This window comes from Vidua chalybeata, chromosome 9, assembly GCF_026979565.1.
Source record: "Vidua chalybeata isolate OUT-0048 chromosome 9, bVidCha1 merged haplotype, whole genome shotgun sequence".
Taxonomy (NCBI): Eukaryota; Metazoa; Chordata; class Aves; order Passeriformes; family Viduidae; genus Vidua; species Vidua chalybeata.
In genome coordinates this window covers 6,502,132-6,786,580 of record NC_071538.1, presented here as the reverse complement: position 1 = coordinate 6,786,580, position 284,449 = coordinate 6,502,132, and the positions used below count along the sequence as shown (strand labels likewise).

General features: G+C 45.9%; 6 protein-coding genes across 10 annotated transcripts; 5 read left to right on the top strand and 1 right to left on the bottom strand.

Annotated features, from left to right (window-relative positions):
• The first annotated feature begins 18,854 nt into the window (after positions 1 to 18,854).
• On the top strand, positions 18,855 to 21,060 carry FOXD3 (forkhead box D3). Its single transcript, XM_053949924.1, has one exon. It carries the CDS (start codon positions 19,416 to 19,418, stop codon positions 20,616 to 20,618), a length of 1,203 nt encoding a protein of 400 aa, XP_053805899.1. The 5' UTR covers positions 18,855 to 19,415; the 3' UTR covers positions 20,619 to 21,060.
• Positions 21,061 to 28,722: 7,662 nt separating this feature from the next.
• On the top strand, positions 28,723 to 46,868 carry ALG6 (ALG6 alpha-1,3-glucosyltransferase). Its single transcript, XM_053949927.1, has 15 exons — positions 28,723 to 28,761; positions 31,161 to 31,262; positions 34,118 to 34,202; positions 35,954 to 36,043; positions 36,694 to 36,782; positions 38,447 to 38,529; positions 39,236 to 39,300; positions 41,195 to 41,380; positions 41,569 to 41,662; positions 43,623 to 43,708; positions 44,077 to 44,161; positions 45,213 to 45,283; positions 45,563 to 45,631; positions 46,040 to 46,238; positions 46,404 to 46,868. The coding sequence occupies exons 2-15, from the start codon at positions 31,181 to 31,183 to the stop codon at positions 46,596 to 46,598; spliced, it is 1,479 nt and encodes a 492-aa protein (XP_053805902.1). The 5' UTR covers positions 28,723 to 28,761; positions 31,161 to 31,180; the 3' UTR covers positions 46,599 to 46,868.
• Positions 46,869 to 48,943: 2,075 nt separating this feature from the next.
• ITGB3BP (integrin subunit beta 3 binding protein) lies at positions 48,944 to 68,053 on the bottom strand. Of its 3 annotated transcripts, none has more exons than XM_053949925.1 (9): positions 67,973 to 68,053; positions 64,047 to 64,089; positions 61,196 to 61,334; positions 58,909 to 58,981; positions 58,085 to 58,163; positions 57,295 to 57,388; positions 56,135 to 56,194; positions 49,997 to 50,120; positions 48,944 to 49,572 (listed from the first exon to the last, which is right to left on the bottom strand). In XM_053949925.1, exons 1-8 carry the CDS (start codon positions 67,975 to 67,977, stop codon positions 50,008 to 50,010), a joined length of 606 nt encoding a protein of 201 aa, XP_053805900.1. In that variant the 5' UTR covers positions 67,978 to 68,053; the 3' UTR covers positions 48,944 to 49,572; positions 49,997 to 50,007. The 3 variants fall into 3 exon arrangements, 2 of the variants coding, with proteins under 2 accessions (XP_053805900.1, XP_053805901.1); XM_053949926.1 differs by having other exon boundaries at positions 58,909 to 58,978; positions 67,973 to 68,052; XR_008432249.1 differs by lacking the exon at positions 48,944 to 49,572 and adding an exon at positions 57,098 to 57,209 and having other exon boundaries at positions 50,104 to 50,120.
• Positions 67,720 to 88,188, top strand: EFCAB7 (EF-hand calcium binding domain 7). 3 transcript variants are annotated; one of them, XM_053949921.1, is made up of 15 exons: positions 67,720 to 68,222; positions 71,197 to 71,366; positions 73,981 to 74,192; positions 74,539 to 74,625; positions 75,055 to 75,244; positions 75,968 to 76,095; positions 79,100 to 79,241; positions 79,740 to 79,849; positions 80,384 to 80,541; positions 80,735 to 80,868; positions 82,289 to 82,437; positions 84,159 to 84,368; positions 85,638 to 85,745; positions 87,446 to 87,495; positions 88,117 to 88,188. In XM_053949921.1, exons 2-14 carry the CDS (start codon positions 71,198 to 71,200, stop codon positions 87,452 to 87,454), a joined length of 1,806 nt encoding a protein of 601 aa, XP_053805896.1. In that variant the 5' UTR covers positions 67,720 to 68,222; position 71,197; the 3' UTR covers positions 87,455 to 87,495; positions 88,117 to 88,188. The 3 variants fall into 3 exon arrangements, with proteins under 3 accessions (XP_053805896.1, XP_053805895.1, XP_053805894.1); XM_053949920.1 differs by lacking the exon at positions 88,117 to 88,188 and having other exon boundaries at positions 87,446 to 87,672; XM_053949919.1 differs by lacking the exons at positions 87,446 to 87,495; positions 88,117 to 88,188 and adding an exon at positions 86,776 to 87,439.
• Positions 88,189 to 88,897: 709 nt separating this feature from the next.
• PGM1 (phosphoglucomutase 1) lies at positions 88,898 to 112,809 on the top strand. The gene is made up of 11 exons (XM_053949923.1): positions 88,898 to 89,198; positions 101,360 to 101,522; positions 102,288 to 102,434; positions 103,393 to 103,518; positions 104,021 to 104,211; positions 104,547 to 104,701; positions 105,605 to 105,720; positions 108,900 to 109,035; positions 110,504 to 110,687; positions 111,445 to 111,579; positions 112,561 to 112,809. Exons 1-11 carry the CDS (start codon positions 88,953 to 88,955, stop codon positions 112,648 to 112,650), a joined length of 1,689 nt encoding a protein of 562 aa, XP_053805898.1. The 5' UTR covers positions 88,898 to 88,952; the 3' UTR covers positions 112,651 to 112,809.
• A 14,131-nt stretch (positions 112,810 to 126,940) lies between these two features.
• ROR1 (receptor tyrosine kinase like orphan receptor 1) lies at positions 126,941 to 284,229 on the top strand. Its single transcript, XM_053950925.1, has 9 exons — positions 126,941 to 127,114; positions 230,715 to 230,786; positions 243,275 to 243,562; positions 244,956 to 244,986; positions 270,383 to 270,510; positions 271,514 to 271,831; positions 273,430 to 273,675; positions 278,217 to 278,428; positions 281,237 to 284,229. The coding sequence occupies exons 1-9, from the start codon at positions 127,012 to 127,014 to the stop codon at positions 282,659 to 282,661; spliced, it is 2,823 nt and encodes a 940-aa protein (XP_053806900.1). The 5' UTR covers positions 126,941 to 127,011; the 3' UTR covers positions 282,662 to 284,229.
• Positions 284,230 to 284,449: the final 220 nt, after the last annotated feature.

The window sequence follows — 284,449 nt, the reverse complement described above, 5'->3', positions numbered from 1 at the left end:
GACCTCCAGGAGGAGCCTTTGCACATCTGAAAATGCCACCAGTGCTGTGCACTGGTGGAAATATGGCTATTAAAAAGAACCCCTTTCAATGTTTGCTGCATTTGTTTGCAATGATAACACATTTCTCATAGTTAGAACCAGCCAGGTTTTCCAAGAGATTCCATATTCAGAAAACTCAGCTGTTCTCCTTGGGAGCTGATGGTTGATGAACAGTTATGAAATGCAGCCATAATTTATTGTGGATGTTCAAATTAGTTAAATGGTGGTGTTATATATGGCTCAATGTTTCATCAGGAGTGTCCTTATTTGACCCATTAAATGCACACTGAATGAAGACTGATATGTTCCGAGATATTGTAAAAATCCTCCCCTGTTTTTGCCAGAATTTTCTTGCATTGTTATTTGCTCTCAGAAATTACTGACATTTTCTCTTTGGAAAGAAGAAGAAAGTAAGAAAAATCTGAAATGAGGCTCCAAATTTGAAAGTAGCTATTGAAATTCTAGAGGCTTTACTCAACTTCTCATCATTTTCTGAAAACATTGGAATTATTTTTATATATAATTTTACATATGACTCCCTGAATTTGTGACCAGTATCTCTGTGTGCCTGAGTGGCACAGAGACAGAAAGCAAAAAGATGTCTGGCTAAAGTGAATTTGAAGAGTTTCAGGATTTAGCTCTGATGAACCTGGCTTTAAGTGAAAAAAAAAAAAAAAAAAAAAAAAAAAAAAAATCCCAATATCAGCGAGACTGAGTCAAATTTGTGGCCTTAAGAATAGAGAAATCCAAATATACAAAGGGTTTCAGCCACAGGAGCATAATACAGGCTGCATGGCATGGCTGGAAATGGAGCTGGGCACTGGCTGCCTCTGCAGCATCAGGCTCAAGGCATTTCTGGGAATCACATCCAAGACCCTGAGATCCAGCTCTGAACTCAAACCTGTTATCACTAATGAGGATGGGAGTCATTTTGCAAGAGCTGTAATAAACATTTGTTCAAACAAAAAGAAAAGTGAGATTAGAAAACATGCAGTCTGTCACGGCATTAACGGAAAACCTATTTGTGCCATCTATTTGGGAAAAATTATTGAAGAACAGTTCATCCATGTGAAAATATTAGCACTGTAATTCTGTCAAGGTCAGTGAGACCTAGAGGTTTGCTGAGAAATCACCTTCATTTCACCAGGTAAATAAAGAACTCGTTTTTCAAAGGAGCCTATTGAAGAAGGCATTCCATAGCAACAGTTAAATTATGAATACAGCACATATGTTCCATATCATATCATTTACAGCACACTTTAGCATAGACATAATGCTTAGTAACAAACTACAATACCATTCACAAAATGCATTTAAATAGCATAATTTAGTTCATTAAATCCAGTCATTTACAGTAAATCAAAATTATCACAGGAATTGAAGAGAGTACACAGTTGTTTGTTTGAATAGTTAAGCTAGGGAAGTCAATTCCTTTTTGAAGGTCAAGGACACAGTTGTTTCCATTTTCTGTTGTAAAAAAGATACAGCCTGTGTCATAAGATAATTTAGTATCATCTGAATGTGATCAAGTCCTTTCCCCCTGCTTGTTCTGTATTATATAACTGGCATGCCTAAAATATATCTAAGTCAAGAAAATGCTTTATGTATAATGTTATCAAATTAGACTTCTTTTTCTTTTACAGACTGAGTGGATGTGATTCCAGGCTTTTAAAAGGATTTAGTCTTGCAAATCTGCAGCCCATTACTTGGAAGCAAAGATGTATGTTTTCCCCTAGTCCAGCCATCAATTGCTTGGCCTGTGGAAATATTATTATAAAATAAAAGTGGATTTTTTGGAGCCTTTTTAAGCGATACATTCTGGCTTTTGCCATCAGAGGTGCAGCCTGTGTCTGTGTGTGGGGGGTGCTGGCAAAGCAGTGGGTGCAGAAATGACTTTGCAGCACACACCAACTGCACAGGGAGCTCAGGAGGAGTCACCAAATCCCCCTGGGAATTCCTGAGGTTTAAACCCTCCTACAGTTTCTTGGGCATCAAAGAGAGGAAGGTGAATTGAATTACTCCCCACATTTAAAAAGCGTGCTCCGTTTTTCACTCTGAATTTGCCAAGCATCTTCTTGCACCTCCCTGTCATCTCCCCTGATTGACACAGGTTGAAAAGGCCATGACAAAAGTTCTCTTGTCCTTGTAGAAACTTTTGGATTGTCATCAAGCCTTCCTACCCTGCTCTGGGTTTTGCTCAATAGAGTCCCTTACCCAAGAGCATGCTCTTCCCTCCCTTTAAATTATTCCTGCCATCAGAATCACTTCCAGGAAGGAAGAGCCCTCTGCTAGCTCTTCTCTCCCTTGCAAAATTTTGTATTCAATGGAGATGCCTCTGTTGCATCCATAAGAATGAAATGCCAACTCTTTTCTGACCACCTGGAGGGGAAAATGAATAAGTTATGATTTCCCACCAATGGACTATCCAAGCACCTGAAAGTGCTAATTAATTAAGCCTCGTGTCACCCTGGTGAAAGGGGGGGGGGGGGGTTGTGTTAGGTGTTTTATTAATGATTGTACAGTCTGTGTATAACTAAACTAGTTTAGCCTTAACTGGGCTTTTTTGGGTGCTGATGGCTGCCTGGCTGGAGCAGCACAGAGGATGCTCTCCACTTCCAATCAGAGCTGCCCTTTTCTCAGCCAGGCTCCACCGGAGGGCTGGGAACTGGGCAGTACCAGCTGTCCTGGAGGGAACAACACCTTAAACTGCCCCAAAGCGTTTGCTTGGAGCTCTCCCTATTCCCGCTCGCATGGAATTCCGCGGGATGCCCTCGGAGCAGCAGCCTCCACTCGGCAGCCGAGGGCTGACCCTGCCTCGGTGGAGCTCTGGGAAACACCCGGGGACAGCCTGGGAATAGCGAGGCAAGCAGCCAGCTCCGGACGGGGAGGGACAATTAGGGCCCAAACAAGAATGAATTATGGTGCAAATTGCTTGTTGACACTGGTGCAAAACAAAAGAGAGAGAAGGAGAAAATGTTCTTAAGACAAATAACCTTCTCCATCTTGCCGGGCACAGGGGGAAATGCCGTGAGCAGGCACAAAGGGCACAGATGGCAGTGTAAATCCTTTGTATCCCACACTGCCAGCACAGCTGTCCTGGGACTGCGAGGGAACCGACCTCTTACTGATTACCCTGGGCACTGAGGAAGCACCAAGAAGACTCACTAGAGCAAAAGTTCCAATGTTTTCAAAGAACAGAGCTGCGAGCCAAGGGCCAGAGCTGCAAAAATGTGCCTGGACACAGCTGGAACCTCCTCTCCTTTCCAGAGTCCCACAGCACAGCAAGGACCAGCCTTGCCTGGAGCCTCCAGGGAGGAGGGGTAGACTGTGGAGTCACTGAAGATCTTTCCCAAATTTTTAGCTTTCCAGCCAACATCTGGAAGGCCAGGATGTTATCAGGTTCTTGCAGGCTGGAAAACTAAGCTTCAGACCTCTGCAGAGGAGGATGCCCCATCCCTGGAAGCGTCCAAGGTCAGGCTGGACAGGGATTGGAGCACCCTGGGACAGTGGAAGTTGTCCCTGACCCATGGCAGAGGGTAGAACAAGATGGGATTTAAGGTCCTTTCCAACCAAACTATTCTGGGATTCTGGAATTCTTTGAAACCAATGCAGTGGAGACAGGGAAGGAAATTAAGGCAGTGCAGGGATGTGTGGAGTTGATGTTTGTAAACGACTTTCACCACAGCAGGGCAGAGCTCACCTGGAAAGGTACAAGACTTTTTCACATGCGCAAAATCCATGCACACAACAGCAGGCTCCAGCTAGGAACAAGCACATACAAAAGGAGTTTCCAGTAGTTCCACCTCTGGTATCTGCACAGATATCAGACACTAAAGTCCCTGGCAAAGAAAGACACATTCCATGTCTTACCCTGTGCAGCTCCTTCAGGAAAACATGGAATGTAACAGTTCAGAGGAAAAAAAAGTGTTAACCTAGGACTAATTCTAGCCCTGATTTTACTCCAAGAAAAGTTGGGTTGATTATAACCCCCTTTTCCTCCTCTGGAGTATTTCCTATACAGCATTTTTATGAAACAAATTTAAATCGTTTCACAGAAAAGGCAGGATGTTCACTTATTTTATAGAAGTGGAAACTGAGGCACAAGGAGAAAACAGTTACTTGTTCCTGGTGATCTGCAGCCCAGGGAAACTCCAGCTTGCAGGCTTCAGCTAACTGGTCTGGAAATTGTACAAAATCATTAACTCATCCTTGAAAATTTTTCATGATAGATTGTAACTATTCAGTCTGTCATCTCCAGAGCCTGCCTCTCACAGGAATTATGACTATGTACCTGAGGGCTGCCACTATGGAATAGCAGAGGGATACATCACATCTGCTGCCAGGCAATCCTTAATGTGCCTGTGTTTGAGTGCTGCCGGCTGTTATTGGGATTGGTACTTCCACTGCTCTTACTTGAACACTACAGTGTTAATTTGGCACCAAAACTACATTGAAGGCTTCACAGTGGGACTGGAAAGCAGCGAGCTCAGGAGGAAAATTCCAGCCTCACTCTGAGGTAATTATAAATCTTTTCTCTCCCATTCAGACACTATATTAATGCTGCTGCATTGGACCAGAATTTTATCTTTCATTTCCACTTTGCTTCTTTGGATGGGCTTCAGCCAGGCTTTGAGAGGAGGGGGGTTAAGCTGAGCACTGACAAAGAGCCTTATTCACAAACCACCAGCAGCCCCAGTGGCAACTTCCCCCAGCACCCCGGAAGCAACTACGCCGTGACAGGAGAAACTTGGACATCAGACAAACTCCAGATCTCCCCTGGAGCGATTATTTCCTGGTAACTCCATGTCTGCACTTCCAGCACTGCACTGCCTCTGACATGGACTTGCAGACTCCTCTTGTCGAGCTCAGGGACCTTAGGCAGAAGCTATCACGAGCCATCTGCCAGCACAGCACCAGCTAAGGTGTTATAATTTATGAAAAAGACTTTGCTTCCTTCCAAAAAACTGTCTCCGATGGAGTTAAAGGACTCTGAGCCAACTTCACCAGCATTTCTTGGTCTGTATCAGTGGGGATGTTGAGCTCTGCTTGGGAGCTGAGCATAACAACTGCTGCCTGTGCCTGGCACACAGGAATATTACATCCCAGAGGGTGGGGAGGGTTTGGGAGCAAAGAACAGCTGGTGGATGCCCCTGCCCCAGTAGCCATGCCCCAATAGAGTCCCTGTCAGTGCCCCCATTACTGGGGGCAGCCCAATCCCACCCTTCTGCAAGTCCCTTGTGGGAAGCACCAGGAAGGACCATTGTGGCCATGGTAGTGATGTGTGTTTGCAAAGCTGACAGTAATTTGTCACATCACATGGGGCCAAAGGAGCTCCAGCACAGGGGTGGTTTTCAGCAGGTGGCAGAGAGAATCCAGACCCCTGAAGAGAGGTGGCACCAGTGATGGTGAAATATTCCCAACACGGAGATCGACAGCAGAATGAGAAGAGGTCTCCTGGCCAAAGCCAAAGCAAGCCCACCCAAATCCCAGCCTGCTGCAAACACCACCACCTACTCCTTGGAAAAGTAGGGATAGCTACCCAGGGTGGGGTATGTACAGTTCAGAGCTTTCAGCAACAGCTCAAGCTCCCCAAATCCTTACAGTGAGGGGAAACCTCGCTCCCGTGGTGATTCAAGACACCAAAGTCAGGCTCCTGCTTTTAATTTCTCTCTGGTTGTGTTTCTCTTCCTCCCCATTGCTCAGATGGAAACCCTGGAGCAGCTGGAGAGGGGAGCCAGAAAAGCAACGTAGACACCACCATGGTGGTGTCCCCACCAAAACAACGCGGCCATGGGTGGCACAGGCAGCCCTGCTGGGGCAGGCACAGAGCTCTCTGCTCTCAGCCTGCCACAAATCAGCACCCAAACAAATGTTTCATGCAGCAATAAACCTGTTGAAGGCATAAATTAACTGCACAGCAAGGTTATGCTTTGGGAATGTCTCCACCACAGCAAGAGGATCTGCTGTAGCCAGTGATTAGGTTTATATTACAATGTGGCTTTTAAGGCTCACTGTGCTGAATAAAAATTTAGGCAATTAGTGCTCTTATTTCTTAGGAAGAACTGCTTGCTATCGTATATTAATACAGCTTTTGCTCAATTAAAATTGTTCGCAGTCAGCAAAAACAATTTCTGCACTGTAATGAAATAATGAAATAATTATATGCAAGGGAGGACTTCTGATCTTTTTAATTATTCTATTCTTCATTTTTAAAAGGGCTATTTGAAAACGCACTCTTATAATTGACTGCTATAAATCAGTCAGGAGCATTCTAAGGATCATAAATATTCTAACTTTTAAAAGACAAAGAAATGCTAAATATTCAATGAAATCCTTCAATATTCAGAAAATTTAATCTAGGGTAAAAGGATAGACTGCTCTTTTGAAAATAAAAAGTAAATTTGTTGTCCTGTGAAAAATGAAATATCCTGAATGTCAGTAACAGAAATGGAATTAACAAGAGATCTTTTTATTGTTTTTTAAGGTCATTAGGCTGTGAATTCTATAATTATGGAAATTGTCAGTCCAGTTCTGTGGAGTGTTTGCTCCCATCCATAAGGTATTGGAATGTTCAATCAGTCTCTCTCGTGGGAAAGTTAGGTCATAACTGTAAGTGTACCAGCAAAATTGAATTAAGCAAAGAGATTTCATTAGTATTTATAGCCAGAAGGCATCTGTAAAAGTACAGGGCAAAGAAGTTATGTGGAAGTCAAAGGAGAAAAAAAAAATGGGTTTCTGGTGACAAAGGCGAATCTGAAAGAGATATAAGTGTATAATGAATAAGAGCTATTGAGCGCTGCTCCAAGGAGGGAGTTGCAAAGATGTCAAATATTGATTTTCTTGTGTATGCCTTTGGACTACATATGTAATTGTTTGGATTTGCTGTCTTCATGATACAACAACAATTGTTGTTGAAGGTTAAAAAGCAGAGTGTGAAACAACCCAAAAAAGTCTGAAACGTGTTGGAGAATTATAATAATTCCAGCAGCAGGGTTGCAGGAGCAGAATGTCTACTTCAGAGCAAATAAACACTTTTATGACAGGCAGTTGTGCATTGGAAGTGTCTCTCCTGGAGCTGCAGAAACACACACTGGGTGCAGGGCCATCGAACCATATTGCATTTATTGATTGAAAATATACAATTTCCTTCTAATGAGTCTCTCCAAGTTTTTATACCGTGAAAATATTGTGAGATCAGGTTTATACATGCAGAGTGCTTGTACAGACAAATTTTGCATGTGCTTTTGTACCGACAAATATAATCCTCATTTGTGAGTTGTTTATTGAGGAATGCCAGTGCCTCTCTGGGTCTTACTGCAGAACTGAGAATGTGTTTCCTGATGCTGATTAACATCTTAATGCAATCAACCTCTTGAAATGTTTGCATCCTGAAGAAACAAGTGCACAAATCACCTTCAGAATTATTCTCCTTTTTAATAAAAAAATATTGATATTTCTGCACAAGAGGGATTTGTGACTGTTTGGAGCGACATTTTCCAAATGGGATCCTTATGTTGGCATGCAAGCAATCGAATCTTTACTAGCAACTTTGTGCCTCATTCCAGAGGGATGTGGATCCTGGAGAACTAAAAGCAAAGGGTGTCCCTGAAAAATTGTAGACAACCCAAATATCAGACTCCACCTAAATTATTCAGTCTCATTTTAGGAGCTCAAACTAGGAGGTAGGGTCTTATTTTCAGGATCTGACAGAGTCTGACAATCAGCTTATATCAAAGAATTCCCAGTGAAGAGCAGTTTGGAAAAAGCCCAAAACCCAGCTGTAAACAAGAATAGGAATGGAATCAAACTCCCAGTGAACCATGGCCGTGATGAATTTGGTGTCACAGCTCCCTTTGCTCTCTGTGGGGCTGCAAGTTCATCCTCACCTCTAAAGAGAAAATCCTCAGGGACCCAGAGAAAAATTCGCAGTTCTCCTTAACTTGTCTAAACATAAAGCTCTCTCAGGGATGAATATCACACCTTTTCCTAGTCCAGGGATGTGACTTGCTGGTTCCTTCCTCGTTCTGTCCTGCTCAGGGTACCAGGGCACCTCATCTTTCATCCAAGTCCCTGCTGCAGAGCCCTCCTCAGTCACAGCAGCAACTCTGCACGTGGGAAGTGTGGAGGGATCAGGAATTCAACTTCCTCCTGTGCATGCAGCAAGGAAAGAAACTTGGAATATTTTGGCATGACTGTCTCTCATCTGGAGCAGTTTTACTCTGCCCCTCGCATGGTGTAATTCTATTTATTCCGTTACCCATGACTATCAGTGAAGTGGGATTGCAGCACAGAGAGATGAAGTGATTTTCCCAGGGTTTTCCTAAGCAAACCAGGAATTGGAGTCAACAACTCTGATAGCCAAACCTATACAAACTTCTCCAGGCTATCCTATTGTGTATTTCCCTAAATTCAACAAATCATCCATAAGAACTCATCTTGAGGACATCCCTTTCCTCCCTAGGAAACACTAATCAAAATTAAATGTGGAGTTGTTAATCTTAGGTGAAAATACTTCCTAAAAAGGCAAATTTATTCCATGAAAATAACATTTCCAAACCTGCTTAACTGGGAAATTGCTTGATTTTGCAAACACCCCCAAGAGAGGAGGACAGGACTTGAACTTCTCCATCCCATGCCAACCCTTCTCCAACCCCAAATCCTGCTGCCTGTTCTGCCCAGGAGTGAAGGGGCTGGAAGTTTTTGGAGCCCTGCTGTCAGAGTACAATGTTGCCTAAGCAAGCATTAAGAGATTATGGTAATAATAGGTGTGCTTACTGCAAATAAAAGGTTTCATTAATCAAGCCATATCGAGATAAACCTGTCAGTGGACAGAGGAAACTAGAAATCAAACGCTGTGAAAGTTCTGACAGATTGTTAAATAGAAACCCTTTAAAACTGAATTTAATTTACTGTGATATTACAGATATTTATGCATCAATAGGCAAGTGCAGATTGAGTTCGGAGGTCAGCTCTGGTGCTTGAAAAATAAACGCGCAGAATGAAACAGAAGGTGACAGTTACCTTTGTCAGAAATTACAGTTTATTAAACTAAATATGAAGCTCTCTCATCTGGTTCCTGTTAAGCACCAAGGCATGGGGCTGGGGGGTAATTTACTGCAGTAGATTGGTGAGGGGATAATTATGGAAACATTCCCCCCCTTTTTTTAAAGTTGGCTTTATAAACTTTAGCAGAAGAAACCAGGAGCAAACATTGCAGCATAGAAGCACAGTCAGGTACCAAAGGGCAGCGAGCACAAAGACCTTTCAGCAAGATTATTCACGAATTATGCCATTAAAACACTGCTCTCCTGTCAGGCAGTGGGGTTTTTTATTTCTATATTAGCATTTATTTAATTAATTTCTCCTCTTGATTTTTTTTTTTTTTTAAGTTCTCCATTTTCAGATTCATACCTTCCTCAGAATCGGGGCACTCCTCTTCCTCCCCCTTCTTCCTCAGCTTCAGGAAATCAGATGAGCAATGTGAAAGAAACACGAATTTAAGGAGATTTCTGTCCAGGTAATTCTGGCAGCGAGTTGCACAAAGTTGTTTTTGAAGGGAGGTGCCATTCACCTGGTCAGGAGCTGCAGCTCAGCCTGTTCCACGTCATTCTTTGAAGGAATAAAGATTGGTCACTGCAATGTCATGGGCAGATAGAAAATAAAACATCATTCTTGTTCCTAGCAATTATCAAATCCCATACAGACAGGCATCAATCTTTCCACCACATCTAACATTAATATTAAACTTAAATACAACGCTTACGTTGCTTATGTGGTTTTATTTCAGATTACTGAAATTTGAAGGGAAAATTTGGACCTGATAATGATCCAGCTGAGCCAACACCAAGGACAGAAAGAAGTCCTTGAATAAAAGCAGTCCTAAGTGAAAATAAGTATGTCAGTGCTATATGAGATGAACATATTTATCTGCCAGACTTATGTGAGATCATATCTAAATACATGACTCCAAAACATATAAGTATATTACATTTCACACACGTAAGAAACATGTAAATCATGCAGGACATGTTAGCTATAGCTATGCTGGACATATGTCCTTCCCAGAATGACAGCCTGAAAAATCCTTACCAACTCAGGGAAAAACTCCTGCAAACAATTACTGCAATGGAAGCAATGCCATGAGTGAAGCTGTTCGGGATCCAGCACAGCTTTCTGAGAAAATGCCCTTTTTTGCTTGCAGAAGGAGTGTTAGTTATTAGAAGCCTAATTAATTAATTAATAAAAGCCAAAGCAGCAGGATAGTGTGACAGAGTCTGAACCATGAGCCTCCTCTGGTCATCCTCTCTCCACGAGCAGTGTTTGTTAAACACCCACCAGCCCCGTGTCCAACCTGAAGCCACTCAGGAGCTGCCTGTGCTGCAGCTTCAGTGCAGGAATGACCATTGCTCCAGGTCAAGGTTCACTAAGAAATGAAAATAAAATGGTAAAATCTATCAGGAGAAAGGCAGGAAGGAAGATATTTCATATATATGAAGATGAAAATTTACCTTACAAATTTGAACAAGACCTATGTGGAAAATGAAGCTCTAGTTCAGCCTTAGAATATTGTTAACCTGAAGCACATATTGAAATCTCATTAATTTACATGGTTTAAATGCTATGCGCCTTTAGGCACTGCAAGGGGCTCTGAAGTCTCCCTGGAGCCTTCCTTTCTTCAGGTGAGCACCCCCAGCTCTCCCAGCCTGGCTCCAGAGCAGCTCCATGACCTCCTCTGGACTTTATCCTGCAGCTCCACATCCTGACAGGACCCAGAGCTGGAGTCTCACCACGGAGGAGTAGAAGGGGACAATCACCTTTGTCACAAGAACCACGAGAATGTGCCCTGAGCAATGATCTCATCTGGGTTTTGAGGAGGAAAGCCACAAATTGGAAAGTTTCAACTAAAGCCAAGGAGCCCTCTTATAACCATGGTGTGCCAGCCCTCAAAGTGGATGATCTGTGAGTATCACAGAGCCATTTTCATCGGGAAAAACGCAAGGAGCAGTAAAAAAACACGTAAAGAGGAGCCACAATGGGTGTGAGTTTCCTGTCTGTGGCCAAGGGCTGGGGCAGGGATCACTCCCCACCTCCAGGACCTGCTCCAAGCCCTGTGACCACATCCTGACCTTCTGCACCAGGAGCAGCCAGTCCCAAACTGGGCACAAGCCCAGCCCTGGGCAGGATTAAGACTTTCATCCCCAGGCAATACTCAGTGCTCCTTAGCAGAGAGCCCAGACAGCCCTCCACGTTTTATTTATTTAGATGAGTTTACAAAGCAATTAAGACATTTTGGCAAATGCTGAGGTGCAGATTTCCTCCCTTATGATAGATCATTCCTGGCTTTTTTTTTTTTCTCTGTCTCCTTCTGGACAGATAAATGTTTCATGGTCCCACAGACATATTTTCTCTCTGCCCAGTTGCTCAGAATCCATTTAAAAATGCCTGTTGAACTCTTCTCTCATGGAATATTTTAACAAGAGTCCCTAAATAATCTTTATTTACAGACTACAAATACTGCCTGACCAGCTCAACATGTTTCAACACTTCTTCAGCTGGAATTCCTCCTGGAAATTTTCCTTAGCTGGGCAAAAGCAGGAAATCCAACAAAATACAATAATATTGATGGTTTTAGGGAATAAATACTTATTCTTCACATCCTCCACTTTTAATTGGAAATACCACCCTTTAAGGATTTTGGTCAAAGTTAAAACCCTCCCTGGTTCTTTCTGTCCTGTCCTAGACAGGAGCTAAGTTGCCAACGTGTGCTCTCAACATGGAAGTGCTGGAAAAGCTCATCCAGAAGCTTCTGAAATCAGCAGGGTTTTACAACATGCCCTGCAAGGCATTAAAAGACTTCAATAAAATGTTTAATAAAATACCTCTAATAAGGTGAAGGATCTAAATGGATTTGCAGAAATGCCCTGATGAATGAAGCTGATAAAGCTTCATGGGGGAAGGAATCTGCAGCTCTCCTGGAAGAGTGTTGCCCCAAAAAAACATTTAAAATAGATAGTTTTTGGTCTTAAAAATTGATTTGGGGGTGGGGTTAGAATAAAGCAGGATTTTTTTCTTTCTGCAGCTGGCGCTTCTGTTTCCAAGAAGTTTGTGGAGGTTACCACGTTTTCATGGAAAATTTTAATTCTGTGTTTGAAGGTGGAGGAGGAAAATGTTGGACTGGCAGGTCAGGATGGCCCATGCTCTGCCCTAAGCCAGGACTTGCAGGGGCTGAGCAATGCATATTTTCTTCCCCAAAAACAACCAAGAAGTCCCCTAGAATGTGTTACAGCACTCTCCAGATAAGGAGCTACCTGGTTTAGCAGGTGAAGAGGTGCTTGGGGAGTTTTTGATAGAGAGATTATGGACCTGATTACATTAATACCTAACATGGGTTTTAACCTGCATTTTGGGTAAAATTCACCATTCTGCAGAAGGCCCATAAAAGGCCTGTGCACCACTTACGCTCCACCAAGGCCCCATTTGGATGGAGCACGTGGAGCTGGGGTGATGCATGGGCCCCGTGCCTCAGGATGGGCCCCATCCCTGATCCATCAATAATATTCCACGTGTTGGGGAAAAATATTAGCAGAGTAATTTTATTAACAACAGCCATAACTCACCGCCTGTCTTGCCGCGCTTAATAAAGGGAATCGAGGGTGCTGTACACGAGCCAGAGGAGCGGCTCACAAAACTACCCTGCTAAAAACAAACAAACGAAGCCCTGGGAAGCAGGAGAGCACGTGGAGGGGGAGCTGGCTCCCACCAATGTCCTGGCTGTGCTGAGGAATGAAATGAAATCAGCTCGTGGATCTCACGGTGTGGGGAATCTCACGGGAGTGTCTGTGAGTTGAGTGCTGCGAGGAGCACTGGGGCAGCCCACGGAGAGCTCCCAGCTTTCAGCAAAGGGATTTCCTCACAGCCCTGGAAATCCTCTTAGCGTCTTCATTTGCATCTCGCTGGCCGGGGGAATAACTGAGAAAACAACCCTGCTGTGTCTTCCTCACACCTCCTGCCTACCTGCGAAGCCGGGGTAAAAACCCGCCGGGACGGTGGCGTGAAAGGAGCTGCCACTGCTGCCTCTCTGTGGGTCCTCATTTTGAGTCGTGTCCCTTCTTTTTGTGTTGCATCCCCCCTTCTGAAGGCATGTCCCCGTGTTTGCTGCCGCACCGGCACCACTTGCACCGTCCCTTCGGGCCCCACAGACACGAAGGAAAAAATACTCTGTCGTGTTGATTTATTCAAATAAATAGGGGCATTTTCACATAAAACTCCCTCATTTTCACATCAAATCTTCTCTCCTGAGCCTATCCAGCGTGGCCTTTCCATCCATAAATGGAGGAATACCCAGGTTTTGAAGGAGCAAGGGTGACCTAAGCACATCCCATCCCAGAGCAGCCATTCCCTGGGGGATGAGCTGGGGGTGTCCGTGTCTCACCCCGATATTGCTGCCGTGCATGGAGCAGGGCTGGGGGCTGCCCTGTGCCTCCCCCCACAGCACCCCAGCCAGGGTCACCCCTTCTCACCCATCCCTTCCCTCCACGAATTCAAATCAATCAAATTTAAAGGATTTTGATTTTTTTTTTTTTTTTTTGCCTGTGATTTTTGCTCCTGTGTATTTATTACGTCTCACAGTACAGGAGCCTCCTCCAGGGGCAGGGATGCGACAGGGTGTTTAGGGGATGGGTTTTAGCCATTTTTTGGAGATGGTTGGGGACATGAGCAGGGCCCTTCCAGGAATCAGCACTGCTGGATACCAGGGCTGCGTGGGACTGCAGAGTGGGTGCAGGTGCTTGCAGCCAAAACTGGGAATAAATATCCATTTGTTTAGAGTGGGGATTTGCAAAATGAGAATCTGAAGAACAAACGAATTTTGATTGAACGACTGCCAAATGTTTGGGTGTTTTTTGTTTTTTGTTTTTCAAATCAGGTCTCGGCTAACTTTGCAGCCCTCTTGCCCAAAAGGCGGCAGAGCTCCTCTGCTCGCACAGCCTCATTTGCCTAATAATAATTCTGTATTTTAACTTATTTGATTAATTTTGCTCTCTCCTTGCTTTGTAAAGCACCCAAATCTCTAACCTGTACCAGACTCCACCCTTCTGACCCTTTTGATTTTATTTTGTGGATCCCAAGAGGATATCTTGGGACACCTGAGTGCTGCTGCCTGTTTTTCCAGCTCCCGGGATGTTTTCCTGCCTGTGTCCAAGCCGGGGATGTCTCCCTGCGAGCCGAGCCGAGCCAGCACCGCCGGGTGCCCCTCCACCTGCAGCCTGCCAGCTCCCAGGGGAGGGAAGGCGCAGAGGAGGCAATGACCAGCGCCAGGACGAGCCTTCAGGAAAACGAGCCCCAAATCGAAGGCGATTCGCGGCTCTGCACAAACACGGCGTTTGGCTGGCGTTTAGATCCGGAGCAGGGAGAAGCTCCGGGTGAAACGGCAGGGGCGGCGGGAGGATGGACACGGTGCGGGGCTGAGCCTCTCCCCGGCCCCGACGGCGGGGGCTGCCCGGGGGGAGCATGTGCGGCCACATAAATATGAACCGCACATACACCCGCATCCCCCCGAGGGGCCGGACGGGGGGGTTCGTGCCTCCCCCGCCCGCCCGCGGTCCCCCGGGGCCGGGCGGGGAGCGGGGCCGAGCCCGCGGGGCAGCCCCGGCCCCTCGGCCCCGCTCGGAGGGGCGGGGAGGGGGGGCGTGTGTGGATTTGGGGGTGCCTCCCAAACGGGAAAAGGCTGCAGAACGTGGAAAACCCGCGCCTGGTGAAACCCAGGCACAGCGGGAAAGGCAGCGCGCAAACAGCGCGGGGACACGCGGGCCAGCCGGGGGAGGCGCAGGATCCGCGGGGCGCGGCCCCCCCGTCCCTCCGGCAGCGCCGAGGGTGGGCGGGGGGATCCCCAAAGTTGCCTTCCCTGCGCGGCCGCGCACCCCGCACGGGGGAAAGTCCCGCGGCCGCGGAGCGCCGGCCGCCCCCAGCTTGGGTTTCCCTAAAGGCGAACTGGGGCTAAATAATGGATCGATCTAAAATTAACCGGAGGAATGGAAATGCTCTAAAAATAAGCCAGCAGCTGCCGTGGTCGCAGCCCCCCGCTCCCGTGAGGAAGGGGGAGCGGGGCCGGCCGGAGGAGGGGGCGCGGGCAGAGCCGGGCGGGCTGCGCGGGGCTGCGCGGAGCGGCGGCCGCGGCTCTCCGCGGGCGCGGGGCCGCCGGCGCGGCGGGGGCCGCTCCGCACCTCGGCGCGGACGAAGCCCCCCGAAACTCCGCCGCCCGCCTCGCTGCCGGCACACCTGCGGGTTTTAATTTTCCTTTGTATTTTCTCTGTGTTCAGTTCTTCTTATTTCTGCACGGAAGCTCCGAAAGCCTTTGGGGAAGCGGCGGGTCGCCTCCCCCGGCAGCAGCGGCCCGCGGGGGGGAGCGGCCCCGGGGGCTGCGCAGCGTGTGCGGAAGCCGCGGCCGCGGAGCTGCGGGGCAGCGCCGGGCACGGAGCCGGCCCCGGGCCGCTGCGAGCCCCACCGCGCACTCACACGCACACACACACACACACACACGCACTCACACTCGCACACACCTCCTCCTCTTTCCTCCTTTTTGATCCATGCAGCGATCCCATATCCTCCCGGCTTGTCTCTTTTATTCTTTTGTACTGAGGCGCGTTGTCCTGGCCAGCAGTGTGAACGGGGGCTTTGTAAAACGGGACAGATAAAAATGAGCAACATCATATTGTTTGACAGAATGATCCAAAATGATAAAATGCCTTCTCCGGAGGGGGTGAAAATGGTGAATTCCTAAAAAACAAGAGCGTCGCTTCTCTCCTCAGCCTCCCTGCGCTGCTCGCTGTAGCCTAAAGGGATCTGCCGCCTGCACCAGCCCGGATCACGTCCAGCCATTCTTTTCATTGGGAAGTCTCTTTTTAAAAGCCTTCATTTATTTATTTTTAAATAAATAAAGAAGGGGGGAAGCGGCTTCGGCTCGGGACCCCCCGTTCTCCTCGCGGCGAATGAAAAGCACAGTTTTCGAGAGAAAGGCTCGTTTTGATTAAATCTGACATGCTGCTGATAACTCCATGCTAATGTGAAATAATTAACATAATAGCCATAATTAAAAGCACGCTAACAATGCCATAAATTTATCACACAATTTTACTAGCTTTCTGCCCCTAACTGCTCTCTCATCGTTAATTAAACGTGTTGCCTTTTACAGAATGGATGTTTATACATTTCCAATACAAATAATAAATCCGAAACCGTTTTGGAAACATGACCAATTTCGTTTTACATTGAGTTCTGCCGGGTTTACGAGCGATTTATTACGATTTAAAGAAAAAAAAAAAAGGAGAAGAAAGAAAGAAAGGGGGGGAAAAAGAAACCAAACACGTGCAAATAGAGGCCTAAGAATAGAGGAAAAAAATATATATTTAATAAGCTACATCTTCAGCAAAAAGCCTGGATGAAGGGGGGTCCAGGCCCCGCCGCTCGCCCCGTTTCGGCCCCGACCCCTGTCCTAGCGGTCGGGGGATGTCTGCGTGTCCCTGTCGTGTCCCCTCCCTTGGATGTGTTTATTTTACAGGGATTTTTCACCCGCAGCCCCTTTCCTGCGAGCCCTTTTACCCCCGCACGTTTGTACCGAACGACAATGCTGGTTTAATCCAGGTCAGGTCAACGATTTATATAACTCATTAGTGAAAGTAATAGGCTTAAGGAGCTGAAAGGGGACACCTTTGGTTTCTCCTTCCTTTAAAACGATTACAGAAGCAGAAATTGCCCCAGCCCTGTCTTTCCTCCACAATCCCCCCCACCCCCGAGGCTCAGCCTCCGGATTTATTTTTAACTCGCTTCGTGGCCAGGATCTTGCTTTCCCATATTAGAATCAAATTGAGTTGTAATTAATTTCTCCCTCTCTATCATAACTTATTCCATCCTCCCTTTTCCCGTTGCGCTGCCGTGTCTCTATTTGACTCCGTATCGATCCAGACGATACAGTTTGTTTTTCTCCTGTTGCTAAATCTATCTGTCTATATGGGCGCCCACTTTCTATTTCTGGCCGTGTCATTATTGTGGGTTTCCACCTCCACAGGAGCTGCTTTAATTGTTTTATCGCTTTGCAGGACGCGGCTCCTGCTCCCGCTCACCTCCAACCCTTGAACTTCCATGGGTTCGGGGGCTCCCGGCTTATCTGGGGGAAACTTTCCTGATTTTTAGCAAAGCTTTTCCCCGCCCGGATGGGCTCCTTGATACTTTCCAACGGGATAGGCTTCGAAATGCTGCCCCAGACTTCAGCAGATGAAGGCCTGGGAGCCGCAGCAGCGCCCGCGGAGGGGCGCGGAGAGGCGCGGAGCGGGGCGGCCCGTCTCAGCCGGCAGCCGTGATTGAACACGGGATTAGCACAATAGAGCCCTAATCGAGGGGAAACGTTTCTTTTCACGCTAAGCACCGTAATTAATAATACGAATCAATTAATTTGACTTTTATTGTGCCGAAGAAAAGCGCAACAAATGGAACAGGGGGCTGCGGAGTTGGGGTTTTTCCTCCTTTTTCCCTGGGAGAGCCTCTGCGGCGCGCCGGGTGACACGCAAGGCGAGTGCGTGTGAGTGTGCGTGCGGCTCTGGGACTCCGTGTGTGCGTGTGACAGCGGGCGATGCGCGGGTGCGGAGGCCACGGGCCGCGGAGATCCTGCGGGAGACGCGCAAAAACGGAGCGCAGGGGGAAAGCGGCTCCGCGCCCCGCGGGAAGGCTCCCCCCATCCTCCCCGCGGGGCCGGGCCCGGCAGAGGCTCTGCGAGAGGCCGGGACAGCGACCCTTGCGAGCCCCGGCGGGTTTCGGGGAAGGAGGGGAATTGCTTTGCCTGAACCAGCGCCGCTCGTAGGAAATCGTTGACTCCTGGGGCATTTCCCTAATTTAATTGTATTTACCGAAATCGGACAACACGTGCGGGAAGTACCAGAGCGAAAGGCTCGGCGGGACGGATTAAAAAGCCAAACCCCGGGAGCCACCCGCGGCCGAGGGCCCGGGCGGGGGGTTCCGCACCGGGGCAGGGGTGGGCGGCCGGGCCCCCTCCCGCCCCGCCGGGCGCCTTTCCCCGGGCCGGGGCTTACCTGGGGCCGCGGCAATACGGTCCTCACATTCACACACACTCCCTCATTTCCTACTTTTTCATATGCTAAAGCCCGCAATGATTAAGTCGTTAACACCTCTGGAAAGAGAGAAGAAAAAAAAAAAAAAAAAAAAAAAAAAAAAAAAAAAAAAAAAAAAAAGCAAAGGAAAAAAAGAGAGAAAAAAAATAACCTGCTAAAAGGTGCTTTATTTATAGTTTTCCTTTGTTATTTTACGTCTTTTTTATTTCTCCCTGCAACTAACCTAATAGATTAATCAATAGCTATTCTCTGCTCTTCCGTTCCCAGCTGGTGCTGCTGCCGCTGTAAAAAAAAAAAAAAAAAAAAAAAAAAATTAAAAAAGAAAATAGAAACCCACGGAAAAGTGGTTTCAAAGCCCAAACTTGGTGCTTTTAAGCGCTCTTGCGGCGGCGCATCTGCTGAGCCTGCGCTGCCGAGCGCCCGGAGAGCGGCGTCTCCGGGCCCGGCGCACCGAGAGCGGCAGCGGCGAGCCCCGGTGCGGCAACATTTCCGCGGGGGCCGGGCGGTGCCGGTACCGTCGGGCCCCGTCGGGGCGGGCCGAGCGGAGCCGCCGCCGGTCTTTGTTGACAGTCCATGAAACAACTCGAGTTTTGCATGACTTCACAGCGGGGCGCCTGACGTCAGGCGGTCACGTGGAGCCGCCTCCGAGTATATCTTTAACGGGAAAGTAATCTATCAGGCAGTCGGGACCGCCGCGCTGCCAAAGTGGCGAGCGAGGCCCGCGACCCCCGGCCTCCTGCCCCCGCCCCGCCCGGCCGCCGGCAGCTCCGTCCCCTCCCTCCGCCGAGGGGGGGAAAAAACAGCAGCCAAAAAAAAAAAAAAAGCCAGAAGAGAGGAGGAAAGAGGGAAGAGGAAACAAACAAACAAACAAAAAAAAACCAACCAAGCCGGCGCGGAGGGCGGCGGAGCGGTGCGCGGCGCGGCCGCGGAGCGGAGCGGTGGAGCGGCGGCGGCCCGCGGAGCGGCCCCATGCGCGGCGCCCTCGGGCGCGCATCGCGGCGGGCGGGATCCGGCGGCGCCGCCTGAGCCCCGATGCCCGGCGGCGGGAGGTGACCGGGCGGCCAGGGCAGCCCCGCGGACGGGAGAGCAGCGGGCGCGGCCGCCCCATGCCCCGCGGAGACGGCGCCGCGGGGCGCAGCCGGGCCGCTCGGGTGTAGCCCCCGGGGCCGGTCGGAGGAGCGGCGGGAGCGGGGCGCGGGGGGAGCCCGGTGCGGGCGGGAGGCCCCGCCGCCACCGCGCCCCGTCCGCAGAGCGGGGATGACCCTGTCGGGCGGCGGCAGCGCCAGCGACATGTCCGGCCCCGCCGTCCCGGCGGCCGAGGATGTGGATATCGACGTGGTGGGCGAGGGCGACGACGGGCCGGGCAAGGACAGCGAGGGCGAGGCCGGCAGCCCCGCCGCCCTGCCGCGCCTGCCGCTGGACGAAGCGGCGGAGCTGGCGCTGCCCGCGGAGGCGGGCGCGGAGAGCGGCAGCAGCGGCAGCGGGAGCCCGGCCGGGACGGCCCCCGGCGGCACGGCCGAGGGCGGCAAGGGGGGCGGCGAGGAGGGGGCGAGCGGCGGCGGCGGGGCAGCGGGGCAGAGCAAGCCCAAGAGCAGCCTGGTGAAGCCGCCCTACTCGTACATCGCCCTCATCACCATGGCCATCCTGCAGAGCCCGCAGAAGAAGCTGACGCTCAGCGGCATCTGCGAGTTCATCAGCAACCGCTTCCCCTACTACCGGGAGAAGTTCCCCGCCTGGCAGAACAGCATCCGCCACAACCTCTCCCTCAACGACTGCTTCGTCAAGATCCCCCGGGAGCCCGGCAACCCGGGCAAGGGCAACTACTGGACGCTGGACCCGCAGTCCGAGGACATGTTCGATAACGGCAGCTTCCTCCGCCGCAGGAAGCGCTTCAAGCGGCACCAGCAGGAGCACCTGCGGGACCAGACGGCGCTGATGATGCAGGGCTTCGGCGCCTACGGCCTGGCCGGACCCTACGGCCGCCCCTACGGGCTGCACCCCGGCGCCTACACGCACCCCGCGGCGGCCGCGGCCGCGCTGCAGTACCCCTACATCCCCCCGGTGGGGCCCATGCTGCCGCCCGCCGTGCCGCTGCTGCCGTCCAGCGAGCTCAGCCGCAAAGCCTTCAACTCCCAGCTCAGCCCCAGCCTGCAGCTGCAGCTCAACAGCCTGGGCGCCGCCGGCTCCATCGTCAAGTCGGAGCCCAGCAGCCGCCCGTCCTTCAGCATCGAGAACATCATCGGCGTCCCTGCCGCCAGCTCGGCCGCCAGCGCACAGACTTTCCTGCGGCCGCCGGTCACCGTGCAGTCGGCCCTCATGGCCCACCAGCCGCTGGCGCTGGCCAGGACCACCGCGGCCATCGCCCCCATCCTCAGCGTGCCTACCAACATCATCGCGGGGCAGTTCCTGCAGCCCGCGGCCCCCGCCGCCGCCGTGCAGGCCAAGTGGCCGGCGCAGTAGCCCCGGGCGGTAGCCCCGGGCAGCGCCCCGGGGAGCTCCGGCCGCCCCCTCGGGGCTCCGCGGCCGCCCGGGCTCGGAGCAGCAGCGGGCACCGGCCGCCGCCTCCGCCGCTTGTACATATTTGTATCAAAAATCACTGACGTTGCTTTCGGGGTTTTTATTTTTCTAAAGAGGCGAAAATGACGGTCGCGATTAGGAGCTGCGAACTTTCACTTTTTTTGAAGGTTCCGGCGCTCCGAGCGGTTTTATCCGAAATAAACGATCAAACGAGGAAAAAAAAATTGTATAAAAAAGAAATAAGCGGGGGAAATTTTAATTATTAAACGAACGAACAGAAAAAAAAAGAGAATTTTGGAGAGAAACAAAAAAAGGAGGAAAAACGCTGTCATTCTATTATAGAAGTCTGTTTATATATGAATGAATATATGTATTCTAAATGTTATCCCTTCGTGTTGTACACAACTTTGTAAATAAATTTTTAAAATGCTCTGCCCGTCTCTGTGTGAGCGGTGTCTTTGTGACCCCCGCCCGCAGGACGGGCTGCGCGGCCGCGGAGGCTGGAGAGGCGCTCGGGGCGCGGAGAGCCGGTTCCCCGGTGCCGCGGAGCTTTGGGTTCCGCCGGTCGCGGTGCGGGCGGGTTTCCCACGGTCCCCCCAGCCGGTTCGGGATGCGCCGTGCGCGGCCGCGCAGCGACAGCGCCCGGCCCTGCTCGTTCGCGGAGCGGCCGCCGCGGCGGGGCCGCCATCACCCCGATTCCTTCCAAATCGACCTTCCCCGGCAGTTCCGAGACTCCCGCGAGCGCGCCGTGATGTTTCCCTAAATATATTAATTTTTCTCGGCCTGACTTCAACACTACACCCCGGCGCTGCGGCATTCCCGGCCGGAATAGGTACGCTTTGAGTCTGTGGCCGGGGCTAATTATAAGGGAAATTATTTTAAATAAAACACGTTGGGTCGATTTAATAAATGTTTACTATTTATTTTAGAGGGAAAAAAAAAATATATTCAGGCCGTGGCCGTGCGGTGTCCGAGCGCGGATCTTTCGTTTAGATCAGGGAAATAATCAGGATTAAAGCAGCGGTTCTTCCCCCGGGAAAGGATCGGCCTTTCCCGGTTAATTCCCAATAACTCAGCTTTAATAGCAGCTGCTAAAATTAAAAATAATATACATACATACATACATATATATATATGTATTTTCGGGGCTAAAATAAAGAGACAGTCAAAATGAAAAAAAAAAAAAGAATTAATATGTAGCGTTATAATATTTAAAGCAGCGCTTCGGGGGGTTGAACCTGGTGAATCTCGGTGTCTCCTGTGCACTGACAGTGTTTGGTGCTTTATTATCTCCCTCTTACAAAGTTGAATTTTTGTCACCTTGGAAAAGCGTCGTGGATTTTGCTTTTCCGCTCAAATAATTCGTTGTCTTTGTTAGGAAAATCGGCGACGTAAAATGCAGGCGGGATGCGGGATGCGGCAGGCTCGGCTGCGGGAGGAGCTGAACCAGGCGCTAATTTCCCCTCCAACAACCCCCTGGCAGCCGTGGATTTAAAATAAATATATAAATAAAAGTGTCCTTGCTTTCCTGGTAAGCAGTAAATATTATTTCTTCCTAAGTAAATATTTATACCTCCGCATACATAGACTAAAATAAACCGAGCAGCCCCGGTGATGAGATCGTTTGAACTTTATAAATAAGGACTCGCTAATCATCTGCCGGGCACAGGGAGAACCTGGAGGGAGCGGGGACACGCGGGGCCCTCCGCGGGCACCCACGGCCCCGCGGAACCCCGTGGAGCGGAATGTGGCGGTGCGTGGCGGTGTCAGAGGAACGGGTTGTTTCACAGTTGTGTCTGGCTAATCGGTTTTACACAAACAGCAAATGGTGGGTGATTCGTGCGATCGAGGGGGTTTCTATATTTAGCCGATCCCCTGGGAAAAAAGAAAGGAGCCTCTGCCCGGAGTCGCTGCGAGGCTCAAGAAGCTGCTGATCCAGGGCTTCCAGAGGACACCGGATAACAGGGGCTCATTCCATTCCCCAGCCTTTGTTACTTATAAAATTACTCGCTCATATTTCCCCACATAGCAGCAATGCCTCGGCTCGGCATCTGCGCGCCGGCGGCAGCGGCACCGGCAACTTTCCTGCCCGCTGCCTCCCTCCGGGAACCGCTTCTCCCTCCGTAACCTCCGGCCTCTCTTTCTCTCCCTCGCTTTCCCCTCCATCGCCGAGGACAGCGGCCCGCAGGAGAAGCCTTTCCCGGGGAAGCGGCGGCGGCGGTTCCCGGGGCCGGGCGGCACCGGGAAGGCGCGGGGCTCGGGAAGAACCCCGAGATGAGCCCCCCATCCGGCCGCCGCCTCCCCGCGGGAGCCGCCGGCTGCCCGCAGCCGCGGGGCCGTGAGCGGCAGCGGGGCCGTGCCCGCAGGTGGGGGCTCCCGGTGGCGGCGGGGCTGCAGTGGCGCACCGGGGCCTGCGGGGGGCGCGGCAGCTCCCGCTGCACCCGCGGGGAACGGGCGCGCCCCCCCGGGGCCGGGAGCACCCCCGGGACCAGGAGCATCCCCGCAGCACCCGGATCCGGGAACACCCTCGGAGCATCCGCAGGGACCGGGATCGCCCTCACGGCCCGCGGGGTCGGGAGCACCTCCGGGGCCAGGAACACTCCCGGGGCCGGGAGCACCCTCGGAGCCGGGAACACCCCCGGGGCCGGGAGTCATCGGGGAATCCGGGAGCAATTCGGGGGATCGGGAGCACCCCCGGCGGCCGCAGCCGCCCGGGACGGCACCGACGCGGGCGCGCTCTTGCAGCGGGCGGCACGATGGGGCGTCCCGGCGGGTCCCGCAAAGCTACCGGCGGGGATCGGGAGTCCAGGGGGTGTCAGAAGTCGGTCCCCGGAGAGGGGAGGGTTTGCAGTCGGGACGGGAGCGGCTTTCCCGGCTCCCAGCGGAGTGGGCGCAGTCCTCACAGCCGGACCGGGAGCGGCGGGCCGGGGACAGCCGGGAGCAGCATATCCCGGCGAAGTTCCCTCAGCCACGGGCCACAGCCAAACAACAGAAACTCCTTCCCTTGTTCTTTCCCTTGTTTTGCCTTCCACAAACTTGTCCGCCGCATATGGCAAAACTTGACACGGCCGGTGACAGATGCCCATTAGTGTAAGTCGTGTCACGTCGGTCCCTGGGGTGTGTTGGAAGTAACCAGATCCGAAACACCGGGAAAATGACCCTCCCGCAGCCCCGAGAGTTTACCCAGAACCACCACCCCCTGCACCCTCCCCGACCCCGCTCCTTATTTATTCCAATTGCGGCCCCGCCGCTCCCTCCGCCGCGGGAAGGAATTTATAACAGGATCTGGCGATAGGATCTGGCCCTAATCCTCTAAACCATCACGCTGGTTGAAAAAGGGACGAGATGGGGCTCATTAGGGCCATTTCCTCGGCTGATGCGGGGCTCCCGGGGAACCCTCTCGTTTTCGCTGCGCGGCCGCGGGAGTTGCGCCCCCCTTTCCCCCCTCTCCGCGCTACCGGCTCCCAACGCCGTCTATTTATAGCATCACTGGTCTCTCCCGGCCACAGAGCGGGGCTGAAAGTTTCGGGCTAATGGGTGTTGAAAGGCTGCGGCGAGCGTTGGAAAAGGCAGGAGCAGACCTTTTGCGGTTATTTATAAACGTGTATTTATCGCGCGTGTGTTTTTATCTCAGTAAGCAGCCCCAGCGGTCGGGGTATCCCCCCCGCCTACCCCCAGCCCAGACCCGCCTGGCCGCAGCAGTGTCCCCGGAGGGGGGCAGCGATCGGAGACCCCGCTCCGGAGCTGCGGGAAGGCAGAACTGAGGCCGGGTCTACCGCAGGGGACAGCGCCGGGAGCGCTCCGGGCGGCCGGGGAGCGGTATCCATCGGAGACCTTTCCTTGTCGGTCTGTCGCACCGAGAGGTGGCCGGAGGAAATCATCCACCGGTGACATCAGCCCCCTTTGGGACACGGGCAGCGTTTGGGGACGGCTCCGGCTTCCTCGGGGGTTACGGGCTCGGCTCGGCGCCGGCGGTACCGGGGGATTTAACCCGCCCCGGCCGCACCTCCAGCGCTGCCCGAGCCGGCCCGGGGTCCGTGTCCTGGGCCGGACACAAAGGAAGGAGCGCCGACATTTCGCTTTGGGATGAGCCACCCCTCATCTTGCGCGGGGTGTCCCACTCCGGGAGAGAGACAGCAAGGATTGCTTTAGGGGAAGTGGGGATTTCCCCTCACCCGTGCGGGTACGGGTCAGGGGGCAGTTCCCGGGGGATGGGGGAGTTCGATGGGTTTCGCCTCTCGGGGCACCTCAGGCAGTTTCGTGGTCTCTCCTTCGTGTCCGAGGTGCGCTCGGGGCCTGTCCCCGCCTGCTCCGGGGAGGCGGAAAAACAGCCTGGCCATTCCCGGGCGCATTTTATTGGCGTTAAAAGGCAGCCACTGAGGAATCGCAGCGAGCTCCGCGCGTAGGTTACGCTGCCCATCCCCGCGGCTGCGGACAGGCCGGGCATCCCCCGGGGCGGTGACTGATGCGCTTCAACCTCCGCCCGCAGCCGGGAGCATCCGTGTCACCCATCCCCGCAGCCTCCCTCGCCACCGCCGCGCCTCCTCCCCGAGCCGGGGATCGCCGCGACCGGGCAAACACCCGCCACACAGTTTTCTGGAGAGGCAACACTTCAATTCCGGGGGCTTTTATTGAATTACGTGTTACCAGACCTAAAACATTAAGCGTTATGTACTTAAAAGATACAGAGCATAGGTATTACATCCATAGGAAGTATTTTAGTCAGTGAATGTTCAATGTAGCAGGTAGAGATGAACTTAGCACGTCTTCCAGACTGAACTGGGAACAGACTCTTCAGCCATAAAATGCACTTAACAGTCTATTTAATAGTGGCGAGGTCCTTGAAAATGCAATATCCATGCTAATCTTGCCTTTTTCTAAATCAGAAATGAAAAATAGGTCAGGAAGGTAGAACCTTCCCCTTCCATTTAAAATGTGACATTTAATCTATTTAAATAACTAAGTAAACTTTATTAATCCGGGATTTGGTAAGCAAGGTGAGGAAGCGGGAACCGCGCGACTTTATTGAGACGGCAAAATGTGAGAGGGAGCGTCCTTGAACTCCAGGTGCGATAAATTCCCGGTTTTCTTGAGCTTCAGCGAAATGGGAAAAGCCGGGACACACGAAAACCGCCCGACCTCTCCCGTCCAGGAAAGGATGGAATGTCCCGCTCTGCTTTACCGAGCACTTGGAGCATCCCCAGGGCTGGGATCCCCGGGTCGGACGAGGGAAACTCCGTTTCCTGCCCAGAGCCCAGAAAATGGCAGGAATGAAAGAGAAAACCCCAAACCCTCAGCAATTTGTAATTACTTTATTAAGTGCCAATATTTAACGGGGAAAAATAAAAATAAATCCATCTCCCTTGCGGGCTCAGGTTGTGGTTTCTGTCACGTTTACTCCTGGTTTTGCTCGGCAAAGGAGAATGCGAAAAAGCCGAGGCTGCTGAGGGCTCAGAGCGGGGCTCGCAGCGCGGCTAAATCCCGGGCCATGTCCTGGGGTCGGGATAACCTGGGAATCTGCAGATTGGGAATCTGCGATTGCAAACGCCTCCAGAGTTTGTTCCCCCGCTCGCCCCGGCACCACGGCTCCGCTCACAAACGAAATTCTGGCTGAGCTGGAACTTTTTATGGCCGCAGGCTCTTCACCCCCGCCCGCCCTAGGAAAGACTTTCTCATTATTCTGGCCGCATTTCATCCCAAATTTATGGATCGTTGCCTTGCCATCGCTCGGCTGCCATCAAGCCATAGAGCCGGGGTGGTGGAGAGGAGGCAGCGGAGCTCCTAAGCCTCCCGAGAACGCCAAGGGTTAAGAAAAGCCGTTTATCTGCTCATTATCGGCTTCTCTGTACTCCCGAGCACCAAACCCCGCTCGTCTCCTACCCCGCCGCATCAATGTGTCCTGAATGCCTTTTCCAGTCATTGATCTGGTCAAAGTCACCGCAGAAACACAAGTGACAGAGACTCAATTCCAGGCGACGCGCCCGATGCGAGTATTTAGAAAGCATTCAATAAAAAAGCTTTCCCGGGGAGTGAATGATTTCACCTTGCAACAAAGAGCGCTCGGCTAATTGAAATAATGCACTTGAATGTGCGGCCGTGGGCTCCTGCTCGCCCATCCCAGCTCCAGCACAGAATTAGCAATAATCTCCAAGGAAAAATCCTAAAATTCCTCTTTTTAATTTTTTTTTTTAGTTTATTTTTTGTAATAGTCCACAGGCAACGAGCCGGACTCGGGGGTGGCTGAGTTATCAGCGCTCCCCGGCCTTGCTCTTTGGGGAATTCCGGGCATGGAAAATCCTGGAGGGGAGTGTAGAAGGAGAGGAGAGATGTACTGAAACAGGAATCTGCCCTGGTGATTCTCCCCCGGGCTTAGGCTGGGAATTCACTTGTTTCAGTGCCATCAAGCAGCTCCAGCCGCCGTGGGTGCAGGAGGTGTAACTCTAAGTTAGTTCGTAATTGATGAATTTGTAGGATTATGCTTATTTTACAGACTTGTCATTTCCAGACATCCCGTCAAAATCCTGAAGTGGACGCACTTTACCCAGCAGGAATATAAATTATTGAGTGTGTCAGATTAGGCAAACTGTGTAAAATTTGATGGGCATAATCTGCCTTTTTCCACAGGATTATGGCTCCAAACACCTTGGCGAGCCAGCAGACAGGTGTGATTTTTACCTTTTATCTGTTTAAGAAAGCTTTCAGTCTCTTCACACCATGAGGCAACAGCACAAGTGGGTGAAATTATGGCAGGTGTAAGAAGGACCAGGATGTCCAAAGAATTTGCACTCAAAAATGGTTGGGATAGTGGAAATCAGCATCCTGCATTGGAAAAAACATCAAAGAAGAAAAGCTATCTCTGGTGTTACAAAATATTATATTTATAGTGCTTATATATTTTTAAAATGATCTGCACATCTGAAAAAAAGAACCACTTTGATTTGCAGTAATCTCTGTTTAATTTAACGTTTCTGTTGTAAGTGATCAGACATTTCTTGGCCACATTTTCTTTTTGTAGCAGCTATGTTTAAATCCATCACAACTTTCAGCCCTGGGATTCCTGTCCAAGGACAGCACTGCTGCCAGCTCACCTGGCAGGTGTGGGCAGGAAACCCTCAGTACTACATGGTGTTAGCTTAAAGAACAATCAGTTTTCTATTCAGTTTCATGCCCTGACCTCAGTCAGACACACAACCAGAAGAAAAGACCAGGCTGGATGGGGTTTGGAGCAAGCTGGGACAGTGGAAGGTGTCCCTGCCCAGGAATGAGATGATCTTTGAGGTCTCTTTCAACCCATCCTGTGGTTCTCTGATTTTTGTTATGCTCTAGACTTTGTCAAGACCTCCAAGAGAATTAAAAGGGGCAAGACTGAAAGGTTTAAAAGCGAGGCCTATGGTACATCACAGAGACATTCCAGAGTCTTCCTCGCTGGAGATACTCAAGGCTGTCTGGACACAACCGTGCTCAGGGATGGCCCTGCCGGAGCAGGGAGGTGGCACCAGATGACTCCACTGTGGTCCCTTCCAGCCTGACCCAGCCTGGGATCCTGTGCTTTGTTCCCAGGTATTGTCTCCAAGCTGTAAAGGGCTGCTCCCCAGCTAGCTGGCATGGTAGAAAAACATGAATCCCAGACTGGTTTAGGTTGGAAGGGACCTTTTAAAGTCCATCCAGTGCCACCCCTGCCATGGGCAGGGACACCTTCCACAGTCCCAGGTGCTCCAAGCCCCATCCAACCTGGCCTCGGACACTTCCAGGGATCCAGAGACAGCCGCAGCTCCTCTGCGCACCTGCGCCAGGGCCTGCCCACCCTCACAGCCAGCAATTCCTCCCCAACATCCCATCTACCCCTGCCCTCTGGGTCACTTGTCCAGAGTCCCTCCAGCTCTCCCGGAGCCCCGTCAGACACTGGACAGGGCTCTGAGGTCCCCCTGGAGCGTCCCCTCCAGCCGGAGCCGGCCGCAGCCCTCCCAGCCCGGCCCCATCCATGGCGGAGCGTCCCTGAGGCGCTCCCGCTTCCCGCCCCGCGCACGCGCAGAGCCCGCCCGGAAGGCGCCGCGCAGGCGGAAGCGCGCGCGCCGGCCCGAGCCCGGTGAGAGCCCGCGGGCGGGACGGGCTGAGGGGAGCCGGGCTGAGGGGAGCCCGGGGGCGAGCGGGGGCTGAGAGCGGCTGCGGGGGCTGAGCGGCTCGGGGAGGTGAGGGGGCTGTGCGGTGACGAGGGTGAGGGCGGTCAGGGGGCTGTGGGGTGAGCCGGCTGAGGGGGCTGAAAGGCTGAGGGGGCTGAGGGAGAGCGGGTCAAGGAGGCTGAAAGGCTGAGAAGGCTGAGGGGGCTGAGGGAGAGCGGGTCAAGGAGGCTGAGGGGGCTGAAAGGCTGAGGGGGCTGAGGGAGAGCGGGTCGAGGAGGCTGAGGAGGCTGAGGGGGCTGAAAGGCTGAGGGGGGTGAGGGAGAGCGGGTCAAGGAGGCTGAGGGGGCTGAAAGGCTGAGGGGGGTGAGGGAGAGCGGGTCGAGGAGGCTCAGGGGGCTGAGGGAGAGCGGGTCAAGGAGGCTCAGGGGGCTGAAAGGCTGAGGGAGCTGAAAGGCTGAGGGGGCCGAGGCAGAGCGTGTCGAGGATTCTTAGCGGGCTGAAAGGCTGAGGAAGGTAAGGGAGAGCCGGTCGAGGATTCTTAGGGGGCCGAGGGGCAGCGGGGTCCGCTGGTGGCCGGGGGCAGCTCGGGTGGGCTCGCAGCTCGGCCCCGGTGCGAGCCCCGCAGCGCCAGCCCGCCCTGGGGCTCTGAGGAGGCCCGGGCAGGGCGAGGGGTGAGGTGAGGGATAAAGGCGTCTCCTGACTAGGATTAGGGAAACAGCAGGGTTGTAGACAGGTATTGCTGCAGCGAATGAAATTCTTCATTCGGTGCGTGCGTTTTTCAGCTGCTGAAATGAAGTGTTTTAAAAGAAGTTCTATTCAGGGCCACGCATCTGTGGCTGAGTTCTGTCAGCTTCCTTGGGCCAGGGCCTGGAAGTTACTGGTGTTATTTACCTGACTCTTCATCGTAGGCAGTGTGGAAGGATAGTGGTTTTTTTTGGTTTTTTTTTTTTAGCTCTGATTTTCACCTCATGCTTACAGGTGGGATCCTGAGATCACCTGCTCAGGTGTTGCACATCCAGGGGAAGGTGAAAAGTTTGGGATTGACCAAACTGGCATTATCATCCCCTGAAAATTATTCCTAACATTGTTACCCACAGGATACCAAGAATTAAGAGTTCTATGCTTTAGAATTTAATAAAAGCATGGCTTTTTGTTATAGGTAGTATGGGATAATTATTAAAGGTGAAAAATAAGGAGGAATGAATATTTTAAGGGCCGCCTTTGAGAGCAGAGAAAGAAACTCAATATCCCAGAAAACAATTGTTATTCCAAATGTAGGGAATGGCAAAAGTAAATGAGTGAAACAGAGATGAGGGAGTCTGTAGGTGAGGCTGGTGATAGGTAATAATTAAGAAGGTATAATTAACTAACGTTGTGGCAAGATAGAAAAGGACAGATGTATCTTTTATTTAGATTAAAGCGCCTCCCCTGTGGCTTAGGCACAGGTGAAAACATGCAAATATCAGTGTTCACCTTCCTACCTATAGATGGAGATCTGCTGCCACAGATTTATGTTATTAATTAACTTCTTTTTTCCCCTTGGTGGTGGTGCTGGTTTCACACCTTTCTGTGAATAGTAAATAAATATGGGTGGAGTTGGAGAAGAATAAACTAAATATGCCTTAGATGTTGCTTGTCTGTAACTAAAACAGCAGCTCAGTGCTTCTGCTGTATGGGATTTTTGGTTTTGTTCAGTAGCAAGTGTATTAAACTCACTTAAATCAAATGATGCCTTTTCTGCAAGGAAAGTCTGTGGCAGTTGTACCCTTCAAGACTGGAGTAGTTTCTTCCCCACTTTTTTCCTAGTTCAGACTAAAATTTTTCAGATTCTCTGGGTTGAAGCATGCATATTCTATAGTTAGTTGTTTGACAACTTTTTTAGATTTTTTTTTTTTTTGCATATTATAAATATTATTTTTTCAGGGCAACATAATAATTTTCCTGTTTCTTGCTTTCTGAGTTTCATGCACACAGCCTTCAATTTGTCAGACCTGGCAATATTTCTTCCTTTTACTGGATCCTTAGAGTGGTGCAATAAGCTTGCTGGGACATCAGCCCTGTTGCTTTGTGGGGGTGGAAGGATGGAGAATAATGTCTCCTGACACCAATTAACTTTGAAATAACTTTTATTTTGTTTGAACCAGCAGTGGTGCCTGGACCAGATGTGCACTTTGCACGATCTGGCTGTGGCGCTCTTAACTGAGGAAAGAAGTGGCGTTAACTTAACCCTGGGACATTGACTCGCTTTTTAAACCCTGTGCTTGTTAATAACGCAGTGAGCTGTTGGTGTGGGGGTTGTTTAGCAGTGGTGGCTGAGCACAGAAGGCTGGCTGGTGCTGTAGCAGTGCTCCTGCTGTGTCCCCAGGTGCCTGCAGTGCCCCAGCCATGGAGAAGTGGAGCCTGATGACTCTGACGGTGCTGCTGGCACTCACCGTGCGCTGGGCTGTGTCCCTGGGCTCCTACTCAGGTAAGGCACCTGCACAGGCTGCAGCAGCCCCTGGGAGAGGGATATGGGGCTTGGGAGAAATGCAAATGAGTGGTATTTATTGCTTATTTATTTTATGGGTGTTTATAGAAAATCATACAGAGGAAGCAATGTGTTGTTTCAGCTGTTGTTATATTTTAGTTCCACTTGATTTCCCTGAGAATTCTTTTTTCTTATTTTTTGAAGTGTGCCATGATTAACATCACAGTTTGGAGCAGAGCACTGGAAAAAACCGACGATTACTTTTTTTTTGGGTGGTGCTGATGATCATTAATGTTTTTGGATCAATATCTGCCTGTTTTCCCCTGTGCCTTTATTTGCAGAATATTGCAGTCCACTTGTACATTTGCCTCATATTGTCTTTAAAATCCTGTAGCACATATAACCTTATTATTTATATTTTTATTTAGCTTATATTTGGCTAATCCTGGTGCTAATGAAGACAGTGCAGAGGTGACATGGAGTGAACAATGACTGCCTTGTAGCTGTACCTCCTTAAGCTTGTTTACAGCAGGAGCCAGAGCTACATTCTGGTAATGGATGAGTTTTTCTCCTCCTCGTGTCAGAAGGCTTGCAAAGAATTAGCAAGCTCCTTTCCAAGCCTCCCAGTTCCATTCCCACACTTGGAATAAGCTTGCACAAGGCTTGCTCTCTGCAAACTTAAAAAAAGATAAAAAATGAACCAATACTCTTAATCCTCATCAGCCCAAAGAATCACAAGTTAAATTCTACTCTGGTTTTTTTTTGAGGCAAAGGGGAGCCTCATCCCTTCAGTAGCTGGAGCTGCTCAGGAGCATTCTGGTGATTTTAAACTGGTAGTTCTGGGTTTCATTTACTTGAAGAATTTGCTTGAAGCTGAACTGCATTTCCAGTTGTTTTGGTTTGAGTTTGCTTTCTCAAAATGCCATTTCTGAGAGATCTGTAGGTAACTGAGGTTTTTACCCATTTCTAGGCAGCAAACACCCTGTCTTCAGGCATACACTGAATTTCTCTTGCAGTGCAGAGGATTTATTTAGAATTCCGTTGCTAACTAGATTTTTGAAGTTGATTTAATTTCAAACCAATCAAGATTGTGGAAGAGAGTCTAAAATAAAGCCTGAGCTAAAATAACAATTTTAAAATCTTATTTCCTCCCCAGCTGATATAACTGCTTTTGGAATAGGAAAAGCTGAATCTGATCCAGTCCAGCAAATTATTAAAGCTTAACTTTGAGCATTGGCTGGCTGTAAAAAGACAAATTCCCGTGTCAGAGCTGTCAAACACATAAATCCACTGGGATTTTTTTTTTCTCTTTGACTTCCTGCAGATGTGATAAACTTTTAATTCCACCCTCATTTACTGTGCACCCTTGGATCTCTGTCTCATTCCTGCCCTGTTCCTTGCCATCAGCTTGCCTTTGGATCTGTCTCTGGAATTCAGTGAAAAAGCAGAAACTAATACCTGGTTTTGAAAAGTTACCATTAGTGATGACCGGGTCTTGGAGAATTACTGAGGAAAAATTTGGTTTCATAGGTTAATGCATGATTTTTAAGGCATGTCCAAACTCCTGCTAAATACAGGTATTGAGAGGCAGCTTCAAACCCATTAAAAAAATCTGTTCCCAGGTTAACAATAAAACTGGATAAGATCACTACTTTTAAGGTATTTGTGAGCCTTTTAAAATAAAATATTCCAGTTTTATTAATTTTTTAACTTAGCTTGTCTGTGTACTTGGTGCTTTCTGTAGATGGAAGCTAAATGTGCATTGTCAAACTAACAGATCAGTAATTGGCTTTTAATAATCAAACCTTTGGATTAGGAACTTTTGATCATTCTGAAGCCAATTAATTTTTTCATCCTTTTTTTTCCCCTTGAGATTGAGTAATTGATACACACTCAAACACTCTAAATTTGGGTAATATCTATTTTGTATTTCAAAAATCCAGTGGCAGATTCTTTGTTCCACTGGACTTACAGCTACAGAATTGACTGTTGAAACTCCAGTGACCTCACTTATTTGGGAAACTTTAATTTGAATGTGTGAGAGTGGAGCTACTCTGCTCTCTCCACCCCCCAGGAAGAAATGAGCAGAGATAAGAGGTCCTTTGCACTTTCTGGGAATGAATTGCACATTGCTGAGCTCGTGGGATTCCCACAAACATAGATCATGGGTAAAACCAGAGATGGCTTTCCTATATTTTAAAGAACCTCTTAAATCTCTGTCTGGCTCATGTCAATATTTCACTGGGAGCACAATCAGTCCAGTTTCTGTTCTCAATGATCAGGTTAATAGAAGTAAATAAACTCTGGGAAGATGCTTTGCACTCTGCCATTATCACACTTAGGCTTCCATCGAGGGGAGTATTTGACATCTGAAGTATTTGCATTGAGAAAGCTTTCTTTTCCATGAAAATGGCAAATATTAGTATTAAAATGATATTAATAGTGAGGCACCATGACATGGCTGAAACAAGTGAGAATATTGACAATTATCACACGCCAAGGGATGCAGCAGTTCCCACAGAATCACTGTAACGTGTCCTTTATGTGCATTTTCCTAGTTCAGGGAAAGTACCACATTTTTCATCTGCACTTGGAAATGATTTTTTTTTGTCAGATGAGGAAGCAGTTCTTCACAGCAGAGTATCTTGATAAATGCTCATTGCAGAAATCTCCAGAAAGCCAAAAGAACACATAACTTTTTTTTTTCTCTCTGTTAGACCGCATGGTGAGATCTCTATTTGCTCTCAATATAGAGGAATGGAGAATAAAATTAGTCATTAATATGCAATACATAACTGGGGGAAAGCAATCTATAAACCAAATAATGTCCTGAATGCTGTGTCCTCTCTTCTTAGGGGCAGGAAAACCACCCATGTACGGAGACTACGAGGCTCAGAGGCACTGGCAAGAAATCACCTACAACTTACCCATCAGGCAGTGGTAGGTGGTGCTTACAAAGGGAGAATGGGAGGAAATCCTGCTTGTATTTTACACCTCTGAGTTCATTGTTTGCTTCCATGATCCATGAGATTTTTAAATGTGGGAATTCTGGATTCTAGATTTAAGTGTGGTGAACTTCATTTGTACAGATCATATAAAACAGGAGGAGAATGATTCTAAATATTTTATTTATTTTTGCATTATTGCTAATATTCTGTAGAGTAAAAATTTAGTCCCTATGTGTGCTACAACTCAAATTGGAATATATTGGAATTCCAGTTAATCTTCCAGCAAGGACAGGGGTGTTTTGGGTGTATGGTGTAATTTTTCCCTGGCTGTCTGTTGGGGAACAGACTAATTTGACAAAATAGAAAATTAATTCACTTGTATTCTGTAAATACATGTGAACTCTGCAGATGAGTCTGTGCAGTGACCTCAGATTATCTTGTTGTTCCTATATTCTCATTTTTGTCCTTTTTTTTTCCTGATATCCAAACCCTGACTGTGCCAGAGTTGGGATAAGAGGTGTTACATAATAATGGAGTTGGCAGCTTTGATCCACTCTGTTACACTGAACTGTATCTCCTTAAAATTAGGAGTTATAGCAGCCAATATTCCCAGGCATTCCCAGGGGCCAGCTCAGACACTGCTGCAGGCTGGGTTTAGCTGAGGGGCTGCCAGGTGAGCACCTTGGGCTTGTATTTGCTCTCTGGTTTTGTAATTGATGTAATTTTATATTTATAATGGAAGGGTTTTTTTGGGTTGGGTCTGCTGTGGGAATTGAATCTCTAATACAGCAAAGTGGGTGTTTGGAACAGCACATCTTGGCTGATGTGAAAGGGATTGCATTCTAGAATTTAAATATTTCTGGTTTATATTATTCTGTAAAGTGCTTTAGGAACTTCTTTTTTTTTTTTTTTTCCTACTGCTCATTAAAACTCTGAAAGCTTCCTTACTAAATGTTACTGGGTATATAAGGGTTGTTTTTCTTTTTTTATTGAAAACTTTATGGAAGGTAAAGTGAAAAAATAAACCCCAAAAACTGGCAAATTCCCTGAAAGTTGCAAACTGTGACATTCTGCATAAAGAATCTGCACTGCCTTGGCAGGAGCAATCTTGAATTGTAGGATAAGAGGCAAGGATGCAACTCAAAGAAATGTGATTTATCATCTGTTCAGAAGACACTTCAGGCAGCTCATAAAGAATTCAAGAAATATCATTTACTATTATAACTGTCAAAAATTGGCTGCATTTGAAGAGAGGAAGTGGAAGAGCCAAGAGCCTGCCCCGTGGCACTGGGAGCAGCCAGGCAGTGTTTCACTGGGAGGTGGGAAGGGGCTGTTCCTCATTGCTGGAACTTCTCCTTGCACAAACCCCTCTGATCTCACTTGGAAGTGGTGACTTCATTTTGTCTGCTGCCATAGAAATCCTGGCACCACATAATCCCAAATGGGAAAATCCTTTTCCTTCCTTGCACATGGTCTGCCTGGGTTTGGAGGTAGAACCAGGAGCTTTTCTTTCCACTGAAGTGAGCTTTAGCAGCCTTTTTTTCAACCACAAATATGTGAACTCTGCATCACTGTTGCTGTTATTTTGTTGCTTGAGACTTATTTAATGTGAAGTAAAATTAGGCAGGTATAGATGCTGCCACCTTTTATTTTGGATTTGGAATGCATTTACTGTTCAGTCTTTTCCTTGGGTCAAAACCAAGCTGGAAATGTAGTCTTTAAATCGAATTTTATTTTTTTTAGGTACTTCAATACAAGTGACAACAACCTGCAGTACTGGGGCCTCGATTACCCACCTCTCACTGCCTATCACAGTTTTGTGTGTGCTTACATGTAAGTCCAGTGCTTGAAATCCTGTGTTACATTTTTCTTTCTGGATATTCAGCTTTCCCTACAAGCCACTGCTGGATCTGGGATGGCCAGGGGAAAGTGCTGTAGGAACAGGGGGCATTGCCTGGGAAAGCTCTCGTGTGTGCAGAGCCCAAGTGACATTTGATGAGTGGATATCATGTAAATAGAATTCTGTTATTGGAATACTTTTTCCACAAGGGCTTTGCTGCTGTTGGAATGAGACTTATGGAATAAGAATGTAGGTTAAAGTGCACAGGCACAGCTATGTGGGGCATCTATGTGAACTGTAAATGGTTTATATTTAATACTTAAGCATGAAAGGTATTTACAATTGTTTTTTTTTAAAGTCCAGGAACCAGACTGGAGGTGGTTATCTTGTCCTAATAAATATTGTATTCCATTTTTACTGTTTCCAAAGGTTATTTTTTTTAATTGTGAAGCAGTCTATAGTGTAAACTGATCTAGTGGTGAGGAAAAGCTTTCATTGATCACTATTGCTCTCTGAAATATTTCTTCTCATTCATCTTAATTCTTGGAATCTGCTCCTGTCTATGTCATCTTTATTGCTGCAAGGAGTGTAAAGGGAAATGAGAACTGTCTGCATTTTGATGTGTCTGTACTTTGTTTTACAGTGCAAAGTTAATAAATCCTGATTGGGTTGCTCTGCACACATCTCGGGGCTATGAGAGCCAGCCCCATAAGTTATTTATGCGTACAACAGGTAGGAAGATTATATTTCCTTGGGATCATCCTGCACATTTGTCTTGCTTACTAATTCAGCATGTTTAATATGCAGCTTCTCTGTCTTTACTGGTTTGTTCTCAGGTTTTTAACTGGATGGTTTTGCAGGTCCATTTCTGAGCCAAATCCGTGCATTATTTCCTTCTCTGCCATCATTTGTGAAGCTATAAATATAAAATATAGAAACAAGTTTTCAACCCAATTAATTGATTAAAAACACTAAAACACAACTGCTCTTTGTAGCATAGACCCACTTTTTAATTTTGAAAACTATTTTTGTTTTCCCTTCTATTCTGATAGTCTTTTCTTTTTAGCATATCTTGGTTTTTATTGTAAAATTATTTTACACGTAGCCTGGCTTTTCCTGACTTAATCTCTGGAGGTATCAGAGATCTTCTTTAGGAGCTGATCTCAGAGGCAGAAATATTTAGTATTTTTACTGTGAGAAAAAAAAAGTAAAAATTTATTTTACTGCTTGTATTCTAAATTTGTCTTCCACCATTTGATTATTTTGAACTGCAAACAAATGCAGAAGAAGATTTGTACCATAATTTGGCTGCAGCAGTAGGACAGCAAACAATGTGGCCAATGAACTCTTGTTCCTTGTTACTATTTTCTTTCATTTGAAATGTCTTTTGCTTTTTCTAACACAAAATGCTTTCTGATTGCAACAGCAGAATTTGTTGTTCATCAATAGCTTTTCTGTACTTCACAAACCTCTCAGTCTGCTCTCTGGTAATTGATTGAATTGAAAAAAAAATAAAAATCACTAGTATTTAATTACCCTTGAAATGGTCTTTATTAATTTTGAAATCAACTCTCTTGACACAACACTGATGGATCTGGAGAGCTGATAAACATTTTTAACAGGGGCCATTAGAAGAGTGCTTTAAAATAATTCAGGGTGGTCAATGGCAGCTGTATTTTAAGCATCAGTGTATTTGTTTTGCTAACACCTTGGTTATATTTGTTTAGTTGTGGCTTAAGCTGGCAAAACCATTCATCCCTGGATAACTGAAATATTTAAACATCTCCATTCCTTCTTGGAGCCACTGCACATTTGCTGAAAGTGGTTTGTAGAAATAATCTGAGGTTTTTCTTGAGTTTTTAAGACAACTCAAGAAGAATTCACCTGCTGGACATACAGCAGGGGAACCTGCTGTCTCTCTTTTCTTGTCCCTTCTCACAAATCCTTGCTGTAGGCAGGTGATCAAAGCCAAATCCCTGCTTTCAGTCTCCTTATCCCCATCACTGGTAATTCACACAGAGACTGGGATAATCTGGAGTTTCTTCACTGTGCCCCAGCCTCTCTGTCCTGTCCCACAACCTGGGTCCAGGCAGGGCTGATTTCTTTGGGGCATTCCCGAATGCCTGCCCTGCTTGTGGCATGTGAGGAACTAGAGAGTGACTGAGGCTGTGCCAGGAGCCAGGACAGCTGAACACGTGGAAGCAGCAGCTTTGGGACATCAGAAATGAGCCTTAGAAACATTAACAAGATCAAATTCTGTAGACCTGGTTCTTTTTGTCCTTTGAAGTGGATCTGCCCAGTTTATTTCTGATATTTTGATGTTTATTTGCCTGTGTATTTTCCTTGCCTCCTCCTTGTGGGAGGATTCTAATGGAAAGTTAATCTTTATTTTGCAGTGTTTGTTGCTGATTTGCTGGTTTATATCCCTGCAGTTATTTTATATTGTTTTTCCTTGAAAGAAACATCTGCTAAAAAAAAGGCAAGTACCTGGTGTGTGCAAATTAAACAGAGAAAACACTGTTAGTACAGAGCAGAAAGTGTAACGCTGAGTTAATTAACACCTAGAACACCCTGATGGCTTCCATGTAAAACTGATGGCAACCACTATAGCTCATGTTATAGGCTTTTCACTTTAAAACATTAAAAAAGCCTTTATTGTATCTTACAGCAATTATTTTAATGCTTTTAATAACAAGATTTTCCATGAAGTTATTACTCGATTAGAAAAACAAAAACAAAACAAAACAAAAAAAAAAAAAAAAACCACAAAAAATCCCAACAAAACAAACAAAAAAAAAAAAAAAAACAACAAAAAAAAACAAAAAAAAAAGAAAGATTTGTGGTGTGGCGGGGGGGGATTTGGGAACTGCTTTGTCGTGAACACTCCTTACAGTAGATTTTGGAATAACAAGTTTCCTGATTCTTGGAGTGGTTTAAGATAGGTGTAGCTGGTCTTTGAGCTGTTTTAAAGGGCAGGCAATATTAAATATTTTCTAATTTATGGCAAACTTTTATCCTTGTTTATTCCCCAAAATATTTCTGGCAGATGATTACTTGTAGAGAATAAGATTCCTACATATAGGATGCACCATGGAGGGACACATTTTTGTACTGGAGCAGAAGTTCCCCTAATGCCTAATTTTGGACTAATTATTTTTCCCCTCTTTTTTGATCCTTCTTGCCAGGTTTCCAGTGCTCTCTGCATCCTGCTTTACCCAGGTCTCATCCTTATCGACCATGGGCACTTCCAGTATCCTTGTTCTGCATGGAAATGAATTTCTGTTTATGGAATTACTGCTCCTTAGCACTTGTTAGCTGAGCACGGGGTGACTTTGGTGTACAAAGTCATCTGCGGGGTTCTGCCCACCTCAAACAGAGATATCAAAGGAAGCTGCAAGTCTGAAACATATTGGAGATAAAAATTATTGATATTGGCACAAATCAATCCCAACATGAATATCATTCTTCCCATGCCTCCAGCTCATCTCCCTGTCAGTCACTTCACTGCAGGCAGCATCAGTGGGGTTGTGACAGGGAGGAGAGTGATGGGTTGTGCTCCTGTGATTTGTGTGTGCAGAGGGAATCCCCTTAGATCTTCCTAGGATGGCAGAGCAGTGGCAGGTGGAGCTGTGTGAAATGTTCAGCTCTGTAAAACCTCCCCTTCTGCCTTGGCTGCGCAGCTCAGGGAGGTGAGTTCAGGGCTGGCTGGTGACACCTTCACAGGGGCTCTTTATTAATAACAATCCTGCTTTTCTACTGGCTTTGTACAGGAGCAGCCCAATGCTGTCAGCTCAGCCCGTGCTGGAGGTGCAGCAGCTGCTGCTGAGGCAGGGATTTCCTGCAGATTTCTGTGCCAGCCCTGCCACTCTGATGTGACCAATGCCACCCTCTGAGCAGCTCCAGCAAGGCAGAGATTGGTGTCTCTGAGCTGCTGCACCTCTGCACGATCAGGGCCTCTCGCTGTGAGTTTGCTGATGTGAAATCAATGAGGTGTCAAATACACCTGGTGATGTGGAGTGGGAAATGTGAGTGGGCTGAGAGCTCCGTGGGCAAGCTGGATGTGTTGTCACAGCTGCTTAGGTTGACAGAGGAAAAACAAAATATTGTGACATTTCTGACAATACAAGAAATACAAGGGACTGTTTACAAGGGGTGGAGTGACAGGACAGGACGGAATGGCTTCCCTCTGCCAGAGGGTGGGTTTGGATTGGATATTAGGGAGAAATTCCTCCCTGGGAGGGTGGGCAGGCCCTGGCACAGGGTGCCCAGAGCAGCTGTGGCTGCCCCTGCATCCCTGGAAGTGCCCAAGGCCAAGTTGGAGCAGCCTGGGACAGTGGAAGGTGTCCCTGCCATGGCAGGGGGTGGCACTGGATGGGCTCTAAGGTCCCTTCCACATCAAATCATCTGGGATTCTGGTGTTTGCTGGTTTTACTAAGCTTTTCAAAAACCAAGTAAAAACCAAAGCTTCTGTTACAGTGTACAAAAATTACGAAACTTTGTTGCAGTTTAATAGTAAGTGTAGCTTAGGCTCTTCAAGATCTCCTGAGCCTGGGAAGCTCTTTCAAAGTCACAAGGCAGTAACATTTTTTTTAGCAACTGTTACTCATTGTTTGAGCAGGATTAGCAGTCAGGGAACTGGTCATGGATGAGGGTGCCTTGTGTGTGTAACAGAATCACAAACCCTTCAGAAGTCCTTAAAGGAAATTATACATAATTTCAACACTGACATATTTGAATATTCTGCACGTATCTTGTGGGAGCTGGAAGGGAAAGCTTGTGAGAGCTTTATCATTACTCATGTAAATACCAAGAAGAAGATGTTGCTTGTTGCAGAGAACTGTCAGTGCCACCAAAATCTGGGTTGGCTGAATGCATGTGTAATTACATGTGTAATTAACACAAACAGAATTTGCCCTCAGATTTGCCTGGGCAAGCTCTGAATCAAACTTTGGAAATGTTAAAATTACACTTTCAATGGAAGTGATTTTATTATCTTTGGGGACAACATAGTCAAAACTGGCAATATGTTCTTAAAACTAACATGGCAAAACTCATTTTACAAGCTATTTCTGCTTTCCCTCAGGTCACTAATTGCTGCCTTCCAGAAGTGAGATGTGTGTCTTGTCCTTGACATAAAAAACCATATACAACTCAGTGAGCCTTGGCTTGGCCCTGTGGGCTGTCCTTTGTTTGTCCCATGACTGGGACCTACTGGGCTCTGTGGCATTTTGCTTGGCCTTAAATTACAAGCAAATGGAGCTCTACCATTCCCTGCCCTTTTTTTGCTATTTACTTGGAAAGTGCTTCAAGAAGGGGCTGAAAGGAAAGGGGTAAGCGTGTTTAAAGTGTTCTGTCTTCCTCAGGAATCAGCCTGGCACGGGGAATGGGGTTGTCCTTGTCTGCACATGGGCATTCCTGTGGGAGGCACCTGTGTGACGTGTTCCTGTCCTGCAGGATGAGCCTGGCAGGATTTGTGCCAGCACTGCTGGTGCTGTGCTGATGTGCTGTCCTGTTGCAGGTTGGTGCTGTTGGCTAAACTGGCAGGGACAGTGCTGGTGTCCTTCGTTGCCTGCTGGCTCCCGTTCGGCACCGACGTGGAACAAATCATGCAAGTACTCAGAAGACTCTTTCCCATTGACAGAGGCTTGTTTGAGGCATGCATGTTTTCTTCTCCCACCCACTGCCCTGTCCTGTATTCTTAGATCCCTGGAGAAACCTTCAGGCTGACCTTTAGGATTTCATGGGGGAGACACAGCGCAGGGCGAGTAACTCGAGACGGCTTCTTCAGCAGTCGTTTCTTGCCAGTTATTTAATCCAGTGTTTAACCCCAGCTCAGCTGGCATCTTCCAGGATATTATACCAGGAGACAACACTTATCCCATCATCAAACCCATACTTCAATCCATACATTTTTCCATTGAAGTAGATTCCATAGTAATTGACAGTGTTAGAAGATGTAACCTTGAAAGTCAATGGCTTTGGCCTCTTGGGTTCTGCTCCCCTCTTTTCAATGGGATTAATATTTTTTTTAAATTATGTTTTAGATACAGCCTAGAACTTTCTTTTTGACTCACCTTCTGCAGTTTCCACAATATTTCCCAAAATTTTTAGGCCACTTCTGCTTTTGGTTTTGCTCATGGTGTGAGCATGCCCATGCTGAAGGTGCTGAGCCTTAATCCAGTCACTCCATTCCTCATTTCTGGAATGGCAATGCCACAGGAATTTGGGAGAAAAAGAGGGGTTCCCATGTCCGAGGTCACAGGGAGTTGCTGCTATTTTAACTGGGCCACGAGTCAATATTACACTTTTTACAGCAGATTCTCAATTTCAGGCTTAACCCAGAAAATGAAGCTTTGAATTTCCAGGTTATCACAAGGGTTAAAACAAATTCTCACGTAGTTTGATTAATCTTAATTATTCTTTTAATGTTTTTCAGATGTAAATAATATCTCAACTGGCACTTTTCCCCCCCCAAAAGTTAGTGCTGATGTACCAAAGGCAGTGGAGGTGTTCTTAATGTATTCTCTGCTAGCTTATTTTAAAAACTCCAGCAAACACCAAACAACCTCTCCAAAAAAGACACTCCCAAAAAAAACAGTGACCCTTTTCCTTGACAATTATTTGGAATTTATAAAGGAATATAATTTTGCTCACCACACCTTTTATTGAGTACCAAGTTTAAAAATAAAATCTTTAAATGACAATAACCAATGAGTCTGAAAGAGCTGGAGGATTTTAGTCTAATATTAGCCCAAATATTTTCTGAGCTGCTCAGGGCAGTGACTTGCTGGATGCTGATGGAGATAAAATGAGAATTTGTCCACGTAAGCAGCGCTCAGTAACTTGGCCTGGGGTGTGACAGGTTCTGTGCAGCTCCCATTTGCAGCCAGGGTGTGCCAGTTCCCATTTGCAGCCTGGGAACACTTGCTGGTGGCTGGAAATTCAGCCTGGCTGTGAGGAGGAGGTTGCTGGTGCTGCCAGGGCTGTGTTCCCCGGAATCCCCGGCAGATTCCGGGCGCTGGCAGCGGGGACCGAGGGGGCTCAGTTGCTGCTGGGAGTTGTGTCTACACAGCTGTGCCTCCAGCAGCTGTCTGGGGATGAGTTTCACCAGCAGGAGAGCTGCAGTTACAAATTTAATTTTGAAAGTGATCCTAGCACAAGTGCTAATGTCTTTAGACTTCTTGATTTATTGGGGGTTAACTCTGTGAGTGCTAGCGGGCAGCGAGCACAGGCAGGTACGGGAGGAAATGGGCCAGGGTTTACTCAGGGACAGTTTCACAGCCTTAGCTCCACAAAACGCCTGCTCTCATGGGTTAAGTTGTGGTCTCTTGTGCTGAAGAACTGTTTCTCACTTATTTTAGAGCCTGTTTTAATTTGGTCTCTTGAAAATTTCCATTTTTGAGGAGCACAATCATCCCCAGTACATCTGAGAATGTGATGTACTCCTGCCAGTGTTATTTGTACTCTCATGGTAGAAACCAGACAATCCCCACCTCCCAAGCCCCATTTTTCCCACAAACGTGAGTGTAATTATATATAATTATCACTGATTACCTTTTTATTTCCTTCCAGGATAAAGTAGCCAATATTTGGTGCAGTTTAAGTGTCCTTATAAAGATAAAGAATGTAATATCCCCTCGAACTCAGCTAAAACTCAGGTAAGACATAGCTGGAGTGCCTTAGGTAGTTTGTATCTACAATTTTTTTTTGCAAGAGGAGTAAATTTTCTCAGACTGTATTCTTTCCTATACTGTATTTTTCTGCCAAGTCATGATGGAGAAATACTGGGAATATTTATGACTGAAAAATTCCCTGCTTGTCTGTATAGTGATTTAAGCTGCTTGGTTAAAACTGAGTTAAAATTTGCAAATTCAAAGAATTCAAATATCTTTCAATGCTCTTAAAAGTCAGAGCTCCCAGTTCTCCTTGACTCAGTGAGGAATTCAGGTCTGGCTCTGCAGAGTGAAGTGTTAATGACTGTAAGTCCCTCATGTGTTAAAACTGTTTTTCTTCCCCAATCCTTTAGTTTTGCTGTAACATTCCTGAGCCTGCTCCCTGCCTGTATCAAGCTCACTGTCCAGCCTTCCCTGCGAGGGTTTAAATTTGCCTTGGTGAGTGTTTGCTGTTCACTGCTCCTTGTTTTGTATCCACCACAAGCACTGGAGGGCAACCAGCAGTGCCAGCAGCACGTGTGCAGGGCACAGAGGGTGGGAGCCATCAAATGCTGAAGGATTTGGTTAAAAAGTGTTTTACTTCCCCAGATCCAGGGCTCTGACCTGGCCTTTAAACCCAGACTTGTTCCTTAAGCTCAGTTTTCTTTATTTAACTCTGTATTTTTATTATCTTCCTCTGAAGAGGCTTTGGAAGATTCTTCACACGTTTAAACCTCATATAGAATTGGGATTTCTCCTCTTTTGTTTGGCTTCCAAAGTGCCAGTTTTTCTTCCTTCACTGGCTGCAAAATTCCATTAAAAATTCCCCAAATGGACATTGTGAGCTTATGAGTAGTTTGAAAATAAAATCATCCCATTTTCCAAAATGTTTGCCTTCTCTTAGTCACATCATTGAATTGAAGCACATTGCTGTGACTCCTGTGCAGAAACCGAGTTCTCCTTGAAATCAAAATTAGCTGGAGCTGGGTCCAAGTTTCAGAGTTACAAGATAATTTTGCTTTTTAATTTTATCACATTACCTAAAACTAATGTTTATTCCCAAGAACTGATTGGTTTTACACATTTTTATTTGGTGGGGGAATAAAAAGACAATTTGCTTACTTTATCTGTTGGCTGGTCATGATGAGGAGCAAAATTTTGTGTCAAAATGGGGGTAAATCTTAACCAGGAATGGGATTTGCCAGTGCCTGTGTGTGGGAATATTGTGATTCCTTGCTCTTGCCAGGGAAGCTGAGCAAGAGTGAGGCTCTACCTGAAGGACTTTGTGACCAATTCTGGATGAACTTCCAGACAAGGTGGTTTTGGTACGTGAGGGTGGTACAGGAGCTGCTCTGGGTGCCTGGGGTTTGCACTGCAGGAAATGCAGCAGTTAATTAGAAAGCTCAGCTCGTTTAGCTGCTGCCCCCACGCAGGGCCTGCACCTGCAGACACCAGAGCAGAGCTGTGCTTTGCAGTCACAGGCTGACACACCTCTGCTCTCTCTCCTCAGGTCAGCTGTGCCTTGTCATTTTTCCTGTTCTCCTTTCAAGTCCATGAAAAATCTATTCTTCTCGTGTCAGTGTAAGTAAATAATTTTTCTGTGGATCAAATTTGATCTCTTCCTCATTTTCTTAGTGCATGCTGCTTTCACTTACAAATAGATTTTAACAACTCTTTGCATTTGCTTTTCTAAATCACTTGTGAATGAAGGTGTGCAAGTACAGCCAGGCTGGTCTGTCCTTCCAGTGGTGGCTGTGGGGACAGTCACCAGCACTGCTGTTCCTGGGGATATCCTGCATGGACTGGAGTGCTGTTGGATTAGGGAATAGTTGATATCTCTTTTTCTTCCTCCCATTCTAGCCCAGTCTGCTTAATCATAAATGAAATCCCCTTCATGGCCACATGGTTTCTACTTGTGTCAACTTTCAGGTGAGCTGGAAAAACTGTTAACAGAGCTGGGGAGGGACTGGGGACACGGCATGGAGGGACAGGACACGGAATAATGGCTTCCAGAGGGCAGGGCTGGATGGGATATTGGGCAGGAATTGTTCCCTGGGAGGGTGGGCAGCCCCTGGCACAGGGTGCCCAGAGCAGCTGGGGCTGCCCCTGGATCCCTGAAGTGTCCAAGGCCAGGTTGGAGCACCCTGGGACAGTGGAAGGTGTCGGGGTTGAAACGGGATGAGCTTTAAGGTCTCTTCCAACCCAAATCCATCTGTGATTCCACGAAAACCCTGTTCTGCCCCAGTTCTGGCAAGGATAAATATATTTACTGGTTTTCCCTCTTCTCCCTGCATGCTGTGGCTCCCCTGGCACGCTGCTGGCCCTGCCCCACCGCAGCCTGCTGCCCCTGCTGCTGAAGGACGAGCTGCTGCTGCCCTACGCCGTCACCACGCCCGCCTTCCTGGCCGTGTGCCTGGCCTCCTTCTCCATCCTGGAGAAGACCTCGGCCGAGGACCTACAGCTCAAGGCCTTTTCCCTTTCCCTCAAGGGCTACGTGTCCTGGTTTAAGTCCTTTCCCAGGATTGTCAAGAGCCTGGTAAGCAAATTTTATTCCTTTACCTCTTCCTTGGGGCTTTTCCCAGCACTGAAGCATCAGTGGAGGGGGGGGTGTGTCACTTTTGTGTGCCATGTGGAAGAGTGCAGAGCAGCCAGCAGTGAGTGGCAGCTGTGTCTGAGGTGCTCCATCATTGCTGTGTTGCAGTTCCTGCTGTCCCTGTCGCTGATGGGAGTCCTGTCAGTGCTCGGTGCTGCGGTGCCTCCTCCCCAGCGCCTGCCGGATTTGTTCCCCCTGGCCGTGGCCGTGGTTTCCTGCCTGCACTTCCTGCTCTTCCTGGTGTATTTTAATGTTGTGATACTCTGGGACTCCAAGAATAGAGGGCAGAAGAAAATCAGTTAATGAAGCTGAAGCTGCAGGACTGGGAGTGCGCAGTGAGAGGTGCCAGCACTGCAGAAGAGCCTGTGTGTGATGGACACAACTCAAGGAAAGCCAGGAAAAACCTTTTGCTTATTTAAACACAAAACAATCAAAGACTGTTTTAAAGAATAAGTATTTTGAAGAGCATTGGGAATGGGATTTGATTTGTTTTCTTTGGAAGGGTCATACTTTTGTTACCATTTGTAAACCTAAAATGCCTAATAAAGGACCAAATTTTGAATTAATGCTAAAGCAGCATGAAGTTTTCTCCTTTCCCAGGATAAAAAGCACAAGGAGTTAGTGCAGGTAAAGTTTAAACTCATGCCTGGCAGCACTGAAGTTGTGGTGCTGAATTGCTTTATGAGACAAACCTGGTTTGTGGCTGTCAGTCACTGTCCCCCTTTGCGGGGGGTCAGCAGCTCTGGTGTGGCTCTAAAACTGCTGCAAATCTCTTTAACAGGACTGAAAAGCCAAAACTTTTGGTTCTACTGCACTAAAAGCTGAGGTGCTGCAGTGCAGTTTGAAAATACCCAAAACCATTATTAAATTGCACAGCAATTTGCAGATATAAACTGAACTCAACTCTGCAATTTCTCCCTGGGCACAGCTCAGCCTCCAAAGCCAATAATTCAGAAAATACAAATTGATAGAGTAATTATAAACATAACAAAGCATGGAGGAAGAAAATAGATCATAAAGCAATTTAGGGTCGTATAGTTTAATTAGGAGTCAGCCTACCCTTTTTTTCTGTATCTATATTTAAATATAAAAGAAGCCCCCCCTTGTTTAAAGGCTTCCCCTGTCACATTCCAGGCTGTCACTGCCCTCAGCCTCAGTGTGTGAATCAGCTGTTCTGGGAACTTCCAGCTGGGCCAGTTCTGAGCCCTGGCACTGGAGTCCCACAAGCTCAGTGTATTTGTGCACTTTTTTTCCAGGCTTATTTGTTGTGGAAAAAATACCCCCAGGCAACACTGCCCCCCTGGCAGCTCAGAGAGAATGGAAGGGGAGCTCTGGAGTAGGAACTAGAAGGATATTGGGGGTGAGCACAGTTCAGTTTCCCCTAACAGTTCCTTATGAAACAACAAAACTTCCATCTTTTCACAAGGATTTAGGATTTTCTGCGGGTCTGACTCTTAACTGGCATGCAAGAGCTCTGCCCACAGCACGGCCTTTCTGCAAGTGTGGGCTGAGTGGCACTGAGGGGTATTGGGACACAAAATGGGAATCCTTGTCTCCAGAGGCTGTGAAATCCCAAACCCACCGTGTTTCCCCCAAGGAACGCCTGCCTGATCCGTGCCAGCCTGAGGAAGGGCTGTATCGTGTGACAGGAGAATGAAGGTGGATGGAAGCAGAGGGAGCCCAGGGTCTCATTAGCCCCTCCAGGGTCTCGTTAGCCCCGTGTCCAGCAGAGCCCAGGCCCATCCTTCCCCATACCCAAACATTAGTTTTGGGTGTATCCCTTTCCTTTGTCCTTGAGGTGGCCTCGGGGGGTGATAAAGTGCGAGTCACCCGATCCACCTTGTGTGGAACTGGAAATGGTTCCTAACAGCCCCAGCTGCTTCAGAGGCAAAAGCCTGGTACAGCAGGAGGTCAGAGACACGGAGAGCGCCCAAAGGCTGCGGTGTGCATGGGGGGCCGAGCAGCAGGAGCTCGCTGTGCAACTCCCACCTCCCTAAAAATGCCCGGTTCAGTAACTGCCATGGGGGAGTTCTGCTGTGCCTCACTGCTGGCCATCACCACCTTTGCTGTTGGTTCCTGAACAAGTTTGATGCTGTTCTTCCAGGACTGCCCAGAACAGCTCGATTTAGACCAGCACAGTTGGTTCCAGACTCTTCTGAGATCAATAATTATTCAATTTCCAGCTCCAGAGGCTATAGAAACTGGCTGGCTCAGGAACCCTCAGCCCACAGAGCCAGGGCTGGGGCACCTCACACACACAACCACCCCAGCTGGAAGCCTGGCAGACCAGAGGGAAATGAGAATGGACACAATTCCCTCAAACACTTCCTAACCTTCTTCCCGGTCAGACTGCACAGGCAGTGAAGTGCAAAACCATTTTTATTAATTGAAAACTCCCAAAGCTTGAGCATGTGTGGGCTCAGCCACACCCTGAACACCTTGATCATGCTGGTGCTCAGCATTTTAGTTGTAAAATTCAGTTTATTTGAGGATGGGACTTCGCAGTGGTAGAAAGGACATTCAAGTGTTTGTTTTTATGCTGGACTTTGATAAGAATAAATAGTTTTACTGCACTTTTTCAGCCTAATTGCAAAGATTGAAAAGGCAGGGGATTCACTCGGCTGGAGGGGTGAGGCTGAAGAGAAGGAAAGAGAAAAGCAGCTGGTTTATTAAAAAAAGTTGGATTATATAAAACAGCTCAGCTCCTACAGCATTAAATGCCAAAACTAAAATCAAATGTTGACCTAAAAGCAAATGTTACCAGAGCCCTGTGTGTTAATGCTGGGTTGGAGGCTGAGGCCTTTTTACCCTGGGGCTGGGGTTGACTTTAGAGGAACCCTCATGTGGATGACAGATCTGTCCCCAGCCATGGCAGCACCACCAGGGAAAGTGTTTGCAAACAACTAAAACACATCCAGGGTGGGAAAAATTAACTGCTGGCACTGCAGAGCTTCCTCCAGCCTCAGAGCCCAGGCAGTGCTGGAGAAGCCCTCCAGAGCCCACAGTTTACTTCCACACAGCACCAAGCCCACGGGCACAGGGCTGCACAGCACCCAGGGTGGATTATTTACATTGAGATGATCTGCTTGTGCACATTGTTAAGTCGAAATAGATGCCAGAAATGTTATCTGGACGTGCACCTGCCCGGCGCAGCGAGCGCTCCCCAGCTGGGATTTGCTGCGGAGATTGGTTTACACTCGGTTCTTCGCTCCTTTTAAGTCCAGTCCAGCAGATGGAGAAGTTTGGGTTGATGTGGAATGCATTTTTCACATAATGCCTGTGGAGAGATGAGGAATGACTAAAATAAATAGCAATTAGACAGCAGCATCATCGGTCATGGGATCTGTGTGGAGTTATGGATGTGATGTCCAGTAAAACACACACGGAGCCTAAGGCAAGGCAGGGCACCAGCCCCACTGCCCGGAGCTGCAGGAACATCTTGGGATGTTTTAAGGAACAAGGATAAAGGAGGAACAAACTGGTGAGGAGAAATGCTGCAACAAGGACAAGCAGCCAAAGCAGCAACAAGTTGAGGAGAAACAGCACAGGATGTTTCAGTGGGAGAGCAGAGCTTCTAGAGATTCTTTGTCACAGTGCTCAACAAACCAGGAACAAATCCCATGGGCAGAGAACAAGTGATTCCCCTCAGGGCAGCCTGCAGGACATCCCAGAGCTCTCTGCACATGGTTTAGAAGAAGTACCTTGGTCCTGGTCACTCTGGCTGTGCCTCGGTGCTGGGCAAGGCTGGGAGCAGGCCCAGGGGCTCCTTCCTTCTGTCCAGGAATGAGGTCAGGAATGCAGCACTCCCGGCAGCCTGGATGGGATCTGTGAACAAGGAAAACACAGAAATGTGGTATGTGATGGACAACAGTGGTGTGATGACAGAATTTGTGCAAATCCTGCCTCACACATGAGTTAAATAAGTTGCTGTGGTGGTTAAAGAATCAGCACCCCTTTTCCTTCACACACGGTGTCTCAGGATTTCAGAGCTTGTCCTGGTGAGTGGCTGCACCTGTGTTCTATCATTGGCAAACGAGAACAGAATGTGCTACCAGGATGAGAAGCTGGTGCTGCCTTTTGCTATCAGTAACAAAAGAATAAATGAGAATCCCCAAGGGCTGTGCCAGCAGAGCTCAGTCAGGGATTGCAGCAGAGGAACTCCCTGGATGACCCAGAGCCATCCCTGGATCACCCACACCTGAGGCCGCAGCCGGGCGGGGCCGGGTGAGGGTGAGCAGGTGGCTGAGACAAGCACAGCAAAAGTGTGCAAGGGCAGAAAGGAACCCAGGGAATGAGAACACGTGGGGAAGGCTCTGGGAGCAGGTGCTTGGGAGTGCCAGGGCTGCCAAAAGTCCCTGCAGCAGATGAGCAGCTCTGCTGGAGCACCCTGAGGGCTGCTGGCTTGGGGGTGTTTGATTCCCCCACCACACAGGGGTGAAGGGAGAATTCAGCATGATACTGACCACACAAAAAGGGATTTCCAGCAGCTTGAGCCTCTCAGCTGCACAAAAACCCAGCTGGGGAGGGCATCAAACCCCACGGCCACGGGGCTGCTGGGGCAGGGCCTCCTCAGCTCTCCCCAGCTGGCACACTGTGATTCCATGGATCTCCCACTGCCAGGGAGTGACTCCACAGCAGCACCTGCCCCTGGGCTGGGCAGCGTTACCTGGAGCTGAGCCAGACCAACCCCAGGCTCTGTCCTAAGCCAGGAATCACAAGGTTACTCCAGAAAAAGGAATCCAATCCAACTTGGCCTCAGGTACCACGTTCTAGCTTTATTCCTAACAAACTTCATTTGTTTACACAAATGATCAACCAAAAAACCCCACAACTGCTCCCAAGAGGAAACTGTCCAATCTTGTATGGCAAGTAACAGGGAGAAGGTTCAGTTACAAGCTGGTTTACTTGTGCTAAATGCAATTCCATACAGGAAAGGACTGATTTCCCTTTAACCACGGGTTGCAATATTGCACTGTGTGGTGAGTAAAGAACCCAAATGTGCCAAGACCACTGTGCTGAGCTCTCCTGAGAAACAGAAGCTGTCCAGATTCACAAAAAATACCACAGACTCAGCTTTGTTTTCCAAACAAAGAATCATGGAATGGTTTGAGTTGGAAGGGACTGTAGAGCCCACCCAGTGCCACCCCTGCCATGGCAGGGACACCTTCCACTCTCCCAGGCTGCTCCAAGCCCTGTCCACCCTGGGCACTGCCAGGGATCCAGGGGCAGCCACAGCTGCTCTGGGCACCCTGTGCCAGGGCCTGCCCACCCTGCCAGGGAACAATTCCTAATTCCCAATATCCCATCCAGCCCTGCCTCACCTCTGAGTGAGCTGTTCTTAAAAGCCCCAACAAGCCTTCTGCCTCGGGATTTTCCCGTGCAGAGCTCCTGAGTAAGGTCAGCCCCCTCAAACCAAAGAGAAGATTCAGGAACTCCTGGCTGAGGATGGCAGCGAACAGAGCAGCTGGAAAAGGGCTCAGGGGAGGGGACCAGAAGGTGCCTGAAGGTGCCAGAAGGGGAGGCTGCTGCAGGCCCAGCCTGATCCTCTCCTCAGCTCCAATTTTAGGGTTCCCAGGGTCAGCAGTGGCTGGAGTCCCCCAGATCTGCTCCAGAGCGTTGGCAGAGCCATCCCTGCCCTTGGACCACACAGGCACTAAAAGGGCTCAAATCTTCCCAAGTTTCCTTTCCCCTCCAAGTTCTCCCACCATGCTCTCCCAACTTTGGCTGCTCTAAAACATTTACAGATCTAAAAAGCAGAGAGGAAAAAAAATGTTCACCTGTCGGGTGATATAAAACCAATCTTCTACTAAATGTGCCAGAATAATTTTTCTCCACCTCAACCACAGTTAAAACCTTCAGTCTATTCATTACTGTCTTTTTATAGTATTTTTATTTAATAAAACCTATTAAGACTACCATACAAATCTCTTTACTTATGCTTTTATCTTTTAACTGATCAATTTTTATATTGCTGACATCCCTTCTTCACCATTTGCTCATTTAAAAATTCATAGTATATGAGCTATGTCTCTGGAGAAAACGTCTATAAAATTTGTTACAGCTGGCAAATGTGTATGAGTCAGTGATAGCACATGACTAAATGCTTCACAGAAAATAAAATTTGTTTCTGTAGTAAGCAGAACTGTTTAAATGTTATTTATTTTTATGTTTCAAAGAAAATATATTGTGAAGTGCTGCATTGATTTAATACACAGCAATGTCTGTGTACACGCTGTACTGGGGAAATTTATGAAACCTTTGCACAACTCCTTTAATTGAATTTTCCAAATCTCTCACCACACACAAATAATCAATATCTTCTGCAGAGAAAACCAGTCAGAATTATTACAGTCTTTCTTTTCAATTTTGTTGTCATCAGCACATACAGAGCACCTGGATATTTGTAATGTCTGGATAGCAAGTTATTTACACCTCTTAAACATATAATTGCTACTAAGTGAGTCCAAACTAATGTTTCTTTTCTTTTTTATTTAAAATAATTATATTCATGGGAGAAGGCAGGATTTATTCTCATGTAGGAGTTGCTACACGTTGGAAGAACTACAATTCTTTTGAATTTTTCATTAAGCTTAATACTCTAAACTAGATCCACCAGAATTAAAAATTCATAGCTGTTGCATCTCTAAAAAGGCACGTAGGAAAATAGAGTGTAAAAACAAGGGTGAAATCTGTGAATAAATGGGGCTGACACCTAAATCTAAAATGCAGGTTGACAGTTCTCTGTGTACTTGTCTGGGCCTCCAGTCATACGTCTCATGTGCATTTCTGTATCTGCCACTGCAGTTAATGGCTTAATATTTCATCTGCATAGCCCAGGGTGTTCCATCACTGCAGAGCCTTGGAGCTGCCCCCTCTCCTTCCTTCCATCCCAAAACTCCTCGTGCTGCTGGGCCCAGACCCCAGACTCCTCCAGTCTCAGGCTGTTTGGAAAATTCAGGTTGTGGGTACAACCCCACAGCCCCAAATCCTGCTGGCAAGGAGCAGTGGGGAGCTCCCCCAGCTCCTGGGGCTGGCAGTGGGCAGGATTCCTCACCTGTGCTGGGAAATGCAGCATGGGGGCACTGGGCTGAGTGGGATCTGTTCCCTCTCCTCCACTGGCAGGGACTCCCACGGGCACGAACTCAAACCCACAGAATGAGGAGACGTGAATTCAAATTTAGCCTGAGCAAAACCAGCTTTTCGTGCCCAAGACACAAACTGGGCAAACCACACTCCCCTGGGGCAATCCCCACTGAGTGAGGGGCTGAGATCAGCCCTGCCCCAGGTGGGATGGTAGGAAAGCCCCAGGAGCACAAGCAGGGATGTTCTTCCACAGGGAAGGGCAGAGGAACAAAGCCAGATCCCTCCAGTGTTTTTGCTCAGCCAGTTCCCAGACTCACTTTTCCCAGCAAAGGGATAATGGCATTTCTTCCCTGTAAGTTAAGTACAAAGTTGGGCTGAGGAAAATAGATGTGGGTTTTAGGTTAGGGTTTTACAGTTGGAAAAATCCACTGCTGTATTCCCCTTTTCCTCAGAAGATCTCCAAGGAGGAGGAAGGAAAGGTGGGGCAGACACCCAAGTACATCTAAAGGTGAAAATAAACCCCCAGCAACCGCCAGAGCCCAGTGGTTTACTCTTAGGACACCCAAATTCTGAACTCAAACTGACACAAAATGGGATAAATGGTAGAATTCTGTATTTTTACCTTTTTACCTGGTTCAAGGAGGAGCTCTGATTATTAAGGTTGTGTTTATATTTTGCAGTAGTTGTGAAATGGGATTTATGTTTTAAAATAAATGCAGCTTTCAAAACTGGACTGGCAGGTGGAAACTTATCCGTTTTGGTCCCTGATTTCTCAGCTTTGCTTTCTTCAGTGATTTCAAGTGGCATGGAATAAAATCCATGCAGTTAGCCCTGATGCAGTCTCTTGGAAAGCCACCACTACTGTCTCAAGAGCACAAACCTCAGCCCCTTGTATTCACCCCACCATGAAAGCTGGGAATGTTCAGAACTCAGAGAGGATCAGATTTGCCCCTGGGCTCATCAGGATGAGCAGCCCCACAAAAAAGGAAGTGTTTTTTATTTCATCACAGCCTGGACAGAGTTTTCCACACCACTGCAAGTATTTGATCTCTGGAACACTCTCGTGGGCAGCAGCCATGGTTTGTGTCAGGGTTTTGGGGAAGCAAAGTGTCCCTGTCCTTAGTAACAGCCAGCTGGAGCAGCTTCCCCTTTTAGAACCTTCACTCCTGGAATCTCCAAACCTGTGACATTTTCCTTCCAAATGTGCACATCCCAACCTGCACATCCATTCTCAGCACATTTCGGACTCCCAGACACCAACTCGATTCATCTCTTGGCAGTTGTTTTACAGTTTGCTTACTTTCTATTCAAAAACATTTTGTTTACTGTAAATTCAAGTCATGGGCAAACAATGATGCCTTTTTTCCATGCTGGTCACCCAAAATGATAAACTGAGCTCTGCACAAGGCTGCCCATTGAGCCAGGAATGTTTTGTATGAAGTTGTTTTAAGAGGAGGTCGTTTATGTAAATAAATTTCATGCCTCACCATGTGATGATAATGTGACATTCCATCTGGACCAAGCCACAGAACAGTCATAAGTTTTAAGCCTTGCCATAACTAATTAAAAATAATTATGAAAAACCCACATCTGAAACTAAAAGGCAAAGAAAAACATCTCCAGATGCTTCTCTTTGATCACAAACTCCTCTGCCTCTCTCTCCCACTACTGCATTTTCAAGATTACAAAATTGAATTTATTCTTTGTGAAAGCAAAACTGACATTGGAACTTCATCAAAATCGTTCAGTTTAAACTCGGAATTCTCTTTTCCTCCCTACCTTTACAAAGCATCTCTCATCTAAGCAGCCTGGCTGTGTCTGGGGCTAGGGGCTGCTTTCTGGAGCAGAGATGGAGCTCTCAGTGTGTGTGTGGTGAGCAGAGCACAAAGGAAGCAGGGACTGCTCCCAGCATTCCCAGCCCTGCCAGGCAGGAGCTGCAGCAGGAGGACACAGGGAGCTGTAAATCACCACCTGCACACTGCACAAATCAGCCCAATTCCTTCCCAAGTGCTGTCACTCCTTTTCATTTGCAGCTAATCTGCTGCAGCCCAGCAAATCTAAGCTTGATCAATTTTCTGTCCTTTAAGAGAATTCCCCACTGCAGAGATGCCACCACTGCTCCTGGTCTTGGGTTTGCTCTGTTTTCAGATAGAAGGTGTGAAGATAACAGAAATATCAGAATATCCCTGGGGGATGGTTGTTGATTTTACTGAGTGTGAGGGAATGAAACTGTCCTGTGTGTGTCCCCTGCCTTCCTGCCAAGGCACTAAAGCAGTTGGGGATGAAACAGCACCAGCTTCAAATATTTTCACAGCACTGATTTTGAAGAAACCTCAGAGCTGAGATTTCACAGCCCCCTGGAGTGGGTGAAATACCCCATAAAATACACAAAGTGAAAAAGGTTTTGCTGCAAGATTGTGACACTGAAAACACAGTGGGAGGGAGGAGGATGAGGAAGAACAAGGATAACTGGGATATACAAAAAGTATGGAAAATCTTCTGGACCATGCCACAAGTGCAAGGCCATGAATGATTCCTTGTCCCTGCACAGTCTCATGGGGAAATACCCAATACAATGAAAATAGCAGCAAATATTCAATTTACATTTGCAGACCATTCAGAAGAAACACATTTGATTATCATAGTTTTCACCTCCTAAAGGTTGCCCAACTTATTTCAAATGAAAGGGACTGAAAAGAAATCAAGCAAAAGGAATCAAAACATCTGTTACACAGGAGTCATGAAGAGTTTCTTACCGCGGGCAGGGACTTTTCCATGGTTTGCTTTCAACAGCTGCAGTTTTTCTACTTGACTCACTAGTGAAGAAATAAATCCAAAATCAACAAATGTTGCCCCAGAGCTTTCAAAGAAAATAATACCTCTGCTGCCTCCTTCACTTTCAAAGCATTTCAAGGAAAAAAACCCTCTTGCCTATGTAACTGTGCTCAAAAAAATTAACAAGAATTTTCAAAATACAGACAATTCTGACAAGTTTTGCTTCCAAGCCTCATCCCACATTTTGTTCCAATTTTTTTTTTCTTCTAGTGCTGCCATGGTTCCTAATTCAGAGATGGGGGAAGGATGCTTCTTTCCCAAGGAGCTGAAGGAAAGAGTGGACACAGGAGTGGCAATAAGAGGTCTGAGCTGTCCTTTGGGCTGTCTGTCTGTCTGTCCCACCCCGATGGAAACCCAGACTGTTCCCAGGTAACTCCATCCTGGCTCAGAAAGGATCTGGCACTACAGTGGGAACAGAGCAGTGCATGCTCATGCAGGAGGAAAATGGAACGAGCTTTGGACATCAAGGCAGGGAAGAAATGGTAATTGAAACACCGGCATGTGATGCATCAATTCCACTGTTTGGGAAGAAAATTTCTCTGGTACCTGTGGCTTTACTGTCCACCTGTTCCCAACTGCAAAAGCAGCAGCCCAGGCACTCCAGGTTTGCTTTCTGGGCTCCTTTGGAAAAGCATTCCAGCTGTGGCAGCTGTGAAGTGCCCTTATCCCAACACAACAAGCATCTGGAATGTCCATCATCTCAAGACACATGAATAGCGATTTTTAAAGCCTGGAAATTTATATTCAGCCTAATCCTGCTGACAGCAAACAAACAAACAAACCAACTTCCTCGGAAGGGGAGAAGAAAGGCCAAGCAATCCAAGTGCAAACGTTGAGCCTAATCCCCACCTAAGTACCCACTAAGTATCTAACTATTTACTGACCATTTCCATAAGAAAAGGTGTTGCTTTTCCAGGTTTTCCCTCCCCAGTGTGCCTGGCTTTTATGTCCCTGCTGGATGCACGGGGGACACTCGAAGTGCATTTTTCCTGAGTCCTGGGGAGTACCAAAGGAAACAACTGGAGTGATCCCTGGTAAATGTTCCAAAGGGATAAATAAATGTACGGAACCCCCTCCTCACCCAGCGCTTGGGTTTTCTGCAGCTCAGCACTCAGGACACAGGACGAGTGTGAGACTCTGAGGATATTTTCCAGCTCTCTACTGCCCTCCAAAGCCTGGAAAATAACAAAATCATCGTTAAATCCCATTCCCAATATCTACTCCATATCTACAACATACCAAAACCAATTTGGAAATTGTTCGTAAGCCCTAAATTCCTCCTTTTCTAAATAAACATTGCAATTAAAATATTTCCAATTAGCATCGTTTGGGTTTTATTTTTTAAATAAAACCTTGTCCACATGAAATAAATCAACACAGTCCTCTGAGTACACTGAATTATTTCTCAGCTATTGATGTACAGCAATGAACCTTGTGCTAAATTTAGTCAGGAAACAAAATGGGAAAAAAAAAGAGCAGTGATTTGCATTTTAACATGTATTGGACTATTAAATAATGATACTTTAGTGCTAAATTAAATGGTACAATCACTTCAACACAAAAGGATCTTTAATCTTCAAAGACATAAAAATCTATGCAGTTAATTCATATTTCAAGTTCTAAATAATAATTGAGAACTACTTCATATTGGTTTTATTTGTATACAAATTAAAAACTGAGGACATGGAAAAAATCCAATAAGTTTTGAGGTTTTTTGCATTTTCTGAATTTCCAAGTCCAGCTTGCCTAGTTTCAAGCCTTTTATTTGTTTCCCTACCCCTTTAAACTCAAATGTTGCATATAAAATCCTACTTTTGCTTTCAAATCCGGTATTAGAAGTAGTTTAAAAGACAAATCAGTGTAAACCAGACCTTCAGGCTTGTCAGATTTGCTCTTAGTTTCAGAATTCTGGGCAAGGAATTTCTCACTTGGGACTGCAGTTGCAGGAACCTGCGTAAAAAAGGTAAAACAATTCCAGTTATCCACATCCCCACTCACTGAAAATCCAGGTTTGCAATGTTTCCCAGAGTTTTTTCTCGTTGGAATGGGGATGGATCCAGCTCAGCTCTGAGGATTTATATCAGTCTACTGGGCAATGTATTTTCCATCTGTAAAATTAAGTGTATGGAGGTTCACATGAATATGAAGTGTAGGTGTTGGTTTAGACATGTTTTTATTTGAATGTCACTGCTGGTCTCCTGCAAACCTTTAAAAAACATTCTGAATTATTGAATGCAAACATTTCCATATCAATGAGGCCTCTAATTACTCCAATTGTTCTGTAATTCTGGGTTCCTGTCACTAAGAAACGAGGCTGGATGTGTTGACCAAGGGATTCACTGAATCACAAAAAACCCTCCCCCAATTAATCAATTTACAGTTTTACACCGGTATCATGTTGATATTTTCTTTTCTACTCTTCAAATGTCATCCAAACAATCTGTCCAGCTCCATCACTTGGAAGACACTGTCCTACACTGAAGGAATTTCAGCCTAATGATGTGGGAAAACATCCAGCAGAGGCAAAAACCCCAGGAAACAAATTGGGAGTTCAACTACAATAATGAAAAGGAAGAGCTCCAACTTCAAACATAATATTTAGGTGAATAAATGTCACAGTTATTGTCTGGTGGTGAAAAAAGAGATGCAATCACAGCCCTGTACCCATAGCAAACTTCAAACTGAATGCACTTACACCTCGTCCTCTGTTTGAGGCTGCCCTCTCCTGGATAATCCGCTCTTGGAATTGCTCTGCTCATTCCCATCTCCTCAGAAAAAGAGACACAATAAAGATAAAAATCAGATGTGGAGTATTTGAAGCACCTGAAGAAGGAGTTGGTGTGAACTTTGAGTGCTGAATGATCTTTTGAGAAGAGGAAAAACCTCAAAGCTCACTTGGAAAGCAGGACTTGGAATGAACCACGCTAAATTATTTATAATTTAGACTTTTGGAATTTGACCTCTCCTCAGTTTCTGGAAACCTTGGGATTACAGCATTAATATCTGGAAGTTAGAATTATCCTGGCAGGTATTTACTGTGCTCTTCCAGGAGCTTTTTATCCTATTAACTGCAGACTAACATCGAGCATTATCCTGAAAATGCTGGAATGACTGAGCTATGAAATTCCCATTTCCCTTTATGAAAACTGCCTGGCCCCAAGTCCATTTCCTAAACAACCACAAAGATGCTGGGAATTGCTTCCAAAGGCTCCAAATGTGCTCTACTGACAATATAATATTCCAGTCTGGCATGTGATGGATGGGGCAGGATAAATGTGACCTCTGACCACAAGACTTTCTGAATTTACATGATTTATCCAATTCCCACAGGAATCAGATCAGAACAAAACCAGATAAAAATTTAATACTTGTTCCAGCAATAAAAAAAGTCACATCTGACTATCAGAAATGATTTAATTGTGGCTTAAGTTGAAGACATCACAAAAACGTGGGGATTTTGTAAATTCACCTTCGAGTGAAAGATTTGGAATTTACCATGAGCTTAACAAATGTACAGATTCCGTGGAATGAGGAGCTTTCCACATTTCACTGTAATAAATCTCCTTCCTGCCATCAGACTAAAAAAAAAGAGACCACACTCAGCATTAAACACTTAGATTTCTTCTTGTTAGATCTAAATTATTACATCCAAGTCTCAGCACTCAAGGATAAATTAACTTTTAATTTTAATATTTTGTAAAACATTTAGAAACACTTCAGGATGACAAAGTGCTATAAAAGTTTAAGCTTTAATACAGTAGCTAAAACTTAAGACCCTCAAAGATTTAATTTTAAATCTAAGTAGTCAATAGAACTGGGACTTAAATCAGTCATCAATTATCAAACAGGTCATACTTTTAGACCAGCACTGTGGATTTTTAGAAGGAGAGCAGAAATTGTGGGTTTAAATGGACAACCTGAAACCTGGGATTTAATAATTACACACCACCATCTTGTAGCTATATGAACACAGGAAAAAAAAAAAAAAAAGAGTGGCAGCAGGATAAAGAATTAGGATAAAATATAAAATCCTGGAGGGAAGCTCCACTTCTGCAGATCCATCAGGAGAGGACATGGTGCAACAGCTAAAATCTGCAGACACCCAGGTAAATGTCAAACAGTGGCTGTTCCACCTTGCTCAGAATATTTTTACTCATCATAATTCATAAATGTTGGTGAGGCCTCAATTACTGTACATAAATTCCAAAACCTCTGGGGCATAAAAAATTCTGTAACCCAACAAGAACCAGTGGCTGAAAATTAAAGCCAGACAAATTCAAAATCAGACAGGGGATTCTTTCTTAATAACTAAAATAATTGAACAAGTAATTTGCTAACAATGGACGTGATGCACTATTATTATTATTATTATTATTATTATTATTATTGTTGTTGTTGTTGTTGTTGTTGTTTTTGTTGTTGTTGTTGTTGAGACTTAACCATCTTTTCTAGAGCTGTATTGCAAGGAAATTAAAGCTCTATAGGGAAAGATGACACAAAGTCCCTCTGTATTATTTTAAAATAAAAAAGTTACACCAAGTGACCTGAGGGTTCCTCAACACTCAAAGAGGCCACAACCACAATATTTTTTATACAGCCATAAAAGATAAAAGCAGCTCAGTCTACTGAAAATCTGCTTCTTGAGCAGTCAGAGCCAAAAGCTGTGACTGTGTAACTAAGTGAACATTTATCCTAAAGTGAACTGGAAATAATATCATTATAATCTTACAAAGGTGTATTTTCTGAGAGCTGATGACATCCAGTGTAATGTTAATTAAAAATTGTCTCACTCAGTTGTTTTATAAACACCCCCAAGATTCACACTGAAAAAAAATTCAACCTTTAGGTCCCAACCTTGGCTTTTCCAGAAGAGATTCTTTGAGAGGATAAAGAAATCAAACATAGCAGATGGGAGAGAAGTCCCTAAATGCAGGAGAAAGCAGGAAAATGTTGCAGTAAGGGAGAGGGAATGCTCAGCTCACCCTCTGCTGGGGCACTGCTGGGATTCTGTGCCCTGTCACTGGTGGGAGAGAAGCAGGGGCTCAGCTGGCGCGTGCCTGTGGTCGGGGAGTAAAAGTTCAGGTTGCTCCTTTTGGCCTTCAGGGGGGTTGCATCAGGTGCCTGAAATGGAGAAAAATACACCAAAAAAAAAAAAATCCAGATGAGTACTGACAAAACTTCTCTGAACTTTTACTACCTAAGGTTTTCCTAAGTAATTCCTGGCTTTATGTAGTTCCATTATGGAAAGCCCATGTTAAATGTTGTGGTGGGGTGATTTTGTGCTCATCAAGCTTCTCTATCACTCCCTCTTCTCAATAAAACTCATTTGATAAAAAAAGATCCTTTCAAACACATTGTCTCCCAGATTCCACAAAGAAAAAATATGTTTTCCAGGGATTTAGGTATTCTGGCATGATCACCTCAATGTCTGGGGTTTTTTTAAAGCAGCCAAACCAAGTTTGTTTGTTTTTTTTTTTTTTCCCAGTAATGAGAATTTAAGACATAAATACTTTTAGATTTTAATTTTATCAAAAGTTATTTCTAATATTTTTTTTAAACAAGTGTTTGAAAAAATCCAAAGTGAGTCCCTTAAATCCAAAGTTTTGTCTGTGGTTCAGGGTTTCACTATGTCTGATGATGTAAGAGGAATTGTTTAATGATGTTAAAGGATTTGTGCAGAGAAGTTTTCAGAAGAACAAATCTGCAGTGCTGGAAGACAAACTGGGATTATCTGGGACAGGCTCCAGCATGGATGCTGAACTGCAAGGATGAGAAACTGGGATTTTCAGCACATTTCATGTACAGAAATAAAAGAAACCAACCCATACCTTTACTTTACAACCCCCAAGTGCTACCACTGGTCATCAGTAGTGGGACTTACAGCAGATTTTAAAAGATTTAATTTGCTGCCCACTTGCCTCTGCCTTGTTTTAGTCTCAAATACCTTAAATAATTTCACACCTCTCATTTATATTCTTGTTCCAGTCTAGCAGCATATAAACTACACCTGATGGAAATCCTCACTCTGTCTTGCCACATTCAGGCAGGTAAAGAAATGCTTCCAATAGTCTTTAAATGAAATATTTATCAATGCCAATTTAGGGATTAACATGTCATCAAATCTCCTTTTCAACAGGGATAATCTCCAAACATTTCAGACAATTTTTCCTGCTTGAACAGCAGTCATCTCACCCATTTCTGGATATGGATAAGGCTATTTTAAACAAAATTCCTGCAGCACTTACAAAAACAGTTTTTATTTGTCAGTAAGGTTTTCTCTTCCAGGAAGAAGAATTTTACTCCAGTCTATGAAATTGTTTAATGATACCACACTAAGATTCCAAAAATCTAACAATACTCATTCCTGATCTGGTTAATTCATGAATATTTTGATTCATGGAATGAGGAATTCTTGATAAAAACAGGGAAGGAATGACAGAAACAGCAAAGATCAGTCATATATTTCACCCAAACCATGAGTTCACTACTTTCTGTTCCTTCTTTCCTTTTATAAAGTTATTTAATTTAAATCTTTGACATGCATCTATTAGAGACATCGTGTGAACCAAAAATCAGTGTAAAGCCACATCACTGAGCCTCCACTAAAAGTTTCTGTCATTCAGGTGGGCTTTTCCTCAGCTTTTTGCTGCACAAGAACCTGACTGCAGATAAGCATGGAGTGAGTCTTTTTATCTCATGGGAGGGGATGGCTTTAGGGCAGGAAAAGCATTCCATGGAATTTCAGTTGGACCCCTCGTCTACAAAACTGTTACTGCAGCCCAAGAAACAGATGCAAAATTACAGTCACAGCTGCATTCTGAGCAGAACAAGTTGGGTAATGGTACACTAAGCTGCTAATTAAACTGTTAATGATTTTTTTTTTTTGGTGCCACTGTGGTATTTTGCCACCTCTGTTGAAATTTTGAAAAAATAAGTGTCTAGAAAAATATTAAATGCCCAATTTCTGCCTTGCTCAATACCACTGAGGCCTCCAAAGATGTGCTGCATTTACAAAAACCTCTTCAAAATGACCCAGGCTTGGAGATTTATTAGGAGCTCGTTTGCTGACCAGCTCTTTCTCTCTGTACTTCTCCAAAATTCTCCTTCCTTTGCACCCTGCCATCCTCCCCAGCTCCTGTGCCCTGCTGGTTGCACAAGAGCCCCAGTGGGAGTTAATAAACTGACATATGTCACGACCTGCTGGTGGCTGGGAGGATGCTGGAGCTGCTTTTAGAACAAATAACAGCACCAGTGCAATTTTATTTTGGTTGTGATAACTGCGGTGAAATTGATGGCAGCTTTAGGAGTTTATAGTTTCATTATGCCAGATTAGCTGAGGGAGGTAATTACAGCCCTGACATGAAAATGCCTTTAATGTTTTCATTTCAATTTTGCAGTTTCTAATATGCAGATTACAGCATTATCATAATTCCATATTGTCACATGTACAATTACATGGCAGAACGTTTGCTTCCCAGGATAATGGAGCTAATTTCTAATAAATGATTTCACCAAGGATCTTAACTCATTCAGCTCTTGGGTAAATAGTGGTGGCAATAACAATATGCACATTTTTCAAGTGATTCATGCAGATGTACATTACTTAACGCCAGGCAGTTCTGTGACAAATGAAATACAATCAATTTTATACTAATATTTGCAGCAGTAATTTTGTGCTTTAAGATTTGCCCAGACAACATCCAATCCGTAACAACATAAAGGCAGCTAAAATGAAATGGATTGTTTATATCCACATTTATTTTTGCACACAGATATATATACATATATATTTATACAGCCCAGATGGCTCCAGACACCAAAAAAAATACTTACATTATCTTTTTTAACAGCATCCAAATTTAATGCTCTCTTAGCCCTGCAAGAGAAAAACATGGACAGGTTTTATGGTCATGTAGACACAAAGATTTCTGTTAGTAAGGTCTATAATTGATAATGATAAAGACAGTCTCCTTTTCTGGTTTCACATTTACTGATGGCATCCAAAGCAAATCCATTCCCTGAATGTTGCTTGTTTAGAAGGATAAAGTGTTTGCCTAAGTAAATCTGAGTCTCCATTTTATACCAGAGATAAAATCAAGGCTCTGAAGTGAAATCATGCTGAGTATTTATCTTTTCTCCAAGGCTATAAACAACAACCCCCTCCCCCAAAAGCATTTCCATTTACATACCTTCTGAGCAAGGCTTGCAATTATTTTGCCATTAGTCGAAATAATGTTTAAGACATTTAAGACACAGGTAGAGGCAAGGTGAAATAAGTAGTTTTTCCCATCATTTTAGCTCTTAACATGATTCAGTGCTACCAGCCTATGACTTAACTGGGGAACAGATGCTCTATGTCTTTACAGGTCCCCAAACCATAAGAAACTGTTTGCTTCCCTTCCTCCCTCTCCTGATTCAGGAACATGCCAAGCTCTCTCTGCAAAATCTGCTCCTCTGAACTGGATGCCCAGCTGTTAATGGCAACACTGGAAGAGGAAAGCTGAATATTTATAATACTTTATATGGTACAGCTGTCTGCTAAAGAGCAGTCATCAAAATTTTATTGAATGCAGGCGAAATGCTCCAAGGAAAGAAAGGTCAACATAAATTAAGACTATTTTTCCCAGAGACAACTGAAACTTTTTAAGCACGTTCCTAAATCTTAACAATAGTTTAAAACATGATGTAAAACGATGAGAAAAAAAAAATCTTTGTAAGAACAGTCCCCAAGAAACATATATATTACATTGAATTAAACAAGGTTTGGAATATACATCATATTTCAAGAAGTTAGTTCGGTTTTCGTCTTGGAAAAAGAGTGTTTTGCCTTGTAAGGAATTTAGATGACCTCATTCCAAACATATCCTTTTCAAATTTATGCTGCTATTCCAAAACTGTAAATTAAAGGATTGGGAAAATAGAATGGAAACACATCTCTGATATGTAAGGCAAGGGTCTTAAAGGAAAACTGTTTTACAGCTATCTCTATTACAAAAAGGGGAAAAGAAATACCCTGTCTTAAAAAAGCCAAGTAAACAGGTAACATTTAAATTAAAAAGGCCTCTGAAATTCTGGCCAAAGGGCAGCCAAAGCTGCAACAGTTTGATGGAATTCTTTACAATGTATTTCTTTTTTAAAGAGAACCCCATATAGCTCAAGGAATCCCGACTCCATTACAGCTTCCAGCTCGTGGCAGCGGAGAAATATTCCATTTATTAATGCATCCACACTGCAAGGATGCTCTGGGGGCCAATGCATTTGCATGTTACACTAAGGCATGTTCTGATGGAAGTTTTTATGGCAGGTGTCAACAGGAGCCGAAAGCCAGAGGAAATCAGGAGCAGGATCACAGCTGTAGGATGAAATAAATGAGAAACTACATGAAAATCCCACTAAGTTATAAACACTGAGAACATTTCTTAGGGGGAAAGCTGAGCACTGATCAAAGCCATGCTCTTTGAAGTCTGTCAAATATTGTGTAGAGCAACAGAGCAGCACACAGCCCAGATTTCACTCTGCAAGCACCCTGAACTATGGGGGCAGAGATGGAGCCTCATTCCAAGCTCTTCAACGTTGGAAAGAGCTGGAATATTGTACTGGAAAATAGAATTTTAGCTTTAGGAGGTCAACCTTGCCTTGTGCCACCCAACAGCCTGGCTTGCCTGGGGGTTGTTTTTACTGATTGTCTTTTCAATGCCATTATATGAGAAGTTAAATCAGAATTATTAAAAATTTATGCTGTAAGTCTACACACAGAGCCTGGCTTGGGCCCCTGAAACCAAATTTATCCTGATACCTCACATGAAAACCCTGTTGGCCAAATTGTCGTCTCTCAGATCTTCCAAAAGAAGAATGTGGTGAAAAAACAATATGTGTAAAGAAAAGTATTTTAGGAAACAACATGAAGAGCACCACTTTTAGTATGGTTTATTATTTTTTTTTACATAGCTCACTTTGCCTGTGGTGTAGAACCAAATGTCAGAGTGGAACAAGAAAAGGAGACAAAAAGATGAGGCACTTGTGGTGAGAGAATTTAACCTGAGTTTCCTGCTCCTGAATTAGCCTGACAAGACTTAATTTATTTTCTTAACCACGCAGAGTATGATGGCACATGTTTACAGCCAGCTGTACAACCTGCAGTGATTATTTTGTGCCTAATATTTATCTGGTTAAAGAACTTTCTTTATTGATCTCCAGAAGCCCACGATGAGCAGAGACACACAAGAGCAGCACCACACTTACGTGACTTGATTAATTACTTACTGCTTGATAAATTGCAAAATATAGGAGAAAAATGAGCAGGATTTATTCCCTTTGGAGACAAAATGAAGAGATACAGCCTGATGGAAAATGGGCACGGGGGGTGTCATGCCATGATCTCCACAGGCCTGCAATTCCTTCCCACCTCTCTGCACCTGAGTGTGTGAATCTGTAATTTAGTCACTGCTGTAATTGTAGTAAATCCTTTTGAATCACTTTATAAATATTAAATCAGTCAGTGATTAACTGTTGCTAAACTCTTTTGCACCTGTATCTTTTGTATCCATATCCTTGTCCCCGTGACCCTTTTGCATCCCTGGTCTCCATGTAAATCATTCTAAATTGATTCTAATCCCATTTTCCTGTCTCTGCTCCATCTGTGTAGCGGGCAATAGCGTGAACCTTGCCATCAAACTCTGTTGAAGCCACACGTTCACAAATTCATATCAAAACCTGCTTTTTTTTTTTTTTTTTTTTTTTTTGCCAATCCCTTCCGTGGTGGCCAAGGGAGGGTTCAGAGGATGGACCAGGCTTTGCCCAGCAATGGGACAAGAGGCAAAGGGCAGAAAATGATGCCCAGGAGGTTCCACCTGGATGTGAGGAAGAACTTCTTTCCTGTGCAGTGACTGAGCACTGGAACAGGGCAGAGAAGGTGTGGAGTCTCCCTCACTGGAGATATTCCAGACCTGCCTGGATGCCAGCCAGGGAATGACCCTGCTTCAATGCTGGACTGGATGGACCCACTGTGGGTCCTTTCCAAGCTGAACCATCTCGTGATGCTTCTTCTTGCCCCTCTCCCACATAGCCCCACGGGCGTTATCCATGCTGTGTAGAGAGATATAGAATTAGAACAGCTGGGACTGGAAGGGATCTCTGGAAATCATCCAGTCCAAACCCCCTTGCCAAGGCAGGGTCACCCGGAGCAGGCGACGCAGGCTTTGAATGTCCCCACAGGGGGACACTCCACGCCCTCCTGGGCAGCTGCTCCAGAGCTCTGCCACCCTCAGCGTACAGCACTTCTTCTTGATGTTGAGGTGGAACTCGCTGTGTTTTAGTTTACAGCCATTGCTCCTTGTCACGTCGCTGGGCAGAGCCGCGCCCGACCCTTCGGAAATGCAGAATCCGGAGAGGATCACCCACAGCGGCAGCGCCGCCCAGCCAGCCCCGCCCGCAGCGCCGCCCCAGGAACCACTGCCCGCATTTCCCGGTCTGTTTCCATCTGGAAACAAATCCCGCCCCCCTCGCCAGCCGCTCCTTCCGCCCCGGGCCCGCTCCGAGCGCGCTTCTCCCCTCACGGACCGCGCTCGGGAGCCGCGGCCCGCCGGGAGAAGCGCCCCCCTCACGGCAGAGTCCGCGGGAACCGAGCCGCTGCCGTGAGGGGACGGCGCGAGAGGAGAGAGCACAGAGAGAGGGAAGAGAACACGGCAAGGGAGAGGAGGAAGGGGAGGGAGAGCGGACGGAGAGGGAGAGCAGCGCTGCCCCGCTCCCCAGACACCTACGACATCCCGGAGCCGCTCCCGCCGCCTCCCCTTCGGAGCTCCCGCCGTGTGCCCGCCAAACGCCGCCGGCTGGAAACGGCGCTGAGGGCGGGCCGGGCCGGGCCGGGGCGGGGCCGCGGAGCCCGGCAGGGCTGCGGGGCCCAGACCGAAGCCGAGACCGGGACCGGGACCGGGACCGGGACCGAGACCGAGACCGAGACCGAGACCGGGACCGGTGTCCGTGTGGGCTCGTCGGGTCCCGCTGTGCGCGGTAGGAGCCGGGCCGGGGCCGGTGATGTTCGGGGCGGCCAAACGCGCCTCAGGGATGGCCGAGCAGGGCTGAGGCAGAGAGAGAGAGAGGGCTAATTCCCCTCAGGGCTGGGCGAAGGGGATTGTAATCGTGAAAAATGCACGTTTTAGGATTGGCTTTTCGCAAATGTTACAATGAATGTTATATGTCTAATGTTGGAAAGTTACGCTGTATTAATTCTCTCAAGTAGTGCGCTGAATGTGTTTTTAGGTTATAACACAATGTTAAAATAGAAACGATACTATGTAAGATACTTTTTAACTAGCTCAAGAAAGAGATGAGAAAATCAAGGAATTCTTCGCACAAAGATTACAATTACAGAAACCCCTAAATTTTCCAGAGGAGAGGAATTTATGGCTTTCCTTATCAACAGAAACGAACTTCTTCAAGCCTGACTTAGACTCAAAGGCACCTGGGGATTAACAGAAACTTTTTAACAAGTACCAGACGAATTTCCTGTTTTAAATAAAATATATGCATAGTCATGAAGTGTTTTGTATATGCAACAGGCTATTGCTTTTAAGGTGATTCCTTTGTTCACAAGGCATGCTTGTCGTGGCTTAAGTGCCCGAGAGCATCCAGACGTCCGTAATTCTTTGCTTTTTATTGTCTTGTAATCGTCCTAACTCTAAATTTTTATTACTCTAATTGTATTGCTATTTTTATAACCATTTTATTATTATTAAACTTTAAACATTTAAAAAACCAAGAGAACTTAAGGCTCAGCCAGTTCCACCCATGGGCAAGGACTCCTTCCACTATCCCAGGCTGCTGAAACACCCATCCAAACCTGGCCTTGGACACTTCAGTGTGAAAAACGCCAATCGCTTGGTTTAAAAAAAAAAAATTAAAGTTTAATAATAATAAAATGGTTATAAAAATAGCAATACAATTAGAGTAATAAAAATTTAGAGTTAGGACAATTACAAGGCAATAAAAAGCAAAGAATTATGGACGTCCGGATGCTCTCGGGCCCTTAAGCCCAATAAGCATGCCTTGTGAACAAAAGAATAACCTTAATAGCCACAGCCTGTTGCATATTCATACATTCCATACATGATGCATAAATTCCTTGCAAATTAAGAGCTTTTCTGGTTTTTGTCAACTTCTTAATCCTGGTGGTTCCATAAAGACAGAGAGAAGGTGGAAGAATGTTTGTCTTTTCTGATAAGGAGGCTGTAACTCTTTATGTGCCCTGTCGCTGTTATCTCTGTGCAAAGAGTTTCTTGATTATCTCATCTCTTTCTTGAGCTAGTTAAAAAGTATCTTACATAGCATAGTTTCTATTTTAACATTGTGTTATAACCTAAAAATACATTTAACACACTACTTGAGAGAATTAATACAGCATAACTTTCCAACATTACACATATAATATTCATTGTAACATTTGCGAAAAGCCAGTCATAAAATGTGCATTTTTCACACCAAGGATCCAGGGGCAGCCACAGCTTCCAGGGCCTCCCCACCCTCACAGGGAGGAATTTCTTCCCAGTGCCTAATCAAAACCTGCTCTCTCCTTGTTTGGAAGCCTGGGCTGGATTGCTCCCCTCTGTCTGTTTTTCTGAAGTGCCATTTATGCAGTACAAATGTCCCAGCCTAAGCCACGGGGCTGCTGGCAGTGCTGCTGTCACTAAGCCATTGCTCACTGGATTTTCCAGCCGTGGATTGGCAGCACTTCCTGGCCCTCATAAGAAATAGCTCAGTAATGGGAGGTCCGAGGAGTACAAACAAGAGTTCACATTTTCTAAACTGGTCACTGGAAAATTAACATTTCTTCTTATTCTTCTCCTCCTTGCCTTTCCCCCCAGTTCATTCCGTGTGTGTAACACTGGTGCTTCATTATAGTGACACCCCTTTGCAGGAGCCAGGCCGTGCCAGGGGGTCCCTGCGGGGCCCTTCTGGTGCCTGTGTAATATTAAAGTGTCAGGGAGTTACAAATTGGGTACTTCATCCTTGATAAGCAATTATTATCTGCCTTTCCCAAGTGTAAAAGATCTGTATAACTCAACAAGGTGCCAGTGATTGAGGCCTCCTGAGTAAAAACCCAATGAGTCCTGAAGGGGACCCTGGGATGCTGTTGTCTTGTTGCTGAACTTGAGATATTCCATTTATTATACTGGAATATATTTCCTGAAGTCAACATTGGGTAAAATAATACAAGAAGCTGTTAAAGCAACAGCACAACAGGATTTAGTGTCCCTCTGTGATGGCCTTGTAAAAACCTTAATCACCCCTGGTGGAAGCAGAAAGCTGCTGTCAGAGTTTGCTGACCATTGCTGAGCAAACAGCCTTGAGTTGTTTTAATAATTGAGAAAAAAATGTGTTTCTGGTTTTTTCCCATTCATTTATAACTGTATGGGCCTTGGATTTAAAAGGCCTGAGTTGCTCAAAGTTTTATGAACACTTATGTTTAAAGTTTTATGCACAATTATTTCTATTATTTATATTTAGGTAACTCTAAGAAATAGAATTCTGTGCTTAACCTGGCATTTTTTGAGATTAAGGGTTCCAATTTGGACCAATTTTATTATTATCCATATGTTTTGTTGAGTTATTAGAGTAAAAAGAGAAAATATAGATGGCAAAGCCTTGTTTCACAGATAACATGAAAATATGTTTTTGTGCTTTCAAAAATCAAGACTATATAATGTTTATATAGTACTTGTAATATCAAATATCTGCAACTATATAAAATACAGTGAAATGAATCTTTTTACTGCCAGTGAAGGATAAACTGTGACAAACCCTTTGTGCTCGTGGATCTCATGGTGCTTACCCACAAGTGTAGATAATTATTCCCATCCCAGATTTAGAGAAAAGAAAGGATATGACCTGGATGTTTGGATAATTTGGGCTAGTCTGTGTTTCAGGGGAAAAACAGAGGCATTATTAAGACAATTACAAATTCTAACTGGAATTTCATCCCTCCCAGGATGGCCAGCACTCCTGGGAATCAGAAAGCCACACACTTGGAAAATTCCCAAGGGAAGAAGTCCCAGCATGCAGAAGAAGCCATTTTTTACATGAACTGCAGAGCAGCTTATCTGACTGTCTTAAAAAGCAGCTTAGAAAATATTAAATCAAAAGAACAACTCAATTTAGGTAATGATTGGATCTTTTCCCCTCTAACTCTTACTGTGCATAAACTCAGTAACTGGTTTAAGGAATTGAGAGTATTTTTGGATGCCTGCTGGAAGTGGGAATGCCAGACAGAGGTATTTTATTGTAGATTATTTTATTATAGATAATGAAATAGATTTTAGGTCGATTTAGATAGATTTATAGATAATAAAATAGATTTATAGATTTTTACTTGTAAATCACCAGTAGGAAAGGTCTCAATTCAGTTTAGAGTGGACAGATGGGGACAGAAAACCACCACAACTGGTGTTCCATAAGAATTCTTACTCCTTATCTCAACTCCTCCTGAATTACACTCCCACGGACTGGAATATAAAGTTCTCTTTTTTTTTTTTTTTTTTTTTTTGTCCAGACTTTCTTTGTGTATAAGTGGTGGTGCTGGTGCCAGCAGTACAGCAGAAAAGACAAATGTCTGACTGCTTCGGCTGCACTAAATAAGGCTGTTGGCAGAAACTGAAAGCTGTGGGGCTTTGGTTTGAAAACCTCAGGAATTTCAAAGAGAAGTGAGAAAAATTTACCTGAAAAATGGAAGTTGGTTTCTTAATAATGTATCTTAGTGACCAGGTAAGATAAGGAAAAAGTAAAGTAAGACTGAGTAATAAATAACCTCAGTTTTGAAGGAGGTTTCACTGTGGCAGATAAAATTCTTCAAGCAAATACAATTCCAACTTTGCACTGTAGGGAGCTGTAGGATTGTGTGCTCTCTTTGGGTGGTGATTTTTTTTTTTTTTCCTTAGAGAATTCTGTTCCTTTTAAAAAGGTTTCTCATGGAAACCACCACTGTAAAAGCTGAATGCACTGATTGCAGCTTCTTTCCCTACAGCAGAACATGAAATTTCCCCCATTAACAAGCTTATTCCTACAGCTTGTGACTTGGTGCTCTCCAGGCTTTCCCAGCTGCAATAAAAGGGCCTTTATGACATCCTAATGATAGTTTGGGATAATCTGGATTTTAACAGAGGGGTGGTGTGAACAAATGTCGTATCTCTAATAAATGCTTTGGCTTTCAGCTCTATCCATATGCCACTTGGCTGCACAGCAAGTGTTTGGGCATTTTGCTTTCAAGGTCAACTTAGAGAGGGCAGTTAGTTGTTCAGACTCTCAATCCTTCCAGAGGTATTTAAGAATTTATTTTAGAATTTGTTAGCATTGAGAGTTAAAGACTTATATTTCATCTTAAGTCAATTTTGGCATTTCTCAAATGAGTGGTGCCAGTGTTTAAGAATCTCTTGCTTTGTGAAGTTTGGCTGATATTCCAAACTAAAGTGCTCACTGAGAGATTGGCCCTGGGAAATTTTATTTGTAGGAGTTTTTCTTACCCCAAATGGTAGCTTCATTTCCTGTCTGGAGAGATTTAGCAGAACCAGACCATAAAGAAATATAAATGAAAGGTGCAGTCTGATTGAGCTTTCACAAATACAAATTGGGAGGCATGGAGGGAATGGCAAGTGCTGATCTCCCTGGAGATATAAAATTAAGGATTGTATATTTGAAGGATATCTGTCAAATACAATAATGTGCTGCACTAACATTGCAGGGAACTCTCCTATCCATGGGAACAAACCCCCAGAGTCACTGCCCTTCCTTCCCTGGCTGCCCTTGACACTGAAATCCCCAAACCGTTGCTCCGTGCCCGGCGTGGCTCGGATAAAGATGTGATCCCTGCTCTGTTCTGGCTCCTCCAGCAGAGGTGGCAGGGCACAGATCTTTATTTAGTGCTTGGCACTGAGGCAGGGATTGACAGCAGCCGTGCCTGGTTGGTTTGTTGGTTTGTTTGTTTGGTTTGCTGGGTCCCACTGAGCATTGTCACGATGCCACCGCCTCATTTCACAGATGCTCCTCAGCAGTTCCCAGCACAGGCTTGGGCACTGCTCAGCTGGCTCAAAATCAAATGCCAGCCCAGGTGGAGATGGAGGATCTCCTGTGCTTCCCTTAAAGATTATTTGGGAAGATATGAAAGCATTCCTCTCATTTCAGATAGACTGTGCATTTGAATTTAATTTCCATTTAACGTAATACCTTCATCACACTGAAAACAGACAGGATGTTTTCAGTAAAGACCTTGAAGAGGCAGATAGATCCAGCAAATTCATTTTGGGGAATGCCAGGTGTAACACCCATGGCACTGGCTGCATGTGTGACATTGGCTGCCTGGTGGTATCATTTTCCCCTTAAAATTCATGTATAATTTGAATTGATACGTTCAAATATACAGGGATGACATAAAATATTGTCTCAGATAAATTCTACTCTAAATCTCAGTTCTTGGCAAAGGAAGTGCAAAGATTATGTTGGCCTTAGTAGAAATAGGATCTAATAATGTGCAGACTTAAAAATAATATATTTTTGATATTAAGACACTGGATATAGGCTGAATTTTACACCTGAGACTGTGTTTGAGTTTACGGTTATTTTGATTAAGATCATAACCAAAACTGTCCTTCAGACCCACTTTTCTCTTGGAGTGATTTGGCTTTAAAAAAATCTGAACATGGAAAGTGACTCAAGGATGTTTGGAGAAAACTCCTTTTGTAACAGTTGGAATATATATTTAATATTGTGTTTTATTATTCAGTACTTCAGCTGGCTGGAAGAAATCCTTCTCAGAAGACCATTAACAAATACTGGACTTCACAAACAACTTCACTGAATTTTGATGATTTTTGTGCTATTTTAAAAAAAGAAAAGCCAGCTACAAAAAATGAACTGCTTGAAGCATTTGGTAAAATAGACACAGATAAGGCTGGATATATTTCACATGATGAACTTTGTAAAATTCTTACAACAGTAAGTATCACTAGAAACTTAATTATCCATCTTTAATTAGTAGAGATTTTGGAAATTAGATGGTACTGGGAGCTGGGAAGATTTTCATCGTGGGTTTCCAGAAGGCACCACACAATTACACAAACTGATACAGTTGATCTCTTCGATATTTAGTAGCATTGTAAAGACAAAATCTTTAATGATTTTGACCTCTGTTTTCATGATTCATATAAAAATCTGTTGAAATCTATTGCAAGATAAGATTCTCTGAAAGAATATAATATTATTTTTCCTTTATGGAAATTGTGCTGTAGGTGAACAGGATTCTTGATTAGGAACCCAAGCTGAGCTGTTTTTTTCCTTGCAGAGAGGTGATAAAATGACCTGGGAGGAAGTGACCAGCATCACTAAACAAGCTGATTTTAACTGCAATGGCAAACTTGACTACAACAAGGTATGGCCAAGAGTGATGTTTGTTCTTGTGTTATTGACAATACAAGCATTAATGATGCCCTTGCCCCAGGATTGTAAATTTTCCACTGAACAAACAGCCCACAAAGACTTGTACAAAAATATGGTTTCATAGGAGGAAAGCTGGTAAGAATCCTGTTAAAAATCAGTCCTCCAATATCTAGAAAGGAAGAGTTGAAAGTCACACTTAATTTTTAGTGTGACTTTTGAAGGAGGTCAATATTTGGACCTCCTTTTACTGTGATACTTGAGTGGTTGTCCTGATTAATGAAAATTAAAATTATATTGGGCTTGAAGAGGAAGTGCATTCCATTTGCTGAGCTGTGCTTTCCTTGCTAATGCTACATTTTGCTCCTTAAAACCTTTTGAGAAATGTGACCTGGTAAGTGAAATATTCTTTTATTCTCTCCAGTTCTGTGCGCTGTACCTGAGCACCAGTGAGCAATGCTGCAGAGCTGCAAGGAACAGGCTGGAAACTGACCCTCGACTGAGGCAGCAGCACCTTGGGAATCAAACTGAAAATTTCCCTGAAGGGGTCACACTGCCAGTGCCAAAACCATCCCCTAGGGTCTCCAGGAAAACTGATCACAAACTGGCTAAAGGTATTTAAATTTCTTACATTTTGTGTTTTCTTTCTGGTGGAGATGAAGCTCTGGCTCAATGAGCAGTTGAGTTTTTGTTTAGTTTTTCTCAGATTACTGAAGATTTTATTGATGAATATAATTTCTACTGCAGCAATCAAATCAATGTGTCAGTAAAATATGTTCAAATGGCTGCATCTGTGAAACTCTCAGATTCCCAAGGGTGGATTCTGTTGATTTTCATGTGACACAGTCCAGAGGGAAGAGAGAAAATGAATGCTCAGGTGTTGCAATTGGCAAATTATTATATAATGTTGCTCAGGTTTGCAATAGGCAAATTATTTATTTCCTTCCTGGATCAGAGATGAAACCCTAAACATTTCTCAGTAAGCTGTTTGTTTCAATTATTGAGGCTGCTTTTCAAGCACAATTAATAAGTTGTGGACAGTTTAATGTCCTTCCTGAAGTTACAAAGACACTTCAAAACCATCCCAAACTGCAAAAACTCCACAGGGAATGGTCTGCAGAAGCACCAAGCATGAAATTTTGGGATGTAGTTTGTGCTGTTCCAAATTGCTTCAAATCAAAGAGGTGCAAAAATTACACAACAGTGATGAAGGGAAGTTCTCTGATGGAATTCCTGTCATCCAGTTTTCTTTGTGCTTCTAAATGCAAGGTTTATGGTAAATAGCACTAGGAGAGGGTTGAAATAATGTAACTGTAATTAAATATCTCTGTTTATAGGTGACAGCAGAGCTCCTTCAAGACCTTCATCAGCTCAAAGCAGCAAAGCTTCCACCTCCACCACTGTCTCTGTGGGTGCCAGCAGCAGCAGGAGCACAAAGCCAATTATTGAGCCTGACACAATGAAGGTATCACACTGAAATGATGGTGTTTTCCTCTAGGCACCTGTGTCACTGCATTTTAAAGAAGCTAAAAAATCAGAGAAAAATGGTGTCTTATGTTTTATTAACGGTTTGTCAAGGGCAGCTATAAACTACTGAAAGCTTTCTTGATACGTATTATTATTAATATTTTTATATACTGTTGGTTTTGCTGACAACAAGTTATTGGAAATAATTTTTCAGGTGTGAAGGTTTAATAGAACAAAATATGTTTTTTATAAATGAAACCACTGTTGGAGAAAACAGTTAATGACTTCTTGAGAAATTTAAAATTGAATAATTTATTAGGTTGGTGAGAACTTTAAATGCTTAAGTAGTCTGAAAGATTGTGTATCATAAACCTTTGCATGAAAGGTAATTAGAAATAAATAACAGATCTGTGAGCATATTCAGTTTCGTGGGCATTGCTTGGTAAATAGATGCTATAACCTGAAAATATTGATTTTTATTTAGACTAATATGTTCTATCAGTATTTTCTTTTAAATAAATCACTCATTCAATACAAATTCCTGGGGGAGAGAGACAACAAAGTCACTTTGCTAAGTCAATATTTGTAGAGTGTTAATATTGATCTTTTTCCCTTTGTTTTCCCTTTCTTGACTGAACCTTTACTAGTTTTCTTTCAACAGAAAATAATAGCTGTAGAAATAGAAAACATTAACTGGGAACTGCTGGGATACATTAAAAATGTTCACCTGGAGACTCCTGTATGAAAGGGAAAAAATGGTTCTGACCACACAGTGCAACTGCTGCTGGAAAACTGAACTGATTGTCCTCAGGAGCTGCATTTTTGTTTCAAATAACAACTCTGGATTTGTTATTGAACTCTGAAGTCCTTTTTATCTTCCCCATTGCTATACAGTGACATTTTGTTCTATATTAAAATTTCCAAACATCATCTCCCAGGGGTTCTGTGCAGGCTGTTTAGGTAGCTGGACCTCCATGCAATTTAACCTGCAATCTCACCTTGTTCAAACATGATGTGGGGTGTATAAAACCAGCACACACTTCCCCAAGATTGGATTCTTTCTTCTTTCTACCAGCCAGTAAAAACTGACTGAAAAAACCCCATATTGATTAGTATTGCTTGGCATCATCCAAAACCTGAAATCAATCCATAAACATAGAAAGGTTTATTTCCTATTAATTAAATATCCCCTATTAAGAAAAGATAATTATAGATTTATTGTATTACTATTAATATACAATATTATATAAAAACAATATATTATAAATTAAATATTTCCTGTTAATAAGCTATTCATTATTTTAACTTCATTTTGCACAATGCAAGCTCTGCCAGAATCAATGACTAAATACCCAGGAATTTATTTGTGGTGTGAATCAGAATCCACCACCCCAAAATTCTTTTTATTTGTCTTATATCCAAGAATTTTATTCTATATTTTTGCTGTTCACCTGTCTTTTTGTTTAAGTAAGAAAATATTGCCCTCAGGAGCAACACCAACTTTACATTTCTGACAGAGGAAAAGAGTGAAAGTCAGAACATGGTGAAATGTCTAAAACTAAAAACCCTTAGAAAATCCCTCTCAATCATTGCTTTTTATTAGGAATTATGCATCAATGTGTGGATATTTTCAATATTAACTTAAATGTCAGCAGCAGTGACCAGCAGCAGGTAGTGCATAACATTTCTTTCCAATTAAAATTTCTAACACAAACGTTTCCCACTTCAGCTATTAATTAACAGCTTCTGCTCTGTTTTGAAGTGACAGAGGGAAATCCAATCAGAAAATCCTCTTTTAGCTTCCCAATTTTACATACCTGTTTCGAATTTGATAATTTAGGACTTCTAACACCACCTTATGCTCTCTGCCAGAGTAACAGGGTTTGACTTCCAGAAAGGAAAGGATAAGGATAAAGTTTTTGTCCCAACAGTTTTGGCAGGTATCAAGCTTGGAACAAACAACCAGTTACTTCAGATGTGTCAAGTTTGAAGAAAAAAAAAAAATCCATTTTTAAAGTTTCCTTTTAAATGAAGTCAGGAGTCATGAAGTGTTGGAATAACCAGTTTAGGACTAGCAGTGGAAATGATCCAAGAGGCTGAGCTCCATGTCGGAATTCTGTCACTGACTCATGTTAATCCCAGCTCCCATTATCCACTTTTGACTGACACAACCCCAGCTGTTGCTCCATATTCAACCCTCACCATTAAACCCCAGGAATATTTTGTCTCTGACCACTTTTTTTTCCTCATTATTTTTTATGATTGGTCCCCTTTTTCCTTGTCCTGTCACTACAAACCCGGTTTCATGGATAAAGAGGAGTATAAAATGATTGGATGGATTTGTTAATTAGGTTTATTCTGCTCCATAAAAGTTGGCCAGGGGCTGATCTCTGGCTCCATGGTCCAGAAATAGCTGCACTTAAAGATTATCCCTAACAACTTCTCCAGCAGGTTGTGCCCACAATGAAAAGATTATGGGAAATTACAGGAGGGAAGGGACTTGGATAGCAGTGCCTGCCAGGGATTGGACATCCCACTTTATTTTTGATTAATCTTTGTCTTTTCACAGCCAATTTACTTTGAAAGTCTTTTAGAACTTCTTGAGCAAAATCTTAATTTTTTAAAAAAAATTCCACACCTCCAAAGAACAGCAGAAAGGGAGTTGTAAATTGTATAATATTTGTATTTAAACTATTCCATGCTGTCAGCTATTAGCAGAATCTTAGTGGCAATTCCAAATTAATTTTCAGCCATAGGGGCATTGGGGTAATCTCTGTGCTTTTCAGGCATTTTCACAAGTGAAGCAATGTTACTTTGCAAAATTTGTCTACAAAAAGGACTATTTGGGATTTTTTTTTTTAAATAAAAATATAGTGATGCTGTATCTCATGGTGTGTTTTATGCAGGGTTTATTCAATAATCAAATTAATTAACATTTCAGAGGAAGCACTTTTATCCTCATCCAAAATGAAGAAAGCCCTTAATACTTGCTTGGTTTCCAGGAATGGCAATGTGCACAATCCAAAGGCTGCTTCTACCTGGAGGAAAATGGGGAAATCATCAGTCACAAGTACAGGCTGCACTTACCCCAAAGATCTGCACTTTGTATCACCATCAAACCTTTCAGTATCCCCCAGGCAGGAGGTGAGTGGGTTTGTATTTCATTTTCTTCTTAAAAAGAGCTGGTGGCTTGGAGATTTACCATGGGGCTTCATCCAGTTGCTACATTGGAATTATTTTTTTCTCCCAAGTAGAATATTCCCTTTTTAATCCCATAAAACAGGAGCCTTTTAACCCCAAAATTGTTTTAAAGTCACCTAGGCTGGCTTTCTAGACAAATCTGTGTGGTGTGTAACCATTCCTTGATATTCTTGACCCTTAATGATAGAACTATTTTATCAATAATTCTTAATGATAAAATTAATAATTATCTGTAAGACAAGGCTTGGAACAATTTATCTGCTTGGCCTAAACAGGAAGAAAATCCCAATAGCATAGAATAGGTTTTTGTCCCATTTTTCATCACCAAGGATCAATAAATAGCATGGGAATATCTATTTTGAGATGCAAAGAAAAACAATTATGGACCATTATTATTATTGTTATTATTCAGCATTTTTGGGGGGATATTTTTCTTTTTAGGAAACTCTTGTCACTGGTTGTCAGTGGATACAGCTTTGTTTATCCTGAAGGAAAATGAAAGCCAAGAGAATTTACAGCTTGTGAGCTTTACTGAACTCCAGAACAAAGAGGTTAGAGATTTCTGGTGTATTCCTATTTTAATTGTTATTTTTTTGTGTGTGTGTTAATGCTGGAGGTGTGAATTCCGTGGATTTGGAAGGAATTCCAGCTGTACCCAGAACTGCTGAGTTGCTGGGTATGTTTACAGCTACTCTGTAAAAACTCAGTTGTGTTTCTGCACCTTCAAACACAACATTTCCAAGGCAAAATTTGTTTAAATTTCCTTGAATTTTCTTTCTCCTTGCCATTTGAACTTCATAGTGCACAGGATATTCTTTTCCTGAGGCAGAAATAAGAGAGCATGAACTTAATTCCCCCCCTCTTTCTTCATTTCTCTCCTGTCTGTTTTTCTGACTTTTATTCTAAGAAATTCACTGTTTTTTAATCTTTGAAGTGACATCACACAGCCATTTTTTTTAAGGAGAGAACCCAGCATTCCCAGTGTTTTCAAGTAATGAATCACTTTTGTATGAATATTACTGGCAACAAAGAAAGGCAACATTTGAGAAGTTCTTACAAACTTTTCTGTCTTCCTTTAAGAGCAGATGTTTGGCTGGAGAGGGGAGCTTGGATCTGGTGTTTACTGGCTGCTCCCTTTCACAACTGGCTGCAGGCTGAGAAAGGAAAAAACCCAAATTACTGGAGAAGCCAAACTGGTGTGGAGGGATGAAGATGGAGAACTGGCTCTCACCAACGAATTCCGGTGAGTTTTGTTCTCAAATATGGGAGTAAAAATCTCTTTTCCAGCTAAAATGTGGCTTTTTAAATCTGGATTTTCCTGAAGTACTGTTTGTACAGAATAATCTCAAACAGACTGAACAGTTCTTGGCAATGGTATGAGACAGTAAAAGGAAATGGAAGCCTTTGGAAATAGTTTGGCCTTTTTCATCCCTCAGAGCTGCTTTGTTGGATATATTTGAAACAATTGATTTGGATGGGAATGGCCTCCTGAGTCTGGAGGAGTACAACTTCTTTGAGCTGAGGACTAGTGGGGAGAAGTGTGACCAAGAAGCCTGGGCTGTGTGTAAGGGTAAGTTCATTACTGTGGCTAATTAAGGCTATCAATTAACTTCCAAGCCAGATAGAACTGGGTATTCTGTACCTATTCCAAGAACATGTGTAGATCTTTTTCTCTTCCTCCTTTCTTTTTCTTTTTTTTTTCCAGTCTCCTGTCCTTTGCTTTGCTTCATTCTGCTGTGTGTGCCACTGACCTTCTGCTGAGAAAATTCTTCCCCTTCCTAATTGTTTTGTAGCTGCCAAAGCCTGCAGGGTTTGTAATCCTGGATCATGTGGGGAAGGAAACTGTCACAGGTATTTGTTTAATCCATCTCCTTGGTGCAGTTTAGGCTGGTGCTGCTTTTTTTATCTCACAAAGTGTGGAGAGGGACATTTAATTAGTGTGGCTGTGATGCTACAAATTGGCATCCAGAGTTTTTGTGGGTTGCCAGTGTCTCCTTTTATAATTCCATGTCATGTTTGACATAATTCCTTTGGAAGCTGTGGCACATTGGCCAAAATACTTTAAATCTGGCAAGCCCTATTAATTATCTTTTCCCAAAACACTCTGAGGTATCAGATTTTTTCCTAACTAATGGAAAACTCTGACAAAAATACATTTCTAGAACTGAATTTCTCCTCTGTCTGATGCCTGGATGTGCTTTTCCACACTTGATGGCTTTGTCAGGGTGATACAAGCAGGAGGGGTGGAAATGTGGGAATAAATAAGAGAGGAAGGAGGAGAAGCTGGGGAATGTTTCACCAGGTCATCAATCAGAGGAAGGGTTCACAAATATCATCAATCTTGACACCAAAGTTCAAGTCATTTATTACAGCATCTGTACCCTTGGATAGATTTATTAAATTGGTAATCCCTTTTTAATAATATATAGTAAAGATTTAGCATTGTTATGAAGATGAGAAAACAATTTTTAAAAATCCCTGACATGAGGACATTTCAATTATGTGTTTGCTGACATTAGAGTGGTGGATCTATGGTATTCTCTCTAGAGAGGGGTGTTAGGATTACTGGAATTTTATTGCTTTTTAGGAACTAAGTAAATCATTTCTGTATCAAGGACCTGAAGCATTTCAAGGTGCTGGCTCCAGCTGGATTTAATTTCCCATTCCTAAAATACCCCATTCTGCAAAGCTCAACCACAAACTTCTAGGAAAAAAAAAAAATCAATATGAATTCTTTTTGTTTTGAAATCCCCCTTCTTTGGGGTTATCCAATGTTTGTAGGCATTGTCCCAAATCCACAGGGGAGCTCTGCAAACAGCACATGCCTGGTCAAGGACATTCTTTCCCAAATAATCTTGGAGATCCTGAGGCTCTAAGTTGGCTCCATCTTTTCAACCTTGTTAACAGGAGGAGGATTTTGCCTTTGGAAGGATAAAGGTGTTTGCAGAGAGAACAGATTTTTAAGCGCTGTTTTTATTCCTTTGAAACAGAAAATTTTGAGATGAAGAAGAATGAACTAACAAGACAAGGATTTCTGGATTTGAATCTCATGGAAGCCAACGACCGGGATGGGGATCCTTGGGACCTTTGGGTCACTTTGTTGTCCCTGGGCTACAACAAAGCCTTGGAAATGACAGAGGTAGGAGAGGCAGAAAAGAGCAAAAATCCCTGTACATTTAACTGCTGCAATCTTTGTGCCTGCCCCAAACTGATTGCAGGAGGGCAGGGACCCACTGCCACCATCCAGGGCTGTCACTGTCCTGATTCTTAGAATAGCACTTGGATCTTCAAAAAAAGAAATTTTCTTTTGCTTTAGAGAAAGTCAGGATGTTATGGGGTTAAAGAGGAAGGAATTTTGGATTATATCTGTTGAAAGAATCCATGCACTCTGTTGGTTGGGAGTGATAGGAAGATAAAGGTGGTAAACTGTGACCTGTGAGCAAATTTAGAAAAAAACAGGACTTTTTCTCCTTTAAAAAGTCAATTTTGTGGCCCAAACCACAATAGAAGTAGGTAAAGATAATTTTTTTCCATGTGATTCAGAACTCCTAGTTTCCAGACATAACTATTTCTGCTATTGTTGCCTTTCACAACAGTGTCTGAAGAGGTTCAGCACAAAATTTTAATGCTTCATTAAAATTTTAGGGTTTGGGTCACACATTGTTTACATTGCAGGATGAGGGATTATTTCTCTGTTTCTGGGCACTTACAGATTTAAAAAAATATTTATCTGTTTTTATATTCTGAAATACATATTACGTTTTTCTGATGTCAGTAATTCTTTCTAAAGAAAGAGGATATCTTTGATGAAGAGAAAAAATTAAAGCATTAAATATACAGATAATTAAATAATTTAATTCCCAGGAAAAACAGATTTTTTAGGATCACAGCGTGATAATATTATTTAATTTTGTTAAATAGGTCAATGTAGTCAGTATATAAAATATATCAAGACCTAAAAATAGTCAGTATGAGATAAATCAATTGTCTCTCAGTGAAAATTTTGGGATGATGCTGAAGGATTTAAGGACGAGCCCTTTTCCTCTGACTTGTGGTTGGCAGAGCCCGTGCAAGGCTGTTTTTCTGCATTTCAACCACAAGAGAGAGCCCTCCTCCAAAAAAGAGCATTTTGGGGAGGTCCTTCTCCAGTTAGGAATTTCAGGAAGGTGTTTTGTGCCTTGTTCCAGCTGTGGTTTCTGGCCCCAGCCTTTGCTTTCCAAAGGCCAGCACAGCTCTCAAATGGTTCCGTAATTAATCTAAAAATCTCCAGCTGTTAACTCGTCTCTCTCACTGAACTCTTTAATTCCTTGATTTCAAATAATTTCAGATTGTTGTTTTGGGAGCACTGAGACAGAGCTTGAGAAATCCTGGTGGATTCCAACAGCCTTTGGAAGGGAATTGAGGTGCTGGGACTGAGTCTGAGAAAATGCAAACCCCTGGTTGTTACACCAGGAGTAAAATGTAGCCAAGATACTCCCAGAGTGCTCAATGCAACATTGCAGAGGTGTTAAATCTCTGAGGGGTGGCACAGACAACAACAGTGTGGCAGGTTTGTTTCAGACACTGGAATACATTCAGGTTTCATCTTAATTCCTGGACATTTTGCTGTCCAAGGAAGGGTTTGCTGTGTTGAACTACATCGGGTGTACTGGGAATGGCATGGAAAAGCCACTTGTCCTGGACTTTCATTTGGTGTAAAAGATTGCCACAGCTCACAGTTTATAACATGAAATATTCAGGCAAATATTTATACCTGGGTCATTCTAGTTCAAATGTGAAAATACTTAGGAGCTGTGGGTGAAAATCTGAGGGGAAAAACTACAGCTGGAGTGATGCTAAAACTCATCTTGTTCACTGCAGGCCTGCCCCTTTGTCATTGACATCTGTGCAGAGAGGTGCAAACCCAGAATTAAAGCCATTTCCCTGGAGGCAGGGGGCTCCCAGCTCAGCAGGGCTGTCTGCAGGTCTGTGGTTCATAAAGGAGAGGCCAAAGTGCTGGATGGCTCTGAGAACATCTTCATCTACACCTACAGATCAAGCAGCAGAATCACCTCTGTGATTGAAAATAAGGTCTGGCCCGAAACTTCCATATTGTACTTTGTGTTCATGTCTGTTACTGTTCCTCCTCCTTCCTTGGGTCATATTTGAGAATTGCTGTTCCTGAAAGCAGGTTTTGGTGTCTGCTTCATTAAAAAAAAAACACTGCCTGATGTGCTCCTTGTGACTTCAGAAGAGCCAGTGCTCCTGGAAGGGGCAGATTGTTATAATGAGGCAAGCAGTTCTAACTACCATATAGAAACTGAGTAATTTTTGTGTTCACATCCCAGTTTTTCAATATTTTGGCACAGTGTCATAATCATATGAGGAAACAAACACTAACAGCAGGAAATGCAATTAGAGCAAGAGCAGAGATCACAGCATTTACACTGCTGAATATTTTCAGTGTCCATAAGAAAGTCAAAGCGCAGTGATTTTTTAGGGGTGTGTTATGGATTAGTTTTCACCTGATTATTCTTCCAAGTGTGCTTTATTAGTAATTCAAGCTGAAAGTTGTAAATCCAAGTAAAAGTGGTTGGTGAGATTTTAAACTTTTTTCCATAGATCACAATGAATGTTCTCAGTTTCCTTTATACCAGGAACTGTGAGTAAATAAACACAGCACAGTAAGATGTTAAACTTCAGATGCTTTAAATCTTAAAAGATCACAGCAAGAAATGTATTTTTAAATGTCCAGACATTCAAAAGGGGGTGGCTTGGGGGGCTAATATTAGGACTGGATGCTGAGGCTCCTGGAACTCTGGATTTGGCTTTGCACTTCGCCCTTTAGGGTGGATATTCCAGAGTTATTTTTATGTTTGGGGATATGTCAGAGAAGGAGATCAGGGCTGCACTGAGACAACTGGATGCTCTCTGCCCCAGATCTCTGCCCACTCTGTTTATGCCACTTGGGTTTGGTTTCCAGGTCTCACCAGGCTGGGTGGGAATGCTGGGGAAGCTCCACTGGGGGGAATCTGGACAGGCTGGGGAGATACAACCTGGCCTTGTTGTATCTTCTCAAGTGCTTGTGTTGTTTCAATGAATCTTAAATTACTTTTGACCGTGACTGTGGTGCTGAGGTGCATTTGAAACTGTTACTCTTCAAAGAGTAGCTGTTACTCTTCAAAGAGTAGTTGTTATTCTTCAAAGAGTATCTGTTACTCTTCAGAGTATCCATGAAGCATTTCCATCCCTGAAATACAGCAAGGTCACAGGAAGTCCAAGGAGTGTGCAGTTGTTACACAAAGAACAGACACTTAACCAGGAATGTCTAATGGTTCCTTCATGTTTTTTCACCTGCAGTCTGAAAATAAAGTGATAATCCATGTCAACAATGAGCAGAGTAAGAACTGCCTGAACAACAGGGGACTGACAGTTTTTGCTGTGGAAGTGGCTCCAAAATCCATGATGGTAAGGCTTTTTATTGCTTAGCCAACTTCAGAGAAAATCAGGTGACATTTTAGATTTTCTTTTTGTAGGGCTTTTATCATGATAATGAGCATGTGGACAGTGGCATCTTCTGATTAGATGCACTTTTTGATATTTCAAAGCTGATAATGTATTCAATGTATCCCTGTTTTCCTGTGCTGTTTGCCATAAAAATCCATAATCCACTTTTTCATACATGGGCCTGCTTCACTTGTCCATTCTGTACATGCACCATTCAGTAATATTTTTAATACTCTTTTTCTGAGGCTGTATTTTATTTTTTTTTCCACTTAGCAATTTTTAATCCCATGTACTGATGCCTGTGAGAATAGACCAAGCATGCACTAATCAGAAGGAAAAATAAATATATTGCAGTCCTTGTGCACACTGTGCTTTGCTGGTGGTTAACTTTTGTTAAAGTTGATTTGGAGATCGTGTTAACCATGAGACAACTTGATTGCTGAGCCCTGCTGCAGAGCTGGGCAGGCTTTAGTGACAATTCCAAATGAGGGTCCTGAGGGATGGAATGTGATGAAAAATGCATTACAAATGCAGATTATGTTTTTCTCATTTATTTATGAATAACCCCCTGGTTTTTTTTTTCTAAAAGTGCACTCTCTTTGTTTAAAAGCAGAGGCATCCAAGCTGTTTTATATTTCCCAGCTTTCCAGGGTGGATTAATTCAAGCCTGTAGTAAAAAGACCAGCCCCATGACACAGCCAAGGCTGGGGCCTATTTAATTTGCTGCTGACACTTTGAATATCTATTGCCTCATCCTGTAATTCAAATTTTAAATTTGAATGTAGGCTTCATTCAGTATAAACTATAAGCTTAGCCCTTATGGATATTCTGCTGTTACATTCAAAAGCAATTTTTGAATATCTGTCAGTGTAGATGATGAATATTCATCATTTAGTGACACAAGTACTGAACATTTTGCTTCCACAGCACATTGGGTGACAGTTTTCCAGTAAAGAGAATTCTCTTTCACCTCTGCTTTCTCTTGTGCCAGGTGTCTCAGCACGTGATGGCTCTGAATGAGCAGGAAGAGTGGATTTACAGCTGTGTGCACTCCCTTGTATGTTAAACCTCCCAGTGCCAGGGCTGGGAGCAGCCACACTCAACCAGGATTAGCTTTGGGCAGCTTTTAGACAATTTATAGTCTTGTCCTTCTCAAAAAGCTGGCATACACTTATATTTCTTGATGATTTTGGCATGAAAACACTGAGGCACAATAAAAACTAGTGCTGTTCAGTAATCCAGCTGCCAGTTGTAATATAATTGTGCTTTATAAAGGATCATTTCCCTAAATCTGCTCTTGTTTTCCATCCCATGGATTGTAATTCCCTCACAGGCTAGAACTGCTTCACTGAGGAAAAATAACTTTGTGGAATGGGTTCCTAATTAAACATTCCTGTGGTTTTGATGTGAGAAGTATAAAGGGACGAGGCTCATTGTATTTTGTCACTTGATAAAGATTTGTTTCTTTCCCCCTTTTTTTTTTTTGTCATTTGCTGATAATCCTTATCTTACCCTTATTTTGTAATTTCTGCCTGATTTTATACTCTTTTATATAAAATAAAGTCTGCCTTTCCATATGCAGTAAGGAAATAACATCATTTGAGAAAAATGAAGGTTTGTCTTGGGCTCTTGGACTGTTAACAGCAATTAATTATTCCCAGGGCAGCTGAAATAAGAAGACTGTGCAACAGCAATGAAAGCCATCTTTGAGGTACTAAAAGCATTCAGCTTATTATATTTTCCTGGTTCCTCTAAATATTTAATGTGGAAAAAAATGAAGACCCTGGCCACTGGATGCTTAAAAAGTGTTTGAGTTTAAAATAGCCATTAAATGTATGTGACCTCATGTGTGAGGGCAGCAAGTAGTGTTGCAAAGTTATTTTTATCTGCCCCAAGTCCTGCTCTCTGCTGTGACTCTGCTGTAATCTTACACTGGGCAAGTAAATGTCAGTGACAAAATGAGAGCTGGGCTCTGATTTACACACTTGGGCAGGATTCCTGGTGAGCTTTGTGTTTTCCATGGCTTTCCCTTAGCAAGTACCACAGCTATCATTTCCATTTTCAGAACTGTCTAGAAGAAGTTGAGGCCCCGAAAATATTTGGTGATTTTTAGCTCTGACTGAGTTCTTCAAATGCTGCCTCAGGCAAAATGTGGGTAAAGCAGAAATTCCCAGCCCCTTGTCTAAAAAGGAGTTGGGAAATAATGAGACACTACAAATATGTGTGGAATAGACACTACAAAGTGAGCAGTCCATTATTTACATTTCTTTTGTTTGTAAAATCAGCCTTTTTAGATGTGGCAGGAATTAATATGCAACTCTCTGCATTTTAGGAAAGGAATGGTTAAAGGTGAAAGAAGGGCTTAGCTGAGAAATCACTACACGTGGAAGGAGTTGGGTTTGCTGCAGGTAAAAAACATGGCACAGCACTACACAGGGAACCTCATTTATTTTCTGATCCTCCTGCTGCCAGGAAGGGTTTCATTATCCAATTTTTTAAGTGAGGACATATGCAAAGTCTCCATGGCAGGTTCTGCCTTTCCTGCCCTGGAGGAGGTGAGATTAGAGATCTTGGTTGTATCTGCAGAGTCTTTTTCAGTTTGTTCCAAATCCAGGTACCACCAATTCAGAAAAATTCCAGCTTCTCTTTTTAAGGTTGAACACAGGTACCAGCTTATTTTCTTTGAGGGGAGACATTTAGGAGAAAAAAATCTTCAAGTTGTGCCAGGGAAGGTTTAGATTGGATCTCAGGGAAAAGTTCCTGATGGAAAGTGTCCAGTCTTGGCACAGCTGCCCAGGGCAGTGGTGGAGTCCCCATCCCTGCATGGATTGAAAACCCACGTGGGTTAAGTGGTGGCCTTGGCGCTGCTGGGGAACGGCTGGACTTGAAAATCTTAAAGCTCTTTCCTAAACCTGAACCATTCCATAATTCCGTGGCACTGGCTCGGGTGGAGCAGAGCACCAGGACACGGAGGTGCTCGGGGCTGTGACAGGACAGGGGAGGACAGGACAGGGGAGGACACGGATGCTGTCTGTCCCCTGGGGCTGGTGCGCACCGGGCGGGGAGCGCGGGCGGTGCCTTTAAGGGGCGGTCGCGGGGCGGCGGCGGCGGCGGGGCCGGGGCGGCCGCGGTCCCCCCCCGGCTCCCGGAACTCTCCCGGCGCCGGCCATGGTGCGGATCGTGACCGTGCAGACCAAGCCCTACGGCGACCAGAAGCCGGGCACCAGCGGGCTGCGCAAGCGGGTGACGGTGTTCCAGAGCAATGCCAACTACACCGAGAACTTCATCCAGAGCATTCTGGCCACCGTGCCGCCCGCGGAGCGCCAGGACGCCACGCTCGTGGTGGGGGGAGACGGCCGCTTCTACATGAGAGACGCCATCCAGCTCATCGTCCGCATCGCCGCCGCCAACGGGGTAAGCACCGAGCGCTCCGGGGCTCCGGGGCGCGCTCCCCGCCCGCCGGCAGCGCGGCCGCGCAGCGCCGGCGGAAATCGCTGGCGCTCGGCGCGTCCGCGGCGTGGAAGTAACGCGGTGAGTGACAGATGAGCTGACGGGGCTGGCGGGGGACAGCTCGCGGTCCAGGCAGGAAAACCCCCCCCCGGCAGCCTCTGCCTGCCTGCGGGAGCGAGTGGACGTTGGCCAGGGCGGAGGTATGGAAGCAAACACGACGTTGCTCCAATTCCTTCTTCTTCCGTGCTTGGGTTTTCTAGCTAAAACACAAACCAGCGGCGAGGTGCTGGGAGGGGGCAGCGTTCCCTTCCACAGCCCTGGAATGCATCTCGCTGCTGGGGATTCCTCCGTGGGTTAGTCCAGCCCAAGGGAATCCCAGCAGGGAATGTGGTGTTGGTGGTGAGAGATGTGCTGAAGTCAAGTTTGCAAAGGGAGGCTTTCCCCTGTATTTACCCTTTTCCAAAGGAAAACTATCCCTTCTCCTGGGACACCAGCACCAGCAGCAAGCATTCTTCCTCATGGACCACAAAGCAGAGAGGGGCTGAGAGTGCTGGTGCTTAGGGTAGAATCTCAGAGGTATCTATTTCAAATTCCCAGGTGCCCCAATGCCTGCAAATATCTGACTTCTTAGGAAAAAAACCAATAATTTCTGATTGCCACCTGCTTAGGGCATAAAGAAGCAAATAACTGGTTTGGATTCTTTTTAAGCCATGTAGAAATTTGTCTTTTGTGATGTGTGGCAGTTGCTCAACTCTGATTCCATAGCCCAGCATCTCTGGGTGCTGCGTGCACCTCTGAAAGTGATGGATAGAGCAGCCTTCCCTGATGGAAAAGCAGCAGGCACTGCTTTATTTATTTGTTTTGGGAGGGGGTGGGAGCTGGAATATGCAGCATTCCTGCACACACAGACAGGATCCCTGTGGATCACTGTGAATAAGCAGAGTGGGGAACTCGTTCCCTGGGATGAAGTGTGAGTTTTGTGCAGCATTTTGGATGTGCACCGGGGGCCTGGTGGGATGTGGCAGCATTCCAGGCACCGACTTCTCCTTCATTTACACTTCAGCTCCATCCCAGAAGCAGAGGCCTGGGCTAGAGCCGTGCTGGGGGCTGATGAGGTGTTTTGGGAAGCGTGGAGGGCTGGGAATGTCTCGGATCTTCCCCTGGACCGTGCAGTCACTCACGTAGGAGCAGAGCCGAGCTCGCTGCCAGAGCTGCAGCAGGTCCCAAGGGCTGCCCTTGCCGGCAGGAATTTGCCTTGGAGCATTTTATCCACGTGAATTCCAAGTGCTGGGACAGAATTGGCTCTAAAGTCAGAAAATGTTTCGGGAAGGCAGGAAAAACGGGAGGTGGAGGAAGGAAACGTGTGGAAGAATATGTGGGTTGATAAATGAGCAGCAGGTAAAGCCTGGCTAAGTAACCAGAAGTACAGAGGGCACTGGAAACTTGATTACAGATATTTGCTACATTTTAGCAGCTCTGGCCTAAAGAAGGCAGTGCAGGAACTGCCAAACTCGAGAGTAGGAAAACGCTCTTGAGATGACTAAAACCAGAGGGTTTCCTTAGCAAATGCAAAGCACTGGTTTTAAATAAATTTTGATGTGTTTTGGAATGCTTGAGGGATGCTTGGTTTGTGGGGTTTCTCTGTAATTGCAAATATCAGTTCCCTGGTGGTTACCACAGTGTAGTTAAGTAAGTCTCTTAAAATCCTCTTTCTTCATAGTAAATATGAAGTGACTGGAAGTTCCCTGCCCTTCAAAGAGAAGGATGGACAACTTCATTCATGGTAAGGAAGTGCCCTGCAGAACAGGGACCAGCACATGGAAACTTGTTCCTGAAACTGTGGGTTTGTCCAGGTGCTGGGACCCAAACATCCCCTGGTTCCAGGAGCCAGGTCTGGGGGGAAAATGCAGTAACCTCATGTTGAGAAAAGCTGAGTAATACTAGAGAAAACTGCTGGAAAAGTGCATTTCTGGTCCTGAGGATGAAGAGGTGGTTGATGAATGCTTTAAAATCATGTGGTGTTAATATCTGGTTGAGTGGTGCTCTCCAGGCACAGGACAGACCTGAGGACCACAACCAGTGATCTTTAGTTTTACAACATAAAAGGAAAGGATGCTAAATTTAGCCTGAATTTTGTCTCCACCTGGAATGGTTAATATGAAACTAAGTATTTATTTTTAAGTAGCAACTACTCAGTTTGTAGTTCTGAGATTAAGGGGTGTTTATCTTATTTTAAAGTTTGCATTTCTGTAAGTAAACTGAAATTGTTTGCCATTCTTGGTTGGCATCCAGTGTAGCCTACCAGCATTGTTTTGGTCTGTGTGCCAGCTTTCCTCGATATTATTCCCACATGGTGAGTCTGACTCTTTAATTCCACAAATCAGATCTTCACAGGTCCTGTTGGAGCCTCACTAATCAGCAGAATTGTGGCTGTGCAATAATTTTATGTCAAAAAGGACAGAAACTGTAAATCCAGGTGTGATGATAGAACCAGCACCGGGCTGATGCAGTGACATTGTTGCCTGCTGCTCCCCAAATTTACTGTGCCCTTGGTTCCTTCCTAAGTGAAGGTGTTTGGAGTGCCAGGCTGTGCCTTGCATGTTAAATAGTGCCTGCTTTTGTTTTATAGCTGCAGGACAAACAGGGTTTTTATTAGAAATGCTGCTCTCTCCCCCAGGAAGTTTGGGTTCCTGCCTTGGCTGCTTTAACCTTTCTCTCCCCTCAGTTACCCAGAGAAACCAAGTGCTCAAACCTGTTGCATTTATTTATCACTGCTCTCCTTTAGTAGCTCCCTTTTCCTTTGTGCTGTTCTGCCACAGCTCCCAGACCAGTTCCCACTGAGATCTTCCCTTTGAGTAAAAGCTCCTGGGATTCAAATCATCAGAATAAAGTGCTTATAAAGAAAGTTCTTCCAAAAAGCAGCCAGGGTTAGATGTGGTGATGCTGGATCCTCCAGGCCAGTAGGAAAACCCTCAATTTCTGACTTTCTTATGTTACTGTTTTTCTCAGAGGCAGAAGGGGAAATTGAGATGTGATATCTAAAGTGGATGTGATATCTAAAGTGAGGAAATAAATACCACTTGTAGATATTTCCTGGCTGCAGATGATGTGGATTTTAGAAGACAGCATCTGCAGAAGCTCTCACAGCCTCTTTTTACACCAGCCTAGACTCTTTTTGCCTGTAAAGTTAATTGGCTCATGTCAGTTTACAGTGGAAGGTGATTAAGTGGTCAGGTTGTCCAGTTTCAGTGCCCTTTTGGAATTTTAAACTCTGCACTCATGAAACTCCAGCTCAGTGCAAGAGCTAAGGTGCTTTGCAGTTAATCTCAGCAAATCCAGCAGGCAGAGTTGAAATTCATCCTACCAGGATTTAGCTGTAATCTCCTGGGACAATGGCAGTGCATGGGCAGACACCTCAGCTGGGGCTGGGCTGGCTGGGCAGAAATGCCTTCCCCTTGTCAGGGCAAAGTTTGGGATAGGGAGCTGGACTGGAGAGCTGCTGCCCAGTGTTATTCCAAATTTGAGCTCACCAGGATTGAGAAATGCATCCTGTCATGACCCTGAGCTGGCCAAAATATTGATTAATTCTTCATATAAGGGGATGAAATGTATTTTAGAAATAAACAGAGATAGCTTAGTTCTTTAGTAGCAACAAAGAATTCTGAAGTAATAAAAGTGTAACATGTACACTTATAGTACATATTCATAGTACAAGTTGCAGAGTAACAAAATAAACAGCAGATGTGATGGGTAGAGGACAAACACAGTTGGCAGGAGCATCCGGTCATCCAGAAAAACGTCGCTTCTTGATTTTAAAATAAGTTTGTTTAAAGTGAAAATCAGGAAATAAAGCCTCACCAGGAGCACAAGTCCTGAGCTGGGGCACCAGCCCTCAGAGAGGATCTGGTCTGGGTGTGGGAGATTCCAGCAGGACTGGCTGAGGGCATTCTGTAGGGAAGAAATTCCTCCCTGTGAGGGTGCTGAGGCCCTGGCACAGGTTTTCCATGGAAGTTGTGGCTGCCCCTGGATCCCTGAGAGTGTCCAAGGCCAGGTTGGACAGAGCTTGGAGCCACCTGGGGTAGTGGAAGGTGTTTTTTGGGTCCAGGTGCAGATTTCCAAGAGCACTCAGGGCTAGGGGCTCTATCTCAGCAGGCTGGGGCCAGAAATCCTGGAGCACTGAGGGAATCCTGCTGGAATCCCTCCCCTTTTCCCTGGTGCAGGGGCTGGACAGCAGAGATAAAATGCAGATTTGGGCATGCTTTGAGGGGCTGACCATTGAACAGAAGGTTTCACAATCCTGGTGGCTGGTGTGTGCTTCCCTGGAAAGGAAAGCCCAACCCCTGCAAGTGGGACAAACCTGGAGATGGGGATTCATTCCCAGCCCTGCCAGCCCCTGTCTCTGCCACCCAACTTTTCTTTTCAGCTGTTGTAGGAACAGAACAGTCTCTTCCTTCTGGAGTGATTCATGTGTGAGTGCACTTGTGCTGTTGACATGGTGCCCATTATCTTTTTTTTTTGCCCTCTGGAATCTCTACAGCAACTTCCAAACTCGGATTTTTAATTAATTCTTAATAGAAACAAAACGTTTTGCAGTGGGAGCAGCACTCCTTGTATGACCAATAACACACTTGCAATCTTTTTCTTGGGCTCCTTGTCCTGGCATTACCAAATGCCACTCCCAGCAGTGGCTGCCTGCACCAGAGTCATCCTCGGCAGAAAGTGCCAGATTTTGGCAGCTGCTCAGGGAGGTTTTCCAGGGCTCTTGGCACCCTCTTATGGCCGATGTGCAGGGGCACTGGAGCTTTCCTGAGGGCAGGAGTTAAGGGAGTAGGATTCTGCCTTAAAGGGGAGGCACAGATGAAGTGTAAATGGTTTTACTCCATTTGTTGCCCAGGATTTCAGGCTAAGTGTCTTCTTGACTGAGCACAGAAAAGGAGCAGAAGGAGATGCCTGTCACCAGCTGCTTGCTGTCAACAATTCCTGCAAAGCTGGAAAAGGAAGCTTGCAGCTAAACACAGCCCCTCAGAGGGGACATTGGCTTTATCTGCCCTCTGAATGGGGACAGAGACCTGGCAGAGGAATGGGGAAGGAAGGAGAAGAGGAGGAGAGGGCACCATGGACCTTGGAGAAGCCTAATCCAAGGGTGTAGCAGGGGATGAGAACAGGGAATTACTGTTCAGTTTGACCTTTCCGTGGTGGGTTCCCCTCACAATTCTTTCTCTTGCTTGAATGCCTAAATATAAAATTGTAGCTCGGAGGAAGGCTGGGTTTGTGTCAGAGTGAGGAGCTGGGAGAGTCTGGCTCTAACCCTACCCCTGGTCCCAGGCTTGGGGAAGACTCCAGGTGAAGAAGGCTCCATGTCCCAAAAAAGCTCTCTCAGGGAGAGGGGATGGGTAGGGACCATGGAACTAAGCCAAGGAGGGGAGCTGTGGCTCTGCAATGTTTAATGAGTTGAAGTCCTCTCAGAACAGTGCTGTTTGTCTTTCTAGCATTAAAGTCAACAGTTAAATAATAGTTTTAACTCTGTTCTTGTGTGTGTGAAGTGCAGGACAGTAAAAGGAGACCTGGGTTAGGAAATATCCCTGTCTGTGCCAGGCTGGCTGTTGAGAGAGGGAGATTTCCTCAGCAGCTCCACCTGCCATGGGGAATAAGAGATCCAGGAAACAGGACCACAAGGAAAAGCTCAGAGCATTGGGGCTGTTTGCTGTAGCAGAGAAGACACTCAGAGCCTAATGCCAGAGGACTTTTTAGTGAGGAGCTGCCAGGAAGAGGATTATGATCTCTTTGTTTGCTGTGCCAGCAAGGGAGATACCAGCAGATTGTAGGGAAACACTTCCAGCTGCAAGGCTAACTAAGCACTGGCAGGGCTTACCTGGAAAAAAAAGGTTCCAAGAACAAGTTAGATCAGCTTCCAGGAGGAGACCTGGGTGTCGTTGGTGCAGCTCTGGGGAGGGAGCAGATGACCTGAGTGATTTGTGATGAGCAGTCACCCCAGCCAAGCCTCCCAGATCACAGATCAAGGGACCTTTCCCCAGTCCCTGCCCCAGTGCAAAGGTGCTCAGCACCCACCTTTGGTGACATTTTGCACCTCTGAGTCTTCTGGCAGCTGTGTGATCCCCAACCCCTGAGCAGTCCTGGTTAAGCAGTTACTGGTGATGGAGTTTGTCCCAAACAGATGTTACAGGAAAGTCCTGGGAGCTAGAGAGCACCCCAAGAGTGTGGCTGTCCTTGTCCCTGTGCCTTTTGTGCTTTATTTTATATTATTTTTAACAATTATTATATTTATTTATATTCATTTATATGATAAAATTTATATTATTATAATATATTATACAGTCTATACTAATATATAATTATTATATTATTATAATATTATTTTATATTTCATTTAATAGAATGTGCTTCACTTTATGTACATAAACATTGCATGAATGACCCTCCTCCCCTGCTTAATTTAGTTTGATTCCCCTGTCTACTCCACGTGCACTGAATTACACACAAATTCCCACCCTCCACAGGCTTTTCCCTGCCAGTAAATCCCAGCACATCCCGTGTGCAGCCACAGGAATTGCTGGGTGTCCTGTGCCCTCCTCCTGTCACTTAATGCCACGGCATTTCCCAGGGCAGCAAGAAGGGAAAGAGCTTGCTTAGGCCTTTTCCTGCCAGGTGTAATTTTGGGAGCTGGATTTTGGGTTCTGTGCCGCTAGAGGGAAACCTGGTTCTTTGCATGGGAATAAAGAGAGCTGCAAGATGCTGGAATAGTGAGGGTGGATGAAACACAAACCAGTTTTGCTGCGTATCCCAGGCAGTCTCACTGCTGGGGTAAAAGGTGTGTTGGGTCACACAAATTATCCAACTCCATTTCAATGTGCTGATGGATAAATCAGGATCCTGGGGACATGGTCAGTGGTGGCCTTGGCAGGGTTAGGATTATCTGGATTATCTCAGAGGGCTTTTCCAAACTTCATGGTTCTGTGATCTTCTTTGGGAGAAAAGATGTCAATTATTGGAGCGATGACAGAACCAGCACCACAGGAAAGAGTCCCTGAGCACCTTCAGACCTGTCACAATTCAGCTGTGTGCACACATCTCCTTTTTCCTGCCTTTAATGGTGGGACAAACAGAGTCATCATCAAGTGTCTGTTCTTTAATTGCTCCAGTAATATCTATAAATTGTTTCCAGCAGCTCAGGCAGAAGACTCTGAGTGTTGTTAAAGAGGCTTGGAGGAAAGGCTGATTTTAGAATAATGGAATAGTTTGGGTGGGAAGGGACCCTAAAGCTCATCCTATTCCCCCTGCCCTGGGCAGGGACACCTTCCATTATCCCAGGTTGCTCCAAGCCCCATCCAACCTGGCCTTGGACACTTCCAGGGATGGGGAGTCCACAACCTTCCCTTCCTTCATTTGCCTTCCCCATGCTTGGGAAGATGAGGCTTCACAGCAGTTTCTTGGGATCTGAGTCTCTCCTGTTTGTGTTTAGGCTGCCCCACAATGAACAGCATTATGGGATGCAGTTTTCCCAAGCATTTGATAGTTTTTTTTGTGGTTTTAATCCAGATGAGACTTGCTGGGGGTGTTCAGCTGAGGCTCATGAGGCTTTCCAGCCAAAGGCTGACCAGCTGTTCCTGCTGGAAGTTCTCCCTGTGTTTCAGGGAGCCGTGGGAAGTCAGGTTGTCAGGGCAGGAGTCGCATGAGCGAACAGGAGGTAACAGATGTGTTCCCTTCCATTTTAAGAGTGACCTTTAACTCACCAGACTTTGCAAAATAGCTCCAGCAGGATCCTGCTGGAAGTTTGCCTCCGGAGCCCCAGTGTGCCCCAGCCCGGGCCTGGCCCTGCCCTGTGGATCTGGGAAAACACATCCCAGCGGGGCTGGGCTGCTCCCACCTCCCTGCCCGAGGGGGATCCACACGGATTGACGCTGCTGGGCTCCATGGGATGGCTGGGAGCAGTGCCTGTGACAACCAGGAGGTGACAGAGAAGACAGGAATCCTTTACAGCGAGGGACAGCAGCGCGGAATTGCGCGTTCTCCCCGACATTGATCCCCTGCCACAACCGCGAGGACGCGGCTTCGGTTACAGAAGGTGCAAGGAGTTATTTTTGGGTGTTCGACAGCTCCCCCGAACTCCTGTCTCATAGGTGGGCCATTGCTGTGTCAAGGTTGGGGGTTAATTTTGCCATATTTGACTTTTTAAATGCCTCTGTGTGAAAAAGGGACATGGAAGACGCTCCCCTGCCTCTGGTGACGGTGCCAACAGCTCCCTACAGCGACCAGAAACCGGGAACCAGCGGCTTGAGGAGGAAGACCTTCTACTTTGAATCCAAGCTGAACTATTTGCAGAATTTTATCCAGAGTATATTTTTTTCCATAGACCTAAGGGATCGCCAAGGAGCCTCTCTGGTGGTTGGAGGTGATGGGAGGTACCTCAATAAGTCTGCAGTGGAACTGATTGTCCAAATGGCTGCTGCCAACGGGGTTGGTAAATGTTAAAGGGCTGAGTTCCTGTGGGGTGTGGCTGAGAAATGCAGAAATCCATCAGAAATTAGGCACTGTGAGATTTAATTTCCCCAAAGGCTTTATCCAACTGTTAATAGTGATGTTTTTAATGGCAGATCAGTTGGGGAGTGCAGAAATTACTGGTTTTTCACTCTAAGTGTTGCAGTTGGGCAGCGAATACATGTGGAGAAAGGAAAATAAATTCTGGCTGGGGTTTGTGTGTTCCTGTTTTGTGCTTTGACGTGCCCCAAACTTTTGGCACCTATGGATTTTTCAGTCTTTCCATGAGAATATAAACCCCTGACACTGTTCAGAAATGAACTACCAGGGAGAGCCACCAGAGTGGCAAAGGAGAAGAAACAACCATGTTTTGCCTTTCTCACCAGGTGTAAGTTGTGGCTGTGGGATAAATGCTTAGGGAGCCTTTGAAAATTGATATCAGAGTCAGCAAGTGAGTGACAGCCTTTATAGGGACTCAGTTGTGCTGGAATTCTGTGTTTTGGAAGCAGAGCAAGAGGCTTGTGTGTTTGTGGTAGATCGTGGTTCATGCAATGGGCTTTTGTCTTTGTTTCTTTCTGCTTTTTAAGAAGAAAAATGCTGCCTATCCTGGATCTCTCAGTGCAGAGCAAACTTTGTGTAAAGGGACCTGGATTTTAGGAATTTGTTTGACAAAAAACCTGACTAGGACAGTGTAATCAATAGTGAATGGGAAAATAGGATGAGAGAATTGTATCCATTTATTTTTAAAATTGATCTATTCTCCATCTTGTGGGGAGAAAAAATCTTCAGGCATTGCAGATTAATGTCTTCCTTTGAAATCAGTGTATGGGCTGAGCAGAAGAGCTGGAAAATGTGCACAGAGCCAGGCTTGGAGTGCCTGACACCAGGACAGACCTGCTGGTGAGGGGAGATCAGGCTCACCTTCACCAGCTCAGACTTTGCTCTCCAGCAAAGAGAACTTTTCCTGGGCTCAGCTCTGCCTAAATGGAATTTAGAGGGTGGTTTGGGTATTTTCCATGGATTTTTCTCAGTCTGGCTGGTGCCTGTCAGCGTTGTGCTCAGGGTGTGGGGTTGGTGGCTTGGGCTGCATCTCCTGCACAGAAAGGGCTGCAAGGGTGGGCTGGGGACACCATGGAGCTGCAGCCACCAACTTCCATGGGCTGGAAAAGCTGTTCCCAAAGTCCCTGGGGGTAGGAGGGGCTGCAGGAGGTCCTTGTGTACATCCTTAAGGGGCTTTCAGTAAAACCAGGGTGGAGTTATTGCCTGGATGGAGTGCTGTAACCCAAACTTGCTGCAGAAAGTGGGTCTGTTTTGAGAAATCCATGAAAGGTGTTTGTCCATCATTGCAGCCTGAGGTTTTCCTCGTAAGAAATTTCCACAGACTCAAAAAGGACCATGTGTAAATCGTTCAGCACATGGCTACACTTTTAACCTTCCCCAGTGGTTACCACAAAGGATTCAGCATTGGATGGGTGGGGAATGGCAGCTGAAAACCTTGGGAAGCCAAGGAGGACCCAAATCACAGAGCAGCTCACATGGAGACCAGTGTTTCTTCCTTTCCTTCCTTGCTGGGGGGAAAAAACAGCAGTTCAGGTGTGCAGGGAGGGCAAGGACAGGAGATTTGGTGTGTTCATCCAGCTCTCCTGCAGCTGCTGCATGCTTTGGCAGGGAAAATCCCTTATTTTCCCTTCCTCTGCAGCATTCCTGGAGCACTGATGCCCAGGGGTGCTGCAGAATGTCACCCTCAGAGGGAAATTGGGGAGCAGGAGGGAAAGTTTTGGAGAGGAGCTTCCTGGAGGTCCCGTGAATTCTCAGGGAAACTGAAGGAGCAAGGTTTGGAGGCTGGAATAAAGCACAGGACAAGGGGTGTCTGAGAATGGGGCAAAGCAAACCCTGCTTCAAATGAAACGTGGGGTGCAATAAATGAGTGATCAGAGTGTGGGCACAGTCAGGGCTCCAGGATGAGCTGCTGTGGGCAGCTGGAGGCAGGGCCCTCACTTTGGGTTTGTAAAGTGCTTTTTCACATTTCTGCTGTTATTTGCTAGAGGTGCAGCTCTGCCAGCAGCTGGGCTGTGACAGCTGGACCGTGCAGTAACTCACGGGCAGCGAGGCTGGGGCTTAGCACCTGGCAGTGCCAGGGGACAGGAATCACAGCCATCCCGTGCCCTTGGCTCAGCACCCACCACAGCTCGGGAATGCTCCTCTTGTGATTGAATGAAATCCATCTTTTCCCAGTCTGTTCTGGGTCTGACCCCCTTTGCTGGTGCAGAGGAGTCTGGTGTGGCTTTAAATCCTGTCACCTCATCTGGGGCTGTGGCAAGGAGTGTGTTCCTCCAGGGAATTCTCCACCTCCTGGTTTATTGCCTGCGTTCTGGAGCTGGTGCATTGCTCAGCACATTGCTCTGGATCCAATCTCAGAGCTCCCCCTGGATTAATGGGAAGGAGGTGTGCTGCCCACTGCGAGGAAGAGCCTGCAGCTGCTCCCAGAATGTTCAAGTTTTGTGTTCTTTTGGCTTCTCTCTGCCCCATTGCGTGTTTTGAAGGCAAATTTTGATACCACAGCCAAAGGGAATGCTGGTTTTTGTGGTGTTTAATGCCCTTTGGTACATCCAAGTGCAGCATTCATGGAGGAAAATGCTCCAACAGAGCGGGGTTGGATGCACTGTGGGGAGCTTTGGCAGGAACAGGGCTGTGCTTTACCTGTTGGCAGAGTTTGGGGCTTGGGCTAAAGGTAAGAAGTAAAGGTAAGAACACTTTCAGAAAGCTGTGAAAGCAGGCCTCAGAAACAGAAAGAGCAGAGAAGTTAGAGCTAGCTGAAAATAGAAAAGTTACAAAAGTACAGCAAGCAAGGACATGAAACAATAGTTTGAGTTTTAGGCTTGGCCAAGACAGACCTTAAGACTGCAGAAGAATAAGCTTAGCAAGATAGTAGAAGGTTTTAAACTTCATAATTGTGTATTGTTAATAGAAAGCATACAAGCAAACATAGTGTGAAGCAGGGGTAGGTGTGCTTTCAGTGATTGGCTAGAACAATTATCTGTAAGCTTTAGCAATATGCTATTGGCTAGAAAGTTTTTAAAATGCTCTGTAACAAAGAAATCTTTGGCTGCTGCTGACAGGACGTGAGCTGTTGCCATCTTTCAACTGTCTCAACCATGTGATGAGGCTGGTGCCACTATAAAGCCAAGGAACGTGTCCCATTTTGTGCAAACCTCCAGTACTGTCAGTGCAATGGGCCAGGACCAGGCAATAAGATACATGAGCTCCATGCATTTACAGAAGGATGATTAATCTTCATTTATGAAACCCATTGCTTTTTTATACCTTAGTTCACTACACTTGGACTTGATTAGTCCTTTAATTAAAACACCATCACCATTGGTTAATTAAGAAACCCCCCCTTTGGTAAACAAATCTCCATAACCCATTCCACATGTTCACAATACCAGGTGCAGCAAGTTAAGATGAGAATGGTTTCTCATTAATTTCTCTGATCTCTCACAGCCTTTCCCAGAACGATGCCTGGGAAAGTCTGTTTCTCTGTGTGGCCGGAGAGCTGCTGCCACACCAGCACAGCCTGGCTTTGGGGTTTGCCCTCACAGAGCTTTGCTGTGCTCCTCCCCTCCCAGATCGGGCGCCTGGTGATCGGGCAGAACGGGATCCTGTCCACGCCGGCCGTGTCCTGCATCATCCGCAAGATCAAAGCCATCGGGGGCATCATCCTGACGGCCAGCCACAACCCCGGCGGGCCCAGCGGCGACTTCGGCATCAAGTTCAACATTGCCAACGGAGGTCAGGCCACTTCCTGCTGCATTCCTCTTTATTTTATTTATTGCTCTTCATTTCTTGTGTCCACCCTGTTGGATGAAGCCCTTTGCTGACCCAGAGATGGAGTAACTGAGAGGTGTTTTAAAAACTTTTATTCTATTTTCAGTCCCATGAGAAGGGTGAGACAATCCAGACGTTGTAATTCACTCTGTTACAATCAGAAGCCAACTCTTTCCTAATTACAATACACTGTAAGTGTTTCTTGGCCTATCAGCTTTAGTCACACCATGCTGAAAATGCCTTAAAGCCAATCCTCTAAAATTGCCCCTCGTGGGTCCTACTGCAATGCACCTCTCACAGTTCTGTTTCTCCAAATATCCAGTCTCATTTGCAGGGCCATCCTCTGAAACTTGTTTCTAGCTCCATTTCGCTCTCAGCAATGTCTGTCCCATTCCATGGCATTTCTAAGTCAGCATTTCTTGTCTCAAGGTTTGCATACAGATGCACATGTACAGTGTGCATTCCCTACAAATCCATCCCTACAAATCCCTATGTGAATTCCCTACAAATCCATTTCCCACACCACCTGAGAATCCAATTTTCTGTTCATATCCCAGGAATCAGAGCCCTGAGCAGTGGTTTTCCCAATGGAGCAAGTGATGCTCTGGTCCCCTCATTCCCTGAGGTTCCTCTTCCATTCCCAGCCCAGGTCTTTGCTGTATTCCTGAAGTTCACTCCTCTTGCAGTTGGATTCTTTACCATCTTCCCCTTGCCCATTTCATTTTGCAGGTCCTGCTCCTGAAGCCATCACGGATAAAATTTTCCAAATCAGCAAGAAAATTGAGGAGTATGCAATCTGCCCAGATCTCCAGGTGGACTTGGGCACCATTGGGAAGCAGCAGTTTGACTTGGAGAACAAATTTAAGCCATTTACAGGTACACAAATGTTCCTCCTCTTGGCCAGGGTGAGGAATTGTGGTGTTTCTGTGGCCATTCTGACCTCTCCTCATCTGTTGCATAATCCCAGTGAGGACATTGCTCCTGGCATTTATTTATTTGTTGATTTTGATTGATATAATTTTCTGTCCTACAGAAGTTTCTACTTTAGTAGCAAAACCTTGATCCATCGAACTTCCCTAAAATCAAAGGCTGTTTTTTCTGTGAGGAAAACATGTGCTTGAAAACAGAAAAATGCAGTTACAGTGCATTTGCCTAATTAAAAATTGCTGAGTTTAATCTTTCAACTGACTTTTTTCCATGGTTTCACATGTAAAAGTTGTTGCTGTGAGTGGGAAAGCTGTTACATTTCACATGTGACTTTTGTCAGTTAGCAATGAAATATGAAAATAAATTAGAAAAAGACTTTTTAAAAATACTGCAATAATTTTTTTTTTACCATCTCCTGGTGCTTGTAATTAACAAAGGAATAAGTTAAAAGATGATAAAAGCTGGTATTTCTCTCAGTCTATTTCTTTGTAGTGGGATTTTTATGCTGTATTTTGTTTTTACATTGGCTGCAAAGGTGCAACTTTTTGAACTATTAAGTTCACGCTTCCCATTGACTTTGGTGGAAATTAAAGATCTGATTTTACATACAAATTTTTAAATTTAAGTAAAGTAGGATTGAGCCCTCTTGAAGGAAGTCCAGGGAGCCTTAACTGGGAACAGAGTTTGATTTTTTTTTTTTGGTCCACTTGTGACCTGATTAGCAGTGAGAGCCTGTAATTAAATCCCTAATTTAGCCCCATTATTCCTGTCCCTATTCTGATTCTCCGGGATGTTCAAGGGCTTTGTGCTGAGCCCTTCACTCTGAGGACCCTCAGCACAGCAGCAGGACTTGGTTATCACAGTTCCAGGCTGTGGGGGTTGATCCCTGGCTCCTTCTCTCTTCCAGTGGAAATTGTGGATTCTGTGGAAGCCTATGCCAGCATGCTGAGGAACATCTTTGACTTCAGTGCCTTGAAGGAGCTGCTCTCGGGGAAGAACCAGCTCAAGATTCGCATCGATGCCATGCACGGGGGTAAAAAGGGCTGGGCTTGGGGCACTGTGGGGTCAGGGGTCCTTGGGGATTTGGCACCTACTTCAGACAGGAATTCATATTGCAAGTTTGAGGTTTGGTTTGTAGCACGCTGGATTTTTCTTTTCGGGAGCAAACTTTCTGTGTCTTGTGTTATTTTCTTTTGTCAAGTGCTGTGTTTTGGGGGTTGGAATGAGCTGGTCTTTTAGGTCCCTTCCAACCCAAACCATTCTAGGATTCTGTGAAATGTTTCATATAACCCTGAAATGGTTTGGGCTGGGAGGGACCTTAAAGCTCATCCAGTTCCACCCCTGCCACGGGCAGGGACACCTTCCACTAGCCCAGGTTGCCCCAGACCCTGTTCAGCCTGGCCTGGGACACCTGCAGAGGTGGGGTGGGTTCTGAAGGGACCCAAAACGAGCAGCCTGAGGTGGGTGGCACTGTGGCTGGTGCAGAGCTGCCTGAGGGCTGAGCCAACCCCTTCCTCTCTGTTTTGCTGACACAGTTGTGGGCCCTTACGTGAAGAAGATCCTGTGTGAGGAGCTGGGAGCCCCAGCAAATTCAGCTGTGAACTGCACCCCCCTGGAGGACTTTGGGGGCCACCACCCCGACCCCAACCTGACCTACGCTGCTGACCTGGTGCAGACCATGAAGACAGGAGAGTACGACTTTGGAGCTGCCTTTGATGGAGATGGGGTAAAAGAGCTGCTCAGAATTCCCCTTCATTCCCTCTAACCAGCTCTGGGGACTGAGGTGCACCTTTTCCCTCCCTCTCTCCTCTGTAATCATGAGTGAAGTGAACCACTTGCTGCAGTTTGCCACCACAGAAATAGCTGGATACTCTGTCAATAATCCCAAACTGTGTTTAAGTAACTTTAAAGCTGTGAAAAATCAGCAGGGAGGCGAAACGCTATGGAGACGCCGCTGTGTAACTTCTTCAAAGCTCTGTGTTTATTTCAGAAAACCTCTGGCAACTGTTGTGTTCATGGGCTGGGCAGGGAGCTGAGCTGTGCCTGTGCTGTCTCCCCCAGGACCGGAACATGATTTTGGGCAAGCACGGCTTCTTCGTCAACCCCTCCGACTCGGTGGCCGTCATCGCCGCCAACATCTTCAGCATCCCGTACTTCCAGCAGACCGGGGTGCGCGGCCTGGCCCGCAGCATGCCCACCAGCGGGGCCCTGGACAGGTAACAAATCCCCCCCTGTGGGCAGGTAACAATCCCCCCTGTGGGCAGGCAGGGAGCAGGGAGCCCTGCCAGGGCTCAGCGTGCCCCTTTCCTGGGGTTTCACTCTGGCCTGGTCTGCAGCATGCCCACCAGCGGGGCCCTGGACAGGTAACAATCCCCCCCTGTGGGCAGGTAACAATCCCCCCCCTGTGGGCAGGTAACAATCCCCCCCCGTGGGCAGGTAACAATCCCCCCCCGTGGGCAGGTAACAATCCCCCCCCTGTGGGCAGGTAACAATCCCCCCCCTGTGGGCAGGTAACAATCCCCCCCCTGTGGGCAGGTAACAATCCCCCCCCTGTGGGCAGGTAACAATCCCCCCTGTGGGCAGGTAACAATCCCCCCCTGTGGGCAGGTAACAATCCCCCCCCTGTGGGCAGGCAGGGGGCAGGGAGCCCTGCCAGGGCTCGGCGTGCCCCTTTCCTGGGGTTTCACCCCGACCCACCCGTGTGTTTGCTCCGGTGAGGAGCGCGGCAGTGCCAGGGCAGCAGCGAGGTTTGATGGGTTAAACCCTGCCTGGGGACGTGGCAGAGCTGGGCTGAGCTCGTGGCTCTTCGCTACACAAAAGCCCAGACAAATGACTCCACCAACCCTTCTTTTCCTTCAGTTTGATAGTGACGCTTTCTTGGTGAAATGCTTTGAGATCTGCAGCCTAAAATCACTTTGGAGAGCTGTGTGTTTGTATCAGTTCTGTACATGCACGTCCCACCCATGTCCCAGATATCACACTGAATGATGAAATAGAGGGATTGTTCTAAAGCAGTGGCATTCCTCGCCCTCAGTGGCACCCCAGGAGAGCTGCTGATCCCATTTCCCCTGGGAGCACTGAGAATCCAGGGATGTGACTTGGCCTTCTTACCTTGGCAGGGTGGCCCAGGCCACAAAGATTGCTTTGTATGAGACTCCAACAGGCTGGAAGTTCTTTGGAAACTTGATGGATGCAAACAAGCTGTCTCTGTGTGGAGAGGAAAGTTTTGGGACTGGTAAGTCAGCATTCCCAATTTCACCCATGATGGTGTTTTTCCTCCTCTTAGTTTATTCTTTCGAGTTTGGGATTTATCTTTCATCTGCAGTTGTTAATACTTGTAAAATATTAAAATATAAAAAAGGCTTGGAGGAATTGGTGTGGAAATGAACACAATGCTAAAGGTTTTGTGAGGTAGGAGCTCCTTCTCCTCCAGTTCTCCAGGAAGGCACGTGGAGATGGAAGTTTGGGGGCCTCTTTAGTAGCCCGATCACTGAGTCTGTGGGGATTAAATGCAATGCTAAATGTATTTTTCAACTCTTGGTGGCCAGGAAAACCTTCTCAATGTTTTCATTTCTGGAAAGAAATACGGTTTGGAGCACGGAGTTTTATTAGGGAAGGTTTCAGGTCACTATTAAATCTCCGAGCTTAATAGGGCCCTCATTTTCCTGTTCTGAAAACAAGGTATGATTTATAAAGTTTAAATTAACACTTGCCTTTGAACAGTCTAAGTGAGTTATTGAGTTACTGAGAAACAAAGTGAACATCACAAGGAATTTACTGGGGGTGTGCAGGGAAGTTGATGGGAGCAGGATTTGCTCCAGGTCAGAGCAGGGTGCTGAGGACAGTCAGGATTCCCAGGAGGTCTCTGCATTCCCTGAGCTCTCCCTGGCATCTCCCCTGTGGTTTTGTGTCCTGCCTGTGGAAATGGGACCTTCCCTGCAGGCAGGGCCCTGACTCAGCACCTGATTGCTGCACAAAGGCTGAGTTTTATCTGGTCTGAATTCTCCCTGAGTTGCTGTTTTTCCTGTTCTCTAAGGATCTCTGGTGGGATATGCAAGACACAAGGTCCTGAGGGAATTTCTCACTCAAACCTTGTGTGTTTTCATACCACCACCCCAGAGGAACCTTTTAGCTTGTGTGTGGGTGCCTTAAACCCCCAAATACCTGGGGTGAAGTGATTTGTGGAGCTGGGATGCAGAGCTTGACAGGAAAGGATTCCCCCAGCTTTCCTGGGACTGAGGAAATGGGATCACAGCTCTGGGGGCCAGCAGGCTGCTGTGGGGCTGAGCAGCCTTCAGGGACAATATTTTTGCAGTCAGATATTACTCTGATATCTGACTGGGATTTGGCTGTGGGTTGGAAGAAAAGGTGAATTTCAGAGGACTTGGTATCTCTGTAAGGAAATCTTGAGGTAAATAATGAGTAAGGAAAGATTCTGGAGTTTTGCCCTGAGTGATTTCAGCATCTGCTGAGTTTATATCCTGGGCCTTGGCTATTGAGAAGGCACTGGTGCTTCAGGAGATAAATAAAACCAAATTCCTGGAGCTGCTGATGGGAGATGATCTCAAATGAGCAGCTCCCCAAAACTGTTTCCACCTTTGTATGAGCAAAAAGCTCAGTTCCTCTCCATCCCTAAGGGACTGCTTCCCAAATCAAAGTGATTCCAGTCTGAGAGAGAGCTTTGGGATTTTGGCCAGGCAGCAGCACATCCAAGTGGTGGGAGCTGAAGCAGTTTGGGGGAACAGATTGGGAAAGGGCCCAGGAGAGTTGGAACTGCCCTAAAATGCAAAGGGGTTTGTCCATGTGGCAAATGCACTTAGGAAGGAGAAAGGAATGAAAAGGGGTGAGGAGGGTTGGCTGATAGGAAGTTAATGAGGATTTGTTTGGAGCTGGACAGAATGGGAGTGTTGAAAGGGAGAGAGGTGAAGGAGCAGCCAAAAGACCCAGTAAAAATTGAAACAAACTGTGAGGCAGTGGGACTGGAGTGCAGCAGCAATTAGAGTAATGTGACATGACAGAATTCCTGCTTGCTTCCTTGGGTATTTTATTCCAGCAATAAGTTGATACATCACATGGGACTGGTGTTTATTTACCATTCCTCTCCATCACCTCTGCCCAGCTCTCTCCACCCTGAGGGACCATGGGGATAATTTATGGCCACATCCACAACAGTGGGATTTGTGCAAAGCACCACGTAACCCCTGCCCTGCCCCCAGCCCTTTCCCAGAGGATTCCCACTCTGGCACTCCTTCAGAGGGTGGCATGGCAGCTCTGGAGTGCTCCTGGCATTTTTTTTTAATACCTGTTTGGAGACTTTCCAGAGTGGGAAGGAGAAAACTTTGCATCTGTGGGGCACAGAGTGGAACCGGCGTGCCAGAGGCACCGAGTGAGGGCTGGGTGTGCTCTGGGCCATCTGATCCCATTTCACCTGGGGGCTGTGTAAGGTCCAGCACCTCTCGGGTTTCCCAAGGGATCAGTGCTGTGTGATCCCACTGTGCCTCCAGGGCAAGGCTGGGCTGCCTCTGGCTGCTTCCTGCTCTCCTTGCAGTGCCAGCTTTAGGGAAATCCACAAGGAGGGGCAACAGGCACAAACTAAGGCCCGGGAAATTCCACCTGAACACGAGGAAGAATTTCCTTGCTGCTGGGACAGATTGCCCAGAGAGGTGTGGAGTCTCTCTTGCTGGAGACATCAAAAATCTGGGTGCAATCCTGGGCTCAGGGATGGCCCTGCTTGAGCAGGGAGGTTGGACCAGATGCCCCACTATGGTCCCTTCCAACCTGACCCGTTCTGGGATTCTGTGAATCCTCCTTTAGCCAAGAGAGGGGCTTTTCCAGCCCCCAGTTGAGAGCAGGCTGGAGGCTCTCCTGGTCTCTGCAGGTGGATGGAGCCTCTCCCTGCCCTGCTGCTGCCAGCCCCATGGCTGGTTCTCCCTGCCCTGCCACTCCTCTCCCTGTTCTGGGGTGATTTTGGGGTTGTTGGGGTTTGGTTCCTCGGGAGACCTGATGTTCCCCTTGGTGCTGGGCCAGGAGATGATCCCAGGGTGCTCCTTGGCAGACAGGACACAACAGCTGCTAAAGATTTGATGTTCTCCTTGTTGAGGCTCTCCTTCCCAAGCTGCTCCTTTGCATTTGCCTTTTGTTTTTTATTTGATGCCTTTTTCACTGTTTACTTCCTTGGGAACAGAGTTAAGGATGTGTGAACAATGAGTGTGTGTGTGTTAAAAGACGCTGAGTGTTTTATTTGGGCCGGAGCTGGAGCAGATGAGATCCTGACCCATTTTAATGACACAGCAGGGACGGAACTCTGGAAATGCTTCCCATTTGTGAGCTGTGCAGGGGGATGGGGGAGAGGAGACCAGGTGGGGACTGTGGTGTGAGGAGTGGGAATTGTGTCTGTGCTGTGGCTCCCCACAGGCTCCGACCACATCCGAGAGAAGGACGGGCTGTGGGCAGTGCTGGCCTGGCTCTCCATCCTGGCCGCCCGCAAGCAGAGCGTGGAGGACATCATGAAGGACCACTGGCAGAAGTACGGCAGGAACTTCTTCACCAGGTGAGGAAAGTGCTCCTGACACCTCCCATTCTCTGTCCTGTGGCAGAGCAGAGCCCTGACGGCACCACTGTGTCACCATCAGGCTGCTCCTGTGTCATTCCACTCCCCAAACACTTGGCAGCATTCCTGGGTGCCATGAAATGGGGGCTCACCATAACCCTTTGTGGTGTCCAGCTTTGGGTTGTTACTCCAGATGTAAATCTGGTACCAAAGTCTGGATATTTTATAAGTGCAAAGCATGTTTTTTTTTTCTTTTAATTGAGATTATTTTCCTTCAAGAGTAATTTTTGCCATGGGATCAATATTCTCAAGACCCTATATCACAAGTTAATTTGTGATATCTTCAGTGACAGCAGCATCTCACAGAATGGATGCCCAGCCCTAGGGCTGTTATTTACCTGGCTGAGTTCCTGTCCAGTCCCCAAATATTCAAATTTAAGCTGCAGTAGACATGGAAGATGGCAAGGGAAGGAATGAGAACCAGCCTGCACACAAGCAGAGGTGGGAACACTGTGAAAGCATTGGGCAGAAATCTTTCAGCTTGGAAGATCTACATGAAAATTCCATCTCAAATTGCCGAGTGAAAGAATTTGCCTTTCCTTTGTTTCTTTTCTTTCTTTCCCCCCCACAACTCACCTAAAAGCCAGCACACATCTGAGGCATGGAAACCTGGGGGAAAATGCCAAAGTCTAGGATGAAAAGGCAGCCTTTTAGCACTCAAGGTATGTGTGCAGAGCAGGCTGAGCACAGGGGTAGGCGGGTCAGGCGGCAAACAGAGCGGCACAAATCCCGCTGGCAGTGGCAACGCGGAGCTTGGGATCCTGGAGTGGGCTCCAGCCACTCTCTGCTGCCTCTCCTACCCGGCAAGGGACATCAAAGCTGGCATTGGATGTTTTCCTGCTGCAGTCACAGCTGCAGTTTGCTGGGGGGATGCACTGAGGGTGTTCACAGTAACCACGAGGGAGCTGGTGGGCTGCTGTGGGCACAACTGCAGGAAATTCTTGGCAGTCAGTTGGATCTTGGCCCCGGCCCTCGGTCTGTGATGCTTGGTGTGAGACAGCACTTTGTGCTTTCATCTCCTGGCACCAAACGCCTGTGATATGCTGTGCTGTATCCCAGGGATCTGTGTGGATGTGGTGTAGTGCTGCACATGGATCCTCCTCTCATTTCATAGAATCCCACACTGGGCTGGGTTGGGAGAGACCTTAAAGCCACCCCCTGCCATGGCCAGGGACACCTTCCACTGTCCCAGGTTGCTCCAAGCCCAGTCCAACCTGGCCCTGGATGCTTCCAGGGATCCAGGGACAGCTTCTCTGGGCAATGTGTTCTGGTGCTTTGATGTGCCTTTTCTGCCAGTCCTCCCCTCCAGGAGCAGAGAACACCCACAGAGCTCGAGAAGGGCATCCCAAACCACCACAACTCATTGCATCCTCCCTCCCTAATCCCTTGTGTGTGCTGCTGGCTGCAGGTACGACTACGAGGAGGTGGATGCAGATGCTGCCAACAAAATGATGAAGGATTTGGAGACGGTGATGTTCGACCGCTCCTTCGTGGGGAAGCAGCTGTCGAGTGGGGACAAAGTCTACACGGTGGAGAAAGCCGACAACTTCGAGTACAACGACCCCGTGGATGGCAGCATCTCCAGGAACCAGGTGGGCACAGCCTGGCCTGGGCTCAACTGGGACTGTTTTCTCCATTTTCCTTTTCCATGTATTGCAGTGGGTTGGGAATGCTGTGTCTGGCAGGCGGTCCCTGGCTCTTGTTTCAGGCTCTCCAGTGTGGGTTAGGATGGGAATTAATCCCTCTGGGACAGGAGGAGAGGGGAACACAGGAGCCTTCTGTGGCTCCCTGAAGAGCAGGGATGGTGTAGGTCAGGCACAGCCGTGCTGGGTAATGCTTGTGAAGGCTGGCCTCAAAAAGAAACTAGACAGAGTTAGAATAAAGCAGGTATTTATGAAAAGGATCTCCTCCATGGATCCACCTTGGGCAGCACCAGAGCCCAGCCAGGGCTGCAGCCAAGAGGAACCAAAATGGTCCCAAAATGCACGAGCGCTCCCGGGGGCTCTCACTGGGATCAGCTCTGCTCCATTTGCACCTTGCAGTTCATTGTCCCATTCCAGCTTTAGTTTATGAAGTCCCATCCTTGTTTTTCTCTCTTGATTTTGCTGTTGTTTGTGCTCTTGGGCCTGAGATTTGGATCGTTTGTCCTTGATCCCCAGCTGGAGAAGGAATTGTTTTGCCTCCCTACTCTGTGAAGGGAGCTCAGCATCCCCTAATATGAATCTCAGAATTGCACACTAAAGCAGCTCAGACTCTGAAAAAGATAAAAGCCAAAACCTGAGGCATCATGGGGATCATGGAAAACCCCTTGGCTACCCAGAGCTGAGAGCTTCCCTCCCTCCCGAGCAGGGCTTGCGGCTCATCTTCTCCGACGGCTCCCGCATCATCTTCCGGCTGAGCGGCACCGGCAGCGCCGGGGCCACCGTGCGCCTCTACATCGACAGCTACGAGAAGGATGCTCAGAAGATCAACCAAGACCCCCAGGTGGGTGCTGCACCTCACTCCTGCCACTGCTGGCTGCCAGAGCTCTGCCCTTTCTTAGCCCTGTTTTGCTTGGAGCTGTGTGGAGGTGCCAGGAATTTTGGGAGCCAGAGGTTTGTATCTTTCACGCCAGTATAAATAGGATTATTAAAAAAAAAGCTCAGTGTGAAGGAAGTATCCTGGGAATCCCTCACAGCTGCCTCTGCCACAGCATGGTTTTCCTGTGTTACCCCTGTGCCTGCTTTAAAAAAAATCAGTGGATCAAAGGATGCAGCTGTGCCTAAGGTGAAACTGCCCTGTTTTGTACTGAGTTCAGTAAATGTTTTGCATCATCATCTACAAATGCTGCTGAGCTCTTGTAGGCACTGGAGGAGTACAATCCTCCTCTTGTATTCAGGTTTAGCCTGGATATCAGGAAAGGGTTTTTCACTCAGAAGATGGTTGGATACTGAAGAGGCTCCCCAGGGAATGGGCACAGCCCCGAGCCTGCCAGAGCTCCAGGAGTGTTTGGACAACGCTCCCAGGGACAGGGTGGGATTGTTGGGGTGTCTGTGCAGGGCCAGCAGTTGGACTCCATGATCCTTGGGGATCCTTCCAACTCAGGATATTCTGATTCTGTATTGCCCAGCAAACTCTGTGGGCTCTTTGTGCCTAACTTATTGTGCCATAATTGACAAAAAAAAAGACTGAAAATCCCCCATTCTGAGGGTGGGGTGGAACTTAGGATTTACCTGTCCTGTGCAGATGTGGAGTTTGGGATACAGCACAGGGAGAGTGGCAGCAGCACCACTGGAGCTTGGGATTTTCTCTGAACGCTGCATCCCTGTCCCTGGTCCCAGAGCTCAGGTTGTGAGCCCAAAGCAGCCTCTGGTCAGGAGAGCTGAGCTTTGGGTGTCCCAGCCTGACCTGGATGCCGAGGGACGCGGCGTGGGAAGGCTGCATGTGCAGCTCTGCAGTTCTGAGCCCTCTCTTTCCTCCCTGCAGGTGATGCTGGCACCTCTCATTTCCATTGCACTGAAACTTTCCCAGCTCCACGAAAGGACCGGCCGCTCCGGGCCCACCGTCATCACATAGAGCCACCCTGTGCTGGAGAGAGCACTGGGGCAGGCAGTCAGCCCAGCCCCTTCCCCTGGCAAACTGTCACTAAAAGAGGAATACTGATTTTATCCCTGTATTTAAGAACACTCTTTTGCTGCTAAGGATAGCCAATAAACCCCAGCCCTCAGCACCCCTTGTCCCTTTTGCTGCCTCTCTTTGTCCCCAGCACTGCTGGAGGTTGGGTGTGGTGCTCCTTACACAACTTTTGGGGCAGCTTGTGGACTCCTGGCTTTTCCTTAAGCAAAAGGCTCTAGGAATAACAGGGACACTAAATTCTTCAATAATTCACTGGCTTTCTTTACTACCTTGGAAACTTTTGTGGGAAAGAAGCACAAATACTTTATCCCAGTTTGGATGAGCTTGTTTGGTTGAATGGGGACAGTAAGAGCCTTGGAATAATCAGATTTGCAGGCATTAATGTGCAATATCTTATCCAAGGGCACAGAGAGGGTCACTTTGGAGACAGCTGTAGCTTGGTTTGATGTTAGGGCTGTGCAGCTGCACTTTCCTGCCCTTTTCCTGGAAGTACTCACTTTAGTGGGATGAGTTTATGTCCTGTCCCGTCTTGGTTTGCTTGCCTTTGCCACCCAAATCCTGCAATCCCCGTGTCCCATCTCACCTTCTGCCCAGGGCTGAAACTTAGGCTGGGTCCCTGGGCAGGCCTGGGGGAGCAGCTCTATTACCCAGGAATGTGGAACACCCCAGCCTGCCAGCACCACTTCCAAGGGAGCCTGCATGTGCTGACAAAAGGCCTTTTATCTCACCTGTGCACAGGTGAGGGGTCTCTGCTGCTCCACCTGCACTGACAGTTCTGCTGGGGGAGCTGCTCTGCTGTGGGGTGGATAAAAACCCTCAAAAACCAGATGCAAATAAGTCTAAAAACTGAGGTAGGGCCCAGGAAGAGGCTGTGCTGAGGCTGGGAGAGCTGTGTTTTCCACACTGTGCTCCTGTGCCTGCCCAGTGCTTCCCTTGGCAGGATTGTTCCAGAGGTTTCCCTCCTGGCTGGCTGCACAGCACTAAACCAGGAAGCTGGGATTAGTGGGGGAGAAACAATTTGGCTGCTCTAATTTGCCTTTCAAGCATTGTGTGAACAAGTGACCCTGGAGTTTATGGTTGGCCTCTTGTTAAAGCAGGTCAGTCCTGGGTCCCTCCTAATGGAACTGAGTGTTTTCCAGTCAAACTGTGCTAAAAGCTGCTCTCTGCCCATCCTGGTGCTGACTGGTGCTAACAGCTCGCTGGTGACACACAGCTCTCCTCTCCTGGGGCTCCCAGCTTCTTTCAGCACCTTCAGAATAGGAGGCAAAGTTTCCTGTGCTCTCATGGCTTTATCTGGGCTCAGTTCCTCCAGCTGCTCCTTCCCACCACCACAGGAGCTGCAAAGTAGAGCCCAAAGTGTTCCCCCTGTGACAATTTGTGCCTGTGCTGCCCTTGCCTCTCCGGCTGATGGGATTTGGAGCTTTGTGCCATGGGGAAATGTTCCTACAGCTCCCTGCCAGGACACTGGAACCAGGTGGGGATTGGGCTCCTCTCTGATACCGGCCACTCAGCAAGAGGAAGCTGCACCATGGGAAGTTTAGGCTGGATATTTGGGAAAATTTCTTCCCCCAAAACAGCTGCCCAGGGCAGTGGTGAGTCCCTGTCCCTGGAGGGGTTTCGAAGCCACGAGGGTGTGGCACTTGGGGATGTGGTTTAGTGGTGGGATTTGCAGCGCTGGGGAGTAGCTGGACTCGATGGTCTGAGAGGGCTTTTCCAGCCTAAAAGATTGTGTGGTTCTGTGGCTGCTGGCCAGAGATCCCTCTGGGGAAGCCTGGGTGGATTTGCCTGCTGGGTCACTGAGCAGGATGCAGCTCTTGGCAGCTGCCCCAGTGCCAGCACGCCCCTGAGTGCGCAGCACGTGCAGGGAAAGTGGCTGTGGTTCAGCATGGCTGGTGCAGCTCCAGGTATGGGAGACTCCTGAGGTTCAGTTAGTCCTGATTTTCTCAGGAAATCCACTTTTAGCCCTGAGCTGGATCCTGGTGGATCCCTTCCAGGTGAGGCACAGAGCAGGAACAGGGGAGCACGGTCAGTCTCTGCAGCATTGATGGCTGCCTTTGCCAAAGCCGTGGCCACGGAGGGGTTTGCAGAGACTCAGCCCCTCTGCAGATGGAGATTTGCATGAAAAATGAGTCCTGCTCTTTCTCTGCCTCTCTCCAGGCCAGAGCTCAGGACTCCTGTCCCAGAGGAGCCCGATGAGATCCAGATGTCTCAGCTGTAACCTTTACGTAAGGCAGGATCTCATTTCTGGGCGCAGTTTGCACTGCACAGAGATGGAAACACATCCCAAGAACTTCCTGGGAAGAGCAGAGCTCAGCCCAGCCCCAAACTGTGCTCAGGAATTCCCTGTCCCAGCCTGGCTGCTCAAGCAGAGTTGCCATGGCCAGGAGTTGAGCTGGCAGGAACCAGTGTCCAGGGTGATCCCCAGTGTCCAGGGTGATCCCCAGTGTCCAGGGTGACTCCCAGCACAAAGGGAGATGGTTGAACCCCTGTTCTTGAGGCACAAAAGCTCTGAAATCCTGGTTTTCTGGAGGATTTTCCACACTGGAGATGGAGTATCTCTCTCTAGATGGCAGCATTGGTAAAGAGTCTCTGGGCCACCTCCAGCCGAGGCAGGGTCTTGCCACACCTCACTCTGTTGTGACTTCATCCATAATCCTGGGATTCAGTCCCAATTCCTGTGTTTCTGAAGCCTTGATGAGTGCACAGGCTGCCCAGCTGGTCCCTGAGGATGGGCTCCCATGCAGAAATATTGGCATAAACCACAGGTTTGACACTACCTAAAACAGTTCAGGAAAATGCTGCAAATGCTTTTATTGATGGGGTAGTTCCATGTGATAAAATCCAAAATATCATCCCCAGATCTTCAGCACATAAGAGTTTTGGGCAAAATTTACTACTGAAAATAATGTGTTCTTTGTCATGTTCCCATCACAGCACTGACAGCTGTGCCCAGGCTCAGGTGGGGAAAGTGGCAGCAGATGAACTAAAACAATTCATCAATGAAATCAAATCCCATTTGTTCCCTCAGTTTTCAGACACTGACCAGGGATGTGGGACCAGAAGAGCTTGTCTCATCCCTTCCCTCGGTATTCCCTTGCATTCCCAGCTGTGGGAGGCTCTGGGAAGATCTCAGAAATGCTGAACTGGGACCAGAAAAAAGCAGGGCCAGGGTGGGGCCAAAGAGTGCAGGTGAAGGACCAGGTCAGGGAAGAGTGGTGAGAATGGGACAGGATGAGGATGTGGTGCTGGGGCGGAGGTGGGAGCAGTGGGGTGGAATATGTGGAGAGTAGAAGGGATAAAAGCTCCAAAACAGAGAAGGATTTGGTTTTACTGCCTTTGTTTTCACAGGCTGTGATTATGAGCCAGAATCCACAGGGATAAGAGCCCTATTCCCCATCCTGGGAAAAGGTTTCACAGGTCAGTGCTGACCCTGCTGCCCCCAGCACCCCACCTGCACCTCAGCTCTGTGAACTCCCACTCTCCTCTGGGCCCGACGCTCAGCTCCACACGTACAGCTTGATTGCAGGGAACAAATGAAGTTTTAATTAGGATGAGGAATCCTGGTGAGGAGCAGCAGTCCAGGCCTGAAATGCATCCAGGCTCCTCGTGTGACAGCGTGTGAGAGCAGCCAAGGCCGCAGCTGTCGGGGTGGATCTGAGCGATGATGGGGATCAGATGCTCCCAGGGCTGCTCTGAGAGAGCTGGGGGTGCTCACCTGGAGAGGAGAAAGATCCAGGGAGAGCTCAGAGCCCTTCCAGGGCCTGAAGGGGCTCCAGGAGAGCTGCAGAGGGACTGGGGACAAGGCAGGGAGGGACAGGACCCAGGGAATGGCTCCCAGTGCCCGAGGGCAGGGATGGATGGGACATTGGGAATTGGGAATTGTTCCCTGGCAGCATGGGCAGGCCCTGGCACAGGGTGCCCAGAGAAGCTGTGGCTGCCCCTGGATCCCTGGCAGTGCCCAAGGCCAGGCTGGATGGGGTTTGGAGCAGCCTGGGATAGTGGAAGGTGCCCCTGCCCATGGAACTGGATGAGCTTTAAGATCCTTTTTATCACACAAGACAAAGGCTGGTGAAAAATCCTGCCTGTGGCACATTTAATTTGCCATAATTTTGACCTTTCTAGAAGCAGCCAGGATGAGCTGAACGCTGGAGGAGTTTGGCTGCACTTCATGGCTATATTTGATATCTTGACATGGCTTAGAAAGACTTTGGATCAACTCAGATTGATTCAGCTCCCTCCCCTGCCCTGTGAAAGCCACCTGGAAGGACCTTCCATGCCCTGCTCCCTCCAGGTGCCCGTTTGAGTGCCCCAGGGTGACTCTCAGATGCAGTTCCCAATGTTGGGGAATCCCCACAGTCCCTCCTCTGCTATTTCCTGTCCCTCCTCGCATCCAGAGCACAAAGGAAGGGGAAAAAAGGTGAGTTTTGGAAGGAATGAAAGGCCAAGCAAGCCCTGTGAGTGTGCAAAGCTTTGAATCATCTGAGCCGTGTTTAGCCATGCTCCTGGGAGAGGGGAGAGCTGCAGGGAAGCAGAGCACTGAGGAAGCCCACAGGCAGAGTGCTTGTGTTGTTCCTGGCACAGAATTCCCAGTCCTGTGTGTCCATGCCGTGGTGGGGCTGGGAGACCCTCAGGAATCAGCAGCTCCAGCAGGGAGCACTGGATGGTTGCTCCTGGCAGCAGCACAGTGGGCTCTGCCTTCTCCTCCGGGGTCACCTGTCTGCAAAGGGGGTAAAAAAACAGAGCCAGACACTACAAATCCATCCTGTGCCAGTGCAGCCCGAAGATAAAAGTGTTGTAGTACTCTGTAATTACAGTCAGCCTCAAAGAAGATGCTTTATGAGGGCATTAATCAGCTGCTCGGCTCCTACACAAGGAAATGGGATTTTTAAACAGTGCTGGGGTTTAATTTAACTCAGCAGCAGTTCAGAGGTGTTTTTCCCTTTGCAAGGCATTCCAGCTGTTTGAGAGTTTGACCACTTGGGTGACAGAGAAAAAAAATACATAAATATGAATCTAAATGATGGTCCTGCCTAGTTTCAGATACCTACAGCTTTCAGGGTGAAGCACAGCCTTTTCCAAAGCAAAACGACAGTAATGTGCAGCTTAGGCTGGAGAAGTTAATTAGTACGTAGGTGTTATTTAAATAGCTAAATGGGACTTTATTGGAATGCTAAAATGCATTTGGCCCAGTTCAGTGCCTTTTTCAGGAGTACCTGAGCTCCCTTCAGTTTCAAGAGGTCAGAGCTTCTCCCACATTTACTGGTTTTTAGCTTTCAGTGTCCCCCTGATTAAATTGCTGCTGTTGTGAAAGTTGAATGTTTAGGTTGTATGGAGAGTAGAGAAATTGAATGTAAAACGAAGCAATTTATTTTTTAGTTTATTACCAAGCAAAAATGTGCAGCATGTGCAGGGCTGTTAATTAGTGTCTCACTCCCAGCAGCAGGTGAGACAGGGCAGCTCCTGGCAGCATTTCAGGCATTCACTGTTGATAATAGTTATGGCAGAATGAGCAAGATAAGATATTTTATTTTGCTGCTTTCTCAAATTAAAAAAAAAAAAAAAAAGGATATAGGATAGATCAATTCAAATTAAACAGCAGCAAAAGCAAAATTAGACATTTGTGGTTTCAGCTCCCTGGCTGCACTGGTGAGCTTTCTATCAAGGGAATCCAAGGCAATTTTTAAGCAGCTCTTGTATGTTCTGCTTTGAAGTGACTGCTAGACATGTCTTATAAAAAGCAGCTGAGCTGCATTTCTCAATTTTAGATAGAGGGGCTGAAAAAGCCACCACGTAAGTGAATGTTCTCACGTATGTCTGTGAAGTTTATAATGTGTAGAAGGACGTACAGAACACACCTCAGCTCCTCCTGATTTCTTCTGCCATGCCAGCTGGGCTGATGTAAACAGCAAATGCCTCTGGGGTTTCCCAGGAATGGGTCTTTACATCCAGGGAAGTGCAACAGATTCCTGTCACTGGTCACTAATTCCTCACAATTGTGCACTGTGGTTTGTAGCTCAGTGCTCGCACACTGGATTTTCATCTCACATTCACAAGATTCTTCTCCTCTCCCTTTTCCCTTCTTTGTTTCCAGCTTTTCCTCCTTTTTGGCCTCCTTCACCCTTTACCACACTACCATCTCTGCATACACAGTATTTTTTCCCTCTAGATTTCATTTCTTTTCTGCAGTTCTGTGTGGGAATGCAAGACTTCACAAGCTCCAGCATGGATGTCTGAGGGGTTACTGAACGATCAGGTGAAAAAGAAACCACATCAACCCCTCTTTTCAGAGCTGGTGAAGGCAACTTATAAATTAATTGCATTGAGAAATAGAGGGAAAGAGGCTCCAGCCTGAGTTTAATGATTAAACCTCATCTTGTCCAGTTGCAAGGCATGCCCATGACCCCGTGCACACACCAAAGATCTTCCGAAAAGTTACTCCTGTGGGACTCAACTCCCTCAAAACAATATTTCAAATGTCCTTCAAAACCAAGTTGTCTTTGTTTTGACACCATTTTTTTTCCCCTTTAATAACGATTCCCATTATTTTAAGTCTCTAGAGAGTGGTGGCCAAACATGGAAGGCAGTGATGCCAAATCCAGGGAGGATGGAGATGATACAGGAAGGCTCAGGCTGCATTTCCTGAGAATTTTCTTAACAGCAAGAGAGTTTGCCAAGAGTTATTTGATGGAATTGGTGCTGACCCACTCTGGAAAAAGTTCTCTAATTTTTATGCATTCAAAACTCTGTAGATTTTTCACTTCAAAAACGTTCTTTAATTTCTATGCATTCAAAGCTCTGTAGATTTTTCACTTCAAAAACGTTCTTTAATTTCTATGCATTCAAAGCTCTGTAGATTTTTCACTTCAAAAATGTTCTTTAATTTTTATGCATTCAAAGCTCTGTAGATTTTTCACTTCAATTTGCTCCACAGAAACTGATCTAAATGTAAAGAATGTTTCAATCAACATCTTTTAGCATAAATGATACACTGGAAGCATCACAAAACATGGAGTATTCAGTTACAGCCCAGGGTCCCATGGCTTTTATTGCACATACAATGACATGCATGAGGCCTGGAGCAGGCTGAGAGGTGAAGGTTCAATTATGGATATGTATTCAGCTTTTGAGCAGCCTGAGAAGCTGTCAGGCCCTGCAGCCCCTCTCCCATGAAAGGCTTGTCAGCACGTGTTCCCCGAGCAGTGGGAGAGCCCGAGGAGCCGCGCAGAATGGCAGGAGCTGAAAGGCTGCAGAAGAATGGAACGAGCAGTGCTCTGTAAACCCACTGTAACTCCTGTTTGTTCCTTTGGCACTGCAAAACCACTCCAAAACAGAGGCCAACTGTTAACAGAGGCAAAGCCAACTTCATCTTTTGCAGGCTGACAAATGGTCATGTAAGTTACCAAATAACCCAAGACCTCGGGATTAAACTTCTCCAATTGTTTTCACATGATGCAACTTTAAATCTTTCTTTTGAACAGTATTAAATTTCCTTTCATTCCCATAAACTTCAGAAAAAGTTGACTGCTCTCACATTTCAGACTGTGACCCAGCTAACTTGCACTTTTCCCCTCTGCTAGTCTGGAGAACAGAATAATGAAATTCAGACAACAGTGACCAAATGTTGTTCCGTAGAACTTTCCTTTTACAAAACAGATGAATACTCCTGGGCTCCAAAACACTGCAGGGAACAAAATTTTCAAACCTTATGGAAATAAAATAGTAAGCCTGAGCAGTGACTTCATCTCCTTTATCAGATCAGAGCCATTTTCACTGGAATTGAAATGGATTTAAAAAAATAATCAATTCTGAATAGAGGAAAGGAATTAAAGAATCCCACTGAAGCCAGTATTGAAATACTATTTTATTTAAAACCCTCACACCCATGTGAGAGAAAGCTAAATTTCACAGAGCTTTAGAGGGAGAAGATGTCTTCATCATCCTCATCATTGACACAATTCTTTGTTGCAGATAGAAGTGAGCTTTCATAGCACAGGAAAATAAACATTTTAGTGTTTGTGATTCACAAGGAGATAAGCAGCTGCATTGTGTGCTGGGACAAAGGGTCATAGAGAGGGACCACAGACACTCTTGGGGCTGGAATTTCTCCCTGGAGGTGCTGAGCCCTCCGGGATCTCACTGAAACCCCACCAGGTCGGTGCCCTCAGCATCCTGCCAGACAAAACCCTGTATTTACACAAGGAGAAATCCCCACTGTGCTGCAGCTCTGCTGCTGCTGCCAGGGGGATCACAGTCACTTAAACCCATCACAAATTCAGCCACCAGAGTCAAAATAAAAGGAGCCAAAATATATAAATCCGGCGGACGAGGTTTATGGGGGAACTAAACCAAACATTCACCACAAAGATTTAGTGCAGCCAAAATGTTCTAAGTGAATGGGGTACCTCAGCTCATGTTGGGGCACATCTCTGGGTTAGTGCTGTGCTAAACTCATGCTGATAGCAATAAAAGTCTTACATGCAAAATGAGTGGAAAATACGAGATGTTAGACAGGACAATACAAGTCTATAAAGCTGATACCTAAACCCTGCTATCAGGGCTTTGCCAACCCCCTGCTAACTTCCACACAAATTCCACCCCTGGATCCCCAGTGTTCGTCTTAATTGGAAGTCTTAAAGGTGAATTGAAGTGTTGTTGGAGTAAAAACCTGTTTAAGATGCCAAATCCCTGCGTAGACTTGCAAGTAAATAAATTGTAAAGGCTGACTAGGGGCCTTCTTATTAACCTGTCAAACCACCAGCCCTGGAATCCCTTTTTCTCCTGCAAAAATTGTGGTGTTCTCCTTCCTCTTACAATTGAGGTGTTTTACTGCCTCACGTGCCTGGCCACAAAGATGAGGATGTTTAGGAATGTGATGAAATCTCCTCGCTCGTCCTGAAGATGCCGTGGTCCTTCCTGGCAGGAAGGGCTGGGACTCCCTAAAAGTGGTGGGAAGTGATGGATTATGAATGTTGGGTGTAATATTGGTTCAGTTTTCCAAACTACTGCCCTAATAACCTTCTCTCTGAATCAGATTTTTTGAGGGCTGGGTTGGTTGATTCCTTTTGGAAGAAGCAAACAAACTCTGCATGAGGAACTTGGAAGTTATGGAGCAATTTCACCTGAAACTACCTGAGATGTTTTGCAAAAGGACAACTTGGTCATGTCCAAACTGAGCTGTAAATCCATGTCCTTCTTTTCCTGGCTCCCTTCTGGAGCTAATGAGAATGGCATAAAATAATTATCGTTTCCTTTAAAGCTAATTACAAAGCTCAGCACCTGAGGTGTGAATGTCCAGCCTGGGTGAGTGTTTGGAATTGTTGCTGTCACAAACTTCTCCCACTGACTGCACCGTGTCCTTAAATGAACAATTCCAAAGTGCCCAGCACAATGGATGTCAACTGTCATGAAAGGCTGGGGTGCCAGTTCAAAAAATAAAGTCACAACAACAACAAAACTAATGTGTAATGAGCGTGCCAATATTTGCATATGTTGTTAAATAGTTGCTGGTGTTTGTGTCCCATTGTCACCCTCTTTTTCCCAGAAGGGTGACACTTCATGTTATGGAGGTATGGAATTCAGGGATGTAAAGAACAGAGTCCTCCTGAGATATAAATATATGTATATTTATTTATATCTATAAAATTCCATTGTAATCCACACATGAAAGAATTGTGGTCTATTTCAAGGCTTTTCCTTTCATCTTTTCCATAGTTTTCTGCCAATTCTCAAAGTGCTCCCAGACCACAACTGAACAGAATGATCTGAACAGGGCTGACCTGCAGCTCCTGGTGCTCCCTGTGCCATTCCCCAGGGCCACCCCTGTCCCCTGACCCCACAGTGCTCCCTGCCACGCTCCCCGTGGCTGCTGAGCCTTTGCTTTCCTCTCACAGCAAAGGAAAAATCCCACCTGAGCAGACAGAGCTGCTGCAAAGACTGGCACAAATGCACCTCCTCCTCATTGGCCTGACCTGCTGCCTTCAGGACAGAAGAACAGAAAAAAAAAAAATAGACTAAAACTATTTCTTCTCATATCTCCCATCCCTTTTAAAGAAACACGTTATTTATGCTGTACTTGCTCCTGAAACTCCACTGGAAAATAAAGCTGGCACCAAGTGGAAAATGTTTTCACCTGACTTAGACAGAATTCCTTTCCTACAGAACTCAGCGTAAGTTATGTCTAAATCTTCCACCTTTAAATGTAACAGCAATTCTTGTTTTCCACCTTATAATTTAAAAGTCCATGGTGCAATCAGATTTACACGGGGTCTTTCCATGATGCACAGATTCTGGGAATGCAGGGAAGTTCTACCCTCACTTCCAGCTTCCACTCTGGAAGCCTGAACACGCTGGTGTAATTCCAGTTGAACTTCAAGGGGGAAAAGGATGATTGATATGGCCTCAAATGGTGGAATCAAAAAATCTGGTATAGATTAATAGGAATATTAGTGAAAGCTGGAAAGGAAAACAAGGATTCTTTTCTAATGTGACATGATACTTAAGAACACACATTGTCAGTAACTACAAATGTGTAATGTTTCTCTTCTATTTTGCTGTACTTCTGACACGATTCTCTTACAATGCTTTGCTTATCATCCTCTTGTGAGGTTTATTGTACTTGCAAATCATTCCCAGACAGCTCCTTTGCTATCTTTTCATTAAAAAAAAAAAAAGAATAAGAAAGTTTTGTGGATAATACATTTTCCCTGCGGGAACTAATTCCACAAAGATATTGACTACAAGTCTGTCGTTGTTTTAAAATATGTGGCCATGTATCAAATGGTTGATTCTTCTCCCCAGAGTCACCTTCTGAAGCTTTATGTGTGCACTTCATCTCCCAAGCAACCTGAGATCACGGAGGAGAAACTCCAATTTGTCCTCCCAAGCCCGTGCTTATCCCTACCTGGAATTCTTTTTGCCATCAGATCACTGTGGTCACTCCCTGCTATCCATTTTGGGGTCTTTAGGGCCGTGTCCACTCCAGTTCCTTTGTTTAATATATTTTTAGCCCTTCCACTGTGGGATGACAGCCTGCAGCATGTTAAAGCAGGGAGAATATTTGTATTGATTTCCAAATGCTGCAGATTGAGAGCAGATGTACCACGTATTCCCCAAACGTATGTTTTAACTTTCATTTATGTGCTGTGCTGAGCAGCCTGCGAGCCAGGAAGTGATTTATATCTGCTAATTGCATGCACTTTGGTAGATTTGCAGCTAAAAATAAGTGGTTTGTTTTTTAATTATAAATGATTTATCCTCTCACGCTGCATGGAGCTAAAACTTCGAAGCGAAAAGAGAACTTGGAGAATCTGCATTTAGTTTCTGCATCTGCCACGGATTTTTTTTTGTATCTACTGGGTTATCCATGTGCCCAGCTCAGAGGAATCTGGATCTCATGGACATCTTCCTTCAGAGAGATGAAGGAAACACTTCTGTGTTGCAGCTGAAGAGGTGTAGCAGCAGTTGCTGCCAAAAGCAGCGGTTCAGTGGAGACCCTGGAGAAGGGTCCCCCTCACCTTTGCTGGATCCAGCACTCCGGCAGCTGTGGGGAATGGCACAGGGAGCTGCTGATCCGGGGGAACATCGCTCCCATTCCATCTCGCCAGAGGGTTCACTGAATGGACTGGCCTGGGGGAACACAAGGAAACACACCAGGGGTTTTCTTGTTAGATCAGTCAGAAGTAACCTGAAATGTCACCTCAGAGGGTCAGGGCAGGCAAGCCTGGGCTGGTGCGGCAGCACTGCAATCCCAACTGCATGGCCTGACCTTCCTGCGGGCACATTCCCGGTATTCCCTGTCTCCAGGACAAGTGTCAGGCCCCTGAGGGCACTCAGAGCTCCTAATGAGTCCCTCAGCCCACCTTGCCTGGGGCTCTCTTTAAGCTCAGCCCTGGCCCCCTTGGAGTCTGTCCCTGCAGCATCCCTGTGCTGGGCTATGGACCCTCCTGATGCACGGACTGACCTCAGACCTGTCGCATTCCCTGTTCCACCTCAGACCCGTCTCATTCCCTGTTCCACCTCACACCCGTCTCATTCCCTGTTCCACCTCAGACCCGTCTCATTCCCTGTTCCACCTCAGACCCGTCTCATTCCCTGTTCCACCTCAAACCTGTCACATTCCCGGTTCCACCTCAAACCTGTCACATTCCCTGTTCCACCTCAGACCTGTCACATTCCCGGTTCCACCTCAAACCTGTCACATTCCCTGCTTCACCTCAGACCTGTCACATTCCCAGCTTCACCACAGACCTGTCTCACCCCTGTGGACCTGCTGGCAGTCCCTGCACCGTGTCCCAGTGCTCAGAATGTCCCGTGTTGCTGGAATGGCCCCTGAGGAATGGTCCTGAGGAACAGCCCCGGAGCTGTTGTTGATTCTCAGCCTGATCTCAGACCTGCTACCATGAACTCGCCTGATGGTCTTGGCTGGAGCTGGGCCTGCCTTGTTCACCTGGATTAAGGGTGGTGCTTCAAGGACCTAAAGTAGCAGAAACTCCACTCAGGTGCCAGCAGCTGACAGTCCCTTCCATGTGTCACACCAGATCCTAAAACACATCAAGCTTGGCTTGCCTCATCCATCTCATCCATGCTTGTTTATTGGCCAGTTTTCCCGAGAAAGTGGATAATCTCTTGTCCTTTTCCTGGCTGGTGACAGGAGGTACATGTGCATGTCTGTATCTGTGAGGAGAAGGTGGTTTTAGACCTCAATCTCCTTCCCTAACACGCTGCCAGATGTTTATCTGTGTTTCTTCCTCCTCTTGAAACCCTGTTAGTGTCTGACAAGAAATACAAGATTCATATGGCAGAAGAAAAGCCTAAGGGATCTGATCTAGCAGGAAGTGAGGAGGAAATTCCTTTAATCTTGTCCTTGTTTCCACTCTGCTTATGAGCTTTTTATTAAACAGTTGCTGACTTTTGAAATCCTAAACCTAATCTAAGCATCCCAGAAATGTGATCATTCTCCTGGATGGAAAGTAGTTATCACTCCTCGTAGCTTCAACCAGCTTGGGCAGCGTCCTCCAACTCCAGCAAAAATGTTATCCATCGTTGGCAGGAGGGAACTCAACCCTCCTGCCCAAAATCTCAGTTTCCAATCACCAGAGAGAGAGAAAAGCATATTTGTGGTCTGGGCTGGTTGACAAGTTGGGGATTGATCACAGGTTGGACTTGATGGTCTTGGAGGTCTTTTCCAACCTCAACACCTGTGTGATTCTGTGAAAAGCGTGCCCCTCTGAGTGCAGCAATCCCACAGACTGCGGTTACGGGATGCTGGACAGACACTTGGGAAGGGACAGAAACCTTTCCAGTGTGGATGACCATGCACTGGAACACATTGTCCGGAGAAGAGTGTGGAGTCTCCCCCACTAGAGATATTCCAGAACCCTCTGGACACAATCCCATGCCATGTGCTCCGGGGTGTTGGAGAAGGCAGGCTGGACCAGAACACCCGCAGTGCTCCCTTCCAACTCAATTCTGGGATTGTGTCCGCTCGCAGGCTGGGCTCGATAATCCCCCAGGCGATTCTGTGGGAAGCGTTACCCCCGCAAGGGCGACAATCCCGCAGGGACCGACCCTGGGGAAGGGAACGCGACAATCCCGCAGGGACTATCCCTCGGGAAGGGAACGCGACAATCCCGCAGGGATTATCCCTCGGGAAGGGAACGCGACAATCCGTCAGGGATCGACCCTGGGGAAGGGAACGCGACAATCCCGCAAGGACCGACCATGGGGAAGGGAACGCGACAATCCCGCAAGGACCGACCATGGGGAAGGGAACGCGACAATCCCTCAGGGACTATCCCTCGGGAAGGGAACGCGACGATCCCGCAAGGACCGACCATGGGGAAGGGAACGCGACAATCCCGCAAGGACCGACCTTGGGGAAGGGAACGCGACAATCCCACAGCGCCTGTCCCTCGAGAAGGGAACGCGACAATCCCGCAGGGAGTATCCCTCGGGAAGGGAACGAGACACCCCCGCAGGGATCGACCCTGAGGAAGGGAACGCGACACCGCCGCTCCGCCGCCCTCAGAGCTCTGAGGGGCGGCTCTGAGGGCGGGCGGCTCCTCCGCGCGGGGACAAAATGGCGGCGGCGGGCGGCGCGGGCGGCCGCGCGGGGGCGCCGCGGGGCCGGGCAGCGCTGACAGCGGGCAGGGCTGAGGGCGGCGGGCCGGGCTGAGGGCGGCGGGCCCGGCCCCGCTCCCTCCCCGCCCGCGCCGCCTTCCCCGCCCGCCCGCCCGCCGGCACAGCGCGGGACGGAGGAGCGGCGGCCCCCGCGGTGGATGCGGGAGCAGCGCCGGCTCAGGAATGCAGCAGCCGGGCGGCGCGGACGGGAGCCTCCCGCTGCTGCTCCCGCTGCTGCTGCTGCTGCGAGCGGGGAGCCGCGCCGAGCCCGGCGACGCCACGCAAGGTAAAGGGGGACAGGGCGGGCGGTCCCGGCCGGGGTGAGGGCAGCCGGGCCGGCACCGAGGGGAGCCCGGCTGCCCCCGCGCCGCCTCCCGTTAACCAGCTCGGGGTTTTATGCTCGGTCTGTGTTTAATTGCTTCGTAAAAAAAAAAAATCTCTTTCCAAGTGTTGGGGCCGGTGAGCGTTCCCGGCGTAACCACTGCCCGGCGGTCCCGCTTTGCGGTCCGGGATTGATGGTGCCCGAGGTGTGTTACCGCACCGGGGACTTGTCCCGTAGATCCGGCTCTCAGTGCGTGTTTCGCCATCTCACACCCCCCCTTGTATCCCTCGAAAATGTTTATTTGTTTATCCGTTTATTTATTTTCAACCAAAAGAAAGCGTCTCCGTTTTGCTTTTAGCGAGTGATATTTATCCCGCGGTCCTTCTGCTTTATCAGGGTTCTGACTCCAGCCTTTTTGCGAGGGATTTTTGTGTAAAACAGCGCAGCCCAGGCATAAAGGGACCTCGGAGTTGGGATAGCTGGAATTGGAAAAAGACTGATTCCTTTAGGCCAAGTCAGTAAAAAGTGAGCAGTGTTTTTGGACGCCTGCATGAGAATTTCGCTGAGAGTTGGATGTACGTGAGCTCCGGCTCCTCCAAAGTGGTTTGTGGTGGGTACTTCAATCACAACCCACCTCTGAGAAGTGCTGCTTGATAACATGCCTGAGTTTCATATTGAAAGAAGTGAAAAAAAGTGAACGCTAAAGAGAGACAGTTGATGGGAAAAGCTAAAATTCAACCCAAATTGTAAATACTGTAGGATAACTGCCTTTAAACATGTGCCTGTGGCTAACATTTTTGTCACATCCCTGAGCCTGGGTTTCTGCCGCTGTCCCTAAGGATGCTGTTCCCGGGACTGTGTGCGAGGGACTGCATCTCTTGGAATGACTTCCCCATGTCCCAGGAGTCTCGTGGTGCAGATTCAATGGCTGGATGCGTTCTAGCTTGGGCTCGGAATTCTTCATGACATCTCAATGGGAAAATTTTCAAAAGTTGTTTTCTAGTGTCTCCAGGGAGTGCTGTGTATGCTTAACAAATAGCTGTATTTTTTTTAAAGGGGCAAAAAAGGCAATTTCCCTCCTGTTTTTTTCAGATAGTTTCAAAGCTTTAGGGCAATTCAAGGTTTTTTTTTTTTTTTTTTTTTTTTTTTTTTTTTTTTTTTTTTTTTTTCATGTTTCAAAGAGCCTGGAAGGGAAAAATAAAACCCCATTAACATAAAGCAACTGATCACATTGGGTCTGAAACGGACTATTTCTTATTTTCTGTGCATTCTGCTGGGAAGTACCTATCAGAGAATGAATTCACCTTTATGTGAATATATTAATATTGTCATTATTAGTCATTATATGTTAATGTAGTCATTACAGTACAGGTCATGTAGTATAAGTCACATCAAGAGGGGTTTCAGCTCAATATAAGAAAGCATTTTTTTTAAATAGTGAGAACAATAACTCACTGGAATTACCACCCCAGGGATGTAGTGGAATCCTCATGGCTGGAGGTTTCCAAGATGAGACTGGATAATCTCAGCCAGGCTCCCTTTCCCACAAAAGGCTGGACCAGGTGATCCTTCCAGCTCCCTTCCAGCCTGGATTGTGATCTGTGATTATGTACAGTTACTTTCCACAGTGAAGTACTTCCTGTATTTTAAATAATATCTTTGGCAAATGCTTATAGTGTGGATTCATGGGCAGATCAAGTGATTTATTTATTTTTCATAGGTAGACATGTATCACATGTTCAACCACATGCTAAGTCTTCCCCCAAACTGGGCTTTGTGGAAGAATAAGGGAACCTGAACTTCCAACACCAATTAGAAAAACCAAACAAAGAAAAAGCCTGTTCTAAAAAGTTTTACAGATTTCTTTAAGGCGACTGTAGTGGTTGGGTAAATAGAATTTGCTCTGTCAGAAACCCAGCCCAGATGGAATCTTCAGTCCCTACCCTTTAACCCTGACATGTTCAGAAAGAGAATGTGGACCACTGTCTCCTGCTGCTGCCTTTTAGTCCATGACCTTTCCTTGTAGGGAGCAAAACAACCCCAAAATCTTTGTCCATTCACTGCCTTTAGGGTGCTCACGGGCTGGCCCGAGCGTTCCAAGTAAAAGCACAAAGGTAATGTCAATTTAAGGAACAGCAGCTCTCCAGCTTGGATATTTTCTGCAGCATGTGGCTCTGGATATTCCCAGTTCAGCTCGATTATTGTTCTTCCAGATCCATGCAACTTTGTGAGGAGTCACAATGAAAGAAGTGTGAGTAATAGAAAAATATTTTAAAAGCTTGGAGTAAACCCACAGATCTCGAGATTGTGTTTTAGATTGTAGGGGTGCTGCTGATTTCCTTGAAAGTTGTGAGATAAAGTTCCACGGCTCTTGATTAGTCCCTGTGGTTAATTGTTTCATCCCTGGGTCACAGGCTGCTGCTTCAGCCACTATCCAGGAATGAGTTTAAAAACAAACAAAATGCTTTTGTCGCCTTAAGCCTCTAAGAGGATGAGGGTAGATGTCACTGTTTGAGGTTGTAGCCTTGTATTTCTTGACAAAAGTGGCTCGAAGTAGCAGCAAATTATCTTCAGGACATCGTTTCTTTGTTTCCATAATTAACTTCTACTGAAACTGCTGTGTTAATTATGTCCTCACAGGGATTTAAAGTGTTGCAAATGAGAGTTAGGCAGGGGAGTATTTTAAAGCTTGTGTATGGATTTAAGTAGGCAAAGAGAGGGGGGAAAAAAGAGTTTCCCTGAGGTGTGACACTGGATCCTGCTCTTTAGAAACAGATGTAGAAATCCAGCAGTCTGCTGGGACTCCAAAGAGCACCTCAGAGCTGAAAACTCTTTTAAAAAATCTCTAACTAAACGCAGCTGCATTACACACAGCGATTGCCTTGCAAGCCAGAAACATGTAGAAAGTTAACTCAGACAAAAGAAAAAGTGTAAACCTTTCCTTCCCCGGGCCCCGAAAAACAAAACCCCTCAGTCATCCTCAACTGCAAATTCGCTGTTGTTGTGTGAAATGCTGTGTCTCAAGAACCAGCTGTCAGGAGCTGCTTGTCTGAGGTGCTCTCACCTCGGGTGGGTATCCCGGTGATGGGCGCTGCTGCTGCCCAGGGGAAATGGCACAGCTGGCACAGCTGGAGAGTCTCACACCGGCCGGGCAGGGGTGGAGCTGTGGCACTCATCACCCCGCCTGCGTTTTGACACACTCCTCCGTATCGAGGTATCTAAACCAGTACCGAATCCAGTTATTTTACGGTTAAGATGCTCTCTTTGATCCAGGCTCCTGCTTTTAAAAATTAGCAAACCCCGTGCAGTGTCTTGAAATCAGCTCCCTAAAGCTGAGCTCAAAGAAATTCTGGGTTTGCCCCAGCCCCAAACAGTTGAATAATGAAGTGACTTTGTAGGGCTTTTCTTGTTTCTTTTTCATTGTAATCAAGAAGATATTGAAAGTCAATGAACCTGCGCATTTATAAATGGAACAGCAGTGAATGTTCCTGCTGTTCAGGAACAGAAATTCAGAGATGAATAAATGAGAGCAGTTGTCAATGATTCTCTGTAAATAACAATAAAATACTGGTGTTAGCTGAAGGATGCTTCTGTGGGGGTGGTGATTGCAGTTTTACATCCTTTATGATTAAGTGTTTTAGAATTCCTGAAATTCTACATTTGGTGTAAAGTTTCTTTTGGTCAGGTGCTGCAGAGGAAGTTACAATTTTTTTTTCTGTTTACAAGCGGAGTCACTGCTGTCCTTGCCAGGAGTGTGGCATGTGAGAGGCTTGGACATGTTTAATGTCATTTAATTGGGCTGGAACGACCGGATAGCCGGGGGTGCTACACTGTGAAGTTTGCCAAGGTGGAAAAACTGAATAATTTCAGCTTAAATATGTATCACTAGTATGTGATGTGATGATAAAGCTCTAAATATTACCATTATTTAATAGTAAAGGTCTTTGAAGTGCGCCAGGGAATATAATGTAAAATAAAAGAACTTGCCTATATTTGGACTCTAATGCAATGCAATATTGAAAATGGTGCTCTGCCAAAGTCAGGCAGCTTGGGGAAAAGGAGTAGCTTGAGAAAGGAACCCTTTAGTGAGGAAAGCAATAACCTCAGGCTGCTTCCATGCCAGCATCCTGGCGTGAGGAAGATTGCTTTCCAGGATCTCCTCCTGAAGTGGAGACACTGGAGTGCCACTGTTTCCAAGTAAATCTGCAGGGCAGTAGATGAAAGGAAGTGCTTGTGGAAAGAATCCCATGGTTTGTGTTGGTGGGATGGACACAGATTTGGAGGATGATTGTCAGGTAGGATTCCTGAAAAAATGGTGCAGAGTGGCCAGCAAGAGGAGCAGAAGGCACAGCAGTGCCATGGAGGAGGGACTGACAGGGATAAATGGGCTGTGGGGCCAGGGCTGTGTGTGCAGAGTTGCCCTTTCTCTGCTGGTTCCCAACAAGTCACTCCGTGGAGCTTCTGCCCGGGGCAGGAGCAGGACAAAGCTCGAGTTCCGTGGGCTTTTTGGGCTTGGTATCCTGTTCTGACAAACCCCTTTGGAGAGCTGTGCGGGGTCTGGTTGATCAGAGAGGGTAAAGGACAGCACAGAATGGTCCTGCAGGACATGTCCTGGGTCATGGTGTTGGTGGGGGCTGGCTGCTGTGTTCCTGTTGGCTGGAATGTGCCAATTTGGGGGTGCTGGTCCAGGCCTGGCTTAACCCTCCTGGGCCCTGCTGAGATTTTCTAATCTCTTTGCTCTTGTTACCAATGGCTCTAGGAAATGGCTGAGGCTGAGTCAGGGGAGGTTTAGGCTGGGTATCAGGAAAAAGGTTCTTCCCCCAGAGGGTATTTAGGCACTACACAGGCTCCTCAGGGAATGGGCACAGCCCCAAGGCTGCCAGAGCTTCAGGAGTGTTTGGACAGGGTGGGGTTGCTGGGGTGTCTGTGCAGGGCCAGCAGTTGGACTGAATGATCCTTTGGGGTCCCTTCCAGCTCAGGATTCTGTGATTCTATGATGTCACATTGGAGACAGGAATCCTGGGTTTATTTATCATGCCCTGGGAATGTTGAAGGCAAAAAAAAAATCTGTCTGTTTTTTTGTGTCAGGGAAAGCTAAAAAAAATAACAAATAAGGCAAGTCCCTGTGTGTACAGGCAGCCACTGTCCCCAAGAGCTGGAGCAGAAGTGCTGGGAACTTTGTGCAGATGTTCCATGGTCTCTGTAAGCCCCGCTGATGCTCTGGGCTGTGCAGAGAAGTGCTTTCACTCACTCTCAGATATTTGGGACCAGCTTTAAGTTAGGACTTTGCCATCCCAATACGCACTGGGAAAGTTTTATAACTGGGTGAGTTCTTGAGAAAAGTTCATGCAGGCTCTGGGGGAAGCCTGCATTTTATTAAAAGCTTTTTTTTCAAGCTGCTCAGGTCATATGCTGAAACTGATACGGCACAAGGGCTTCCTGTGACCTTCTGCTCCTTTCCTCCCAGGGCTGTCCCCCTGTCCCATTCCCAGATGCTCTGTCTGTCTGCAGCACAGCCCTGAACATCTGCTCCAGGCGGATCCAGGAAGGAGCTGGAACAGTGAGCTGGGAGCTGGAGCAGCAGCAGGCCATGGGAAATGGAGAGATCAGAGATAAGCCAGGGAAAAATGCTTTGTAACCTCCTCACACATTCCCTCCAGAGACTGGGAATGGAGCAGGGGATGCTTTTCCTACCCTGGGAACTTGAGGCTGGCTCTGGAAGGATGTGCACTTCCACAGCCACAGTGTGAACACCCCTCTGCAAAGCTGCTCTGGTGGCCCAATCCCCCCTGAAGATGCTAAGCTGAGCTTTAAAGGATGGAGGGTGGAAATGTAATGAGCTGCCTGAGGCGGTCCGTGCTGTGGCTGGTCCATATAGAACACCATGGCTGCTCCTGCAGAGCAAGAACATGTGCTGGACAAGGAGGGATTGGGATCTGGGTGGCCTTGATTTCAAATTTCTTGAGGGCCTTTAGCTCTTACCGTGTTGACATCCGCTCCTGTGGAACATTTGAGGTGTAGAGGGGATTTGTTCTCTCTCTAAATTCAGCTTCAGGCATTCTGTCCTCAAAGGTAAGCGTGACTGTGGACACACAGAGGTCTCTAGAAGACAGAAGCTTGGGCAGACAATAAGAAAATTAAATCAATGTTAGAACTAAGATTAGACCTGGTTCTCCTCAAGTGAGGTCCTCTTTGCAAAACCTCTGTCACCCTTTCTGCTCATGGAGGAGAATCCTCCTCGCTGTACAGCGAATATCTCACGTGTGGCACCCTTGTGGAGTTAATGGACATCTGAGCCCTGTGCAGTCTGCACTGTATTTGCAACAGCTCTTGCCTCTCCCAGTTTTTCCTGTAAGGGGCCAGTTATCATGGGTGAGCATCTCTTCTCCAAAATTAACTTGGCTTCCAATGAAAGGAAGTGTCTTTATAATTGTTTTGTTTACTCTGAAGTACTTGATGTGCTGTATAAGTAACAAGCATTCTGCGCGTTTTCATTTGAAATTCTTTTTTGTATATGTTAATTATTCATTCCATATGTTTGGATTTTTCTTTATAAAACACATTATCTCTCTGAATTTAATGAGAATCTGTAGCACGATGGAGACATCTCTTTTTCTCCAGAACGTGCTGAGTGGAGAGAGCACCACGTTGAGCTCTGCTTTCAGTGAGTTTCACCTACAGTGACAAGAGGTCATTTAATTCCCAGCTGATTGTCAGGAAGATGGATTTATATCATTAAATGCTTTCAGGAGGCCGAGGAAGAGCTTGTGGTGGACCTTTGCTTCTGCCTGCTGGCATCTCTGAGGCTGAAACACTTCATGCTCACCAGAGGATGTTTCTGAACTGAGGGCCCCTGACTTTTACATTCACTTTTCTTGGCAGCCTGACAGAGCCCAAGTCTGGCAACCTTTGTAAGTGAGATGCAACAAGCCTCACTTATTTCAGCTATTGCTCTGTCACTGTGTTTTTAATTTACTGTAATTCAATAACTGACACAATGCTGGAGTAAATAAATGGGCTGTGAACATTCTCATAGACCTTGGGCGTCCAGCTCAGGGCAAGATTTAGCTTTTAATTAACACTGTCCATGAGATTTATTGTTAAAATTGCATCCTTTTAAATAAGTCAATCTGAAGTTGATTAAGAGATGAATAATTGAAACCTGCTGTGGGATAACAGAATGCATTCTAGTTGATGCAGCAGTGGAGCACCATTGGAGCTCCAGACCCCTTTTCTCCTGAGTTTTGGGTCTTTCCCATAAGCTGGACGTTGTCATTATCTTTTCTGTGCAGGATTTGTTGCTCTGTGTTGAAAAAAATATGTGTTCTTCAATATATTAAGAACAGTAGGATTTTACCTGTGTATAAACTGCATTCTTAGTACAGCAAAGAGCTTTAGGAAGGCCTTGGGACACCCTGGTAAAAACCCTGAAAGGGTTTTTGCTCCTTTCACTCCCCTCTGCTACACAAATTCTCCAAAAAGAGGCCCAGGCAAGGGAAGAAGCTGTAAAGGCATCCTCTCACTGGAGGGGAATCTTATTAGCAAAATTATATTTCATCAGGGGATTAAAAGAAAATACTGACCTGATTTTTTTGTGTTCTATAGGGAGAGATGGTATCTGATTTGCCCTTTTCCTTTTGAGAGCCTTTTTGTAGGATGTGATTTATGTTCTTGCATTCTGTTTGTGATTGATCTTTTTTAAAATCCTAATGAGTATTTCTGACCCCTGAGCAGCAGTAAAATGTTCACAAAGTTGAGAGTATTTTATGTGCAGCACTTAGACAATTTTCTCTTAAAATCTGTTGTCTCTTACTTTTCCCACCAGCAAATATGGTCCTGATATGAGGAGCTGTGTGACCAACCCCGCTCATTTGAGGCTGAAAACCTCCAGGAAATGTCAATATCAATATTTTGTTGGTTGAGCTGTTCAGGGTGAGACAAATTAGGTTGGGCATTGAGTGAACTGGGCCGTTCCTCCCTTCCTGAACTGGTTTCACTGGGGAGCCACATTTGGCACTGATCACACTGATCACTCTGCTTTCAACATTTCTGTAGGTCCTAATGGTTCTGGGGAAGTTCTTTGATCTATCTTGAAAACTTCAAAAGTTTAAGGTTGGTACTGGGGGAAAGAGAAAAAGGTGGTCTCGGTGTCTATAGCAGGTACAGTGAATTTTCAGGAAATTCATGCAATAAAGAAGGAGAGACCACCTGCAAACTGACAGCTTTTCCTTGCTATGAAGCCTTTGCTAGGGTAACAATATCCCGTGGTGGAAGTGACTGCTGTAAGCAGGGCACCTTTACAAGGATTTTTGGGAATCTGAACATTTAAGGTTGCTCTGTTGAGTTTATGAGCTGTGTTTGGTTCCCTCATCCAAGAGAGAAGACTCAGTTCTGTTCAGTTCTCTCATCCAGGGTCATTCTGAAAGCTCTGGGCTTGGAGCTTTGAAGCACTGGGTGAATTTTTTGGTATCTTATATTTATTGTGGAGTACCTCTGGTACATCCAACTTTAAAAATCCATGGTTAGCTGTAAGAGCAATTCCCCTTTTCAGGAAGTTTTGACAGAATGCAGCAGCAAAGTCTTAACTGGAGTTTTCTCTGTCAGTAAATGAGTGAAGCTGTGGCCTCAGGCACCACAGCCCATCCAGCAGGGTCACAGCAGGGACAGCAGTGCTGGCACTGCCTCTGCTTTGGGGAAAATCAGAGTTCAGGCTCCTGCACAGGTCTGTACATCAGGTGTTGTTTATTTTGTTGTCAGCTCTACAGAAATCCCCTACCCAAACCCTGTAATTGTCGGATGTTCTGTTATCCTATTCCTGCTGCCAGTTATTATCGCCTGAGATTATCAAGGGTAACTTCACCTGGACTAATTGTAATAACTGACAAGGCCTGAGGGCAAGAATTCTGTCTCAGCAGTGCAAGGAGGGATTAGGTGTGTGTATATTCCATGTAATTTGCTGAGAGGTGTCTATGTACAGATCTGTCAGGAGAACTGTAAAATCGTTTGAAATGTTGCAAGGGATGGATGTGTGGTGATAGGAGGCTCAACTTTCTTCAGCCTTTGTTGCATTATCCCACTGAAGTGAATTTTATAGGCTTTTTTCTGCCCTTCCTGTATACGCTGGTGTCAGGCTCCTTGAGAAGGCACTTATGTTCTTGAAGGATTATTGTGCTAATTTAGCTTTCATTTCATCAGGTATCAAGGCTTGATTTTATCCTGCTGTTTGTTGCTCTGTTCTTACTGGGAATTACTGACACCAGAGATGTTGGGGATTACACTGAAGATGACTGAGGTGCAGCAGGGAAATAGTTTTTGATCTCTACTTGATCTTTGTCTTAAAGATCCTACAAGATCCTAAAGACCATGGTTATGGCTGAGTCACTCAGCAGTGCTGATTAAGACAGTCAATCTGAGCAGCAGAGCCTGACAGATTTTCTGCCAGAATCCTTTAGAGGATGCATGTAATGAATCTTTTAGTAACTTTAGCGGGCAGTTGCTTTCAGCCAGCTGAAATATTTCCTGTGTTAAGGAAGACAGACTTTCCACGTGAAAGTCATGATGCGCCCACATCCCCTGGTGTGGGATATTATTGCTTTAAAAGAACTCCAAAAATGAACTCAGTCCTGCTAATGATGGTACTTGTTACCAGTACACAAACAAAGTACACTGAAAATTAATTTTGATATATTTTCCTTATTTTTAGACTGAAATACACTCTTTTTTTTACCCCCTAGAAAATGCTTTTGCTGCTTTGTTTCCAGACACACTTCAAATGTAGAGTGTCCTGGAATATTTTATCCTGAAAAACAGGGAAGTGCAGTTCCTCTCATGGACTTTGCTGGACTCAAACTACACGAGGTGCTTAAAGAAAGGGGAGAAATGTTTCGTTCTGCTCCATTACCCTGCTACAACTCCTGAGTGTTTCCCAACATCTCTGGCATCCAAATGGGCACTGGTAGCACTGGGATGGTTTTTGTCCTGTGGGTTGTGCTTTGCCCCTTTCCCAGAGCTGGGAAATGCCCTCTGCAGAAGGTGTGAAACTTGAATCCTTGGGATTTAGGCTGGAGGCAGGATGCAGTGCTCCCTTTGCTTCCTGCACCAAATGCCACGGGAGCAGGGATGGTTTTGATCTGGGTGTGATGTGGGGCTGGCTCAGCTTGCAGGGCTGAAAGACGAGTGTCACTTCCAGCCCTGGCTCTGGGAGCACACAGGGGCTGCTCTTCCAGGCCTGGCCCAGGGCAGGACAAACCAGGGCTTTGCAGACAGGAAAAAAGCTGCTCAGGGGGGGATTGGATTTCTCCAAACAAAATATTATCCAAAAATATTCGTGGGGTTCAGATGGGCAGCCAAATGCAAATGGTTGCACTTTTTGTTCCATATATGTTCTCAGGCTCTCTAGCAGCCCTAATGATAATATCCCAATTTTTCCTCCAAAAACGTGCACAAAAGGCATCTCATTTGGCTACTAATAAAAAATACAGAATTCAGTTAAATCCTAATGAAAATACACCGTTTATGTGAGGAATATTTCTCAGACTGAACGTGGGACTTGAAATAATTTCCAAATTTTGACTCCATTTGTGTGTAAGGAAAACATTTGCAGTATTTGGTGAAAGCTGTTGCAACTTGAGACAGTATTTGTTCTTGGAACCTATATTTAAAAATTTCTTGTGCAGTTCAAGGAGAGCAATAGTTCTCTGAGCAAGAGCTTTTCACATTTTGGAGGAATATAAAGATAAAAATGGAAATGTTTAATGCTGCGTTTTAAAATTTTGACTGGGAAGCAACTCCTGTTTCACTCTATTACGTGGCTTTTTTGGCTTTTATTACTTTTCTCACCACTGCATAGAGTTCTGAAATGAGTGATTTTTGTATACGTAGAGAAAGGATTTTATAATCTTCAGGATTTTTCCATTTTGCCTGAATTTATCAAACATTTGTTCAGATGAAGTGAAAGGGGAGGCAGCTTCAAGTGTCTCTTTCCTGTTGCACAGAGCTTAATCCTCTCCGAGTTCTGCAAAATTTCCCAGTTTGAGCCAAACTAGGAAACATTTTAGATACTTTGTGCTCATTCATCTTTGATGTTTGGGATTTGGGACTTTGGTGGTTTATTTTGGCCATCAGCCCAAGTGAAAATGTGCTGGAAAAGGGGTGCACCTGGCAGGGGAGGGTCTGGAAGCCCTTTCCTGTCCTGCACCAACACTTTCTGCCTGGGGTCAGTTTTAATCCAAGTTATTTCTGGGGTTTCCAGCTCATTTCTGGATACTTGAATGTCTGAAGATGCAGGAGGATCACCTCTGGACAGCACAAGCACTAAATATTTCAAAATTCACTTTTAGTGCCTGCTTGCCAGGGTGGATTTTTTGGTTATTTTTTATTTTCTTGTGTTTTAATGACTAAGTTGCCCTGTGTGGGACGGGGCTGGTGGAGCTTTGGAGGGGAAACATCATGCACTGAACTTTGGGATTTGCTGTGTCTTTGGTAAGAGGCTGGTTCAGAAATGCTGGGAGCTTTTTTCCCATCCCACAGTGCAGCTGCTTTTTCACTCACATTCCTCGGGAGGAGCAGAGCCCACTGGGGACTGTGCCTTTGAGCTGCTCTGATGGATCAATTCTATTGGCAATTCAAGGTCCTGGGGGTTGTTTGGGTTTCAGTGGATTCTTGTGTCAGCCAACAACTGCTTCCACGTTTTCTATTAACATCTCTTTCATTCTGGGAATGTGCTTTGCTTAATTGGGTGTTTAAAGCCACAGGAGGATATTTTGACTAAACCTATTCCTCCTTACACTCGAGTAAATTTAGAATAAATGCATCCTGTACCCAGTGCTGGTAATGAATTGTTAGAGAGTCCATGATAAATGCTCCATCACATATTTTGCATGCATTTTATTTTTAAAGAAATCTGTTTAAATGCATTTTTTTTGTACAGCTGGAGCAGTTAGAGGTTTACCTGAAGCCCCTGATGTGGTGTTAGAGATGTGCTGTAGCTCAGCCCTTACATGCACATGATGAACAGCAGAGAAACACAAGCCATGAACTCCTGCAGCAGTGCCAGCTCCTCAGTTGGTTTGTGTTTATAAGCAGATGCTTCTTCTTTAATCTAGGGAGAGATTGGTGCATTCTCCACAGAGGGGCTGATTTACCAAGAGATGCAATCAATTTGTTTCCAAGCACAGACATGTCTGGGCTAATACAACACAGGCACACCAATAACAATGCAGATTTTAATGCTTTCTTCTTATTTTCCATTTTTTACTGACTCGGGTTATTAAAAAAAAAAAATCATCTGTACCACTTTAATTTTCGGGGGAGAAGGGACTGGGGAGCAGGATTACAGATGTTCACATGCCCAGACCTTGTAGGGGTATTAAAAAATGAAAAATCTGCAATATTATTTGCCATGGCAGCTGCAATGATTGACCTGTTTTTACTTTCAGAAACTTTGTTTATATTAGAAGCTTTATATCTCAAATAAAATTAGTTTTATGTGAAGGGGAACTACGCTGGTGATGATTTTGTTTAGGAAATAATGTCAACACCCCAAAGCATTTCTGGTCTTTGATTTTTCCAGTGTCCAATGGAAGCCTTGGGTAGGGGCTGAATAATATCTGGTTCTGACTCCTGTTGCAGCACACAGAGAATGTCTTGACAGCTTCCAAACCAATAATATCTTACTTATGTTTCAATATATGAATAACAGCCCAGGCTTTCTAGAGATTAACTTGCTGTAATGCAGTTCTGTAACATGCTGCAGCCAGATGAATGGAAACCCTTCAGCACTGGGAAGAACAGGAATATATCCCTTTAAAAAATGTGCGTTGTAGCAGGGATGTGCAGGGACATTGTTTCACTAAGCCACACTTGTGTTCTTTTAATTAAGAGGTGCAGTTGGCAGAGCACATGATACTCCTTCCTCTTCATGCTGTTTCTTTCCTCTTTTCTAATCTCTGCTCTCCAGTGTGGTTTTTCTTCTTCACGGTCCTTGGGAGTCTTGTTTTTCCAAAGGGATCCCCTGCTGACTATTCCGAGGTCTGTTTAAGCAGTTTCTTCGGCTCTGCTTTCAAAGAAGTTGTTCCCTTTGATTCCTGAAATCATTCCTCTGCTGTCTGCTGGTGTCTTTGTGGTGCAGAGATGGGGAAGAGGCCAAAGAGCTGTGGTGCTTCTCTGTCCATCTGCTGTGGTGATGCCTCATCCAGCTGGGATGTCCTTGGCATCCCTGGGCTGTCACCGAGCCTGGGGGCTGTGGCAATGAGTCTTGGCAAGGAGAGGCTGCTGGGAGGCCGTTCTGGGCAAACTGGTGCTGGAAAAGCTGGATAAAGGGCACTGCTGCAGATGTCTCTGGTGTTTCCCAGCAGGCAAATCCTGTGGCAGGGTCTGGTGTTTTATCAGCCCCAGCAAGAAGTGAGAACTCCTCCAGCTGATCTTCTTCCCCAGGCAGTGGCTGTGGGGAGGGAAAACACCTCCAGCTGTTACCTCCTCTCTAGTTGTTTACTTATTAATTTTTAAAGATTATTTAATTTTTTTTGTTTAAGAGGTTGTTATTAATTGAAATGGGTTGATTGGTTTTCTGTGGTAACTTTAAAGCTGTAGGTGTTGTTGTGGTTTCTATCAAAAACCTATTTCTATCTTCACTCCCCACTGGGACAGCACATCTCTCTCTTATATTGTGATGGGATTTTGTACTGTGAAGGGATGGAGATTGTTGTTTTGTTGATTTCCCCTTTCTTATCACCTCCCTTTGCCCCACTTTGCCTTTTTTCTTCTGTTGCCAGTGAATGCTGCTAATTTATTCTTGTCTCGAGGAAATCTTTGAAATTAGAAAATCCCCTTTGCATGTAATATCTGCTGGTTCCTAGATGGCTGTGGTGGCAGAATCTCAGTGCTCAAACTGGGCACATCTGTGTTTGTTCAAGGAGCAACAGGGGATGCAGCGGATGGGAAAGCGATGAAGTTTGCTGAGGCACCAGGAACTGGCAGGATAACTTAAAGAAAGTGTTCAACAACAATCAGTGCTCGAGGCTCCAGTCCAGCCGAGCACTTAGCCATGGGCTGGGACTGTAAACAGTGCAGCTGATTTAAGCGGGCCCAGCTCTGTGTTTAGCGTTAGATCCCGCCCGAGCGCCTTCCTGGAGCAGCGCCTAAGCGAGACTGAGACTTGGAGTTGTTTCTCATTTACAGGAGCGAGGCTTCAAAGTGAGACCTGACTGCTGCTTAGTGGTGTCCTGGGGCATCCAAGAGCTCACTGAGGCTTTTTAGGGCTCTGCCCCTGCTGCTGCTGCTGCTTTTCCTGCCGCTTGCAAATGTGCTGCTTTTTCCTCTCCTGTTTTCCTGCTCCCAAGCCCAGTGACTTCTGCGGAATGGGAATCTGAAAGATGCAAATCACTCGCTGCATGCCAGGGCAGTGCTGTCACTGGTCATGTTTTCCAAGGGCCTCAACCCAGCTTGAGAGGTGGAAGAGCAGAAGGGGAAGGAGCAAAAAAAGCAGTGATATAGAGGTGTCTTTCTCCTTCACTGGCGTTAAATACGTGTGCAGCTCTCAGTTTTATGTACATTCACACAAAACTCGAGGTGAGGCTTGAAAATACAAACATAGATAATCTCTTTTGGTGACTCTTCCATCCATTTTAGAAGAGTTTCTTAAGGAAGTGGGATTTTTTTCAAGCAATTATTTCCATATGACTTTGATTAGTGGGAGGAACTTCCTTAGTGGGTTGATCCCACAAACCCTTTCTTTTGCAAGTTGTCTTTACTCCAGAGGGCTGAGTGCTGGCTCCAGGGAAATCTGCCCTTCAGGGAATGACTCTGCTGCAGATTTGCCATGGGCTTGCAACAATCCAACTGGAGCTGGATAATAATGTTTACCCACCTGTGTAATGCAAGTTCAAATCCTTGAATGAAAGGCCCTACTGTGCAAAAATACAAGGTAGCACTATTGGGGGGAGGGGGGCATTCTGTACCTGCAACTTTAGACTATTTACAGTGAATGTAGGGGAGGTTTCACTGAGGAAAAGGTGTAGCTGGTTTGCACTCATGTGGGGTGCAAAGAAATAAAGTTAAAGAACGACAAAGAAATAATATTAGAGAACAACACTACAGTTGTCACTATCTTAGTATTGGCAAAAATGTGAAGGATGGTTTTCTAATCCTTGAAGTGTGGAAATTCTACTCCTGCTGTTCTTGCTGAATATTCCTGTTATTGAATATATATGTTAAATATTCTGTCTGCCTCTTCCTCTCCTGGACTGTGTGTCCGTGTGATTTCTGACTAAATGTCAGCAGCAGGGAGGTGAAGGGGAGGTAGCAGAGGAAAAAGGTTTCAACAGCTGCATGATGAAGAGGAGTGAAGAGTCAAATTTGCTAATCAATAATGCTTCCAGAATATAATATTTATTGTGTGTTGTACCTGTGGGGCCTGGACAAGGTTTATGGCACTGTCCAGGCTGTTCAAACTGCTGGGAAGGAACTGGAAGCTCCTTTCCCTGGAATTTCCACAGTGCAGATCTCAGGGGTCGTGATGGCAGTGGTGATACTTCAGTGACTAAAATAGGAGTTTGCCCCTCCCTTCAATATACATTCAAGAAAGATGGTGAGGAGCTTTTTACAAGGACATTTAGTGACAGAGCAAGGGGGAATGGCTTCAAACTGAAAGACAGGAGGTTTGGGTTGGATATTAGAAATAAATTCTTGGCTGGGAGGGTAGGGAGGCCCTGGCACAGGGCGCCCAGAGGAGCTGTGGCTGCCCTGGATCCCTGGGAGTGTCCAAGGCCAGGCTGGACACTGGGGCTTGAGGCAGCCTGGGATAGTGGAAGGTGTCAGGGTTGAAACAGGATGAGCTTTAAGGTTCCTCCCAACCCAAACTCTTCCACGATTCTATGATTCCGTGTGATGATGTGAGAGAGGAGGAAGGGTAGCCTGGAGCAGAGATTTGACCAAAAGTCACCAAACAGGTTAAAAATAAAGTCCAGGCTCTCCCAAGCCTGCAGCAGCACATTATATATGCACCCCAAAACTATTCTTGAGAAGTAAATGAAAGAATATAGAAAATGATGAAATAAGCAGGAGCTCTGTTACTCTTCAGCCATGGGGGATGTGTGCGTGCAGCACTCACTGAAGGGCCCAGAATTGTTCCTACAGAAGCCTCAGGGCAGGAAATACACCTGACAAAGCTCTAATTTGGAGACCCGTGTAAAACACCTTTCCATAAGGCTTTGTTTCATATTCGCTTGGCTGAATCTTCTGACAAATTTTCCTCAAGCTTTACGTGCACAAACTGTATCGTTGTTTTGGAAAATGCAAGCCTGACCACTGTAAATGGGTTTATATTTCCAACAGGGCAGTTATTTAATTTCCTGTTGGAAGTCTGCAAATGTTGGCACTGTTCACTCTCTGGCAGGGAGCCAGAGGAGAGCACGGTATCATTAACAGGCTACAGCCCAGTGGAGATTTCTTTTGGTTTCATCCAAACTGTTAAGATTGGGCTATAACAAAATATAATTTTTGACTGAACTTCATAAAGGCAGGCAGGGAGATCAGGGGAAAGGGGCTGACAGGATGTTCTCTGATGAGAACAACTTTTGTCCTTCCTTACCTACTCTTGGGCTGGACTAATCCTGGTTTTTCTGCAGATTTAATCTTGCTGTGTAGTTTTCCTCTAAAGCAGCTCAGAATGAAGGCTGAGAGCTAATCCTGGAGTTGGCTCTTTGGATACACACCCATTCCCTGTGCAGCTACCTTCCTTGGGATCCATGGCACAGCCCCTGTGGAAGGATGGGTGCCCAGGGTTGGGGCTCTGATAGTGACAGTGACACGACTGTAATTCCTGAAGGTGCATTCCCAAAGGATCCCTCAGCATTCAGAGGCCTGAGCTGGCTGGAAAATGCCATTTTCAGAGACAACCAAAGTCTTGTAAACAAAAAAAGCATTTTTGTTCAGAGTTTGTTTTAAATACCCCGACTTAAGTCAGCAGGAATGAATCAGACTGGTTTGCTGTGAAGACACATCATTTATTTTGGGTGTCTGGCACAGGCTCTCTGTACCTGATGATGCTTCAGGCGAGGCCCTTTCCCCACGTGGACCTTCTGGTGGTCCCTTCCTTCTTCCCAGCTTTGCTCCTGGAATTCTCCATTTCACTGCGGTTTGCAGCGGGGACCAACTCTTAAATCTCCAGCTTGAACTCAAGGGAGCCAACTTCATTTTCTTCTGTGAGTTTTCCACTTTGAAAGGAGCTATTTGTGGAAAACAAATGGTCCAATGATGTGGGAGGCTCTTCATCACTCGGGAGCCTTTAAATCAGGGCTGACTTGGGGAACAATGTGCTCACAGGCGCAGTGGGATGTGTGCAGAACCACTGGATACAGGGAATTGTGGCATGTGTCATGCAGGGGATCAGATTTAGGATTATTGTGGTCTCTCCTAAATCTCCCATAAAGCAGTACTTGAGTGTAATCTGTTTGGATTTCCCCTGCTCTGGGCTGCAGCAGCTGCTTTTTCTCAGGGATCTGGGGATGGAAGAGGAGCTGCTTGTGGAGAAACAAGCACAATTCCTATATTAGAGTCAATATTTGCACTCACTTTGCCTGGATTAGGGGGAGTTGGAGTGGGAAGAGCTGGATGATGGAAAGCAGAAAAAGGATAAAAAGCAGGTTTTGACCACCTGTCATGCTTTGGTGTTGTTTCTTGAATGATATTCTCGAGGCTGATATGTAGCTTAGGCCATTGGTATGTGTTGAATCAGAATGGGAAGTACCATTGGGAAGTAAGAAGATAAATTTTGTGTGTCAGAAATATTAGGTTGTTTTTTTTTTTTTCCCTGAGTCCTGAGAAACATGAAGTGCAGCTAAAGGAAAAGGCACATAAACCCAAAACATATAAAACATGTAAAAAATGATGTGCCTGGACTGATGCACTGCAAAGATGTACTTTCATATTTTTGTGATAACTTATTTAATAAGATCTGGAGCTTTTCTTTTCTTTTTACTCATTTTTAAACAGATGAATGCACTTATCTGTATTTACATCATCTCCAGGCAACCCAGAGAGTGTTCTTGCCATATGCTCATGGAGCTCACAGCAGTAAGAAGTGTGGAGGGACAGGAGACCCTCTGGTCCTTTACAGTTTCTTCTGGGTGTTGAATTTCATGCAGAAAATATGGTTCTTATTGCAGCTTGGCAGGCATCAGAAAAAAGCAAATCTTCTCAATGTTCCATCAAAAAGAAATACTGAGCGCTCAGTTTTTATTTCTCTGGTGATAGTATCCAGAAGTTACTGATTTTTTGAATAGTAGTTTGGATCAAGGATGCTCAGAACTGTTTACCAACAATTTTGAATTTTTTACTGTGGCTTGCTGTGGGTTATGTATTATTTTTCCTTTTGTAGAGGAGTACAAGCTACATCTTGTGTGAGCTCCCAAAAAAAAAAAAAAAAAAAAAACAAAACAAACCCCATAGCAGGTCTGGGAATACATTTTTATTTATTTCTTTATTTGAAAGTAGTGTGGGACCTATCTAGGTGTGACATATGGAACCATCTCACATACAGGAATCCTTATTCCTGAGCCCAGATTCTCAACCATTGCCTCCTATCCATGTCTTTTCCAATCCTGCCATTCCCAGCTCGGTGGATTTGGGGAGGGGAGTGGGATGTTGATAGGAAGAAATCATTATCAGTCTGCTTTTGGAGGTGGTAATTATTTCAAAACCTGTCACCTTCATAAAATAAATGCATTTTGTGGCATTTCTTGAAATTGCCCAGTGTGGGGTTGAAATGCTCTTTTCTCAATTATAAAATGACAAAGTGCTCATAAATTTGCTATTGTGACTTTGGGAAGTATTTTAATGAATAATTTTGAATGATGGGGTTCAATTTTTTTAGGAAATAGGGATGATATAAAATGATCATGTGCTAATATGATATTTTTATATCATCCCTAATAAGATAACATGATAAATATGTGATTTGTTAGTCTAAAGTTCATATCTTATGGGAAGCAAATCTGAAGAGACAAAGTATTTAAGGGGCTCTACAGTTACTTATGGAGAACATTATTATACTTTTGATTTGGGAATGCTGGGTGTGAATAAAAGACAGAGAGAGGCCCTGGATAGGAAAGGAAAGTATTTTAAAGAGAGATCAGCACAAAAGTTTAGGATAAACACAGCAACAAAGTCAGAAAAGCTGAGGCACAGAAGGGGATTGAAGCTCCAAGTGATAATGAGGGGAGCAGGAGAAGAGAAAGCCAGGAGAAAATGCTGACTTGTGACTCAGTGCACAGGAAATGTTCTGGAGAGTGAAACCAAAGGCTGAAATCCTTAATGCTCTTTTTTTGCACTGCTTTTGACCCTGCCCTGAAAAACCCAGCAGACACCAGGAATGCAAAGACATCAGCGCTGCAATCTCAGTCTAGAATGAGAGAAAACTGTTAGGGAATGCTGGGATAAATTAGATGTTTTAGCATTTCTCCTGTCAGCTCTTCAAGCTCTGAGGAAGTTGCTCAGCCCGGGTCAGGCTGAGGAGTGAGAGACCCTAAAAAATTGGGAAGGAAGCAAAAAATGAGTGTGAGGATTTCGACATCAATCTGCTTAACAGCAGATAAAGTATTTGCACGCAGCTGGGAGATAACAAGGAGATAAATAGCGAGCTAAAATGGTTTTGTCAGTGCCAAATCCTGTCACACCAACCTCCTTTCCCCTGAGAGCAGCTTGTCGGGCCCTGTGGGGGACACGGTGACCTGTCTGGAGCTGGTGTAAGCTTGTGATGGCAGGGACAGACATGGGGTGAGTGGAGCACTGGAGTGGTTCCCATGCAGGGAAAACAGAGAACCTCTACAGATCTGGAAAGCCTCGGGCCTGGCTTGGTTCTTCTGGGAGCAGACTGGGAATGGGAGCAGCAGTTGTGCTGGAGGACTCAAACTCAAAATGATCTTGCTGTGAGAAACAGGGTCACACTCCTGTGAAAATTTAAACAGTTTAATAGAGAGGACAGTAGGAGACAAAGGCAGTAAAGCAAAGATTACAGCTGGGTGCATCTAGGCACCTGTTATCTTCGGGGGTACCCCTTAAATACCTTTTAATTACATCAGCCTGTTGCATATTCATAGCCCCTTATGCTGTCCATAAATTAGTTTACATTTTCCAGGAGCTATTTTACATGGCCTCGGGTCCGCCTTTTTAGGGCATGTGTGTATTTTGGCTGTGGTTTTGGCTCCTTCTCCTTATCACTTCCAGTTTGGGCCCTGGTCCACGCTGCCTTCAGATGGTGAGTGCTGATAGCTGGCACATCTGCACAGGTGTCCTCATCCTGTTCATTGGATTTTATCCCATCCTAGCAGGCATTGTAACACAAGCACGCTGATATCAGCTATTGCACTAAGCTTAATTAGCAACAGAAATAAAAACTATATCTTTATAGCAAAGTTACTTTAACACCACACATATAAAATCCATTCTAATATTTGCAACAAGCCAGTATTATAATATGTATCTATAACACTGCTAAACTGGAGAAATAGAAGAAATATGATGATGGGCTAAGTGCAACGTGTAAAACTCCTGAAGGAGAAGCCACCTGTGTAAATGACAGCCCAGGATTGGGTTGCAGCTCTTGGGAAGGGATTTGGGAGCTGTGGTGGAAGGGGAAGGGAGCCAAGGCAGCAGAGCAGGCAAACGTTGTGTTTGGCTGGGCAGGCAGCAGCACAAGAAGTCTCTGTCCCTCTGCCCAGCATGGGACAGAGCTCAGCAGCAGGAAAACCTGGGAAGTGCATCTGGAGAAAGGCAGGGACCAGCTGGAGAGCGGCCAGGGAGAACCGGGAACCTCGCTGATAAGGATGGAGGAGCTTTGAGTGCGTCACCAAAAAGGAGAAAAGGGGAAAAAAAGGATATTGATTGTATCACCAAAAAGGGAAAAAAGGATATTGATTGCATCACCAAAAAGGAGGAAAAAGGATATTGATTGTATCACCAAAAAGGAGGGAAAAGGGAAAAAAAAGGATATTGATTGTATCACCAAAAAGGAGAAAAGGGAAAAAAAAGGATATTGATTGTATCACCAAAAAGGAGAAAAGGGAAAAAAAAGGATATTGATTGTATCACCAAAAAGGAGAAAAGGGAAAAAAAAGGATATTGATTGTATCACCAAAAAGGAGGAAAAAGGATATTGATTGCATCACCAAAAAGGAGGGAAAAGGAAAAAAAAAAATGGATATTGATTGTATCACCAAAAAGGAGGAAAAAGGATATTGATTGCATCACCAAAAAGGAGGAAAGGGAAAAAAAAAGATATTGATTGCATCACCAAAAAGGAGGGAAAAGGAAAAAAAAAGGATATTTGATTGCATCACCAAAAAGGAGGGAAAAGAGAAAAAAAAAGGATATTGATTGCATCACCAAAAAGGAGGAAAAAGGAAGAAAAAGGATAATTGCATCATCAAATAGGAGGAAAAAGGAGAGAAAAAATAAGATATTGATTGCATTACCAAAAATGAGGAAAAAGGAAAAAAAAAAAGGATATTGATTGCATCACCAAAAAGGAGGAAAGAGGGTAAAACCAGGATATAATGTGAATTGTAACTACATTAGCTGTTCCAAGGAAGAAGAGAACAGCTTATTCCCAATGGCAGTGGTTGCTAAGACAAAAAATATTTGACTTAATTTAAAGCAGAATAGGCTTGATTTAGATATGAGAGAGAAAACTTGCCAGGGTGAGGAGAATAAAGCCTTTCATAGGCTCGGGAGGCTGTGAGGGCTGTGTTTTAACAAGAAATTAGATTTACATCTGTAAGGACAGTTTGGGAGGGGCATGGCCAGAGGGCTCTGCCCCATCTCTTTTACCCTGGATATCTTGGTGACTCTAAAGGGATCCCAGAGAAACCAAAGCTTCCATTCAGTCTTTGTCAATATTTCCCTCACCTCTTTATTGAGACCTTTACAAATATACTCCTTAATTAAAGCAATCATGGTATCATAGCTAAGTTTTCAGACCTGATGAAGTATAAAATTCTTTTTGATATGAGCACTCACAGACAAGAAACACGATTCAGACCTAAACTGTGTTCCATGATCCTGAAACCTTCTTCTGTCCTTGCTCCTGGGAATTCCCATAAAAAAGGGAGCTCCTGCAGTGCACATCCCTGCTCCTGTGGGTGGTATTCACTCACCTGTGGTGTTTCTCTCAAAGCCTATTTGTTTTTGCTCCTAGCAAAGTACATTTCTAGTTCTGTCCAAGGAGATGACAAATATATCTACTTTATTAATCACATGAGTCACTCGAGAGCAGCAGAACATCAAACATTCTGGAAGGGTTGAGCATGTCAGAATCTCTCTCATGTTTTTGCTGTATCTGTGTAATAGTCTTTGATTCACTTCTGCCTTCCCAAGTAGTTGGAGTCTGCCAAGAAGCCTCTTCACTCGACACCAGCCCACAAAACTGAATAGACTTGGGTTCACTGTCGTTTTGAGTTAATGCATCAGTGATGAGTCCAGTCCAAGAGCAGAAAAAAATCTGTTTTCCAGGGTTGTGTGAGCCATTAAGAGGGGTAGCTCTGCTGGGACTAGTTTACATCTAAGTTAAATACCAGATAGGAGGGGTTGTCTGTACTGAAAAATAAGTAGTCTGTTGTTCTACAGAAAACAGAGGCCCGTTTCTCTCTGGACATGTGTCTAACTCACAATTCGGGCCCCAAAGGATGTGTCTGTTGAAAAGAGAAGGCAGAGATTGCCAAGAAAAAAAGGCATGCCCTGCTCAAATAACGAGTATTGCTTTCCCCTTTCTCCTTCCTCCTTCCCCCCAAAATACACGGAGACACGTACAGCCCACCCCTTTTTTAATACTCAATTTTTTATTCAAATGGGCTGACCTGTAATCTCAGGAGTCTGAGGCTGTGTTTAGCTTTTCCTCCTTCCATTGCAGGTTTTTTTTTTTTTTTTGCCCCAGTAATCTCTGTCTGACATCACCCTGTTTATGAAGTCTGCTGCTGTTCTGGAAAGATCAAACTCAGCCTTTTGATATTTATTAATCAGACTTTAGGTAAGGAGGTTTGTGTCCTGTGTAATGGTGTCAGTCAGTCGTGCCAGAATCCTGCTGTTTTCCAGGATGCAGAATGCCTGAATTTTATAAATTGTGGAATCCTTGTAATGCTGCCCCAGGGAACTTGAGGTCACCTATTCCAACCTCTGCCTTGCAATCCAACCTCTGCCTGTTTTCCCTTCTCTATGGTTCTGTCACAAAGGAAGGAAAAGGGATTTAGGCGCAGTAATAAATAGATATTTGTTCCTAAAAACATCCCCCAAACCTGATTTCTGCTGAAAGGAACGTGAAGATGAAGGGACACAGGAGCAGCAAGGTCAGGGGCTGGCACTGCACCGTCCTGGGAGCACACCTCTAAGCTCCTAGAAAAGATTTCAACAAACTGGGCTGAAGCCCTGGAAGAAAAAGTTCAAAATCAATTCTGTGTTTTTATTTTGGGGAAATGAAGCCCTGTTGCAGTGAAGGGGATGATGTTTTTTGCACATCTTTGTGCTACCAGCAGGGACAGGGGTGTCATTTACAGCAAGGCATGACTGTAAATAGAGGGAGCCAATGCAGACAAGGAAACCTCAGCTAAATTCCAGAGTTTCCTACGAGTGAAATCTCTGGGAGTGAATAATCCTGCAAGGGACGTTATTGAAGCTGCAGTGCTGGAGATGTTTAAATTGGACAGGGCAGAGCTAGGGGGATTATATTCCTGGCAGCAAGTCCTGCCTGGCTCTGGGCTGGATGCACAGGTTGGTCCAGCCCTTGGGAAGTCAATGGGAGGCTTTGAGCTCGCCCTGGACCAGCCTTTGCTGACTGAAGATGTCTCTGCTGTTTCTGGGATCCCTGTCAGCTTTAAATGTCACTGCAGATTTCCAGGTTTCCTCAGCTGGAGGAGGGGATGAGTGATAGGACCAAATTTGCTGTCACTGTATAATGACCTGAGTCTGCTGCATTGGTATTTTTTAATATATGGATAATAGGCATTCCCCTTTGGAGGTGGGAATGTGTCTTCTCCCCCTCCCCAGGTTTTCATAAACATATTCTTAACCTGCATCTATTTCATTAATCTGAAATTACAAGATTTTTCTGGGTTTTTTTTTGTTTCTCTGCATAGTGCAAGTCCTTGTAACGAGAGCCTTGGTGGTCTGGGAAGAACCCCAAATATAGATTTAGTCGATAATGTGTAATGTAAATAAAATTAGTAGCATGTGCTTGCCTGTTTGTTTGTTTGTTTTACTAAGGGGAAAAGGTCTGCAGTGACATAATGCACACCAAATCCAGGGCACAGGGAGGAACTGTGGGACATCCTTAGCTTTGTTACCTCAGATTGTGGGACTGCTCTTAGGCTTCACATTCCAGAGCAATAAAGAGCTGTATTTTTAGTCTCGCAGATTTAAATAACGCAGTGCCATCCCCTGATATTGCTCAGTCTCTGTGGGAAAGAGCTGTGGCACATTGTGTTTTTCCTCTCTCATTTCCCTGCCATCTGTAGTTAATCGAGTAAGAGTGGGTGGGATGCCTGTGCCTGGATGCAGCCACCACACTGGAGGGAAGTTTCAGGCCCTTTGGCTTTTCCAGTGCCCAGATCTTAGCAAATCAGTTGCTTAAACAATGGAGCAAGTTCCTCCTGGATCCATGAATTCCTCCTGCTGGCATGTGGCAGCCGCCTGCCACTTGGCTTCTTGGCATAAAATTCTGGTCCTTAGGTAGTTAAAGCTTTTCTTTTAATAACCAGCTTTTGTTGGAGCTTATATAACTTTTTGGTATTACAGCTCTCTCTCTTTTTTTTTTTTTCTCCATTAAGAAAAAAATACTTAAATCTATAAAACCGTATTTGTGTTCCTAGAATTGTTTGGGAAAATAGCAACTGATTTTTTTTAATTTTGGTTTTGTTGGTTTCTTTGTCATCCCCTGAGCTTTGGCACCGTTGACACTCTCCTACTTCTTTCTGTGGTAAGTGGGAAGAGATTTTTCAGTCCTTGCACAGCAAGGGGCAGCTGCACAGAAAAGGAGACAGCCTGGACCCTTCTTCTTTCTGCCTTGCCCAAAATCTACAGGGCACATTTGTGGCCACCCTTTTGGATCCTCTCCTGAACATGAATTCTTTCCCACAGCCAGTTAAGCATTTATAAATGTGGATTTTTTTTTTTTCCATTGGAAAGACACATTTGGATATTAAACATGTGCTTGGAGTGTCATCTTCACTGAGGAGAAAGGATTTTAGCTGGGCACAGCAGACTCATTTCAGATTTTCCTGAGGTTCTGTGTGCATCCCCCTGGCTGGCACTTGGGAAGCCAAAAGCTCTGCACCTCTGAGCCCTGGGCTGCCATAATTTTACTCAAATGAGCCACATGAGGGGTTGTTCAGACTTTCAGCCCAGAAGGGGAGCATTGCTCAGGGGCAGGTCTCTGTCTGCAGGTATTTGGCTGCTGACACCACAAGGAGGGATGAAGTTGGTTTAGTATCCACCCATTTTATTCAATATTGCTGCTGAGCTGAACTTCAAAGCACTGTGGAGTGGTTTCCATATTGATTTTTGGTTAAACCACCATTTTCTCCTATTTTCTGGTCCTCACAGTTCTCATCACTGTAAACACCCCAAAACCTTATGATCCTTGACATCATTTTCCTTGTTATATTCTTCCTTAGGCAGGCAAAAAGCGCTATTGCCCTTGCACAGCTGGGTAATGGATCCCTGGACAGGTGAAATGACACCTTGAACTCAGCAATGAGCAGAGGTTTTCCAGCCTGGGGAGTGCTGGACGCAGGGCAGGAGGATGAAGGAATGGTTTTACCTCCTGCTGAAACTTCCTCCTCCTGCTCTCTCCTTCCTCCAAACTCTGCAAGGCACAAGGAGCTCGACCCCACTCCCTTCCAAGCCTTCCAGGGTGGCTTCAAACTTAGGAAATTCTCATTCACTTCCTTAGTTATTACCCTTTTTTTGTTTCCATAAAGAATCTGATTTTAGTTGCAGATCTAGAATTTACAGCAGCAGTATTTTTTTTGCAGTACTTTCAGCAGGTACCTGCCCTGAGTGTTGTTAATGTGCCAGGTCTGTGATTCAGCTTTTAAATCTGACATGGCAAAAAATGATATGTTAGACCTGAGTCAGTGTTTATCAAATCATTTTCCATGGGGTGTGCTTAAAGCAGGTTTTTTTCATGTATTTTGGGTTAACTCTCCCTGCTTTGAGCACCTTGTGCTTTACATGCCTTGTTCTGCAATGAATTTTTCCAAGGAGTTTTCAGCTGCTCCCACTCTGCCAGCACAGAGTGGAAATCCAGGTTGTGTTTTTATGACAAAACTCCCACACTTTGTCCCTGTAACTGCACCGATAGTGGCCAGATTTCAGGCCTGAGAAGCTGCAGATTAGCCCAGATTTTCAAATAATTGGCCTGTCCATATTGCAGAGTTTGGAAGTGAGTTTTGGAGAGCCGCGTTGCTTGCTGGCAGTGCTGCTGGGAGACTTTGAGCAGCACGAACAGGGTTAATCCCAGCCCTGCTGGAAGAGTCTCCAGGCTGGTGCTGGGGGAATTGACCTGCCCTGGCTGGAACAGCAGGGAATTAATGGAAGTTTTCTGCTCTATTCAGAGCAGGGTAGTGAAGCAGCTGAACTTCCCACCAAACTCTGTTTTCTATTGTACTTTTGATGGCAGATTGCTGTAGCGCTGGGCTCCAAAAGACAAATATCCTTCCAATTCCAACTATCCTCCATTTAGGCTTAAAAAATTAAAATAATATGTAACAATACCAGTATTATTTAAACAAGGCGGGGGGAAAGGAGCTTTGCTGCTTGCAGCTAAGAGTATTCAGTATGTTTCAGAATAAAGTGTGTAAATAAATAGGGCACACTTAACACTTGTGTGCTGAGATAATCTTATCTCGACTTTTCTCTGGAAGGGAGGTTTTGATTGGGGTGAATGTCATTTTTATCTCTCTTTAAAGCACCTCTGGTATTGTGGTGCTCTGTGCAAACAGCAAGGGCAGAGGACCTGATTTCTGCTGTCAGCTTCTCGCTGCTGCTGTTCACTTACTTCAAGTATTTTACATGAACCTCCCAATAAAACACAAAATATTTGACTTTCATATTAATGGACCCCCATGCTCATTTGCTTTTGTGCTGTTTCTCCTGCTTTTTTTGTTTGTTTGTTTGTTTTTTCTCAGTAAACTCATTGCTTTTGAACACTTTTTAAAAACAAAAGTACCCAAAGAAATCTGCTGTAAATTTTACATACACACAGAGATGAGGACGAATTATATGAATATTGGTAATACACTTGCATAACTTTCTATATTGCAAGAATTTTGCACATTTGTGCCTGGACACAGAGCAGTGTGTGGAGCATGGACAAGGAGACAGAGACTGCAAAAACCTGGATTGCATCTGGACCTGGGAATAACTCCTGACCCAGCCCAGACAAGTGATTGACACAATGAACAAGGGGGATCTGAGCTCAAATACTTGGCAGGAACAAAACTGCCTTGTCCTGACTTTCTGTGATCCCTCAGCTGGAGTCTTTTGGAAAACCATAAGGATGGAGACCCTGTGTTGAAAGACTGTCTGGTAAGATATTGTTGAAAAGAGGCAGGGGGAAGACAGTTTCTGAAGAATTTAGAGCCTTGTTGATCTACTCACCCCATTGAAAAAAGCAGCTGAAGCAGAAAGTCCCCAAAGGGTTAAGTGGAGGCAGGTGTTCAGTGGACATGATAAACTCTATCCCTTTCAGCTCTGCAGAAATATCCCATTTCTGCTGGGGAATGGGGAGAGCACTGACTCTGTGCACCTCTTTATCCCTAAATGCTTTCCAAGGGCTGATTAAGTTTCCTTATTACCTGTTGTAAATATTCTCATTTAAAAAGAAAAAAAAGAAATAAAAGAAACAGCTTTCTTCTGAGGGCCAAGTGCTTACTGATTAGAGAGTGGGGGATGTTGTTTTTAGTGTAAGGAGAAGTTAATTTGTTGGATAGCAGTGACCTTACATCCAGGACAAGCCTGTGTCCCTTCCACATGACACTATCAGAACATTGATTTGAATGCACTGCAACAGGAGGGCTTATTTTAGGCTACAGAAAGTTTATCTTGAAGTGAGCATGATAAAAAAAAAATATTCTTTTTATCCCCTTCCCCTCTAGACAAGCTCAGAGTCCTGAGCTTTTCTCCTGGAGCAACCTGCAGGACCTGTGCTGCCTCACCCATCTGGGCTGCATTCACTCTTTCTGTCTTCATTTTACATCCAGCCTGGTTTTCCTTGGCTCCTTGTTCTCCTGCCTCTTTTCAGGCACGGAAAACTGAAGGAGCTGAATTCAGCTTCTCCCTTGTCCTCCTCTGCCCACATGTGCCTGAGTTTTATGACAACTTTGCCACATGGCATGTGAGGAAATCTTGGTGAGGTTAATGGGACGTCAGGAGGAATATTAAAAATCCTGATTTATACTGGGACATCTGGCAAATCTTATTTCCCCAACCTCTTTTGGTCTGCAGGTGAGCCCTGAAAAGGCTTAAAACTTCCTAGGATCTGCTCTGCTCCCCTGCTCACAGCAGATATTTGGTGCTGTGTACTTAGATTTTGGACAGAGCTTGTTTGGACTTTATCTGGCACGACACATTATTTCTATTGTTTTCCTCTCCAGCATTTTTAGGGCTGGTTGCATTTAGTTTTCCTTTTTTATAGCAGGCCTGGTAAAAAGAAATAGAACATTTGAAACTTAAAAAAAAAGAAAAAAAAAGAGGGAAGGACTGATTCATTTTTTTAAACTGTTTTTAGTGTAATTTATATAAATTTGAAATATGACTGCACATGTTAACATGAAGGAAAGATCCCAGGAATTTTTCATTTACCAGAATGAATTTGAATTTATCAAAAGCTCCTGACATCTCGAGGCAAGCACGATGCCTCCTTTGTGTTTCAGCCTCCTGCTGGCTCCGGGCCACGGGGCTGTGAAGGATCGTTTTCACCCGAGGCCTCTTGTACTTGGAGGAAATCAATCTTGTGTGATACAGAATTTCTGAGTGTCGGAGGCTTGTCCATCCTCAAAACTTCAAACTCATTCTCTTCCTTTCAGGGCTTTGGCTTGAAGGCAAAGGCTGAGCTCTGCTCTTATCCAAGAAAAATGAACAAGCCTTGTAAAGATGCTTTCTCCTCTCCCTGGCTGTGTATTGAGCTGGAAGATTCTGACTTCTCCCTGGAGTGGGGAAGATGTGGGTGGCCCTGGGCAGAGATGAGGCTGCAGAACAATGGGACCATTGTTGGGGCTGCTCCGGGAGGGAGCAGAGTGTGGCTGTACCGTGGTGGTTCTGCTGCTGGTGGGCTTTTTGTCTTGTAATTAGAACAGTTGGAGCTGCAGCTCTGCCCCTGGCTGCTGCTGATCAGTGAAGGCCATGGGATGCTGCTGAGGTCACTCTCCCTTCACGTGTTAGGGGGGAATGGGGAAGGGAGAATGCAGGAACAGGGAATGGGTTGGACGTGGCAGCTTTTGTGCCCAGCTCTCTGGGTTATGCTTGAAAAGGAACAATAAAAGCAAAAATCCAGCAGCCTCCTTGAGTCTGGCACTGTGTGAGTGACTGCTCCTTGTACTGGTGTCCCAGTGGCCAGGTCACCTTCTCACCTCAGGGACTGGAGCACAGATCCCAGTGGCCTCTGCAGAGTGGATTGGCTCAGGCCTCTGGGCTTACTCTCTTTCCTCCTTTTTTTTTTTTTTTTTTTTTTTTAATTATACATGTTTAATTTGGAAAATGCTTTAATGCAGACTTGTGATTTCTAGTTGTGATTCCTCTGTGCTGTTATTTGGTGTGTTCTCTGCTCAGGGGATGGATGGGCTCAGGGTGGGATTCTTGGGGTGTCCAGGGCAGGGACAGGGGCTGGACTCTGATCCTGATGGGTCCCTTCCAGCTCAGTCTGTTCTCTGATAAGACACCTCACTGAAAGCCCTCATGGTGGAAGCCTTTGGGGTTTTTTTCTGAGAAAATCTGCACTTTGTTCTGTTTCCCCACAGCTGCTTTTGGTAAAAAATGCAATTCCTTCGAGTTACTGTTAAAAAGAGCAAATAAGCTGTATTCTTTTTGCTGGCTTACATGGCATTTTACCTTCTAAATCTGTTTGAAACATGTGGAATCTGGACTGGTATCCACACACTGCACAGCTGTAAGCCCATGGGAGGGGAGATCTGGATGCCACTGAATGTGCACAGCACCCAGGTATCCAGCAGCTCTGAGATTTCACACTTCCTCTCCCAAGATCTGCTGGATCAATTGCTCAGTGCTGAGTTCTTAAATTAAATTAAATATTTGAAATAATTGCATTTTGATCAAGAAAAACACAAGTGATTTGATTCAGGTAGGCAGCAAAAAGATAAGGATTCTCTTCTCCATGTTTGTTCTGCTCATTTTTTGTTGGATCTGCTGTCGGAGACCATATCTGCAGGATAACTGTGGCTTTTCCCACTCTTTGGAGTGGGAAATCACTCAGCTTGCAGACTCATTTCTCTGCCTGCTCACTGAAGTGATCCTCTGAATTGTGCAGCAGAGTTTGTGTCGTAGTGTCTGCTCACCACAGCTTTTTCCTCTGCTGTTTATTTTCCAGAAGAAAGCAGTGGATAGTCACCCAACAAGAACATGAACATCAGCACTGAGATTTTTTTTCCTTTGCTGTGCTTGTGTCAGGGAAGTTGGGCAAAATGTCATAGCCCTGGAATCTGTTCTTTTCTTCTGCTCATTTCATTGCCTGACTGCAGTGCTGGTGTCAGAGCAATAAATCCAAGGGCTTGTCTGATGAGCTTGCAGTTTTTGGAGCCTGTTGCAAACAGAAATTGAAGCCCACGCAACCTCTGAATGGTGGCTGAGTATTGGCCTCTTCTCTTCACAGCAGAAGCTGAGCAAGGACTTGGCCAAACGACAAAATCTGGGCAACAAAAGAAATTATTGTGAGCAGCAGCTGCAGCAACTGGAGGCTCCTGGCTGCAGGGGCAGTGCCCAGACTCAGGCACAGGGCACGATTTCCCAACCAGCCCAGTTTTGGCACTTCCAGTGTCAGGCATAGATCATCATTAGTCTCACCCCAGCAGCCTATGGATTTGCTTTCCTTTATTTGCTGCCTGAAAGCTGCAAGTAGCTCCAGTAATTGCTGAGGAAAAATCTGATTTTATCCAAGTGAGTGCCCAGGCCAAAGCCCTGCTTGCCTGGGCAGCTCTGCAGGGAGCCAGGAGGGGCTGCTCGGTGCTCCCTGCCCCGCTGGGATGAGCCACTGCTGGAGTTCTGGGTTCAAACTTAGAGTTTGGGCTTTTAGGATATTGCAATCCCTATAGGACAACATGGAGGTTTTAGGGTGGTGGCAGGTTATTCTTCTTCCTTCTATGGGTTTGGGTGATATTTTGTAACTGGGCAGAAAAGTCTGCACTGCGGACTTGGAGCGATCAGTTATTGGGTTAAAAGTGAAAATAATTTAGGTGTCATTTCTCCATTGGCTACTTTAGCCTTAAAAGACCTTGTAACAAGAGACAGTTGGCCATTTTGTGCCTTGTGAGGGAAGAACTGCAGAGAGACTGCAATATAGGTAAGAAATAATAAACACCTGAGTGAAGGTGAACCATGGAGTGCCTGCAATCCCGACCTCCACAGAGGCGGAAGAAGGAGGCTGAAAACCAGCAAGCCACATTCCAAGCGTTATTTCCCAGTGATAAGATCTGTGAAGCTACTGGGACAGTGGTTGTTTGTCACTTGGTTCGTAACTCCATTCATTCCCTCCTTGAGCTGATCTGTTCCATCAGGAGCACAGAGCTGTGGAAGGAACTCCTAAGCACATGGAACTCAAATGGCTTTCCATTAAAATCAAACCATGTGGCCTCTTCAGGGATTCTCCCAGTGCTTTTTCCAAAGGACTTGAACTGGATATTTCTAAGGGATAGAAAAGCTGTAGTTCCCTGCATGTCTATATGAATTTGTAGATAAATGACATTAAATTAAATGATATTAAATGTCACACGCTGTGGCCTTTGCTGATGTTGTGTCAATGGTAAAAAATAATCTGAAAGTTTTTATAGACAGCATTTTAAAATTATACTTCTGATTAAAGGAATAACATTGTTTAAAACCTTTTACCCTAATGTTGCTACAAATAGTACTGAAGTTGGTAGTACGGTTACTACTTGTGCTTTTCCTAATTTTTTTTTCAATTTCATAAATTTAAGAATGATGAAATCCACAGAATGACTTGGACATGCCTCTCTTTCTCAGCATAAATTAATTTGATGCTTTCAGACAGAGGATTTTTCCTTGCATTATTCGAATTGAGTTTTCAATGTAAAATGATGTGATCTTGTTCTATCAATTTGTGGTTCCAGATGTTTGTATTTAATTATTAACCATTACCTCTGGTTTGCTTGGAGGCTGTTTGTGTCAACAAGCATAACCCAATCCAGAGCTGATATTAAATACAGATAAGGGCTGTGTAACACACACAGCTTTGTGTGAGCCAGCAGTCCCAAAATCTGAATTTGTAATTCAGCTTCGTGGGGTTTTCCTCACTCAGAGGCTGTTTCTTTTCATTTATTTACAGAGAAAGGAAAATGGCTAAAGTTGGTTAATGCCCAGCTTTTATGTTCAGGTTGAGTGACTTGCTGGAGATATTTTAAAGGGAGTGTTAAATACTGAGGGTTTTTTGATGCCAGGAAAGTACCTCCTTATTGGAAAATAAGACACGATGGGAAGGAATGCTACTGGATTTTTTATCATTTGCACAATGGTGCAGAAATAATTGTTTTGGTTTCATTAGAGGTCAGACAGTGGCGAGATCTTATTACTGGTGGCAAAGAAGTGTTTTCCTAAAAATAAACTAGATGAATAACTGCTTTTGTGTTGCCTTTTAAAAGAGCACTGCAATGGAAATGTCAAGGTCATGGTTTCCATTAATGTCATTTAGAGATGTAAAGAGGATAAACCTAAATGTTGTGTTACTTGTGTGCTTGTCTTTGCCAGGCAGGAGACATTCCAGCTCAGTTGGAAGTTTCTGTCTAAAAATTTCTTTTTCCTTCTCTCTGCTGTTTTGAAATAGTGATGATGTTTCATTGTCTTGAGCTGGGTGATCGCTTCCTGCCCTGATCCTGCTCTCACAGCCAGGATTCTCACAGTCATCAACTTGGCAGAATTTCTTTAAGGTACAGGAGAGAAAAATTTGGAGGTCGTGGAGGATTTAAAAAAAAAAAAATTCTGCATTTTGTTGTTGGATTTTTTTTTTTTTTCATTGTCTCTCAAATATTTCTGGGTTTAAAACTAGAGTTAATAACCTTACGTGACTCCCAGTGCACAGCTGGCAGTTCTGGGCCTCGTAGCACAAATTCCCTTCAGGAAGGACTGGCAGAACTCACCTTTTCACCGTGAGCAGCAGAGTGGTTGGAATAACTCCAGCTGAGCTCCTGGATGGACTCATCCTGAATTTCCCTGCCACTGAATCCCAGCGGGAGCCTCTTAGGAATGTGCAATCCTGAGCTCAGTCTGAGTGAAACAGTTAAATGGTTTCTCCTGAGTTTGTGGGAGTCTCTTGGGCACAACAATTGAATAAATATTTGACCTACCCTGGGGGGTTTATTGTAGACTGTCTTACTTTTACTGTTTATTGTAGACTGTCTTAGTTCTGGCACTCAGGAGAGGCCAATCCAACAAGCTGATGATATTTTTAATTTAACCTTTTGAATGTCTATCGACGTGCTGAATGAAGCCAGCCCGAGTGGCTGCCTGCCTCCTCCCTGGGCAGAGTCCTTAATTGGGGTCAGTTCTGGATAGTTACAATTTATGATCTGCTGCTTGTGTTCATGAATGCTTTGGGAATGTGCTCTTCCCTTGCACTGAGTTTGTCCAGATGTGTCAATATTTTGGTTTGGATGATAGAAAATAAATGGTGGAGATTAACTGCCTGTGACATTGTCTTTTAACAATGAAGTAGAGCCATTTTTCACCTCGGGAGATGTCTGTAAAACAAATATTGAGGTTTGCAGAGTGGCTACAGCAGCTCGTGCTCCAGGGATTTCCAGTAGCCTTTGCTACATCCCTTTGGGACTGTGAGAATCCCAGAGGGAATATGCTCTGATAAAGGCTTCAGGTCATGTTAAGTGTGGTGAGGTTTGGCTTTTCTATTTTCCCATTCTGAGCTGCTTTAGTGTGTGGGTCTGGGCTTCACATCAGGGGATGCTGAGCTCTCTGCACAGAGCAGGGACACAAAACAATTCCTGCTCCAGCTGGGCACCAAGGACAAATGACCCAAAGCTCAGGCCCAGGAGCACAAACAGCGTGGGCTGGAGAGAGAAAAACAAGCAGGATGGGAGTGCCTGGGCTAAAGCTGGAATGGGACAATGAACTGCAAGGTGCAAATGGAGCAGAGCTGATCCCAGTGAGAGCCCCCGGGAGCGCTCGTGCATTTTGGGACCATTTTGGTTCCTCTTGGCTGCAGCCCTGGCTGGGCTCTGGTGCTGCCCAAGGTGGATCCATGGAGGAGATCCTTTCCATAAATCCCTGCTTTATTCTGTGACTCTGCCCAGCCCCTGCTCTAGGGCAGCCCTCACAAGGCATCAGTGGAAAGACGGGAAGGATCTCCCCAGCTCTTGTGCAGGGAGTTGTGCACAGGAGATGAGCTGGGAGCCAGTTTGGGGAATTTTGTGCTGAAATCAGAAAAGCCATAATGTCATTTAAACTCCTTAGCTGTGATCCAGGGAGCAGGTGAGGTCTCCAAAGGCCGAGGTCCCCCGCAGCTCCTCTGAGCCACCTCCGGTGTGTGGCTTTGTGAATCCCCAGGTGCTTCCATGACAAAGCCAGGAGGTGTTAATGGGAATGAAGAGCCCATTTCCCCTTAGTGCCTCAGTCCTTTCCAGAGGTGTGAGCAGCACAACGGGGCCTCCAGCTGCTTGGAAAAGAGGTGAAAACCCCTCTGGATAACTCTGGGACAATGGCAGACGCCCGGATCCACATCAGGGAATGCCTAAGGCGATTCCCTGCTAAAGACCTGCTCTTCCCTGTGGATTGGGTGGATGTGGAGACCCCCAGAGTGTCACTTGGCTCAGGTGATGGATGGCCAGGACACCCCACTTGGGGAACAGGCACTGGACTCCTGGAGCTGGAACCAGGTTATTAACTTTAGGATTTGACGTAGGAGATCCCACAATGAACCTATTGTAGCAGAGTTGGGGAGAAAGGGGGAAAAGGCTTCACTGGGACTGCAGGAGCCATTGGCTGCCCCATCCGTTAATTTAAAACAATCCCAAGCAGGTAGGAAGGATTTTCTGCACGAGGCATTCACTGGCTCGGGCTGGATTCCAAAGGAGATGTTTGACAGAGCCTGACTGGGGATCCTGGCAGTGAGGTGATGTAAGTGTGAGTCAGCCTGAGCCCAGCGGGGCCGTACAAATGTACCCTAAATTGGCTACTTCAGGCCTGGAAACACTTGGATTTTTCAAAGACAGAGCTCTTTCCACAGGATTAGGCCTTTGATATTTCTCAGTTGTTCTGTTTTTCTAAGCTGGAGAGCTTTGAGTGTGTAATACCTGCAGAGCTGTGTTCTTGCAGGTCTGAGAGCAATAAACCAGGAAATGCTGCACAGGGAACACTGCAGTTCCTTGGGAAGCAGAATATTTCATATTGTGCACTTCCCGTAGGATGGAGGGAGTTCGAGATGAATCTCTTGCCCTGTCCCTTCTCTAATGATCAGCAGTGATAAATAAACCCCTAAACTGGAGGGCAAAAAGGAGTTTTTGGTAAGAAATGTCTGTATCTTGCTCTGAACTCTGAGCTAGAGAAGGAATTTCCTTCTAAAGTTCAGTTTTATCACTTTTATTACCCACACCCTGGGTGTTTTGCAATCTCTTGGTGGCAATGTCATGCCTAAATTGGGAATATTTTATTACTTATTTAAAAAAAGTGTTGCTTGAGTTACTAAAGGTATGGCTGCAGTAAGAAGTCATGTATTTCATTTGAAGCTGGTTACTTTAAAAATATTTGTCTAAGCTTTCATTTGGCTTCTTGCTTACTCTATAGAAGTGACAGTAGTTTAATTGGAAACCCCAGTTTGTATTTATGGAAAGTTTTCACATGCTGTCTTTTCTGAAAGCTGAAGAATCCAAGAAGGAACACAATGTTTCCCACAAACTATACATCTCCACAATTCCACAGGCTCTCAGCAGCTGGATTGAAAAGGTTTTTAATCCCAGTTGTGTGTTTAATTAGGGAAGGGAGCCTTGGCACATCTTCTGACTTACAGTTCATTTTAAAGTCTTCCAGAAAAAAAAAAGAAGAAAAAAAAAAAAAGAAGAAAAAAAGAAGAAGAAATCAATCCAATTTGGTTTAATTGTCATATATAAATTAAGAACTCGTTTTTTTCCACTTCACAAAGCTATCTGCTGTGGCCCCTCCTGATGGATTGCACGGGGCAATTGCTTCCAAATGAGGAGCGTGGGGCTGGAATTTGGGGCCGGAATCCGGCGCGGTTCTCACCGGCTCCAACCCAAAACTTGTGCCTCTCCACATCCTCCCACGAGGCACTGCCCAGCCCTCAGAGTGGGAATTTTCTTCCAAAATCTCCATCCCTTTGCAGAGTGGGGAAGGAAAAGCCCACCAGGAGATTCCTGCCTGGAGCATCCATCCGTGCTCTTCCTTCAGACAAGCCTCCCCACGTCCTGGGAATTTCCTATTTTAATTAAAAAAAAATAAGAATCACACAGAAGATCCGAGCTCTGGAGTTGTTACATGGCAAGCTGGACTTAAAAATATCTGTATTTCTGAATCTATCTCCTAGCAGCCTTCATTCCCAGGATACAGGGTTGGAAACAGCGGGGTCTCACCTTCAGCACGAGGCAAGGCCAGGCTCCCACTGGGGCATCTCCCACCACCCTTCTCTGCCCTTCCCCAACCATTCTGGGGCACAGAAATAATTCCCTTTGTGTGTGGGACAGGATCAGTGTGACAAGATCAAACTGAGAGGGTTTAAGCCACAATAATTTAATGAAAGAGTACAAATTGCCTAGCAGCTCCTTCTGTGAAGTTTGAGGTCTTGGTAACAAATCTGACACAAATGGGGAGGAGAGGAGTTCCTTTGGGAGGAGAGGAATTGCTTCAAGCTGACTGAAATGTTTCAGTGTCTTCATCAGGAAACACAGAGGAACAACCCCGAACTCAGCTCCAAGGTTATTACATGGCAAACTGGAATTAAAAAATATCTGTATTTCTGTATCTATCTCCTAGCAGCCTTCATTCCCAGGATATAGGGTTGGAAACAGCTAAGGATGGACCATTCTTATTTTTTTTTTTTTAAAATAGGAATTTCCCAGGACTTGGGGAGGTTTGTAGCCATAATTATTCACTTTTAAGCTGCCTCACTGTCTCCTCCTCCCCCTCAAGAAACCAAAATGTTCAGCTGGTGGAATTGAGTGGATCTGCAGAGAAATCCTTGGATGTCTGACTAAATTTGGTGTGGATCTTGTGGGCTGGGGCAAGTGCTGGAAGCGATTAAAGGGCTGAACAAAAAGCTCCATTCAAGGCCCATCGCCTTCCTGCTGGGGCAATCCAAGTATCCAAAATTCAAAAATATGGGCTACGAGGCTGTGGCTGCCACACAGCAGAACTTCTAAAGGTGTCCAGAACATCCACTCGCTTGAAAATGTTGCTTCAGTGGTGGAGGATTAATTTGAAAAATGCAACAAAGCAGCCCAATATAACACATCCATATACATCCAATTAAATCAAATTGAGCACTTTTAATAAAGTGGAGTTTCAAGCTGGGAAAAATTTTCTCCTGTCACTCAAAGTTAGGCCAGGGAAACATTTTTCTTTTGCCTTGAAATAGCTGTATTTATTATATCTGACCTGCTCAACATTGCTGGTTTTACTTAAGAACTAGAAAGAAACAAATGCTTTTCATCGCCCGATGCCTTTTTTTGTAGCGTGAAATTGTTTTCCCAAGAAAAACAAGGTAGAAATGGTTTCCAAAACACAGCCCGGAATAATCAAACAGCCTTTTTTTTTAAAAAAAAAAAAAATAAAAACCAAGCTGCTTAATCCTAATTGTTTGAATCTATTCTAAATTATTTACTTTCTGCCCGGCAGCTTGTTCTCATTTTTAAGCTTTCAAGCAGCTCTATTTGGTATTTAGCTTTCAGTAGTTCCTTCCTCCGAGGTGAAATTGCAGAGGGGATTCTTGAGTGCTCAGAAAAACCCAGAAAATATAAACTGATTCAGCTTCCACTGGGGGGTTATCCTGGATTTTAGTCGCTCCCTAATGGAAAATGTCTGGACAGCAGGTGAGCCCCTGAAGTCCAGCCCAGGCTGGGTTTACTTTTAGCAGATATTTTGGCCATATTTTAGTTAAATACAGAATTTTTAGAATATATTTTAGTTAAATACAGAATTTTTTTCTGCTGTTGTGCCGTAATGGATTTGCAGATCTGCTCCAGTCACACTGGGCTGAACATCTCCAGCCATTCCCTGGGTTTATTTATACTATTTATTATTATTTAGATCATTATTATTATATTATTTCTATTATTTTATTATCGATTATATTATTTATCTTTCATTTTGCTTTTACCATCTCATGTTGGCCTCTGCACTGTGCAGTTGGGGTGGGTGGGAAGCAGATTTTTCTCTCCTGCCTAAATGTGGGAAATATTTTTGGGTTTCTTGCACTTTTTAGCTCCCATGTGGTCACTGTGAGAGGTTGCTGGGCTTGAGAGGCGATTCCCATATTATTAAATCTGTGCATGAAACTGCTGGCAAACTTTCATTTTGTCAAAGCCTTTATTTGCTACTTCTGTGACAGCAGTGGAAGTGGGAAGATGCAAATTCTGATTTGATCCCAGGAATTTTTAAGTGGAAAATTGTAAGGATTTTAAATTTTAAGTTGAAAATTGTAAGGAATTTAATTTTTAAGTTGAAAATTGTGAGGATTCATTTGCAAACTATAGGCTAAAAATCTGAATGCTTTAATTGAAAATTATAATAAATGAGCAACAATTATAGTAAATGAGCAATATGTTAAAATTGTGAAGATTAAAATGAATTATTTTATTAATAAATTATTTTATGAAAATTATAATGAATAATAATTGTGATCATTCAGTGTGTGACTGCTGGGCTCGTAGCTGATTGGAATAATTTTTCCCCATGGGATGAGCAGCATGATTTCTAGGAATGTGACCCAGTCACTGGATGTGAACAGTGGTAATTGATTTAAATCGATTTTCTTCTTGTAATTCTTGTTTCTGCCAGTGTTTGCTTTGACAGGGCCACATTTGCTGCAGGTGTTAATTAGTGGATCTTTATGGCCTCCAGTAATCAGCACCTGGCTCCTCTGTTTCTGTGAATATTTTGGCAATTTTCGTTATTTCCAGTGTAGCGCTGAGGCAGCAGTGGGGTTTGTGTTACTTCTTACTTCCATCTTTTGCAGAAATAATGAAAAAACAGGTGCAGCAAGCACCGTCCTGCTTAAGAGAAAGGTGGTTTTCATTTCCCAGCAAGTTAATCATTCATTGCTTCGTTTGTGGCCGCAGCACTGGGAGTGAAATGTGCTGTAAGGATGCACCTGACTGCCCAGAGAGAGCTGAGCTCTGTCACCCTGCCTGGCTTTCAACTCCAGCCCAGGCACAGCAAAAATGGGCTTAAAGTGGAGCTTCTGGGACCTGCTGATAATCCAGAGCTCAAGCAAATTTCCAGGTTTTGCATCTCATGGCAATGGTATTCCAGGATTGCTCCGTGCCTTTTCCATTTGGAAACAAATACGTGTTTTCCTTGCTGGTTCTGGTCTCAGCTTTGATCATTTACAAATTTTAAATCTGTAATGTGACTGGAAACCACAGAATCATGGGATGGTTTTTGTTGAGAGGGATTGTAAATCCCATCCAATCCCACCCTGCCATGGCAGGGACACCTCCCACTGTCCCAGGCTGCTCCAAACCCCAACCTGGCCTTGGGCACTGCCCGGGATCCAGGGGCAGCCCCAGCTGCTCTGGGAATTCCATCCCAGCCCCTCCCCACCATCCCAGCCAGGAATTCCTCCCCAATATCCCACCTAAATCTACCTTCTTCCAGCTTCCAGCCATTCCCTGTGTCCTGTCCCTCCCTGCCTTGTCCCCAGTCCCTCTGCAGCTCTCCTGGAGCCCCTTCAGGCCCTGCCAGGGGCTCTGAGCTCTCCCTGGATCCTTCTCCAGGTGAACATTCCCAGCTCTCCCCGCCTGAGCCAAACAGAGATTCCAGCAAACGTCAGAAATTTGCTATTTTCCTACTGCAAATGCAGGCACTCCAAATTCCAGCACTGGAATTAAGTGTGGGCTTACAAGCTTTGACCCAAAGTCTGCTGGGTCAGCAGGAGGCTGGCATTGACTTGCAGTGGATTTTGACCAGTGACACTCAGTTTATCAAGTGATTTCCCTGCTGTTCTCTTTCTCTCCTGTAAAGTTCCCAGAGGAGCTCCCAGGCTGGAATCCTGTGCCAAAGTCACGTGCAGGGGCAGGTTGTGGCATAAATGAGAATATCCAGTGGAAATGTGGCTGCACACTGGGCAAAAACAGGGAAAAGAATTCCTGTCCTTCTACTTTCAGAGCTGCCTGTGCCTCTGCTGTGCTGTGCTTTCATGGAGACACCATTCCTGTGCTTCTCCTTCAGAACTTGTCTTCTAAAAAATGTTTTACTGCAAAATGAAAAAGAAAAGCTCGAGCTGTTGGTTGGAAAGTGTGGAAAGTCTTATTAATGCCTGGCAGATTCACGTGGATTTTGTGTCTTGTTTCAGGGCAGCTTCCTCTAACTTGATTAAAACTTTAAAAAAAAAATCCCTTAAAATCTATTTGTTCCTGGAGATAATAACAGCATTATCTTCTTCTGGGGTGTTCAGGGAAGAGCTGCAATGTGGGGGTGTCATACAGGGCAGGTGTGGGCTGGATGTCCATTTATACAAGAGTCAATTAGTATATACATGTCTTATATATTTACATATATATATAAAAAATTAAACTATAAGTAACTCTGCCTGCAGAGCTCCTCATGAGAAGGGATCCACAGGAGCTGTGCTGGCACACAAGGAAAAGGTATTTTTCCTCTTTCCAAGCTGGCAGCCTTTAGTCACTCACTTCAAAGGGAAAACCAGGTCTTTATTGCTGTATCCCAGTGCCTTTCACCCCTCAGCTAATCCATAGGTTTGGGAGACTTATCCCATGGCTAAACCACAGAAACTGGGATATCATACAGAAAAATGTAAAGGGTGGGGTGGTGAGAAACCCAGCAAAAGAACTTGAAGGTCACAGTGCTTCAGGAGGATTTGATTTTATTTCTGCCCTGACAAAGCTCTTCCTCGTTTTGATTGAAGAGTGGAGATGGAAAACATCAGGGAAACTTCCTTTGCTGCAGATAACAGAGCCTTTGATCCAAGCTGTGCCTAGAGCTCACTCCAGAGGGATGAGGTACGAGGGAATTAATTCCTCATCATTTTGGGGGATCAGAATATGGGCAGGAGCAGTTCCTGATGGGGAGCAAGCTTGTGGCTCATTTTGTGTCCAGAGCCTGACCAGGTTTTCCTCCTTTCTGCTGCTTCCTCAGAGGGGTTTTCCCGAGGTTTTCTCAGCTCTGTGGTTTTTTGTTTGTTCTGCTCCGCTGTTTTTTTGCCTTGGGTTTGTTTGGTGAATGAAAGGCTCCATTTCCCTGAGTTCAGAGCTCCCTCCTTGCTTCTGGAATCACCACGAGTGGTTGAGCCCTGTCTCTGCACAGCCACCCAAGTCACTCACTCTGCTGTTGATTTGCATTTTCCATGGAGTCCTGAACCTCCCCAGCTGCTCCCAGTGCTGGGTCACCTTCAGGGAGTCTCCATCAGGATTCCCTGGGGCATCCTGAGTTCTCCTGGAGGTCTGTGCCCTCCTCTGACCCCAACACAGCCTCAGGTGTTACTACTGCAGGAACACCTGTGCCATGCTTTTGGTTTTCCTACTGGATAAAAAAACCCCTTGGCTTCTTTTTTTTCCACACAAATTCCACCTAAGCACCAGATTTTCATCATTTCAGAGGTAATAATTGGAAATGACTTCATTTTGCTTCCACGGGTAGCAATCAGGATTTAATAAAGACTCACTTGACAGGATTTATTGCCCTATCTTCCAGGATTTTTAGGATATTTTGTAAGTCCCGGGGTACTCAGAGAGGCACAAGACTTGTACCTGTGTAAGGTCATGGCATGTTTTATCCTTGTTCCAACTTGTTAGGAAACTCAGGATTTTAATGCCTGCTTGGAAGTTGTTCTTATTGCTCTTGCCTCTTGATGTTTGCTGGCCAGTGGGAGATCATTTTACCTACTACAATATACTTTATATACATATATATGGATGCAAGGGATAATTGCAAGGCATTATTAACTTTGACACCTTATTTATAGTTCCACTACTTTTCTCCTGTATTAAACCAAGCTAAACTGATGAGCAATATTTGGAAAGTTTAGTATTAAAGGCCTGTGGTTTGCATATCTTATATATTCAATGTCTTTAAAGATTTCTGATGAATAAACCTAAAATCACAGAGCAGCTGAGGCTGAATCCCAGACTGGTTTGGGTTGGGAGGGACCTGAAACTCATCCAGTTCCACCCAGGGACATCTTCCACTATCCCAGGCTGCTCCAAGCCCTGTCCAACCTGGCCTTGGACACTTCCAGGGGTGTGGATCCACTTTTGGACACTCATAGGTTGAACACTTTCAGTCTCTGAGCTAAAATCCATTTGATAGGTGACAACACTTGAAGTTAAGAATATTTCCTGACCCCTTGATAGCCTGGAGCAAACCTTCTGGATGTGTCCCATGTTCCAGTTGGAGTCCACATTGTCCCTAATCAGCTTTCCATAATGCAGCTTTTTCTCCTGACAATGGATCAGGGAGAAAAGGCAGCTCCCCGGTGATTAAATGTCACTTACTCTGTGCTCTTTATTCAGCTCTTCCCCAGTTCCTGACAAAAGGTGCTTTCTCTGAATGCAGAGCAGCAAGCTGAGCTGGTAAAGTACTGTAAATTCCTCATGCCTGGCAGATAAACCTGCCTGAAGCATTAAATTCAGGGAAAACATCTATTTCTTCATTATAAAACAAAGTTTTATAGGAAATTATACATTTCAAAATGTTTTTTGGCCATTTTTCCTTTCAAGTTTGTAATTTTGATTCTAAATTTTAATGAAGCGCTGAAAACTACATGGAAATATTTCCATTTTTGCAGATTCTACATGGGAAGAAAAGCATTTCCTGCCCATTTATGATTTAAACCTGCACTCCCCCAGTTCCCAAAGCTCGTGTTCCACGGCAGTCCCTGTTCCCTGAGGATTTCCCCAAAGGACTGATGTATTTAATGAGGCATTTGCAAGCAGCAGGGAATACATTTTATCCCGTGCACCTTGGAGCAGGAATTTTGGTGTATTTCAGGTGCATTTGGAAGCTCTGCTCCTTCCAAAGCTGCTGCTGTGATTTCCTTAGGGACAATGTGGTTGGAGATAATCTCAATATCTTTAATTAAAGACTTGCTGGAGAGACAAGGGCACCCTGCCAGTCCCCAGAAATTCCATCTCAGGCACAGCTGTGCCACCCCCTGCTTCCAGGTATGGATTTATCTCCTCGGGACTCGTGCTCACAAAGGATGTGGCAGTTTTTTACTTTTCTCTTCAGCCCTCATGTGGTTTTCATTCCCCTGTTCCCATTGTGTCCCGGGATTTTTAGCAGGGAGAATTGGTGCTTTAGTTTCCAATGCCCTGTCAGCTTTGTGACCATAAATAATCCAGAATGGAGCAGGGAATTGCATTTTCCTGGGAGCTCTGACTGCCTTTGCACTGGACATCCACCCATGGCCTTCCCTTCAGCATTTGAGTGATTCCTATTTCCAGTTTATTTTAAGGAGTTGCAAAGGGACAACTTTTTCAATGGTTTGTTATTGTTTGTTAAGTTGACTCAGTATTTAGACTTTTGCATTTGTGCTTTCAAGGGACTGCAAATTAAAACCAGTCTGAGTCAGGAATGTGTGTTCACTGCAGCTTTGGAACATGTATGGAATCCCAAGTTTATGGCTTTGAAAGCACTTGCCCTCTTTCAAATGTTTCTAATAAGATAGAGGGTGGTGATTTACACCTCTGGAGATATTGAGCTGCTCTCCAAGAATGTTGTTTGGCTCCTAAAGAAAGCAAGCATTGGTGGGCCTGATTTTGGGGAAGGAAAGAAAAAAAAGAGCTGCTGTGGTTTCATTGAGATTTAAGCATTAAGAGAATTCTTTATTTAACACTTTCCCTGCACACCACGGTGCATTTGGGATCTGGGAGTGTCTGTAGAGGACACAGCCCTTGCATGACCCCTTCTCCTGCTGATCCTCCTCCTGCCCCAAAGCTTCTCCTGCCCCAAAGATTCTCCTTCTGTCCAAAGCTTCTCCTCCTGCTCCAAAGCTCCTCCTCCTGTCCAAAACTTCTCCTGCTCCAAAACTTCTCTCCTGCCCCAAAGCTCCTCCTCCTGTCCAAAGCTTCTCCTCCTGTCCAAAGCTTCTCCTCCTACTCCAAAACTTCTCTCCTGCCCCAAAGTTTCTCCTCCTGCCCCAAAGCTTCTCCTCCTGCCCCAAAGCTTCTCCTCTTACTCCAAAACTTCTCCTCCTGTCCAAAGCTCCTCCTCCTGTCCAAAGCTTCTCCTGTTCCAAAGCTTCTCCTGCTGCCCTAAAGCTTCTCCTCCTGCCCCAAAGCTTCTCCTGCTGCCCCAAAGCTTCTTCTGCTGCCCCAAAGCTCCTCCTCCTGTCCAAAGCTTCTCCTCCTACTCCAAAACTTCTCCTGCTGCCCAAAGCTTCTCCTGCTGCCCCAAAGCTTCTTCTGCTGCCCCAAAGCTTCTCCTCCTGTCCAAAACTTCTCCTGCTCCGAAACTTCTCTCCTGCCCCAAAGCTCCTCCTCCTGTCCAAAGCTTCTCCTCCTGTCCAAAGCTTCTCCTGTCCCAAAGCTTCTCCTCCTGTCCAAAGCTTCTCCTGTCCCAAAGCTTCTCCTCCTGTCCAAAGCTTCTACTCCTACTCCAAAACTTCTCTCCTGCCCCAAAGCTTCTCCTGCTGCCCCAAAGCTTCTCCTCCTGCCCCAAAGCTTCTCTTCTTACTCCAAAACTTCTCCTGTCCAAAGCTTCTCCTCCTACTCCAAAACTTCTCCTGCTGCCCAAAGCTTCTCCTGCTGCTCCAAAGCTTCTCCTCCTACTCCAAAAGTTCCTCAGCTGCCTCAAAGCTTCTCCTCCCGCCCCAAAGCTCCTCCTGCTCCAAAGCTCCTCCTGTTGCAAAAGGCGTTGCTGCAGCAGGAGAAGCAGATCTGGCTCAGCTCCCAGGGGATGCTCCCTGTCTCTCCGTGGCTTTCCCAGTAGGTCAGGGCTCCCAGCTTGGGGGGCTGAGGCAGTGCCTGGCTCTCCCAGCTTGGAGCAATCCCCAGCAGCTCCCAGTCAGGAGGGAAGATCACTGGAAACAGTGAGCTGGGATTTTTTACAGTAATTGCTCTCTTTTCATATAAGCCAGGGTGTGGAGCTCTGAAGTGCTCAAGGGTGTGTTTCAGCCTTGCTGCAAAGAACGAAGCCTGGGCAGGGAAAGGGAAGGGAGAGAGGGAGCAGGATGAAATCTCACTCACTGAAAAGAAAGGACTTTGAAAAGGGTATTTTGGAAGAGCTTCTAGGGATAAGAAACAGTGTCTTGGGCATCTGGGGGATGTTTTAAGCACATGGTGATGTTTTAATATTATAATTAAGGTGGATTTTTTTAAATGTTGTAATTAAGGTGTTTTTTTCTGACATGAAATGGAGAATTGTGATTTCTGTAGATGCCCTACTCTCCAGCCCACTCCTCTGGGCCAGCCCTGCTCCTGCCCAGCTCTCCCTGGCTCTCATTAGAGGTTATTGAATTACACGTGCAGATCCTGAGCTGAGCTGCAAATGATGTGTTCCCATTTTCCTGTTCACCAGACTGGAAGAACTGGGGAGGGGAGGCCTGAGGAGGTTCAGGTCTGTCCTGGCGAGTGTGGTTCAAGTTTTAATCAGTGTGGTATTTCCTCTTCCTGGGGCCACAGGAACACCTGTGTTTTTCTTTCAGTATTCCAGGGGACAGTTGATGGGTCCCGTCCTGTGGAAGGGAATCTTGTTAAAGCCCATCTGCATCCAGGGGCTTCAAAGGATGTGCACAGGGCTCTGGCTGATAATTGAAAGCAAAATCAGGGTGAGATGTCTTCATGGAGCTGAGGGCTCCAGTTAAACTGCTTTAACAGAGCATCCATCTGGAGAGGAGACCTCAGGGTTGATCTGAAAGCTTTGTGGGATGAAGTTTTAAAGCTACTTCAGGGCTACTTTCTTGTTTTGAAGTTTTGTTTGGTTTCAAAGGACAAACTATTCTTAATTTCTTTCTTTGTTTCATACAAACCTGTGTTAGCTGTAAAACTCCATCTGCTATTTTCTCTCCTGGATCTGTTTCCACTTCTGGGAGCTCCTGTGGGAATTGTTGCTCCCAGGGCAGAACAGCATTGCTCCCAAGGCCCTTGGGCAGAGGTTCAGCAGGGCAGCAGCACAGCAGTGCTGTATCCACATCCTGGTGATGCCTCAGGTTTTGGCTTTTATGTTTTTCACATTCTGTGCTGCTTTAGTGTGTAGTTCTGAGCTCCATATTATGGGATGGTGAGCTCTCTTCACAGGGCAGGGACACAAAACAATTCCTGCTCCAGCTGGGCACCAAGGACAAATGACCCAAAGCTCAGGCCCAGGAGCACAAACAGCGTGGGCTGGAGAGAGAAAAACAAGCAGGATGGGAGTGCCTGGGCTAAAGCTGGAATGGGACAATGAACTGCAAGGTGCAGAACTTATAAAAACGTGAGATCTCGTGACCAAGCCCTCCTTTTGCTTCCATCTTTGAGCCATCCAGGCAGAGCCACGACTGTGGCTCTGGTGCTGCCAGGGCGTGGCCTTTGAAAGCACTTCAATAAATATCCTCTTTATTCCTCTTAACTCCATCTAGCCTCTGTTAGGAGCTGTTCCAGCTCCTAAAGGCGTTGCTGGGAGCAGCTCCATGAAATCTGCAGGGGCACCAAGGCAAGCAGGGAATCTCTGGAATCCCCAAAAATGGGAACTGCCAGCTCCTGCTCTCCCCCGTGGATTAACTTATTTGTGTTTTTAAAGTTGTGTGGGGAACCACTGAGGCAGGGCTCGAGCCCTGCAGAGCTGTGGGGCTGTTGGGGGTTGCAGGAGAAGCCAAACCTGTGAAATTCCCTGTAAAGGGAACGGGGCCCTCACTTGGGGCGTGTGGAGCTGGGGCTCCCTCCGACACTCACAGTCCTGGGAACGAGGCTCCCGAGCTCTGGGCTGCCCTTTAATCTGCCAGGTGGGCTGAAGGGAAGCCAGGAAAGTGGGAATCTCAGGAGCCACGGCTCCAGAGTGTCTGCCTGAGCCAGGGTTGCAGGCTCTGCCTGTGCAGCAGCTCCGGATGGCGAGGCAGAGCCCTGCTCCCAACACCCTGCAGCTCTGGAGGGACCAGCTGAAAACTGGAGGCTCTCAGGAACAGGAGGGCCAAATCCCAGTTACCCCAAATCCCAGTTACCTCAAATCCCAGTTACCCCAAATCCCAGTTACCCCAAATCCCAGTTATCTCAAATCCCAGTTACCCCAAATCCCAGTTACCCCAAATCCCAGCTACCCCAAATCCCAGTTACCCCAAATCCCAGTTATCTCAAATCCCAGTTACTCCAAATCCCAGTTACCCCAAATCCCAGTTACCCCAAATCCCAGTTATCTCAAATCCCAGTTACTCCAAATCCCAGTTACCCCAAATCCCAGTTACCCCAAATCCCAGTTATCTCAAATCCCAGTTACTCCAAATCCCAGTTACCCCAAATCCCAGTTACCCCAAATCCCAGTTATCTCAAATCCCAGTTACCCCAAATCCCAGTTACCCCAAATCCCAGCTACCCCAAATCCCCGTTACCCCAAATCCCAGTTATCTCAAACCCCAGTTACCCCAAATCCCAGTTGCCCCAAATCCCAGTTACCCTCACAGTGCTGTTGCTGGGGATTGGAGTCAGCAGGGAGGGTCTGCAGCAAAAGTGTCAGTGCTGAACCCTCTCCAGGTAATGTTTGGATTGTGCAGCTTTGGCGTTCACCAGTGGAAACTCGCTTTATGAAAGAATTTCTGGTCAGCGTTTCTAAAATCCAAGGACTTTTTTCCTTTTCAAACAAATTAATTCTGTTGATTAAACCCTTGCTTTGGTAGCAGTTCAATCACCTGGGTGTTTTTTTCTTCCTTTGTGCCATTGTTGCTGTTTGTTTTTTGGGATTTCTGGTTAGTTTTCCATAGCAAATGTCCAGGAGGGTGTTAAATGCATCTTCCCTACAAGAGAGAATAAATTCAGTCACCTACAATGTGGGGAAAACCTGCTTCCCACAACAGTCAGGACAAATTTCAGGGAAATTGACTTTACTGCAGCACGCCAGGAATATAAATTAGGCCCTAATCACGTCATCAAATTCCGTGCAATGGAATTTAGTCCTTTAAAATGTGACAGAGAGGATGCCTCCTCACTTGGAAGGTGTGTTGGCAGCACTGCTTGTCATTAGATCAAGAAATTGCACCTGAAGTGGGGAGAGCAAAACAAAACCAACCCCAAAACCAAAAAACCCCGAGGACCCAGGGCAAACCACTACCTGTGCAAACCTCTGTAAACTCATATCCCGAGACCTCCTGATTGTTTGCAGTTGTTGGGTAAACACGTTGCACAACAGCTGCGCTGTTAGCAAAACACTCCGACACGTCCTTGCAATATTTCTTGGAGCAGCTCATACCACAGGGATGCTCACATCTTCCCAGGGACTTTGCTGGCTCTTCAGCCAGAGCAGGATTTGGGAAACTCCTCACACAGAACGTGTGTGCTCGTTTTTGGGGAGACAGACTTCCCAAGGCTGCAGAGTTCCTTTCCCAGTGCCAACATTATGATGCTGGCTGTTTTTTTCTTCATCTGTGGCCCTTGTGCCCTGTCCAGCCCATCTCACACGTTCTCCTTTAGTAATGGGATCCCTCTCCTCCTTTCATGCTCTTCTAGTCCCCATCCTGATTTTTCTCTCCTCATAACCAAGCTCTAATTCCCACTTGTGCCCACCATGGAAGTTGGTGATTCTTGATGGAAATCACTGGTCCAGTCTCAGTTCTGGCCCTCTGAAAGAAGCTTTTTGTTCCTCACAGTTCCTAAGAACCCTTTTCCTGTGCTTGCTTTTTGCCCCTAGGAATGTTTGCTGGATTTCTCTAAGGTAAGATTCTGTCCTCTGTGCACTTTCCATTTTGGCACTCGTGGAGAACATGGAAAAAGGAAGGGAAATGGGAAAAAGGAATGGAAACTGGGAATCATCCCTGTGGGCAGGCAGATGAACAGGAAAATGGTGTCCTGGGGTGTATCAGGGAACTGATATTAAAACAGTGGATCAAGGGAAGCAAAAGGTTCTGGAATGACCTCTGGAATTCTCTGCACAGCTGTGCTTTATGATTCTGGAGACCACCACGGATCTGGCCAGGCTCCTTGGTGAGGCTGCAGGTTGGGCTTGTTCAGTCAAGCCAAGGGAATGTTCCTGCTCTGTGAACACGGCGTTTATCCTCAGGAACACCGGGAAGGCGGGGAACGCAACCCAGGCACGCAGTAATGCTGATGCAAAGTTCTATTTGTCTAAACTGGCCATCAGTAGCTTTGAGTTGATGTTTTCCAAGTGGAAGAGCTGTGAGGCACCGGGATAGCTTTCCAGCAGGAGGAGTTTGGGCAAGAACCTTAATTAGCTCGACGATGGCACTCGTTCAGTTCATCAGCAGTGCCTGCAATAAAGGAGACTGTGCTGAGCCACCCGACATCCTGCAGCCTTCCCTCCTCCAGAGGTTATCCTGGCACATTCCAGCCATCCACAGCTTCCTGTCCATCCCTGCTGCCAGCAGCCCACCCGTTCCCCGTGCTGCTCAGTGAAAGGACATTTTGTGGGCTGATTCACGGCTGTGTTTTGCCTCGTTCCTCCTTTGTGTAATCCGTGCTCATCCGAGCCAGCAGCTTCCCGTCAGAAGGTTTGCCAACAGCAATTGTGATCTTAATATTTCATGCCAGCTTCATCTCGCTGTCCTTGCAGGATAAATGAGGCTTATGTGCACTCCAGAGTGCAGCTTGCCTTTTGTGAGGCCACAGTTAATTGCAATTAAGCAGTCAGCCTTTGTAAAATTAATATTATTGTTGCTCTGCCCTGCGTGTGCTGACACTTGGGGAATGGCTGACAAATGTCAGGCAAATGCAAGTGTGGCCCTTTGCTCACTGGGATTTTTAATGTAGTTTAATCACCTGTTTGCCTTGGCAAAAAAATGTGTATTTTAGATATTCAAATCAGTGGGAAAATAAACTGGTAACTTTGTTTAGGGATAATCTGACATCTGTTCCTTTCTTCTGTTCAGCTTCCTTCATTATGCTTCTCCAGAGCTCTCTTTATTCTCAGATATGGTAATTCTTGGGTTCTTTATACAATACACCTAAAATGTGGATGGTAAAGTGTTTTTGTAGAATTTGAAGTTGCTCTTATTATTCCCAATCTCAATTCTACCACCACTTGTACATGTACAGAGTTTATGGGCACATCTGATGTGACAAGGTGACCATCTGAGGGCACTTCCAGCAGCAGCTGGTTCTCCTCAGGCACCTTTCCCAGCTCCCTTTTCCCAGCATCTGTTGTTGCTGCTGTGTGGAGCCAACTGATCCTGATACTGGGGCAAAATCACAGAATCCTGGAATGGTTTGGGTTGGAGGGGACCTTAAAGCCCAGCCAGGGACACCTCCCACCATCCCAGGTTGCTCCAAGCCCTGTCCAACCTGGCCTTGGACGCTTCCGGGGATGGGGGAATCCACACGTCTTGATCCCAAGAGGGCTTTCATATCCCTCTGAATTCCCCTCATATCATTCCCAAAAATGGCCCTGTTGGAAGCCAGCGTTCCTTAGGAGAAAAAACCCAGGAAAAACCCCAGGAAAAACCCCAGGAAAAACCCCAGGAACCCCATCCTGAGTGCAGCCCTCCCACCTGGGCCGGGGGTCACGGATGTGGTGCCGAAGGAGCAGGGAGGGCTCTTTGCCCAGGCTGGAAGTAGAAAGGATTTCAGTTCCTAATGGTTCACAAGTACACGTTTCTTTCAGAATTTCAGAGAAGAAAAACTGTGTTTGGAGTAAGGAATGCAAGTCCCTCTCCCCGCAAAGAGATATTTATTCAGAAGCTGGAGCGGGTCCAGTTCAAATGTTGAGCACTGAGCCAGCACAGAGCAGTCCAGCACATGTTCCTCACCCTGCAGGTGCAGGGGGAGAGTGACTTTGGGCCTGAGCCCTTGTGAAATACGACTTTTACCTCCATGTTTGACATTTTCTTGCTCTTTTATAAGGAGTGATGGAAACGTGCGTTTTTCCTCCTTGCACAACGCGAGCTCCTCGCTCGTTAAAGGCTCTGGATTGACAAGCACGGAGAGCGGAGTCCTGTGTTTAACCCGGGTAAGCACGGCCTGGGAAAGCTCCAGTGCAGCCTGGAAAAGCTTCCTTGGGGTGCAGCCTTGCCCTGGGCAGGAATTCAGCCCTTCCACTCCAGCTTTTGCATCCCGACCTCGCCGCGAGGAGTCGGTCCTGGTGCCGCTGTTGCTCCTTTAAGAAATTTCTTGGATCTAAACAGACCACCCCAAAGCTGCCTCCGGAGCAGGAGGCAGAGTAACCTCATCATCTTCCCTCTCCCTTTGTACACACAAAACTGAGCACGGCTTTGATGGACCCCAGGTGAAAATTCCGAGCTTGCCATGAAAAATAAGGAGCAGGAAAAGATGACTAAATGAGCACATCCAGGGAGAAAACCTCAAACTGACGCCTCGTTTTTTCCTCCTCTGCTCTTCATCACTGGTGGATTTGTCCTCCACAGTCAGGGAATGGCTGAATTTTAGAGTAATAATAAATAGGGGCTTTGCATTAATGAGCTCTGGGCTACAAACCCCAGTAAAAGGGAAGGGTTAAGTACAAAGATCTTTGCACTTCACTCATTTTTCCAGCTAGGGAAAAAAAAAAAAAAAATCAGACAATTTAACTTTGGAGAAATATATGACATAAAACCTAAGAGGTTGTCTCCAAATCCAGTTTGTAATGATTGTCCAACTTCCAAGAGGAGAGGTAGACAAACACTCCAACAAATCACTGAAGGGTATAAATTCATGTGTAACAGTGATACTGCTGACCTCAGAAATGGAACTTGCCAGCTAATCTTGCTGTAGACAAAATTTTCATTACTGCCCTATCCTATATCCTGTTTTTTTTTTAAATATTACTATTTCTGTAGAGAAATAAACTTCAGTAAAGTCTCTTGTGATGAAACTGGCAGCAGTAAGATCACAGCATGATAAATAGCAAATTCCTTGAGCGCAGATTTAGATAAAGTAATGCTAGAAATTATTAATTTTGGGGGTTTGGAATAAAAAGTGCACTCTTTTTTTTTTTTTTTTGGGAACACACTCCCACCGTGCTGTGGGTCTCTGATTCCCTCAGTGAAGCACATTCCTACAATCCTCCTGGGAAAGGGACAACTGGGCTGGAAAAAAAGCTTTTCCCCACTTTATCTTGGGCATTAAATGGTCTTGGGGAAAAGATTTGTGCCAATGGGATCCTGAAGGACAAGAGCCCAGCTGAAGAGGAATCAAGGAGGATAACTTGCTTTTGGGAAAGGGTTAAAACATCAAAACTTCTACTTGAAGACGTGGAAAATGGTGAAATGTGGAGACAGTTTTCAGAATGTTTAGCTCAGGCTTTTAATGCTGGGGCAGGAATTCTCAGATAAAACTTCCAGACGTGAGTTCTGCTTTAAGGCTTGGCCAGAACCAACATTAAACAACCTTAAGTACACATCTATTTTTTTTTTTAATATCATCTTGATAGGTGGTGTTATTAATGTAGCTTTTAATTTCATGTCAGAGTAGAGATAAAACCCCCTTGGATAAGGATCACCGTGGAAGTGCTGAGCTGGTGGATTTTAGCTGTGTCACACTGGGCAAGGGGAAAAGCAATCAACTGGGAGAGGGCTGGAACACTTCAGGGTTGTTACAGGTCCCATCTGGTGAGAAATCACTTTTTTGGGCCATTTTCAAGAGATAGTGCTCTGATTTCACTCCTCCACGTCTGTCACCACATCATGCAGTGTGGAGACCAGCACGGAGGAATGTGAGATGTGAATTTAAGTGCTGAATTCAGCATGCTTGGATAAATTAGCTTTCATATACTTCCATTGAAACTTTTTTTTTTTTTTTTTTTGGTTTGAAGGTAAATGTTATGCACTTTCAAGAGACCTTTTGGTGACTACATGGGAAAAGTGTATTTCTATGTGTGGTTTTTGTAAGTTTATCTTTCATTGCTGGTTCGTGGCCGTCAGAGCTCCCATGGAATAATGACACAGGCGTTTCTCTTCTGTCACACCTGCTCGGTTTGGCTTTTCCTTCCACTTGGATGCAGAGATGCACAAATCTCTCAAATTCACCAAAACATTCACCACAGAAACTGCTCACGTTCCTGTTCCTCAAGGAACAAGGAGGGGTGTCCTTTTAATTAGAAGCCTTAATAATTTCTGCTCTAAAATTCCCATATTTATATATTATAAAAATCCCCATATTTACAATATCCCCAGCTTCTGATGTGAGAAAGGAGGGTGTTCAAACCTCCTCATACTTGTCTGGTAACTTCATCCAGATTTGTTTTCTGGATGTTTTTAGCTCCACTTTTATGCTTTATCACTAAGAGCTTCCTTCTTGTTCCTTCTTCTTCTTCCCAATACATTTTTGGAGAGAGTTAATGGGAATTCTGCACTTGGAACGAGCTCACTTGGGAGGAAAGGAGAACTTTGGAGCGTTGAACAGTCTGAGCCTTCGCATATTGATAATTCCTGCTCTGATTACCTTTCAGATACCCTTTCCTTCATTACTATTCAATGAAAAGATGTCGGAAACCAATAGTAAAATAAGAGTATTTGGCTGATTTTTATGCTTGTAAACCAGTTACTGCCCAGTCCTTTTGGTAAATGAACAGTTTTTAATTTCTGGACCAGGCTGTGATTTTAGCAGGGCTGTGGAGCTGGGAAATCTTTGCTCCCTGGAGCAGCAGGGTCTGCAGGCCATGTTGAGGCACATTCTGCCTTCCAGTGACCTTTCCAAGAATTCCACACTCGCTCTGGGCACCGGCTTCCTCTGCAGGTTTGCCCTGAAGTGCAAATCCATATGTTTTAGGTGAGGGAAAGCAATCAACAGGTTGTACCCTTAACCCTTAAATCCCATATCTGGGCCCAGACATTTTTATTGCGTTGCTTCACTCTGTGTGTTCCTCTCCTACCAAGTGAGAATTTAAAAGCTCGATACAAATGCCTCTTGAATAAGGTATTTTTTTTTTTTTTAAAGCTTGTTGATTGATATTTATTCCAGATGTAGGTTGGGCTTTATTTATTTATTTCATACCTTTCATAACTGAGAATCAGGAGCCACTTGGGGAAGGTGGCTCAGACACATTTCAGGCTGTAAATGACAAGTGGAAGTGCCTGTGAGGTGGCACTTCTTGGCACAGATGCTCTCCAGCTTTTATTTACCAAAACTGTCCTGCTGGTTACTTTCTATTCTGCCAGCTGCAGCACTGTAGGAGCTATTTAGTGTCTAAAGAAAACACAGAATTTTCTCCAGCCAGTGATTTCCCTGTCTCTGAGGGAGAAGTGCCCTCTCTGTCCCTACTCAGAGAATTAGATCTTACAACTGATGGAAAGCAGTGGCATAAGCTGATTAATGGCAGGGCTCACCAGAGTTGACATTTGGGGTTACATTTTTTGAAAGACACTTCTGAAATTGAGCCTCTAATGTTATTTTACAGCCCTTTTTTTATGCTTTGAAATTCCTCTAGCAATACAGAATGTTATTTTTCCTTTTTATCAAATTTTAAGGGTATTTCAGCAATTAAACTCGGTGTGCTTCAGCCAAAAAACATAAGTGCAGTCAGCTTCTTTGGCTTGTTGGATAACAATGCTTCCTGTGTTAGCAACAGAGGAAATAATTGCTTTGTTTGGCACCTTGTGAAAAGAAAAATTCAGACGAAGATGGGAAAAATCTGCAAGACTGGGACAACATTTGACATGGAAGCTGGTGGTGAACATAAAGTGTTTGGTGCTGCTAAATTTAGCAGAGCAGTTGGTGAGGATCTGTCATGTGCTTCCAAATGCATCCTGGAAGGGAAGTCCCACTGCTCCCACATTAATTGTTAACCCTGGACTTGCAGATTTGTTGTTTATGATCAGAAAAAAGGAAAGATGGGAATGGAAAATGCTGGCCCCAGAACCAACCTGTGCATGGGGAGCACAGAAAATTGGGTTATTTTCAGGAAAGGTTTTCCAGGTTTACCTCACTGCATGGACTTTTGGATAATTTGGACATGAGGCTGAGCTGCTGTCTTCTCCTTCATGGAGCCACGTGGCATTCCTGCTTTTCAGCAAACATTTAATCAGGATTTGGGGCTCCTGTGAGTCCCAACAGCCAGAGAGATTTTGGATTGAAGACTCCCAAAATACTCATCGGTGCGACACACTGCAGCTACTTGCCTTTAGAAAAATCCCTGAACCAGGTTGGCAGTTCAGAATTTTGGATGTCCTCTGGCTGAATCCAACCTGTGAGGAGATCCCTGCTCGTGCAGCTGGGCCAGGAGGGGTTTTCCAGCTCGGGGCTGAGCTCCTGCTGAGCTGTTCCTGCTGTGCCTGAGGAGCAGCCTCGGGAAGGAGCTGACTCCGAGGAGTCACGGGTCACTGCCTGACCCTGTCTGCCTCACACTCCGAGGGAACAGCCCAGGAACAGCCCAGGAACAGCCCAGGAACAGGAATAACCTCCTCTCTCTGGAGAGCCAGCTCACCCTTTTTTTCCTTATCACAATTTTTCCATGCAGAAGAGGCAGCAGAACTTCTTTGAAGCCCAGCTGAGCTCAGCAGCTTTTTGCCTGGATGCAAATAGTGCAAGGGCACAGCTGATCCATGCCCAACAAGGCAGAAACACTTCTCTACCTGTTTCTTTTCCAGCATTCTTCCCCATGAGCAGGTTTGGAATCACATTCACTTAACTTAGAAATTTAAAGGTGTAAGAAAGGTTGAGCTTGTTTGAACTCAACAAAACCACCGCAGACTGGAAAATGGACCTGGATTTTTTTCACAGCTTGTTCACAGGGCTGCAAAATCAATTCCAGCTGCAGCATCACCTCTGCAATTCCATGGTTTTCAGGTGATGCTCTGTGTTGCATCCTCAGGGGAAGGGAGAGCTTTGCTGTCACAGGGATGAAGGCAAGGTCAGTGCTGGGTGGCAGGCAGGAAGCAAAGGTAAAGCACATTCCTGGGGAATTAATGGCACCGTTTTAGCTCTGGAATTCTCTGGCTGGTGCAGTTCCTTGGGGTCCTGCAGCAGTGCTCTAACACTGTATTTAGTGTGGATTCGGGACAGAATTTCCATGTCTTGGCGTGTGCTCATTATCATGGCGCTTAGCTATAAATTCTGATTTCATTTCAAAGGCTCCATTTTATGTGGGGTTCTTAAAAAGCCCCTAAGTTGTCTTTAAAAAGCTGCTTTTACTTATTATTTTTAATAATCATGCTTCCATGCTACGGTCTGTAGGAATTCTTGAGGGATTCCAGCAAGGCGAGGATTTCCCTCTATGTTTACACCTGTGTTTAAAAGTGTTTTGTTAAAGGAAGTGTCCAGGTGAGCTTTCCCTGAGGAATAACACCTTGGAGAAGCTGCCATGGGATTTTGGGAAGTGGCTGTTGAGTCCAGCCCAGAGCTGTCAGTGAATCCCAGACTGATGACACATCTAAAGTGACTTTGGGGTTCTCTTAATTCCGTATTTTCCTGACCCAGCTCCACGTGGCACGGAACATTTCCTTTGGGAAAAGGCCTGGAAATGGAGCTGCCTTTCATCTTCCAGCCTTCCTGGGGAAAACCAAGCATGTTAATGGAGTAGTACTTAGCAAAGCTGAACTGCTGCAACTTGTGCTTTTAATCTATCATGGATAAAAATGGACTGAGCAGTTTCTCAGAATCAAACTTCATTTAAAAACCAAAAAAACAAAAAAAACAACAACAACAACAACAAAAAAGAGTTTAGCTGTCTAGAAAACAACATGTGTACGTTGTTATACAAATATATATAGACTGTTATATAGAACATAAAATCATGGGACTTCAGTGCTTCATTGAATACATGAACATTTATATCACTGCTTTCATGGGACTTCAGCATGAATTCTACCTAAAAATCCCACAAGCAGAAGGTTTTAAGGATGAATTTTGTATTTCCTGATATATTTGGTGCTCTAATGTCAAATTAAAAGATGTCACATGTAGCATTTCAGGTAGAAATTCTGATTATTTGCCAGTGAGTCACCAGAGAATGGTTTCCAGTGTTGTTCACAAATTAAACAGTTTGCTCTTGTGAGTTTGTTTTACTTATTTATTTTTAATGTTGGCGTTATTTGTAAGGTCAGGGCACAGTGAGAGCTTCCCCGAGGTTCTGTCCCCAGCACTCTGAGGGTAGGCAGAGCTCTGCAGAGCTCTCCATAAACAAGCTGTCAGGACTGTTTGGATAAGAGCTGGGGAAGGACAATAATGAACCAAATGTACAAGACAGTTTGAAAAGCCAACTTTTCCCAGATTGTTTGTTTTTAACGGGATCCCACCACTAGAAGGTGCTTTTATTTGTGATGCAAATAAACACCATGAGTGTGCAGGTCTTCAGCCACTGCAGAGCCTTGGGAGTTGAGTCATTTTGCAAAATATAATGAAATATTGGATACTCCTGCAGAAAAAATCCTGTCTGGCACAGGAGAAAATGATTTGTCCGGTCTCTGATTTAAAAGGTAAATAAAGCCTGGAATTCCCTGTGATTTCTTTGGGAAGTGCAGGCAAATCCAAGGTTGTGCAGGTGGAAAGGGGATGTGGCATCACAAGGACATTGGCAGGGGCTGCAGCTGCCCCTTTTCCAAGGAGGTGAAGTCCCCTCCTGGATCAGAGGTTGCCAGGTCTGGTTTTTATCATTTTCCTGCCCAGACTAAAGGGAAAGAAATCCCAGATTAATGCCATGTTCATCAAAGGAAGCAGTGAGGAGTTTGCTAGGGGTGTTAAAGCCAGGCTTTCCCTTGTGCCAAATCCCCCAAATCCTGCTGCCCTCAGGAGCCTCCCAGGGCAGATCCCAGTGGGGCTGGGAATGCCCAGGGTGCCCTGAGCACATTCAGGGGACTGCCCTGGGGACCACCTCCAGAAGATCTGTTGGATCTCCACCCTCTGCTCGTGGCCGTGACCCTGTGGGGTTTGGGGTGAGGGTTGGTCCTGGAGTTGCTCTCTGCATTCCTTGAATCCCTGTTCTCTTTTCTCAGTTTATTTTTAAATAATATTTTTTAAAGAAAAATAATAATAATAAACGTCATCAGAGAATTGTTAAGGTTGGAAAAGACCTTTAAGATCATCAAGTCCAACCATCAACCAGCAGCAGCAGCACCATGGTGAGCATTGAACTGTGGCCCCAAGTGCCACATCCACGGGGCTTTTAAATCCCTCCATCCCTGTTTGCTCCCTGGGCTCAGCTGAAGGGTGCTGTGCTGTGTAGGGACCAGCTACAATAACAAATCACTCGTGCACTTTGAGGTTTGGACCTCGACTTGGATCCCTCATCTTGTTCTTTGAGCAAAGCACACAGCTGAGAGCTGGCAGCTGGCAGCTTTTTTTTTTTTGAGATGTAAAGCTTTGGAGCGTGGAACCAACGGAAAATGTAAAAATAATTGTTAAAACGCTGGAAAAAAAGATTCACTTTGACTCAGAGTATTTTATTAGAGAAAACCAAACCATCTTGCTGGGTTCTGACTGTTTTAAGTTTTCAATTGTATTCAACAATTTGAAACGAAAGGTCATTTCAGCTGAAATAATGACTCTTCCCCTGAAGCCATCTAAAAAGGATTCACAATGGTATGAAGCTTTTGTTTTTACATAAACAATTCATTAAGATCATGAACCTGCAAAAAAAAAAAAAAAAAAAAAAAAAAGGTGCCATCAATCAACATGTGTTTTTGCTTTAAAAAAAAAAAAGAAAAAAAATCCTGTTCAAACCAAACGAAGAGATGTGGGTTGATTATTTTGCACCAGCCCAGATTTATGGGTGGCTGTAAATCAGCTTTCCCCTCCCAAGCTGTAAAGGGGTGATAATGCTGCTCTTGTTCAGATTCTGGCCTTGGAGGGTCTCCTGCAGGAGTGGGGGCCAGCCTGGGTCCTGCTCAGCCTTGTGTCTCCCATGGACAAGAGCAGGAAATCTTGGACTCGCTCCCCTTTGGAGATGCCAACTGCCTGCCGCATCCCAAAGAGGCTTTTTGTAGCTTTTTTAGCTTTCTTTAATAAAACCACCACAAACGGTGAGAAACGTGGGCTCTGTTCCTTGCCTGCGCTGCCTTCAGCTGGGAATTAATTAATAACTCTCGGAGGTTATTTTTGTAAGCCTTAAGTAGCAGGATATTATCTGCTGTGTCCCGGGGCTGCACCTCCTCGGAGCAGTAGCCAGGATGTCTGAGAGGGCTCGCAGGGCTTTTTCTCCCCCTCTCAGCCCATCTGCTGCCTGGATGAGCTGCTCTGGGAGTGGGCTGCTCTTTGAAGTTTGTTTGGAGTCCTGTCTAGACTCCCAAAAAATTCCTTCCTCCCCAGCTTTGCTTTTCTATTAAGCAAAACGAAAAAAAAGTTTTTAAAAGTTTTGCCTTTGAAAAAGGTCATTTCTCATGCCAGTCCCGACTAAACTTCTGTGAAAGACAAAAGCTTTTGAAATTCATGTGGTGGCCCCTGAGCTGCTTTTTCCCCTCCTGGTTTAATAAACCCACCCTGAACGACTTTCTCTGCTGGCAGAATTAAAATCCCTGTACCTGCTGTGTTTGGGTTGCATATCCAGGTCAATGAAACACCAGATTTGAGAGTTTGGCTTGGTTTTGTTTCAGATAATGCTCATGGTTAACCTCACCCACAGATACTGGAGGAAGAGAAGCTTTATTGCTTTAAAATGGGCATGGAAACACTCTCTGTTATTTCTCATTCTTCAATTTCTTAATATTTGTTCACATAGCCAAAGATACTTGTTTGTTTTTTTTTTAATCATAATGAACTGGAGAATTCAGAATGAGCTGCAGTATGTTTTTATAGATGTCTCCCGTTGATTTTCCTTAGAATGTTTTTTAATCTTTGTGCAGTCATTATTTCCTGGAGGTTGATGCTTCTAGTGTTTATTGGAGATTTATGTTTAATCTTCATTTCAAAGAATCCTAAAAATTATAATTGCTTTTCTTTCTACCCAAGTGCTCATTCCTAGGAAAAATCCGTGCTGCTTGGAGCTGCTCTCCAGCCCCACACTCGTGGCAGTGCCCATCTTCTTTTAAAAGAGGTTTTGTTAACAAGCTCTGCAGGTTCTGCTCTGAAAGAATCCCAGGAACCATGAGAACTGTGCTGTAGCTTTTTATCAGGCTGATCCAGATATTCCCAGAAGCTTTTTTTGGAGCAGAAATCATAGTAAAATTTTGAAGTTAATTCTGTTTTAGATCTATGAAAAAAAAAAAAAAAGTGAACTTTTCCTGACCCTTCACACTCTTCATTTGTGCTTGAAGCTGGCACAAATTTCATCTCATAACTCTCAGAAGGGACTAAAATATTTTTACTTTTTTCCCCCCCTTCCATTCTTCTCCCCAGTCAAAACTTGTCCCAGGTCCAAGGACAATGTTGCTCCAGTGGAACAGAGGTTTAGGATAGAGGATCCTGGAAGCCTAAAGCATGAGCAAGAGCAGTAGATCAGGGGAATTCTTAGGTCTAAAAGGCAGCAAAGGAACTGATTTTCATCAGATTGTGTGGCCTGAATTATTTGGAGACAACAAGTGGGGCTGTGGAAATCTGAGCACAGAAGCCCAGAATTATTTAAAATTGGAAAAGCCCTCCAGGATCACCCAGTCCAAGCTGTGCCTGGTGCCCACCTTGTCCCCAGCCCACCTCCAGGTGTTCCTTGGGCACCTCCAGGGATGGGGACTGCACCCCTGGCTGCTCCTGTCCTGCCTGAAAGGGCAGCAGAACGGGGCTCACACAGCACAGAGTGGGGAACCTCTCCCAAATATTTCCCACCTGACCTATCTCCCCTTCCTGGGAATGTAATCCTGCCTGGCTACAAATCCTTACTTCAGCGTTTCCCAAACTTCCCTTTCAATTAAACTCATTTGATTTCCCCCACTTGACTTCTTATCTTTCCTCCAGCTCGCACAGACTTCCCAGGTGGCCAAATCCGATTTTCCACTGGATCTGTGAGGTCAGAACAAAAGCAAGGCGACTTTTCCTTCTGGTGGCTGACTCAGGAATTGGGGAGTTACTCGGGGCTGGGCAGGGTTTGCCAAGGAGAAGCAGCAGAGTTCGTTAACTTTGGGAAGGCCTTTCCAGGGCTGGGTGGGGCCCGCAGGGTGCTGGCCAAGTGAGGAGGGAGTTTGGCTGCAGGGAAATTGGGATTGTGCTCCCAAACTGGGCTGCCAGCAGGGCTCAGGCAGCTCTGCTCACCTGGGCAGGTCAGAGAGGGGCAGGACGTGGCAGAGCTGCCACGCTGATAGTTCCCATTCCCATTCCTGCCTCCCCTATTTCCAGGATTTCCTCTGCTGGACACTCTGTCTGTGCAGGGGGAAGGCACCTGGAGTCATCCTCTGGGGCAAAAATCCTCAGGGAGCAGCTGGGCTGGGCTCACTCTGCTTAAGGAATTCCTTTTAGTGCTGAAAGATGTGTGGAAAAAGGGAACCTGGCAAAACCAGAGCAGTCTGAGGGGACAGAAAGGGTAGGATAAATGCCCACACCTAAGGATAAATAATCAAACTTTATTTTTATAAAATTGGGCAATTTAAATGAGTGTGTTTTCATCTTGAAAAAATTTCCAAACGTGAATTTATGAGGAAAAAAAAATTGATGTATTTTAGGTTATTTTTATAAATAAGTGATATAGGTTTGTAGTCTGGCTTTTTAAACCAGTCTGGCTGGTTTAAACTTGAAAAAAAATACATGTACCACTAGGACGGGTTTGTAGTTAAAACAACTGACTTCTGCCTTGCTTCTGGGTGAAATATTTTAATAATTTTTATAATAATTATTTTTATACTATTTTATTGGGTGTGTTGTATTCCTACTTGTTTGCCGTTCGAAAGTTAAAGGCAGGGAATTGTACTTTGGGGTGCATATAGAGCACGATTTTCTTTAGGACTGTTTTCCACACGGATTCTGGTGGTGCCAGGAGGTAAAACCAGGTCTCCAACCTTTTCCTGGATTTTCCAGGCTGGGATTTGCCTCCTGTTCTCCTGCCCTGCCCTTTGGTGTCTGAGCCTGCCCACAGCAGTGGGGAAGGGGAGCATCCTCCAGCTCCCAGGGAACGCGCCTGGGTGAGCTTTGTGCTGTTCAGGGACTGCACACAAAGGATTGGGGATGGCAAACACAGCTGGGTGTCAGAGGCCAGCTGTGGGACACACAGGGCCGGCTGATGGCACAGCCTGCTGTGACAGCCAGCCCCAGGGAGGCACACGAGCTGCGTGGATCCCTTCCCTTGCCCTGGAACGTTTTGGCTGTGCTGCTGCTGTTGAAAGCTGTGTGGGATGTCAGCCCTGCAGCTCTCTGGAAGCTGATATTGCCATACACTGTCAGAGCTACAGGGCTCACTGAAAGGCATTTTTGGAGATCCTTTCAGCTGAAAAAGCTTTTCTCCTGGAAGAGATCCGTGGGATGGGGATAACAACGTGCTAGGAGTATGTGTATAGATAGATAGATAGATAGACACATACATACATAAACATAACCATTAAATATAAATATAAATATAAATATAAATATTAATATAAATATAAATATTAATATAAATATAAGTATAAATATAAATATATAGCTCTGTGGAATTCACAGAATGACTGCGTTGGAAGAGACCTTCAAGATCATGGAGTCCAGCCCAGCCCCAGCACCTCAGCTAAACCCTGGCACCCAGTGCCACATCCAGGCTGTTTAAACACACCCAGGGATGGTGACTGCACCACCTCCCCGGGCAGCCATTCCAGAACTTTATCACCTTTCTGGAAAAGCTTTTTCTTGATATCCAACCTGAATTTCCCTTGGTGCAGCTTGAGGCTGCATCAAGAAGCTTGAGAAGGTTGGTGGTAGCTCCCCTTTCTGTTTAGTTTTAAACAAGTAGATGGCATATCTGTAAGGCAACTTCAAGATTCCTTGTGTGATGGTCTAGTCATTTACTATCTGCTCTAAAATCACATCGTTATTTCCTGGTTTTGCCTGGGGATTCAGTCAATCAGAACTATATGTGCATATTCTAAATCTTTCATTTTTTATTGTCATGCTTCCTCTCAGAATAGTAAAGTGTGCTCAGATTTACTCAAATCTGAGTATATCTGAAGTAAATCTGAAGTGCTAGATTTACTCAAGTAAATCTAGCTCTTATGTGAAGAACATGAAAATAACAAGAGGTTTCTAATTACGCGAAGAACAAACAAGAGAAAATAGTAACGTCACCACACGACGCTGCATGTCATCCAGATATGTCCTGAAATAGTGGGACATTTCCTCACTCAAACACAAATCCCAAACCTTGGTTGTGAGCTGTGCCTGTGCCAGGGACTGGCCCAAAACCAGCCCTTGGTGCTGGTTTTGAATGGGAGAATGGTTTTGAAGTGGGAGAATGATGGAGGATGAACAAGTGACAAGAGAAGTGTCACATTGCTCAGGGACCTCTCTGTCAGCCCAGCCTTGTTCCTGTCTAACCTGTGCACCTTTATCCTGGAGAAAAGGGGGATCAGGGGGCTCTGGTGGCTCTGCACAGCTCCTGACAGGAGGGGACAGCCGGGGGGGTCGGGCTCTGCTCCAGGGAACAGGGACAGGAGGAGAGGGAACGGCCCCAGGTTACACCAGGGGATGTTTAAATTGGACATCAGGGACAATTTCTTCACAAAAAGTGTTGTCCAGCCCTGGCACAGCTGCCCAGGAGTCCCCATCCCTGGAGGGATTTAAAATCCCTGTGGATGTGGCACTTGGGGACATGAGGTGCCACATCCACAGGTCTTAAAGGTATTTTCCTACCTAGAAGTTCCTTAGGATCCCATCTGAACCAGCTCAGCTTTGACTTTTTCCTCAGTAAAATAAAGACTGGAAATGTCACCATGTCGGGCTCTGCTCCCAGGAACAGGGACAGGAGGAGAGGGAACAGCCCCAGGCTGGGCCAGGGCAGGCTCAGGGTGGAGATCAGCAGGAATTTCCCCATGGAGAGGGTGCTCAGGCCTTGGAACTGCCCAGGGAGGGTTGGAGAGCCCGTCCCTGGAGGTGTCCAAGGAATTCCTGGAGGTGGCACTCAGTGCTCTGGGCTGGGGACAAGGTGGACACCAGGCACAGCTTGGACTGGATGTTCTTGGAGGGCTTTTCCAGCCGTAATCCTTTCCTGATTCTGTGATTCTGTAATGAAATGATGTGGAGAAGGCAGAAATCATGGAAAATGTCAGTGGGAATGAGCCATGGGAGGTCACCTCCCCTGAGCTCCTGTCAGGGCTGACTTCAGAGTGCTCTCACCTGGCCCAGGGTGTAACAGCTGCAAAGGTGGAGGTGCTCCAGCCTCTCTGGGCCACAATTCCATGCTCAGCTGCTGAGGAAAAATGACCTTTGGGATTGGATGCTGACCACGGGGACTCCTGTCTTTCCTCACGCAGACCCTGGGGACCTGGGGAACAAAGCTGCTAATGACCCTTCATTCCTTGCTTGTACCCCCCATTAGGCTGCAGGCTCGGGAATTGTCTGTTAATGTGTTTAGACAGTGGCCAGGGCTTCAGCAGCCATCCTCAGCTACAGACTGATCCGAAGTGACAGCAGCAAAGACAAAAAGTTGTGCAAATATTTCGGAGATGAGCTGAAAATGCCCTGAGTTGTTCGGTGTCAAATTCTTTAACTGCCTGTTCTAAACATCGAAATATTTTCCTTTTTTTTTTTTTAATATGGCAGATTTATGAAGCTCCATCTCATCAGTGGTTATTAGGAGTGTTAATCCTTCTTATTTCCCTTTTCTAAGGAAAATGGGTTTGAAGCTGGTGTTGAGGCAAGAGGGGGAAAAGATGCAGTCAGCCTGAGGTTATTGGGAATACAATGGTATGGAAGTGGTTTTCCTTTATATAGGGAACTGCTAATTGGGAGTTAGGGGCTGCTAACTTTATAGTCTTGTAAAACGGCACTGACTGGGGCTGACACTTGTGTAAAGTCTCCAGGGGGAAAAGCCAACTTTTCCTGTCACTCCATGGAAAAGGTTAGGAAACCAAGGGAAAGGGCAGTTGTTTGTGCTTCAGGATTTCACAGGTCTGTAATTTAAAAGCAAGATTTCGGACATCCTTGTGGTGCTTGCAAGCTAATTGTAAACGTTCTTTCTGAGAACAGCAGAACGAATTTTCAAATGGCCTAAATTTCATTTGCACGTGGCCAGACCCAACTCAAATTCCTGCTCCTGTGGTTTTCAGAGAGCCAGCAAGTGGGAATGCATCTCCTGTGAGCTGGTGCCAGCAGCAGCCAGGCAGGGGAGCGGCCCAGAATTTGTATCTTGGGCACAAAAATGGGCAAATGCAGTTTTGTCAGTATTTTCTCCTTACAGAGGTGGAAAGAGTCTGTTGTTTTAAACACAGAGCACTCTTGTACCTCTTTTCTTGCCTGAATAACAGGAATTACACAGAACAGGTCTTGAGGATTTTTAGAAATCAGATCATTCTGAGGAAAAAAAAAAAAAAAGCATCATTTCCTTAACTTTTTAAGATGTGTTAAGAGTGTATAAATCTGAGTATTGGGCCTTGAGGGAGTGCAGTGCTGGGCTTGTGCAGGTGCACACAGTAGTAAAGGCAATAAAACACCCAAATGCTCAATGCTCTTGGTTTATTCAGATCAGTTACTGAGTTCTGTATGGAAACTGCACCAGCAGAGATGTCCCCCTCCCTGGAGATGATGGAATGGGACAGTGCTCCTGAAGGCTGCATGCACAAAGCTCAGGGTGGTGAGGTTAGGGAGAAACCAGCTCTAGGTTCGGTTTTTTTTTCTGAGATAGACCATGAAAATGTCAGTTTTGTAAATAAAATATTGCTGTTGGAGGTGTGGAGTGCTTCCCTCCCACTCTGCTCCCTGGGATACCATGGAAGGGGCATGGTCAGCAGTGGTTTGGGATGGTGATTTATGGCCTTGGACTGCCACAGCCAAGTGTCTGCACTCAGAAAGAGAGAAAATGCCAGCAGAAAGTGGGTGAGAGGTGACAAGTGTCCTCCAGGTGACAAATATCTGTGTGTCCCTTTGCATTTGAGAAATTGGTAACGACTAAATGATGGTGGAAAAAAACATTTTGTGCATTTGGGGGAAAACCTCAAAGCTGTGATGCTTCTGGGCGCTGCAAATCCTTGATTGTGGGTCAGGGATAACCCCTCACGCTGGAGCTGTGGGGAAATGATGATATTATGTTTAATATCATATCACCAGATATGGTATTTATCAGGGTGAGTCTTTCCAGCACCTGACAGCTGGCCAGATGTGCATCCCTGACTAGAAGAGAGCAGGAGAGCCAGGGCCAGCCTGGGCACCAGACATGACCCTGACATCCCTGTTCCCAGCAAAATCCCCTCTGGAAAGAGGGGTGAGGCTCCCTAGCCAAATGTGCTTTTCCTCTGATTATCCAAGCTCTGCAAGGATTGAGATGGGACTGAGAATTAGGCCCTGCATGACTTAGCTGAGCAGAGCCAGAGCCTTGGCTGGCTCTGCAGGGGCCATCAGCCCTGGGCATGCAGAATTCCCAGAGCCTCCCCAGCTCCAAAATCCCACTGGAGCTAGAGGAAGTCGTCTCTCTGATGCCTTGTGGGGTCTCCCCTAGAGCAGAGGCTGGGCAGAGTCACAGAATAAAGCAGGGATTTATTCAAAGGATCTCCTCCATGGATCCACCTTGGGCAGCAGCAGAGCCCAGCCAGGGCTGCAGCCAAGAGGAACCAAAATGGTCCCAAAATGCACGAGCGCTCCCGGGGGCTCTCACTGGGATCAGCTCTGCTCCATTTGCACCTTGCAGTTCATTGTCCCATTCCAGCTTTAGCCCAGGCACTCCCATCCTGCTTGTTTTTCTCTCTCCAGCCCACGCTGTTTGTGCTCCTGGGCCTGAGATTTGGCTCATTTGTCCTTGGTGCCCAGCTGGAGCAGGAATTGTTTTGTGTCCCTGCTCTGTGCACAGAGCTCAGCATCCCCTGATGTGAAGCCCAGACCCACACACTAAAGCAGCTCAGAATGGGAAAATAGAAAAGCCAAACCTGAGGCACCATCTCCATCAGCTGTGCAGGGAGCAGCAATGTTCCCATCAGTCCCACAGCCTTCCCCATCCCTCCATGTCCTCGGCAGTGGCACTCCCTGGCTGGGTGCCAGCTCTCTGGGAGGAAGGAGGGACAAATCCCACTCTTATTCTTAGTCAGGGAAGGAAATGAGTGATTAAGTGTACATGGGACTCACGAGTGTCCAACTTATTATCAGTGCTGGCATTCCAGCTATGCACAGCACATGGATCAAGGAGAGGGAAAGTATTTCCTGATAGCTGCCTCTGCCTTTCTTCTGGCCTGATGCAGAGATAAGGCCCTGCCCTGATGGATCTGTGCTGGGAGATACTGAGATTGATTAGGTCTGTTACTGAGGGAATAGGTCAGATCCCCCCAGTACAAAGCTCAACTTCAACTTTGATAGCTCTCAGGCTGTGCTTTTATGTTTTTCCTCCCCTCAAAAAGGGCTTTTGTACCTACAAAGAGATGTTGAACTCCTTGAGAAAAATCTATTTGCAGAATCGAGATGGAGAAAATAAGACAGTGCTGGTGCTTTACCTACAAATCTTCGTGGCTTTTGTAGTGACATTTAGTCTGTGCTTGAATGTCAGCTAAACCAAGGTGATGAGCATCTCACACAGACATCCTGTTTAATGCTGGAATGACATCTTCCCTCTCTATTTTTATTTACTTCAAACATTAAAACAGAGTTCAAATTATTTAAATATATCTACAGTTGTAGTTTAAAGGTTGTTTCTTAGAGGGATGCTCACTTTTAAAACTGACTTCAGTAAAGTTTGTGCCACACACCAGCTGAATTCACAGCTCCAAGCACAGGTTTGAAGAAGTTGTTAAAAATTATCCATTTTGCAGTGCAGAACCTCTCCCAGCCCTGTCCAGGTGTCTGGCTGTGCTTTCATAGGTTCTCCAACCCAGAATCAAAGTGCTCAAGTGGTTTGTGGTTCCTCAGGACACAGCCTGTGGTGCCAACAGGAGCAGCTGTCCCTGGCTTCATCTTCTAAAGCCTGAAACCACTGTCAGGACTGACAGGAACCTTTACTTGGATTTTTAAATGGGTAATTTTTAACAACTCATCAGCAAAGTGATGTGCTTGTGGTACAGAGGGAGGCTGTGAGGAATCAGGAATTCAGGAATCCCGTTGTTCTCATTGTCCACATAAAAGTTTGGTGGAGAGGGTCCAAGGAAGTAGCAGCAAGGTTTGGAAGCCACAGCTTTAAAAGTATGGATTGAGTGATGGGAAATGTTCTCTGTGGTCCAGCATGGTTGTAAACAAGGAAAATTACTTTCCCACTGAGAATAATTTACTGCTGTGCTCTTCTTGTAATATTGTGGAATATGAGCTTCTGCTGTCCCTGAAAAGTCCCAGGTGATTTGGGAGATTTGGGACATTTCTGAATGGGGTTTGCACGGCACACAAACTGCTCAGTGTGGAAAATGGATTTGTAGAAAATTCTCAATGCTGATAGAGAAGATAGATCAAAGCTGATAGAGATGATAGATCATAGTTAAATGACTTGTTTAAAAAATAGTTTTACACCTTAGCTAAAAAAAAAAACCTGACAAAATAAGTTTATATACATGAATTATTATAGTAACAATGTTAGTAATAGTACCTTGTGTACTTCACTGTACATGATAATCAATAAACAAAACCATCAAAGAAGTTTTTTCCGTTCAAGAGAGAGGGGGAAATGTGGGAAATGTGGGAAATGGATTTGCAGGGAATTCTCAAAGCCTGACAGAAGGCTCACACAGTGTGCATCTGTATGCAAACCTTGAGACAAGAAATGCTGACTTAGAAATGCCATGGAATGGGACAGACATTGCTGAGAGCGAAATGGAGCTAGAAACAAGTTTCAGAGGATGGCCCTGCAAATGAGACTGGATATTTGGAGAAACAGAACTGTGAGAGGTGCATTGCAGTAGGACCCACGAGGGGCAATTTTAGAGGATTGGCTTTAAGGCATTTTCAGCATGGTGTGACTAAAGCTGATAGGCCAAGAAACACTTACAGTGTATTGTAATTAGGAAAGAGTTGGCTTCTGATTGTAACAGAGTGAATTACAACGTCTGGATTGTCTCACCCTTCTCATGGGACTGAAAGTAGAACAAAAGTTTTTAAAACACCTCTCAGTTACCCCATCTCTGGGTCAGCAAAGGGCTTAATCCAACACTACCACCGTGCTTTGGAGCAGTTACATCCTTGTGAGCTCTAAGCTGGAATTCCCTGTGGAATACCTGCTCTGGCAGCCCTGGGAAAGCCTTCAGAGCTCCCTTTGGCATCCTTTGGTCTTTTGTGGTTTTGTTTGCTTTGCATCTCACGTGCCTGTTTGTTTCCCAGAGATGTGGAGTTGTTTATCTGGATCATCAGGGAATATCCAATCTGTTGACATGTAAATACAGCAGCTGTTATTTGTAGAGCTTTTGTGGTCGCTGATCTACAAATTATTCCCAAGTTGTTATCTTTGCTATTGTATTGCACTGCTCGCTCTTGTAAAGTACATTTATGTGGTTTTAATGTGTCCTGGATATTAAAAAAAGGCAGGAGTGAATTGTAGTCAGGAAATTCCTGGGATAGTGGAAGGTGTCCCTGCCTGTGGAAGGAGATGATCTTTAAAGTCCCTTCCAACCCAAAGCATTCTGGAATTCTGTGATGCAAATGAACCCCAGCTGATCACATCTCTGGTCTAATGCTGTCAGAGCTCCCCTCACACACGGTGCTACCTGGGAAGGTGATTTTGTGGAATATGTTCATCCTCCTGCTGTGCAGGGGTCCTTGGAGTGGGAGTGTTTGGGCAGCTGAACCCAAATCCTCAACCCCAACTCACGGAATCTTTTGGACTGGTGGCTGTGGCTCTACCTGGCTTCTGCAGGGAGATCTTTGGAAAGAAGAAACCACTCTGGCAGGATTTATCAACAGAACAGTCACTTTTTGGTGTCCTGCAGCAATCTCTGAGACCACGGCAGGATTTGGAGGCCTGGAGTCGCAGCTGAGGCTGGGCATGGCTGCAGAGCAAAGCCCCAAGTGCTGAATTGCACTGCTGGAGCCAAGTTTTGTAAGCAGCCTCTCAGTTTTTCCTTTCCATCCATTATCTTTGCCTCGGGGAGATGACTCACGAGGTGAAGGTTGCTGATGTGGCTCAGGTTTGGGGCCAGGCCCATGGTGTTTCCAGGCTGCCGGATGCCGGGATGGCTTCACGGAGCAGCGCTGAGCACCGCGTTGTTGCAACACGTTAAATTGCTTTAAACACAGTCAACCTCCCCATCATGCTTGGGGTTGATCACTGCCATATTTGTAAAAGGGAAGCTGAAGACATTTTCTTGGCACGGTCCAAACTCCACCACACAACCCCGTAAGGTGATCCGAGGAGCTTTAGGACTTGTAGGGAAATGAACCCTGGGAGCCTCAGCATGGGGATGCTGAAACCCTCAAGGATGTAAAGACTTTTAAAGTAATAATTTCACTTTAGAAGTAATTTCACTTTAGACTTTTAAAGCAATAATTTCACTTTGTTGAATTAGGTTTAGGCAGTTTTACTTCTAAGACCTTCCAGGTTCATTCTGGTTATCTCAGAGCCCCGTGTGACACCCCCCAGATAACATAAGTGGCTGCAGTTTACTTTTGCTCTTAAACTCTGCATTTAAAGAGAGCCTGGAGGTGTGCATTTGTTTTTATTAACACTTGGCATAGCCCAAAATGCACAGTCTTGATAAAGACGGGGTGGCTGTTAACTCCAGAGGTCTCTGCATTTGTTTTCCATCCATCCCTCACAGATCCTGCAAAGGGAGAGCTCCAGCTGGCTCGGGAAGCTGTAAAAGAAAAGCTCTGAGGTGAATACACCAGATTATTGTACTCAAAAACCTCAAATCTCATTTGTCAGCTAAACACAGCATTAGAATTAAAATACAAAAAATAGTGAAGGATAAATATTTCGGCAATACCACTCCACTGAGGAGACTTTTCTGCATTACTGAACACCACCACCACATATTTATAACAAAATGTCCCGTGGATATCAACAATGCATTCAGTCATTTGCTTAGGAGCTTCTGGAATACCATTGTTCTCAGCCATGACTTTATTTTGTAGGTAACTCTCAGGTTTCAAAGCTATTAAATGTTATTATTCAGGCACCTCTCCTCTCCCCCTGCCATTCTCTCAGCATGCCTGTGCCACTCAGCAGTCCCTCTTGATTAGACCCTGTTGAGAAACGAGCAGGTGAATGAGCTTTTTGTGCTCTTGGCCACTGGGATTTGGGAAGCCAGGAATGAAGGTTTCTACTGCCCCAGTGGGTTTTTAACTCTCTGAATTCCTGGCTTAGGACAAGGTGGGTTCAGCACATCCTTTGTGTTCGCTTCTCCTTGTGATGGAGCCTCTTCTGTTCCTGGGAGTTCTGTAGGAATCCTTCTGGCCACTTGAGCAGGAGAGTTTGGATTCCAACCTCGTAATATTTTTTCCCCTCCTGAAACACTTTACATTTTCACATCCTGTGGTTCTGCTGTCTTTTGGTCAGGTGCCAGGCCTTGGTTTGGGAATGGGATCAGCAGGTAGGTGGTCAGCAGAGAAGAACACCAAAATACCCAAGTTAAATTCTGGAGGAAGGAAGGAAAAAGGAGTTTATATTGCAGTCTTACTAATGCCTTTAGACATGCTCAAAAGTGAGACATATGAACTATAAATAAACATGGATTCCCATCATGCTATCATGCTTTGGGGTGATACTGTACTATAAATAAAGTGATGGATATAAACAATAAACAAACTCGGGGAATGGCTGGAGCTGTGCCCGGGGAGGGTTCGGTTGGATTTTGGGAAAGGTTCCTCATCCAGAGGGTGCTGGGCACTGCCCAGGCTCCCCAGGGAATGGGCACGGCCCTGAAGCTGCCAGAGCTCCAGGAGAGCTTGGACAGCACTGCCAGGGATGCCCAGGGTGGGATTTTGGGCTGTCCTGGGCAGGACCAGAAGTTAGACTTGATGACCCTTGTGGATCCCTTCTAACTCAGGATATTCCCTGATTCTGCACGTAAAATATCCCAAAATTTGCTGAAAAAAAAACCCCCATATTTTTCTTAATTTTCCTTAAAATCACTTAAAATACTTCCCAAATCTATCTGGAAGCTCTGAGAAACTCATTTGAATGAAAGAAATGAATAAAACAAACCTCCCAGATCAACACCTATCCCTCAGCCTCAAGGCCACACAGTTTTCCAGCGACTCCAGAGACTTGGAGAGCGGGCAGGGATGTACAGGGATGTGTTACCTCAAAGTATATTTGTAATTATTATGATTCAGCCTTTGCTAATGGTTACCACAGGGTGTCATTTGAGATGCCACGTTCTCCCCTCCAAGCTCAGCTCTGTGGGAAACGCTGATTCCCTTGAAGTGGGCGGTGTTGGATGGGAAAGGGAAAAGCCAAGGGGAGAGAGGAGCTGTTTTAACACAGTCCAAGGCAGTGCTGGGTGAAAGTGAGAAATGGAAAACACAGAGCAAGTGTCAGGAATGAAAAAATCCTCTTTGCAGGATTTGGTAGCCTCGAGGATTAACTATAAAAGTAGGTGGTGGGAACTCTGTGCTTGGTTTAGCTGCAGCAACATCAAATAAACTTTTCAGAGAGCAGGAGGGAATCATTTTGCATAGGGAAGAGGCAGGAGTAGATGGAAATGTTGCCGATTTCCCAACAGAAGAGGGGAAAGTGAGACTCAGACTGGTTCACTGAAGTTTCAACATGATTTCACTCCATGCTTGTTGCCAGGTTAACCAGCAATTGTTGATTAAACAAACTGAAAAGCATTCTTCTGGCCAGGTCTGACCATGTCACCATTTTGGGGCTTTTTATAAGGTGTTAAATGAGATTCTGACATCCTTGGATGTGCAGATGGGCTGATGTGAGCCTCAGAGACCCCGAGGGTCTGACCTGCCTCACTGGGACTGTCAGGACAGCAAGCTCATGCATTTTGGAAGCTTTTTGACAATTTAAAAAGCACTCAGTCCAAATAGTTAATCTGTCTGTCTCTCTCTTCCCCCTCCCCAAGATTCAAAGAGAAGGGAGCCAAGGGAAAATTTATTAGAGCACAGCATGCCCGTTCCTTTTTCTAATGTTAACTAGGAGTGTTGGATTCAGTTAAAATGGAGAGAGATTTAACCTCTTACTTCCCAGCAGTGAAGAATCAACACAATGCCTGTGCCAGGCACAGCTGATTTGTTGGTTTTAGGTTCAAAACCGCACATTTTCACCCGAAGGCACAGTGGCTTGGGCCAGAAGAACCATTCAAAAGCAGATGAGCTCTTTAGGCAGCAAAAACCAATCTTCAAAGACCTTGGAGTCAAACTGTGGAGCATCCAAAGCCGGGTGGAGTGGGGGCTGCAGAGCCCCTGACCTGCAGATCAAAGACTGGTTTGAAGCCTTGCTCCAAGCCCCAGTGGGACATCAAAAGTCAGCACCTCCAGCCCAGCTCCTCCAAGGGCAGCACTCGGGGAATGTGCCAGGGGCTCCTTCCCTCCCCCAGCTCCCTCTGGAACAGCGTTTCCATTGTAGGGAAATGAAACCAGCATCCACCTCGCCCGTGCTCTGATCCCAGTGCTTGGTCATTACATGTCTCTTGCCATTTCCAGGCACAGATGACACCCAGAGGGACATTTTCCAGCACTCCCCTCTTTGCTCTCAAACACAACGAGTGTTTGAGCATCTCTTACCTGTAAAAACCTATAAATATAGGAACAGCAGAGAAATAAATATAGGAACAGCAGAGAAATAAATATAGGAACAGCAGAGCTATAAATATAGGAACAGCAGAGCTATAAATATAGGAACAGAAGAGCTGGCACGTGGAGGTCTGTGCTCCTCCTGATCTGCACAGGCTGACAGACAACACTGGAATTAATGGGGTTTGGAGGAACAAAAAAATACCCCAAACCCCTCCACCCCCTGCTGTGCTCCCGCTCTCCAGGAAATCCTTGGCATCAGCAGGAATCACTGATAGGGACACTAGGGTGGCCTCCTTTGGAGCCTTGCTGGGTTTCAGCTGGAGCCAGGGAATCACCAGAGCACACTGCTCTTCCCTTTGGCCAGGTTTAACCCTTCCCTCCCCCAGGAATTGTCCAGCATGAGCAATGTGGAACAGCACCCAGCGTGAGGCATGAGCCAGCTTCCCTAGGGATTTATTCCTTATGGCATCCCCTGCAGCCTCAAATGGAAAGCCCTTTTCACATCTGGAGCCTTTAAAAAGCACTTTTTTGCCACTGTGGAGACTCTGGGTTGTTTGTCAGGGCTGAGCTCACAGTTCTGTCACAGCACTTGGGGGATTTCTCTCCTTCATCCACCCATTTATATCAGCAGGCAGGAATTTCCTCAGGAATCCCTTCTGCTCCTTGGGGAATACAGAGCCAACCCAGAAGGGGTTAAATAGGGCTGGGATGCTGCAGGAGGGCAAAAATTAATTGTTCAGCCTGCTTTGCCCAGCTCCATCCTCTCCGTGTGCTTTCCTCAGCTCCATCCAAGACAAATCCTCTTCTCTTCTCTTCTCTTCTCTTCTCTTCCCTTCCCTTCCCTTCCCTTCCCTTCCCTTCCCTTCCCTTCCCTTCCCTTCCCTTCCCTTCCCTTCCCTTCCCTTCCCTTCCCTTCCCTTCCCTTCCCTTCCCTTCCCTTCCCTTCCCTTCCCTTCCCTTCCCTTCCCTTCCTTCTCCCTCTCCCTGCTCAGTTCTGGTTGATGCAACAAGAAATCAGGAGAATTAATTTTTAACTGGTTGTCTCAACAAGATATTTAAAGAATTGCCTTTTAAAATGGTATTAAATGGTATATATTTAAAATATTATAAAAATATATTATTTTTATAAAAACCAATATATTTTATAATAAACATGTATATTATTATTGAAAATGTTATTATAAAACAATCTACTTTATATAATAGTATTAAAATATAAATATTTTATTTATTCAATAGAAAATACATTGCATATTATATTATTTATTATAAAATATAGAAATATAATTTAGAAATAATAATTTAGTATATAAATATATTTTAATAATATATTATCCATATTATCATATTATTATATTATTAATATAATAATATTAAATTACATATTATTATAATAATATTGTGTTTATGTTAATATTGTGTATACAGTATTATTATTGTGTATACAATATTGTGTACATTAACACATGTTGTGTATATGTTAACATGCACAATAATATATTAAAATAGATTTACTTTATATTTATACATAAATATATTTTTAGAAACTATCCAGGAGCATGAACATCCAGCAAGACAAGTGGCATTTAATCCTGACTTCTCAAAACCCAAATCAAAACTTTTTGTGATGCAAAAGGGGTGAATTGTTACCAGTTGTTCTGATTTCTTCTTGTTGCATTGACTCCCTCAGCACTACACCACGCTCCCTAAAATGCAGCATTTTGGAGCAGCCAGAGGAAGCAGCTGCAGGATAATTTTCACCATCCAGGAATCAAGTTCAAATAGTCCCAATATTTCTCAGTCAATGTCAGGATAAATTTATTGGCGAGCTGAACTGAAATTATGATAGATCCATTCCATACCTGTTGTTTCTCTTCCTGCACTGTGTGCTTTTTCTTTCCTGCAGGTATTAAATAGCTCCATAAATCCTGGTAATCCTTCATTCATGGGATTTAAGGGGAAAAAAAACCCAGGAAGAAGGCTGTCAGGAGAATGGACAGTTATTTCCAGAGGGGTGCTGCCAAAAAGCTCATTGCTGGAGTGTGAGAATGGCTTCTGTCACAGAAAGGAATCAGCTCAGGGAGGTGGTTTCTTTTCCTAAACCATTTCACTTGATTCAGTCTCACAGCAATTTTATTTTTTTAATAATAAGCATCCCCCTCAGTTCAGGGGAATTTATTTCCCCTAAATATGAATTACTGTGCCGCTGGTGTGGGCAGCCTGGAAAGCTCTTTTAGGGTGGGGATGAATTGCCTCACAAATTTTAGTGATTGTTGGCCAATAAGAAAAAGGTGCTGCTCCTTTTTCTGCAGGTGGGGTTAATGGTGGGGATCTGTGCAAACCTGGGAAGAACCTGGAATAATGAGCAGCCACTGTGAGAGTGGAATTCCTAAGGATGCCCTGCATCAATATGGCAATTAAACAAATCTGAGTAATTACAGAAAGCCCATCGTGCACTTTATGGGCTGTTTGAAAATCCCAAAGTGGTTTGGGTTGGAAGGGATTTAAAGCCCATCCAGGGACACCTTGTGCTGTCCCAGGGTGCTCCAAGCCCTGTCCAGCCTGGCCTTGGACACCCAGTTCCTCTGGGAATTCCATCCCAGCTCCTCCCCACCTTCACAGGGCTCCTTCCCTATATCCCCTTTAACCCTCTTACTCAACACTCTCATATTGCAGCCCAATCCAGGCTTCATTAGAAATGTGGGGTTTAGTTTAATCTGAATTATTTTTACTTTTACAGCTTTCCCCCAGGTTTGTATCAGGGATTTAATAACAAGTCCTTTATTTCTGTAATTGTTCGTAAAGAGTGGAGAGGGCCAGATTGGAGCCTGGTATTTAATTTTATTTCAAAAAGTCTCAGTGCTGACCAATTATCTAAAGCTGGAGCTGAGCTGTCCTTTTCCCTCTCTGGGCCAATCTCAGTTCAAATAGATGCTATAAATAAAATTATAGCTCAAAGCTCTATAAAGTGGAAAATAATTCTTCTCATCTCCATCCTCTGCTCTGCACATTTAAGAAGATTTATTATGACACAGGTTTTTCTGTGAATAAATCTTCATTTCCTAGAATGCTCCTTGGGTGTAATGCTTTAAAGCTCACGTATGGAATGTGAAAGAAACCATGAATATAATCCCAAAACCAGTTTAGTGGAGGAGCTCTGAGCTGGAGCAATCCTGATCCGTGGAAAAGCTCCGGTGCCTTCAATGGATTTTGGATCTTGGCCCACGGTTCTGCCTTCCCACCTTGTTCCCAGCTGCTGAAGTGCCTTAAAAGAGGCTAAAAATACATCAAATACTTCTGGAACATTATTTTGTGTATGTAAGAAGCTGTTTTGGTTGCCTTCTTGAGCTGTGGGTGGCCCGTGGCTGTCTCTGCTGGGAGCCTCTGGAGTGGACAATTCCCAGTCAGCCAGCAGAGTTTGGAGACAGGAACTGGAGAGGAAAAATGGATTTTTTCTGGTGTGGAAAAGAAACAAACAAAAAAATGTTTGATTCTAAAAAAGGAAATTTTGGTTTTTTTAGGAGAGAATGCACCTTCAGGAGGTGGGAATGTAGGGATGATGGGAATGATGGATCAGACACATTTGGGTGTGGGATGTCCCTGAGCTCTCTCATCCCCATCCTTTCCTCCGAGGCATTTCTCTTTCTGAATGATGAGATACAAAGACTTTATTGCCCAAACTGGTGGCAATGGAGGCACCAGTCTGAAAAATACAGATTTTTTCAAGTTATCTGTTTAAACTGTTCTCCTGAGGTGTGTGGAGTTTTAATTTTTTTTTTTTTTTGTTAGGATTGGGATTTAATGTGTGAGATGGTATTTTCTGTTTGGACTTAGATGTTTATTAGTTTTTATTTATATTATATTCTTTAAACCGTGAGTTCTACAGTATTTTATGCTAATAAATTAAAAATGGAGTTGTATCTCTCTCTCCATAAGTTTTTTTAAGGATAAACTGTTTAATTAAGAAATTACACCTAAATTATTTGTATTTTTAACTTAATAACTAACTACTCGTGGTTTGTAGTGTGGACTTTTTTTATCTAATTATATAATATTACTTAAATTCATGAAGAAGAAGGTGAAGAAGAAGGACTAGTTTCTGTCTTAAAATTTCCGTCTTGCTTTAGCATGATCTGTTAAAGTCTCTCCCATCCCAAATCAGTCTGGGATTCTCTAATTCTGTGAAATCAGCAGAGAATTCTCTGAATTCAGCACAACTTGCGTTAAGACGTCAAATTCTTGGGATTTTTTTGGGAAAGGTGTGGTGCTTTTTGGGAAAGGTGATCTTGGAGGGCTCAGCTCAGGAGGACTAAAAGGTGGGCACTGCTTTTAAGTCCAGCATTTTGCCAGACCACTGCTGCATCCATTCCCCTTCCTGGGGTTTATCCATTCAGATCCTGGGTTCTTTTGGGCAGGGATGGATCCCATCCTCTCTCAGGCAGGCAATTCTGGTGGCAGCAGCACCAGGGAAATTTTCTCCAGCCTTGTCTCAGGAAATGCTTGACAAAAGGCAGCTGTAGCAGTTCCCAGCTCACAGCATTTCTGAATCATTTCAGCCATGTATCAGGACAAAACCCAAGGATTTGGGATAACTCTGAGCTTTGGGAAAAGCTTGATTCTGCTCTAAACTTGAGCACTGGTGCTTTACTCTCTGGAATAAAAGCCGTGCCCGTGAGCATCTGTGAACTCTGCACAAGTTCAAAAACCAGAACCAGACCCACACTTTGTGGCTTCAGCCCATCTTTCATTCATTAATTTCTAAAGTATTTTATGGCCTTGGTTATCTGGCTGCTTCCTGATGCCTTTAACAGCTTCCTCAGAGCAAGTGAAGGTAATAAATTTACAATCCCCATTCTTAGGGAAGTCTAGAGCAGAGTCACTTTCTTTAAAATAAAATAAAAAAGAAGGGGGGTTCATTGTTTGATCTCTGGATGTCTGGCAGCTGGTAGGGAAACAATGCAAATAATGACTGTGACTGATGAAACAGAGAGGAAGAAAATCTGATAATTGGGCATGCAGGGAAATGTATGAAGTGGAAGATGCTGGATCAATCACTGGAGCTGGGCTTAGGAAGGGTATTCCCAGCAGCATTCCCAGCTCAGGGCCCTGGTGGCAGCACAACTTGTTAATCATCACACCATCAGCCTGGCCAGAGTGCAGCTCCATAACTCAGCCTTTTGTGTTGCCCTGGATGCTATCGAAGCATTCCTGGAACAGTCATTTCCTTCTCGACCTCCATGGAAACAGCCATAAAACAATTCTGAAAATGTCAGGAGAAACTGCATCTAATGGGGCAGCTTTGGCCAAAGAAAACATACTCCAGTTTTGAAGCGTTCCCACCAAAACACTGAAATCTTAAAGCCACTAATAGGCTGTGCATCAGTGCCTGAGCGCTTTAGCGTGACATTTAATAAAATGTAATTCATATCCCAGCCCTGCTGAAGTCACACCAGCCACCAAGGGACACTGGAAACTTTCCAGAAGGGATCACCCAGAGAGGGAAGGGCACCGGGCTGGCTCGAGTGTGCCACCAACATCCCAGCAGGAAGGGTGGCAAAGGCTCCAAACCACCCCACACTCTGCAGATACCCTGGGAAGGAGCAGCTGGTGCTGTTGGTCAGTGTGGCACACAGCAGGTGTCACAACAAGGAAAATGTGACACCTCGGAGCGAGCCTGTGCTGACAGCAGCAGGGCCTGTCCATGCGTTTTATTCCCAGAATTTGGCTTTTTTTTCTGATGCTGCTTCTTGGCAGCAGGGAAAAGGAGAAGACTGTTCATGATTTAAGTTGCCTCTTGAAAAGCAGGTCTCTGGGTGGCACCTCTGGGATTTGTTCCACAAATTCTGCAATTCTCTTACTTTTCCTGCTCTTATCCCTTCGTCAAGATGTTCAAATTCACAGGCTCATCCATTTTCCAGTATGATTCCATCAGTTCTATTTCTGCCACCCCAGCCATGGATCAGTGAAGTCCTTGGATGGACAATCCAATGCTCCACATGAACAGGAGAAGCTCCTTCTTATTTTTTGTCCCAGGACAACTCTGTGCTGTGGAGTGCCCACAGTTCCTAACTCCCCGTGAGGGGCCATGGGGAAGGGGTTGACAAGCACTGGGAATGCTCCGTGTGCCACAGAAAACCCACTGACAGCAAAATCCTGGAATGGTTTGGGTTGGAAGGGACCTGAAACATCATCCCATCCACCCCCGCCATGGGCAGGGACACCTCCCACTGTCCCAGGCTGCTCCAAACCCCATCCAGCCTGGCCTTGGGCACTGCCAGGGATGGAATAACTTCCCTGAGGCACAGATGAAGCAGAAGATCTTCCAAACTTCTCCTTTCCCTCCTCCACTGGAAGGCACCCACCATAAAGAACCTTCCCAGGGCCTTTTTTTCCATCACCACAGTCCCTTTTGATGCTCTTTCTCCCTAAAAGCAAACTCTGAGGGGCACTGGGACCGATAAATCACATTTCACTGTGGAAGGAGGAACTTGGAATGGTTTAAGCGTATCCATCCCTGTAACTCCTTAGAAATACTCAGGAGGGTCAAAGGTTGGAGCCAGTCCTTTGAAGAATCCCATACTGCTGAACTTTTCAGGGGATCCTGGCAGGAATGTTAATTGAGTGGAGTCGCACGTGGAACGCACTTCATGTGTTGTGCACCCAGTAAAACTTCAACAAAAACCCTCAAACCCATTCTTCCTGAATGTATTCCAGAGCCCAGGCCAGCAGAGGACTTTAGTAAAGTTTAGTTTAGTTGAGTTGAGGCTTAGGTTTGTGCTTAAATACTCAGCTGTAAGAGGGTCCCTATCCAAAAGGGACTAGAACCACAAAAACCCAGCCCGAAATGCCAAGGATGCCAGATGGTCCCGAGCTCCTGAGCTTGAAGGAAGAATTGTTGTGAATCCCTGTCCATATTTATCTGTTCTAGGAGCATCTCGCAGTGTATTTGTTAGGTAAATGGACCATGTTAACTGAAAATCCATGCTTCTCTGCTGTGACACACACAGTCCATGCCTCTCTTCCAAAATACTTCATATTTATAGATATGAGTTATTTCTAGGTTCTTGTTTATGTAAAAAAAATATTGATTATAGGAGAACTTCAGACAGTTAGTCCCAGAAGTTCCTGTTTAAATTCCTTTTCCATTAACAACACAAATACTGCTTTTTTTCCTTCCTTTTTTTTTGAGAAAAAAACCCATGAATAACTAAAGGTTTTCACCGTGTAATTAATACATCACCACCTTGAAAAGGCTCAAACTTTCCTCAAGGTGCATCAGCAAAAGCAGACAAAACATCCTGGAGTTATTTTTCCAGAGGATGGTCGGAACTGGTGTTGCAGTAAATCCCAAATGCCAGTGCAGCCGTGCTTATCCTCCTTTTCCAAGTGAAGCCAGCTCGGAAACTTGGAAGCCCTTTTGGGGGACAGCCCTTGCTCCAGCTGCTCCTTCCCGAGCTTTGCAGGGAGGGATTATCAGAATGTGGCCAGTGAATTAATGGGATGATGGCACCAGCAAAAAGAGCGTCCTCAGCTGAGAAACAGCTCGGAAAAACTGAAGGGATGCGGCCACATCCAGGGAAACATTTTCCCAGGAAAAGCCTTGGTGTGGGCTGGGAAGAAGATTCCCACTCTGTTCCAGAGCTTTTGGTGGAAATGCTGCTGGGGGGGTGTTGGTTCCCTGTGAGCACCGGTGGAAAACTGGGATTTCCTGCCAGATGCCAAAGCAGGAGCCCCATCCAGGAGCTTACTTGGACTAAATAAAGTTTCTAAAGAAAACCACAATTCTTAACATGGGAAAAAGTGGGAGAAGCTTGATGTGGGGCCCCTCACAATATTACTTTGGCTCGTCCTTAGTAATTCTCTCTGAGATTTATTCCACAAATTCTGCATTTCTCTAACTTTTCCTGCTCCTATCCCTTCATCAAGATGTTCAAATTCACAGGCTCATCAGTTTTCCAATATGATTCCATCAGTTCTATTTCTGCCACCCCAGCAAACAATCAGCGGAGTCCTTGGAATTGCATTACTCTCAAATGTATAATTAGAAATATTTTAATTGCTGTCTCTCATGGAGAGGAAGATAACTTATCTCTCCTAAAAATAAACAAATCCAAATGGAAAGAATTCATTCATCATTAAATCATTCTCTCCAGAAAACCTACAAGCAAGATGGATGATGCAGGGGAGAGATAAGAGGATTAGAAATATAATTTTAAAATTGTCTTAAGGGGGAAAGTTTACACCCACAGGAGTTAAATGATACCCAGATCAGTTACAGAGAATTAGCTCAGCTCAGCCCCAATTAAACAAAGATATTAGCAAAATAAAGCTAGAAAAATAAAATTATAGGCAGTTTCTTTCAAAGCCGTGGTGTGTTTCAAAGAGCAGAAATGCTCAAGAAAGGAGAAATTAAATATTTGACAAATTCAGAAGGTTTTTAAGTGGAGTTTAAATATTGTCTGAGTAGGTTAATGTAACGTAGCATTTTTTAATCCTTTCCACACGTTGTGGAACAGGGTATGAAATTGTGTATTAAAATAAAGTACTCCAGGTTGACAAGTTGAAGACTTGACAATCTGGAGCTCCCAGGAACTGCAGGAACCAGGGATAAATGCAGGAATCCACAGGACAGCCACTGAAAAACTGGGATGTGGGAGCTGCTTCTAATATAGAGCCCACTTCGGCTTTCATCAAAACCTTGAAACTCACCCAAGTCGTGGCCAAACTGCTGAAATTGGCTTCAGTGCTCTCATCTTTGGGATGGCCACTCCAGCCTTGGAAGATGCCAAAGGTGAGCACTTCCAGTCCCATCATCCCAAAGAGAGGCACTTCCAGAAAACTTCCAACCCACATCAAGAGCAGCAGGGTGAAATTCTGTCCTTTGGATAATCCTCCAGCCCTGGCACAATGCAATATTTTGTTTCAGATGGATGATTTTTTTTTTTCCCCCTTTTCTCTGGGGCTTTTCTGAAATATTGACATTAATCTGCTCAGTTGGAAGCGACCCAAGCTTCCGTATTTCTTATCCTCCCCGCTCGTCTGCACTTCAGAGATGTTTACCAAACGGCCTGGATTGCATTCCCATAAATCCTGGGATTCAGCTTTGCTGTGATATTAATTTATTGGTGCATTTTCAACATCAATTACTCTCTATCTCAACAGACATAATTCTCTCTTCAAAGCGCAGAGAGAACTCTGCAGCCCTTGGCTTTCCTCATCCCCTCCCCTCCCTCTGCTCTGGAGGCACCGGGAATGTGGCTCTGAGCAGCAGCAAAGGCATCAGTGGGAAGGGTCCCTGCTCCAGGGGGATTTTGGGTTTCCTGGAATGCTGCTCCAGAAGCTGACAGCAAACCCACGTTTGTGCTGGAATTTCGTGGTGGAAGCTCAAACATCCAAATGGGAGAGCAGGAGGGGGCAAAGGCTTTCCAAACGCCAAGGTTTTAAACCAGTTTTAAGGTTTTAAGCTGAAAGAGAGGCCATCAACTCTTTCCTTTCTTAAACCTGCACAGCAGGAATAAATACCTACAGATGTGCACATCTGCATTCCAACCCAGAGCTCCCCACTCCACCAGGCACTGCCCGTTAGGGGAGAACCATTCCAAGTCTTGACTCCTGCAGATGAAAACTGGCAGAAGGCAATTCTTTGAAAAAGATCTTCATCCCACATCTATTACCCCTGTCCTAATATTGCAGGCAGAAGTGATGGGAGGGGAAAAACTGCTTTAGTGAAAAAGAGTTAAGTGCCTTCATTTTCTTCCTTCTGTTGGAATGTAAGTGGGGCCTTGGAAATGAAAAATAACTTCTTTTGTAGTGACCTGGTTCAGCCTGGAAGTGCTGTTGCAGTTTAAGAAACGCCTGTCAGCCCATCCCTGATGCAGAGGGGGAAAATGAGAAGCACATGGGGCTTTGATCCCAAATCTGACAGAGTTTTCCCCTCATCCCCTGCCCTTGGAGGTGCTCAGGGTGGGAGCCTTGCAGCCTGTGCTTTCCCAAAAGTGGGAGCATTTCCCTGCTACTTTTGGCCAGAATTAATTATCGTTGAATAAGGATTATAATTATTGCCCCTTGTTTTTTCACTCAGCATCTCAGAAGTTTTCAGTTCTGGGTAGTGCAATGAGAAAGTCCCAATTTTCCTTTTTTTTTTTTTTTTTTTCTAAAAACCCAAATCCCTTCCTTGCAAGGGGAGAGAGACCTGCAGGTGCTGTGAGGGGATTCCAGAGGCAGAAAACCCCTAAAATTTTTCTCACTTTTTTTTTTTCCCCCAGTTGCCCAATCAGCCCAGCCAGAGCTGGCTCCCATGAAACGATGGAAAATTCTTATTTTCAGCCCACCACCCCTTTGAGATTTATTCCTGCGCAGCTGCCACAGGAATTCCAGCCTCTCTTTTAGCCTAATTTTTCCCTAATTTCCCCCCTATTCCTATATACTTTTTTTTTCTCCCCAGTTCTATATATTCTATTTATATATCTATTTCTCAATCATTCATTTAAATTCCCCTATTTTGTCCAACAGTTATTCTTTAGTAGGTTATTAATTCCAGGGGAAAGGGAGTGATTTTTCTGCAGTCCCTTTCCATTGGGATACCTTTCCATCTTGCCCCACTAAACTGCAGCACAGATGTTAAGCACATTTCACTGTGCAGTCAGCGTGTGCATATTTTTAACATAACTTGTCTTGAAAATATTTATTCAAGCCAAGACAACAGAAAATTAGAGTAATTTGATTGCTCAGGCTTAAGGAATAGATTACTACTGTTCCAGATGTAAGGAACAACAGACTACTTGCTCTCTCCAGGCTGAAAAAAAAAAAAAAAAAAACCTTTGGCTCCTGATCCCAACCATATTTGCTATTATGTTCCCAGTAAATCTTTTAAAAACTGAACACTTTTAAAGATTTTCACTTCCAACTTCTGCCAGCCGGCGTTAGGAGAATTCCAGCCCCAAATCAGCTCGTTAGCAAGGGGTTCAAAATGGGCCCTGCTCCAAGGGGGCAATTCCAAAGTGAGGTTATAAATCATCCCTGCTGGGGAATCAGGGTGCCAGATATCTCTGGAGCTCACTTGGGGCTTGGGGCATTCAGGGTTTTCAGCAGTCAGGGCTGATTTAATTCCAAAATGAGGCATTTGGCACAAAAGTTGCATAATCTGGTTTGCAGGTTGTTTTTTTCCTCTTCTCATCTTCAACTAAATTTTTTTTGGTTTTGTTTTTGTTGAGCTCTGCAGTTATCACTCCAATTTTGGACCTCTTTTAATTGGATTTTCCCCCTCTCTCTGTGTGACTTACCTGCAGTTCCCATTTTTATGCTGATTCTTTGTAACGCTCCCCGTGTTTCTGAGTGCGTGGAAATGTGCAATAGCAAAGCAAGATTTGCTGTGAAAGGCACTGATTTGCCTTCCCAGGATTTAAAAGACACATTCCCAGCAGCTTGTGTTAGTAAGTGCTTGTGTGATCAGACATCAGGAGATTGTGGGAGGATATTTTAAGGTGAGCTCCTCTTCATGTGAGAGCTGCTGACACAAAACCAGGGTCACAGCTCCCCAGCACAGATGATGGGCAGATATTTTGCTAAAATTACCACTTTGCTATGGGTCTCATCTCCCTTTTCCCCTGAGTACCATTTTCCTTTATTCCTGGGGGTATTTGCCATTTTTATCACTCTCAAAGACAGAAAGTCAATGATTAATAAAGAAAGAATTAAGCTGGAAGGTCACATGTTGTTAAAGAAAGGATCATTCTCAGGCTGTCTCTGGTGCTCCCTTCAAACTCTCTGCTGATCCCTTCTCCATAGACTGCTCTGTTTATTTGGAAGATTATTTTTCAAGGATTAGCTTTTCCTTTTTTTTTTTTTTTTTCCTCTGACCTTTTTCAACAAAAAAAAAGTCTGTGTAGGGTTTTCCAGAGCCTGCACCATGCGACTTAAAGCACTCTTCATTCCAGATCCCCCTCTCTGTGCCACCAGCTGACTCTGCTCCAGCAGGGCATGGAAAAGACACAGAAAACCTTTGCTCCAGTGCCTGCTTTTACTTCAGGAATTTTCTCATTTAGGGTGAAGATGAGCACGAGGAAATAGCCAAGAATTGCTCTTGTACAGCAATAATTCTTCTTGTACAACAGCTCCCCGGGTTTAAAATTATTTCCTTAAATCCAGAAAATTCTTTTCTGTATTCTGGACAGCAGAGAATGCCAGATATTTCTGCAGTAATGGCAGATTTTTCTCCTGTCAGAGCTGAGTGAAGGAGTCACTCAGTGAAGTAAAGCACCAATTCTGCTCCTTTTTGGACAAACCTTGGGCCTCCCTTAGCCTGGGTGTAACCATGGGTCCTGAGGTTAAAACCTGGCTTTAAGGAGGATCCTGAGGGTCCATCTTTAAAGCCAGGTTTAGTGAAGAGCAGCCCTTGGAATCACAGCTCCCTCGATCTGAGGCGATGAAAGCAGAATCTATGAATGGATAAATGGATTTGGGCTGCTGCTGAGGTGTGGGGAGCTCTAACAGCTCTGTGTGGGCTCCGGCAGCTGCAAGTCTGAGCTGTCTGAAGGGAGAGCTCCTTCCTTCCTGGCCTTCCAGGGCACCTTTTGAGGAATACAAATGTTTGTGTATAAAAGGTTATAAAAGGTTAGGGGCTGAGCTACTGCTGAAATCCCAGCACCTTGTGTTGTTTTCCACATAATAACCAGGACGGGGCAGAGCACCCTCGGCAAGGGAACTGCTGCTAAATGTGAGCTGCCAGCCCAGTGAAAACAAAAGGCTTAATTTTCCTCATTTGTCTGCTTTGCACCCAGCCAGAAACTGCTCCTATTAGATCTCCAGGAGAAATCCTGGGATTCTAAAACTGCTGAGTACACACGAGCGGTGCCACGGTGTCCTCGCCCCGTGCCAAAGCAAATCCTGCAGTTGAGCAATTCTTCTGCTCCGTGTTTGTGTGAGCTGGAGCCTTTGGTGGGGCTGAGCTGCTTGCAGGAGGAGCTCACAATCTCTGCAGGTTATCAAGGTGCCACCAGCGAACTCTGCTGCCTTGGATTTCATTTCATCTCATTTCATTTCATTATTTAATTTCATTTCATTTCATTTCATTTATTTCATTTCATTATTTCATGTCATTTCATTTCATTATTTCATGTCATTTCATTTCATTTCATTTCATTTCATTTCATTTCATTTGTTACGTCATTTCATTTAATCTGATCCCATTCCATTCCATTCCCCACCCATCCCATCCCATCCCATCCCATCCCATCCCATCCCATCCCATCCCACCCCATCCCATCCCATCCCATCCCATCCCATCCCATCTCATCCCATCCCATCCCATTCCCCACCCACCCCATCCTATCCCATCCTATCCCATCCTATCCCATCCTATCCCATCCCATCCTATCCCATCCCATCCCACCCCATCCCATCCCATCCCATCCCATCCCATCCCATCCCATCCCATCCCATCCCATCCCATCCCATCCCATCCCATCCCATCCCATCCCATCCCATTCCATCCCATTCCATTCCATCCCATTCCATTCCATTCCATTCCATTCCATTCCATTCCATTCCATTCCATCCCATCCCATCCCATCCCATTCCATTCCATTCCATTCCATTCCATTCCATTCCATTCCCCATCCCATCCCATCCCATCCCATCCCACCCCATCCCATCCCATCCCATCCCATCCCATCCCATCCCATCCCATGCCATTCCATCCCATCCCATGCCATTCCCCACCCCACAAACTCCGCAGTGGGATCAGGATCAGCCCCTCTGGCTCCTGCCCTGGCTCAGTGGGTGCTGCTGGGCTTTGCTCCCGTGGTTCTTTTGTGTCTCTTAGGTCACAGCAGGAGGTTCTTGATGGGCCAGAAAATTCCCCACCAAGAGTCAGTCAAAGCTGTGGTTCCTGCCCACACCACCAGCCCAGATCACTCCGAATTCCATCAATCCTGGCCTTATTTTATGTCCCAGGCTGCCAAGCTCCCTCCTCTTTCAGTCCCCAAAGCTCAGTGAGGTGGCTCTGGTGGCTGCCCAGCCCCTCTCCTGAGCTGTGTAAACAAACATTCCATTTCATTCAGCCCTGGAGCCTGCTGAAGTGGCCTGCAGCAGATGAAAGGGGCTGCAGGCTGTCAGCCTGTGATGGTTTGGAAGGGCTTTCAAACATTTCTGTGCCTTTCTTTGCTTTTACTTTGCTGCCTTTATTTTCCTTGCTTGTAGCTTTAGAGCAGTTGTGAGCTAATAGCTTTGTAAGGCACTTCTCCTGCACTTGTGCAGCTCTCAGAAGTGCTCAGCATTTCCTAATTCAGTGGCAGCTTTTCTGGAGCTTTTCTCAATGGGAGCAGCAGCGAGCCCAAGTGCCTCTTGAAAAACCACACTGCTTTCCCTGGAGTTCTGTTTGACTCTTCACAGAATAAAGGCAGCAGCATCACAAGTGATAATTGAACCCGTGGCAATTCCAGCACATTCCTGGATGTCTGTTTGATCCCAGTGCCACCAGCCACTCCTTTCCACGGGGCTGCAGTCAGGGCAGGGGACACACAAATGGTAATTTGTTGTTAAGAGTTAATTGCTCAGGAGGAATCCCTGCTCAAGTCAAACATGTCCCTGGGAAAATTCCTCTTTTCTCTCGCTGTCTGTTGGTTTTGCTCCAAGTTTTAATCACTCAGGGCAGGGAATCTCCTGGCCTCTCTCCAGCCTGGCTCTTTCCCATCACAGTGACACTTGGGACTGCTGGGACTTTCTTCTGAACCCAGGACATGAGAAGCCAATCCCACCACGCTGCTCTCTGCTGACTTCCAAGGGTTCTGGAGTATTTTTGTGTTTATTTATTTGAAATGTAAACCCACCTGCACTGCTTTCCATAAATACAAGCCGGGGTTGCCAGGACTGCTGTGTCTGCAGCTCAGTGTTTATCCATTGGAGCTGAGCTCGGGCTCTCTGGGCCTGGCACAGAGTCAGGGATAATGGCACTCAGGGACAGTGGCACCCAGGGAGCCAAATCTGAAAGCTGGTGGCACTCCTGGATCTGTGCCCGTTGGTCAGAGCTCCCTCAACCACAGTGGGAACACTCCCAGAAGTGGGAAGCTCCACATGGATATGGGCAGGAGCTCCAGGGGGAGAGCTGGTGGCACTGCAGCCAGAGCTGGCGAGGTGGCCCTGGCCCCAGGAGGTCACCTGTGCTCATGTCTGGAGGCTGGCCAGGAAAAGAAAGCAGCTTTTTGTCCTGAGGGGCCAGCAGTGTCTTTAAGGTGCTGCTGTTTGTGCTCCACAGTGTGGAAATGCAGCGAGTAGAGAACGCTCCTTTTCCTCTGCCACACTTAAAGAGCTTCAGCTACACAGGGAGAGCCTTGCAAGGGGCAGAGGGAGGCTGGGAAATTGCCAGGTGCCTCTTCCCATTCCCCACCTCCATCCCCTCCCATTCCTGGGAGGTAGGAGTTCATCTTTGGGCTGATACAAAGTAGGCAGGATATCTCTGATTCTACTTCTCAAACTTTGTTTAAACACAGTGAAATGTTCAGAGGAGGTTGGGTTCTTTCTTTGACATAACTGAGATGGACACAGTACAAATACACTCCATTTTCAGAAGGCTTCAAACTGTTTTTATTCTGGCATGCATGCTTTTTGTGCATTCTTACAAAACTCAGGAGTTGACACTTCACTCATTGGTCACGAGACAAACAAAGTGCTCATTGGAAAGGGCAGTTGCAGGTTTCTCTTATTTATCCTTCTTTCTTTTTGGTTTCTGTGTTAACAACCTTGGCAGGAAATCCTTTCAGGGGTGAACATGGATCCTCTTATCAAACATGGATCCTCTTATCAAACTTCTCTCTGGCTCACAGAGGTCACTGTAAAACCTCTTCCACATTTCTTGGAAGGTAAAACTGGGAAGGGCAATGTCCAGGGCTCACAGGGGACTGGTTTTGCTGGCACAGACAGCAGCTCTGCCAGCTCAGGTCACCTCTTTCCACATTGGTCTCTTGGATTCACACACCCCACTGCAAAAGTTACCCCTCATTTACATCCCTGTGCTCATCTTTGCATTAGTAAAAACTGCCCAAATATGTTTAATAATTAATTCCATCCTGGAAGGATATAACAGAGATTCTGCTCATTGCTGACAATAAATAACAATTACATTTATTGCTTTGGATATGACACTGCAGGTGACTAAAATTCCATGTCTTTGGAGGGCTCAGGTAGATCTGGACAAAGTTGTTGCAATAACTCCTTTTTTCTAATGAATTTTAGCTTGAAGGAGCAGCAGCAAAGCTGTGATAGCAAAAATCTCCACACTCCCTATATCAGTCACATGATTAAAAGGCATTTTATCAGCAGTCAGAGCTTCTGGGCACAGGAAATTCTTCTCAGTGAACAATGGTGAGAAGTTTGGGATGTGACAGCATCCCAGATTCTGCATCCCAGCCCCAAAGCTGGCTCTGCTCAGCTTTGTGTGCACTGTGTCAGTGGGAGTGTGTTTGGGTAGGGATCAAATGCTCCCAAAGCTCCAAGGCAGTAATGCAAGGAAACCAAAATCACAGGGCACGATTTGCTCGTGGTTTGGAGGGAACCACATCTCCCAAGAATTCCCACCTTTGGCATGCCCAGCCCAGGCATTCCAAACAAGAGCCAATGTGCTGAGAAATGTGGTGAAAAAAGGCACTTTTGGGTGAAAAAAGGCACTTTTGGGTGAAAAAAGGCACCTTTGCATGATTGGGATTTGCAGTTTGTCTACCTTTGCACGGTCCCAGTGGCCCTGCATGTGGCAGGAATAATTTGATCCCTTTACCCAGGGTATTCCTGCCTGTGGAATCCAGTCCTGGTTTAAACACATCTTTCTGTGGATATGGCTCCTACTGCAGGCATTTTTCACCCTGCCTTTGGCATAAATTGAGAATATTTCTGACAGGTTGGCATTTTTCACCCTGCCTTTGGCATAAATTGAGAATATTTCTGACAGGTTGTGGATTCCTCATCCCTGGAAGTGTCCAAAGCCAAGTTGGACACTGGGGCTTGGAGCAACCTGGGATGCTGGAAGGTGCCATGGGCAGGGGATGAACTTTAAGGCCTCTTCCAACCCAAATCTGTTTGGGATTCTCTGATTTTTTTCACTATTCCACTTCCACTGTCCCAGGGTGCTGCAACCTGGCCTTGGGCCCTTCCAGGGATCCAAGAGCAGCCACAGCTTCTCTGGGAAAGCCATGCCAGGGCCTCCCCACCCTCACAGGTGACAATTTCTCCCTAATTTTTAATCTAAACCCGCTCTCTTTCAGTTTAAATCTCTTCTCTCATGCCCCTCCTGGTTTTTTTAATAGCTAGTTTTTTAAAAGATTATTGTAGTGTTTTAATCTGCTATCCCCAGCCTTCTATAAACACTATGGGTAACAGCAGCACACAAACCCCCTGTCAGAGGTAATTAATTTGGGAATTTGGGTGAGAAAATACACAACTTGGCAGTGCTGTGCTTCAGGAGGATTAAAGACATGCACAAACCTGAAACAGCATCCAAAATCATTAACTGATGCTGGATTTTCTAAGTATCTCAGTAAAATCTGGATTGGGTTCAAATATTCCTTGAACATCCATGTGTTAAACAGTGGAAAGATTTTAGTCTTTTAATGCCACAGGGGAAGGAGTTTGGTTACTTCAGCACTTAAATTTAAATTAAACAGGTGTTAGACTGTGATATTTGACCAGAATCCTGAGCAAGATAAGGGAATTGCCAGAATAAAAGAATGCATCTTTCCAACATATTTCTCCTATTACTGATGGAGTGTTTAGACTTTGTGCAATCAGTGCTCTGTATCTCTCAGGCAGGAATCCTCCCAAAAATCCTCCCTCAAAATATTAGAAATGCACCTGGGAAAGGTCTGTGTCCATCCTTTATCCATCAGGATTTTCTGTTTTGGTAAAATGGGGTCTTGCACATGATGGTGAGTGGGGCAAAGCAGAGGCTGAAGCTCCTGGCAGCGTGGGGAAAGGACCTGGAAATGAACTTTGGGAAACTTGAAAAGCCAAACAGCACAAAAATCTGCCTTGACCACAAGGAGTGCTTTGGGAACTCGTTACAGATGAGTGGAGACAAGCTGGAGGAGCAGGCTGTAAATATTCCCTGTGAAATGAGGGAGAATTCCACCATCTCCAATTCCCGGTGTCATGTTTGCTCCGGAGCCTTCAAGGAGAAGCTGTGTTTTCCTTGCCCTGGAAATAATCCACACAAAATCCTCCTGGATGCTCCCAGAGCTGAGGGATGGCAATGAAGCAGCAGTGAAATGGAGCCCTGAAATGAGTGTGGGAGCATTTGAGCTCAGCACCATCCCTAGGTCGAGCTTACTTTGGCAGCCACTGGCTCTGATCACCTGCTGAGCTTGGGATTGCTGCTCTCCTTTTCCTGGAGAGCAAGGGCTGGGAGCAGCCACCAAATCCCTGGCACTGCTCTGGGCTTTGCTGCTGGGGAAGGAGCAGGGGGTCCCCTAGAACTCCATAACCCTGGCATGCTCTGGGCTTTGCTCCTCAGGAGAAAACAGGGGGTCTCCTGGAATTTCCTAAACCCTGGCACTGCTCTGGGATTTTCTCCTGAGGGAGAAAACTGGGGTTCCTCTGGAATTTCCTAAACCCTGGCACTGCTCTGGGATTTTCTCCTGAGGGAGAGAAGAGAGGTTCCTCTGGAATTTCCTAAACCCTGGCACTGCTCTGGGATTTTCTCCTGAGGGAGAGAAGAGAGGGTCCTCTGGAATTTCCTGGCACTGCTCTGGGCTTTTCTCCTCAGGGGGAAAACTGGGGGTCTCCTGGAATTTCCTAAACCCTGGCACTGCTCTGGGATTTTCTCCTGAGGGAGAAAATTGGATTTCCTCTGCAATTTCCTAAACCCTGGCACTTCTCTGGGCTTTTCTCCTGAGGGAGAGAAGAGAGGGTCCTCTGGAATTTCCTGGCACTGCTCTGGGCTTTGCTTCTGAGGAAGGAACAGGGGGTCCCCTAGAACTCCATAACCCTGGCACTGCTCTGGGATTTTCTCCTGAGGGACAGAAAGGGGTCCTCTGGAACTTCATAACCCCTGGCATTGCTCTGGGCGTTTCTCCTCAGGGAGAAAAGAGAGGGTCCTCTGGAATTTCCTGGCACTGCTCTGGGATTTGCTCCTGGGGAAGGAGCAGGGGGTCCCCTAGAACTCCATAACCCTGGCATGCTCTGGGATTTTCTCCTCAGGAGAAAACAGGGGGTCTCCTGGAATTTCCTAAACCCTGGCACTGCTCTGGGCTTTGCTCCTCAGGGGGAAAACTGGGGCTCCTCTGGAATTTCCTAAACCCTGGCACTGCTCTGGGCTTTGCTCCTCAGGGGGAAAACTGGGGCTCCTCTGGAATTTCTTAAACCCTGGCACTGCTCAGGGCTTTGCTCCTGGGGAAGGAGCAGGGGGTCCCCTAGAACTTCATAACCCTGGCACTGCTCTGGGATTTTCTCTTCAGGGAGAGAACGGGGTATGCCCTGGAATTTCCTAAACCCTGGCACTTGTGTGGGATTTGCTCCTGGGGAAGAGAACAGGGGGTCCCCTGGAACCTCACAAGGCCTGGCACTGCTCTGGGCTTTGCTCCTGGGGAAGGAACAGGGGGTCCCCTGGAAGTTCATCTGGATGTGCTGCTGTGCTCAGCGTGTTTATTTGGATTGCCTTGCCTTCCAGAGGGAGCCCATATCCATTTCCAGCCTAACGAGTTCCTTAAAGCATGGCAGTTGCCACGGCTTTGAAACCTAATCCCTGTGGCTCTGCAGTAGCACTACACCAAATGCTGAGCTTCTTGTTTGTTGAGCTAATAAAAAAATCATCAGTGGTTTATCCTTCCGTGAGGCTTCCGCGGCTGCTAAAGCAGTTAGGGCTGAGCAAGCCGACTGTGCCCTGCTCCTGTTGATTTTCCATTGTACAGGCTATTAACTTTTAGAGACTGTGGGCTGGGTTTTTGAGGCAAAGCCATTACGGGGTCACAAGCCCACAGACGTTTGTGCTGCTGGGTGCAATTAAGGTGACGGCTCGCGACGTCTTAATTGTGTTTTTCAGAAGTGGCTCTTTTGCACCGACAAAACCAGCCCTGGCTGAGCTTTGGGAATGCAGAAGCATTGCTGCCTAGTGTGAGGATTCAGGAGATTGATTTTGTCGGACCTTTGGATGTGGTGGATGTTGTTAGGCTGCCAGCATGGGGCTGGCAGTGCTGGGCTCTGCATGCCCGGGACGGGTTGGGATTCCCTGGAATATCCTTGGAAATCATGGGGAATGCAGTGCAGGACCACTCTTCAGCCACTGATGAAACTTAAGATCCCCAAAAAGCAGCAGTGAAAATAAATTTGGTTAAGTTTGGATTTAATTTTTCTTGATGTTAGTGAGTACCTGGATCCAGAAGATCCCGCTGCAGCTTGAATTTAGGAAACTTTCTCACAGTAAATAAATTGTAACTGTGGCTAAATCAATTCACTCCTTCCATCAATGAAGGGATTAAAAAGAAACCTCCGGAGCACTGATGTAAACCTTTTGTGCAGACTAATTACCTGCATAATTGCTTTTGCTGGCTGTGTGAGGACAGCCTGGATCAGAAGTGCCATGAGGGCAGGACAAGGGGCAGGACGGGGACAGCCTGTGCTGTGATTGAAACCCAACCCAGAGCCATGAGAAGGGAGTTCGGTCTTCACCTCCCAGAGCCCCTGCCCTCTCTGGAGGCTGCTAATGAACACAAATTAGCTGGAGGGCCTTGCTTTGGATTTGTCTCTGGGGGATGTGGGTCAAGCTCCCAAGGAGACCTGAGCTGGGCCCAGCTCTCCACAGAGCAGCTCTTACAAGTGGCATCTGCTCGACTCGAAGCAAAATTTAAGAAAACAGCCTTTTAGCAGAAGAAATAAAGTTTTAAATCCACTTTCTGAGCCTGTCTGAGATCAGGCCTGTGTGGGTTTTAGGGTGTAAGTTCCTCCTGAACAATCAATGTAGCTCAGTCCCGGCTTGGCCAAAGCATCCAGCTCTGGCATCAGTTAAATATTTACATTCCCCCCTTTTTATATAAATTGTGCTCTATTAGCATAGGTTTCACAGTGTGGCCTTGTCTTTCAGCCTCTGGCTGCAGTTGGCAGTTTGTGCATTAATCACCATCGAGCCATGTAAAAATCTGAGGCAGGAGGCTGCAGCCATCAAACAGGCAGCATTTACTGCTCCATCATGGGCAGCCAATAAGTCATGGGGCAACGTCTGCCTCGTACCACGAGGATCTGCAAGAAAAGGGAGCGTGTTTACACTGGGGAGACTTCTGTGTATTTAAGGAGTAATTGTTTCGGGCCCTCCCATTAATTCATCGGCTGACACGGGCCCCGTTTTTCGTCGCCGCAACAAAAATAATTATCGGGCTCGAAAAAGTCATCGTGGATTTGCACATGGCAGCCTTCTGCTGTAATTTTCTGCACAAGTTATAAGGGTTTAATTGTGGCTTGCTGGTCTCCTTATCCTCTGCAGTCGGTTGTGGCCCCCGAGCGCTGAGGTGCGAGGAGTTACGGCGTGCCGCGATTTATGGGGGATGTAAATGATTTCTTGTTTGCCCTCCCTGGGCTTGGCTGCCTTTGCCTTCTTTCGAGCCTTTGTGGGTGGATTTAGTGCAGTGGCACTGATGGAAGCCAGGGACAAGCCAGCAGGTGCAGCCCTGTCCAGCCACTTCATCCTCGTCTCCAAACACGTCTGTCCCGAGCACACGTTCTGCTGCTGGGGAGGGAAATAAATGGGAACCTGTGCCAGGAGAGGGGCAGGCCCCCAGGCTGCTTGTGCATGGCATTGGTGCCTTCAGGAAAGCAAATTCCGTAAGTAAATGCGGGCTGTGGATCACTTGGAGTCACAAGGATGTGTAGGTGTGAGGAACGATACTCACTTTCAAAAAATTTAAAAGGTTTATTAAACCCTTATCAAAAATAAAAGACTGAATAGAGAAAATATTACGGCTCCAGGAGCAGAGGATTTTTCCCAGCGTGTGCTCACCCTCCACACAATGGAGGTTTTGCCTTTTAACCCTTTAGCCCCTCCCAAAGTTCTGTCCAGTGCTGGAGATGACTTCCTTAAATCTTCATTGGAGCTCAGCTGTTGCCACAGTGACAAGCTGACCCTCCCAAATGTCCCAAACCCAGGCCACCCCCGATAACAACACAAGGGGGGTAAAACATAACTGCAAATCTATAAAACTTCTCCCAACACACATACATGATATTTGCCTGTTAATTGTGAGAGTTAACCGTGGCATTACTCATCGATCACAGCAGGCTTTGCAAGGGAGGCTCTGGAGGGATCTCAGCACTCTTCAGGCTCCAGAACTTTTGGGAGGGGAACGTTCTTGTGTTGCTGAGCCTCAGTGTTGCCTCCCAGTGCTCCTTCCATCCCTCCCTGGACTCTTCCTCACCATTCCTGGCACTGAAGAATCTTCACTTAACCGTGCCCCCAGGACATCCTTCTCCTTCTCCATTCCCTCGTGATATTCCGATGGGTTTTTGTGACTCCTCTGTTTCTTGTCACATCCACCTCTTGACGAGCCCCATCCAGTTAATTTCTTTCTGCTTTTGTCAGCTTTTTGCTTCCTTCTCTTGCAGTCGTCCAATTTTCTTTGGGTGCTTCCCATTTCCACTTTCTCTTCTCTCTTTCTGCCAGGCTGAGATGCCCAGAAAAGCTCAGGGCATGGAAAAAAAAAAATCCAGGTAGGTTTGCAGAGATGGGAAATTTGCATTTATTATGTAAATTCCCAACCTTTGTAAATTTGCCTAACTAGCAGCTCTGCTGTGCCCTCTTCCAGTGTTACAACGACCAAGTTACACTATCCATTAAAACATCATTTTTAAGGGCAGGAAAACACCGTGCTCCTCCAACACCTTCCTTCCTCATCCCTCGTATTTCAGACTGAGCAGAGTACAAATAATAATTCCTAGGAAAACCCGGAGATTCTGTGAGTTGGTGCAGTGCAGGATCGCTCCGGCTCCACCTGAGCGCTGCCATCCCAGGAATGTGGTGCTCCAGGTCTGCTTGAAGTGCCTGGGAGAGCCTTCGTGGCCACATTTCTGCAGCTCAGAAGCACAAAGGCTCGACTGTGAGCTGCGAAATGCTGGCCCTCGGCCAAGTGGCCATTTCTTTTCTTCATTCCCTGTCATTAAAGCTGTGGCTTGCTCCAGGGCGCAGTGTTTTGCTCTTCTTAAGTGGAACTGTTAACGACCCAATTTGGAGTAATGTAAAGTGCACCCAGATTCCACAGTGACTTCTAAATCCATCTAACATTAATGATAATCTGTAATTAATAGCTGCAATCAAAAGGAATTGTAGGGCGGTAATTAGAAATTTAGGATTAAGGTATTAGCATATAAAATGGGCCTCTTAAAAATCTCTTCTTCCAAGAGATGGCTCCGATCCGAGGAAGAAAACAATTTTTAACTGATATGACCTTAGCCAAAGATCAAGTTACTAAAAATACTGACTTGAGGAAGGCACCAGGCTGCTGCCAAAGCGTCTGAAGGTATTTGAAGAGTTCGCAGAGACTCAGACGTAGCAATCACATCATTTTCTGATGACTTTGAGATTCAGTAACAAACCTTAAGAATGATGTTTTTGAGAAGGAGTTTTAATCTCCCCAGCAGCCTTTTGGGGTGGGTTTTATTGGAACCCCCAGTGGCTGCTCCCCTCTGGGCCAAAAGCTGGTGTATCCTCATGGGAGAGAGCAGATCTGCAGGAAAAGGGAAGGCAGAGGGCTCAGGTGCACGAAGCACTTTTGGCTCCCTGCCCTGAAACCAAAAATAGAGCACTGGGATTCTTCCTGATGGTGCATCCTAAACGGGTTAATCCTTGCCTTTATCTCCAGCCCTGGTGAGCTGCGAGGTTTAGAAAGACTGCCGGGCAGAGAGGTCCTGCTGATGACAGTGCCAGTAGCAGAGCTGAGGTGCTCTGATAGATGGGAGAGGTGGGATATAAATGAAGTTCCTAACAATTTCCAGCCCCGCACTAAATGAAATCAGCCCACTGCACGTCTCCCTTTTGAAGCTGGAAATTAATGTCTCGTGGATTTGAAATCCACAGAGCCTGAATTGTTCACTGGTGTTGAAAATTTCCCTATCTAATGGCAATCATTAACCTGCCCAGGGCTATCAATATTGATAACACTGCAGATAAAGAACAGGTGGATGTGCAGGAGTTCTACATTTTAAGAGCTGGAACAGAATTAACCATTTGAAAGTTATTAGCACCCCACAGCTTCATCTCTGCCCCAGCTGCATGGAGCAGCCTGGAGCTCTCCAGAGGGTCCTTCACCAGCAGAAAATGCATTTTGGACACGGTGATGACAGTTTGGAACTCTGGAGGAATCATTTAAGTCCTGTGAGGAGCAGCTGAGGGGGCTGGGAAGGGTCTGGAGCCCCAGGAGAGGCTGAGGGAGCTGGGAAGGGGCTCAGCCTGGAGAAAAGGAGGCTCAGGAGGGACCTTCAGGCTCTGCACAGCTCCTGGCAGGAGGGGACAGCCAGGGAACAGGGACAGGATGGGGAACGGCCTCAAGCTGTGCTAGGGGAGGGTCAGGCTGGATACTGGAAAGAATTTCCCCATGGAAAGGGTGGTCAGGACTGGAAGGGGCTGCCCAGGGAGGTTTGGAGTCCCCATCCCTGGAGCTGTCCAAGGAATTCCTGGATGTGGCACTGAGAGCTTTGGGCTCAGCACAAGGTGGGCATGGGGCACTCGGAGGATCCTCCAAGTCTTTTCCAACCTCTGTGATTCTGGGATTCTGTGGTCTGGTAAACTCTTACCCTCTGGATCTGCCCAGGCAAGGTTTTGGCAGAACCACCTTTCCCTTGGCTTTCTCAGCCATGGAATCAGCAGGTGGAGCACAACTAACTGGGGAAATGCCATTGTGAAGCACGGACAGCTTTACGAGGTCTGCTGTGGGGCAGATTCTCTTGTGTATAATTGTAGGCTCTTGTCATCCAAAATATTCAAAACAGCAGCTTCACCTGAGCATGGACGGTGGAGGCATCTTGCAAGAGTATATTTTACCAAGGACTGGTTTTTAAAATAATCCATGGAAGGTTTGTCCTGTGGGATGAGGATCAGTATCCACAGGGTTTGACCTGTGCTATCACAGACTATTAAAGGCAGTAGATTCTCCTCGAGGGACACCTGCTTTACTCAAAGAGCAGAAAAGCTCGACAATTCCCCATCTTCTTGCACTTTTCCCTCACTCAACTGATTGAAGTATTCACAATTCCCACCTCCTTTGGAAAGAGGGGAATTCTAATGCAGTCAGAGGGGAGCTGATGTCCTGAAAATCCTTCCACATATTGAAGGTATAAGCAAAATTTGAGCTATAGGATAGAAATTTCAGGATGGTGCCAGCTTTTAAACAGACAAGAAAATTAGTAAATAATGGATTATATCCATTGCAGTCAGTGTAAATTTCCTTCAGCAGCTCCGGGGTGGGCTGGAAAGTGGCTGATTGCAAAATGGATTATCTGGGGAGATCGGATGGAAACGTGTGGGGAGCTCCCAAAGGATCAGGGGAACAGAGAATGCAAAAGGCAGAAAAGGAAGATGAGGGAGATAGGGCTGAGAGGCAAAACAGCCAGGAGGCAGATCTGTGGGAAGATCCTGGAAGGGATCAGTCAGGTAGGAACCAGACAGAGGGAAAGATGAAGTGTTGGTCTGGAATGTGCAGAAAAGCAAAAAATACCGAGCACTTAGGATAATGAGCTTTTCTCTAAGTCTGTATAACTTTATCTGCCATTCCTGTTTTCCTGAAGTTCTATCCAAGTGGGAGAGCTGAGGAGTTTGTTTGCTGATGATTTTATTCCCCTTTTTAAGGAGGAAGTTGACGTTTCTGGTACATCTGCAGCTATAAAATGTTCATGGGTGATTTGGCCAAAAAGAGCTGTGCCTAAATCCCCTGTGAAGTTGTCCTGCCCTGACCCTGCTGCCAGCGTGGGATAACTCCCCGTTGGTGTCTGCAGTCGTGTCTTGCCCAATCTTGTTTTTAATGTCTCGGGAAATTGGGCTTTTATCACTTCCTCAGGCAAATTCCTTCACAGGATAACAAAGCTCACTTGGGGAAGGCTTTCTGCCCAGATTCAGCGAGAGGCTTGCAAATGGAAAACTTTTTCTTATGTTAAACATGAATTCTGAATGGCTTTATCTTATTATTCAGACTTCCAACTCCTTCTCCAAACACCTCCTTGTTCTTTTTGCTGCTTTGGGTATCCCGCAGTGAGACCTGAATTGCAATCACATTCATTTTTCCATCAGAAAAAAGAAATTACTCCAGATTATAGACATCATTGTATCAATTTGGTGTAGCATCTGGTTATAGAATACAAAGGATGCCCATGAAGAAGACTTTGAATTTTTTGCTTGCATGTTCTTGCAGGACTTATTTTCCACCTTAAAAAGGGGTGGATTTCCATCTCTGCCCCAAAAGAAGGTCCATCCAGGCCATGCTTCCACTGGATGTGTGCATTCCTCCCCCTAGCATCCATCCATTCCTCGTGCTCTGGATTCTGGCAAGCAGGATATCCTCATTTCTGCACTTATTTTGCTCTCTCCTTTTTCTTTTCTGTACAACAGATTTATTCCCCATTCAAATTTTCAATTATTTCTGGGCTTGAATGTCATCTCAGTTATCTTCTTTCTTTGACTTACAGTCTCCAGTTCATCTTACAAATGCAGGTACAGCTTTTTGTAAACCTCACTGAAGTTTATTTAATCACAAAGGCTTTACAAGGCCTGACGTGTGAAATTCACTCCGCACTTGTGCAATAAGGTGATAAAATCAGATCTTGGCCAACTTCTCTGTGGGAAGTGTGTTTGAATACACTTTACTTGCCTTTTCACAGCCTGTTGTGACTTCTCATTAACTTAAACCCAATGTTTCTTCATAGGTTGGAACAGATAATTATCTTGCCAGTGTTAAGAAGAGTCATCATTCATCTGGAATTATTCCATGGATAAATAAAACCTTAACAGGATAATGGCTCTGTCTGCTGATCACATTTCTCAGGCTGACTCTTCTTCCAAAAAAAATCCAATTGTTCAAGTTGAAGCTGGGCATTAGGGAAGTTTTAAGAAGTTAGAATTCGTTTTTAAACTCCACATTCAAAATTCAGTTGCAATATTGAAGGGACAAGGAGAAACAGCCTCAGGCTGTGCCAGGGAAGGGTCAGGTTGGACACCAGGAGGAATTTCCTCATGGAAAGGGTGGTCAGGCCTTGGAAGGGGCTGGAATCCCCATCCCTGGAGGTGTCCAAGGAACGAGGATGTCAGGGCTGGTGACAATGTGGGGACTTGGAACTGATGACCTTGGAGGGCTTTTCCAACCCTGTAATCCTGTGATTCTGTGATCTGATATCAGATTTTCCCCCCCTATTTTGAGGAGGTGACAGCCAATGGGCAAGTCTGTGCCAGTGCCCCGAATGCTGTGAGCAAATCCCTGACTCATCCCTTCCCAAGGCTGGCTGGGAACTCACCTGGAATTCTCCCAGAGCTTTTCCAAGGGGAGGTGGCACCACTCTCACTTTCATGGCCAGCAATCCTGAGTCATCACAGGCAGAAATGGCATTCAGGGATGTCTCCTGGACCTTTTTTCTGGGATGTTTTCTTCTCCTGCATTGGGATGGTTTGTTCCTACACGGTGTAGCTGCTCTGTGAGTTCCCTTTAATCAAATGAAGTGGTTACTATGGGCACAGTGATGCCTTGAACTTCCTTGGAACTTTAATTGAGGAATATCAGAAAATCATCAGTCACCAGCCTGCAGAACTTCCACAAATGGGAAAGTTTGGTCATCTGATGTGGTTTCTCCTGTAGATGAGCTGAGGGGTGTCTGCTCTGTGAGATTCATGGTCATGTTTTCAAAGCCTGGTTAAGAAAACATCAATATGGGCACTCTGGAGTTTTAAAAACCAAAATACTGCGTGTGGTCATTGTGCTGTCAGTTCTGGAGTTTTAAATAACACATGCTGCATGTGGTCACAGTGTTGTTAGCACTGTCTGTTTAATTTTGGTTAATGTGTGTTACCTGCTGGCAGAATACAGTTGTTCTGTGGGCTCTTCACACTAAAATATTTCCAGGTGAGCCAAAGTAGCTACAGAAAACCCATTGTGGAGTGCCAAACGTGAGTGTGTGTCTGAGACATTGTCTGTGGGCATGAGCTGTGCCTGTGGACAACGGGATGAACCAGTTTGGTCCCAGTGATACCACCTCAGATCCCACTCTTGCAGGGGTTTTACCACAGGAGTTGTCCCATTTCTTGGCCAGGAGAGCTGGAAGGGTAAGGAGGGGCAGGGAACCGAGCATCCCAACCTCTGGCACAGCCTGACACCCACCAGCCCCTGGGCAGTGTTTGGCCACTGGTTATTTGTCACCTACCCCCCATGACAGCAATACTGCCACTGGATCTGCTTTTTTTTTCCCCTTAAACCCTGCAAGTTTAAGCCATGTGGTCCCAAAAATGTGGCTTACAGAAGGGTTATGTGGGTTAGACAAGCTCAGCTGTTAATTAAAAGCAGAGAATGAGAAAGGATGGACCCAGTGGGCCAAAATCTCAGCTGGTGCCATCGGGTGCCACCGCTGGCTGTGCCACTTGCCAGGGCTGTCCCCAGCAGTGGGTTCTGCCCTGGGGATCTGCACAGGCCAGGGTGTGCTCCTGGGGGAGTGTAATGCTTTCAAATCCCATGTTTACACTGGGAATACTTGGCAGAGCATTGGGTAAGCTGTGCTGCCAGGTGGGCTTTTAAGCCAGGCTTTATTTATAAAGAGGGCACTGGCTGTGTCTGAACCAAACGGCTTCGTGGGTTTGTACGACCTGGTGTTTACAATTCCTTGTGATTTTTTTTTTTAATGAAATAGAAGAGTTGCCAGCACATCAAATAAAGGCAGAACATCTTTGCATACCCTTGCATGCCAAGGACAAATGACCCAAAGCTCAGGCCCAGGAGCACAAACAGCGTGGGCTGGAGAGAGAAAAACAAGCAGGATGGGAGTGCCTGGGCTAAAGCTGGAATGGGACAATGAACTGCAAGGTGCAAATGGAGCAGAGCTGATCCCAGTGAGAGCCCCCGGGAGCGCTCGTGCATTTTGGGACCATTTTGGTTCCTCTTGGCTGCAGCCCTGGCTGGGCTCTGGTGCTGCCCAAGGTGGATCCATGGAGGAGATCCTTTGAATGAATCCCTGCTTTATTCTGTGACTCTGCCCAGCTCTGCTCCAGGGCAGCCTGCACAAGGCATCAGCTGCTTAATTAGCACGAGGCCTCACCGTGAGCAGCACTGCCAAACCAACTCCAGCCCTGGCCCTCTGCCTTTTCCCCCTTGGCTGCTTCTGCTGCCCAGATGGCTCAGCCTGCCAGCACAGAGCATCAAATCATTTTATTCCTATGACAGCAACTTGATTCCTGATGATACAGAACCCATGGATTAACAGCATCTTGTGGTTCTTGTCTTTTCCCCTTCCAGGAGTGAATTCCTCGGTTGTTGCTGATTTCATGCCCACGTCGTCATGGAACATCTCAAGTGAATTAGACAAAGGTAAGCAGGCAGAAAAAACCCCCAAAACCACCTGAAATCAGATTTTAAAATCTTCATTTTTATTGACTTGACCAAATCAGCAAACAAAGGGGGTCAGGGGCTATTCAAGATAAACCTCATTTGCCTTGGGATCCTCTGACATTTAATTCCGTGTGATTCTGTGATTTCTGGAGATTGCTGTGTTCATTTCTTGTACCGAGAAAATGTTCCACAGGGCAAAAATATTTCAAGATGTTCTGTCACACGTTTTTTCCTGGTGGATCTTGGGATTTGAACTCAAAATTCACAAGCATCAAGCACTCAGTTTGCTCTGATGTGTTTTATTACAAACTTTTGAGGCTTTAATAATACAAACTACATTTGCAGGTGGTAATTAGGTGTAATTTGGAGCTCTCCAAGGGGTATATATTGTAAAAAAATGAGAGATTTATCATTCTCCTTCATTTTGTAAATTAAGCACTGCTAATTTAAGGCAAATTGCTGAGATTCCCTCATTGCAAGGCAGTGGCTGCAGCTCCTGAGTCAAACCTGTGCAACTTTGAGGATGCTCTTAGCCACCCTCACTGTGCAATTTGTCAATCACTTTTCATTTCCCAGCCATTTACTGCTGAGATGGAAATTTCCCACAGCAGAGTTCTACCCCAGATGGTTTTCCCAACTGTTTCTGTCTTTGTTTTGTTACTGTTTTTTGGACATGTGTTCGTAATGTTTGATGTTTATGCCTAAATATGTTTTCTGTGCTTAAGGATGAGGAGAATATGTAATTCTGGGTACTTTGGGTTGACTCTTTCACATCTGCCTTCCCAGCAGGGAAGGAGCAGGACTTTGTGGTGATCCAGGACACAGTGGAGAAGATGAAAGTCAAAGGGCTGGTGCTTGCTGGTGGGAAAGGGAGAAAAGCTTGTGGTCATTCAGCAGAGAATTCCCAAATCCCAGCAAATTGCTGAGGGGAGGTGTTGACAGAATGGAGTTCTTATCCCACTGCAGGGATTCATCCACGTGCTCATGGCAGGTCCGGGCTGTGCTCAGGGAACATCCCAGAGCTGGGGAGAAGTGAAGGTGGTGCTTCCCCCAGGCAGGAGCATGGAATCACAGCGTGCTTTGGCTTGGGAGGGACCTTAAAGCCCACCCAGTGCCACCCCAGGGACACCTCCCACTGTCCCAGGCTGCTCCAAACCCCATCCAACCTGGCCTTGGGCACTGCCAGGGATCCAGGGGCAGCCACAGCTGCTCTGGGCACCCTGTGCCAGAGCTTCACCCTCATAGGGAAGGATTTCATCCTGATATCCCATCTGAACCTCCTCTCTTTCCATGTTTCTTCCCTGTTTGGCAGCTTTCTTTGGTTTTTCAGAAAGCAGGAAATAATGAAGCGGCCTAGAAAATAAAACTCAGAAGTTTGGAAATGCCAGAGAAGGCAAAACTTTGACTTGGCAGAGTCCAAGCACTCTGTGATTGAACCATCTCCCCACGGTACCTCCGTGGCACCTGTTGCTGAGCCGGAGATATTGTCAGGAGCAGGTAAAACGAAGTTCCCGGCTTCTAATCCACCTGGAATGCCGCAATTAGCAGCTTGGGCTGAGTCCCGCATTCCTGGGGGATTACCGGCCCCTTTGCTGCGGCTCGTTAGCATTTAGAGCGCTGGCAGCTGCCACGCCTAAACTCGGATTTACATACGGGATTAAAACAAAGCGTTTGTGCCCGAAAAGCTTCGTCAGAGGGGCGGCTTCTCCCGGGGCTCCTGCCAGCAGAGGCACGCAGGTTTTGTCTTGTCTCACCTGGGCTTTCATGTGGGAGCTGCTGCTTCCCTCCAAGCCCTGAAACTCCAGCTCGGATCAAGCCAAGCACACGCTGGGCTGGGCAGTGGAAACCTCCGAGGAGAAAATGAGGCTCAGTTCCCATTTGTTTTGCATCTCAAGGAGTGTCTTGGTTTGGACAGGTGTCTGCTAAGGAAGGCAGGAGCTTCTGTGAAATGGAAAATGCAAACCCCCTCCCTCTGAATTATTATGATTTTGAAATTAAGGGGCTCTCAGGCAAAGATATGGGAGCAGGGATAACAGTTCTTTACCAGGGAAATTAAAAATACAAACGCAATAGTACAAAAAAGAAAACAAACCCTGCCAGAGTCAGAGATGCCCTGTCCCCCTGTGGGTCAGGGAGGTGGCAGCAGTCCCATTCCATGGTGGCTCAGCCCTCCTGCAGTGCCAGCTGTGCTTCTGCTGGAGCAGGATCCTGGACAAGGCTGGAGTTTTCCTCTGGAGCTCCAGAGCTGCTGGAGATGGGCCTTGGCTTCCTCTGGGAATGCAGTGGGGCAGAAAGCTGCTCCTCTGGGAATGCAGTGGGGCAGAAAGCTGCTCCTCTGGGAATGCAGTGGGGCACAAAGCTGCTCCTCTGGGAATGCAGTGGGACAGAAAGCTGCTCCCCTGGGAATGCAGTGGGGCAGAAAGCTGCTCCTCTGGGAATGCAGTGGGGCAGAAAGCTGCTCCTCTGGGAATGCAGTGGGGAAGAAAGCTGCTCCTCTGGGAATGCAGTGGGGCAGAAAGCTGCTCCTCTGGGAATGCAGTGGGGCAGAAAGCTGCTCCCCTGGGAATGCAGTGGGGCAGAAAGCTGCTCCTCTGGGAATGCAGTGGGGCAGAAAGCTGCTCCTCTGGGAATGCAGTGGGGCAGAAAGCTGCTCCTCTGGGAATGCAGTGGGCAAAGGCTGCTGTGGTGTTCCAAGGTCAGATTGTATCCAGGTAGGAATGCTTGGCTCCTCCCCTGGGCAGAGCATCTCCCATGGGATGATGGAATTTTCTCAGCCGTGCAGGGACACTCAGTGGCCACGAACAGGAGATAATTAATAATTAATTAAGAGATCTCCTGGAGGGAGGATGGGTTGTGGAAGAGATAAAGAAAACTGCCCCATGAACAGAAGATACCTGCCCCAGCTCTGACAGGTGGAAATAGGATACACATCCCCACCCACACCTTGCATTTCCAACCCAAGGAATCAAAACCCACTTGTCTTCCAGGAGGTGCTGGCGTTGCAGTAAAACTCATTTTAAAGCCTGTTAAGTTCACCACATGAAAGTGGTTTCCAAGCAGATTTCCCAATTAAATCCCTGCCTGCTCTAAGTGGCTCCGACTCTACCTGCTGCCTTTTGCAAACGAGCATCTCCTCCTCCAGTGTGTGCCCCGTGCTGGGCAAGGAGGAACAGCTTCATAATAATATTCTGCATTTTAAAATAATGACTTAATTTGGTGCTTTCCCTCGCCGGGTGAGTTCTGCAGTGATTATCTTACAACTGAGCCCTATTCAGGTTTCAATTTCTATTAAATAAGCTAAATCGACAGCATTAAACAGTTGCCTGTTTATTCTTTTTAGCAGGAAATGAATTTAAAAGAGACGCAGCCACCCGTGAAGAGCTGTTGAAAGCAACGATTGATGGGAGGGAGGAGGTGGTTTCTCACCAAAACCTTAAAAAAACAAACAAACCAGGCATAAAAAATAAAAAATAATCACTTTTTAAAAGGGGGAGATTTAGCTATAAGCATTTCTCTCTCTTTCTCTACTGGTAAACCATGGTGTGCAGAGGGAATGCCACGAGGGAGAAAGAGAAATGAAAATATGATCCTATAAATATTTAATTCTATAAGGAGAAATAAGTGAAGTTGAGGGGAAAAAAGGGGGCTGTGGTGGTAGGAAAAGCCCCATTCCAGGGGGCTGGTGGCAGCACGTGGAGCTTTTCATTCCCAAGTTTTTTGAGATTCCCTTTGGTGGGGAGAGCCTGGAGCAGCCCCAGGTGGGAGATCTCCCATGGGACTGTGGTTCATCGCTCCAGGAGGTTGGGAAAAGCCTCATCCGTGTGTGCTCCTGCACAGCCCCGGGGTGTGGCACGGGGGTTTCTCCTTGGATTTCTCCTTCCCTGTGCATTGCCTCCCCTTCTGTCCCCTCTGACCACCAGCTCCTGCTCCAGCTGTTTGGGAAAGCTCCCAGTTTCCCATCTTTTCCTTCTTTAGAAAGGTGAAGAGCCCTCCATTCAGCTGCTCCTGTCCCACAGAACAGATCATGGAAGGAGAGGTTTTTCTTTCTTCCTTCCATCCCATGTCAGTTTATTTACAAAGAAATAGGCCTGAATTGGAAGGAGAGCCTATTTACATCTGCTACACTGGAGGAATTGTTTGGGATCTCTTCATCCTTAGGCAAAGATAATATTGGAGTCCTTGCCAGGAAAGAGCCAGCTTTGGATTATTATTTTAACTGTGAGTAGGACTCGGCTTCAGTGGCCGTTCATTCTGCAGGGCTGATAAGAGAATGATGCAGCTGCCCTGGAATGGGTCCTCCCAGTGCCCCCACTGCCACCTGCAGCCTCCTCCAGAGGCACAGGGATGTGTCCTGGCTCCCAGTGCCCCCACTGCCACCTGCAGCCTCCTCCAGAGGCACAGGGATGTGTCCTGGCTCCCAGTGCCCCCACTGCCACCTGCAGCCTCCTCCAGAGGCACAGGGATGTGTCCTGGCTCCCAGTGCCCCCACTGCCACCTGCAGCCTCCTCCAGAGGCACAGGGATGTGTCCTGGCTGCGGCTGAGGGCACTGGGGCAGGGCTGCAGCTCATTTCTTTTGTTGGTTCCTTCTCCTCCTCACAAGATCTCTTCCCTTGGTCCTTCAACTTCCGAAGAAAACCGCTGCTATGAGTTTTTGCCTATTTTCCTTTTCCTTTCATGGCCTATCAGCTCTGGCAAAGCCTTGGAGCTTGGGAACCGTTTCCATTTCCAGACATCCAAGATCCCAGGCCCAGGCTTTGAGCCCCCCACAGCCTCTGTGGGGCACAGCATTTCCCAGTGCCTGCAACAAACATTCCTTGGAGAGCTTGGCAGCAGGAGTCAGGATTTGACAGTGGAAGATCCAGCTGGGATTTATCCTTAACATTCAAAGGCATATCAAGGATCTCTTGATATCAGTGATCTGGGGATGCACAGTCCAAAATGAGCGTGGAGGGTCCAAACAAGGGGTGGGAGAGCTGCAGCATTTGGGACTGCGTGCCCTGAACTTCCTGGAGATCCTGGTGTGGGCAGAACATTCCCTGGAAGGGCTGGAGAGCAGCTCCAGCACAGCAGCAGGGAAATGCAGACAGGAGGGTCTGCAGGACATCAGGGGTGCAGCCAGCTCAGGGAGCCTTTGGCTCTCCCTCACTGACAAATCCAGGCTGAAGCTGCCACCTTGGCAGGCAGGGAAAGGACCTGGCTGGGAGTTCTTTGAGGGAAGATCTCGGTGATCTCCCAGGGAGGATTTGACTCTCAGGCAAACTACATCCCAAACATAAACACAAGCAAACGTGGGGAAAACCAGGTGGGTCGAGGCCTCCTGCCTTTGGCCCCAGTCCTTTAGAGATTCCAGATTCTCCTTTGAAATCACTGGATGCGAATTTGATCCTTGTGCTGAAAGGGGAAGAATTACAGCTTTCACATTCATGCACAATTTACCTTTCTATTTTCCTTTATTATCTGGGGGATATGGGGTAAATCAAGCTCCCCTGATGGGGCTCAGGGTTCTGATTCGATTTGTGGGGTCCCATTAGTAGCAGGGCAGTAAATTGCTGCTACTTTGTTTGAAAATTTTTTTAGCCACAGTACATTAGCTCCTTTTGTTTGCTTTTCCACTGACGGAGCGCACGTTTTTATTTGAGAATTTGTGTTTCTTGAATGTCTCATTTATAAATAATACAGGGTGTGAAATTTGAAGGTCACAGAACACAGCCTGAAAATGAAACCACCCTGAGTCACTTTGGGCTTTCATGGCAAAATCTTCCACAAAAAGCTTCACTTACAGCAGATTTTTTATATAATCTGAGTGTGTGCAGTGAATATTGACCATTATGCATAAGGTAACTATATATAATAACCTTTTCCTGGCTCATCCAGCTATCTTTGTTTATTTGAAAGATTGATAGATCAGAGGGTCAAGGGACGTGTTTTATTGTACGTTTCTGTTCCAAATTTCCTGACATTTTTGGTTGAAAAAAAAAATAGACCTTTAAGAGGCACAGAAAGGGCTAATAAGAACCAGATCCTAAAGTGATGCTATGTCAGAATGTCAGAAATAACAGCTTTTCTTTGACTCCACTGCATTAATCTTGAGGCACATACCTTTCCATACACCCTCCCTTTAATGCTTGAGTTTTTCTTTGTGGCTCTTTATTGCAGAGCAGCTTCTAAAGTGACAACAAAATCCCTTGATGGTTTTCAGTAGTTAGCTTTATAGCTGGATGTGGACATTTGTTTACCTATTCCAAATCACTTTTTTTTTTTTTTGGTGATAAAGTTTAGAGGTTTCCTACTTGGGCTATAAAACTGGTTCCTGAGTAAAGAAAAGCTTCATTTCCCCTCAAAGTGACCTCTGAGACATCTGTCCTTAAACCTCAGAGCTGTCTGATGAAAGGAGGGGCAGAAGCAACTCTCAATTGCATCCAAGAGTTCATGCAGGGTAGGGAGTTGCCCAGTTCCCACCCAAAAGCAGTGGGATTCAGGCTCCAGATAATTTTTTGGAAGTCTGGTTTCCCTCCACAAGCCCAGCTGCTTCTCCCAGCTGCCAATTACCAGAATATCAAAATTAATTCTGAGAATCCCAACGACAGTCACAGGTGGAGATCTGCAAAGCCATCAGGCCTCGAGCTGTGCCCTGCCTGGTTGAGGTCAGGGCGTTATCCTGGGTGGCACTGAACCCTCTGGATGGAGTCTGGGAAGGGAAAGTCCAGGGCAGAACTTCCATGTGCATCCCAAACTGACTCCTGCACAGCTCTGAGGAAACCCACTGGAAGTAAAGCTGGGCAAGCTGAAGCAGCAGAAGGTTTCCTTTGTCCCAAGACTGCAGACATTGGATATTCCCACGTGATTACCTGGATTTCTTTAATCCTGATATTTTTCAAGAATTGCCAGATCATGACTTGAGTGCAGCATCTCTTCCTTCCCACTGTCATTCCTCTTGTTTACTCATTTAAAATAAGTGAAATTCCAAGTGGGAGTTTTCCTTTTACCCCTTTTAATAACAAGGTCTGGTGATCAGACCCGCGGGGAATTGTCTCCCTCTGTGAGTTACGGGCAGATCCAGCAATCCACGGTGAATCCTTTTTTCCAAGGGGATGTGTATGGCCACGCTTCCATCAGAAATCCTGCTGCTTCCTTCCTCTTCATGGAGCAGCCAGCAAGCCCCTCCAGCATCTTCAGTCTGGGTGGACTCCAAAGACAATTATTCCATATGGAAGATTCCCAGCGGCGTGAGCTCGGTGGCGGTGCCGAGATTTGCGGGTATGGAGCACATCCAGGTGTGGCACCACACGATTTGTGGATGATCCAAGGCTCTGAATGAATGAAAATGCAGCTTTCCCTGAGACACTTTTGGGCATTTTTCCAGTGTGTGCAGTGACGAAGAACCGGGGAGCTGCCAAACCTTTCAGTTCACAAACATAATTCAAGGCCAGGTTCCACAGAATTCACAGAATCCCTGGGTTGGAAGAGACCTTCAAGATCATGGAGTCCAACCCAGCCCCAGCACCTCAGCTAAACCCTGGCACCCAGTGCCACATCCAGGCTTTGTTAAGGTTGGATGGGGCTTGATCAGCCTGGTCTAGTGGAAGGGTCCCTGCCTGTGGCAGGGTTTGGAATGAGCTGAGGGTTGAGGTCCCTCCCAGCCCAAACCATTCCAGCATTCCATAAATGCAATAAGCACTGGAATGTTGGTGTCCCAGTGCCTTACTCCAGCCTTACTCCTTACTTTCTGTGCTGCAGTGCAGGTTTGAATCTTCAAGTCCAGAATTAAACAACTTCTCCAGGCCAGCAGCTGGAAAAGGTGTCCCCACAGCTGCTGGAGGAAAGGTCTGGAGATGTTTGCAGAGAACTGTGTTGTTCCCCATCTGTAATGGAAGGAACTTGGCTCAGCAGCCTTTCTTGTGCACCTGGATTAAAGCTGGTTTAGGCTTGAGCAGAGACTTCAATTTTAGCTTTTCTTTGAATATTCCGAAAGATCAGAAGAGAGCAGAGAGAGAAGGATAAATGAAACAACAACTCTTCTCATAAAATGACCCTTCCAGGGTCTAATCCTGCGTCCCCATCGTGCTTTAAACACCTTGTGAAATCAGAAACACGCAACGCACACGGTGCTGGGGGGGGAAAGGTCTCGCTGTGGCCAGCAAAATCCTCCTGCAAGCCAAGAGGGTGCTACTGCTCTAAGCTGTGTCTTTGGTAATTTAAGATAGAGCAACCATGTGGTCACAGAGCAGATTTAACGTTCTTCGGCCGGCCGGGACGAGCTTTTATTTTGAAAGCCACCTGGGCTCCACTTAAAAGTAGTAGAATAGTGGAGGATTTATTAGGACCGGGCAGGCTCCTATTTAACAATGTCAGGGCAGAGCTGTGGAAATACAGACACTTTTCTTCTTTGGAGACACGTAACGCTCTACGTTCCGTCCTTGCACAGCTGTTGCTGTTCTGCAACATCAAACCAGCACAAAAGTTTGGCCTTGAAGGATACCCAATATTTGGGTTTTATATGCAGTGTCTCCAATTTATGCGCTCAGGATCATGAGGATGACTTATGATGTGTTGTGTTTGCCTTGGCAATGGCTCAAACCCAGAAATATATTTCAGGCTTGGCTTTCCAGATATTATCTCAAGTCATTTAAAAGTTCATTATAGGGCACCCGCTAGTGCTGCTCTAGTAAAGGGGCTGTCAGCATTTTTCAAGGGTTTATAACTCAGCCATTAAAAAAAAAAACTCTCTGTGGGCTGAAACTTGGCATTCAGGGTCTAGGCCCAGCAGTAAATTGTTTTTACAAATTAAAAAAAAATCAGTTTGACTATTATTAAATTATAGGTGGGCTAAATTTTATTTAGAACTCTTTCAGGCTATTCTCCCGTACTTCTGTAAATTAAAACGTTTCCCAAATGTTTTTATAGAGTGCTACTCTAAAATATGGACAGGCTTTTGTTCTGTGCTCGAAACCCTGAGATTTAACTTAAAATATAATAACAGTGCTTATCCCAGCATAGCACTTTTCACCTTCAAAGTGCTTTATGAGCATTATCTCATTAATGTACATAGCAGCCTCCCCATGATGTAAGAGGGATTATTATCCTCACTTTATGGCTGGAGACATCGAGCCAAAAGGTTTAAGGCTGTTTTTAAAAGGCCTTAGTTGCACAAATCCCATGTGAGCTTTGATTGGCTTTGGGTGTCTACTTCCCCTTGGCTCTTCTAAAAATCACAACTGAGCTGATTCACCCAAGGCTGCTCCGAGCCAGGATTAAACTCAGACTTTCCAAAGGCCAGTGCCACCAGACTGGATCATTCCCAGTACACAAAACCCATCCTTTTTTTTCTAAGAAATTGTTCTTTAGGTCAGAGGGAGTCAACTCCATCTGGAGGGCTCTGGGATGGCAGGAGAGGGTCACATGAATTATGGTGAAATGGTTTGCATTGGAAGGGACCTTAAAGTTCATCCCGTTCCACCCCTGCCAGGGGACACCTTCCACTGTCCCAGGGTGCTCCAACCTGGCCTTGGATACTTCCAGGGATCCAGGGGCAGCCACAGCTTCTCTGGGAAAACCATGCCAGGGCCTCTCCAACCTCACAGGGAAGAATTTCTCCTTTGATGGGCTTTGGAAGGTGAGAGACACAATAAAAATACAACTGGGCTTCTCTGCATCCCTTCCACCCCAGGCAAGGGCAGCAATGGAGGAGTTTGGTGCATGCCAGGGGAGGGACGCTCATCATTTTGTGTGCCTCAGCAGCAATCCAACCTTTTTGGGGAGTTTATTTTCAATTCCAAAGCTGCTTTATCTGTGAGAAACATCTGCCAGAGCTCCCAGCGGCTTCAAACCCACCCTGTTTAAATCTCATCTCAGGTGAGCTGCTTGATCTGGTGTATGATTCAGATGCCAAATGTACGGATTTGAGGACTAATCTAGGGTGAAATTAGGAGACGAATTTGTTTTAGTCTTTCTGCAGTAGCTCCTGGAGGAAGGTGGAGAACAACCAGAGGAGTCAGCAGCTCCAACTTGTGTTGGTACTTACAGAGAAGTTGCAGCCACACTTTTTCCACTGACTTACCATTTCTATTGATACTTCAAAATCCTTTTCCAGCCTTTGGAAACCTGCCCTAGATCCTCACTCCTTTATTTGCCTCTCCTGTGTTCCTCAGGCCCTTTAAAACCTGCTGTTCACTGTGCTGTTTGCCAGCCAGCCCATCCCAGGGCTGTTTCTCTCCCTGTGAGGCTGGAGATGGCTGAGGGAACATTATCAGGAATTACATAAATGGCTGCGGTTCAGAAACGTTACGTTGGGTAATTAACTGCGGTTCTCCGGTCCCGGGCTATTAGTGGGGCTTTATTAAACCCAGGTTGTGCAGAGAGCCCAGGAATCCAAGAGCTGGCTGGAGCTCTGCTTCCCAGGGAGGGTGTTTGGATGGCAGGGCAGAAACCTGCCTTGGGATGGAGCTGAGGAGCCATCGGACACCCCTGAGAGAGACTTGCACCCTGCTGTCTGTCCTACAGGCTCTCTGCCCTTTGAACCCCATCCACAGGTTTCCTAAATAATTGGATCTGTAGGAAGGTAGAACAGCTGTATTTTCATGGAATCCTGGAATATTCAGCTTGGAAAAGGCCTTTAAGATCACCAAGGCCAACCAGCACCATGTTCGCCACTAAACCACGTCCCCAAGTGCCACTTGCACGTGTTTTTTTTTGAACATTTCCAGGCGTGGTGACTCCACCACTGCCCTGGGCAGCCTGTTTAAATGCTTTACAGCTCTTCCCAGGATGTTTTTTTCCCCTGATACCCATTCTTAACCTCCCCTGGTGCAACTTGAGGCCGTTCCCTCTCATCCTGTCCCTTGCTCCCTGAAAGAAGCACAGTTTTCACACCTGCACATTAGAACTTAATTGAAAAAATACACGTGGGGAAAAAAAAAAAATCTGTGGGCAGAGCCTCGGTGCCAAATGTTTGTCCCAAATGGCTCCTGGGACCAGGTGAGGACAGGGAGCTTTGTTCAAAGTGCTGTGCAAACACGGGGTAAGTTGTGTGCTAAACAGATTAAAAACAAAGGCAAGAGATACTGCTCTCCACAAACCATAATGAAGGGAGGAGCTGGGCAAGCCAAGATTACAGGAATAATTAGGGAAGTGGCTTACTTAGGCAGGTTGGGTGGCTGAGCTGGTTTGGAACATGCTGGAGGGTTTTTTCACACTTTTAGGAAGGTTTCTTGCTGGAGTGAACTGCAGATGGACTTGAGAGTGATGGAGCACAAGCAGCACAGCACAGATTTGGGGATGGAAGTGTCCAAGGCCAGGCTGGACAGGACTTGGAGCAACCTGGGATGGTGGAAGGTGTCCCTGCCTGTGGCAGGGGTGGAACTGGATGAACTCCAAGGTCCCTTCCAACCCAAATAATTCTGTGATTCCAAGGTCTCTGACTGATTCTGGCTTTTCTTGACCTCCTGGTTTGGCTCTGAGAGTTCAGGGGCCAGATGCAGTCAGGATTTCTCATTCCTTGGCCACCCTGCTGGGACAGCCAGCAGCTGATGGTGGCTCTGGGCACAAACAGCCACTGTTAGGTTGGAACCTCTGACATGGAGATGAGAGCCTGAGGATTCCCTTCCCCATCCCCAACCCATCTCCCTGCCTGCCTCTAAAGGAATTGATGAAGTGGTGAATACAGTGAATGAGGAATGGGCCTCTTCCTGAGGGATGCCCAGTGAAATAGCCCTTGACAGAAGGCAGGGCTCAGGAGTGGGTTAGGAGAGATTCATCTTTGTAATTGTCATTTCATTTTATTTTTCAGTCATGAGCTCTATTTCAGATTGGAGGTAATCTTCAGTACTCTTAGCCATGGGAATACTGAGTGAGAATAAAGTCTCCTTTCCCAGATATGATCCTTATTCCTCATCTCTGCAGCTGATGCTTACAAAATCATGGACAACACGCTATCTGCTCAGTGAGTCACACAAAATGCCTTGGAGACAGGATCACAGAATCCTGGTTTGGGTTGGAAGAGACCTTAAATCTCATCCAGGGCCACCCTGCCATGGGCAGGGACACCTGCCACTGCCCCAGGCTGCTCCAAACCCTGTCCAGCCTGGCCTTGGGCACTGCCAGGGATCCAGGGGCGGCCACAGATTCTCTGGGTAGCAGGATTTGCACTTCTGAATGATTCCTTTCATATATTCCTACATTTGGTGGATTCTGGCATGAGCAGAGGCAGGTCAGCATCAAAAATGAGCACCTGGAGTGCTGAGACATTTTTCCTGTGTTTCCGTTAGGAAAAAGAAAAGAAAAAGAGCAGCACTGTTTTTTTTTTTTTTTTCTGTGCTAAATGAAGCCAAAGAGGAGATGTTGAAACAGCAGAGGGAACCCTCCCATCCACCTCCTTTGTGTCTCATCCAAAGACAAGCAGGAGCTTTCTCCACAGTGACATTCCCCGCTCTGGAGTCCTTCATTCCCCTTCTTTTCTCTCCAACCCCAGATTATTTCCTGACGCTGGACGAACCCATGAACAACATCACCACCACCCTGGGCCAGACTGCAGAGCTGCACTGCAAGGTGTCTGGGAACCCCCCTCCCACGGTCAGGTGGCTGAAGAACGACGCCCCCGTGGTGCAGGAGCCCCGCAGGATCTCCTTCCGAGCCACCCCCTACGGCTCCCGCCTGCGGATCCGCAACCTGGACACCACCGACACCGGCTACTTCCAGTGCGTGGCCACCAACGGCAGGAGGACTGTTTCCACCACCGGCGTGCTCTTTGTCAAGTTTGGTGAGTTTTCTCCTCCCAGACCATCCCAGCTCTTGCTTAGGAGAAGGCGTTTATCCAGGGGAGAGCGGTGCGCTGGCGTGGTGGCCTCGTGGAATTGCTGAGGCTGGAAGAGCCAAGTTTGTTAAAGTTCATTAAACCCGGGTTGTGCAGAGAGCCCAGGGATGCGTGAGCTGGCTCAAAATGGGCTTCCCAGGGAGGGTGTTAGGATGGCAGGGCAGAAACCTGCCTTGGGATGGAGCTGAGGAGCCATCGGACACCCCTGAGAGAGACTTGCACCCTGCTGTCTGTCCTACAGGCTCTCTGCCCTTTGAACCCCATCCACAGGTTTCCTAAATAATTGGATCCATGGGAGTGTCAGAACAGCTGTATTTTCATGGAATCATGGAATATTCAGCTTGGAAAAGACCTCCAAGATCATCAAGTCCAACCAGCACCCAGCACCACTATCATGTTCACCATTAAACCATGTCCCAGGTGCCACATCCATGTTTTTTGAACAGTTGTAACGATGGTGACTGCCTTGACTGTGACTGTTCCAACACTTTTGGAGGAGAAATCTTCCCAGTATCCAATCTAAAGCTCCCCTGGAACAGCTTGAAGCTGTTTCCTCTTGTCCTGACCCTCTTCCTTGGGAGCAGAGCCCGGCCCCCCCCGGCTGTCCCCTCCTGTCAGGAGCTGTGCAGAGCCACAAGGGCCCCCCTGAGCCTCCTTTGCTCCAGGCTGAGCCCCCATTAATGGGGAACCTGGGTAGATGCAGACCAGAGGAATAAAACTCCTTTATTCTGAGCGACCTCTGTGTCTGGTGAGTGAGAAACTTCAGCTGGCACTGCAGGCTGAGGGGCTGAGATGAGACACATATATACCTGTCAGGGAAAATAAGCACTCGTTCTCCCAAGTTTATATTGAGATAACTGCCTTCAAAGCTGATCTTACCACTCAGAAGATTCCAAACAAGAAACAGGTTTTGTGTGTCTTCTCCCCCTCCTCCTCCACTCTCAGGGGGAAATAATTCACCGAGATGAAGATATTTGCACACAGTCCTGGTTAATCCTCTTTGGAGCTGGACAAATAACACGCAAGGAATGATGGATGTGATGAGTTTTTTTCATAAATCTCCCATGATTTCTGATAAGAAATTAATCATTAGGTGTTCTCCTACGGCAGTTTCAAGAGGAGGGTGAGTTGCTCACCTGTTTATTGTCCTCGTGTCATGTTCTGCAGCCAACACAGGCTTGTCTTTGGTGCTGAGGGACTGCCACTCCTCTGTTCAACTCCATAAACCACAGCCAACACCACAGACCGGTGCTTTTATCTTGTAAAAGGTTTTCAAAAGCTTCCTGCTTGCTACCTCGCCGTAACTCATCCTGCTGTTTTTCTTCTGTCACTTTTCCAGGTCCCCCGCCAACAGCAAGCCCAGGATCCTCGTAAGTCCTTTCATGTCTCTTCCGTGCCTTCATTAATCTTGCATTTCAGCAGTCAGAAGTTCATTTGTCATTTGGTGTGACAGGAGCACTTTTCCATTCTGCTTTTTAAGTCAGATAGGATGGTAATTTATTGTAACCGAGTTATCTGTCTCGCAGTGGTATTTTCATGTTATCGTGTCAACTCCTATTTCTTACCCCAGACTTCTTAATTTCCAATATTATTACCTTTGGATCCTCTGGTGCCTTCAGTCTGTGAAGTGATTTCAGTGCACCTACAGGTACCTCATCCATGTCACAGCCCAGTCTGGAAAATATTTATCGCTACAAGCAGATTTTACTACCCAGGGGCTTCTTGCTGATTTTAAGGGTCATAAACTGTGTCTGTCTCTCTGTACCTGTATTAATAAACTGCCTGAAAAGATTTTTTAAAGATTTTTTTAAAGATGGAGCAGGTGGGTGGGAGCAGGGGCTGTTTGTACCACAGCTCCCTGGGTCCTGGAGCTCCAGGTTTGGCTCCTGCTGCAGGCTCTGAGCACTCCCCACGTTGTATTTTGGCAGTGAAGCTTCTGTCTTGGGCAGTTTTTAAGAATATTCACTTGTATCTCTAATTTCAAAATACCTGCTCAAACCTGCTCACTCTTCCAGTGCCTTATTGTTCTCAAGCGTGATCTCTGGCTGTCCTCAGGTTTGGAATCAGTTTTGTGGTGCTTATTCACATCTCACATTGCGGAAAAAATATTGAAAATCCACCTCTCCTGGCGAGGGGAGGGAAACACAGAACCAACCAAACCAGAAAATCCATCTGTTAATGCAATGAATGCAATTACAAGGGATGCAAAAACCTTGTGTGTGTGGGGGGTGTGTGTGAAAGTTCCTGGCTCCTCATGGAAGATCTTCCCTGAATTATTGCAGAGGATATAAACGAGGAGAAGCATCTGACCACAAAAGGATGTTGTAGGATGCCCTCTAATGGAACAGCCTAAAATGTGGTTTTACCTCCCGTTGTGGAGGTGCCTGCTGTGGAATCCTGGGGTTTCTTTTGGAAGGGGAGCTCTTTGCTGGCACTGCAGCTCCGTTCGGTGATTCCGCGCGGTGCTGGGGAGGGAATTTTCCTGCTGCTGTGGGATGTGGGGGCTGTTGGGCTCTCCAGCAATTTGGAGACTTAGTGAATGAGGTGAGAAAATGGGGATTTTGCGCTGCTCCCGCCTAGTTTGGGGTTTCTGAAATTGGTGGGGTTAAACAACTCCTTGGTGGTCAGAGCCCACGTGGGAGCAGTGTGAGCACAGAGAGCTGGGCTGGAATTTCACTGTCTGGGCCACTCAGGATTGCCTCACTTTTTAAAACAAACTACATTTGGGAATCTTTTTTCCCATTTTTTTTCTTTCTGGCAAGGGGTTTGGTGTTTTTTTTTTGCTCCCCTTCCAAAAAAAAAAAAAAAAACAAAAAACAAAAAAAAACCACAGCTTAACCAGCTAAAATACACACAAAGGATGTGAAAAGGTGAAAAGAAAGGAAGATGTTCTCTTTAATAGTTGATTTTGTAGTTGTAATAATTATGATTTTTGTAACCAAAAAAGAAATTTAATCACGCTTCAGTTGCATGTTGTGAAATGCAGGAGAGAAATTACCTGGAATTCTGGATCTTTGTGTTTGCTGCTCCTTCCATGCAAAGAATATCCTGGGGACTGGACTGTGTGACTCTCGTGTGGCCTTCTCCCTGTACAAGTTGAAAAATGAATTTGTAGCTATGAAATTAATTTTTCTGGTTTTTTTTTTTTTTTTTTTTTTTTTTTTTTCCCCTGTGCAAACCAAGCCCATCTGTGGCAGTTTTCAAGCTTCAGGGTGAGAGATGAAGTACCTGGCTGTCCTCCCTCATCATCCTCCCTCCGGGGAAGCACTTTCCTTGGGAATAGTCTGGAAGCTGGGGCAGAAAATTCAGGAAAAAACCTGATGGCAATTTCCTGGGCCTGCTGCTCCCATGTCTTTATCAGTCACCCATGAGTGGAAGGCGCTGTTCATTTACAGATTTCATTTGAGGATCCTGTTTTTAAAAATATCCACACACTCAGCCCTTTGTCCCTCTATAATTTTTATAGGTGGACAAAAAGAGATGGGCCAGGTGTGAATGGGAACAGCAGACGATGATTTCTGTGAAAGGGATGGATAAAACAGCAATTCTTGTGTGTTATTTTTGATATTATTGTATAAAAGAATATATTTTTTATATTCTTATATTGCTTTCCCTGAGCTGTGTCAGGGCCAGAAGTCAGATTTGGGAGTCAGTGTGAAGCAAAGTGCAGCTGAGGAAAACAGTAATTCTTGTGTGTTATTTTTGATATTATTGTATAAAAGAATATTTTTTCTGTATTCTTATATTGCTTTCCCTGAGCTGTGTCAGGGCTAGAAATCAGATTTGGGAGTCAGTGTGAAGCAAAGTGCAGCTGGGGTGGGCAGCACTGCCTGCCCTGAACCTCCTTCCTTCACTCTGCCCCGCTGCACCGGCTGTAAAAGCCTTGGATCACATTCCATGATCCTGCTCTGCTGCTCTGCCCTGGCTGGGAGAAGCTTCTTTTGTTTAAAAAAAAAACCCAACAAGCCCTACCTGTGCTTTAGAAAGACATAATTATTGATGTTATATATGAATATAAAATGTAATAGATAAATAATATAAAATAGAATATAAAATTATATGAAATATAATATAAAAATAATAGAAAATGATATAAAATATAACTTTAAACTAATAGAAAATATAATATAAAAATAATAGAAAATAAAATATAAAATCATATAAAATATAACTTTAAAATAATAGAAAATATAATATAGAAATAATATAGAATACAATACAAAAATAATATAAAATATATTATATTATATATAAAACATAATATAATAGGGAAATATAATGTAAAATATTTAGAATAAATGTAATATAAAAATTAGAAAAATAATATAAAATATAATATAAAAATAATATAAAATGCCATATAAAAATAATATAAAATATAATATCGAAATAATATAGAATACAATATAAAATAATATAAAATATAATAGAAACATAATATAATAGGGAAATATAATGTAAAATATTTAGAATAAATATAATATAAAAATTAGAAAAATAATATAAAATATAACATAAAATAATATAAAATATAACTTTAAAATAATATAAAATCTAATCTAAAAATAATATAGAATACAATATAAAAATAATATAAAACATAATATGAACATAATATAATAGGGAATTATAATGTAAAATATTTAGAATAAATCTAATATAAAAATTAGAAAAATAATATAAAATATAATGTAAAATATTTAGAATTAAATAGACTAGAAAAGATAAAAATAATTTAAAATAATAGGAAAATCTTTAAATCTTATATAAAATATATAATAGAATGTAATATAATATAATATAATATAATATGATATAATATAATATAATATAATATAATATAACATAATATAATATAATATGATATAATATAATATAATATAATATAATATAGTATAATATAATAAAATATAATATAATATGATATAATATAATATGATATAATATAATATAATATAATATAATATAATATAATATAATATAATATAATATAATATAATATGATATGATATAATATAATATAATATAATATAATATAATATAATATATAATATAATATAATATAATATAATATAATATAATATAATATGATATAATATAATATGATATGATATGATATGATATGATATGATATAATAGAATGATATAATATAATATAATATCAAATAGAAGAACATATATAATTTTTAACATACCATTTAAAATACGATATGAAAATATAATAATTATATAATATGATACTATTCTATCTTTGTGTGCTGCAGGTGCAGGGCCGTGCCCCGGCCGCTCAGGGGCTGTGGGAGGCTGTGCATGGCCCTGTCCCAGCCCTGGCTGTGTCCCCGGAGGCAGCTCCAGGCTCTCCGGCTGCTGGAATCGTTTCCACGCCGTGGATGGTGCCAAGGGCACCTCCACAGCAGCCTGGCGGGGGGCAGAGAGGTCCGGCAGCTCTGGCTGCACAAAGCCACCCTCAGCTCCTTCTTTCAGCCAGGAAATTCTGAGCTCAAACACAAACTGGCTTGAGTGGGTAATTCTGGGGAGCTCCAAGGCAGCGGTTCGGTGCTTCACTGGTGTATTTGTGCAGTGTGCTGTGCACACAGATTTCTCACAGAATCCCACGTGGGTTTGGGTTGGAAGGGACCTCAGAGATCCCCTAATTCCAACCCCCTGCCGTGGACACCTTCCTCTAAACCAGGAATTTGCACTGTAGCCATTGCTTCTCAACATTTCCCCCAAATCTCAGATTTTTAACACCATTTTTGAAGTTCCTGTGGTCCACATCCCCTTTGAAAGCCACTTTTTATCCCTCATGCATGGCAAGGTTGGTCCCTTAAGGACACAGAAATGTGCCTTCACCTCAGGGGTGGCTACAGAGATCAGAACCAGAACAGAACGAGGTCAGAGCACAGCAGAGTCCTGGAGAGGAGAGGATTTAATGTAACCACAGAGATCCTTTGGCCTGGGAAATGCTTCTGTGCCCAATCTTTCTGTTCTTTTTGTCTCCTTCTCCATTGTTCCCCTTACCCTGAGCCTTGGCTTTGTGCTTATCCCAAACTTCACCCACTGCAGGAGAAATCCTGGGCACAAACCACTGAAATGAGAGGTGGTGGAGCAAGAACTTCCACAAGAGCTGCAGTGAGACAGAAAAGGAAAATGCCAGTTTACCTGGGCTGGTGTAAAAATGAGCTGGAAAGACCCTGCTGGAGTGGAATCCAGTGGGAAGAGTGCAGGAAAATGCTGTGTATTTATTATTTATTGTGTTGTGAGCATGTTCTGAGGAGGTTCAACCTGGATGTGCATGGCAGGGATGTATTCCCAAGTGGAATGTGTACATGCTGGTGCCAATATTCCTCTGGAACAGTCCTTTTGTTCTTCATGGAGCTGCTTCTATATATAAATATCCTAAATATGGCATTGTTTTGTTCTTTATTTAACCACTGGGAACGAGGCGAGGGGAAAAGAGGAGACAAGAGGGCTGTAATTTTAAGGAGCATCTGATTCATAAAATGAAATGGGGCTTGTGATTCCCAGAAATAAATAGCTCACAAGGCTTGAGAAACCACAAACCCCCCCTGGATTTTCCCATCTTTTTCAGTGATTGAGTTTTTTTTTTTCTTAAATTTTTTTTTTTTTTTCCTTTCAGCTAAACACATCTGGGTTTTTTAGTAAAACAGATCTTTTGTGCAGTGGCTCTGTGTGCCAGCAACAAGAAAATGTGTAAGCACTGGCCAGCATCCAGGTGAGGCTTGGCCAACTGCGTGTGTGATTGTGGATTTCAAAGAGGAACACAGAGACTTTCCTCTTTTGGCCACAGAAGGTAAAATTTAGAGAAGGAAAAATGCCAATCAAGAGGCCAGAACAGATTCACTGCTCCAGCAGCATCCTGGGAATGATGTCCCTGCACTCTGGCTGCCAGCTTTGACTCCTGGAATCAAGGAATTCCAGCCTGTCCCACATTTTGTGGCTGGCACAGAAACTCCCTCCTGCTGTTCAGTGATGGAAATTCTGAATGAGGACTGGACACAATTCCCAGGTGTTTTGCTGAGGGATCTTTTACAGTCCCACTGTGTGCTGGTGCAGCAGCTCGTTCCTACAACCCTGTGGGATCTGAGACACAGCCCTGAAGTGGGATATTCCATGCAGAGGCCAATTTCAATATATTTTCGGGGAAAAGAAGCCCCACATGGTGCGAGGTTGGAGCCTGAGTGGCTGATGCTGACACAAACCATGTTCATCCTGCTGCATGACTTCATCCAGGGAAAATAATCCTCCCTCAGTTTGCCAGGGGCTCGGGCAGGTTATCTGCAACGGAATGTTCCTGGGGAGAGCTGGCCTTGTCCTCTCCACGGGCTCTTTGATCTGCTGCACACTTATCTCTCGTGCCACTGATGCCTCAGGTTTGGTTTTTCTATTTTCCCATTCTGAGCTGCTTTAGTGTGTGGGTCTGGGCTTCACATCAGGGGATGCTGAGCTCTCTGCACAGAGCAGGGACACAAAACAATTCCTGCTCCAGCTGGGCACCAAGGACAAATGACCCAAAGCTCAGGCCCAGGAGCACAACCAGCGTGGGCTGGAGAGAGAAAAACAAGCAGGATGGGAGTGCCTGGGCTAAAGCTGGAATGGGACAATGAACTGCAAGGTGCAAATGGAGCAGAGCTGATCCCAGTGAGAGCCCCCGGGAGCGCTCGTGCATTTTGGGACCATTTTGGTTCCTCTTGGCTGCAGCCCTGGCTGGGCTCTGGTGCTGCCCAAGGTGGATCCATGCAGGAGATCCTTTCCATAAATCCCTGCTTTATTCTGGGACTCTGCCCAGCCTCTGCTCTAGATCAGCCTTCTCAAGGCATCACCACCACTGTCTCACCTTTCCTCTGGATTGTTCTGCTCTGGCACTGGGGTCACTGAAGTGGCTGCTGAGGGTGCTCGGGTTTTTGGGAGTCGTGCTCTTGGTTTTTCCTGAGCGAGCAAAAAGAACTGAAAACCTCTGGGTAAATGTAATACAGAATTTGGGAAGGCACAGTCGTGTCTTGTGTGAAGTGAATTGGCTCCAGGGCCTGTTCCAGGGTGTTTTATCACCTCAGGGTACTTAGGTAGCTAAATATACACCTTATCTGGGAATCCCAGGCTTCTTTGCCTCTCCACCTCCCCTTATCTGCCAGACATGTGGGAAGCTGAGCCAAAGTAAGATTTAAGGTGTGTTAGAGGGGCCTGAACTGGAGCTGGTGCAGCTGGAGGGTCACTGGGCACCTGGTCTGGGGGGGATCAGCCCAAACTATTGCAGGACTGGCCTGGGACAGAAAAGAGAATGGAATCATTCATTCAGGGTGGGCTGGGCTGGAGAGGCAAATCCCCTAAATCCCACCCAGTGCCACCCCTGCCATGGCAGGGACACCTCCCACTGTCCCAGGCTGCTCCAGCCTGGCCTTGGGCACTGCCAGGGATCCAGGGGCAGCCACAGCTGCTCTGGGAATTCCATCCCAGCCCCTCCCCACCCTGCCAGCCAGGAATTCCTTCCCAAAATCCAACTGCTCCTGTCTGCCGTGGCCTAGCATCACCCACTGATCTCCATGCGGGCAGTGCTGCAAACAGCCAGGTTCTCTGCCACGAGGAGCCTTAAATTGTATTTTGTTACGCTGTGGCAAACCTACAGAAAATAAATTGGCCTGGATTTTGGAGAAAGATTGACCTTAGAAAGTGCCTTTGACTTCTGGAAGGGTGTCTGATAAGTATTTCTGCAGATTCCAGCTGAAGTGCTCCCTTATCTGTGGGCAGTGCAAACAGAAACCCCTCCTGCCCACACGTGGCACGGGGGAAAGGCCCACGAGACAGAGCTGCATTATCTGAACACAAATTAATTACAGAGGTGTCAATATTTTTTTAAGCAGGGAGTGAAATGGGTTAGAACTGGGGCAAGGGGAGCACAAAGGGGAGAAAATGTGCCATTGAAAGCTGGCTTGGTTTTCCTTCTGTGCGGGGTCACCCATAGCAACTGGAGATGGGAATAAATGTTTGGGGTGGAGTGGCCCTTGTGGAATGCTCCAGGCAGGGTTTGAGGGGTTTGGGGTTTGTATTTCCATCAGACTTCCACACAGTCAGTATTCCCTGGCCTGGCATGTGGGATTTGTGGCCAGATCCACATGAGCTGAGAGTGAGGATAACGCTGAAAGAGGCATTTGTGCTGTCATTCTATCTTTGTTGCCTTTATTTATATATCAGTGACTTTATTTATATTCATATTTATATATATCAAGACCTTATTGCCTTTTTTAAGCCTGGATCCAGGAAATTCTCAAATCCCTCCCAGGGTCCTGGTTATTTATTGGACTCAGAGATTTTTGCCAACCTTTATAAATCTGTGATTCCAAGGGGACTGATAAGGAAGGTACAGATATAGGATAAACTTTCCTTTCTCTAATTGGATATCTCAGTTCTCAGTCTTTGCACAACACTGCAGAAATCCTGTGATGACAGGATTTGACCCTGAGTTACAGACTCTCTGCCTGTTTTCCTGACTGATTTAAAAAGGAGCAAAGTGAGGATCATTTTGAAGTTTTTGACAAGAGAAAGGCAAAAAAAAAAAATAAATCAGGAAAGGCTGGAAAGTTGCATTGCTTCTGCTGATCATTTCCTCCAGGCCCTTGTGTTCATGGAGATATTCTTCAACTGTTGTAAAAAATAATAAATATCATTAAGCCCAGCTGGCAGTCTGGGTCTAACTAACAATAAACCCAGTCTTGTGAGTTAAACCAAACATCCCAACCTGCCAAATACTGTTGCCATTTGTTGGAACCCTGGTTACTGAGAATTTTCGACTTTCTGTACTAACACTAACACTGCATTTAGCCTAAAACCTTAAAGAAAGCTTCCAAAATTAAATAATAAAACTAAAATTAGAAGTGTGTAGTTTAAGTAGAAACGTATAATATCACGTAGTAGAAAACTTAAAGTTTTAAAATATAATAATATATGCAAAACAAAATGAAAGTTTTAGAACAGAAGCTAATCTTTCTTCTCCACAAGTTTAAGTAATATTGTATAATTTAATAAAAAGTCCACATTACAAACCACAAGTAATTAGTTATTAAGTTAAAAATAAAAACAATTTAAGTAGAATTTCTTAATTAAACACTTTATCCTTTAAAAGCCTTATAAAGAAAGAATCACAGCTCCATTTTTAGTTGATTAATGTAGAAAACTCACCGTTTATAAAACTGTAATATAAATAAAAACTAATAAATATCTAAGTCCAAACAAAAATACCATCTCACACATTTAATCATAACAAAAAAAAAAAAATCAAACCCAACACTCATTAATGCCTTGATGTCACCCTTTTTCCTGGGTGTCACCCTTCTTGTGTGGGTTGGAATTCATCCCCCAGGACAGGGGAGCTCTGTCCCTAAACTCCACATTAAGGCTGCAGCTAAGCCTGCTTGGAAACAAAACTATTGGGTTTGATTAAACATTCTGAGCTCCCAAACGTTGCTTTTATTATTTATTAATAATATATATAATTATTAGTAATATAATCGTTATTATTCATTAATAAAAGCAAACTGTGTTTTTATTATATCATAAAGATATAGTATAAATTGTATATATTTATTATACATAATATAATATATTTATAGTAATATATATACTAATATACAGTATATATTATAATAAATAGTATATTTATTAGAAATAATATATCTTTTATTATATTAAAATAAAAGTTGCACAGCCCCTCACCCAGCAGAGAGGAGGGAGATGCTGGCAGTGCTTCAGAGCAGAGGTATAATCTGCTTTTCCCAGATTTCATGTGGTCATTCCAGGTAACAGCTCTTTTGAAGCCAACCCCAAAATCCCTTCAGTGGAGCTGCTGAAAGCTTGCAGCAGCACCTGGGGCCAAACCACTGGGTTTTTGTGAAGCATTCCAGTGCTCAGGACGTGGGGTTTGCTCTTTAAGACACTTTTAATCAAAAAAAAAAAAAAAACAAAACAAAAAAAATCTCGTTTTGCTCTAATCATTTTAAATGGCTTAAAGGGATTTCTTTGAGCCTGAAGGCTGTGAGGAAAGATCTGACAATGGATTTCAGCCGTCCTGGCCTGGGTCAGCTTTCAGTCCTGGCTCAGCAGAGCCTGGCTTTGGAAAGACTTGGCCTGAATGTGTGTTGTGTGCTCAAAGAGGACTCATAAAAAACCATGTTTTAGAGAGTCTCTAATTCATGTGAGATTAGACCTGATTTTTGTTACGCTTGAGGCAACACAGGAAAATTACTCATCTGTTGTTTGATGTGTAAATCCAACCCAGTTCCTTCTTCAGAGGCCTGTCACTGCAGGGCTGCTAAAACAGAGGTGGGAATTGTTGTTTTGGGGACAAAGATTGTATTTTAAAATGGAAAACACACCTCAGTCCCAGGCTTTGGGAGCTTTCTATTCTGTTTTGGGCGTTTGCTGGTCTACCTTATGCAGCTTAAAAAATAAACTGCAACAAAAAGTTAAATTATTTGAAACCAAGGTCCTTGAGTTCCCTCCCCACCAGCCTGTGGTGGGTTCAGAGTCATTCCAAGGATTCAGTGCTGCAGGAGAACAGATAATTTGAGTTTTTCTGGTCCCCACTGCCTCTATTGCCCAGTGTTTTAGTCCTGGGGAAGAGTGGAAAGGGAGGAGGGAAGAGGGGAAATAATTCTATAACCTGGGTGTAAAATGGTGTAAAGTGGTGTGTGGCTGTCGTGAGTTCAGTGTAACTGAGTCAGAAAACTGACACGTGAAATTGTGACTGAATTCCGATTTTCTGGAAGAGAAAATGGAGCATTTCTCAGGTGGAACAAGTGGCTTTCAAAGTCCTTGTTTTGCTTCAAACCCTGCAGTGTCTGGTGACCAAATGCTGCTCTGGGACTTCCCTGGGAGTGGCTGGGTGGAAGGGAGGAATAAAGAACTTCTCACACATTTCAGAACCCACTTTCATATAATATCTGAGGGCATCTCCGAGGTTCCCCTGGGCCATAAGGCCTTTAATTATGAGGGAAATCCCATTTAAAGGCCTATAATGTTTCTGTGGTCACAGTAAAACCCCTCACACCAGCCAGCAGTAAAATCTCAGTGGGCAAATCTCAATCTCTGTCTCTTTTTTGTGCTTTTACTTCAGTGCCCAGCTGTTGCTGATATTCCTTAAGCAAATCCTCTCCTGCTCCTTTGGTTTTGTGTTGATGGGGAGCCAGGGAAAGGAGGAGCACTGAGGGATCTGCTGGAGCTTCAGCAGAACCAGAGCTCAGCCCTGGGCACAGCTTCCAGCAGGTTTTTGGTTTATCTGCCAGCCTCGCTTCCAGTGGGCTGGAGAATGAACGAAGATGAATTTCAGTGTTTGAAGTTCAAACATTGCAGTAGCGAAAGCTCCGGTTGCTTGTGGTAGGAATTATTCAGGAGAACAAAAAGTAGGGATAATATTATTATTAATAATAATAATAGTAATAGTAATAATAATAATTACAGCCTTGCAAGCCCAGGGCTCTGGCAGGGGGAGAGGCAGCGTCTGTGGCTCTGTGGGATGGATTTGTTTCCTGTCCTTGGCGTTCTTTCAGCCACATGAAAAGTCCTCTCTGTCTGTATGGAGCTCCTTCCTTTCCGTGGGCACTTTGGGGTTCTGCTGCCCTCCAGGCAGACTCGGTGCTGAGCCTTTGCTCTGTGCCTGCTGAGACACCCCAGGCTGAGACATCCCCGTGTCCCTGGAGATCCCTGTCCCAGCTGGGAGCTGGGCAGCTGCAGAGCTCCCCTCCCTCACAGAATCACGGAATGCTTTGGCTTGGAAGGGACCTCAGAGCTCATCCCATGGCAGGGACACCTTCCACTGTCCCAGGCTGCTCCCCACCCTCCCAGGGAACAATTCCTTCCCAATATCCCATCTAAACCTATTCTTTTTTCAATTTCAACTCATCCCAAACTCGACTTAAGACTTTACTCCAGGCTTCTGCAGCCTTCAGGAGAACCAGCATTGGGACAAGTGTTTATTCAGCCTAGTAAAAACATTAAAAGTGGGAATAAGTCCGTAGTGACCCAAGGGGCTTTCATTACTTCAACAGGGTGTACAGCCTTGGGAATGAGTTTTCCTACAAGGATAACATCACTGCTCAGCCAGCCTGTGTGTAGTTACTACTCACTCCCAGTCTGTGCAGCTCCATCACAAAGTCCTGCAGTGCAAGGGAGAAGATTATAAGGTGTTACATTATTTATCCTCATAATTAAAACCACTCCTGACGTTCCAGCTCTGGCTGTTCAAAGCAATAACCCCAGGCCACCTCAAATACTGTAAAAGGAGTTAATCATCCATTTCTGAGTGTGTCAAGTTTATTGATCTTGTTAACAGGAAAACATGTGTGGTTACCTGGGTGAGGAAGGAAAGCACTTATCATCTGAGCTGGTATTTGGATGCTGTTTTGCTGGTATTTTGGTGCCTGAGCCAGCCAAGATCAGTGCTCAGCAAAAATGAATCACAAATGTTACCCTGCCATGGTTCCCCAGCCAAATTTCTTGTGTGGGTGAATTTACTTTAAACAAATAAATTTTCTCTCCATCCTGATTTTGCTCAAGGTGAATGGCCACATTATTTTGCCACAGTTCTGCCCAGCAATTAGCACCAAGAACACTTTGCAAGTCCCTTTCAAGGGTCACAGCTGGTTTAGAGATTTGGGGAGCTTAAAGTGAGAAGGGACTGATGCCCTAGAGCAGAGGCTGGGCAGAGTCCCAGAATAAAGCAGGGATTTATGGAAAGGATCTCCTCCATGGATCCACCTTGGGCAGCACCAGAGCCCAGCCAGGGCTGCAGCCAAGAGGAACCAAAATGGTCCCAAAATGCACGAGCGCTCCCGGGGGCTCTCACTGGGATCAGCTCTGCTCCATTTGCACCTTGCAGTTCATTGTCCCATTCCAGCTTTAGCCCAGGCACTCCCATCCTGCTTGTTTTTCTCTCTCCAGCCCACGCTGGTTGTGCTCCTGGGCCTGAGCTTTGGGTCATTTGTCCTTGGTGCCCAGCTGGAGCAGGAATTGTTTTGTGTCCCTGCTCTGTGCAGAGAGCTCAGCATCCCCTGATGTGAAGCCCAGACCCACACACTAAAGCAGCTCAGAATGGGAAAATAGAAAAGCCAAAACCTGAGGCATCAGGAGCATTGCAGTCCCCAGTGCTGTAGAACTTCTCTCTTTGGCTCAGTTCTGGGGGTTTTCAATCAGCTGGGGCACATCTTTGGGGAAAACAACGTGTCGTGTCCATTTGATCTGTCTGTGACTTCTGAACACGCTCATGCACGGGGTCAGATGCCCCTTCAGGATCCTAAATGTACGACCACTCCTCCCTTTGCAGCCCAGCTCTTGGCTCTGCCAAAGTGACCCTGAGAAGTCACTTCTCCACAAGCTCCTGGGAATTGCCCCCAGCTCTGTCACCACCTCCGCTCCTGGGTTGTTTGGGCTTCATTCCAGCCATTCCATGGCTTGGCTTGGGTGCAGATGTGGAGTGATTTGGGTTTTCCCAGGATGGCTGGGAGTACGGACAGCCCACGATATCCTGCAGAGATCATGGGCAGGCTTCTTCTGCAGCTCTGGGATGGAAATTGCCTCAGCCTGCCTGTGTTTAAATTCCTTTAGCAATTCCTCTCTAATGTCTTCTTTAGCTACTTTCGGAACAGAAACTATTTTATTGCATTTAAATGATAAATTTAACTCTTTTAACACCTTTAACTCTGGTGACAGTTCCACCATTTCCATCTTGTGAGAAACAAAAATGAATTACAGCAGAAACTCTTCATCTTGGACTTGAAAGCATCACAAACCCTCTCTTGCACTGTTGGCAGCTCTGGCAGTTTTGGAAACCTCCTTGTCTGGCTTTTGCTCCTGGTGGTAATTTTTCAGCATTTATTTAAAATTTGGTGGTGTCAGTTTTTCCTCCTCAATGGGTACCAATTAGCCCAGGAGTATCAGATGAGGATTTGCCCTTCCAGGAGTGCTCCCATCTTTTGGAGACTGGGAAGGAGCAAGAGATAATGAGAGAAAATATTATTCCAGCAATGATAAACGTGAGGGAAGCCCTGGGGAGTGTTTTGGGGTCTGATCTCAGCTCTGTGGGGGTAAACCTGAGGAACTCTGGGCTTCAACTCCGTATTTTCCATGAATAACATGGATTGTTACTCCATCCTTGGCATTGCAGACAAAACAGGCAATTGTGGCCTTGCCAAAATAAAGCTCCTAGGCTGGATCAAAGGAGCAGCAGGGTAGGAATAGCAGGGTTTCCTTTGATTTCCACCTCTAAATGCTGCATGCTTGGGGGTGTGCCTGCCTTTTAAATGATGTTTGGGGGTGTGCCTGCCTTTTAAATGATGATGTTTGGCTTAATCCTCGGGGTTTTTGTGCAGTTGCAAAATCCATGTTTTATATTACAAGAGCACGATAAGAGTGAGCATTGATCTGAGAATTTCACCCACTCCGAGATAAAACCCAGCTTTAAAATTTGATCCAGTGCAACTGCTCGAGTGTGCAAGAACAGATGTTATTAAAACAAGGTTCTAGAAACAAGTCTCTTATCTTAAATAACATTTTTCCACAGGGAGAACACATTAATATCAGCCATATCAGGCATTTGAGCTTATCAATGCCAATTAATTCCAGATTTGCAGCTGAAATGTTGGTGGGACAGGTAGGAAGTCTGGCAGACATGCTTTAATTTGCATCAAAACACCCCAATAATCATGTGTAAAATGCCTTAAAAAATTGTGATCCATTCCCAGTGGTACATTAACATAATTCCTTCTAAAGCAAACCTCCAGGGAATTCGTATTCTCAATTGCTGGCACACCAGAATAATAAAATAAAACTAAATAAAGCAATTGGGATCGTTTTATGTGTTGGGAAATATCAATAAATTCCATATCCTAAAACTTAGGTGCAGGAAAATGGGTACATTTTAAAATTAATTTTAAAATGTGCTTGTGGGGATGAAAAAGGGTTTTTTTCACCTTGAATACCAATTATTGGCTGTAAAAAAGGTTGTGAAGGGACAGCATTTTAGATGTTTTCTACAGACTCAGACAAACAATTTAAACTTGTAGAGTTTCAAACTGGTTGGCCTTGAAAAATTAGATGTTTCCAACAAAAAAAAAAAAAAAAGGTTCAGAGTTTACTTAATAATTCTTTTAATGCTGCTGCCAGAAAACAGGCAGGAAGGTGTGTTGGAACACATTCACTTTTTTTGGGCTAACATGAGGAAGAGGCAGTGACTGGCTGGGTTTTTTTTTCCTAGAAACTGAAGTTTTGGGAGGGATTTGTCCCATTTTAGAGTAGAAAACTGCCATTTTTTCACAATTCTTTCCTCAAAGCAGGATTTTCAGAACTTAGGGCTGGGCATCCTTCTCAAGGCTATCCAAAATGTGAATAATTGGGCACTAAATTCCAAATATTCCAGGCTCCTGAAATGTGAGTGGATTGGTCCCAGTGTGGTTGCTTCACTCGGGTCTGAGCAGCCTCTGGAGGGAGGGAAAATGTTTTTAAGGAAAACAAACAGGTTTTTTTTCCTCCATGCCTTATCCCATTTCCATGAGGGCACAGAGGGACAGCTCTTCATTCCCACTGGAGCCAATTTTCCCCGGTTGTTTGTTGTCTTAAGAAGGAATTTCTCATCTCCCAAAGGATCTTTTCCGCAGCCCATTCCCAGTTTGGGATCCCTTTAAAGCTCTGGCCATTCCCAGCTGAGGAATTTGTGGGGCTGGATTTGTGGGGCAGATTTACGATGGAGCTGCAGTTTTTGTGAGCTTCCAATGTTTTCACTCTTGTGAGGCTTGGCCAAATAATTCAGAGAGACCAAGTGCTTAAAATGGGATTTAATCCCCAGCTCAAGTTGGTCATGCTCCTAAACCCAACAATGCTGAGGAAAGCTCAGTGTTCCCACTCAGGCCTAACTCCCAGCAAGGTTCTTGAGGAAAATCCATTTTCTTAAAGCACTCTGGAATTGCACAGAGCCATGGAAAAGCCCTCTGAGACCGAGTGCAGCCACCCCCAGCACTGCCCCACGTCCCCAGGTGCCACATCCACGGGGATTTTGAATCCCCTGCAGGGATGGGCACTCCACCAGCCCCAGTCCCAATGCCATTCCATGAAAAAATATTCCCAATATCCAACCTAAACCTCTCCTGGCACAGCTTGAGGCTGTTTCCTCTCATCCTGTTCTCCGGGAGCAGAGCCTGACCCCCTCTGCCTGCCCTCTCCTATCAGGGAGATCTTTTTATCTGTGAAATAAAAAGAGAATTAAACCAGCTAATTTTGGTAACTTGGAGCTTGCTGTTATTTTTGCAGCAGTTGTGGACTCCATTTATTGATGGGTGCAAATTTCTGGTCAAATAATAGCTTAAACAAGCTAACATTACAGGTATTATTTTTAATTAACTTGTGCTGAGCTATGTGTTTCACTTTTAATTCAAGTGTCAGGCTTGTGAAGTCTGTTTCTCATCATGCTTAAGGTTAAAATATTAGGTCACCAGAAGAAAGAACTATTTGAGGCACAGAAGACAAATTAAATGTTAGGAGGAAGGAGAGGGGAGGGAGGAGCAGAAATAAAGCTGTGACTCCAGAAAATAAGGGAAAGCAAGAGAGAGTTAGGGAGAGATAAAATGGGCTGAAATTCATTTTGTGGGGCTCAGTATTGCAGGTTTTTCTACCAGTTTGAAGAGTTCAAAGCTGCATTTGCAGTGTTCTGATACCCAGGAAGGGTTGGGATGTTGCTTCCTAGAACATCAGAATGTGAATTTTCTGAATTTAGGGCTGGGCAACTCAAGTCTAACCAAAATGTGCATAATTGGGCCCTAAATTCTGAGTATTCCCTCCCAGCTAGGAGGGATTTGGACACAAATCCTGAAGGATGTGGCCAAGCTCTTAGAGGAAGTCTCCTCCCTTTGCCTTGGTGTCCAGTTCCCAGCGGTGTGTAGGACATGGATGAGGATGGGATGGGCTCCAGCCCCCTCCATCCCCTCCCAAGACCCCTCAGACCCTCGACCACGGGGTCTGGGATCACTCAGGGCACAGCAGCTGCGGATTGATGGGATTTTTTGGCATGGAAGGATTGGCAGCTCCACCCCGACCTCCTTCCTGGAGCTCCGTGCCCGATGAGAGGTGGGCAAGGGTGGCTGAGACCCCTGTGGCTCCAGGAGGGAATCCAGCAGGAGGGAGGGGATTTTTCTGGGGGTTTTCTCCTCTGAGAGAGGAGGCAACATTCAGCACACGTAATCCTGTCCCTCTTGACTGCTCTTCAAAAACATTTCACCTTTTTTTTCCCCCCCTCTGCCTTTCGAAACTTGGACGAGCTGAGCTTCCAAACGTGACCTGAAAATGGCTCTGTCAAACAAAGCACCAGTGCCAGGAGTTCCTGCCATTCCCATAACTCTGCAAAGATGATTTGCAGTTCATGCTGAATAACGGTGTCAGGAATCTGCCAGGACAGAGCCAAACCCTGCTCCCAAGGCTGTTCCCAAAGCAGCTGCAGCTGCTGAGCCACCCCACCTGCAGGGCCTGCCCTTGGCCTTTGCAGGAGCTGTGTCAGCAGAGGGACATTTAGGAGGGAAGAGCATCCCTGAAGCTGAATCTCAAGGCTGATTTATTGAGTTTTGATCAATATTTAGCTCTAATTTGTGGCCCTAATGTGGCCTGGGCTCCCTGCTGCCGTTCCCACTGCAAATCCATTCAACCAGCATGCCAAACCCACGGGAATTTTGGATTATTTATGCATACCTGGATTGGAGACATCATTCAAAGCAACCATCAGTCTGAACAGTGAGGTAACAACTCAGCAAAGCAATTCCTCAGGCAGATCTTATTTAATTATTTATTTAATTATTAAAATATTTAATTATTAATTATTTTTTTAATCACAGAGTCCTAGAATGGTTTGGGTTGAGGAGGACATTAAAGATCATTTTATTCCAACTCCTGCCAGAAGCAGGGACACCTTCCACTATCCCTAGTGGCTGTATTACTATTATTATTATTATTATTATTATTATTATTATTATTATTATTATTAAATTCAGAAGTGCTATGGGACTCTATAATGATGTCAAAGCACAGCATAATGAATTTTTTACTTTCTCTGCTTTCCCAGTGACCCATTTCGACCCTGGCTGCCCTGTGCCTTTCAAGGGGTGTCAAACAGCAACAGCTTTTATTCCCCAGAAATTTTCCCTAATTTACACAATGACATGCAAGTCTGGGCAGTTCTCTTCTTTTTGCAAAGTGAAATGCAGGAATTTGCTGAAATATAATCATGAAACAGAGCCAAGGTGTTCCCATTTTCCAAGTGAGGCACAAGGAACTGGGTTTTGCTCTTTGGAAAGTATGAGAGGATTTTATTCATCTGTTTGCTTTAAGGGAGATCTGCCAAGTCAAAACCCTTTCATTTCATCCTGTGTGAGGCTGGAACATGAGGAAGGAACAAAATATAATTTATTTAACAATGTACAAATAATTTATACAGAGAGGGGGCACCGGGTGTACGTAGCCATAAAAATAATTTATTGCTACACCTTGTAATTAGACAGACAAAAAAAAGACAAAATGTCTTTCACTTTGTCAGTGAAAAAAATGTCTGCAGTCTTCACCCAGAGCCAAAACTTTTCCATCTCCACTTGGTAGATCTGGGAGATAATTCAACATTTATTTGCTTTTGCTCTTCAGATTGGTTAATTCTCATAAATCAACCCTCTCTGCATTTACCCCTTAATTCATGCTGGCTTTTGGGACACTCAAAGCATTTGGGACTTTGTCTTGCCTTGTTCTGTTCTCTCCTTTGGCCGTTTTTGCTCAAGATATCCAAATTAGTCCTGTATTTATGATTCTTTCTTGCAGGGTACTCATTTAAATCCTTCTTAAGGCAAAAAGGGGAAGAGGAAAGGAAAGGGGAAAGGAAAGGGGAAAGGAAAAGGAAAAGGGAAAGGAAAAAGGGAAAAGGGAAAAGGGAAAGGGAAAAGGGAAAGGGAAAAGGGAAAAGGGAAAGGGAAAAGGGAAAAGGGAAAGGAAAAAGGGAAAAGGAAAGGAAAGAGAAAAGCAAAGAGGAAAGGAAAGGAAAGGAAAAGGAAAAGGAAAAGGAAAAGGAAAAGGAAAGGAAAAGGAAAAGGAAAAGGAAAAGGAAAAGGAAAAGGAAAAGGAATCCATGGGGTGTGGTAGCAATGACCACACAATTACAGCACCTCTGGAATATGCTTTTGTAATATATTGGATTGTAAAACTAAATACAACATGATCTCACAGGTTCAGTTCTTCTATCAATGTATGAAATTCTTCTAAATGAACTCACAATAAAGCCTGGTTACAAAGCTTTTGCTGAACTGAGTTCCTGGACTTGTTGTTGGCATTTGCTGGAAATGTTGTTTGAATTTGGGCGATTTCTTGTAATTTAGAAAAAAAAAAAAAAGGCTGGCAAAGAAAATTCAGGATGTTGGGAAGTGGAGTTTGACAGAGAACCTTGCAGAGGTGGTTTGTGTTTAGGAACCAGTTGCAGAGGAAGTGATACCACAAAGCCCCTCCAGGCTTCGTGTGAGCCACTGAAATCAAGATTGCAGTCTGATTGTTATTGCTTCTCTGCATGGGGATGCCCAAAAAGCTGCAGAGGCAGAAATTCTGCCCAGTTTCAGAAAGGAGCTGCTCTGGGAGGGGGATCAGCCTCTGGATTCACTGGAGCCTCGCGCCAGGAGCAGCTGAGATAAAGAGATGGAATCAGAGAATGGGCTGGGCTGGAGGGGATCTTAAAGAGGTTTTGGCTCCTCCTTGGTTTTCTGTGAGTTTGAGCAGTCAGATCCTCAGAGACACCTGAGCACGGTGTAAATCAATCCTTGGTGCTATTATCACACCAAGCCAGAGGTGTTGTCACAGGGGGAAGTGCAGCAGGATCCAAAAGCAATGGGCCAGCTCCAAAATAAACGCCCAGGCTGGAAATATTGACAGAGTGAAACAGAAAACGGAGTGGAAACCAAACCTGAAAAGAAAGAATCTTAGCAGTGCTGTATCATCTGTTGGTCATTAAAGCCCAGCTCTTTGTCCTGTGCAGCTTTCACCCATCGCTCAGAGGGGCCTTGTGGGGTTCCAGCAGGGAGCAGGAATCTGCTGGAACCCTGGCTGCTGAGAATTTTATAATTTCTGTGCTGCCAGGCTCTGACCCCCAGGAGAACACTGCATTGACCTGAGGCCGTGGAGAAAACTCCCAAAATGGAATGACAGAACTGGGATTGTGGGTGTGCAGTTTGAATAGAAGTGTGTAACATCACAGGGTGGAGAAAATTAGAGTTTAAGTTTTATATATTTATTAAATTTATTTTATTTTAAATTTAACATATTTAAGAATTATTTATTTAAACATGGAGTTTTAAGTTTTCTATATTAATAGAATAATAGAGTTTTAAGGTTTGTGTATTACTAGAATACTAGGTATATATAGTAATATATATCTAGCAAGATGGAGGTTTCAGGGTGGAGCCTGGTCCTTCTTCTTCACCTTCTTCTTCACCTTCTTCTCCATGGGTTTGGGTGGTTTTGTGTAATTGGATAAAAAAGTCCCCATTGCAGGCACGGGTGGTTGGTAAAAATAATTCAGGTGTCATTTCTTAATTGGACAACTGATCCTTCAAAGGCCTTTTAGAGAGAGGGATGGGGCTCCATTTGTAGTTTCTGCAGAACTCAGGGTTTGTGAGACTGAGATAAGAACTAACAAACATCTGAGTCCCAACAAGAAATTCCGTTTTGTGCATTTAATCCCGACCCTGGCTAAAAAGAAGCCAAGACTCCACAGGAATCAGTTATGGGGCAGCTCCCAGACCCCAGATCCTGTGCTGTGGTCGGGCTGGAATTGTTCCTGTCCTCCCCACTCCAGCCAGAATTTGCAGAAGTGATTCAAGCCCATCCACAATCAGAAACGCCCCCGGCTTGCGCTGACTTCCAGTTCGTTAGGACTTAATCATTAGGATTTAAGCTCGGCCTTAAGCGTTAACACGTTAATTGCTGGGTCGGGCCAAATTTCCATCCTGCTGGAGCCAAAGGGACCTTTCCTTGTGCGGGATCGGGATCAAGAGGCAGAAACACATCGGGAGGAGGTGATTCCTTACGCAGAGCAGGTGAGGGATGCCGAACACGCACTGTGGGAAAGGAATGCGGGCTCAGCCTTGATCCCAGGAAACTGAGAGCTGTGCTTAAAGCCAAAAACTGATAATAGCTGTGTTTAACGCAAAAAAAAAAAAAAAAAAAAAAAAAATCCGGTCGCTGTGTTTAAAACCAAAAACCGATCGCTGTGTTTAAAACAAAAGAAAACGATTGCTGTGTTTAAAACAAAGAACCGATTGCTGTGTTTAAAACAAAAAACTGATAGGTGTGTTTAAAGCCAAAAACCGGTGCTGTGTTTAAAGCCAAAAACTGAGAGGTGTGTTTAAAGCCAAACCTGATAATAACTGTATTTAAAGCCAAAACCTGGTAGGTGCGTTTAAAACCAAAAACCGATGGCCGTGTTTAAAGCCAAAAACCGATGGCTGTGTTTAAAGCCAAAAACTGATAGGTGCGTTTAAAGCCAAAAACCGATGGCTGTGTTTAAAGCCAAAGCCGAAAATAGCTGTATTTAAAGCCAGAGCGCTGCCAGGGGGCAGCAGGAGGTGGGGAATGTGTTGGAGCTGCAGGAGCCCTTCACGGTTCCGTGGGTTTCGTGTCGGGCTCTGGGTTTGGATGGGGTCGGACGGAACGTCTGGAAAGCACAGGGTGATCACCTCGGCAGCATCTGTTCAGTGGGAAATGGTTTGGGGAGCTGTGGCCGCTCCCCAGAACCGCTCTCTTGTGGGGAGCAGCGGCTCAGGGAGCTGCGGTTCGGCAGAGGAACCCCCCAGCCCTTTTTGTGCCACCCCCGAGCAGAGGCCAGGGCACCGCGGAGTCTCAGGGTCCTTCTGTCCTACCCTGATGCTTCTGTTCCTTTCGTTTGTTTTATCCTTCTGCCCCATTATGGAGGTGATTTCCAAAACAATCCTAAGTAGTTCCTGCTCCTCAGGAGCTCCTAATCTGCTGTTTTCCCTGTGGGAATTCCCTGGATGCAGCCCCAGGGCAGAGCTGGTGGCATCCTGACCCTTCCTCTTTACTCTAATCTTCCCCTCCTGGGATTTTCTGCAAAATCCCGCTCCTCAGGGCATTTCCAGCCAGGTGAGCTGCTGTCCCTGCTCACTGCCAGTCCTTGGGGGAGCCTTTCTGTAGTTCTGGAGTGAAATTCCATGATAAATTTATCCTGGAGAAAAGGAGGCTCAGGGGGGCCCTTGTGGCTCTGCACAGCTCCTGACAGGAGGGGACAGCCGGGGGTGTCGGGCTGGGACAGGAACAGGGACAGGAGGAGAGGGAACGGCCCCAGGCTGGGCCAGGGCAGGCTCAGGATATTGGGTAAATATTGGATATAAATTGGATAGACACAAATATTGGATATTAGGGAAAATTGCTCGTGGAAAAGGAATTGCCCATGTCAGCGCTGAGTCCCCATCCCTGGCGGGGGTTTAAATCCCTGTGGATGTGGCACTTGGGGACATGGGGCAGTGCAGGTGGAACAGCTGGACTCGATGACCCTGGAGGGCTTTTCCAGCCCCAGGGATCCCCTCATTCTCTCTGGCCATTGCCAATTTGCCCAGTCTGGCCTCTCCTCCCTGGTGAGGAGCTTCCAGCTGGTGTTAACATCAGCCCAAGTGTTTGGAATCCCTGCAGGATCAGAGCAACACCTGGATACTCCCAATGGCTGCATTCCATTGGGGGAACAGGGACAGGAGGAGAGGGAATGGCCTCAGGCTGGGCCAGGGGAGGCTCAGGTTGGATATTTTGGAAATTTGCTTTAGAGAAAGGGTGGTCAGACACTGGCACAGTGGTGGTGATGCCTAATGAGGGCTGCCCTGGAGCAGAGCTGGGCAGAGTCACAGAATAAAGCAGGGATTTATGGAAAGGATCTCCTCCATGGATCCACCTTGGGCAGCACCAGAGCCCAGCCAGGGCTGCAGCCAAGAGGAACCAAAATGGTCCCAAAATGCACGAGCGCTCCCGGGGGCTCTCACTGGGATCAGCTCTGCTCCATTTGCACCTTGCAGTTCATTGTCCCATTCCAGCTTTAGCCCAGGCACTCCCATCCTGCTTGTTTTTCTCTCTCCAGCCCACGCTGTTTGTGCTCCTGGGCCTGAGCTTTGGGTCATTTGTCCTTGGTGCCCAGCTGGAGCAGGAATTGTTTTGTGTCCCTGCTCTGTGCAGAGAGCTCAGCATCCCCTGATGTGAAGCCCAGACCCACACACTAAAGCAGCTCAGAATGGGAAAATAGAAAAGCCAAAATCTGAAGCATCAGTGGAGTCCCCATCCCTGGAGGGATTTAAGATCCCTGTGGTTGTGGCACTGGGGGACGTGGTCAGTGGTGGCCTTGGCAGTGCTGGGGAATGGTTGGACTCGATTTTAGCGGCCTTTTCCAACAGTAAGGATTCTATGATGCTATAATTCCATAAAAATACTTACTTGGTAATTAATTCTATCCTCTCTGGGCATTTAATGATGAGAAGATGAACTCAACTCCAGAGCCTGCAGCTGCTGTTTGGGATTTGTCAGCTCAGGTTTCAGTTTTTCTCTTCAAGAGCCAGCAGAATAAAGATATTGTCACCAGAGTGACTCCCTGCAGGAACCCCAGGGTGTGGTTGTGGATCCCTGCTTGCATCTCAGGTGTCTTTGTTACCTGGATCCCTGAGGCACCTCAGCCTTCCCTATTAATGGGAGCTGTTAATGAAGAGTTTAATTGGCAGTTAAAGTCCTGCTTTTGCAACCCAGCTTCCAAGGTGCTTGGGAATACCTTGGGACTGTCATCCAGGGAAACCTGGAAACTTTCCCACCGATTTCCCAATGATGAGGTGCCCGTGGAGGAGGTTTCACAGAATTCCCAGAATCCCTGGGTTGGAAGAGACCTTCAAGATCATGGAGTCCAGCCCAGCCCCAGCACCTCAGCTAAACCCTGGCACCCAGTGCCACATCCAGGCTGTTTAAACACACCCAGGGATGGGGACTGCACCACCTCCCCGGGCAGCCATTCCAGAACTTTATCACCTTTCTGGAAAAGCTTTTTCCTGATATCCAACCTGAATTTCCCTTGGCACAGCCTGAGCCTGTGTGCTCTGGCTCTGTCAGTGCTGCCTGGAGACAGAGCCCAAGCCCAGCTGAGCACAGGCACCTTTCAGGAGCTGTGGAGAGAGCTGAGGTCAGCCTGAGTCTCCTTTTCTCCAGGCTGAGCACCCCCAGCTCCCTCAGTGGTTCCTCACAGGGTTTGTGTTCCAGCCCCTCTCCAGCCTCGTAGCCCTTGTTTCCATCTCTCCCATCCCTCTTTCCCAGCCCTCGCCTTCACACTCATCAATTACCGCGCTTAATCCCTGGGGTTCGGCTTCTCGCCGTGAACGCTGCGGGAGCCGCGGGCCGCTGCTCTGGGAGCCGGGGCGATGTCTGGGATGTCCTGGCGGGCGATCCCAGCGCTTCTCCCCACTAATCCCATTAGCCGCCGCTGGCCGCGGTGTGGGGCTCCGGGAGCGGCCGCTGCCTCCGCGGCAGCGCACAAAGAACGGGCGACTTCAAAGAGCCCCCACGGCATTTGCATTTCCAAGCTCTCACAGCCAAGGTCTTCAGCAGGGGATGAAAGTGGCTTTTGTTAAACTTAATGGCAGACTTGATTAAAAAAAGCTCTGATTTTTTTTTCCCTTATTAAGGCGTAGTGTGATTCCGCTGTCGGGTTTTTGGCATCTGGGGGAGGGAGAGTTCTGCACACAAAGGAAGTAACCTGTTCCCTACGCGGCTGTCATCATCCCTAGGGATATTCCAGTATCATTTATCCCAGTTTGAGAGCCATAGAGGAGCTGGCTGGGCAGGAATAACAAAGAAAGCATCAGCAACTTTTCATTAAGCTCCTCCTTTTTTGCTGGAAGCTCAAGCAGAGCCGAGGTGTCTGCCCAGAAAATCCATCCCAAAAATCTCAGTGCAAAATATCTCCGAGTGGATCCTCAGAGGAAGGAATTGAAAGGGCTGATTCATGCAGTTGGGATTTCAGGGACCATGTACTCGAACCCCTCCTCAAAACCCCACTAAAACTCCCTGTTCAGAGCTGATTATTCAAAACACCCAGTGTCTGCCTGGGTCTTCAGTAATTTCCTTTCTTTGCTTTGTTTGAAGAGCACTGGCAAATAATTTCCCATCTGGATTTCTGGGTTGAATGTCTCCTATATTGCCTAAAAGAAAGCACCTAATGAAAGAAATGTGTCTGTAGAACTCCTCTCAGTTTTGGTTCTGTTTTAGCAGTAAATGTTGCCACGCACGGAAGGCTGAGCAAACATTTCCTATTTCCTGGGCACCACTGCTGGCAGAGGTTGGATTTTCTATATGCACTTCAAATTCTGCCCGTATGACTCTTCCTGCTGTGTTTATCAATATTAAGCACAAGCTTGGTTCAAAAATAGAAAACTATGTGTTAGCTGCTTTAAATAAACATCAATCCTATTTTTCCAGGCAGTTTATATTTCTCTTCTAATCAAGGCTGGGTGTATTTCTGAGCAGAGCCTTAAAAGCACTCATTTAATGCAACATTAATGTGTATTTTGGCTGAGCTGAAATGCCACTTTTTACCAGGCAGATGAAAGGGGTTTATTTAATCAAACAAATATTCAAGATCTTTTTGAATAGAATAAAATAACCCCAGTTGTTTTCAATATTTTACAGTCACCTTTTTGTGTTTCTGGCTGGTTTCAGGGATGAGTATGAGGAGGATGGGTTTTGCCAGCCCTACAGGGGCATCGCCTGCGCCCGCTTCATTGGCAACAGAACCATCTACATGGAGTCCCTGCACATGCAGGGGGAAATAGAAAATCAGATTACAGGTGGGTCAAAACACCTTGGCTGCTTCCCCACCCAGCTGCCTGCTCCCAAAAAGCTGCTGGAGTTTTATAAACAGCGATGTTGTTTTGCTTTGCTTTGTTCCCTCTTGCTGTGAGCTCGTCTGGGTGTCTCTGCTCCTCCAGCTCCTCCCAAAACACATGGAAAAAAGAAGATTTTTCAAGGAAAAGAGGCTGTGTGTTTACAGCTTTCAGGAGACTCAGTGCTGCTGTTACCCCAGCAGGTTTTGAAATAAAAGGAGGACAAACTTTAGCTGATTTTACGTGGCTGGAATAATTCAGGTGCTGGGAAAGGCTGCATAAATAATCCAGCAAGCAGTATTATTCCTTTGGATTTAGGGGAGAACCAGTTGCCATTAGTTTTGTGGGATGTGCTGATGGTGTTGCTGAATTCACAGGTATCATAGATACCATGATATTCTCTATTTTTCATATAAATTAACTTGGCCTGATCCTAGCCCTGGTAATCATCTCTATATGCAGATTTTTTTCCCTTGCTGTAGGAATATCCCAAATTTTTCCCTTTGTCTTCAAACACTGTTTGCAAAAAAAGGCTTCATTTCCCCAAGAAAGGCAACGTGGAGCCACCAGTTCATAATCTTCCAGCATTTGGTTTGAAAAGTTATTTGGGATTGTATTGGGATTGTCACCTTCCACGAAGGAACCAGTGCAGGAATTTGGGGTTTAGCTGTTGGACTTCCAAATATTACATGAATTTTTAAATTATTCTAAGTTATTTGGGAGGGAAAAAAAGGAATAATTAAAGGAATAATTACATTTGGGGGTTGGGTAATGAGCTTAGCATTAATCCCCTGATGTATTTTCTTTGTCAGTGAAATCAGCATGGTTAATGACTTCCAGTGTAATTAGTGCTGTGCATTCCTGTTCATCACCTGCACAGCTGCGGTGGGAAGTGAGGGTTTTTTCTGGGAAGGCGACAGCCCAGGGAAGAAGTTCCCGAGCCAAAGCCCTGTGTTGTGTTTTCCAGCTGCCTTCACCATGATCGGCACCTCCAGCCACCTGTCGGATAAGTGCTCCCAGTTTGCCATCCCCTCGCTGTGCCACTACGCCTTCCCCTACTGCGACGAGACCTCCTCTGCTCCCAAACCCCGGGATCTGTGCCGGGACGAGTGTGAGATCCTGGAGAACGTCCTGTGCCAGACCGAGTACATCTTTGCCAGGTCCAACCCCATGATCCTGATGAGGCTGAAGCTGCCCAACTGCGAGGACCTGCCCCAGCCCGACAGCCCCGAGGCCGTCAACTGCATCCGCATCGGGATTCCCATGGCTGATCCCATCAACAAAAGTGAGTGCAAAACGTCTGCTTTTCCATGGAAAACGTGCTGCTGTGCCAAGATTGGCTGCAAGGGCTCGTTGCTTTGACGGCTCACGGGTGAATTTCCCAGCTTGTCCAGCAGGGGTAGGAATTCTGGAGGATTTCTTCAGGAATTCTGGAGGATTCCTTCAGGAATTCTGAAGGATTTCTTCAGGAATTCTGAAGGATTTTTCCAGGTCTTTTCTAAGTAATATTGGCGTTGGAAACTATGGAGTGCGAGCATTTGGATGCTGAGGAATATGGGTGGATTCATCCTCCTCCCACCTCAGCCTGACGTGCTCCCAGAGCACCACAGGTGCACTGGAGGGATCCTTGTCAGGAGGAACATTTGCAGGGCTGTCCTGCCTAAGCCAGCCTAATTTTAGGCTCTGGCTGAGCCCACTCTTTGATCAGGCAGGGCTGCAGCCCTTCCACATCTGAACAGTCAAATATAAAACGTGGCTCCCGCAAATTGTCCACCTTCCTATGAAAAGAATGGCTGCAATTCCATTTCCCACTGTACTTTTGCCTTCTTTTGTGCACCTCAGATTAAAAATGCTTGGCAGAAGCTGTTTTCACTACAGGAGCATAAGCTTTAAATCCTCCCAGGAATGTGAATGCAAAGCAGGCCCTGCCTTGCAGCCACACCAAACTGGGAGCCCACGCTCCCAAACTGGGCCATGCTGGGAGATGCCAACAGCTCATTCTGAGATGCTGCTCTGCTCCAGAGCCTGCAGCTGCTGTTTGGGGTTTGTCAGCTCAGGTTTCAGTTTTTCTCTTCAAGAGCCAGCAGAATAAAGATATTGTCACCAGAGTGACTCCCTGCAGGAACCCCAGGGTGTGGTTGTGGATCCCTGCTTGCATCTCAGGTGTCTTTGTTACCTGGATCCCTGAGGCACCTCAGCCTTCCCTATTAATGGGAGCTGTTAATGAAGAGTTTAATTGGCAGTTAAAGTCCTGCTTTTGCAACCCAGCTTCCAAGGTGCTTGGGAATACCTTGGGACTGTCATCCAGGGAAACCTGGAAACTTTCCCACCGATTTCCCAATGATGAGGTGCCCGTGGAGGAGGTTCCACAGAATTCACAGAATCACCGGGTTGGAAGAGACCTTCAAGATCACGGAGTCCAACCCAGCCCCAGCACCTCAGCTAAACCCTGGCACCCAGTGCCACATCCAGGCTGTTTAAACACACCCAGGGATGGTGACTGCACCACCTCCCCGGGCAGCCATTCCAGAACTTTATCACCTTTCTGGAAAAGCTTTTTCCTGATATCCAACCTGAATTTCCCTTGGCACAGCCTGAGCCTGTGTGCTCTGGCTCTGTCAGTGCTGCCTGGAGACAGAGCCCAAGCCCAGCTGAGCACAGGCACCTTTCAGGAGCTGTGGAGAGAGCTGAGGTCAGCCTGAGTCTCCTTTTCTCCAGGCTGAGCACCCCCAGCTCCCTCAGTGGTTCCTCACAGGGTTTGTGTTCCAGCCCCTCTCCAGCCTTGTAGCCCTTGTTTCCATCTCTCCCATCCCTGTTTCCCACCCCCTTGCCTTCACACACTGGTAAATGAAGAGTGGCTTTGTCTTTTGGCTGTCTTTGCAGATCACAGGTGCTACAACAGCACGGGCGTGGATTACCGGGGCACGGTGAGCGTGACGCGCTCGGGGCGGCAGTGCCAGCCCTGGAACTCGCAGTACCCCCACACCCACACCTTCACTGCTGCCAGGTACCCCGAGCTCAACGGGGGCCACTCCTACTGCAGGAACCCTGGCAACCAGAAGGACGCCCCGTGGTGCTTCACCTTGGATGAGAACCTCAAGTCAGAGCTCTGTGATGTCCCGGCCTGTGGTAATGCCTGACCTGGTGTGGGCTGGAGCTGGGGGCAAGGGGAAGGGTTTTGATGCCTTGTGGGGTCTCCCCTAGAGCAGAGGCTGGGCAGAGTCCCAGAATAAAGCAGGGATTTATTCAAAGGATCTCCTCCATGGATCCACCTTGGGCAGCACCAGAGCCCAGCCAGGGCTGCAGCCAAGAGGAACCAAAATGGTCCCAAAATGCACGAGCGCTCCCGGGGGCTCTCACTGGGATCAGCTCTGCTCCATTTGCACCTTGCAGTTCATTGTCCCATTCCAGCTTTAGCCCAGGCACTCCCATCCTGCTTGTTTTTCTCTCTCCAGCCCACGCTGTTTGTGCTCCTGGGCCTGAGCTTTGGGTCATTTGTCCTTGGTGCCCAGCTGGAGCAGGAATTGTTTTGTGTCCCTGCTCTGTGCAGAGAGCTCAGCATCCCCTGATGTGAAGCCCAGACCCACACACTAAAGCAGCTCAGAATGGGAAAATAGAAAACCCAAACCTGAGGCATCAAATTTGGTGCCCAAAGTGTCTTTGGTGAGTCCCTGGGAATGGAGCTGTAGAAAACCCTGGCTGGCCCTGCTCCAGGAGACATTAGAGCACTTTCTGCCCCTGCAGTGACAAAGTGGTGCCATGGAAATAATTTCTTGGGGATGGCTGGGCACCAGCTCAGGTGTTCCTGACTTTCCACGTTGTTGTTCCAATCAATAGAACTTCTTAGGCCAGATTAAATTGTAGAAACATGGAATTGTTTAGGTTGGAAAAGCCCTCCAGGGTCATTGAGTCCAACCACCCCCAGCACTGCCAAGGCCACCACTGCCCCATGTCCCCAGGTGCCACATCCACACATTTAAATCCCTTTTAAAGTCCCTTTTATGGCCCCACCACTGCCCTGGGCAGCTGTGCCAGGGCTGGACAACCCTTTCAGTGAAGAAATTTTCCCTGTTGTCCAATCTGAACATCCTCTGCTGCAACTTGGGGCCGTTCCCTCTCCTCCTGTCCCTGTTCCCTGGAGCAGAGCCCGACCCCCCCGGCTGTCCCCTCCTGTCAGGAGCTGTGCAGAGCCACAAGGTCCCCCCTGAGCCTCCTTTTCTCCAGGCTGAGCCCCTTCCCAGCTCCCTTCCCTTCCCTGGCCATGCTCCAGCCCCTCCATGGCTTTCTTCTTGTGGGGGGCCCAAAAGCAGGGAGAGGGTTTGAGATGCACATGATGGAGCCCAGACTATCTGCCTCCCCCCTGATCTACCCTTTCAGTAAGAACATGATTTAGATCCCATTTTGGCATCGATTCCCATCTTTCCATTAATTGAAAAAGACTTTGGAGCAGACTCAGAACATGTCTCACTGCAGGAATGTTCATAACCATAACCAGAAAAAATGTAATTTGGTTCTGGCTCTGGAGCAGGAACATCAAAGGTATCTCCTTTCCAAAGGGAAAGGTAAATGTTACTGTGACAACTTGTAGGCAACATCAAATTTGGTGTGAAACTTTGAATTTCCACAGCATTTCTGGGTGGATTTCTGGCATGTCCATGCAAATGGCTGTTTTTTATTTTCTTGGCCTGTTATCAATATTGTTATTTCTACATGCAGATTAAACAATTAGGACCCATTTGTTCAGGTCCTCCATTCCCTTCCCCCCAGGTCTCTGAAAAGCAGAATGAAATGAGAGCTGAGTCCCCTTTTTTGTTCATTTTGCAAACCCAAAATGCAGCCAGGGCAGTTCTGTAAACACAAATTTCAAATCCATTTTAGAGGACCTGGCAATGTCACCTCTATTTTTCAAACAAGGCCTGAGCTGTGTTGGCAGTGCTGGTTTCAGAGTTGGACTTGCTGATCTCTGAGGGCTTTTCCAACCTCAGCCATTCTGTGAATTTTCCCTACACTTTTTCAGTCCTTTACCTCTTCTGCTGTTATTTCAACAGAAATAACAAAAATCTATCCTGCAGATTCTTGTGCCAGTCCCCTCTAGATGGGCTCTGAGGTGCCAGGCCTGGCTCAGGCTTTTGATCTGGGATACCAGGACTCTTTTGGAGCCAAACTCTCTGATTTTCAAGCTTTGCTTGATAACAACTGAGATAGGCTGGCTGGGCTGGAGAATTCCTAACAAAGTTTTTAATTGCCAAAACCTCTCAGCGCTGCCTTAAATGGTACTCGTTGTTCTGTGGCTTTATTATTCTAAATAGGAACAGAGCTGGATCAGGTGAGCAGTAATTGAATTGTTAAGTGCTAATCTGCATATTAAAACCAGAATACCGTGTGGGACTTGCATTCTGCTGGTTTTGCCCCGGCTGAAAGAGCCGTTTCAGGCCTGTTTTAATCAGTATTGTGCATTCTGCCTCACCAGGACATGCCTAGATGGGAAATGGATTTAATTAGGGTGGCTCCCAAGAAGCCCATTAACCTAATGAGGCTTCACAGCGGGGGCTGCTACTTAATAAGAATAATAATTGCCTTTGACTGGAATAGCTCAGGTGATGAACTGGTGCCCAGGTCTCCCTCTGCCTCGTGCTGCTGCTTTCTTTTCCTTTCTTCAACTGTATCTCACAAGCGGTGAGAGATTTGTTTCATCAGAGTTTGTCAACCCGATTGTGTGGAGATGTGAAACACGGGGGAACTCGAGCATGAGGCTTAGCAAAGCCCAGCCTAAGAAGGTTGGGAAGGGCAGCGTGTGAATCCCTGCCTCTCTGGGAACGGGGATGGTGCTTTAGTCCTCTCCCGTTTCCCAAAGGCTGTAGGAATATTTGGGCCACCCCTCCTCTCAATTAAAAACCAGATGGCACAACTTAATCTGAAAGGAATGATCGGAGAGGACGCGGGGGGAGCGGAGGACAGCGTGAGCCTGAAAGAGGAGAGGGGTTATGCAAAGTGACATCCAGAACCATTTGAACTTTGCCTCTGTCACAATTTGAGTCAAGCCCAAGCTTCAGATCAAGTTCATGTTTAATGAAGTGCATAAAAGAGATCTGTGTGGGCCGCTAAGCACTTGTACAAATCCAGCCTGGAAAACACAGACAAACAAACTGGAGTGACCCTGCAGGGATAATAAAACATTCCCCATTCTCCCAGAGTCCCCGAGGCAGCCTCAGGCATTCCCAATTCCCTTGGAAACAGCCAGGCTGGCCTGGGCTCTGGGGATCCTCCGAGTCCCCTGTAGTGAGCGTGTTAATCCGGGTGTAATTCCACCCTAAACCTTGGGAATGCTCCTGGGAAGTGGCAGAGCAGGGCAGGCTCTGTGTGCCCTGCCCAGGGCTCTCAGGATGGGGGATCTGTCCCTGTCCCTGGGGCTCTCAGATTTGGGATCTGTCCCTGGGGCTCTCAGGATGGGGGATCTGTCCCTGTCCCTGGGGCTCTCGGGATTTGGGGTCTGTCCCTGGGGCTCTCAGGATGGGGGATCTGTCCCTGTCCCTGGGGCTCTCGGGATTTGGGGTCTGTCCCTGGGGCTCTCAGGATGGGGGATCTGTCCCTGGGGCACTTGGGATGGGGGATCTGTCCCTGTCCCTGGAGCACTCAGGATGGGGGATCTGTCCCTGGGGCACTTGGGATGGGGGATCTGTCCCTGGGGCTCTCAGGATGGGGGATCTGTCCCTGGGGCTCTCGGGATTTGGGATCTGTCCCTGGGGCTCTCAGGATGGGGGTTCTGTCCCTGTCACCCACGGGGGCTGCCTGAGCTCCTCCCAAATCCTCTCCCCTCTCCCACTGCTTTTCCCTCAGCAGCATTTCCTGGGAGGCCGGAGCCAGCCAGGGGATGCAGTGCTGGATATCCTGGGCAGTGGCAAAGAGAGGATCCAGAATGTTTCCAAAATGCTCTGGGAAGAGCCCTGAGAGGGAGCAGGGGTTGCAGGGAGCCTTTGGGCTGTGTTACTCCATCCTCCTTCCCAACTCTTCTGGATTCCTCCTTCTATCCCTGCTCCAGCTTTCCCAGCACCTCACCCTGCTTGCCTGGTTCTGCTTGCACTGAACTGTTCTTTTTTCACTTCCATCTGCTTGTACCCAGTCCTTTTTTGCTGGAAAGGGGTTGGTTGAACCTTTGAAGGGAGGCAGCTCAATCCAGAGTGTTCTCCTTTCAATTGTCCCAAACCAAGACACAAAACAAGGAGATTGTATTCTTGGAATCACAGAATGGTCTGGCTTGGAAAGGACCTTAAAAATCACTTAGTTCCAACTCCCTGCCACGGGAAGGGGCACCTCCCACAAGCTTGTTCCATAAGGTGTTTTAGAAATTCCTTTTTCTGTGGATCTGTGTTAGGCCATGACTTCCCTTCAGCCCAAGCCAAGGCCACGTCACAGCATTCCACTGTTTCCTGCCCATCCGTAGGTTTGACCTGGCAGGGACTGCTCCTGTGTCTCCTCACAGAACTGTTCCTCCACAAAAGAATTTTTCCTTTTAATAGGAATTAAATAAAACAACATTCAAGGTGGATTTCAGCAAGATAAAAAAAGGATGTTTTATTCTTTTTAACACTTTTAGTTGACCCAGGGATGTGTTTGACTCCGTGGGATGCTTCATTCCTTGTCGGGTTTTCTTTTTTTCCTTTCCGAACCAGATTACAAGGATTCCAAGGAAAAGAATAAAATGGAAATCCTGTACATCCTGGTGCCAAGTGTCACCATTCCCCTGGCCATAGCCTTGCTCTTCTTCTTCATCTGCATCTGTCGCAACAACCAGAAATCCTCGTCCCCTCCAGTGCAGAGGCAGCCCAAACACGTCCGGGGGCAGAACGTGGAGATGTCCATGCTCAACGCCTACAAACCAAAGGTAAAGCCACATTTCTGCTTCCACATCCACAGGCAGGGAGGGAAATGCTTCAAAAATCCCAGCACTGAGATATTCAGGTGGTTTTTCCAGCCTGGGATTTGTGTGATTTTTGTGAGGCTTTTCTCAGCAGCAGCAGCAGCAGCATGTGCTGGACCAAGGGGGGGATTCCTGTGTGTCAGTGTCCCTGGAGAAATAATGGAGTTTTTGTGTGATAAAGCAAGAAAGCCCTTCCTGAAGCATCTCTAAAACACCTCATTTAAGTGAGAGGGTAGTGCAGGTAAAGAAGTGATTCTGCATTTCCTCAGGAGAGCTTTTCATGGCTCGGCTCAGTTCATCTGTCACCTTTCACTCAGTTAAATCACCTTTGGAAAGATTTGTTCCTTGGGTTTTCAGACTTCCCCATTCCCTCAGCTAAAAGCAGAAATGTCTGAAACAGCCTCAAAGCTCTGCCTGCAGCACAGCTCCTGCTGCTGCAGTTTGGCTTCACCACAGCCCCGCGTTCAGGAACAATTTTAAAAATCATTTTGATTTAAGTGTGACCAACCTCGTGCTCCTGATTTCCTGGTGGGATGTGCAGACCAGGGCAGGGCTGGAGGTCATCCACAGGCACATGAATGCCCTGCAAGAGCATTTTTGTGTTCCACACCATGCCAAGGCTCTTGATCCTCAGGAATCCCTTCCAGCTCAAGGTATTTTATGGTTCTTCAAGAACTTGATGGGCTTTGCTCATTGGGCTTTCTTCTTTTAGAGTGAAAACCTGTGTCTCAATCCCACACACACTGGCCTGGTGAATTTATCTTCATTTTCCTTGGAAGTTCCCAGTTCCAGCTTTCCTGTACAGCTTGGAGTGGTTTGTAGCTCAAAATGTTGGTAGCAGTAAAACAACATTTAATAAAGTCAGTGTCCAAACTGCATCTTGCATCCAACCTCCTGGAATATTTTGTTAAATTTGGGGTTGCCTCTTGCTCCCTGTTCTGCTGGGAATTTGGGGTTCAATCCTGAAGATAATGGGAATGCCAGCATCCTTTTATTGAGGATGCAATTCCCACCTTTCCTGCTGGCACACACAGCACAGGAAAGCAGAAGTTCCTGGAAATGTTTACAAATATTGACCATTCTCTTGCCTTTCAATTTGCAAGTCATGTGCTGCAGGAATATTTTCATTTTATTAATGCTCATTCAGGTTTTTCCCACTGGGAAAGCCAGCTCTCCCTGTCTCCACTGTTTTGATTGCCTTTCAGACAATATTTTCAAGGAAAGGAAATGGAATCTTATTTTGAAAATTGATGTCAGCTTTGGGTGAAAACACATTTAAGCTTCAAGCTCCCACTGAGGCAGTTGTTTGCTTGGATAAATAGGAATGTTAGCATTTCCTCCAGTTTTAAGGGATTTTAATTGCCTCCAAAAATATAATAAATTAAGGACATCTTGTCCTGGAGCTGAAGAAGAGGTGGAAGGGGTGGGTTTCCCTCTCCCTTCCCCCTGACCTGCTGCCTCTTGTGTATTGTGCACTTCCCTACGTTTTGGACGCCCGTGTGTGACAAATACTTGTCAAACAAAAGCTGAGCAGATTTACAACTGCTCCACTCCAAATGAGCCCTTCCTGCCAAAACTTTATGACTTCATTTTCTACCCCCAGTTTTCCACTCTGTTGGTTCAAACAGACGGACCCAGGCTCAGGTCAGACAGAGGTCATTTCAGTTTCATTACTAAAATATAATTTACAATATGCCAGACCTAAACAAGTTTTAGCCTAAAGGATTTGGGTAATATAAACCATCTGTTCCTCAACAATATAGCTAATTTCCTGCCATCACTGTGCAGTCTACTGGGCTGCCTGCTTAAATGGCTTTATTATTGTTGTTATTATTATTATTATTATTATTATTATTATTATTATTATTATTATCATTATGGTGATTATTAATGCAGTGTTTGTATGAAAGTCGTAAGTGATCAATACAATTAGAATTAATTCAGGCAGAAATGGCTTTTTGCTCTGATTATTTGAAGTGTCAGGGTTTTTTCCCACCTTGCCACTGGAAAGCTGGCCTTGCATGATTTCAGGAATGCAAATGCCAATGTTTACACTAATTTACAGAACCGAGATCCCAAACTCATTAACCTTAAATTACTACCTGTGGATTTACTGAGGGCCCTAAATGAGTGGGTTTGGGTGTTACAAGCACAAGTGGAAGTTGGGAATAATGCAGGTTCTTTATGGCCCAGGAGTGAATATCTGCACACCAAAGGGCAATAAATGTTTAAAGGGTTTGCCTTTCTCCTTTGAGAAACTCACTGTCAGAGTTTCAGGATGGAACAGAAAAGTGGGAACAGAAACAGGCTCTGCTGTACCTGGAAGGGTTAACAGCAAAGTCAAGGGAGAATTGGCTACAAGGACATGGTTTTTTAAAAAAAATCATTTTTTTCCTGCTAGAACTCCAGGGCCTGGCCCAGAAAACACTTCAGCATGGGCCTCTTAGGGCATGGGAATTGCCTCAATTCCTGAGATTAGTCACATTCAGTTGGAAGTACAGAAATGCCCAAGGCCAAATGCCGAGATGCTGATGGCTCCTGCATATACGTGGATCCAATTCTTGTTGTGTTTGACCTTGTGGAGAGGATGGGAAGGAATTTGTCACCTTTGGGAGCGTGGTGACCCCGCTTGGATCCCGGTGTCCCTCGGGCTGTGCCTGCCACCAGTGGGATCATTGCTCCTGTGTCCATCTCCTTGGCTCCCACACAGGCAGGTTTCACTTCAAAAAGGCTCTTTTCAGTCCTGACCTGTTGTTGGTGTTTCTCTCACAGAGCAAAGCCAAGGAGCTGCCCCTCTCCGCCGTTCGCTTCATGGAGGAGCTGGGGGAATGTGCTTTTGGGAAGATCTACAAGGGCCACCTCTACCTGCCGGGCATGGACCACGCCCAGCTCGTGGCCATCAAGACCCTCAAGGACTTCAACAACCCGCAGCAGTGGGCTGAATTCCAGCAGGAAGCGTCCCTGATGGCCGAGCTGCACCACCCCAACATCGTGTGCCTGCTGGGCGTGGTGACGCAGGAGCAGCCCGTGTGCCTCCTGTTCGAGTACACCAACCAGGGCGACCTGCACGAGTTCCTGGTCATGCGCTCGCCCCACTCCGATGTGGGCTGCAGCAGCGACGAGGACGGCACGGTCAAGTCCAGCCTGGACCACGGCGACTTCCTGCACATCGCCGTGCAGATCGCCGCCGGCATGGAGTACCTGGCCGGGCACTTCTTCGTCCACAAGGACCTGGCCGCCCGCAACATCCTGATCGGGGAGCAGCTCCACGTGAAGATCTCCGACCTGGGGCTCTCCAGGGAGATCTACTCGGCCGATTACTACAGGGTGCAGAACAAGTCCCTGCTGCCCATCCGCTGGATGCCCCCCGAGGCCATCATGTACGGCAAGTTCTCCTCCGACTCCGACATTTGGTCCTTCGGGGTGGTTTTGTGGGAAATATTCAGCTTCGGCCTTCAGCCCTACTACGGATTCAGCAACCAGGAGGTCATCGAGATGATCCGGAAGCGCCAGCTGCTGCCGTGCTCCGAGGACTGTCCGCCCAGGATGTACAGCCTGATGACGGAGTGCTGGCACGACCTGCCCTCCCGCAGGCCGCGCTTCAAGGAGATCCACGCGCGCCTGCGCTCCTGGGAAGGGCTCTCCAGCCACACCAGCTCCACCACCCCCTCGGGCGGCAACGCCACCACCCAGACCACCTCCCTGAGCGCCAGCCCCGTCAGCAACCTCAGCAACCCCAGGTACCCCAACTACATGTTCCCGGCGCAGGGCATCCCCCAGGGCCAGCTGGCGGGGTTCATGGGGCCGCCCCTGGCGCAGAACCAGCGCTACATCCCCATCAACGGGTACCCCATCCCGCCGGGCTACGCCGCCTTCCCCGCGCCCCACTACCCCCCGCAGGCTCCCCCCAGGGTGATCCAGCACTGCCCCCCTCCCAAGAGCCGCTCGCCCAGCAGCGCCAGCGGCTCCACCAGCACGGGCCACGTCACCAGCCTGCCGTCGTCGGGGTCCAACCAGGAAGCCAACATTCCCCTGCTATCCCACATGGCCATTCCCAGCCACCCGGCGGGGATGGGGATGACGGTGTTTGGCAGTAAGACTCAAAAACCCTACAAAATTGACTCCAAGCAGTCTTCCCTGCTGGGGGACTCCAGCATCCACGGACCCAACGACTCGGTGATTTCGGCGGAGTTGTAAATACGCGAGGCCTTTGTAAATAGAACCCTTTAGACGCAGACTCGGAAGGGGTAGGAGAGATTTTTTTTTTTTTTTTTTTCTTCCCCTATTCAAATATTTTATTGAAGATCCTTTTCTGGTTGTTGGGCAGACATCGCAGCAAAGTGTCTTCTGTGAAGTTTCACTGCTCGCCAGGATGGGCAGGCACAACCAGAAGGATCCTCGTGGTGGGAATCCTCAGCCTGGGCCACGTTTCTCCAAGTGCCACCAGCAATTCAAAGAGGGGCAGAGGGCATCTGAGGGGCTTTGTTAAAATAAAAACATTTTATCCGATGCTTTTTCACGGCTTTTTTGAAGCTCCGACGTGGTTTGAATCACAGGAACTTTTTTTTAATGCTGAAAACCATATTTTAATAATTGTCTCTTTTTTTAGGAGATGCAAAGATTCGGAGATCTGGGTGTGCAATTTCAGTGCCAACAGGGAAAATATTTGTAAATGTTGCAGTCGAGGATTGTGTTTCAAATATGTGATCTGAGAGCTGAATCAGTTCCTTCAGGTGGGATTTTGGTCTTTGGTTTGGTTGGGAGTCTGAACTCAGATTCATACCAAAAAAAATGTCATTTATGTGACGGCACAAGTGCTGGAGTTATCAGCTTGCAGTCTACAAACCTCATCTGCTGCTGGCTGCTAAGGACAGCTGGAGCTCTTAAGGAATTGCCTTAAAGGAAATGAAATTAAAGGGCTTTAATTTCAGAACCTGAATCAACTTCTTCAAAGATAACGTTTGGTGATCTAGTCGCTCAAGCAGGAATTTTATATCCTTTTGTTGCTATGCAACTGTGTAATGGAAAAGCGCCAAACCACAATTTTAGAGATGACAATCAGTTTTCCCAGGAATATTTATTGTGTCATTTCAGTGACTCTGACTCCAGTAACCCTGGAAAAAGGGAGGCTCACATTCCATCAGGCAGCAAACCCATCGATAGCAGTTGTGTCTAATAATGTGAATTAGTGCTGATTTTCCACTTAGAAATGCACCATTTGTGTCATTAAAAAACCCATTCAGGTAGAACCAATCGAGATTCTTCATTTGAAACCACTTTAATGAGTTACACACGTGCTGTGTACGGTACATTTTCCACAGACTCTTTTTTTTTTCTTTTGTACTGAATAATATTTTTATTGTCCACAAAAACAATCTTTTTGCTCCGTTGACAATGTTGTATAATAGGACTTTATTTTTATCTTTTTGCACAAAAGTGTGATGATGTTTTTGTACAGCAGAAGTGAAAATACATCTCTGCATTTTATATCTTGGGGCTGTTTCTTTTGATTTTTACCCTGATGTAGATGTTCCTGAAATATATTATGGTGATACTCAGCCACTACCTTATACAAATATCTTTCTTTGTTTTCACTGCATGCTTTTAATCACTGTATTACTTGATGATTGAGTTATTAATTACGGGCATTTCAATTAGGCAAGCATGGAAAAAAAAAATGTAATAACAAAGGCTATTTTATAACTGAGATATGTGCATTTTTGTATTTCACGTGCCAGAGATGATATTAAACACTGATTATTTTATGCTGCTGTTTATTAAAACGCTGTTTTACCACGAACACGTCGGCGTTTCCTCCATCCTGAGGGACATGGAAGGATCCACGGCTCCCAGTTTCCAGGGAAGCTGAGCTGCTGTCAGCCAAGCATCCTTGGCTTTAATCAGGAATTAGGAATAACCAAATCCTTCAGGAGCAGCAGTGGGATCGTAAAATAATCCCTCACACACTTTGTGGTTTTACGTTCA

Coding starts and splice junctions, on each gene's coding strand:
- ITGB3BP (XM_053949925.1), bottom strand. Junction 58,982..61,195: donor CAGCAGTGCCCCAGCAGAGG/GTGAGCTGAGCA, acceptor TCTTTTTCTGAG/GAGATGGGAATGAGCAGAGC. Junction 50,121..56,134: donor TGGAAAAGTCCCTGCCCGCG/GTAAGAAACTCT, acceptor CCTTGTTCACAG/ATCCCATCCAGGCTGCCGGG.
- ROR1 (XM_053950925.1), top strand. CDS start 127,012: ATGCAGCAGCCGGGCGGCGCGGACGGGAGCCTCCCGCTGCTGCTCCCG. Junction 230,787..243,274: donor CTCAAGTGAATTAGACAAAG/GTAAGCAGGCAG, acceptor CTCCAACCCCAG/ATTATTTCCTGACGCTGGAC. Junction 278,429..281,236: donor TCAACGCCTACAAACCAAAG/GTAAAGCCACAT, acceptor TTTCTCTCACAG/AGCAAAGCCAAGGAGCTGCC.
- EFCAB7 (XM_053949919.1), top strand. CDS start 71,198: ATGGCCAGCACTCCTGGGAATCAGAAAGCCACACACTTGGAAAATTCC. Junction 79,850..80,383: donor CTGAACTCCAGAACAAAGAG/GTTAGAGATTTC, acceptor CTTTAAGAGCAG/ATGTTTGGCTGGAGAGGGGA. Junction 82,438..84,158: donor AAGCCTTGGAAATGACAGAG/GTAGGAGAGGCA, acceptor TGTTCACTGCAG/GCCTGCCCCTTTGTCATTGA.
- ALG6 (XM_053949927.1), top strand. CDS start 31,181: ATGGAGAAGTGGAGCCTGATGACTCTGACGGTGCTGCTGGCACTCACC. Junction 36,044..36,693: donor AGTTTTGTGTGTGCTTACAT/GTAAGTCCAGTG, acceptor TTTGTTTTACAG/TGCAAAGTTAATAAATCCTG. Junction 45,632..46,039: donor CTACTTGTGTCAACTTTCAG/GTGAGCTGGAAA, acceptor GCCCCACCGCAG/CCTGCTGCCCCTGCTGCTGA.
- PGM1 (XM_053949923.1), top strand. CDS start 88,953: ATGGTGCGGATCGTGACCGTGCAGACCAAGCCCTACGGCGACCAGAAG. Junction 102,435..103,392: donor CAAATTTAAGCCATTTACAG/GTACACAAATGT, acceptor TCTCTCTTCCAG/TGGAAATTGTGGATTCTGTG. Junction 104,702..105,604: donor ACCAGCGGGGCCCTGGACAG/GTAACAAATCCC, acceptor TTACCTTGGCAG/GGTGGCCCAGGCCACAAAGA.
- FOXD3 (XM_053949924.1), top strand. CDS start 19,416: ATGACCCTGTCGGGCGGCGGCAGCGCCAGCGACATGTCCGGCCCCGCC.